The sequence below is a fragment of the Eublepharis macularius genome, chromosome 4 (assembly GCF_028583425.1).
Source record: "Eublepharis macularius isolate TG4126 chromosome 4, MPM_Emac_v1.0, whole genome shotgun sequence".
Lineage (NCBI taxonomy): Eukaryota > Metazoa > Chordata > Lepidosauria > Squamata > Eublepharidae > Eublepharis > Eublepharis macularius.
The window spans coordinates 72,907,653-73,121,333 of NC_072793.1; the positions used below are offsets into that span (position 1 = coordinate 72,907,653).

The following is a 213,681-nucleotide window of genomic DNA, read 5'->3' on the forward strand; positions in this document are numbered from 1 at the left end:
GGGTGGTGGCGGCGACCGCCAGGCCCAGCGGGCACGGGGAGGGGACATTCACACACACACTCACACACACTTAGAGCAGAGGGGGGGAAAGTTTTTAACCCAGCGACAAGCCGCCTCCACTCAGGGAGGGGACGTTCACACACACTTAGAGCAGGAGGGGGAGTTTTTAACCTGGCGACGAGCCGCCTCCCCTCAGGGAGGGGACGTTCACACACACACACACACACACACACACACTTCGAGCAGAGGGGGGGAGTTTTTAACTCATCCCTGCCTCTCCAAATAGAGAGAGAGAGACACCCTATCAACATGTTTCAGCCAGCTTTTAAAAAAAAGCGGGGACAGAATCCTCCATTCCTCCCCACCCGATTTTAAAAGCAAGTAGCCAGTCTTCCAAAAGCATATTTTAAACACACACACAGAGCCATGAATGAGGTTTTCCCACAAAATACAGTGTTTTAAAAGCAGGTTAAAAACAGAGAGTGACAGACAGAAAAACGGCCATTCCTCCTACAAAGCTCTGTTTTTTTAAAAAGCAAAAAACGTTTGGAGTGCCCATGGCTACAGAACACCCCCTTCCCCCTCCCTCCCCTGGCTGTCTTCTCCCAACTGGTGAGTGCGTTGCTGCTCCGTGGTTGGAAGGAAGCCCTGCTGATCAAGGAAAGCTGAGCTTCCATTCGGGTTTCCAGGGCGACAGAAGGAGGGCAAACTCAGCTCAGGCATTCCCCTGGCTCCATTGCCAGGGGAATAGATTGCTGGCGCCAGAGTGACTGGATCCCTGATCAGATACCGATCGCCCAATCAAGCCCCCCTCCCCCCGACTGCTGGATCAGTCGCCGTGGACAGCACCAATCCGCTGGGTCCCAATCGCGCAAACACCATTATCGTGGGCATTTTTACATCTGGAAAGATGTAAAGGAAAATGGCATTACCACTCTGGCTTATCTAGAGTCAATCAACAAACCCCTCCAGAATTCACTAAGATGATGCAATGATTGGCAGAAAGTAGATACTCTGAGCAAACAACACCAGTTATGATGATTCTGTATGGTGACAACTCATCTCTTCCACTTGGGTAGCATTCCTGTCATGCACATCCTGCTGATGTTAAGTTATTCTCAGTGCAATCCTAAAAAACATTCTCCTGGCAGGCAGCCTCACTGTATGGACCTGCGTAGGGTCCTACTTAGGATTGCTCTCTCTGTCACCAGGCCTGTAAAACAGAGATATTCCGGCAGACTTATGACTGTAGTTGAGGGATTGGCAAATTACCCTACTGGTCTCTTGCCTGGTCTGCTCCACTTTTTTTGTTTGATTAGATTGGCCATACCTGCCCGTAGTAATGTGTATCTGAAGTTATTGGTTTGCTGCATCTTGGAGGTCCTTGTCAGACTTCTGTTTTATTGTTTTATATTGCTTTATTCTGTATTTATTAGTTTTAGTGCTGTTTTATATATTGTTGTATTTATTGTTATTTATGATCTGCCCTGAGCCTGCTTGTGGGGGGGTGGGATATAAATTTATTACGTAAATAAAATAAATAGACTCAGCTTCCCCACCACCACCAACTGGAAACTGAAATCAGATAGCAGGTACCAGTATAACTGCAAAACTGGAAAGTTTCTAACCTGAAAGTTTCTAACACTGTTGTTTTGATTCAGAGTGTTTCCCATATTTTCAAATGGGGTGTGGTTCAGGTTGGATCTTTATTAGTAAATTTCCAAATGACTGCCCTGAAAGACTGTAGAAGAGGGAGCCTGAGAAGAAAGGCTCTCTCTGCTGAGACAGTACCAGTAACTTGTGAAGGGAAAGAAAAGTGTGTGAACAAGAGCCTTGTGTCTGGCTGTGGCCAAAGGAGCCCTCCTTCCTCACACATATTGATACTTTTATCTATGATATTATGCTAGGTGAAGAGGTTACATGGAAATTTTACTGAGTTTCAAATGACTGTGGGAGGCATATATCATTTTAATGTTTCTATGTTTAGTTATCTGCTAGCAAACATACAGTGGAAGATAGATAGAGATCTCAAGTATACCTGTAACCCTGCTAGATGTATTTGCATAGATTTGCAACTAGATAGAGACAATGGAAACATCTGCAGTTTTTAGCTTCACTTTACAGCTTGAATGCTCAGTACATATTGGTGTAAGGATAATAATTTTTCTCCTTTGGAGAGAGGTTTTTTTCTATAAATATCTGTTGTTCCCTTTTGAAGAGGTCTGAGAGGATGAAAACCTTACACATTTTTATTAAGTTGTATCAAATGCCTATGCTTATGAATTTCAGAATCTTTTTCTTTTTTAATTTGCAAAGTTGGGAGCTATGAAATTGCATCCTCCCACTACAATCAGATAATGGTGGCACCCTGCTGTGGCACAAGGAGCCTTTCCACCTCCACCTCATGCAAGAAGCTCTTATATTGGTAGAAGACACTTTTGCATCAAGGAAAGACTTACTGTGGCAAAGGAAAATGCCAGTGCTAGTGGAACAGATCTGCAGGGTCCAACCCATAGTTTGTTTGTTTGTTTAATTCATGAAACATTCCATTATAATACAGCCCTTTTACCTTCTGCTCACCAAGGCAAGTCTGATCTCGTCAGATCTCAGAAGCTAAGTAGGGTCAGCCTTGGTTAGTAAATGGATATGAGACCTCCAATACAGAGGCAGGAAATGGCAAACCACCTCTGTTAGTCTCTTGCCATGAAAACCCCACCAGGGGTCACCATAGGTCAGCTATGTCTTGATGGCACTCTCCACTACCACCACCTTCTGCTCTACTAATGATGGTGCCTTCTTCCAGTCCAAGCTGCCTTCCTCCAATGCAAAAGGCTTTTCCACACAGGAAATCAATATTACTCAATACAAATGTGCAAGTTCTTAAAATTATTACTGAATTTACCCAAATGCAAGACTAGCTTTTCTCCCCAGGTCTACCATCCCAAAAAACAGAGGAGGTAATCTTATATGTGCATAAAGGTTACGGTCATGTTTAGTAGTAAAAAAATTCTGTGTATAATTTTTTTAGGTGGTTCATCTTACATTCAGGGTCATCTTCCTCTTGAGTAAATATGGTAATAATCATTAGACCTAATGTGTTTTAAACAGCCTTGGAGGAGCAAACCTAGGAGACACTGCAGTTAAGCAAAGAACCCATATTCCTTCATGACCTCTGAGATCAACCAGGAAGGCCTTTATACTACCCATGTATCAGGTCACGACTGCAAAGGTATACAGAAAGACATTCTTGGTAGCCCCCAAATGTATAATTCTTTTTACCACCTGATTTGCCAAAGTCTGACCACCTTCTGCATTTAGTATAATTTTCTTAAAATTTATTTTGCTGGCCAGGGATATGGAAAAACAGACTAATATGAAGATTTAATCATTATAACAGAGTGTTAAGATTATGATTAACGAATTCTTTCCTGGCGTAAGGTGGTAGTGATGAGGCCAGGTAAAATAAAATCAAATAAATACAAACTTAACAAACTAACAAAATAAAATCAAATAAATACAAAATTAACAAATTCTAGTCCTCTTAACTAAAGAGATATAATTGAAATCTTGCTTCAGAAAGTCAAAATCTATCCTGCACAACGTGTGCTAATGTGGTAAAAATGGAATGGATTTTATAGTCTAACTTAATAAGTGAGGAAATAACATGGCTAACACTACGTCAACAAATTTTTGCTACCCCAGATGAAAGAGATTATTAAATACAAATTTACAACTGGGATAATTTATTGGAGGTGACCCAGAGACAGCTCAAGACATTTTGGTGCCTGAGAAAGAAAATTCAAATTCAAATGAGGATAAAAAATAGAATTTGACAGATTACTGTCTTTTAAGCCCTAAGATCTGCCAGCTGAAGTGGATTGCCTCATCCACTGGGAGACTGAGGAGACCGAAAGCCTGCACTCCTAATTATTCTTACACGGAAGTCTGATCTTGGAACTTGCTTCCAAATGAACATGGTTTGGATCAGGCTGTCAGACTCAATTCTACAAGTGCCATTAATAGTCTACTTGACTGTTCATCATAAAACTGTGGTATAGAAGTAGATTTAATTAGTAGGTTCTCCTTTGATACGCAAGGACTTTTCCCAAGTGTAAATATTCAATAATGAATGTATTATCACTGTAAAAATTCTGGGTAATTTCTGTCTTTGAAAACTTCATGTCGAACAAACACTTAGTTCAAGTTCATGCTCAAGGCCATTTATGGGCCTTGATGTACACATAGGATTCTCAATGGACTCTCTTTCAGTACTTTCTATGGCAATGCGTTTTTACTAATTTTAATACTGACCTTATTCTCACAGCCTATTTTTTGGCTGGTAAACTTTAAAGCCTCTCCACAGCTCTGTGTCAAATCACCATGGAATTTCACATCTGCTTCCCAATACAAAATCTTCTGTAGCTGGAAGCCTGGATGCAAAGCTAAATTATTTTTGGTTTCAGCAAAACAACCATTCGTTTGACTCTGAAACATTATTTGCCCTTTATCCTTATATTCGCCCACACTTAAGTTTGCTTGCTTACAAACTGACAGGTTGAATTTTGTTTAAAAAATGAAACCAGATTTATTGGACTTGCTGAACAGAAATTAGCAAAACAGTCTAGTTGCCAGTTCCTGCTTACTATCTGGCCCAGATTTAGTGGGAGATAGTTTTACACATGAAACAAAGAATGAATAAATGTATGAATACATACCTGCAACATTCCATTGATTAACTTGCTTATTCAGAGCAGGCCAGCAATGAATGGAGCTGTGTTATCATAATTAACCATGAATGAAACACTGATAGCACAGCCCTGATCAGAGTTACATGGTTCTAAGCCCACTGACTTCAGTAGATTCAGAAGAGTGTAACTGTATTTTAGGATTATATTGTAAATGTTCAAATATAGCCTTTTCTGTCTGTCATTGTAAAGAAAGATCCTACTGTATAAAGATAGTTTCAGGTGGGTAGCCATGTTGATCTGCAGTAGAAGAGCAAGATTCAAGTCCAGAAGCACCTCAAAGACCAAAAAGATTTTCCCGGAAATAAGCTTTTGAGATTCAAGCTCTCTGTCAAAATAGTAGCAGATGAGGTGCTACTGGACTCGAACCTTGCTCTATTACTGTATTCGAATGATTTTGGCTAATGTGAGACTGCTCCAACATGATTATTGTATTTATCATATAGTGAAGCTTGCTATCCAACTGCATGTAGGAAGGTGGCTGAAATCTACCTTTCTAGCATTGGTGACGGGATCCTAGAATTTTGCTAGTAAAATATGGAGTCCTGAATTTTGAAACTTCTAACACTTGAAAGGCAGCTAGATTTGCTTGAAACACTGAAATATAAAAACACATAAAAAGATTGTTTTCTAGATGGTTGGAAAGTACATCTTTTAAAGCAAGCAAATATGTCTATAGGTACCTTTGTGCATACTGCTTGTTCCCTTTTCCACTATGAGAAGTTCTTGACTTAAATTTTATGGTTATTTCATTTGCAAAGTGGCAGGAAGCCCATTTTGGCAAACCTCCTACAAAGCCTCTGCCTCTTCCACTCTCCACATATCTTTATAAAGCTGTGCACATTGCAAAACAAATTATAAGTAATCAAATATGGTGGCATGCATTTAGAGCTCAACTCAGGTTTGCTTACCTACCAGGCACATGTCTTTTCGCAGTAGTGCTCCTGCTGTTGGTACCTACCAGAGGTAGAAGCACAAACCTATGTTGTACTGCCTCATGTACAGAGTTGATAAATTGTTGCACAAGCCCAGCCTCTACCACCGATCCAGGCAGCACACTGGGCTCCTCTAGCTATGAAGACTTCCAGATCTGGCAACCAGGCAGTTTTGACTATACCTGTTAGAACTGGCTCTTGTAACAGCTTGAATCATAGCTAGCCAGTTTCCCCTTTGGTTCTTGTCCTGGGAACATGTATTCCATGCTTTCCACCAGACTGATTCATCTACAGTATCGTAAGCAAAGTACACACAGCTGCAAACTGGACCATGGGTGGCCACCCAAAGCCATGGGTATGTAAAACAGTGACAGTTGTGCAGTGCCATCCTTAGCAGAATTACACACTTCTAAGTCCATCAGAGTCAATAAGGTTAGATGATTGTAACTAGACATGGGCACGAACTGCATTACGAACCAAAAAAAACCACGAACCGCCCAATCTTCCGTTCACGATCTAGCGGTTCATGAGCGTTCATGGCCAATGAACCAGCGTTCATTAGAGACATGGTTCAGTGCATTCTTCCGTGGTTCATGAAGCCAGACACTCAGGCACCATCAATCAATTCCCTTGGAAATGGAGCCAGGGGAATGCCTGAACTCTGTCTGCACTCCTTCTGTCGCCCTGGAAACTTGAATGGAAGCCCAGCTTACCTTGATCGGCAGGTCTTCCTTCCAACCATGGAGCTGCAAAGTGGTTACAACTTGGGAGAAGACACCTGGAGGAGGGAGGGGAGGGGTGTTCTGTAGCCATGGGCACTCCAATCTCATCCATGCAAACCCTGATAGGCAGCTCTGACGGCCAACCACAGACCTCCTGTGTTGCTCAATGGGACCTCAGCTTATAAAAAGCAGTGGGCTCCCAGGCTGGGTTTCACTTTCAGCAAGCGGTGGAGTGTGACAGAGCTGTTGCTTGCTACTTGCTAGCCTTTGGGTAGAGAGACAGAGAGAGTTTAATTGGAGCTTGGATCCCTATTGCAATCTTGACCAGACTTGGGTAATGGCTGGAAGAGAGCTTGTTAAACACTCCCTGGGAATATGGGCTCTCTAATTCCAACGGGGGCCATTCTGACGCCCACGAACCACGAACCTTGAACCAGTTCGGCAATGGGAAAAGTTCGTCGCGGTTCGCTGGTTCAGGTTCCTCATCGGCACCGAACCACGAACCACCGGTTCATTAAATTTTTTCAGTTCGTGCCCATGTATAATTGTAACTCTGCTTAGGGTGGCATGGGTAGAGAGCGCTATACAGAAACCAAAGTGTAGGGGAGGAAACTAGTGCAAAGAAAGTGATAGAGAAGACTCAGGGGAACTGGGGGTTTAAACTTGTAATTGTCATGTTTAAAAATGGTTAGTTAAACAGAGGTGATAAGAGTTCACACTTGCCTGGAAGCTTTACCATGTAGTTATGAGTTGGGTAGTATATAGTTATCCTGGAGTGAGAATATACATACAGCTTGTATTTGGGAGGCCCCTGTTGAGCTGCCAAGGCGAGGCTCCCAATTTGCTCCCACAGACCAACCCTTAGAGCACTTCTGGCTTACATTTTTTTAATAGTGGTATCTCATACCTAAAAACAGTAGGTTACAAGTGGACTTTAATAAATGAGAATGTTCTTTTAAACAAGTTACATGGGAGCCATTTTCTTCCATCACAACCACATCATAAATAAATGTTGGTAAATTTCAGCTTCCCTTATACTTGTAAGCATCTGTTAATGTTTGGAATCACATTCACTCTGTAAAAATTTGAAATGCAACACCATGCATGTCTATTTTCAGCAGTGAAATGCTCAGTGGTCACTATTTTTATTGCTTGTACTTAGTGGTTTACAAGTTGTTTTATCTTCTGTGCATTAGTATAAGTAGTTTTCTATAAAAAGACTCCTAAATATATATTTCAACAAGCCTACTGGCCCATCACAGAATGGAAGCTCTGAGTTATTTTCAGCAGGCACATGCTGGACAATACACTTCCGGGCCAAAACTCCACATAAACTGAAAAGAGACCCTAAATATGTTTCACTGACAACCACAAAAAGAAACATGTGGCATTACACCATTAATCTGTACAAAGCCAGACACATGTGACAACAGCAAAGAGAGCAGATACACATAATACAATGGTGGAACTGGCAGCCAAGGTTCAAATCCCAACCATAAATTCTGTGGGTGGCCTTGAGCAAGTTCCTGTGGATTGGTTTACACACTAACCTACAGTGTAATCCTAAACAGAATTACACCTTTCTAACCCATTAACTTCAGGTTAACTCTGCTTAGGACAGCACAGTAAGTCAAGAATCCAGTATGTATGATGGAAGAATAGAAGTGCATGTAAATTCTATCTACCCATTCATATGAAACAAAAAATATTTGAGTACAGAAATGAGATCCATAGTTTTTAAAGGCAGTTTTTACCACAATACAGAATGTTCAAAGTTGTTTTCAATTAAAATGTGACCATCCATTTATGCTATATGTTATTTCTGTCTCTGTTAAAATCAGTAAGACATATTTCCACACATTCAATTGGCACAAAATACTTCAGAGCAAATGGACAACTGGAATCATATTCTCCCCATTATCAATATATCCAATTCTCAACATGGCCAAATCTGTGGATACTTAAATCTGAAGACTGGAGCCATAATAAACAGACAAGACAGATCTTTCTAGAAACCTGAAAAAGCACCCCAGGTTTGCAGAAAAAAATTAACAAACACCCCAAAAATTAGGGTTTAAACCATACCCTACCCCCCCATAGAAACAAATGCCCTCAGTGGCTGTTGCTAGGGAACCACAACAGTATTGTCAACATTCAGGCACTGGTTTCTGTCAGTAAAAGGCAGGGGGAGGAAGAAGGGCCCTTTCCAAGGCTGTTTTGACCTTTGAGGGAGGAATCTTTGGGATCAGGCCTCCCAGCAACCACCAAGCAACTTGCTACCGTACAGCTTGCATGACTTACCCAGGACTGGCTGTTTGCTACTGTTCAACAGTAGAGTTACTGATTAGGACGTGGAGACCCAGGTTTGAATCACCACTCTGCCATGGAAGTTCACAGAGTGACCTTGGGCCAGTTACACATTCTCAGCCTAATTTACCTCACAGGATTATAGTGAGAATAAAAGAAAGAAGAGGATTTAAACTGCTTTAGGTCCCCACTGTGGAGAAGGCAGGATATAAATGAAATACAAAATATAGCTGAAGGGGGGGCAGATAAAAGTTAGGTTGGTTTGTAGGATGGAGAGAAGGAAACAAGAAAAGGGGAGATGCTGTGGGGGCTTTCAAGGAAGGGAAAGACAGGGGAAGCAGAATATGAGATGCCCCTTTATCACCAACCACACCCACAAGTAAACAGATACCCTTGTGGAGAGCTTCTCATAGACTGATCATCCCATAACAATCTTGGGTATGCTTGCTTCAGTCCATTGCTTACAAACATCCTCCTTACAAACAGAATCTAAAAATCACTACCACTTTCTTGTTAGTTTTCAATGGAAAAATACGCTGTTTTTGTCCATGTAGACAAACAGATTGGACTGATTATCAAATATGACTTATGCGCTGCCGACACAAGAGGTTGGTCTTTAAATGAATTTCGAGGGGGGAAGAATCAAAAGCTGAATAATCCCTTTAATTATATGTTTAAGACTCTGAATGGAAGAAATTAAGGGATATGAAGGAACAAATGTATACTAATTATTCCTTGTTTTGCAGCAAATATATTTCTATGGCAACCACTGTGGTCTTAGAAAAAAATTAAATGACTTTTTAAATCAGATCATCAGCAAAGTTACCCAGTAGAGCCACAACCCAATACTCTTCCAAATAAGTCTTTATATGATGAAGGAGAAAAGCATTCATTTTTCCAGCTGTTGGCCATTAGAGCTATGAAATGGCATTTTCATTAAAAACCACCAACTAGAGGCTTTCTTATGTGTGATGGGAGAAGGGTGTGGCTTTGAAAAAAAGAGTTGTCTTTTAAGAAGTTAATGTGCTGCATGTCTCAACACAATAAGAACTTTTTAAGGACTGCCCCTATAGAACCAGCATTGTCCAATTGACAGAGCACTGGGCCATATTTCCCTCAAATTTTGCAAAGAGTCAGCTCATTGCAATTGAAACTTACAAGCTCAGTGTACTCCTATTAGAACTATATACCTTCTCAAGGAGTAGGGAAACCATGGAGAGTGGAGAGCGCCCTCAAGTCAGACATCATATTGCACAATTATTTGCATATACTGTCACAGCATCTTACCTTTCTTGCATGCCATCTCCTGTACTTATATGTAAAAAGAAAACAGGACTCTCATATGAGGACATGATATTTGCTTCCAGTGCTAACAGTCATGCTCTCCCACTGAAAGAACAGCATATGAATATGGACATATCATATAAGCCTTTCCCCCCATGTGCTTGAAGCACCAGACATGCTGCCTGGCTAGGCAGGACAGTTCCCAACTCCGGCTAGAGATGTAAAATTACTGAAACATGAGTCATGAGGCAGGACTGGCTAGCAGCCCCACATCCCAGAGATGTGCATAGATGTAAAGACAAAAGTTCTTCCAGGAGATCCTGAATTAATCACCCACACCTTGTCGATCTTCCCCCTCCCTCCTTCCTAACCGCAGTCATTATAACTCTTCCCTTCCGCTAATTGTGCATCATCAATCACTTTCCTTACTTTTAGTAACACCCAGGAAGGTTTAATCAAGGCTTTCCCATTTTATTGTCTTACCTCTGGAGACAGCCATTAACATTTTGGTGCCAGGGGGAGAGAAGACACAATTCTGTCCCAGAGTTTGTCCCCTTGTATAATTGGATTGTCTTGTCATGTGCTCAGTGTGTGTTTCAGTGTGTCCTGGGACCCTACGCATACCCTCAGACGCAGGGCCAGTGCGCCCATTGAGGCCAGGTAGGTGGTGGCCTCAGGCGCAGGGTGCCGGAGGGAGCCCCGCACCACTGCTGCCGCCAGCACACTCCCCCGGCCGGGCGCAGCAGCCGCGGGCAGGCATCTGCGGCAGCGCAGGCAACCGAGCAGGAGAGCTCGGAGGCCACCCGCGCACCGTCCCAGCCACCCACTGCAGCGATCAGGCCAGCGGCACGCGTGCACCCATGATGATGTCACACGTGATGTCATCACGTAGGCCGGTGTGTGCGTGCGCGCACGGGGGTGCCCAACTGGCCGGCTGCAAACACCGAAAACCCTGGCACCACCCCTGCTCAGACGAGTGTCTGAAACTCCTTCCTCTTGCTGTGAAGTGCTGGTCACTCAGCCACTACTCTCCGTGGACGTTCTCTGTCTTCTAGACTGGTAAATATCACCCAACTGTACTCCTCTCCCTTTCCCTCTCTGTTTTCCAGTTAGCTCTGTGTGTGTGCTGTATGTGATTTCTCACACGTTTGTTTTTGCTGCTCCTTTAATAAAAAACATTCCTGTTGAACACCTGCCTGGTTCTTTCAGAGAGTTTCTAAGGGAATGATCCTGGTATACATTGGTGGAGATTCTGCTAGTTACCCCCCTCGCTGCTTCTCCTTCCATGCTAATTCCCCCAACAACACCACCTGTGATTTGAACTTACTTGTTTGCAAGTTATATCTACAGAATTTGTTTCAATTTAAATAGATTGGCACAGATATATCAAATAGCATGGGCTGATTTCTGTGTGGTATACCAAAAAAGAAAAATGCAAACTATATCTCAGAGTCTGAAGAGTCAATGCATAACTAATCCATATTAGTGCTTGCAGAAATGGATTTTCCCCCACCTTCACCATCCCACAACAACCTTCTGGGATCTCTGAGACACCTGAAGTTTCATGGGTGACTAGGTTTTGATCACCATTTCAAATGTGCCAGCTCCTCTGAACCCTCTCTCCCTTCCAACTCCACTGAGAGAAAGCCTGCCCCTTTTGGATACTTCCCAAGGTATATTGTACTTGGTTCTTATATTAGCTACTCATGCAGCTTGGAAAAGGACTTCATAAAAGCATGCAGAAGGAGTGGAATGGGAACCACAACATTGAATAGGGAGTTTTTTATCTTCCTCTGCCCAGCCACCTCTAATGACTGCTGTTTATCACAGGTTCACAAACCAAAGCAACCCCACTGAAACTACTTGGGTTGAGCCAGTTATCTGTGATGATCACCAAAGCTCGCTGAGTGATCAGCCATTGGAGATCTGTAAGGTTTAACTCAAGACACTGGTGTTAACCCTTAAAATCCTTCATGCTTGGAACCCACAGGCCTGAAGAACCTTCTGCCCTCTTGTCTGTTACGACCTGGCCAATAGACACGCCTGGCAGTTCTTTCTGTCCACCATGAAAGATTTATAGCTGTCAGGTCTAGAGCTTTCATGGGGATTGTCCTGTTTCTCACACTGTGCTTTGTCATAGTTCAAAATGGCTGTTTTTATGCTTATTATTTTTGAGAATGATTTTATGGATCTGATAGAATGGTTTTACTATTTTGTTTAAATTGCCTTGAATGAAGGGATGTGCAGCATAGAAAATATTTAAATAAATAAAACTATGTCAGTGGGTGGATGGCGTCCTTCTACCCTATCTTTCCATTCCTTGTGGTTTATTGCAGATACTACTCTGTGTACTTTTAAATATTCATTTGCCTATCCCTGAGAAAATTCCATGCCACATTTTATTCTATTAAGTTATCTTAGATGTCTAAAAAGCAGAGTTGGAATGTACTTGAAGGCTGACAAAACTACAGCTTCCATTCATTAATATAACAAACACTCTGGTCCATTTCATAATGGAAGGCACCCTATAATCAGCCAGGTTAGTGTTTCACAATGGATGGCAAGAAAGACCGAGCAATTTTCTCAAATGGCTATTGAATAAGGCATTTAATCAACTCAATCTTAATTAAAATCCTAAAAAAAGTTACAGAGTCAATCCTTTATTAGTTAAATTAAATTTGTAACTGCTGTAGTTAAAAAGAAACACTTAGCCACTGCATTTTGTGTTGTAGAACCAATCACAAGTATGACTCAATGCCTTTAGCAGCATGGAGTGACCCTAGAGACAGGAGGAACAAAAGACTCTGTGTATTGTTAGCCCAGGGCAAAGGCATGGTTTGCACACATGATGTCACTCTTGCAGCTTCTGAAAGGCTAATTACTTTTATACTAGAAAGACTTGACTCTGAGTGGCTTCATGCTGCAAAATTACAGTGGTTTTACTGTGGTAAAAATGATGCATTTCATCAGTGAACAGCAATACTGGCTGTAGTATAATTAATATCTGCTACCACCCATCTCAAGTTCCTTAGCTATTTTCTCTATACTATGGCAAATATTCCTAATGAGCTGACTTTTACAACTCCCCCCACACACATACACACAAATTACACTTTTCAAAGCACTCTTTGCCTTTCTGTTTTGCCTGGGGCAAAGAACTTCAGATCATCTCTCTAAAGAATTGATCCTTAGTACACCTCATATTTCCCTTTGTCTTCAATGAAAATCATCATCATCATTGTTATTGTTGTTGTTGTTGTTATTATCATCATCATCATCATCATCATCATCATCATCCCATCTTTCTCACTGACATCCAAGGCAGATTATACAGCAAGTGAAAATACAATATACTCGACAGCCAGGACAGAGAAGTACAATAATGAATAACAAGACATTTGGGGGAACAGATACAATAGGGAATGGTAGCAGAAACCATTTTAAACAAGCATAAAGCTGAGCACAGAGATGAAAACAAATTCCCACGGCATGTTCAGCAGTATGGAAACACTTTAGAAGGTGCATATCTACACCAGCAAACAGTACCCAAAAGTATAGTGTTTAGTCCCCATCCCTACCAAGGCATCTCTGAACTATTTCTTATGACACAGTGCTGTAATCTGGGTAGAAAGCCTTCCTGAATAATTTAGTTTTTCATAGTTGGTGGAAAGGCAGGAGAGTGGGAGCTTTCCAGATCTTCTCAGGCAGGCCATTCCATAGAATGGGGGCTACCACAGAGAAAGCATGTGTGCAGACAGTTATTCATTTTGCCCATCTGCAGGATGATATCTACAGAAGGCTCTGACCAGATGAGCAAAGCTGCCGTGGCAGAACATAAGGGGAGAGGTAGGTATGAGGGGGTGAAGCCATGAAGTACTTTGAATGTGATAGTCATCATGACCTTGAATTGAGCTCGGTAACTGATGAAAGCAAATGGAGTAATGCCGAATGGGAATGATATGCATGTTCTCTGACTAGCTCCTGAAGGTAAACAAGCTGTAGAGTTTTGCTCCAGTTGTAGTCTCCAAGTTGACCTATGTAGTGTGCATTACAGTAGTCTAGTCTTAATGTTACTGTGCTATGATTTCAGGTGGCCAGATCAGCCATGTCTAGGTAGGAGGCCATCTTCCAGGCTAGTCTGAGGGCCAAGCTACAAGTGACGAATGACACTTGAACAGCAAGTGGATTGAGTGGAGCGCAAGTGAACAGGGAGAAATACACTTGCTGTTCAAGTGTCATTCGTCACTTGTAGCTTCACCCTGAGTTGTGAGAAGACCTTTTTTGCAGCTGCATTTACTTGCTTCTCTAGTAGAAGTTCTAGGTCTAATAAAACCCCAAGGTTCTTAACTGAATCAGCCAGGAACAACTGAACCCCATCAAAGGTCAGGACTCAGGAGCACAATATCCTTCAAGAACTTATTTTCCAACCAGCATCACTTCCATTTTGTCTGGGTTCAGTTTCAATTTGTTTGCTTTTGGTCAATTGACAATAGCTGTCAAGCAACTAAATTTAAGTTTAAATTGTATTGGTGTAAGTTCCACTAGTAAAATATAGAAATTATTGGCAGAAACCAATGAAGAGTAGAATGGTAACAATTTTCAAAAGAAACCAGAGAGCAATTTACTATGTTAGATACCAGAGGAATACTACATATGGATTTAGGATAATATGCTTGAAGAGCAGAATTGTCTTAATCTGAAAGAAAATTGCTTTAAAATCCAGTATTATTGTTCCTGACATTCAGTAAATTTAAAAGGATCCATAAAGGTTTTTAGCAAGCTGTGTGTAATGTAGCAATAAGTAATGATTTTTGAAAACCTTGTAGAGTTATGATACTCCGTACTGTTAGTACATTGTTAGGAAACCTGAGTGGGATTATTGGAAGGTGATTTAGAGTTTATAGCTTCCACGTAGCTTATGATAAATTGTAATGAATGGTTTACAGAAATTGTCTTGATAATTAACAAACTTTATGTGAGAGCATGAAGAAAGAAAACAAACTGATTAGTGGAAAACTAGTACTATTTATTTGATTTTACAAAAATTTGTACCTTGTTTCTACCCTTATAAGGGCCACCAAAGCAGCTACGAATGTATGTGGGGTGCCACTGATTGGCTCATTACCAAGACCTTAGGCAATTTACTGTCTGCATAATGAGAAAAAATTCCAGTCCTTCTCTGTTCACCTGAATTAGGGCAATGTAGAAGTGTTAACTACTTTGTGGGGGTGGGGGAGGGCTATTAACACTTTTGGGGCAGTGTATCTGTGGCATTGTGTCATGTATAAAGATAGTCATCATGAGGAAGCAGGGCATTGTGTAAATGTATCTCTATACAAAGCATATGTTATCTGCACAAAAGTCCTTTCAAGTACTCATAAGCAAAACAGGGCTGATGTGCTGTTCTGTTGGCACTGAAATGACGCTTGCCCCAGCTATGTACGTTTGCAGGAATTTATTGTGCCAAGAACAGCACAGTGCCCATTCCACAGCCATCCACGAGGGGGTGAAGCTTACCACCTTCAGCTCAGAGTTTTACATTGCATACCTGCCTTGGCTCCTGCTGCTGCTGCTGCCATGCTCTTGCTCAGCAGCCACTAGAGGCCACAGAAGAAAAGAATGTACAGACTGAAGCAGTACTAAGCATTTGTCTAGCTTTTCTACTGGTGTCTGGGTATGTAACTGCGGTGTTTGATTACTCAGTGAGTGGAGAGAGCTTCACCTCAGAAAGTTTCCTCCTGAAACACAGCAGCACTATAGACACACTGCTGGAATGCATGGGGAACAGTAGGATTGTGCACATGGTTCCCTCCACCTCCAGTCTCCCATGTGTGTATGAGACCATCTGCATACAGCCTAAGTATGTACAATTTGTGGGAGCGTAGCCAGTCTCCAGGTGTGTCCTTGAGATCTTCTGGAATTAAAGCTAATCTCCAGTTCCCCTGGAGAAAATGGCTGCTTTGGAGGATTGACTCTATGGCATTATACCTTTATGAGGTCCCTTCTCTCCCCAAACCTCATTCTCCCCCAGCTCCACCCACATTAGGGAATAAAGGTCAGGGAGATGTGGAGAGTTCAGAGCTGGTCTAGGATCTGGGAGACATGGCTTCAGTTCCAAGTTCTGCCATGAAACTTCCTGAGTGGTCATGGGCAAATCACTCTTTTTCAGCCTAACCTACCTCACAATGGTGTTGTAAGGATTCAGTGAGAAAGAGAGAATATTTCTCTGAGTTCCTTGGAAGAACAGCAGGGCTGAATCCACATTACCTCCGCGCGTCCCGGTGTTGCTCTAAATGTTCGCTAAACACCTGGAAGTATAGCGTCTTTCTAGCGAGATTCAGAAATCGCGCTTGAAAGACGCTATACTTCCAGGTGTTTAGTGAACATTTAATGCAACACCAGGATGCGCGGAGGTAATGTGGATTCAGCCCAGGTTAAAAATATACTAGACCGTTAAAAGTCAACAGCTTGTGAACAAATAAACTTTGAGTGCAAATCTCAGAAAGGAGACCTCAAGTAGCTGGTTAGGACTGTTTTGGTCTTTGTAGATGCATGACATACAAGCCTATTAAAATGCCTGGATAGATAGCATAGAAATGTTCTAAATAAATAAACTTTTCTCTCTTTTTATTTTGCAAAGACTACAACTGATTCAGATACTACTGGATGCACTCTCCCATTTGCTCTGCTGGTATTATTGCTGGTTTATATATCAAAGATGTACTTAAAGCTGGAGGGCAGGGAAATATTTCCAGTGTGATTATGGTTAAAAGAAGAGAAAATGCAAGTAACCAGAGAATGGCTTGACATTACATTCGAAGATTAATAGCTCAGATGATTTGGGGGTTTGATTCATATAGCTCAGCTGACAGATGTTATTAGATCCAACGAAGGGAGGGCAAGAGATGCTTTTTCAAAATAAGCGGAATCTTTTGTTTAATATACACATTAAAGATCATTGCAATGGTACATTGAATTTAGCATATTAACTCATTGACTAACACTGCATTTAGCCATCAAAAGAAAACTTAAGCAAGTTTCAAAATCCTTTACATAGCTCAGTAAACTTACAATTGTCCTGTGAAGTAGACCAGTATTGTTATCTAATGTTGTGAGGATGGGAGGAGCTGAAGAAATGAGTTTAACATCTTTTCTGAAGCTAGTTAGGGAGTGAATACTTCTCATGAGATTTGAACCCACTGTTTTCCAGCTCTCAGTTTAGAACCATTGCATATACCAGCTTTATTCACTGTCCCCATTGAAGTCTGTTCTTATCGACAACTTACATTTTGTAATAACTGAAACAAAAACAAGATAAAATATGCAATTATTTAAGGTTGAACACACATGAAGTTGCCTTATATTGAATCAAACCATTAGTCCAATGAAGTAAGTATTGTCTACTCAGAGCATGGATGCCAAGCTCCCAAGACAACTGTTTCATCCATTTACCTAATCTACATAATCTATAATCTGTTATTTGTGGTCTTTTCCCTTTTTGCTTTCATACAGGTTGTTCTTAATGCCTGTTCTTGTGCGACTAATATAAATTCTTCTCTTTTTTCAATAGCTCTGCATTAGTCATTTCCAGTTGTTACTCCTGTTGACTTTACCCTGAGTATTCTTCATGTATTGGCCATGCAGTGGTTTACTTTTCCATAACTCCATGCAGTTTTTCAATGTTTCTTTTCTATATTTGTCTTCTGTACCCTTCATTATTCCTTCCCTGTAAATGTCAGCCGGCATCTTCTCTTTCTTGCTCTTGATGCAATCATTCAGTGCCCCGTTTTCTTCTACTAATGTTTGTTTTACTTGTAACAAACTTTGGCCACCATTACTTCATGGCAAATAAAGTAAATCTGTGTCATTTAGAGGATGTAGGGAGAAATTGGCTGTCATTATTTTCTTCGTTTTTCAGTGCATCCAGTTCAACGTGTCCAGTCTACAATTCCAGTTCAGTATTGAATCACTGGGATGACCCAGGCATTTATAGCATGAATTATTATTATTGTAGTTGTTAGTTATCGCCAAGGCAGATTACACAGTGTAAATCAACACGATCAATGGCTGGGGAAATCAAATAAAAATACAATAGAATATAGATTGCAGAAATTTGAAAACAAACAAAAATAAGAGCTGATACAATACTGAAACAAAACATAAGCAATTGGACATGACATATTATTAAACGTGAAAGCTGCTCAGGAGAAACATACTTACAGCAACAGACGGTACACAATAATATATCCTACCCTGTCTTCAGAGCACCTCCTTGAACCATTTCTTTATAGCACAGCCTTACCTGTATAAAAATGACCTCCTAAATAATTTGGTTTTGCACAGTTTGTGGAAAGCCAGGAAAGTGGGAGCTTTCCTGACATCATCAGGCAGGTCATTCCATGAGGCAGGGGCTACAACAGAGAATGTGCATGTAAGACAGCTGTTGATTTTGTCCATTTACAAGGTGGGACCCGCAGAAGGCCTTATTCAGGTGAGCAAAGCTGCTGCAGCGGAGCATATGAGGGACCAAGGTCATAAATGGCTAGGTATGTGACAGCTGAAACCTTGAACTGAGCCTGATAACTGATGAGTAGCCAATGGAATGACTGCAGAACAGGAGTGATATGCATGCTCCACCTAGCTTCTGATAATAATCGAGCTGCAGCGTTCTGCACCCACTGGAGTATCCAAGGTACCTTTGATGGGAGACCTATGTAGAGCACATTACAGCAGTCAAGTCTCAATATTATGATAACGTGGATCAACAGCAGGGGGCCATAGCCCAGGCTAGACTGAGTTTGTAGAAATCAATTTCCAGCTGCATTAACTTGCTTTTTTAGCAGCAGCACTTAGGGGTGCCAGGTGCCTGCCAGTGGCAGACAAATTCCCAGAGGTTTGCTCTTCTACCCACAATTGCTATTGATCAGCAGGAAGAGGCAAGCTGCCCACTAAATGAAGGCATCCTGGGTAAACAGGCATATACACCTCTACACTCCAATGCAATGACACTACTTCTAGAAAATATGGTGCCCCACTGCGCCTTGGAAGTGATATCATTGCAGTAGTGTGGAAGTACATAAGCAAGGAATTATACGATAAGTGCTACACTCTTTGTGCCCCTCCTGTTCACCCTATCCCCTGCCAGTTGCCAGGAAGACCTCGTTATCCTAGCAACACAGTGCTTGATCCAGTATAACTCCTAGGCTTTCAATCAAGTTTGCAAGAGTCAGCTGAACCCCATCAAAAGTGAGGAGTGCAACATCATTCGATGTCTCCACCTTTCCATTCAGTATCACTTCTTTCTTATCTGGGTTCAGTTTCAATTTGTTCACTTTCAGCCAATTGACTACAGCTGCCAGGCAGCAACTCAAGAAGACCTGGCATTAATTTCCCATGCAAGCAAAGAGATGCTCAAGATTCTACAACAAAGACTCACCATATATGGATCAAAGAATTCCATGTGTTTAATCTGGATTCAGAAAGGGAAGAGGCAGTAGAGATCATATTGTAAAATTACAATGGTCAATGGAGCACACCAGAAATTTTCAGAAGAAAATCAGCTTGTGCTTTATAGATTACAACAAAGCTTTCAACTGTGTGGATCATGAAAAGCTATGGATGATGTTTAAAAAATGGGTGTGCCACAAACTCTGATTATTTTGATGTGCAACCTGACTTCTAGGACAGAATATGGGGAGACAGAATGGTTTCCAATTGGCAAAGGTGTCAGACAAGGATTTATATTATCTCCCTATCTGTTCAACCTATATACAGAGCATATCATAAGGGAAACTGGATTAGATTTAGATGAAGTTGCAGTGAAAATTGGTGGAAGGCATATTAACAGTTTGAGATATGCAGATGATACCATACTACTGGCAGAAGATAGTGAAGATGATGAAGGTTAAGGTAGAAAATGCCAAAGGAGGATTATAGCTGAACATCAAGAAGACCAAATCAATGACTACTGAGGAATTACACTATTTTATATTCCTTGGCTCAATCATCAACCAAAAGAGAGACTGCAATGAAGAAATCAGAAGGAAATTGAGAAGGGCAGTTAACACCTGGTTGTCAGCACTCTTGTTTGTGTATTTTGACTGCACAGCTATGTGCTGCCTCTGATTTTATTTGGAGCATAAGCCTGATGTGATGGGAGGAAGGTAGGGTTGCCAGCCTCCAGGTGGTGGCTGAAGATCTCCCAGAATTACAACTGGTCTCCAGGTGACAGAGATCAGTTCCCCTGGAGAAAATGGCTGTCTTGGAAGGTAGACTCTATGGCATTATAGCCAGCTGAAGTCCCTCTCCCTCCCAAACCTCGCCCTCTCCAGCCTTCACTCCCCCCCCCCCAATCTCCAGGAGTTTCCCAACCAGGAGCTGGCAACCCTAGAGGAAGGAGAAGGAGAGCTGAAAGGGAGAGTTCTGAAGTAACAGGCTCTGTGGACTGAATATTGTCCTATTACTCCCACACTCTAGCCTCTGTTTTCCTTCCATTTAAACCCCAGCCACCATATATCCATAAAAAGGGAGGGGGGACAAGCTTTTATTTACTAGATGATAGCATGTAGGTTTGTGTTCCCTAAAGGGCTTTTTGTTTGTGACCCTAATAATGTGGTACTTCATAGTGAGGTGGTTAGAAATTCCTTTCACACAGCTATTTTGACTAGACAGACAGCACACAGTTGGAACAGTAAAACAACAGAAAGTAAGTTATAGAAACAGTTATAGTGTGGAATGAATAATAAGAGCAAATGTACAACTGGCTTGCACTCCACTCCCTAGAAGGTTTTGCTTTTTACCCCACTGGGAATTAAGTGGTTGAACCTGAGCCTAAGCTAACAACACAGACACTGAAGGGGGAAATTAATGATTTTTCCCTAGACAGGGCTTTTTAGCATGTAAGGTTCCTTTGTAACCTCTTTACCTCTGCTGACAGGATGACAAGGTTTCTACTCAAGTACTAGGCCCTGTAGACCCTGAGTTGGTTGAATTGCAGCATATGTTTTAAATAAATAAATGCTAACCAAAGCAATGCACAGAACAAACTGAGGAGAGAAAACAAATAGTCACAAAGATGTATCCCAAATGACTCTGGAAGACTTTCAGGCAGTACCTGAATGATGTTCTTCCTGTTGTTTGTCTCCACTATTAGATAGCAGAGGCAGTATATCTCTGGACATGGAGATTCCATTCAGCGATTCAGTTTATATATATATATATATTTATTTATTTTGGTGGGGGGAATATTTCCATCCTAAGAAGAGTTATGCAAAGTAAGTTACAGAGAGCTCCTGCAGAAAAACAAAAAGAGCCCAGTAGCACCTTTAAGACTAACCAATTTTATTTTAGCATAAGCTTTCGAGAATCAAGTTCTCTTCGTCAGATGCCTGATACAGCAAAACAAGAGCTGTACCATAGTGTACCATAGTGGTGTACCACAGTGGTTAAATGGCTGGGCTCTGAATCAGCATTCTGCTGGTTCGACTGCTGTGAGCTCTGCAGGTGGCCTTGGGCAAGCCATTCCTCTCTGCCCCAGCTCCCCAGCTGTATTGTGGGGATAATAATAACACTGACTTTGTTCACCACTCTGAGTTGGGTAGTAATCTGTCTAGAAGAACGGTGAAGTACGCTGCTGCTGCTGCAGCTGCTGCTGCTGTTGTTGTTGTTAAATGTCACAAAGAATTCCATCCTAAATGTATGGAAATTATTAACTCTTCATAAAAATATAAAGAAAACAATAAGCTAGATTTTACTTCCCTTCTTACTACTTCTTCTTTCCCTGGATACTGAACAGGGGGAAGGTTCAATGTTAATTTTAAACAGTGTATGATGGGGTTTCTTTACAAACACCGCCTGTCCTAAAGTACATTTGAAACAAACAACCACGGAAAATAGTATCTGAAATTACATTCAGATACTACCTGAGGCCCTCATTGTGCTCTTCCAAATAGCTAGCAAAGTTTTGTCTCTATGGAAACAGGGATGAAGGTAAGCTTATACCTCCCTAACCCCACCCTACCCTTTCCCTTCATGGAAATGCTATATCATTGGTGTGGACAGGCAGACACAAATCCTTCCACCTTTGATGTGAGACAGGAATGACAGGAGGCAAGTTCAAATCCCTCCTCTCATCAGTATAAAGATTAATATTAATGCAGTTTAGGTATATATTTATCCAGGATTAAGGACAAATTATAGGTGAGAATGTTTTGTACTGACTAATCAAGAAAAATATATTTCCTTCTGTTTCTAAAGTAACATGAACTAATGGGTGAATTATATTTCCGCTACCAGTTCACTACTACTGATCTTCTTACATGTAACGTAATGAATAACCTCCTCTTTTTCTTTCATTTGATTATGATTTTACCTTTTAAAGGATATCACTTTCTCTGCATTAGCTTGTCTTACATAGGCATACTTTCAGTCTCTCTTCCATTGTGGCTGTATTTGTGCATTTCGCCCTGTGTCCTCTCCTCATAAATGTTCTCATTTTTATGGAGTTTCTATTATAAATTATAACAAATATATGGGGGACTTCCCCATTACTCAAAGTCACTGGAATGGTCATACCATGATGTTAATTTTGATTATCAAAAAGAGTCCAGTAGCACCTTTAAGACTAACCAATTTTATTGTAGCATAAGCTTTCGAGAATCAAGTTCTCTTCATCAGATGCCTGATGAAGAGAACTTGATTCTTGAAAGCTTATGCTACAATAAAATTGGTTAGTCTTAAAGGTGCTACTGGACTCTTTTTGATTTTGCTACTACAGACTAACACGGCTAACTCCTCTGAATTTTGATTATGTTATAGTCACTATCGGTGCATTTCTAAAAAGAGTTACTCCTTTCTTAACCTATTTACTTCAATTGACTTAAGAATGGCGTAGCTCTGCTTTGGACTGCACTTTAGATGGGCCAACAATCAGGCTATATTTCTCTAATTACTGTGCTACATGTGGGATTGAACGAACAGCTGCCTCTGTGTGTGTGGGTTTCTGAACCAGCTATTCCAAAAAACAAACAGTTTGTGGTGCCTAAAATCTTTAGCACTCTACTGTTCTCTGAGGTGACATTTATTCTGTTAACATGAAAATAGTTTGTCAAATGAAAGACAAGGTTTTATTCAAAATGTCTGTCTAGTATGAAATTTTGTATGCAAAACAGTCTACATTATTAGATCATGATAATTCGTGCGTGTGTGTACACTCACAAATTTTTTCAAGAAGACTTTTTTGTTTAAAAGTAAATAATGTTGGCAACAATTAATATGTATCTATCCAGTACTGCTCATACAGCTATTGCCTTAGGCAAAAATTAAAATGGGACGAATCTTACCTAATGTCATTTCTCTGTTGTTTAATTATTGTCCCTATATATTTTGCCAGGGAAAGAGTAACAGAATCATTTGTATCCGATAATAACCATGTCACCTGGGTTCTCATATTAAGTAGTTCCATATGTTTAAGTAGAGGGATGATTAAGCTAGCCCTCAACTCATTAAATATGGGATACTCTATAATCTTATGTTCAATGGTTTGGTACTGTCAAATGATAAAAATACTTCGCCAGTTGCATCAGGTGGACAATACCTAAGTAAAGAGTCAAACATACCCTCCGTGCCCTAACAGACATACTAGTAATGTCCAACTTCCTGACATGCATTTTTATTTCCCTAATTATATCTTTGGTCTCTGTAGTCTTGACCATATTGTTTGTTATTCTTTCCCAGTAGTTGATCCCATTGACAAGTATATTTATCTGCCTGGATGAGTCCAAGTAAAGTAAAATTTTACTTTAAAAAGAAATGCTTTTATTCATGCCTTTTTGCCCAATTCAGCTCTCAGAGCTATTCCTGAAACACATCTGGGAGTAGCCAATAAGCATCGGAAAAATCATACTGGATGTAATCCATTCTCTCAGAAGCGGCCTGAATCCAGATTTCTGCACAATACAAAAATGGTTTGGAACCTTGGCATTATACCTTTAATGCCGAGAGGACAAATTCACCTCCTGCTGTATAAAATATTTCACAATTGTCCTCCCTACTCTAAAGGCAGTATTCCTCATCAAATTCAAATGTGTTTTCTATACAAGGGATTCCCAGATATTTAAATTAGTTAACCTGTTCCATAGATTAGCCAGCTATATACCATCTGAAGTTTTTTTTTCTCTTTTCCTTTTACTAAATATCATGACCTTGGATTTCACAAGCCTTCATGGTGACAGTAATATTCAAAGTTTTTAAGTCCCACTGCTGATCTAGACCTGGATAGTCCAGGTGAGCTGGATCTTGTTAGATCTCAGAAGCTAAGCAGAACTGGCCTTGGTTAATAATTGGATGGGAGACCTCCAATGAAGGCTAGAGTTTCAGAGGCAAGCAATGACAAACCACCTCTATTAGTCTCTTGCCATGAAAACTCCACCACACTTGTCATAAGTCAACTATGACTTGACGGCACTCTCCTTCAATTAATATGCTATACAGTGACTAATAACAACACATTATTAAAGAGTTCAGTATTTTCAGTGTTAAAATGTTTAACTTAATAACCAGATAAATAAGTAGTCCTACCTATTTGGAATGTATGAGATTGTTTTTGTCCAAGTAATACACTTCCCTTTGTTTACTACAGAATCCAACTTTTATTTTTCCTGCCTCTCAGGATGGCAAAAAGTAAGATACATGTGCTATGGTAGCATTGAGTGCAGCAGCTTGCAAGTATTTCTCAAGTATTGGGTAGACTTGTCATTTTTCTTATAGAAAACATAGGCATATATATTTTTAAATTTCATATGCTAAGTAGAACAATTTTATATGCTAAGTAAAGTTATAAATGGTGCATTTTATGCTGTTAAATCAGTAACAGAAGTTTAGCTTTAATAGAAAGTAAGTGTTGCATAGATTTCAATTTTCTCCAAAATTTCTTTTCCAACTTCAAAGTTTCTAAAAAATTTAATTTTCTAGTCCCCACTGATTTCAGTGGGATTTTCTTCCAGTGGTCTGTGCACAAGAATGTGGCCAAATGGCTATCTCCTCAGTTCTACACAACCAACTATATAAATATTTGATTGTTTTCATATCAGCAGTTTTCCATAATATTTACTATGGCAATGGACAACAACAACAACAACAACAACAATAATAATAATAATCGATTTATATACCGCCCTTCAGGACAATTTAACACCCACTCAGAACAGTTTATAAAGTATGTTATTATTATCCCCACAACAATAATCACCCTGTGAGGTGGGTGGGGCTGAGAGAGCTCCTAGAAGCTTTGACTGTCCCAAGGTCACCCAGCTGGCGTCGTGGAGGAGTGGGGAATCAAACCGGCTCTCCAGATTAGAGTCCCACACTCTTAACCACTACACCAAACTGGCTCTCAGTTTGCTAATACTTAGCATACAGATATTAAAATTAGTATGCTTTTCCTTAACACCGTTTAGGCTTTTCTCCATGGTTTTCTTCATCAGTTCCAGCCAATTTATTTTCACATGCATTTTTTCGCCTTTAGTTTTCACTTTGGGGTTGTTGTTTTTTACTTTTCTTGTATGGGCAATTTTTGTCAGTTCTGGCCCCATACCAGTTTGGGTATTCTTCTGAATACTGCATGCTTAACTCCCCCTTCAGATTTTAATATGGCATTTTCAAGAATTCTCCTCAAATTTTCAGTGTGTGTTTATTCCCCGATGTGGTTTTGAGTCAGCTTTTTCAATTGCCCAGAATTTTCCTTTCCATTTTTCCCCTTTCACCCTCTGTTCTACCCTCCTCCCTCCCTTTGCAGACCACTTCACACTAATCTCCTTCCTCCTCTCAACTGCTCCCTCCCTTTAGCCCTTCTTCTTCCCCTCATCCCTCTCCTTTCCCAAGACACATCTCCTTTTTTTGAAGAAAACTTAATGATGTTATAATGTTGTAATGTTGATGTTATTGCTTTGTGTCAGTTTGCCTCACCAGCACTGGCCTCTGCCTCCCAGTTCTGGGTCAACTTGGGAGGGGCTCTCTGGTTTGGACCATGCAGGGGTCATAAATAATAAACAAAAATGTCTACTTGAAGCCTGTATCATGGATTTGTTTTTTTTAAAAACAAGCATAATGGCATTACATCATAACAATATAATGGCAGCATTACTTTGTGTTGTGGTTACATGGATCTATTTTAGGTTTTCAAAGATTAGCTATTTAAGCTTTCTGGGTAAAAATTTCTGTGTTTGGGGTTACTCTATGCCAACACTGCATACACACCATGTTGGGTTTCCTTTTGCTTTTGTTTCTCTTTTGTTTTTTTCCCATTGCTAATACCTTAACGCTGAGCACATCCAGTCATCATAACATCATAATGTAACAACAACGCAATTGGGCATGCATGAACATTTTTAAAAGTGGAGGTAATATGATGGCACATGTGATGTCGATAGCAACACCAACAATGACATTCACAACTCATCACATAATCCTCTTTATTTCACCGTGGTGCCAAAAAAAAAAGATGACACCTATACTAGGATTAAAAGTGGCGTGCAGAAAGGTAGGAGGCCAAAACAAATCTGAGCCTTGAGAAGTGACGCTCAAAAAGAGAGGAGTAAAATAGCCATGCAGAAAAGGCCTTTGTTTTCCCCAGTATTTTCCTGGTTCTTTTGAGACCACTTTTATATCAATCTTTTAGTTTAAAAAAAAGCTGATTCTGTGTTGCCTTTGTTCTTTGTGGAAAATGTTAAAAAATAAACTCTCTAGCCCCTTCTGTTGTGGATATGTGTTTTTCCTTATATCTCCACAAGGAAAGGGGCTAGAGACCTACTTTATTTTTTAATAAAAGCTGAAATTTCAGAGAACCTGCTGCACCTATTATTATAACAGTAAGTCAGCATAGCAATTTGAAACTGATAATTTCTTTTAATTGCAAAAGCCCTGGTGGCCCAGGGGAGACAGGATGGGCACTTCTGGTGCCAGAAAAAACAGCATGGTTTGTAAAGGACATAGTTGCTGCTGTTCTGGGCTCTGTCCCAACAAAGACTGGCTAGCCCTGCCAGTGCTGGCCTCCTCCTCCTGGCTCTGGGTCAGCCCAGTCAGGGCTCCCCAGTTTGGACCACAGGGGAGGGAATTAGGTATGGGTACAGAACTACGCCCCTTTTAGGGTTCCTTCCCTCTGCAAAGATTGGAAGTGTGTTCATTTTCACTCTCTTTTGAAATGCATCCCTTGTATCATATAAGCATGCCCAAAAAATTAAAAAGCACCCTTACTTGAAAATCCTGATATTTAAGGCATATGAGGAAGAAAATAAACCAACTCCACAACTGTAACAATGCAAAGGGAGAATAGATATGTGGAAGAACCATACTCAAACTGATTTCATTGCTTGTGGATCAACTGCTAAGAAAATCAGGAATAAGTTGAACATGCAGAAAAGCTCATGATTCAAAATATCATCTTTTCTCATTCTCCATGACTCCTGTGGGTAGCTGAGACTCTAGAACCATCCACTGGCTAAGCTTTAGCAAGCATCTATTAAACCCCAAGCCTGAACTGAACCAAGAAACAGACAAGAACAAGACATTTGGCACTGCATTGACGTACCTCACATTCCTACCCAGGCCTCAATGCAGCTCTTGCGGCATCCTCGTCAAAGAGGGGTGATCTTTGCTTCGCACTTTGAAGATTAAAAAAAGGTCTCCAGACATGAGAGGAAACTCTGGGATATGGCTTCTGCATCATAGCAGTCAGCCATTGCCTTGGCCATTCAGTTTTGCTCTCTTTCTCCCTCTTTTCTTTAAACAGAACAGAGTAGAATAGATTAGAGTTGAGAAGTAAGGTAAAACTGAGTATGGACTAAAAAAGCATTTAGAAAAGACAAAGAAATAGGCTATCTAGAAGAGGTCCTCTGTGTCCTGTGTTCCTATCTTACACAAGAAAAGAACTGAAGATCCTGATGAACCCATTGCTGGAGACAGGAAGTTTGAGATGAACTGCCTCCTGACTGCTTGGCGGGAATCGCCCATGATAAGATGCCATCCCCGGGTCTCACCACACGAGACAAAATACACTCGAATTACATGGGTAATTTGAATGTATTTTGTAATTTGAGTGTATTTGAGTGTAATTCAAGTGTATTTGGTCTCATGTGGTTTGACCCATAGTGAGAATTAATGTCCTATCTTCACTTGATACAACATAACAACACTTTTGTTACGATATTTTAAATTTATATATACACTTTGTTCCTGAAGAGTCTAGATGAATCCCAATGATGAATTAATGACTTTCCTCAAACTGCACTGTTTCATAACAATATATCTACATGACAGATTTGAACTGGCTTAAGAAAAAGAGCATCCTCCCAGAGAATCTTGGGAACTATGGTTTTGGGGAGCAGGAATCTGTAACAGCAAACACTTAACATGCTCACCAAACTACAGTTTCTCAGGATGGGGTAGGGGAGCAATGATATTTAAAATACTCTTTGGGTTTCTAAGTAGGGTAGATAATGACAGAGTTCTGCCTTGAGTATATCCAATATCTGGCTTCTCAGTAGTGTCAACCTCATATGTATAGCTGATATTACCTTAGCATGCATATATTATTATGAATCAAGCACTTCTGGAAAGGAAAGCCCCAGACTATCTGACAAATCAGGCAGAGAGAAGAGGACGAGCATGAAAAGCCCAATTGCTACTAGGAGATCAAGCAGAGAAGTGCTTTTAAAAAAGACATAGTATACACTTTTGTATAGCTTTGATTTAAGACCACATCTATGCACATTAAGTTAACAGTACTGAGGGGTCAGATATGGTAGGTGCTTAAGGTGGCAGCCTGTCATTATTTACTCTGCTTAGAAACCCAAGCCTTTGAAGATTTGTCCAGTGCAGCCAGATGTTATCAGAGAGGCCTGGAATGGAGAAAACACATAAACACCAATATTCTTTAAATTTTTTTGTAAGTAATGGGAAGGAGTTGACTACCACAAAAAGAGAGCAAGAAGGACTCCTAAAAATGACTAAGAGCAGTGAGTAAGCACTAATCTGCAAATGAAAAAAGGGTTGTTGAGGCATGCCCAGAGGATCATCAGAATTTCCATTGGTTGATGAGGCAGTTCCTACAAACCAAATTCTGTATTCCAGCCAGTCTCATGAGTTGCCCTTAGTCATGCAGCAACAGTCACAGAGGTTGGTTACATGATCGTGAACTATAAAGATGTTTGCAGTCCAGAATTTATATTATACAGAGAGGGAGAACACACATATCTTATACTGTGGGACACAGCTGATTGAAGTGTGTAAGTCAAGACCACGGCAATACAGCCCAGAAAACCCACAACAACCATCATTCTCCAGCCGTGAAAGCCTTTGACAATACATGTGTAAGTCATAGTTTGGTGAGATTCGTTTGGACCTAAGAAGAACTTACAAACACTTATTAATGTGACTAATCTTTGCATGCCTTTGCATACTTATTAATGCTGACTTATATAAAATAGATGACAATGATGTTGACGAGGGTACAGTTTTAATGGGAACAACTCCCCCAGCAGCTACAAACTCCTTGGGAAAAAATTAATTTTAAAAAAAGAAATTGAACTGCTGAACCTGCATAAAGAATAACTGGAGATGTTTAAGAATCAACAAAGATGTGCCACATCCATCACATTTATTACATTATTTATCCTCATAGAAAAATCTATCTTATCATGGTGGTAGTTCTCTGCCCCTTCTGCTCATCTTTCTGATGTTCGAGCCTTTCAGCAACACCTGAAATACATTAAGGGAACATATGCCCATTAACAGATGCCTTCAGTCCCTTGTTATAACCCATTCAATATATTCAATAAAGATTATTTCTTGAGTAAAAGATGAAGGGATGAGACTGAAGTGGAGCTAGGAAACAGCATCATATTTCTGTAAACATTCTAGCAGCATCTTACAAAGAAAATTTTTGGCTAATGCAGCTGGAAGATTTTGATTGAATTCAGTTCTTTCATAGTGTATCAGAGGTGGCAGACTTACTGACCTTCCGAGCCTCATATGACAATCTTCAGAGGTTTGAGAGCTGTAAGCCACAGCCATGGTTTTAACATGTTTGTGAATAATTTGTTTGATAAAAATATTGTGATTGTCCTTACTCTATGACAGGTAATTAGTCTTTGTCTTATATATCTGTAAATGTTTGAAACAAAGGGTTGGAACAGAGAACATCTTGATTTATGAATATGCTTCCACCTTGGGGTACAAAAGTGCCCTACAGCAGTAGTAAGCTGTGCTAAAAAGGGCAAGAACAGAATTCCCCACCCCCGTTGGTGCTGCCACCATCTAAACTTTGCTCTTCTCCTTTTCATCATATCACTCCTTCACTTTAGCTCAGGTATAACAATAACTGTGCCAGGATCCTCCATGATGTGAAAACACCCCCTTTCCCTTCACTTTTTTTTAACCTTCTTGGTTGTGAGTCATGACAGAAGAAATCTGGAATGTTTTTCCCAGGGAGAATCATCTGTCACCATCTGCTGCCATTTTTTGCCAGCAGAAGAAGACTTTTTCATTTCATTTGACATTCTTTCAGTGATCCCTCCTTCCTGCTGAATGTTTTAATTGTTGTTTTTATGTCTTTGTATGTACTTTAGTCCTGGTTTTACTGTTTTAATGGTGTATTGGTGTTCTTTTTGGATGGTTTTAATAGCCTTTAAATGTGATATGATTATGTATGTTTTAATTTGTTAGCTGCCTTGGTGGCCTTTGTGAGGGCAGAAAGGCGGGATATAAATTTTGTTAGATAACTAAAATTCAACACTGCTGAGCCGCGAAGGAAGGAAAACCCCTCTAAAGAGTCAGAGGAGATGGTACACAGCAGCGAGCTGTCTCATGCCATTTAGAAAATGGTGCACAGTTCTGACCCCTTCTCATCTATAGCGGCCATGAAGGCAGTGTCTATCCTGCAGCCACTCCAAAACTCTCCTTTAAACTAGTGAAAAACAGGTTTAGGACTTCTTAACCTTAAAAGAGAAAACCCTGGGAACAACACAAGTCCTGCTCAGAATTAGCACAATGTTATGGGGATGCCCCCCTTTAATCCCAGTTCTTCCTGTTTTCCATGTGAGGAAAATTCCTGTGAGGAAACAGCCATTTACTATATATTTGTTCTACTGGTGGTGCATTGGCCAGAAAGTTGGATTTCAGTCTTAGAGATGCAGGTTTGCAACCACTTCTGCCATCTCCTCATTATTGCTTCAGGCAAGTTATTATCTCTCAACCTTACTAGCTCATTTAATAGTGAATGACTTCATGGCGTTATTATGAGAACTAGCCAACCTTGTGTCCTAATCCAAGATGAGTAGAGAAAGGTTGTTGTGGTAACACAGAGAAAGAAACAACATCTGCATTTGGTCAGAGTATCTGTTCTCATTACTGAGTTGCAAGCTTCAAAACTGAAAGGTTTTGTGGTTACATCACCATTTCCAGAATTGATCCGTAGCAAAAAAATCCTAAAGATGCACCCTTCCAAAACCAGTTATTATTTCCATGTCTTCTTAGGGTTGCCAGGTGTCTGGTTTTCACCTGGACAGTCTGCTAATTTGGGGGGTTGTCTGGGAGAAATGTTTTCCAAATATCAGACATCTGAATCCAGATTGGAAAGGGTTTAGAGCAGTAGTGATTTCCAAGAAGATCTGGAGTTGGTCAGCTACTGCTCTCTCATTCACTTTGCCCAGAAAGGGCAGATTAGAGACTGGGCAATAATTGGCTACATCAGTTTTGTCTAGGGATGGTTTTTTAATTAGCAGATGGATAACTGCCTGTTTGAGGGGCCGGGGGAAGGTGCCCTGAGTTAGTGATTTACAATAGATCACATTGGTTCACTTATGTGAACTTTACTTGATTTTAACAGCCAAGATGGGCAAGGATCAAGCGCACAGGATCCTGTTAAGGTCTGTCATTGTAATTGGTTCAAAGCAGTCCAAGTGTAGGCCAGATGGTGTATTAAGCTCTGGTATAGTTGTTAGACCCCTCCAGGGTTGCTACAATCGTTGGTAATTCTGAAATGCCTTCATTCCTTTACATAAGCATGCTCCTAATTTGTATTAATGTTCTATTTCAGCCCAAATTAGACCAAATTCAGACCAAATCAGGCCAGATCGGGCTGCTGCAGAGCACAATAGTGCTCCTGTGCTCCACAGTGGCCAAATTGGACTGGATCTGGCCTGAATCAGGCTGGATTCAGGCCAGATCAGGCCTGAATTGGGCTTAATCTGGCAACTGCAGAGCGTGGCAGCGCTCCCAGGCTTCACAGGGCAGTGAGGGGCACAGGACAGTGAATACCAAGTCTCCCATCTCCCTCCGGGGACCCTAATTAGCACCCAGAGCAGTTTACATTAGCATTCCCTCTTTCTCCATTTTTGCTGTCTCACTAACCCTACGAGGTAGATAAACTGAGAGACAGAGAGACTGATCCAATGACACCAACAAGAATCTGTGACAGAGTGGGGATTCAAACCTAGATCTCCCAGATATTCATCCAACTAGTGCATCACATAGGCTCTTGAATGAACTTATGTCTGTAAGAAAGACACAGACTGATAGGATGGAGGAGAAAATAATGAAGGAAGATACAGGAAGGCTTGTAAAATGAGAAAGGGGGAAAGACAGAGAAAAAAAAGAGAATGTGCCTTGAAGAAAACAAGGAAATAAAGAAATATTTCCCTTTCTAAGTTATTTGGGAATTAGATTAACTCCTTTCCCATATCTATTGATACTCCACACACACACAAGCTTGCTAACCGCCTGGAGAGAAAAAAATGTCCTGTCCCTTTAATAGAAATGAAATGGGGTAATATTTACCAGGAGATAAAATGAATGAAAAGCTTCAACTTCCCATTTCCACATATTAAACCTTTATTAAAGGAATAGAATATTTTTCTCCAGGCTTGTTGTCAATCCTAATCAGAAGAAAGCAAGGCCAAAGCAGTAAAGCAGAGACACTGTAGACAGCCTCCTTTGAGGGCTAGGACCATAGGCTGCCTTTATATAATAAACAGAATTATTGTGGTGGGACATTAGCCACTATCTTGAATTTATGTAATTAATTTTTTCCCTTGTGGGGTCTACAAGTTGCTTACAAAATACGAAGATACAATTTAAATAAGTAAATAGGCGAAAACCTTCAGCACAATATGCCATATTGTGGGCTAGTCCTATATTTTCTGGGCCAGCCCACTCAGAACCACAAGCTATGAGCCATGGGCTCACTAGTGAACTCCAGCACACCATGTGGGGATTGTTGTGCTAGTTCCAATGAATCATATGCTCCAGGATCATATGCATGAAGGAAAGGATGGGTTGGAAATCAAATAACAGATTAATCTGTATCAGTGGACTTGCCATGTCTTACCTTCAGGGGAACCCTTTCTACAACAATCCATCAGAAAAATACATTTAGGGAAATACACACATAAAAGTGAAGCTGATAATGAAGGTTTTACTCTGCTTTTCACAGGAAGTGAATGTTCTGCATTCTCCGGCAAGAGGAATGTAGTTTCAAAAAACACCCCGTGTCACTTAACCCTACACTCTATCCTATCTCAGCTCCCAGTACCATTTCCTCTGCAGACTGTAATTTACTAAATCCATCTGCTGCTTTTTGGAAACGCTACATTGCAAGGGTCTGATATACAACAGAAGGTCAAAGAGTGATGCAGACCCTTTCATTTGAAAATGACTTGAAAGAAAGGGAAAAGGAAACTTATATTTAGGAATAGACATGATTAACTAGGGGAAATCATATTAGGGCTTTCCAATAAATGAAATGGAATACCTTTTACCTCCAATTAAGCTGACTGTGCTTCAAGGAAAAATATTTATATAAAAATATAAAAAGCTAAAGAATGCTAAGCTGCAATGAGATGAAAGGCTTTCAACATATAATTTATGTTTAGTCTTTATCACCCTTAAAATACCTGTATAAATGAATGGGCAATCGGGCCTGATTTCTTTTGTCATTGCTTCCTACTTCCTTTTCCCCAAAGTTTTTTGCAAACCTCTGATTGATCAGTTATTTAGGTCTCTCTTACAACTGATTAGCTTCCACCTTTTAATTTCCACTAGGAATGCAATTCATCCTATTACATATTTTTATTTGTAGATACTAAGGCTGCAATCTTGAGAGCCCTGTTTTGCTTATTTATGTCTCAGTGAAATTAATAGGAATTAGGTCTGCATACCTCTGGATAAAGGATTACAGTCTAGTACTGCAGGGACACTTTGATTTTAAAAAGAGAGATGCAAAATAGATCGAGAGTGTAACTATCATCAAGCCATCTTCCACTTGGTGAGAGTATCCAAGGTACTTGTGAGACCTAATTCAGACCAAAATGGCTTTATTACAATGATCATAATAACTAAGAGCTAGTTTTTTCTCTGTTATTGACAGTATAGATTCCTTCATTGATTCCTCAGAATCCAGAAACGATAATGCCTGTCACTGTCTTCCCTGTTTTTAAGCACTAACATATTATAATTTATTTAGCTTCTAATGCAAATGAGGACCATCCTTTTTGTGCACTGTCATAACATTATTTCTCCCACTGATATGATGGTAGGGTTAGTGACCAACATTGATTCATTGCTTTCCTCATATGTCTACCATTTTATTTGTTCCACTCCTGTATCTGTTTGCAGGAAAGGGAAGGGAAACATTGCCAGTCTCACCTTTTCCTTAAAAAGGGAGACAATATTTAAGTATTGGATTGGATCCTGAAGAGGATTTCTGCTGACAAAGGGTGGGATTGTGGTCCTTGCTCATTCTCCCCTCCTGTGGCAGACTTCCATTTCCCCAATTCTTGCTGTTGCCGCCAGGACCAGCAAGGGAGCATTTGGGGCTGCAGAGGGAGGGGGAATGTGGGGGAAGTTGCAGTCCACAAATGGAAATTCTTCTATCACCAGATATGTTCAGAGGGATCCAGATTTGTCACACCAGGGATGATGCACATAATGCTGCTTTGAAGAGGAGGAAAGCCCTCTTGAACCCTGCCTTTTCCAAGCAATAGCAATGGCAACATCTGAAAGAAAGAAAAAACAGTAAATGAGTAAGATTTCCCAAGGCTCAACCATTGCTTTTGGGAAGCAGCAAGAAGGAGTTGGCCATTGTTGCCATTGTGTGGGTCAACTGGCCTTTCTTTGCAACCAGATTCCTCTTGTATGCTTCGCACCAGCAATTCTCACTAAACTTTGCTGCTCTGCCCTCCTTTGAGTTGCTCTATCCCACCTATAGAGCCTCGTGGCACAGAGTGGTAAGCTGCAGTACTGTAGTCCAAGCTCTGCTCACGATTTGAGTTTAATCCTGGCAGAAGCCAGGTTCAGGTAGCTCAAGCAACACGAAGAAAGGGGAGAGAACCCCAACGGGAAACCACAAACACTTCAACTGATAAATTCCTATACCAAAGTGTATTTTAAAGTGCAAATGCTCAACACTCAATACCTCTCAGTAATTCATTAGTTACATAAATACAAAAACATTCCATATTCTCTACAAGTGCAAAATTCAGCATAGAGGGAGTGCAATGACAATCCGGGTGTAATAAAAGTCCATTTTATATAAAGGTCCTTGTGGTCGTATCTTTCTTCTTTATTTCGTTAATTTCCTCCACACAAGCATAGATGTAATGAGGCAGATGGAAGGCTCCCCATCACGTAGGTATTGTATTAGGTATTGTAGTAACTAAGGACATTCAAGTCTCTGTTTAAGCCACAATGACATGTAGTATTTAATTATTTGATGTGTTCTAATTCAACATTTTCACATTGTATGTTTCTTTTGAAGGTTTCTTTTGTGTAGCGCATTGACTTTAGTGCCTGTAACAGTATGTCTAGGAAGATTAAAATGCTCCCCCACTGGCCTCTGAATCTTGTGATTTCTTATGTATATAAATTGGGCGGTATATAAATTGAAAAAATAAAATAAATAAATAAATATGTCTGATTTGCGTTCATTGATCCTCTTGGTGTAGTGGTTAAGATGGCATGACTCTAAACTGGAGAACTGGGTTTGATTCCCCACTCCTTCACTTGAAGCCAGCTAGGTGACCTTGGGTCAGTCACAGCTCTCTCAGAGCTCTCTCAACCTCTTCCACATCGCAGGGTGAGTTTCATGAGGATAATAATAGCACACTTTGTAAACCGCTCTCAGTGAGTGTTACGTTATCCTGAAGGGCAGTATATAAATTGGATATTCTTGTTCTTGTTATTTTGTTACGTAGAGAGAGGCACTGTTGTCCAATATAGATAGTAGAAAGGCATTATCAACACAGGGTGACATATATTACATTTGATGCTGTGCATGGGTCTGAGTAGTTGATGTTATAAGGGTCCATAATAGTATGCCTGAGTGTATATCAGGATAAAATTGGCATCTAGGTCTGTTGCAAGGTTTGGTTCCTGGGTTTGTGTCTCTGTCAGTGGACATTTAATATAGCGTGGTTCATATGTGTCTACTGCATATTTTCACAGTGGTGTCCAGGAAATATATAGTTGTTGGTGATAAGCTGTTTTAAGTTGGGTGGCTGTCTGTAAATAAAGAAAGATCCTTATCCAAGAGATGCTGTAGATCACTGATGATCCATGAAGTGATTTAAGTTGTGAATTGTAGGTAACAGCCAGTGGCTGTTGCCTCCTTTGAGTTTGTCTTGTAGCAGGCTGGCTTTGGGCACCAGACTGGCTTTGTGGATCTGTTCCTCTATTTAACTGATATTCTAAAAAAATTCTGTTTGTAAATTATCCAGGTGAGAGTCCCTGTCTGAGGGCTTGGATCAAATGCAGTTGTAAAATAGTGCTGAACTGTAAATTATGGATTGTTTTATATGTTCTGAATGGTAACTGGAGTCGCGCAGGAATGTTTGATGGATCAGTGGACATTTAATATAGGGTGTTTCTTATATGTCTACTGCATATTTTCACAGTGGTGTCCAGGAAATATGCATGTTGTGTGGATTAGTCCATGGTAAGGTTGATGTTGAGGTGAAAATCGTTAAAGACCTGATGAAATCTCTCAAGCACTGCTGGTGACAGGAGTTAATAGACAGGGGCTGAGGAAGCATTGCTCTAAGTCAACCGTGGCAATGTTTCTATACTGTGCTACCAAGCAGGGCCCATAACTGTGTCATTAATCTGAAGATATAAACTGTTACCAAATTCAAAATAGTTGTGGATGTGAACAAATAAGCAAAGACTGATAGCCAGATTTGCAGTGGTATTATATGGAATAATGTTCCTGATGGCTAGTAGCCCATCTTTGTTGGGGATGTTGGTGTATAGAGACTCAATATCCATGGCTGCTAAGGTGATGGTTTCTAGGAAGCTGTCAATGGATTGTAGTTTCATCAGGAAGTCAATTGTGCCTTGTAAGTGACTGGGAGTTCTGATGGCATAAGGTCTGAGGATGGAGTCCATACAGCCAGACAATATCCTGGGTTACCAGGTCTGTGTATCTTCGGCAGCAGTAGAAAGTCCCTGGCCAAGATACCCAGCATGTGTCCACATCCATTTGTTCTCTGTAAGTGGGTCAATTTTTCATAATCTTGTTCAGATCTTTCTGTGAGATTTGAGGATAATAGTTTGTAAAATGTTATATTGGAGAGTGGTCTCTTGGCCTCTTTATAGTCCAGATTGTCCTTGATGACAACTGCACTCCCTTTAGTGACTTGCTTAATTATGATGTAAGGATCAATTGAGGAAATTCATGGGTGTTTATCCAATAATCTGGAAACTTCGTAGAACTAAACTTTCCTGCTTCGCAGCTGTAGTTCACTGAGCCCCTCCCCAGCCATGTTCCTGGTAGTCAGCAGACCCTCAGGAACAACATAGGTGGTAACATAAGGGACTGCTGTAGGAAAGGGAAATTGGCAAAAATCACTTCACTTTCTTCCACAAACAGAAATGCCATTCTGTCAGAGGAACTGCATAACTGGATACATGCGACAGTAATCTTACTACTGTGTGCCAGGTGGTGCTATGGTTTCTCCTTACACACACAAACATATACTTTACTACACATGCAAACCCAACCATGTATCAGTCATGGTTGGGGTAGGGTTACCCACTAGCACCTGAATGACAGGTGGGAGGGAACTGGAGGGAACTGGAGGAAGGGACTTGCTAGCATTGTAGGTAGTTACAACAGAACACTGACAGCAAAATCTGGATATGATGTCATGACATCAGGGGTGCTCTATATTTGTAAACTCTATGGTTTTGCCACAGAGTTTTTGCAAATCCTAGATTGTCATCTCCCCATGACATGACATCACTTCCAATTTTCACAAGAAGTGACGTTCAGCACACCCATCCCCAAAATGATACCAGAGATTGCAGGCTGTGGCCTGGCAACCCTAGGTTAGGATAGGCGCAGCAGTACATTTCCTGCACTGGGGAGAAGTAGCATTATCCCTGTACCCTAGTCGCCCACCACTGATACTTGGTTGTATTTGTGTGTTCATAGAAACATATAAAACAGACTGAGAAGTTTCAAATACAGTTACTTGGCTAAAGCTCACCAAAAAAAGACCTCACTTTTAATATGAGTGCACAAGAGGACAATTTAAATGGTGGGGGAGGATACCGGTGATGACATATATATTTAACACTGCAAGTCTTCTGTTCTTTTCAGATAAAGGGAAGCTGGCGACCAGCTCTAAGCCTTCAGACTTGCCAATGAAAGATGTCTGCACATATACAACACTTTTTTGAACTGCCTGTTTTTGGAAGATGTAGCTTAAAATGTCTTCGTTCTTCTTACAAGGCTGCTTTAGAACAGTTGCTTCCATTATCACCGTCTCAAGACTAACCATAAGTGTGGATTTTGCAGCTTCTTTTATTCCATTTCTTTAAAGTCTTTCCTTTTTCATAAATGACTTTAATTTCAGTCACACTCTTGTTAAACGTATCTTATCAGAATCTCAGTATGTCAGATAAACAATCCTAAAGTATTTGTTTTACAGATTCTCCTTTTGGAAATTTTGATTCATAGTTCTTCCCCCATAGGTTCATAGTTCTTCCCCCATAGCCTTTACCATGCTACATATGTAGGTAAGAGTACCTGTGCATGAGTTATGAGCCATCAACTCAGCTTTGACTTATGGTGACCCCATGAATTAAAGACCTCCAAAATGTCCTTTCATCAACAGCCTTGGTCAGAACTTGCAAAATGAAGGCTGTGACTTCCTTTATTGAGTCAATCTGAGTTCACGTTAGTGTCTCCATCAGGAATCTCCTTTTTCTGCTACGATACTCAGTCACACTTCAGTTTCAGTCCTTCTATCATGATTCCTAGGAGTATAGGACTGTAGCATAGTAGCTTAGCAATTGAGTCATAAATCAGGAAATCCCTAGTTTAAATCTTAATCTCTGCCATGAATTCTCTATGTGGTTTGTCAAGCTCCTTTCTGTCATTCTAAGCTCCTACCTTCAATATTGACCTACACTCCTCCAATTAGAGAAGGAGGGGGAAGACTGAAGGTGTGAAAGAGGCTTGATCAGTCCTTTTGAATGAGAGCTGGGAACAGTATGATTGGTCTGTTTGAATGAGAACTGGTATGAAGAAACAGCCTTGATAACTTGATTGTCAAAATCTTATATTTTATTCTGAATGTGGCTCTAGCTAAGGATAATTAAATCCAGAAATTAGGCCATGGACAAAGAAGAGACTCTTTCTACAAAGTTGGGAGGGGAGACATCCTGTTTGCAAAAAAATTCCATACCTTTTAAAAAAACTGTGGAGTTTTCAAAAACAAACAAAACAGAGGACAGTTGGAGGTGCAAAAGCAGACAATGTAATCCTATCACACTAACCATGGACTTACTAGTGTGGGGCCCACTAATAATGAGCCAGTCACCCCCCACGTACACATTGGATGGTCTGGGGGAAATCCTCAACAAAGGGTGCAGGCCTCTTAAAAGGGCTGGGTCCCAACACTGCTTCATCTATTTGATGAAGGACTACTATCCTGGCAGGATGGGCAAATTTAGGAGATAGTGGGGGAGGGGAGCGGGAGGGGGAGCGGGAGCGGGAGCAGGAGCCACTGCCTGTCTCTCCTGCATTGCCACATGAAAGCAACAGGCAGAGGCGGTTGTGCTACAGATTGGATGGGGAGGAAGCAGGCAGAAGCAGTAGTGCTGTAGCAGCCCAGTAAGGGGGATGAGAAAGGATGAGATCTCTCCCCATAAATCTTGTATATTTAATATAATAGCCATGGTGCCTTGGTTGTATTGGGATGTATCTGCTTCCAAGACACTGTAAAAAGTTCTGCCTACCTTATCTCTGTTCTTGATGAGCCATCCATTGTCTCAGGAGGCTCAGATTCAATCATGCTTAGTGGTGAGTCCCAGTCTCACAATTCTTTTACCAGCCCACTTCCATTTTGCCTAGAGGTTCTGTAAAATCTGGCTGATTGATCCAAATCTGTCAAACGCCAGGTGCTAGTCAAAATGATAAAGAGTGATGGCAGCAAAATGGAGGGACATTGATCCTGGTAACTCTTTAGTAGGGGTTTTTCACATCAGCTACTAACTGATCGTGCTACTAGAGATGTCTGAGATTTATTTATTTTATTTCATTTATACCCTGCCTTTCTCTCCAACAGGGGCCCAAAGTGGCTCACATCATTCTTTCCACCGTTTTTTCCTCCACAACAAACCTGTGAGGTAGGTTAGGTTAAAAGTGTGTGATAGGTCAAAGGTCACCCAGCAAGCTTCCATGGCAGAGTGGAGAATTGAAACATTGCATTTTAAGACATGGACAGGACTTATGGCAACACTTTCATATAAGTGAATTAGTTACAGGAGATGTGATCCTCAGGAATGATGCTGCATGTATTCATCTTAGCACATAGTGTTCCAAGTAAGCAACTTTCCTTGCTTTTGTTTCTTATTCACCATAGGTTGCTTTTCTGAAAACAGCCCGAATAAGGGCACCCTGCAAATGGAAGTAAAATTGACTGAAGCTACATTCTTCACTGTACTCTATGAAACTTACTTCTAATTAAAGAAATATGTGGTTGGGCTTTCCATCACAGAGCAACCTAAGCTTCTGAACCCTCAGTACAGGGACCAAGTGCTGTCTCCAGCACCCACCTATTCTCATCCTGCTCCAGATTTTAACCACTTTCTTCCTGAGACCTTTCCTGCCTTTGCATTGAGAATCTCCTTCTAATCAAAGACCCTCCCACTTCCCCTCTTCCCTCTGAATTTTCTCTATTCAACTGCCCAAAGCATGGGGTAGTCTTGCTTAGGTGTCATAAACCTTTCAGATAGCTTCCACGATTCATGTTTAATATCAGCAAACTCAGATTGCAGTTCACAGACTTTTTTTAAAAAAAAAGCCAGTGGAGCAAGTGGCTTGGGAATTAAAGCTTTTTGAACACCACATGCTTGTTTTTATTTTCAGTTATGCTTGCCAAGAAGTCTCTTTTCCTGTGTCTTGCATTAGGATAAACATTTTGTAATTCAAGACAAAGGAGTCAAGGAGGGGTGGACCATAGATGGGTGCTCAGTTTTAAGAACCTAGCTTTAAAGTTATGGTTTCCATGAACTACACAGAATGTTTCAGATCCCCAAACTCCTATTAAATGTTGATAAAAAAATTAAAAGGGGTGATTCGAGATACATTATCCTTTGTCTCAGTTTGAATAGGAGTTGGCTTTATCATTGCACTTAGGGTCTTCTGTCTATTAGATGTATGTCCACTAGTAATGCAAGATAAAATATTTGCTCTGTTGGAAGATTATGTGATATTTGTATTCTAAGCCTCACCACAGTGGGTTTCTTTAAATAGAAGCTATACTTTACTCCTAAATTGCTTAAGGCAAAGGAAGCAGAGATGATGTTTATGAATGTTTAAATGCAAATGGAACTGAGAGTGAATGCTATGCTAGCTAACATCAAAGGCTCACCAAAGACTCTGCATTAATGAGCCTCTTTGTTTCCTGGATCACAGATTACAACAGGTTTCCAACTCATTGCCAAGGTTTTATCTCCATTTGGGAGGGCTGTAAATCTCAGACGACTTTTTTTTTTCACATGCAAAGCAAGAGAATCGTCTGAAGGAGGGGAGACAGGAAAAACTCGGGAGGAGGTAGCAAAAATATATCTATTCTTTTTTCCTCTTGACTACAGCCCTAGGTTGACAGCAACACTAGGTAAGAAAGGAAATTTACCAACGGATACGGATTGTCCTGCTTAATCTAGGAAAGGTGTTTCTTCTCGGGGGGGTTCGTTGGCCCCCGAGAATGAAGGAAGCAACTTCACTCAAAGTGCCACCCGGCAGCTACTTTTCCTTTCTCTGAGATTAAGAAGGCGGCAACTAAGATCATCTTCCTCAGTCCTTATCTCACACCCTCCCTCTACTGAAAATGCTGGGCAGAAGTGGAAAGACTTATTTTCTTGTAAGAGAAAAGTTTTGCTATATTGGGATAGGTGTGTGTGTGTGTGTGTGTGTGTGTGTGTGTGTTTAACTGCCAGGAATAAATCTTTTCTGCAGCAGAACACGACCTTTAACAGAGCGGAGGTGCTGAAGGTAATTGAGGTGTTGAAAGTGACAATTACGTGCTATGCGGAGCTATAAAAACCCATTTACGTGGAGCCGTTTCAGACCTATCGGGAAGATCGTTGAAGCTCCACGCTGCCCTTGCCAGACTGAGGACAGCTTGCGGGGCTTTGCTGGCTCCCGAGCATAAGAACGTTAGGACAGAAGTGATCCTGAGTAGGAATCTCGAAACCTTTCCGAGATTTACATCCCTAGACCTCTTCCAGTCTCTCCGTGACAGTGGAAACGGGAGTGTCTAGTCTCTTGGGAACTAGCTGGGAAGATGTTAATTTCATGTTTCCTGACCCTCCGGGCAAGTCAGAGAAACTAACAATTTTCTAAAACCCAGTTTACGTCTGCCTTTCTGAAGGGATTGCGCGCACTTCGAGACGCAAACGAATTCAGAAACGAATGTTAGAAAGGAGGAGAAACTGTTGAGCATCCAAAAATATGGAAAGCACTGCAGCGACGCCTCTTCGTCCCCTAAGCAGTGAAGCTGTGTGCAGACCTACATTTTTTTTTTAATTCCCGGGTGGCTGAAAGGCAGACCGAAACCCTGCCCCTCCTACATTTTGAACGCAGCAAATAATACATTTAATTAAACAAATGGAGTCTCTTCCAAATCAAAACCCTATGTTTTGTGTTGTTTGCCCGGCTTGTTTAATTCATTAAAAATACAACTCAAAAGCAATTCGGCTGCGATCTCAAACATTCTCACTTGAAAGCGAGTCCCATTGGAATTAATGTGACTTCTACGTAAAGGTTCTTTTTTCTGCAAGACAGAAGTCGTCCCAGTTAGAACAACGGCAGCAAACAAGGTGTCATTGTTTTTAAACCTCGTGCGTCAAAATGCTGCCATTACAGTGCACGTTGCAAACTGTAAACAGAACCACTGAAAGCCCCAGGTCTTTGCATCTTTACTAGGAACGCCCTGCGTTCAGCGCAGGTTGCTCACAGCTAAGAGACATCGGATCGCAGCCTCGGTATGACATGGAAAGCTGGAAGAATCTGACACGACAACGTTTGATAGGCATCTGAAGAGATGAGGGGGATGCACCTTACGCGGGTCTTAATAATAGCCATCGTCATCACGTTGCATAAGGCGGATTCTTTGTTTACTGTTACAATGGAAGACTCAAACTTTGCTCTTCGGTTTAGGACAGCTCGCCAGTTACCAAGCGGGTCCACTCCGCCTTCATTTGATCTAATAGTCTCCCTATCGCACAATCTCGGTGCGGGTTCCAGCACAGACAACATCTGTTCAAAATCCCGTTCAGAAATGACTCCCTATGAATGACTCCTCTCACCGGAGGGTTTATATAAACACGCAGAGAGCGAATTACTAAACAATCCACACAGGCACCTGTGTGTTTCTTCAATTCTCTTTCGCCGTCTTGTTGCACAGCCGCTTCTTTCGGGCCCATTCCCCTTCCCCCGGAGAAGAGAGCAGGCTCTAATTGCCGGTAATGGGCTTCCCTCCAGGCGAGTCGGGAAAGAGCGCGCTGTCTCTTTAAGGCTGGAGCGCGTTGAGGCAAAGAAGTCCTCCAGGCCCGCCCCGCCGCTGTCAATCAACCGGCGGCTGCTTTGATGTCGCCAGCCTTTGGCTGGGGTTCTCTTGTGTTCTCCCGGCTCGCGCACTTCCAAGCCGTCGCTCGCTCGGGCGCTCCGTGCCTTTCCCAGCAGAACCCGCTGGCGCTGCTGCGCTCTCACCCAGGCTGCTACTTAGTCAAACTTTCCTGGGGCTGGAAGGGAGGGACAGACAAGAGGGGAGGGGGAGGGAGTTGATTGATCGTCGCCTCGAACCCTCTGATTGTCTTCTTCTCCCTTTGGGTCGCAGACCCGCTCCGTCTTAGTCCGACAAAAAAGAGTGTTCTTCTTTGGGAGGCGTGGAGGTAAATATTAAACAGATCTCCAATTTTTAAAAAATACTTATCTCCCTCTCCGCCGACCTGCCCTTGTAGAAGAAGTTGGCTTGATCCTCGCGTGGCTCGGGAAGAAAATGCCCCAGCTCAACAGCGGCGGAGGCGATGATTTGGGGGCCAATGACGAGATGATCGCCTTTAAGGACGAAGGCGAGCAAGAAGAGAAAATCCAGGCCAACGTCTTTACCGAAGGGGACCTGGCTGATCTCAAGTCGTCCCTGGTGAACGAGTCCGAAAGCACCAGCAGTAGCAACAGCCAGACTTCGAACGCAGCAGCTGCAGTGGCAACAGCGGGAGCCCATTCCGAGGTGAGAGAGAAGCAGACCAGCTCCACTCTGAAGGGCTTCCCGCCCCTTCCACCTATTCTAGCCATTTTCACCTGGCTGTATAATGAACTAAAAAACTTTATTTTCTTCTTCCCCGATCCCCTTCTCTCTCCTCACCTCCTCCCCCCCAGGCAATCCGGCGGATGCAAGATCCTCAAAGAGTCTATCAGGAGAAGCTCTCAGATCACATGGAAGATGGTCAGTTTCAGAATCCATTCATTCTCCCTTCCCTTTCTACCTGTCCACCAAGCACCCTTTTGCATGCTGAACTGACCCTCTAGGAGGGGAGGAGGGGAGTGGCAATGGGGGCAGTAGTAACAGAAAGGAAATCATCAGTGTCTTTCTTCTAAATGAAAGGGGGGGGTAGGGAAGGACTTTGATTTGGTTGTTGAAGTCCTGTTTGAACTGCCACAACACCCACAAAAGACACTTAGTAAATCACTCCCTTTGAAATGTCACGGGTATCAAAATCTCTTTCCCCCCCCCACCCCCATTTGAAATATGTTTGATAGAGGTAGAAAAAATGTAAGGCAGATTGTCAAGGACAGCTGAGGTGGCCTAAAGGCTCCTGGTGTCTCTGACATGAAGCAGGTCGGTACCTGGCTGGTACCTGGCTGGGAGACCAGGGATGCACACAGGGAGGAGGGGCAGGGTGGGTACAAATACTTAGAGCAGAATCCCCTGCATACACTCCACCCTTCAATTTTTGAAAGCCCAAGGAAACACACTGTTTTTGTCAAGAAAAGGTGGGAAACGGCTTTGATATCAAGGCACTTTCCTTCTGCTGTTTGTGGTTTCTTTCTTATCACCCACATGGGTTGAAGTGTGCCAGTCACAGTGGAGTTAATTCTGTATGGAACCGTTTCTACCAAAGAGGCATATAACCCAAGTCATTTAACCATGCAGCTATATAGAGGTGATGTACCCTGTTAGAAAATTGTGCAAGTAGAATGGAGCTGAAAGCTGCTGTGAGGCTAAGTCTAAATGAAGAATTTTAATTTCAACAGGTTTAAAACACCAGGAGCCAGGAATGTACAAAGGATCTGCTTATTCTGGCTACCCTTTCCTTATGCTGCCAGATCCTTACCTGCCAAATGGATCTGTATCACCTTTGGTGAGTTCTTCCTGTTATATCACAGAATTTTCTAATATTTCAGTCACAAACATATTTATAAGATTGCATTTTTAATAAAAGAAAGATGGGAAGGAGTAACAAGCTGCCGAAAAGAAGCATGATATGCTTTTAGTAGAATTATCTATTTATTGAGTGTTTCATTTTGTTTCATCTCAAAGGCTGAAGATTTTTCTTTTTGTGTGCTTCAGCCTAAGCATACTTTGCCATTGCCAGCGAGGGCCACTGAAATTAAGGGTTCTTACTGATGGGACTAGATATGTTTATGATTGGGGTATTAAAGTCTTGTTTTCATTCATGCATGCATGGGCATGGGGATTGGAGTGACATAAATTCCAGGGCTCTGCAGTACAATTCTAAGCATGTTTAGTCCGAAGTAAAGCCCACGGAGTTCAATTGGACTTACACCCTGGAGTGTGTGTTTGTCTAGGACAGTAGATGTAGTCTCCACTTTTATATTTTCTCAGTGCTTTTGCACCACAAGTTGGTTTGGAGATTATTTCAAAAAGGAAAACTTGTTGGAAGGGGATTTTCATACTGAAGGTCCTACTCGGCTTGTGCAAAGCTGTAGAGACTGGAGAATAATTATATTTCAGTTATCTTTGCAAAATAAAACTTTGGCATGGATGAAATAAATGTAACCACAGTTCACTTGGGTGCTATGCATAGACTGCAACATTAGTCTTCTATAAAGAAAACTGATGTCACTGCTAATTTTTTCATATTGGCAAAGTTAGGAGTTCTGAGAAGTTGACTATAGACCAGTATATTTGAGCCAGATTACTATTGGTATAGAGAGATTAGTATTGGTATAAAGTATTGGTATCTGCTCCCTTTATGCTATTTGTAATTGCATCTTGGAAATCAGCTAAGGATAGTGGAGGTTAGAGAGTACTATTTGTTCTTAATATTTTCTTAAAGCATATCTGGGTTTTCTATTAAGAATTGCAAATATTTATATGTAGAAAACAAAGACTAAATAATCCAGTGCTTCAAAAAGTGCCTACATGTTTGAAGTGTTGAAAAACCAATTGAAAAGGAAGAAGCCTGGTAGTTTTCTTGGCCTCTGTGTATCCTCCCAGATTCTTACAATACTGTGATCTTAAGCAGTTGCTGGAAACTACTATTCTGGAAGTCTGTATATCGCAAAGAATCAGTTCCTTGTAAAAGTGTTTGGGGGGTCTGTGTGTTTTCAGTCTGCAGGAAGGTGTTTGCAGTTGCTGAGATTCACTTGTTTCTGTAGTATGGATCCTTTTTAGGATATTGATATGAAAAGGAAAAATATTAAATAAAAAATGGCTTTTTCTCTTCCTCCCTTCTTTCAATTAGCCTCATACTCCAAGTTTTTTTAACTAATCTTCTGATTTATAAGAAATAGCATCTTCCTTTTGCATACATGGAGATATATTACTTTGAAGCACACTTCATTTCAATCACAATGGAGTGCCAATATAAACACTTTTAAATTGTGACCTGAATACACATTTGTGCCAGTAAGGATCGTGGTGTCATTTTGTTTGTGCTTCTGTAATAAGTCTGCGTGCAATCCCTAAAGAGCAGATGTGTAAGCATTCTTAGCCATTTGTGGTGCTGTATTCTTTCCACCTCTACAAATAAGCATAATACATGGATCCCAAAGTGAGTGCTTTCCATGAGGTCAGTACATTTTTGCTTCACGTTATTTGGATATATTCACAGTGCCTGGTACTGAAATTATAAATCGAGAGGCAGCTGATGGCAGAGGTATTTGTGAGGGGTTTCAGATGAAGTGACATTTCCAAGCTACAAAGGGGAAATGATAATTGGCAATCACCTCTGCTTCTCATTTGCCTTGAAAACCTCTTGCTGAAGTCGCCATAAGTCAGTTGCAACTTGACAGCACATACGTATGTAGGTGGCAATAGTAGAAGCCTGTAGAAAATTTATTTAAAGTAAACCTCCCATAGAAAATGGACTGGGCAAAACCTGTGATGTCTTAGATTGAAGACGGGAAGAAGCCTAATAAATCAGACCATGGGCTATCTGGTCTTGCATCTTGTTTCCAAGAGTACCAGCCAGGAATTCCAAAAGCAAGGAAGGGAAGCAATGGCTCTCATCTCTGTCCCCTCGCAACGGATATTCAGAAGTACACTAAATATGGAAGTATTGTTATGCTGTCATAGCCAGTGGTAAATCTGTCCTCCAAAAATTTGTCCAGTCCATTTTAAAGCCTTTTAAGCCATTGGCCGTAACTGCATCTTAGGGAAGCAAATTCCAGTGTTGTATGACATTGTATTTTCTTTTGTCTGTTCTAGATTTAATGCCAAGCGATTTAATTGGGTGGCCCTTAGTTCTAGAAAGAGAATAGTTTTTGACTCTCTGTACTTTCTCCGTGCATAATTTTATAAGCCCTCCTCCCCTTAGTCATTTTGCTTCTGAACTGTAAAAGCCTAAAATGTTTGGGCCATGTTTAGTGGGGAGGGTGCTCCAACCCCCTGGTTATTCTGATTGCCCCTTTCTGCACCTTGTCCAGTTCTACAATATCTTTTTTGAGATGAAGCTGTAAACAAACATGCAATACACTTTCTTTTTAAAAAAGGATTTAGAGCAACGCCTCTCACCAATGATCAAAGTAATTTTCATCATGAAACAAAGTAAATGCTGCTATTAATAAAAAAACGTATTCCCCAACAAAGAAAATTACTACTATGAGTTTATAAGAACAATGGGCAATGACTGTGAATAAAAATAACACCATTAGCTTCTGGCAGACTAAGGTGGGGAACTCAATTCTTTATCTGAGGAGGTGTAGGTGATTCTTTTTTTTTAATCTAGTAGGTACGATTATGGGAAATTGTACTGCATCTGAAATATGCTTTGCAAATGTGGATTCATACAGAGTGAGTGAAACTCAATCTCTCAATTCATAAAAATGGTAGGCCTGATGCAAGAAGTCCCAAGAGCAGAATAATTTTGTAGTCTACCAGTATGCTCAAACACACATGTACATTTAAGCTTGCCTAAGATGTCACTGACATTGTCCCAGGCTCACAGTGCTCATCACTTGTTAAGTGATGAAGAAGAAGATGGTCACTTGGCCGGAGACCAGCATTGTTTCTCCTTCCTTTTCTCCTCTGTCTCCCCCTCCTGTCATCAAGTGAAGGATGCCGGTAAAACTGACAGTGCTGATTCAGGACAGGCGTATTGCTCATGTAGCACTGGGTTATGGACGTGGGGTTTTCCATTCTGCAAAAAACTTTTTGGACTTATCTTGGACTTATTTGCACTTACATTGATTTCTCTGAATCAGGTTGAATGCATGTAAGCAAAGCAGCAAGTTCTGGTTTTATCAGGTCTGATATCCTGAAATGTCCTGAAAGATGAGATCTGGTTGATAACAGATTTTATGGTATTTCTTAGGAGAGAATATAGTACAAATTAATGAAAAAGTTAAAGGTAGGAAAGCGCCAGCTTTACAGTATTTATAGGCTTTTCTGCTTGCTTGCTTAAATTTCTATGGAAGCCATCAGTTAACTCACGTGCAATCACATATAAATGAAAATGACATTTTATAAGAGGAATATGCTGCACACTTGAGACTAGATGATTGTTTTATGTTTAAATTATTAAAAAGTATAATGGAAATTTACAGTTTATCAACCAAGGACACTGGTTTGGCTTATAGACAAAAACTAAGGTAGACAGTTGCTAAAATGAACATTTTAAAAATTGTACCACTTCTTCAGTTGCCGCTGCTGTTCTCTTTAGCAACTGGTCAAAATTAATCCAAGAAAAATAGTGATCTGGTAAACTTTGCAAATAAACTTTACTAAACCCTGCTAAATAAGCACAAATGTGACATTCTAGCTAATAGGACTGGTACTAGTAAGTAGTAAGTAATAATCATTTGGTAATCATGAGTTTATTTTACCAGAAATAAAAAAATAAGCATAAATGTAACATTCTAGCTGATAAAATTCTGTCTTCTACGAAGTTGTTAAAAATACAGGAGCACAGTCTTGTATAAAGACAACGTGGAGTAAAGAAAGAAAAGTAAAAACTATAATGAACCAGTCACATCTCTCCCTGGTTCTCAAATTTTCTAACCATTGGTTTGGAATGATATTAAGAATTACAAACTATGATTGTAGTTCTAGGAACACTTTCCTGAAAGTGTTCATAAGAAATAAAATTATTTCAACTGTTCTACAATTATGCATGACTTCCACGTGAGTACTCAAAGGATGACAGAGGTAAACTGCTAGGTGTATTTAATACAAATATAAAGTATCACCACCTTCATTTCTTAATTCATTTCATTTTACAAAAACCATAAACAATTACACTTGCATCTAGCTATTCTGTTGCTACCACAACTATTTTAGTATTTCCACAACTTCAAATGTCTTGCGAATCTTACTCTACTATGTAGGCATCTAGTGTGGTTTTTTCCCTGTCTGGCACAAGCCTTCAAGACTGTGCCAGGAATCTGCACTTGAAAGGTATCCTTCAGAAGTCTGTAGCATGGTGATTTCAAGTAATCTAATTTACGTAGCTCAGAGTTGTCTGTGCACCTGAAGTAATGACGGCCAGGGTCTACCTGCATCAGGAGTGGACCCCAAGGCCTTGCAACCTTGTTTACAAGAATAATCCAGGCCAATTATAGCATCAGGTCAGCTAAAGGCATCAAGATTGTCACATTAAATATATCTGTCCAGTCTGTTATGACATCTGTGATAGTGTGTTTACTTATGGCATAATAATTTTTCCATATTTTCCCATTATCTGTATCCTATTTTTGAACTTGCCTGTCTGTTGGTGTTATGGCACTTCACCAAAGTTGAAGAGATTTGGTTCACACTTAAATGATCCCATACACTCTGTAGATATTAAAGAGAAATAGGCATTAGGTAACTCCTGTAACCTTTTAAGTAAAGCAAACATTTATTTCCCCTCAACTTAATATCGCTACATCTCTGAGTACCAAATTGTTAACTTAGAATGTCCCTTTCCCTCACCTTGGAATCTTCAAGTTTGCTTCAGTTTATTTTATAAGTATGTGTGAATTCTGAAAATGCCTTCCTGAAGTTATAGCTTTGGCAAGGGGAGCTATCTGGCTTTTTAAGAAATGACAGGAACTTTGAGGGGATTACATCCAGGTGTTTCTTCTCACTGGTTCCTGACTGAGATCAAGCTTAATTTTCCTGAATACTTTCTCTCTCTGACATTATATGCTAGGAAACTTTCTGGATTCCTATGAGAGCACCTTCAAGCTATCAGAAAGAGAGCATAGGCCTCAGCCAGTATAACAGGCTAGAACAACTGACTGATCCACGATAACTCATCTTTGTAGCCCATTCCCAAAAACCCATCTGACTCTTCCCCTGGATTTTTACTTATTTCCTTTATTTCCTAACAACAGTATTAGAATACATTCTCACCATCCATTTTTCTGAAATAGGATTATTATGCATTACCCTTTTGAATCTATCTACATGCTAGCAAGTAGCTAATTTCTTGTCAGGGTTTCAGGTAAACATATGTAGAAGGCAAGGATTAATTTTGTAATCCTTCCTGTATACTCCCAACTGCCACCTCAAAAGCTGCTTTTTCAAACTGTCAAGGTATTCTATCATAAACATTATTATTGTGTCAAAAATATTTTAGTTATACTGAAGTTTTCAGAAGGATCAATAGCATTCATATTTTTAATACTACTTAGATGCTATTTCCCACTGACCATTATAACATACTCACTTAGTTACATACTCACTTAGTTGCAAGTAAAATTCATTAATTTATTAAGCTGTTACATTCCCCTACCCCACCCCCAGCATTTAAACCACTCACACTCACTCTTTTCAAGGACTGGAGAGAAGGATTGCATGGCACCTTTTTGAATTTCAGGGCCGAAGCAAATAGGCAATCAAGGTTTGAGGGCCATGGATCTATTCAATATTAAACTGCAAGGGGGGAGCAGATTTTTTAACAGCATGTTGCCATTGTTTTCTTTCATATTATTATTTATTGTAATAACTATAGGAATGCTATCCACTTTCAACACCATTATTCTCTTTAAATCAAAGGGATTTTGCACATAGAATCTGTATCTAATTGCTTATATCATGCCATTAGTGGAAAGGACAAGCAGGTAGGACCAAAAATAAGAGCTGTTTTGAGGAAGAAATGTGGCTCTTTCTTAAAAGGTACCCCTGTAGGGTCATTGTGATATGTATTGTTCATGTCCTTTGGATGGTGCTGGCTGTGATGTCATTAATGATGATGACAAAAAAAACTACTTATCATTTTGACCGTTTTTGAAAATATATTTTATTTCTTTTGAGTGAGTATCCATATCCATACTCTTAAATTCATCATTCTTGAAAAGGAACTTTTGTAGTGGGGGGTCAGCAACAGCAAGGCCATCCCTGGTATACTCAGCATGGTGGCTTTTCCCTGTAACAAAGTGTTTCATAAGCTTTGCTGCAAGATGGTACATATGAAATAGCTTACAGCACAGTAGTTTCAAGAAGCTTCTGTGCAGCAGCCATATTATGCAAAGCAGTCTTGATGTTCGAATAGGTAGAATTGGAACTTTTAGAACATCTAACCTTCAAGGAAGATGGTTGCCATTGTGTGGCAAGGGAAGCTTTTCTTGAGTTTTACTTGTTTTTGTATTGAGATTTACTTGTTTATATATTTATGTATGGAAAGGAAGGTGGCATGGTATAGTTTGATCTTGTCAGATCTTGGAAGCTAAGCAGGGTTACTACCTGGATGGGTCTGCAGGAAGAGTCTGTAGAGTACCAGGAAGAGTCTGTAGAGGAAGGCACTGGCAAAACCACCTCTCCTTCTCAATTGCCTTGAAAGCCCCTTGCTGGGGTCACTGTAAGTCAATTGTGTCTTGATGGCACAGATTTATGTGTATATGTCCTAATTTTCTTCCTTGTACATGAGGGAATGATGCATTTTCAAACTGTCATGGTATTCTATCGTAAACATTATTATTGTGCCAAAAATTATTCTATCAAAAACATTATTATTGTGCAGTTTGATGTAAGAGATCATTAATGTTCCTTTCCTATCTTTTTTTCCCACTCACACTAATTTACTCCTATTTTCTTTTACTGCTCACTTATGTTGCTTGTTATATACCAGTGTCTTATCTGTTGTAAATTCTGTCTGGCAGCAACTCTAAATTTTTCAAGGTCCATTTTCTTTTTTTGCTTATTTAAGGTTCTACTTTGTAAGGACTTGGTAATAGCTGAGGTAGCGGAAGTGACAAATTAGGTAAAATGCTACCAGGTTCTCCTAAAAAGACAATTTTTCTCCTGCCATAATCCCTCATTTGTCACCTTTTGGCAGTCTGCAATCTCTACTCCTCTGGGACTGTAGAGTTATTTCATTTATAAATATGTCCCTTTCTAAGAAGTACCTTGGTTTATTTTAGTGGTTGGGATATTCCCCATGTCCTTTTTGATATAAATGTAACTAGGCTACATATTAAAGCCTTTGCTGAAACATATATGTAGACCTGGCTTTTCCTCTGAAGAAAAGTTTTTAAACTGCACCATTTCTGTCTTCAGCGGTCTAAGATAACAGTTTATCATATTTCTGGAACAGAGTTGTGCTTTATTATGTCAGAGTTCAGGGTAATCATCTAGACTTTAGTTCTGTTTCCACAAAGATTCCTTTAATTTATTTATAATCCACAATATTGTAAATTGTTTGGTTGTGCTTTGTACAGGACCACAAAGGTCACCTTTGTGACCTTTGCTGTTATCTGATAAGGCCTCATCCTGCATGCTTTTAAATTTGAAAGTACTACCTACCTTGTGGTGAAATGTGAAAAACACACCTGTTGCACATTTGTGTGACGTGCAGCTAGGGTTGCCAGTCCCCCACTAGAGGCAGGGGATCCCCTGTTCCCACCCCCTACACCCCACCCCCACCCCCGCTTAGCTGTCCAGTGGAGGGGGGAGGCAGGGCCTCCTAGACATGCTCCCGGGTGGTATGGTGCCACCCGGGTGCACCGCATCTGTGCCCCGCAACTGCCCAGATCAGGCCTGGATCAGACCACTGCAGAGTGCTGCAGAGTTCCCGCACTCCACAGCAACCCGTTCCAGGCAGAAATGGCCCAAACCAGGCCTGAATTCGGCCCCCTGCAGAGTACAGAGTGCTCCCAGGGCAGCATGTGGCCTGTGCGATATGTCATTTCCTGGAAGTGACCTGCGTGCACACGCGCACAGGGTAGAAGGCAAGATAGGTGCCAGGCCTAAAATTTCCCACCGGGGGGGCTGAGGGGACCTGGCAACCCTACATGCAGCATCCTCTGAAACTATTTTTTACCTCATTATCCCTTAAAGAATGATACCAATAATTTTAAAACCAAATTGTTGTGTCTCTGGAGCAGGTAGGTTTACCTTTTAGGTGGTTCTAAATCTTAAAGGTCAGACATGTTGAAACTTTGATCAGATTAAACTACTCTCCTTGCTGTAGTAATATAATTAAGTTGAGACCTGAGGGAGTTTTCTGAACATTGTTGTATCTTGTAGCAGGTTAGTAATATACAGTAGGCAAAAGGCTTGAAGAAGCACTTCTACGTTTCTTAATTTTGGAACTGGGTGTGTGAGCTACGGAAATGAGCTGGGGTTTCCCATAGGTATTTGTAGGCTGGTCTTGCCTAACCTCAGTAAACAAAAGGACTCCCTTTGGCTTTGACAGGCTGAGGTCAAAGGCATACAGTTTTATGGGTTTAACATAAACATTTATGATGCAAGGATGGATCCTTGCTATGTGTAAATCAGCCTGGATTCTACAGTTTTGTGTCAGCAAATGCCTGGACTTAGTTCCAAACAAAAGCCCCCTCTCCCAATGATGGCCATTTAAAATATTACAATGTAGTGATTGCATGCCCACTTTTATTCCATGAAACATCTTAATGTCTCCCCGTTTCCAATATGCACGTGCCACAAACCCACATCCAACTCAGGTTTAGGCTGACCTTCCCCTACCTTGAGGTAAAACTTCTCCTCTTTAAGCCTATGAAGCTGTATACTGGGCTGGGAAGCCTCTGGTAGCATGGTTGATGTTAAGCTTCAACTTTCCTTCTTGTCTCACCCTTAAGAAATATTAAAAATGGTTACCCAGCCAAGTCTTAGTAGGGAACAGATCAGGGGTTTGCACTTTCCTTTAGCAGAAACTGGCACACAAGGCTTGGGGAGCTTCAAAACGCAACTGAAGGTTTATTTACAGTAGGTAAAGTCAGAAGGCAGGTAGGCAGGTGTTTGAACTGAAGAAACAGAAAGGTTTTTGTACAGGAACTTCACTGGTGTGAGGCACAAAACACTTGGAATAAAACTAGGTTGCTGGCTTCATTCTGAGGTTGACACTGCTTCACAGATGTTACACTTTATATACTCAAACACAAACACAGCACGACTTTCCCTCCTCTCCAGACTTAAGGGTGCTCCACTGAGACAAACCCTTCCTAGATACTGGGCAGGTGTTAAAGTTATGAGCTATAACCCTGTTCCTGGCACTGAAGGGGAGACTCCTCTCTACCCACTTCCTTGGCCCTCTATAATCCCCAGATCTCTTGAGTCTAAGTAGACATTAGTGCTGGTTTTCCCCACTTTAGTCCTAGGACTAAAAGTGTTTCACAAACATTATTTCCTCTCCCAGAGGATTCTCTGGCTGACCCTCTCTGGTCAAAAGCCAGGCTCCTACCCTCTTTCACTCTCTTGTTTACTCTCCCACTCCAACTGACAGCTTCCCCAACATTCCATCCCCAACTGCCATTTCAGGCTAGCCTCATGAGGCAGGGGGAGGGGGAAGGAAACATGTCAATCATAGCTCACTGACTGGAAATCTCAGCATCTGAAGCTGAGTCCGTCATAGCATGTTATAACAGCACTTGTTGAACTGTGATGGCAAGGGTTGCTAGGTCCCCTCTGGCAGCTGATGGGAGGTGGGGACACTTACTGGGTTGCAGGGAGCTCACCAGCAACATCACTGCATCACTGCTAATGTCTCTCTTCATGAGCGCTGAAGTGGTATCTGTCCATCACTGGGGACTCTCTGGTATTTGAGCAAAATTCTATAGTTAAACCATAGAGTTTTCCCCAAATACCAGAGCATTCCCAGCTTCTACCAGCAACAGGCAGACATCACTTGTGAGTGCACAAGGAGTAATGTCAGTATGTCAGTACGCTGCCCAGCCTCCTCCCCAGTTTCCTGCCATTTTCCCCTCACCAGCCTACTGAGTAGCGGCAGAAAGTCCCAGCTAAATCTGCCAGTGCCAAGGGAATGGCAAACCTAGTGAGGACCTATATAGATCTCCACAGCATGTTTTATGAGACTCATCATAAACTTCTCTGGAGAGGCAGCATAGCAACCTTGCTGATTATTATCAAATCCAATTGCAATCAATTCCAAATATTACTCTTATAACATGTCATATCATTTTTTCTTATCTATTTTCAATTTGTTGTCATATTATTTTAAGAGGGAATTTTATTCACAATGGTTAACAAATCTTTTTAATTCATTCCAGCGTTCCCTGTAGTCTCCATACCCCCATGCAAGTTGAAGTACCTTACTGCATTTGTAGCCCCACTTATCCAAAGGCCCTGTGGAGATATTTAAAGCATTTATATAATGAGAAATTTGAATCTAAGTATTACCTTTATATAAGTTTCAGTGGCATGAGCCTGTAGATGAAACAAAATGAATGTGCATTGCACAGAACATAATTAAAGTTTGGGTAATGATGTTCTTATTGCATTTCTTCAGTTTCTTGGCTCACTGAATGTCTTTGGGCAAATTACTTTCTCCCAGTCTCAGTTTCCCATCTGTAAAATGAGAATAATATATAGGATGATATGAAAAGAACTATGATACATTTTGCATACCTAAGGTAATGGAGGCATAATTCATACGTCCAACGCATGATTCATACACGTCCAATGCAGAGTCTAGTGTACAACCAATTTCTTCTTTCCCTGATGTTGTACTAAAACAGGGTTTATTATAAACTGCAATTCTTATCCAGTTATTCTTCCCAAGGAATTCAGGGTAACATGTATGGGCTCTGCCATTTTATCCATAGTATAATTTTTGAAATGGATTATTAAAAGAGATGGTTATTTTGCCATGGTGGTGCAGAAAGTTTCATAAATGCAAGGATAGGGACTTTCTTATAGACTCCCCAATACAGATATAATACTCTGTCCATTAAGCAGCAGTGGTTTGCTGACTGCTTTTCAAGAGTGCAAGAGCATTCAGTGGCGCAAGCAAGATGTATCCACAGGCTTCAGTTTATCATTCTGTTGAGGAATCTGGGGAGTTCACATGTTCCTTTCCCCTTCATTCTCATTACATGCATAGAACAGTGTTTAAATAGACTAACACTCATGGCAAACAATAGTTTGTTACTGTGTCTGAACCACAAACTATGGTGTCTTTTTCCCCCTTCCCCCCTTCCCAGGTTTACAAATCCTGGTTTGGAAGGTGGAAAATAAACCATAGTTTGTAGTTCAAAAGAAATGGCAAGCTATGGGTTGCCAAAAGTGTCGATGTGTTTGAACATCAGGCTGCATACAATAGAAGAAAGAATTGTGAGGGAGCATGGAAGCCAAGGAATCCTCTGTGTTCATTCACTTCTCATTGTATCTAAACCATGCCAATATGTTAAGTGACTGGTCCTCCAAAAAATCACAACCATTCAAACCTAAGAGTCCTCCTAATTTCAATCACTGAGTATCAGTGATTATGTATGTTCCTGCCCAGGAACTAAGCACACAGGGAGAGGCCCTCCTGACTTGCCCCATAAGCTAAAGGAGCTCACCTGGTAGGTACACAGAAAGGGCCTTTTTGGTAGCCTTCCCATAACTATGGAACAGCATCCTCAGGGAGGTGTTCCTGGCCTCCGCACTGCTGATCTTCAGGAGGCAGCTAAAAACATTTTTATTTAGGATTGCTTATAAGTAACTTTGTTTTTATGTTTATTGGTAGTCCTAAACTGTGTTTTTAAACTTTGCTTTATTTATTTTATGATTATTTTATTTATATTGTAAGGTGCTTTGTATTCCTGCAAGGTAGAAAGGCAGCTAACAAGTGTTTTAAATAAATAAATTAGATATCAAACATCAGTTTATTTTAGATATTATATTTTATTGAATATATTTTTATATATTTATATTTCATATCTATTTATATATTTTAGATATTTAGATTATATTTTAGATATTCTATTGTTAAACTATGAGTAAGAGGCTGGCAGTTTAAATGCATTATGTCCCATGAATTTCAAAGGATCAGATTTTCATGTAAGTGTACTCAGGATAGCAAAGCTTCCACATAGCCTGTTTTCTGCATGTGCGCAAGGACCGCATCCATGTTTACCATACACCAGAGTTATATGTCTGATTGCATTACACCTCTGCACACCACTGAACATATTTGAAATAGATATTACAAACTTAATCTGGCCCACCTTTGAACTAAAGGGCAGATATACTGATGTTAATGACTTTCTATTGATCCCTCAGTTAATGTATACAGCCCTTGATGGTTTCGCATCAGAAGAACTAATGGCTGTGGCAGGTTAGACATAGTATATTTTTAACAAAAGTGCATGAGGGGCAGAGGTTCAGAAGAACCACTGGATCATGGAGTCTCAGAACTGAGGGTGGAAATCCCCACACACACACACCCCGACTGAAGCAGCACCGTCTTAATAGAAGCCATTTAATTCTATAGAAAATAGTGTGGCCTATGCAAAGTAATTGAAGTGTTTATTATGAACCTCCTTGTGTGCTGTGCTTATACACCATGTTTCCTCTTCATGGCAAGCTGCATCCATTCTTGTTTATCAGTCGGTGCTTGTAATAATGGATAACTACTGGTGCAAGTTTCTGAACGTTAGAGTTGTTTGTTGAAATGGCATCAAATCAGCTGTTTCAGGGTTTTTTTCAAAATAAAGGAAACAAAACCAAAACCCACAAAGCTTATCCATGTTACAGATTAACATCCCAGAAACTTTCACTTTGAAGAACAAAGTGATTTCTGAGCTAAATGAGTACACAGTGTGTCTGGGAAATGGCAACGTTTTTGTTCAGCTTAATAGCTCTGACTTGAAAAGAACTTGATAGATATTTTGAAGAGGGGAGGAGATTTACTTTAAAACAACATAGCACTCGGCTGGAGTTCTTTGCTTGCTGCATTTTACATAAGGATTGGTTTTCTTATTTTGGAATGGCTTTTACTCTCGGTTTTCAATTCTTGTGCTTAAATTAGGGCAGAAAAGGATATTCTAAGGAATGCAGCACTGCGGCTGCTCATGTCCACTCCTCTCCCTGTCCTCTTTCTGATTCTGTTCAGTGGAATAAAATGTCATAAGCCATCCCACTGTGTGTTTCCCTGTTGCCCAGTGATGTACAGGCAGGAGTAAGACCAGCACAATGGCATCTCCATATGCATTATAGTCATGCATTAGCAGGGAAGGCGGGAAAAGCCACAACACATCTCTGGGGACATGTAGCTTCATCCATAAAGCCTGGACCACTCCATACAGAATTATTAGTAGATGCTTTCTTTGATTTTCTCTGAGATAAATGCCCCACTCAAGGTAGCTCAATTCAGTCAGGAGTCGGACTCTGACTGTTTGGTGGTTTTTTAACCAGCCTTTCAAAGCATCTGCACTACTTATCTGAGATTAGGATTCTATATGTACTGGTATGACTCCTACTATTCCCCTGAGCAAAGTCTGAAGCCTTCTTCCAACTTAAGTGGCTCTTCCTCCAATAGAAGAGCCATTTGAACTGGTGGAAGGCAGTGGCTCCATAGGCTGGAGGAACAACTCCAGCCTAAGGATGGATATAAACCACTACCTGGACAGATGGTAGATGAATATCATGTACTGAAGGGCAAACTACACATTACGCATTAATGTATGTCACGCAGCCCCAGTGGCCATTTTACCCTAAAGAACAGCTATGTCAGATCTATTTTAAATATAGAAACAGGAGATGGGCGCTTAACCCATTCTCTGCTGACCATTTTTCCATTCCAGATTAGAAGAGCCAGGGCTTTTTTTCAGTTGGAATGCAGTGGAACAGAGTTCCAGCACCTCTTGAAAATGGTCACGTGGCTGGTGGCCCTGCCCCCTGATCTCCAGACAGAGGGGAGTTTAGATTGCCCTCCACGCCGCTGGAACAGCACGGAGGGCACTCTAAACTCCTCTCTGTCTGGAGATAAGGGGGCAGGGCCACCGGCCGCATGACTGTTTTCGCCGAGGGCGATTTAAACTTTTAAAAACTCCACCCTTGTTCCAGCTGACCCAAAGTGACATCATTGTGCGGCCCTGAGTTCCACCACCTCTTTTCCCAGAAAAAAAGTCCTGAGAAGAGCAATCTGCTTCTCCTCTTGCAACCTCTCCCCCTGCACACCGGAGTTCCAAACGCAAGCAACAGGTTCTGCCTTTGGATTCCTGTTGTGGGGGGAAGCAGGTTGATGGAATATTTAAGATCCCCGTCATTCTTACTTCATCTTAATTAGTTCCTCTGACCTTTTGTCAGATACAAGCATGCAGTTCAGAAGCATAGGTTCTGCTGTTTTTCCCCCTCATTGCTCAGCATTCCCTGTTGTGCAATAAACTCAATTTATGGACAATACAAAGAATATGCCTGCTCCTAATTTTCCTAGTTTCTTTAAATGAACTACCTGACTGTGATTCATATGGGAAGGGCACATGACCATCTTGTTGACAGAGCAGGTCTCCTCAGAATCCCACTCAGGTCTATTGAATGGGGCTTACTTCCAGGAAAGTGTTCTTGGAATTGCACTGGGAATGTATTTATGCTAGTTGCAATAAGTCCTGGGTATTTGATATTTTGGTCATACCTTGGGCTTTTCTGCATACTCAAGTTATTCCTGATTTTCTTAGGAGTCAATCTACTAGCACTGAAATCGATTTGGGTATGATTCTTCTGCCCATCTGTCCTCTCTTTGCATTTTTACAGTTCTGGAGACACTTTTATTTTTTTCCTCACATGCCTTAAATAATCGGGATTTTCAAACAAGGGTGCTGTCATCATTGGTGGCATCATCAATGACATTACAGCATCCCCTTCTTTTTTTCACATTTATACTGTTATATTGATAACAGTAGTGCGGCCCCTCCTGAAAAAAACATCTTTGGACCCCACCAACCCGTCCAGTTACCGCCTAGTGTCGAACCTCCCGTTCCTGGGCAAGGTGATTGAGCGGGCGGTGGCGGTACAACTGCAGGAATTCCTGAATCATGCTCTAGTCCTGGACCCATTCCAGTCTGGCTTCCGTCCTGGCCATGGGACGGAGACAGCCTTGGTTGCCCTCACAGACGACCTTCGCAGGCATCTGGATCGAGGCGGGTCAGCGCTGCTTGTGTTACTTGATCTCACAGCAGCGTTTGACACGGTTGACTATGATTTGTTGGCCAGCCGCCTTGCCGACGTGGGGATTAGGGGGACAGCCTTACAGTGGCTGGTCTCCTTTCTCCAGGGTCGGGGACAGAGGGTGGCGCTCGGGGGAGATCTATCGCCCCGTCACCCTTTGGTGTGCGGGGTTCCCCAAGGGGCGATACTCTCCTCGATGTTATTTAACATCTATATGCGCCCCCTCGCTCAGTTGGTGTGGAGGTTTGGGTTGGGTTGTCATCAATACGCGGATGACACCCAACTTTTTCTGTTGATGGACGGCCGGCCAGACACGGCCCCAGACAATCTGGCCAGAGCTTTGGAGGCTGTGACAGCATGGTTGAAACAGAGCAGGCTGAAATTGAACCCAGTGAAGACGGAGGTCCTGCAGCTGGGACGGGGGCTTCCAGATGTTGGGATCCAGCTCCCTGCCCTGGATGGGACACCACTGGCAACTTTGCCAGTGGTAAAGAGTCTGGGTGTGCTCCTGGATGCTTTCCTATCGATGGAGGACCAGGTCACGGCGGTTGCCAAGTCTGCATTTTTCCATCTTTGTCAGATCAGGCAACTTGCCCCCTACCTGATGCCCCAGGACCTGGCTACAGTGATCCATGCAACGGTCACCTCCAGGCTAGATTACTGTAACTCACTCTACGCTGGGCTACCCCTGGGCCTGATCCGGAAACTACAACTGGTCCAGAAAGCAGCAGCACGGGTCCTGACTGGTATACCTTACCAGTCACACATCACATCTGTCCTGCGCCAGCTGCACTGGCTTCCGGTTGATTTTCCGAATCAGGTTCAAAGTGTTGGTTCTTACCTTGAAAGCCCTGAGTGGGTTGGGACCGGCATATCTTCGGGACCGCCTCTCCCTGTACGTTCCCCGGAGATCGCTTCGATCAGCGAATAAATATTTACTTGTGGTCCCCGGCCCTAAGGAAGCCCGCCTTGCTTCAACCAGGGCCAGGGCCTTTTCAGTCCTGGCCCCAGCCTGGTGGAACGCTAAATCAATGGAAACCCGGGCCCAGCGGGACATATTATCGTTCCGCCGGGCCTGTAAGACAGAGCTGTTCCACCAGGCGTTTGGTGATTGAAGGGGGCGGTGCCATGTCGGCCTCCCACCTTTGGGGTGGGGAAGGTTCTCCCCACCACTTCACCTTGTCAATTTGTTTTATTATTTGTATATTGATTTTAGTTTTTGTTTTTATCGATTTTAACTGTTCACCGCCCAGAGCCCCTGGGGATGGGCAGTATATAAATTGAAATAAATAAATAAATAAATAAATAAAATAAGTGCTTGATTTTTAAAAACATAAAAAAATGAACACACTGCCAGCTTTTGCATAGGGAAACCTAAAAGAGAAGGAACTCTGCCACCCATACCTAAGTTCCCCCACCCCTGCAGTCCAAATCAGAGAGCTCTGCCTGGGCTGATCAAGAGCCTGGAAGTGGAGGATGGCCCTGGCAGGGCAAATCAATCTCTGTGCTTTCCAAATCATGCTGCTATTTCTGGTGCCAGAAGTGGCCACTGCCTCCCTCCTCTGGGCCACCAGGGCTTTTGCAATTTTTTTAAAATTGTCAACTTCAAATCAATATATCAACCATCCATTGTAATAATAGGTGCAGAAGGTTTTAAGGAAAAGACATATCTCCTCAATAGAAGGGGCTAGAGGCTTACTTTTTTTTACAAAATGAAAGCTAGGAATTCAGAGAACCTGTTCCCCAGTTATTACAATGGAAGGTCAATATATCAATCTGAAATAGATTATTTTTAAAGAAAAGATTGAAAACAGAACCAGGAGGGAGAAAGGAAGGTAAGGGAGGAGTGGTTCAATGATGACGGATGTCCAGTTATCAAAACGTGGGTTCAAGGTATGGGTAGGAATGGGGAGGACAAACAAAACATGAGTTAAAAATCAACTCAGAATCAGCTTCCAGAAAAAGACCAGGGTAAAAGTGGTTTCAAAAACCCTGGGGGGGGGGGACTGGAGGTTAACTGGAGGTTAAAATAATGCATGCAGAAATCAGTGGATAAACGAAGCAGTATGGGACCAGAAATGTTGAAAAAAACAAGCAGAAAACACATTTCTTAGTGCAAGTTTCCAGAATGAACTAACTTCCAGAATGAACTGGGATTCTGATTACAGTTAAGCTTGACTACAACACTTTCTTATAATGAGTTCTTGGGAAATAAATTTTTGCGGTCAACTCTATGATTAGGGGTATGCACCAAAAATAAAAAATCCAGGAAATATAGATCCAGGATCCCCCCAAAATCCTGGATTCCCAAAATATGGGAAAGATTCTCAGATCTAGCTCAGATAGATCAGAGAAATCTGGGTATATTCAGCCATTATTCCCTATGGGGGAAACTACATGGGGGCTGGGCTGGGTCATTTTTCAAGCAAATTTCCCCAAATATGCAGATAACCTACTCCTGACTGTACTCTAAAGACTCCAGACTAATTTTCAGGAAGGTTAGACCCCAGGGACCAATTCTATGGGCCTCCAAAGAAAGTGTTCCAGTGAAAGCTCCACACACAGAAAGCCCAACAGAACCAAACTGAAGGCAACCCCACTACCCAAGTGCCCCTAAACAAGCTGCCCAAAGCCACTCTTCATTGTTCCCCGTGACAAGAAATTTTCTAAGCTGAGTCTTAGGACACAAACACACAAGGGCAAGGATGCCAGTGGCCAAAGCACACTCACAGTGCAAGCTCAACCCAAGGTAAGCCCAACAGAACCAAACTGGCTCACACACACACACACCTCAAAGAAAACCCAAGCTGCCTTGCACAATGCCTAGCCACTTTCCATTGTTCCTTAGGAGAGGAAAGATTCCAAGCTGGTCCTCAGGGACACAAACACACCGGGGCAAGGCTGCCATGGCCAATGCACACTCTCAAATGCAAACTCATCCCAAAGAAAGCCCAACAGAACCAAAGTGAAGCAAGGGGACCAACATCAAACCAGAGAATCAATCCATTCCACCCAAACCAAACTGAAGCAAGGGACACTATTGCAACTTAGCCCAATAGAACGAGTGAGATTCATAGCAGCCAGGCATAGCCCAGAGCCAGTAAGGGAACACCACAGAACAGAACCAAGCAAGTAGCCAGCCATAAGCACAAAGGAACGGCAAGCAAGTGCTGTTGTTGTATATGATGGATCCCACTTGGCCTCAAGTTGCAAGTGAGAATGAGGGGTGATTTGGGGAAATCCAAATTCTCCTCTCTCTCTCTCTCTCTCTCTCTCTCTCTCTCTCTCTCTCTCTCTCTCTCTCTCTCTGCAGCCACTCTCACTAGCTCTGAGGCAAGCCTGCTTTTTTTTAACTCCTTGCTGAGCAATTTGAAAAAGGCTCTCTGCTTCTCAGAGAATCCTATTGACCAGAGGAGAGCTCCTGCAAAAAAGGCAGGAAGTGCTGTTTCTTTGCAGGGAAACAGCAAGGGAAACAGCCAAGCTGCTGTTCACAAATTGACTGATTTATTCAGGGGTCTCAATCAGGGTACCAGGACCAGATCCAAGATTCTCTAATGTGATCTAGAAAAGCCAGATTTTGCCAAATTGGCAAAAATCCAGCTTCCCCCCCCCCCCGAATCCTGGGCCCAGATTGCACACTTCAATATATGATTGTTTAAGCATTTGCTTCTTCCTCTGTACTGTAAGTATGAGGCTCAACAATATCATGGTATAATATTCATTAGCCCAAACAGAAATGTCTGTAAAATATTCAAAATTTAGTCTCTCTCTGTGGGAAATGCCCATGCTCCAGCTGAACAGATGGAGATCAAAAATGAATTCTGGTTCACGAGCTGTAGAAATAAAAACTTTAAAATGTGTAGAATATTGTGCTAGAAGGTTGTATAGGGAGGCAATGCAGGACTAAAATTAATTACTGTTTGATGTCTCCCCCCCCCAATATACAAGAGATATTTAAAAGTGTATTGATGTAAACATGAAGGTTCCATTGAGCTGTCATGGCTACCAGCCATTGGTAAATCTAACCCTCACAAATACCTAATTGAGTCCATTGAAGAAGAATGTGCAAATGGCAAAGACTCCTATTGGAAAGCAGGCTGCTGAGCTTTGCACCAACTAAAGTTTCTGAAATACCTTCTCTTAGTCCCCTCTCCCCTATCCTTCTTTTATTCTTGTACTTCTTGCAAGGATGCTTTTGATCGCTTTTGTTCCTCTGAAGAATAATTTATGGTAGTGAAAGTCTGCACTGACTGGCAATTAGGCATGTAGTTCAATTTTCCTAAAATAGGTTCAGGAGTGATTGAAAGTGTCCCATGCATCCTGGAAAGGATAGTCTACCATATTCAAAGAACTTCTAAAACCTTTTAAGTCCATTGTTATATTTTGTCACTCTCAAGCTGAGTGTCCATCAGCACCACATCTAAAAACACAAGATATAATCTATATTTTATTTATTTATTTTTCTTCACTTATATCCCACCTTTCTCCCAAAGGGGGACCCAAAACAGCTTACATAATTCTCCTCTCTTTTATCCTTAAAACAACCCTGTGAGATAGGTTAGGCTGAGAGTGTGTAACTGGCCCAAGGTCACGCAGTGAGATACCATGGCAGAATGAGGATTCAAACCTGGGTCAGACCTAGTCCAGCACTCTAACCACTGTATAACTATGGGAAAGAGATATATGTGAGGGGCAATTTGTTGATCATGAATGCTGAACTGACTTCAGTATGACTGGTCACTTTGTGTTTATTAAATTACTACTAAGAAAGCAATATTGCAAGGCTGCAAACAAAATGCCAACATTGAGAACTGTCCTCCAGCACTTTGACCTAGGAAACAGACACATGAGGGCCAGCCATTTTGACTTTGTTACCTGCAACGGGTCTCCTTGTGAGTAAGTGGGAATTCGCAGCAAGGAAGACGGCTATGCGAGAGGTGGTAATAACGGGATCTCCACCAATAATTCACGGAGTCCTCCTATCCCAAGGATGTACTCGAGACCAGTGTTCTTAATTAAAGGGATAATTTTATTTGAGGGACGAATTCATACACACACACACACGATTGCACACAAACACACAAGAGGCCTAGGAAAAGCAGTGGTGAAGGTGGAATAGATTTGAGGGATTGCAAAGCAATAATTGCCTATCTGGACAGCAGGGAAGTCAACGGAGTGAGACCTTCAAACGCCAGCGTTCTCAGCCAAGAGAGCAAGAGGCTTGGAGCAACCTCAAGGGAGCAGCACTTTGGATCCAGTAAGTGTGTACAGAGAGAGTGGCTTAGGGCCGTGACCCTAAGGGAGCAGCATTCTGGAAGCAGGGGTCCTGGAAGTGTGCACGATTTGAATAGGGCCAGGGTACTACTCTTATAGGGTAAAATGTGACCTGAGGTAGGGTGGTCCACCTAGCCATTGGGACAAAGACTCCAACCATCAGTTCCTGGGAGTAACATAAGGTTTGACTACCAGGGTGTGTGAAAGAGAATGCAAAATTTGTCCTGGCACTGCGCAAAGGGGCAGTTTGTTAATCAAGTCCACCAGAGCTAAGTTGATGAATTTAGCGGGGGAATGTGCCTTCCCAGGAATGAATTATAAATACTTATGAATGAATGCTAGTTGATTTTCTCCTCAATCATGGACAGGAGATCTCATCACAGAAGGAGGGAAAGGAATGTGTTAAGTGGGATGACTCTGTGAGACCATTGTTGCTCTGGATTCCTTTTCAGGGCCAGGGAGCCTGTAAACTAATCACCGCTGGTCTCTCTGCATTTACATGCGGCATTCCGTTCATGCCTAAATCTCCCAGGCGGGACTCAGCAACTGCTAGCTGGATTCCCCTGGCTACAAACCAAACTGCCATTTTAAATCCAGGGGCCTTGTGATTTTGTATCAAAGGTAGCCAATATTAAATGGCTATTAAAGATGGTGGAGGCCAGGTCAACTGCTTACAATTTCACCAAAACTTATTTTAAAACATTTCTGTTTCTTATGAAAGAACACGATAGCTACGATCTGGATGAAGCAGTACTTGTCTGATAAAATAAGTTTTTATTATGCGATGACTAGTATCTCTGCATAGATGCTAGGGTAATATGGTTAGGAAAGAATCGTTTGAATGCTTGTAGCCAGTAAGCTTAAGATAGGCAACAGAAGTTTTTATGTGTTCTGTTCAGTAAAATATTCCGATCTGACCCAGGATCACCTAATACTGACACTGCTGTGACAGTGTTCTGAAAGATTCAGCTCAGATTTTAAAAAATATTGTCAGAAAACTGTTAGAAGAATCCATTTATCTTGCTAAACTAGCTAGAGAAGAAGGAAGAATGAATAGTTTGCCTATTATATCTCAACAGTACTTCTTAAAGGACCTATGTAATGTACTGAAGATACAATGACAAATTTCACTTACATTGCTAAAGTAAAGATTTCGTCAATATTCCCTCTAACATTTTCAAACTAGTGAGCTTTTTTCCATTCTATTCACACAAAAAATCTAAACGTGCCTTGATTTTTATAGAAATCTAGATTAATGTTCCTTTATGCATATTGCTGTTTTAATATGCAAAATAGGAAGGTGAGAGAATCATTCTCATATACATATATTATGTTACTAAGAATGTCAATTTAAAATGTTCTCTATGAGCTAGTTATTAATTTTCGAATTTATTCTAAGTTATTTTAGAAGCAGTAATCCTATAAAAATCTTAAACTCTCAGAAAACCACCTAGCTGGGACTGATGAGGTTAATACTAATGTATTATTTGCATGCACATATATACTTCCCTTCTAAATGAAGTTTTTGCATTTCAGTAACAGTTATTTCTAACAGCTTCAGAGCAGTGTTGACCAAGAGTGGTAATGAACATCTTGGCAGAGTGCTTCATTTCATTTTGAAATATGCCATATTAATACTATATACTTTAATTATAGAAATTGGACCAGAGTGGAATTTTTTAACCAATCAATAAATTCTGTTTATCCTGAATCTAAGGTGTGAATGATATAAATGTAACAAAGGTACTGATTGAAATGCTTTCTCAGCACCTAAGAGCAGAATAATTAGACTCTTTTCCAGCTTGAGATGCCATCTTTTTACTGATAGCCAAGTGGTCCTGATTTGAGGATATTGAAATCCAAAGACTAGAGCCATTAACAGAAGAGAGAGATCTTCCTACACATCTGAAAAATGCCCCAGGTTTGCAGAAAAAATTGAAATAAAGAAAATATTTTGGAGTAAAAAAAAACCCAAAATGATAAAAAGAGCTCCTGTAACTTTAACCAGATTCCCTCAATGGCTCTTGCTAAGCAACTATAATGGTTTAGCCAGTATTCTAGGCTCTTCATTAAAAGGCAGGGGGAGGGGCAAGGTCCTTCATTAAAAGGCAGGGGGAGGAGGGTAAGGACCCAGCTGCTCGCTACTGTTCAACAGAACCCCGCCCCCCCAGCCAGTGCAGTGTAGTGGTTAGAGTTTCAGAGTAGGATCTCAGAGACCTGAGTTCGAATTGCCACTCTGCTGTGGAAGCTCACTGGGTAACTTTGATCCAGTCATATACTCTCTTTCTAACCTACCGTCCAGAGTGTTGTAAGGGTAATTGGAGGCAAGTAAAATGATGTAAGCTGCTTTGGGTCCCCATTGTGGTGAAAAGCAGTATATAAAGGAAGTGAATTAAGAAATATAGGTGAAGATGGAGGCAGATAAAAGGTAAGTTGTTTAATGGGTTTGAAGGAGAGTAGGATGTATGGAAAGGTGAGCATATGGAGGCTGCCAGGAGGAGGAAAAGGGAAAATAGTGTGGTGAAGGGGATACAGGGAACAGTGAAGTACCCCGTACAAGTCCTTGTAAGTTCCCCACCATGCAACTGGGCCTGGCTCAGCTGGCATCATACAACTGGGCCATAGGGTTTAAGCTACTGGGGTGGAAGGGGGAAAGGTGAAGACGGGAGCAGACAAAGGTGGGTGGGGAAGAAAGCAGGAAGAGGGGGAAAGGCTGTGCGAGGGAGGGAAGGCAATGAAACATGGTGGGAGAGGGGGAAATCAGATCCCCCCCCAAGACCTTGTGGGTCCCCATTTGTAATTATACTAATAAACTATCTTGGTTGTCTGTTCCCTGGTTACCTGTTAAAAATACTATCTGATTTAAAGGCATACCAGAAATAATGCTGAATGATCTTCCTGGAATTTTACACACACACACACACACAAAGCAATCATGCAGGGCCCCAGTTCAGATTGAGATTGTTGTGTAGAGGATTTTTGTTACTTCCCCCCACACACACACACACTCAGCACTTTTACCCATTTCACCAATCAACACCTTTCTCTTCTAGCAGCTGTTAGAACTGAAAAGGAGGAAAGATGGGAAAGAGAGGTTACGTGCATATATTTCATCTCTGATGTCCGCCTCTTACACTTTTCTCTGAGGCAACCTGCTTTTGTCTATAAGGCTTTGTTGATTTTTTATATATTTAACTACTAGTAGCATGGGCAACATAATACTGGAGAAGAGAACATACAGAACATCGCACATCAGCATTTAGGAGCAAGAATTTCCAGTTTCAGAGTGTGTGCTTGTACTAGACATGTGTACACACACACACAGGGACACAGACATATTGAGTTTTAAGCATTCTGTATGCTTTTCCTCTTCCAAATTTATACTCCTTATAGCAGTAGACCTATTTGCATCAGTAATTAAATTCAATAGTGAAATGGTGAAAATATTATATGAATACTGAAATTAATCAAGCCAAGGAGAACTTTGATCTCTACCAGATCCAATATGAAGGCTTTATAGCATACACATATAGAGATGCAGCTATTATCCCCTTTATTTTCTCTGCTCTGCTGCCTATTGATTTTGTCAGTTACCTCCTCTTTGTAGAAATGGCAGAATAAATTCCTGCTTTTACAAATTGACACTGCAATCCTAAACAGAGTTACTCCTTTCTAGATCCACTGAAGTCAATGAGAGAAGGCTGTAACTCTGCTTAAGATCTCACTGTTAAACTCCCAGTAGCTAAATTTCTTTTAAGAATCCTTCCTTTTGATAGCAAAGTTAAAAGTATCTCAGAAATCTTCTTGGGACTTGTGTCTTATTGTTCTTATTTGAGGTGAATGAGATGAATTGGAAAAAACAAAAATAAGAAAAGTTTAATGCTAGATTGGAACAAATAGCATAAAATGAAAAGGCAAAGAGAAAGGGGAAGAGGGAAGCCAATTCAGTTGAGCTTTCTCTCATATTCAGCAATTTCACCAGGACTCTTATACCATATGAAACACATTATAAGTGCTCTTGTAAAATCCACATCATTCTACCACATGAAAGGCCTGGTCCTAAAAATAACTATTCGCATAGCATGCAAGTTAGTAGTAATTTCAGTGATCATGAAATAGCTGTGTAGACATCCATGTAATGCACCCAGATCTGCATATGTTGAATATGCCCAACAACAGGAGTTTCATATCAATTACTGATATTACCTTTCCCATAAACATCCTGATACAGTCATGACTCGTTTCCCACTCTTGTTTTATTCCCATCATTTTTGCTAGTTTTAAAAGGGAAATGCTAATGCTATTGGAGTCAAAGTTTATTTACATATATATACGCACACACACACACCACACACACACACACACACACTGCCAGCAGCATAGCTGCCGACCTCAATAGTTAAAAGTATCCGCCTGTGCTCTTTCCTCTCTGATATTTTTTCTTCTTTATAATGATTCCTTATTCAAAGGCATTTCATTTTTAACTATGTTTTTTCCTCCTTGTGCTGTTTATGAAATATTTCCATTTCCTCAAGGAGGCAAAAAACGTGCTCTTGCAGTCTTGATATTTGGAAGATACAAAGATGACTGGCAACCCAAATAGCAAATAGGAATACAGAAAATGTCCCTAGATGGGAGACCATATACTGCATGAAGCCTTTTTGTAAATGCTGTATGGAATGCATGCTGTTTAACAAATGGAAGTGTGGTGAGGTGAATTTTACAACATGCCCCACTACTCTCTGCTTCCTATTGTCTGCAAGAACCTGGTCAGATCTGCTTTATTCTGTGAATGGCTGTCATAGAAGTCCATCACTCTATCAGAGTTAAGTGTTTGGTGCTCCTCAAGTATTTTCCCAGTGACACAGTAATCTTTTCCTATGAATGGGTCCCTTGAGGCTGGGAGCTTCATTTAAATGACTCTCTGTGAAATCCAAAGCAGAGTTACCCCATGGGTGCTAGTTCCATGGGGAAAACCCATACAAATGGCCCTGCCCACATTTAGAGGCAGCCCTCAGTTCTACAGGGTTGCACACAACTGGGAGAACATTGAAAATACACTTAGGCCTACTGTCTTGTCACTGATCATAACCTGCTCCAGATGATTCGGGCACAAGTTGTTATTGATGTAATAATTTGTCCCTAGAAAACAGACCTCTTATCCCTCACCACAACAATACTCCCATTGAAGATTGCCTGAACCGAATATGTAAATTTTAGTGACATGTACTAAATACAGTGTGCAGAAATAGCTCCTCAAAAATTATGCATTCACATCCAACACAGAGTAACAGTTGCAATGGATGCTGACAAAATGCATCTTCTCTATAACAGCAATGTCACTTTGAAGGGTCGTCTGTGGATCTCCACAACAATTGACTAGCAACTGAGCATTTAGTTTTCTCATTGCCTAGAAACTAGGGTTGCCAGCTGCAGGTTGGGAAATTCCTGGAAATTTAGGGGTGGAGCTTAGAGTGGGTGGGATTTGGGAGGGAGGAGCCTTAGCAGAGTATAATGACAGATAGTCCACCCTCCAAAGCAGCCATTTTCTCCACGGGAACTGATCTCTGACAGCTGGAGATAAGTTGTAATTCCGGGAAATCTCCAGGATGGCAATCCCACTAGAAACCCACAACAATCTGCCCTCAAATGCATTGTTTCAAATAGATAGTCTAATCAGGTTATATCCTTTACAAAGTTGTGTTATATGCTTATTTTGACATTTTAAGTAACTAAATCCTCACCATTTAGTTTGCACTTTGGAAATTTATCGCTACTCCATTAGTACTTTTTTATAATTTGAGGTAAAATTACATCACAACACAAAAAATCCCCACATCAGCCAAAACTCCAAACATCTCCAGTTATCAGAATGTATCAAATGTATTAGTTCCTTAGAATGTAACCATAGCCTCAAATGAAAATACTTCATTTCTTTTTTTTTTAATTGCTTGTGAAATGTTGATGCAGATAGCGGAAAGGAGATTTGGCAGATATCAAACAAAATAGTGCAGGGTCCAAAAAGCTTTCTTACTGGCAGGCATAAAATCATTAAGCCTGGAGCTTCATTCAGAGGGAAACTATACGAGACGCCTGACTTCTGAAGAACACGTGTTGGTTTCCACAAATTTCCATGGGAAGTGTAGTGAGAAAAGAAGATTTTAACTTGTACCAGTATTAAAGAGAATGTTTATAAGATGATTTATAGATGGTATTTAACGCCTAAGAAAATTGCGCTTGGAAATGCAAATATGTCAGATAAATGCTGGAAATGTAAAAAGCATGAAGGATCATTGTATCATATGTGGTGGACGTGTGAAGTAGCTAGACAGTACTGGGGAGATATTTTAGAAGTAATAAATGAGATTTTGCAGACCCAAATAAAGAAGAACCCAGAGCTATTGCTACTGAATTTAACTATGGAAGATGTTCCTATGCAATACAGAACATTACTATTCTACATGATGACGGCAGCAAGACTTTTATATGCGCAGAAATGGAAGGTGCAAGAAATACCAACTATTGAAGACTGGATGTATAAATTGCTGTACATGGCAGAAATGGACAAAATGACAAGAAAGCTGAGAGATCAGAACCTGGCAGAATTCTTTACTGATTGGGAAAGACTGAAAACATATTTAGAAAAGAAGTGGGACGTGAAAGGGGAACTATGGCAATTCGAAAATTATTAGAATGTTTTTTTTTTTAATTGGAAGAGATGGAATCTTTACCATATGGAGCGAAGTATTAGCTAATTGTTAGCTTAAATTTAAGTGGATTTAGAGTTAATAGATATTAGTAAAATTAACAAAGTAGATATTTTATTTAATTGTTAGCTTAAATTTAAATATATCTGAAGTTAACAGATAGTAATAGATAACAGATTTTAAGTTAATAATAATAGATCTGAAGCTAACAGATAGAGCTTAGCTTAACAAAGCAGAATGTAAACATGATATAATGAGTTATAGAAAAAGGGGACAGATTAGGAATAGATTAAGATATAGGGTGGGAAAGCTGTTGGAAGTCCTGAAAAGGGGGGGAGGGAAAGGGTGGGGGAAAATGATATTGAGATGTTATTTGAAAGTTGTATGTATTAATATTCTCACCTAATAAATTTTTTTAAAAAAGGAAGTGTAGTGAGAAAGAATGGCCACTCTATGTGATTCTTTGCCAGGGAGAAGAGGGAGAGAATCCCTCCCACCACTTGAGGACCATATTAGGGAGGGCAGCCCAGGAAGCCAGCAGCCTTCCCCCCCCCCATATGCCACCTTGCTATGCGGTGGTGGTGCCAAGCACTCCCTCCTCTTCCCGCTCCAGTCAAGAGTACTTGCAGCAGCCCCAGCTACTTGCTCCCGCTTGTGGACCAAGCAAACGTCATGCACATTCCACTGCCTCCCTAGGACCAAGGGCTGGAGCATAGTCCGCTCAGCTCCCTCTGGCCACCGCTGGCATGCTCCCTCCTTGCAGAGCATGGAGTGCATTTAGAGGAACACCACTGTACCCTTGGAACCATGTAGTTGTGGTTCCAAGGGTAGAGTGCACAAAGTCTTTGGGATATGTACTACTAAGTGAGTTGCTGTGCTTCATTTTTTTTTAAATTCTCCTTCCAAGTTATGTTTTAACGTAAGGCTTTGCTACATGTTCATCTCCAGGATTCTTTTAAATGGCTAATTCTGCATGGTATGTAGGTCTTCATATAGGTCTTCAACAGAATTCTGTGGCGTTACTCCTTTGTGGAGGGAGTTTTGCACATTCTCTTTTGTGATGAAGCTGTTAGCGTAGTTGTTCTGATGCTGCATGACCTGATCCTACCTGGTACTGTTCTTCATAAGGGTTTGCTTGCTGCCAGGGCCTCTGATATTGGGGAAGAGAGTGTTTTTACTACCAAGTGCTGTCCTGGTAGGGGAGCAATTCCTTCCTTTCAAGTCAGTAGCCCCATCAGTCTTTAAAATGAAAGCAAGAGGATAGTAATTGTTAGGCCAGGATACAGAGCCAAATCTCCAGTTCTTCATTTATATTTACAAACTACCACTTTACAATTCTGAAAGAAAAGACAGAGTAGAAAATCTCCTCCTTTCTGCATCTTTAGCCAGGTATGATGAAAAAGATTCAGCCCCTTTGCAGATTCCATTTCAGTCCCTCTCTCTCTCCTGTCAGTGCTTTCTTTCTAAAAACAATTAAAATGTTGCTTGTTTTATTTAAAACAAAATCAGTTAATAGAAATGGCTTGTGTAACTCACCTGCCTCTTCTCTGTCATTGATCACCCAGTAGAGGAAAAGATGCCAAACAAGGCTGTTGGCTAGAAGGATAAGCACTAGAGATGGGCACGGAACAAAAAAAAAAAATGAACCGGGTGGTTCATGGGTTTCATGAACCACGAACCACGGAACTGGACCAATTACGAACCAGTTAGTGGGGTTTAAATGCCCCTTTCCAGCCTTAACAGTGGCGGGGAAAGGGGCATTTAACAGTTTAAAGGGCGCTTTCCTGCCTTGCAAGGGGCATGTCCCTTTAAATTGCCCAAACCCCAGCCCCTCTACCCCCCCAGCCCCACGTTTACCTTCTCCTGTGGCGCAGCATCTTTCCTCTCCTCCCGGGAGGGGCGGGAAGGCCATTTTCAGCCCTGTTGCCCTGTTGCCCTGGGGACCCGCAGGGCAGCGGAAGAGGCCTAAAACAGCCTTCCTACCCCTCAAATGGTCGCCACAATGGGGGGGGGCAATTTAAAGGGACCTGCCTTTGCAAGTCCCTTAAAGGGGCAGTTTAAATGGCCATTTCCCTGGGGTTCTTTGGTTCACGAACCCCAAACCAGTCTGGTTCGTGGGTTTTTTTGGGTCATATTTAGGTTCGTGCCCATCTCTAATTAATAAGCACCCAGGTACAAAAGATATAAGTAAGATAGAAAGTAGATAGAGAAGATGAAAGAAAAGGGTGGGGGAGGACAGAGATAAAAAGGAAAGGCAGCAGCAGAGAAACTTAGGTTGCTGCTCAAGGAGAGAAGATCTTGGCATATAAATGCAAAGGTGCCACCTTAAAATGGGAGCTTTTGGAGAACATAGAGAGCATAAATATGTCTATAAATACTGCATATACAGAATTATACCTCTTCAGTTTTTCAAGAAATTTAAAGGCAGCAACACTAAAATGATTGAGTATATTATTAATAATATTAGTGTTAACACCTTTTGAACAGGCAGAAATTCTGGCATGGAAATGCAGAGTCAAGGAAAGCTACACCTCTTGTATTCCTATTATCCAGCAGATGAAGACAGTCCCTGTCAGGAAAAAGATGGCACTTGTAGATTCTAGATCCACTGAGAATTTTCCAGAAAAGGTTCAGCTGAAATGGAAAGAATTTCATCTGAGCTGGAAAAATCACACGTATGCTAAGCTGAACTTCAATATGCTACAAGTACATTGAATTTCTTACATAAATGAGAACACTGTCAACATGATGAGAGAAGGTGCTAGAAAGTTCTGTGCCACACCTTCAATTGTTTTTTAGTCTAACACCTTCCAGTAGCATAACAAAAGTTTCATTGCCTATTTTCCAATCTTTGTTGATGAAGGAAGAAACTCAAGGGCTGAACCATCTACTTTTTTGGACACGTGTACTAAGCCTCTTGCTATGGAATTCAAATCCCTTGTTGTACAGAAAAGATATGTTTATCTTGAAACTTTGATTTCAAGTTAAAGCAGTAATCCCTGTTGGGAAAGGGTTTGTTAACAATAGCTAGCAGGCAGTCTTGTCAATTAATAGCTTGAGGCAAAATTTGAGGTAAAGAGAGATACTTCCAAGGGACTATTCCAAGTGTCTGCTGCTGTGCTGAAAGGTTCTCGGAGTGAATGTTAGGAAGGAACTACCCAAGAGACTCTGGATTCTGAAAATATGAAGAAACCTAAATTTGTTAGACTGTGACAAGGATTCATGTTGGCACATCTTTATATAAAATATCAACGCTATCAGTCATGCAGCCTTCAGACTGTAAACAGAGGGTGCTAAGTGAGGGAATGCCATGTTTAAGTTCTCTACACCTGAATAACCTAATTTGCTTATTATGTAAATTGGGCACATTAATTGTTGTATTATCAATTCCTTGCATCTCCTGTTAACTAGCATGCAAAATACTGGGGAAAGATCATAGAAGACATCTCTTTGCCTGATTCATTGCTCATGCCAGGATTTGCTCAGGCTCCTTTATCTGAGACAATAGCAAAGCTTGTCTGAGAGACAGAAAGATGGAGCAAGGCACGATACCCTGTACGCTTTGATTTTGTTGCTCCAATAATACATAGTTCTGCATCTGTTCAATTATGCAAGAAGAAGTTCCTGTGTCAGTTCTTACTTGTTTTTTACCCTTGAACCCTAGACAGTTTAAACATGCCTTAGCCTGTAGTATTTAGCATTAGTTTGTACAAATAGGAAGTCCTTATAGTCAGCTGAAGTGATTTATTGCTATCTCATTGTTTTCAGTGGAGTTTTATTGGTTTTCATGAAATTTAATGTCAGTGATGTGTGAATGGACCACTGCCTTGAAGTACAATCCTAATTTACTCTGAAGGAAATCCAATTCATTTAAATGAGACTTTCAAACAAGTTTTCATAGTACTACAGCCTTAAACAAAGCAGCTTTGGCTAAAAAAAAAAAGGGGGGGGGAAGATGGAATCAGCAAAGCTGAACACTGTCATCATCTTTTGCCATCTGACTCCAGATCTAAAAAAGATCCTTTTAAAAAAACCTGGGAATCCAGGTCAGCTGATGGGCCAAATGGGAACTGAATGACATTTCCAGATTCTGAGTAAAGCCCAGTCAATTGGGCAGTAAGGTGAGCCTGTGCCAGGTGCGGGCATGCCACATATGTCAGTTCTAACAATCTGTTCACGGCCTGACCTCTTCCATATTTCATCCTTCTTCTGGGCCCTGAGAAATGATAGATCTTGTCTCTAACCCCGCAGTAGCTGTTTGAGATGCCAGTGTCATAAATGGTTTCATTTCTAAATAAAAGTGTAACTGTTATTTTTCTTTGAGAACCAAACTCCGTCATTTCTCTTGGGCTTTTTTTTTAAAGTAACATTTCAGAACATCCTGGATGCAATTATACCCTCAAATTACTGTTTACATTAAGCCAGTTACTGTGAGGGGAGGCAGCAGAAAAAGCCCGGAATTTACAGGAAGGGGGGGGTGCTCTCTGAGGATTTGCTCTAAAACCTTAGCTATCGTATGAGAGGGGAGGGAGTAATTTCCTGTAGAAATGGTCTCCCTGACTGTTTGAGGAAAGCACTGGATATGAGCTGCTACTTGTATTGCCAACTTTTTTTTCTATCAAGGCTCCTGTGTCTTTAAAGCTGTATCACAAGCAGAAATTCTGAAAGGGAAGACTTTGTTCAACATATAACTACATGTAAAAGGCCTACAATCCTGTCAGACAAACTAACTGCTACTAGCTATCTTGCCAGAAGAGGCAATTCCAGGCAGAATCTTTAAAGAGTTGGTACCCCATCTTGTTCACATGCCCTTGGGACCTGTGTCTCAGACCAGATATTCCCACAGACCTTTAGCCTCCAAGGAATATGACAAATTCCATCTCCAGCTGCCCACTTTTTTCATTCCCTCGCTTCTCAAACAGAAAACAGGGAGGTAACTCTAGGAGTTGAACCCTGTAGTGCTTTAGGACTGGAGCCTTGGCATGGGAGGGGAACATTTGGCTTATTATTTTGTTGCCAGGAGCTAGGTTTGGGGACAGAAATAATTGTGTGGAAACAAATGCAGTCAGCTTTTATTAAACTGGTTTGTAGATTATTTTTAAGTAGGTAATTTGAGTGAATGAATAAACATGTCTGTGTGTACCTACACTTCTCCATGTAAAAGGGAAAAGTCCAAATAGAATTTTATTCCAGCAAAGTTCAGAGTGTACAGTATGTGTGAAACATGATAGGCATGAGGACCTTGGTCTCAGCAATTTTTGCTTGAAATACATGTCTTGGATTGGGCAGCCATTTTAGAAGAAAACAGATGGATTCAAGTCTGAATCCCTTCCCCAGTCAGAAGTTGTTACTTTTTATTGAGGTCTATTGTCCCTGTCAAGCTTGACTTCTTTTTCTAAAATATATTGTTCTATGCCCACTAACAGTCTGTTTGTAAAACTGTTAATGGAAGTCTTGTAAGACAGTAGTCTGTACATGGGCTTTCTCTGTGGTGGCCCCCACCCTGTGGAATGGCCTGCCTGAGGAGGTCAGGAGAGATCCCATTCTCCTGGCTTTCCGCAAACGATGCAAAACCAAATTATTCAAAAAGGCTTTTTACTCAGATAGGAGGGCTGTGTTGTAGGGAGGGGATCTCAGATGATCTGCTAATGAGTTGGGAACCATAGACCTCACCACTATTTTGTATTGGATTCCTACTCATGCTATGTGTTTGTGAACTTGTATCTATTTACCCTATGGCATTCTTTATGGAAATGTTCCTGATATTGGCTGTACTAATCTCACACTGCATAGTCTGCCTTGAGTCTCAGTGAGAAAGGTGGACTATAAATGACATAAATAAAATAAATGTTAGGTACCAGCTTGAAGTTAGCCATTCAGAAAAATAAATCCGTCATGTTACAGTAGGAGCCCTGTTCTGCTGCATTTTATTGTGCTACATATCATCTTTGTAAATACTGTAATCTGAAATAATATCTATTCTAAATATAAAGAATTAAGTACCACTGGTACATATGGGACTTAGGCTCCTTTCATACAATCATATACCTACAGGAAAAAGGAAGTTGCTTCTTAATGCTGCTGAGGAAAGAATGTGACTTCTCAGCCAATTACATGCTGTTTTCCCAAGTGATTGGCATCTTCTGGCAGGGAGGGTACTGACTGGGTGACAGAAACCCACATTATGGTCCCCCATGATAAATTTATAATGTTATATGGCCTGGCTCAGACACATCCTAGCTAAAGAGATTCTGCATGGTGGGTGAATCTTCTCTTTCACCACATAAATAATGACACACATGAGATGAGAGCTCCATATCAGTGTCCAGTTGTGTGGATACACACAATGCAAGCAATTCTTTACCCTTAAAATGAGGAGGGGAATGCACAAATCTAGCATCTACATCGTCAGTTCTCTTTGTACAATACAAAGCATTCCAAAATGAGGTGCTGGGGTTTGCCCAGTCCTCCACCATTTGAAGACTCTCACCATCTCAGTAAATACATGGACTTGGCAATGTGCACTTTCTAGAGCACAGAATTACTCCATGGGAAATAGCACTTGTGCTTCTTGCTCCTTTTGTGTATTTAAAGGATGCCTCCATTCCAATTCAAGGGTTTAATATTTGGATCTAAATGTTATTTCATAATGTAAGAATGGTACTTTTGTGCTTTCATCACTATTATCCAATTAGATTGCTTTTTGTCTGTTCTTTTCTCCTTGGCTTTCCCCATCCAACTCAAAAAATAAACATTGCCCACTCATATAGGTCCTCAAAAATATTATTATTAAACATACCCAAATTTAGTGTTTTGGCGACTACTGTCTTGCATTTCCTTAGGCTAGTTAAATCCTCCCAGAGATCTGGCTGCCAAATAACATAGCCTTGTTTAATAGATGAAAGTTTGAGGAAGGCTACTTAGATGAACAGTACTGGATGCATCAGGCAGATGGGCACAAACAGCAATATGAACAAAAAAAGCCACGAACAGCCCAATCTGCTGTTTGCGAACAAGCTGTTTGTGAGGCCCCAATCTGAACGAACAGGTGGCTGTTGTAAGCCTCATTTGTTGCTGTTCGTCAAGCCAGACAGTCTGGCACCTGCAATCAATTCCCTTGACAATTTAGGCAGGGATTGTCTAAACTCTGTCTGAACTCCTGCTGTTGACCTGGAAACCCCAATTTAGCTTGATCTAACCCCAATTTAGCTTGATAGGCAGGTCTTCCTTTCAAGTGTGGAGCTCCAAATTTGTTACAACAAGGGAGTAAAGACCAGGGGGGAGGGGGGCTCCCAGCTTTGACTTTGCAGACAGTGGAGAGGGAGAGAGACAGTTGCTGTTGGCATTTTGATAGACAGAGTGCATTGGAGCTTGAATTTTCTTTGTGTGTGGTGGGATAGGGATCTACCCCTTCAAGTTCCAGGGCTGCTGCTAGGCTCTGGGCCAAGCTATTATTTATTATTGGTACCTTTCCTGCTGCCTGCTCAGGTAAGATTTCTGGGAGTGGTGTGGTAGGGATCTGCCCCTTCAAGTTCCAGGGCTACTGCCAGGCTCTGGGTCCAAGCTATTGTTTATTATTGGTACCTTTCCTGGTGCCTGCTCAGGTCAGGTTTCTGGGAGTGGTGCAGTAGGGATCTTGACTTGAATGATGGCTGGAGGAGAGCCTGCTGGCCCCCACGAACAGCCAACCACGAACATGTTTGTGAACAGGGCCATGTTCGTGGTTGTTTGTGAGTCCCTGTTGGTGGATGGCAACGAACAATGAACATCATGTTTGTTTGTTTTTCTGTTCGTGCCCATCTTTATTAACTACCCGACAGAGCGCTGCAGCATCCTGCATGAAACTGAATCAACTGTCCTTTTGTAAATCTAACTTATGTATGTATTCTTATAACTGGTTCACATATGTGATTCTCCCTATGATCTCTGCTGAGCGTTCTTGGGTGACTCATCAATGAACTGCTGCTGCAAGGGTATTCTGCTGTGATTTTGCACACTCATGGTGGCCACAAAATGCAATCTCAGCAGAGTATGTCCTTGGTCTGGTTTGTACTTGTATACACACCATCCAGTATCTCATCAGCTCATGATTTGCACATGCATGCGTGAACTGACTCCACTGAAAAGCATTGCATTTAAGGAAAAAGCTATATGAAAGTTCTGTTTTAGAGCTGCTAATCTATTTACTTCATTCATACCCTGCTTTTCTTCACAATAGGAACCCAAAGTGGCTTACATCATTCTCCCCTCCTCCATTTTATCCTACCCTGTGAGATAGGTTAGGTTGACAGGATGTGACTGGCCAAAGGTCATCCAGCCAGCTTCCGTGGCCCAGTAGGATCCAAGTCTGACACTTTAATCACTGTACCACATTGGCCCTTCATACATGGAAGCCACCACATGATGAAGTTGTATCGTAGACAGAGACATTAATGTTGGACATACATTAATGTTGGACATACATTGTAGCAGCAGTTCACACGTTGTTTTTCTTCCATACATGAGAAAAGCATGGAGGGATCACGTAGAAGGATAACTTCTGGTTTGTATATGTGAACTGGTCCTTACTGTCAGGCAGGAGCAGATTAGCCATTAAGGTCACTTGGGAAAGTCCTATTAGGCCAATGACCCCCTGGTGTCCCAGCCTTCTGCCAGGTGGGTGCAAGCCTTCCCTTCTTCTCTCCATTGAGGGGAGTGCTTCTCCAGGACTATTTTTGCCTCCTCCCCCCGCCAGTCCACCCTGTTGTCAGACCAATGTTCACAAAAATGTATGTATTCATAAAGAATTGGATTATTAAGCATTTATGTTCATTGTGTGTGCTACTGATTTGATATAAAGACCTAAGTGATCCATATTTCAGTCTTGTTGGAAACCAAACCATATCATTCCAAGTTGCAATTATAAATTTAGAGTTAATTCCATCTCCCCATCTTATTTACTGTGAATTTATTTGATATTGGAATGAAGTGGACTCCAAGCCATGAAAGATTACACTAGAATAAAAAAAAGCCTAAAGTGTTACGAGATTTCTGAGTCATTTAATTGCATCTTTCCTTGGGGAGGCATTCCATAGGACTGGCAAGTAACCACCATTCCCCTTGCTGTAACATGCAGCTGTGCTGGCAATCTCTGTGTACAGCTGTGCTACCAAAAGCTCCCACCATTTACTGGATGACAACCCAAGAGTGCTATTTATAGGGAGCACTGCAAGGAGCTGCACGCATCTAGATCAAGGCTTGTATCCCAACCCTATGTATAATTAATCAGAAGTGAATCCAGGTGAGTGCTGGGCTGATAGCCAAGGATACACATGACTGTCGTCACAGAGTATTTTCACAAGCCGTGCTTAAGTCAGTGGTTGCATATTCCACATTTGTAATTTGAATGAATAACGTACATTGCCTGTCACATTCTTGGATTTAAAAAGCTTGTTTTCTGCTTTCTACACATGCATAATAGACATCTTCTAAAAACACTTTTGCCATTACTTGGGGTGGGGGGAGGAGCCTACAGATTCTGACCAGTGAGCTCTGTTGTATTAATCTTTTCAAACACAGTGCTCTGGTAATTAGCAAATGCTTAAACTTTTCTTAATCTCATGATCATGGGTGGCAGATGAGATATTTTGCCAAGTTTGCAAGTACTGTGCCAGTTTTTGGTTTTAATTGCAACTACGCTACTGCCAGCTCACTTACGTACTGTAGTAATAGACAAATTAAAATATTGGACATGGCTGGATGGGCGGGTTTCAGTTAAGAAATTAATTGTTGCTCTCAGGCCATTTTTAAAGCAATGTTTGCATTTGTACTAGACTGGATCATCTCCCTCATTTTTTCCCCACCTTCCTTAGACCTCACCTCATGTTAGCTCTACATTCTTCTTACAACCTATTAATAGACTAATTCCCCATCATCAAGAAATATAAACTAACCTAATCAAGAAACTGGGGTTTCAAGAATACTCCAGGTGGTATGTGAATGTGAGTCCTTTGTTAGGACAGAGAGTGAACCCATCTTCTTCCTATCCAGCTAGTTTGAATACAGAGCCCCCTTTCTAGGAATGGGGCAGGGACTCCCCTAGAAGAAGAGAATGGGACCAGCATCCCCCTCTCTTGAATAGCAGAAGCCTGTGCAGCTGCCACCACCTGCAGTCACCTAACTTCAAAAGCTCCTCAGAGCACAAACCAGCAAATGCATTGATTGGTTGCCAGGATCCAGTAGTTACTTCAGATTTTTAAACTGGACTAGTTTTCACTCTGTTTTCCAATGCAAATTATTTCACCATACAGTTAAAGACTCTACAGTTAATGACAGTAATAGCCAATGGTGGTTTTCAGTTGAGCATTGAAAATGTAGGTTTTGTATGACTAATTTTTCTCTATTTCTATGAGCAACTCTGAAAGTTTGACTGGTATTATGCCCCTTCCCACTAGGCTTGCCATTTTCCCACCAGGGGCAGAGGATGCTCCATCCTTGGTTTCCATTTTCTGCAGCCAGCAGAAGAGGGGGGGGGGTGGAATTTAATCACCATTGAGCAACCATGTCACATCACTTCTGGAGAAAACATAGAAATGATACCAGTCTGTTCTAGGAATTGCTGGCAACTCTAATGTATTATCATAGAGGTTTTCCATGGATTCCTAGAGAGATGTGACATCACTTCTAGGTTTTCCTAAGAAGTGACATAATGCTATCACCCAACAGCGAGCCCCCTTGTCTCCACCCCCCGGATTCCTGCCAGCTTCTGGTTCACTGGCAACCCTACTTTCCACTCTGTTCAGCTTTTTTCTGAATAGAAGTTATTAAACTATAAGGAGGTTTTGTGCTGTCTAAGGTCAACTCAATCCCTTCTGATCAACTAATGAGGTTGTTTAAAAGTTGGATCAGGGCTAGGGTTACCAGTCCCCTGCTCCCACCCTCTGCCCCACCTCCACTTACCTAGCCTGCAGGGGGGAAAGGCGGATGAACATGCCTTCTGGTGTGTGCTCCTGGGCAGTACACTCCTGTGCTCCACAGTGGGCCAATCTGGACCCCAAACGGTCTGTATTGGGTCTGTTGGGGCCTAAATTGGCCCAATGTGAAGCACAGGAGCTCTCCAGGGCAGTGCTCCTACACTTAGCAGTGGGCCAAATGTGGCCCATTTGGGGAAAAAATCAGCTCTCTGAAGCATGGGAACACTCTAGGACACTGCACAACTATGTTGCACCACCCTGGCAGTATTCCTGCACTGCACAGCGGGCCGATTTCAGCCCCAAAGAGCCCAATTTGGGCCACTGTGGAGTGCAGAATCACTGCTGGGAAGGCCCTGGATAGCTCCTGCGCTTCACAGTGGGCCAATTTAGGCCCCAAATGAGCCCAATTTGGCCTTCTGTGGAGCGAGGGAGCACTCACAATGGCAGCACAATGCCCTATGCAATGACATCAGTTCTCAGAAGTGACGCCATTGCGCAGCCGAGGAATGTGTGCACAGAAACACCATGAGGAAGGTGCCAGGTCTCTCACCCTAGTCAGTGGCCTTTTGACTTGTGGCCCTATAGAATTAGCTACCCTGTGATGCCTGACTCTGTAGGTCACATACAGACAATACAAGTGTTTTATTTAAATTTACATTTAAAATGTAGCTGATGTGGTTCTTACTGTATTGTTTTGAGGATAGAGGCAGGCACCAGTGAGGGCTTGGAGAAAATGTTTTTTAAAAATGGGGGTCCCCAGCTACAGGCAGAAAGTTTCAAGTTTAACTGAAACTGATGGTCTGGTACAAAACCATTCTGCATTGTAGTGATTAAAAAATCAGCTAAATATACATACACACATATATAATATTTTAAAAGACAAAATGTAGCAAGAGATAAAAATCATCTTTAAACCTCCTGAATAGTTACTTGATTTGTTTCAGCTCTTACAGTAGGTCACTCCAGGATTCTTTCTGTTAGGAGCTGCAGCGATAAGAAGAACTTGAATCTCTCTACACGAGATGTCTGGGCACATGTTTGTCAAGTGCCAGGAGATGCAATGTTAGCTAGGAAGCGGAGTTTTAAAAGACAGAACCAGCACAGATCTCCCTGGAGGGGACAGATTCTCTCACAGCCCTCCACTGCCTTTGGTGTACTGGACTGTCTCCCCTTCTGAAGCCTTTGCCCTGCTGCTCTCACTGCTTAAAACTTTGAATTAACTGAGCCTTGGCAGGGCAAAGACTCCGGAAGGGGAGATAGTCTGGCACACCAGAAGCGATGGAGGGCTGTGAGAGAACTGGTCCCCTCCAGAGAGACTTCCGCCAGCTCTGTCTTTTAAAATTACGCTTCCTGGCTAATATTGTGTCTCCTGACACGTGAAGAACATATATCTGAAGTTTGTGTAGACAGACTCCAAGTATCCTTGGATTGATATCTACACATGGAGTAGAATAAGGTGAAAGAATGTGCTGTGTCTTTCAAGGAGCAAGTGAGGTCTTGGATCAGTGTTGGAGCTCTGTTTATTGATGGACGGACAGTTAGATGCTGCCCCGTATTCTTTGGCTAAGGGTCTGGAGGCCATGGTGAAATGGCTGCATCAAAGTCGCTTGAAGCTGAATCCTCTGAAGACAGAGATTCTGTACCTGGATCATGGGGTGATGGTTGTGGGGGGCCCAGCTCCCAACCCTTGATGGCATGCTGTTACAGCCGTTGCCAGTGGTGAAGAGCCAGGTTATGTTCCTGGATGCCATGCTTTCTATGGAGGCTCAGGTCACGGCCATTGCCAGATCTGCCTTTTTCCATCTTCGGCAGGTCAGGCAATTGGCACTCTGGCCCTTTTCACACTGCTTACCTGCTGCCAGAACGTCGCGAAATATCGTGCAAAACCTGCAGAAGATAGCATCTTCTCGCGAGAGTTTTGTGTGATGTCACGCAAAACTCTCACGAGAAGACACTATCTTCTGTGGTTTTTACGTGATATTTCGCAACATTCCGGCAACAGGTAAGCAGTGTGAAAAGGGCCTCTATCTCTCACCCTGGGACTGGCTTCAATAATCCATGCAATAGTCACCTCCAGGTTGGATTACTGTAACTTGCTTTATCCTGGGCTTCCTTTGGGCTTGACCCGGAAGTTACAACTCATCCAGAATGCAGCGGCACGCATCCTTACAGGGATGCCATTTGGGGCACATATCCATCCTGCGCTGTGCCAGCTGCACAGTTCCAGATCCAGTTCAAAGTGTTGGTTTTTAGTGTTTAAAGCCCTTTACGGACTGGGACCGTCATACCTGCGGGACCCTCTCTCCCACTATGTCACCTGCAGGGCCTTGTGCTCTGCAGATAAGCAGCCCCTGGTGGTCTCCGACCCGCAGGACATTCATCTGGCCTCGACCAGGGCCAGGGCCTTTTCGACCCTGGCTCCGGCCTGTTGGAACACACTTCTGATTGAGATACAGGCCTGCAGGACCTGTTACAGTTCCGCAGGGCTTGCAAAATGGAGATGTTCTACCAGGCCTTTGGTTAAGAGCCAGCAAATTGTCCCCTTTTGTTTGCCGCGTCCCATGCTCCACTGGCGGCTGCCCAGGGCTGTGCTACAGCTATATGCATGGTTTTTTAGATATTTATTATAGCCTAAATTGGTTATGGCACCAGTTTGTTTGTATGGTTTTTATGGTTTGTAGATATGTATATGGTTTTAATTGTATAATATATGTTGTTAGCCTTCCTGAGCCCATTCACAGGGAGGGCAGGGTATAAATCTGATTAAATAAATAAATAAATCTGCTTTATAGGCAGAAGGTTCCAAATTCAACCCTTGGCATCTCCAATTAAAAGAGACCCTGGTGAGCCATTGCCAATCTGAGCAGACAATATTAACTTTGATAGGTCAATAGTCTGGTTCAGTATAAGTCCTGTGTTCATGTGGGTGTAGTTTGAAGGAAAGGTTTGAGAAATTAAAACATTGGCATGGAAAACTTTACTACTTGTAATGAATTTTATCACTGGTCTTGGAGACGATTCACCCAACCCAGCTACAGTTTTTATTCTACCTATGATGAGTTGGACATCAACATGACCTGGAAGTCACCCCGAGCTGCCTAAAAACGATTGCTACTGTTTGAGGAAATCTTTGCATAGTCATTAGCACCTTTGTACCCTACCACAGAGAATCTTTACGTAGTCAATGTAGAATAGTAGTTACGGCATATTCCTTCTTGCTTTAAAAACAATGGAAGAAGCAAATTCCACTGAACACAAGAAAATCTGTGCATATTTTAATTCATACTTGTTCTACATATCAAAGAGCATGCTGTTGAATACATTGAGCCACCCTTCCGTTTTGCAGCAAAACACCTCATTGCTTCCAGTAAATTTTTGAGAAACTATGCACAGTAAATTTTTACCACATACCACTCATTTATATAAGTGTTCACACTGTGATGTTTTGGCTAACAGATACGACTTCAATTGTTCATCAGATCTATCTGTGAACACATCAGGCTCATGTTTAGCCATCAGAAAGTCATAGGAAGTAAACACAAAACTACAGTAAGATCAAAGCAGCAGGATGCTGCGCATGTGCTAATAACAACAGCTTATGAAAGGTCACATTTTCCTTTAGCAAAACTATTTGTCTATTAGCTTTAAAAGGCCTGAGAAATTCACTGTAATTTACTTCAGCAGTACAGAAAGGAATAAAGGCTTTGTCTGAGAATACCATTTCTTGTGTGTGTGGTTTGCGAAGAATATTTCATGCAAACCACGTCCTTTGGTGTGTGTACGAATTTTAGCATGCATGCATTGTAGTTGCTCTAACCAAGGTACGACTGTTATCTGATTCTTTAAAGAAACCTACATATAGAAAGAGAGACAGTCAGGGACAGCAACATGCAGAAGGCAGGTTGAGGTAAACTGTCATATAACAGTAGTAACCACAATCACACCTGGTATGCCCCAGAAAAAGACTACAAACTGTTAACATAGAATGTGAGGTTACAGCCGTGGTGAATGTGATTAGTGATGTTTAAACAGATTCAAGCTACTCAGACAAGCTCAAGAATGCTGTTTTTTCTTTTTTAAGTAATACATTACAGAATGAGTTCGCTATATCCAAAACAACAAAAGTGTATATTCACATTCCAGGCTGGTCTGATGTTGATATCATTCTGTCTTCCAAGTTCTATGAGGTATCTCCAACAAAGAATTCTGAGCTCCTTATCACGCACCACATTTCCCAGAATTTGGGAGGAAACCACAACCATTATTGATTTATATTTGGGGACTTGCTTCACTCTCACCTTTTTGCTGCAAGTGTACATTTTTGTTATGTGTATTGCTTATAGGCTAAATATCTTCCCCCAAGGCAGTCTCCTGTTGCCAGTATATCACATTTTAGATAATATCATACTGTATGTGGTAAACAAATAAAAACTGGGTTTTAAATAATGATCATCATTATCTGAAGATGTCACACAAATAGATAGGCAAGATCAACAACTGCCTGTACACGTGCATTCTCTGTTGCAGCCCCCATTTTATGGAATTGCCTGCCTGACGAGGTCAGGAAGGCTCCTACTGTCCTGGAATTCTGCAAACTGTGCAAAACTGAATTATCGAGGAGGGCAATCTATGGCTATACTATAACAGAGTGATTCAGAGAGATGCTTTTAAATATGGGAAAGGGACTATGGACTGTACTGTTGTGTATAGTACGAACTACTATCTGTTGCTGTATGTATTAAACTACTATGTAATTTCTGCATTGTTTTACATGTCATGTTAATACTTATGCTTTGTCTCAGATTTCTGCAATCCTAATCTTATTACATTGCTTATTGGGATATCCCATCCTGTTGATTGTATTGATTTACACTGTGTAATTCACTTTGAGTCTCAGTAAGAAAGACAGACTATAAATAACATCAGGATTAAAAGGTGGAGATTGATGAGGTAGGACAAAACGTAAGTGAGATAGGGTAAAAAAAATGCCAGCTGACATTGAGCAATGACTGAAAGTATGGAGAGCCATATGCTTTTACCAGTAGAGACTGCTGTAGGCAGCCAAGGCAAGGGGTAGTTCACACAGTATCGTGCACGTTGAACAGCACTTCAGTGTTGAACAGCCTTCAGTGTCCCATCCTGCACTGAGATTATCTGGGTGTGCCAGACACTAGCAATGCAGTTACATTGTTGTATGAGATGACTCTTATCTCATCTGTCTCTAATAGTTTCCTTTCAGGTAGGGTTGCCAATTCTGGATTAGGAAATTCCTGGAGATTTGGGGGTATAATGCCATAGAGTCCTCCAAAGCAGCCATCTCTGTAATCTGGAGATCAATGTAATTCCAGGAAATCTCCAGGAACCACTTGGAGGTTGACAACACTCTTCTCTGGGCATGAGTCTTTTTCCAATTTTTGCTAACTGCTTTCCACCATCTTCATTGTCACTGCTGAGATCAACCAAATCTTCCAATGCAGTATAAGATGTTGTTCTACTTTTTGGTGCTACTGGACTCAAATCTTGCTCTTCTACTGCTGACTAGGGGTATGCATTAAGAACGTTTCCATTTCAGTTATGGTTCTGATGGGTTCTGAAATAATTCTGTTCCATTACTGTTTGTTCCAGTTGGGGTGGTGTTGGCTTGGAACTGATCTGTTTGGATTTTTTGTTTTCATGAGTTTCATCCCATTGAGCTTGCATTGGTCGCACATGAGCAAACACGTGGTTCTTTTCAAGGGGGTAGGGAAACAAGGCAGCTGTTTTTGCATGAAATGGCACCAGAATCACACAGAATACTGTCCTCCCCATAAACCATCAACTCACCAAGTTTGAGAGCACACAACAATAGGGTTCCTTGTTTATGGACCCTGAGGAATGCTTGGGGAAGGTTACATCAAGGCGAGTGTTGGCGAGTTGCAGTGTGCACACGTGCACACACTGTTTTTTTTAGAGGGAGGAGTTGGGGAAACAAGGCTCTATTTGTGCTTAAACAAAAACTGCATGGGAAACCGACTGGCAAAGTCGTGCCAGCACGGCACGCAGGCACATCATGCAAGCAGGAAAGTGCTCCATTCCCAACCAGCACAGTTCAGTGAAATAAAAAAAAATTGCTTTTTTACAATAGTGACAAACCAATAAATTATTGCCTGTGAGTCCTGCTGTTATTTCCTGTGCCTTATAGTTTTGTGTTCACTATGAGGTGCGGGTGAATCTTCCTCACCCTAATCTGCTTTGCAGCAGTCCAAGACTCCCTGTTTAAACCTCCTTGCGCTGTGCATAAAAGAGCACTGAAAGGGTGGCCTAGATGTGAGTTTTTCCTTCACAGGAAGGGAAGTAGTGGGAAGATGGCCCTCTTTCCCCCCTATATTTTACTAGTAAAAGTGGGAGACTGGACATGTTAATGGTTGCCAGTTTCCCTTTCTGACTAAAACCATTAATTGGAAGTTGAATGAAAATGAAGAAGAAATAATGGGAGTAGCTGCTGGAGGAGAGAGTCCCCTTGCTGTACCAGAAAATTAAAAATCTGACCAGATCAGTCCTTCCATGTGGAATACTGATGTGGAAATACTTTGTACATGCATGTGCGAAAGGGATGGCGATGCAGGTGCTGAGGGCACTGTGCCATCTGCTGCGCCCCTCCTTGGCACAGCATACCTTTTGCAAGCCACTCAGTGCCAATGCCATTGCACAAAAGGTGCACAGAAGAATAAATGCACTCATGTCCGCTGTGCACATCCCCTTCTCACCAATGGAGTTAACACTAATGGCTCAGTCTCTCCCATTTGGATCCAATTGTTTGCATGATGAGTGCAGACAGACTTCCTGCCTTCCTGCACAGCGTCTCTGCGGTAACAACCCAAATGAAACACACAAACTTTTTGGCAGGGAGGGGGACTCATTACAGCCTTTTTTCCTGACTTTATTTTGCCATTCCAGAAGTCAACAAGCCAAACCAGTGACTTCTGTGTGTATTTTTGGCTCTTTTGTTTCATTATACATACCCCTACTACTGACCAACATGGATACCCACCTGAAACAAATCAGTATGTAAACTTTTAAGATGTACAGAATTCTGGCTCAAGCTATTTATTATAATAATCTGCTTCTACTGTAGCTAGTATATGAAGGTTTGTTGTAAGTCAGAGTGGTATATGCCATTGTTCATGATGTAATTAATGATGTGAAACAAAAAAAAATAAACATATACTTTCAGTGCAGTATAATGTCTATAAAAGAGTGTGCAGTTAGGCTAAGTATTTTTTTAAAGGACCAACAGCAAGAAAACTGTCCCTTCCTCATCTGCTTGATGTGTGTTGTATTTTTCTGCTGTTCCTGGAAAGTCATTTGCTGGAGTATCACTTAGTGGTAAAAACTTGTTTGTGGCATCATCTTGGAAAAGCCCTTGCAGGTGAAACCTATGTGGTCTCTTTTGGGTGAAACAGTTGAAACCACATGTAACAGTGGTCATTTCCTACACCGGTTAGTAACTGGCAAATTTTGCCCATCACTTACAGCCTGTTGTCTCTGCTTATTTTCTCCCCCTCCCCCCGCCCTGAGCTAATCTGTGATCTGTCTGCAACCTGTCAATCATAAGGGTATGGGAAAGTTAGCTCTTCATTGTAATGTGCTGATAGACCGTCATTCTAATTAAAACATAAATTATGCTGGTTTCTTTCTACATTATGACAGGAAATGCACTGTTAAAAGATTTTAAACTGTCATCTTCCCACGTTAGCTTTTCCTCTGCGCTTTAAATTCCTAGTAACCACTTCAACTTTACTGTTTTATGTGGAATCTTTATTCTGGTTACTAGCAGTTAGTATGCTCCACTTACTAAAACTACAGTTTGAAGTTTTTGAGACTGCAAGTGCCTTCTATTTTGAACATTGCGATTGAGGCTAAGCATTTTAGCATAAACCTCAGCTTTGACGTCTCCAGTGATAAAGTATTGGCACTGAAATCAGCGTTGTTGCCTTTTCAATAAAACACTCCTGTGAGAAGAAAATGCTTGTAGATTCCAGTGAGTTTATAATTTGGGGCATATTGCAGATGTGAGCTATGTTCATATAAAATTCAGGGGAAGATGCTGTGCTACATAGAGGAATATGTTAACTACTTGTGTGCATTTTAATAGGCCATCAGTAGGCATTCTGGTGTTGTTTTCTGTATTTGAAGTTCTCATAATATTAACATCTGTCCTTTAGGGACCTAGAAATCTGCTGGAGAGGCCTAGCTGTGAATGCTCCTACCAACCAAGTGAGTGATCACCTGATCAAAGGCCTCCTTCATAGGATTGCCAGCTCCAGATCAAGAAATTCCTGGACATTTTGAGTGTGGAGGCTCGGATTTAGGGAGGGGAGGGGAGGAACCTCAATGGGATCCAATGTCACAGAGTCCATCCTTCAAGGCAGCCATTTTCTAAAGGGGAACTGATCTCTGTGGTTTTAAGATCAATTGTAATTCTGGGAGATTTGGCAACCCTACTACTTCACAATGACACCCTTTTCAACAAGAACAGCATTTGATTTATATACCGCCCTTCAGGACAACTTAACGCCTACTCAGAGTGGTTAACAAAGTGTGTTATTATTATTCTCACGACAATCACCCTGTGAGGTAGATGGGGCTGAGAGAGCCCTGAGAAGCTATGACTGACCCAAGGTCACCCAGCTGGTTTCAAGCGGAGGAGTGGGGAATCAAACCCGGTTCTCCAGATTAGAGTCCTGCAACTCTTAACCACTACACCAAACTGGCTCCCAGTTTGATTTTATTATATAAATCGAATGTTATTTTCTGGAACTCTCTGCCTACATAACAGCACAAGCAGAGACCTGTAGGTCCAGCATCCTGCTTCATGCAGTTACTGATCAGAGCCAACAAACACAGGTTAAGGCCTTTCTACATTGCCTCCTAGTCACTAGTGTTCAAAGACTTAATATGGAGGTTCCCTTTGGTCTCCTTAGTTAGGTCCATCGATGGCTAACTATGTTCCATAAATCTCCCTAATTCCCTTTTAAACCTCTCTATGCTTGTGGCCACCACTATATCCCCAGGCAGCAAATTCCACAATTTAATTTCTCATTGAGAAAACAAGTAGGGAGCGTCAGTCAGGTGTCCTGCAGTTTTTTCCTATTTTTCATAGGATGGTCAAGGCCCTTGTCCTTTAAACTCTACATCATCTGTAACCTGCTGCTTTCAAAATTAACTATGGACCTCTAATATTGTGCTGTAGACTCTCTGTCTCTTATTGTATGGTTGTTAATTAGCTTTGTATTGTGATGTAGGTATAATTTTGAGGGTGCCCTGCTTCAGGGGCCATGATTTGACTAGAAATCAAAATAGGGATATAAACACACAAAATAACAGGAAAGACAGTTTCCAGTACTTAAAGGAAGTTACGTACATTGCAAAGTTGTTGTTTTGATTAGTTTTAATCTTTTTAAAATGTGGTTGTATTAAATATGTTTTAATTTGTTAGCCACCTCGGTGGCCCGTATGAGGGCAGAAATTATTAAATAAAATAAATAATACTTTGAGGGTGCTGAGAATTCTGTGTTGGAGCAGCCCTCCTCTCAGAATGACAGGTCCCAGGATGCTCTGGGAGAAAAGAACATGGATTGTTAATCCAGTTTAAGGCTGTAATTTTATGTGCATTTACTTGGTAGTAGTAAGCCCTGCTGAATGTTCTGGAACAAAGGATATATGCTTGAAATCATACTGCACATCTGTGTTGTGGATACACTCTGAGCAGAACCACAAGTGACAAAAGGCACAGATTGGACACTTGTCTGCTTCCCTCAAGTTTTGATGGGAAATGTAGGCAGCTTGGCGGAATGTTGGACAAATGACAGTTGAAAAGTCCATTGGACAGCAGTTGGAGAGCCAAGCTGCAAGACCAGGATGCCTACATTTCCCATCAAAACTTGAGGGAAGCAGACAAGTGTCCAATCTGTGCCTTTTGTCACTTGTGGTTCTGCTCTCTGTCAACATAACCATAGGAATAAAACCCATGATAACCTACAATTTGATATATTTTGGCATATCATATTTTTCATAAGAATCATTTGAGGGCAGTGTGAAAGTAGGAAGTTCAAGAGCATGGAAATGGTATAGGGAAGATTTTGGCTGGACCAAGTGAGGAGGAGATAACCATGAAGATTTCTGGTTTCTTTTAAAGGCAAGGTTGCAGGCCCTCCTCATTCACCATATTCTGGCCTAATGGCTTGCGGGTGTTTCCCTCTCCCAGTGCACAAGTGTTTCCTCTTTGTAACAGTAAGTTCTTCAAAGCAAGGACCACATGATGTTCTGGCAGCTGTCAGAACAATGGGTCACTGACCTTGATTGGCGGCTTTGGACCCTGTGCTGTATAATAAATAACATGCGTAACTAGGAGGCTCTAGAATTCTCTTAAAATTAACTTGCTTCTACTCCCTAGTTCTAAAACTAGAGGAGATTCTTCAGGAGGCACTGTGCCTGCTGAATTAAAGTGTGGGGGATGGAGTTGCTTTAAGATATGTGGATACGGAAACATTCCATGCAATGATGTTTCAGACTGTGTTTATCTCAGTCAGTTGATGGAATGTAGCTGTTTCCTACTCTCAGATGTAGCAAGAAGGCTGGCAAATGGAGAAATTATCTTTGCCTTTTAATGAAAACTTTTTGATAGGAATAGATGTGATCTCATGCTTTGACCCTTTTATCCCTTGCCTCAGAGTTGGCCATAACATCAGCCTTTGTTCGGTGACTACAGAACATTGCTTATCAATGTGGGTTAATAGTTTTCTCTTCTATGGAGTAGTGAAGTACAAATACTGATAATTATTAGTTTTGATGGATTAATGTGACTATATGTACTCCTTCCTGCTGCTGAATAGTGTCGAACCAAACCAACCTTTTTCATTGGTTATTACCTTTTGGACTCATTGACATGATAAGTGATGAGCCATGCATCTTGTGTTACAGACATGGCGAGGGATATGTCTTACATCCCAAACAACATACTGCCATGCTTCCTCACAAACAAATTTACTTGAAGGAAGAAACACCAGCTCAACATGTAAATGGGCACTTTGGTTCACCTTCTTTGCAATGTGGTCAACAAAAACGTAGAAATGTGTCACTTCAGTAGCAAAGGTCTTGCCATTTTTGGATTCAAGTGTGTACTCATAAAAGTTTTCATGACTGTATTCTTCCTTAATTCCTGACTCTCAAAACTGAGGACATCCTAAGCAGCTCACTGGCTTCCATTTTTCTGAATCTCTGGAAAGTCACTGCCTTAAGATGCAGGTCAAAGGCAGAGATTCTTCTGCCACAAGTGCCACCCACTCAATCATCTTATCAAAATAAGAGGAGGTGGTGGTGGTGGTGGTGGTGGTGGTGTTTGGACAGGTTCTTCTTCACATAGAAGGCTTTTAAAAGCAATGTCAGTACCTATAAATGTATCTATAACCCACTTTTCCCTACTTGGTATATGATGGTTTAATCACAACTGCCTTAAGAAGATTTGAGAAAACTCCCTCCAACGAAGCATTCATAACTTTAGCAAGGGGAAGTTTCACCTTCTCTTCATTGGAACAGATGTGATTCAGCATTTCCCTTTTGTACTAAAACCAGACTCTGCATATGTATGATGCCTCCCTTTGTTTGAGTTAGAATCTTCTCTCTGACTCCTCCTTCTCTCTTTGTGCCTTTGTTCTTTCTCTCCTTGTGGTCTTGCAAGAAGCAAGAGACTTCTGCAGATCTCTCCTGTGCAAACATGCCACAGACATGTCCATGCTCTCATTCTCTCACGCACAAGCAGCTGGATTACCTGGCCAATAGGAAATAGCGTTATTTAGATTAGGATTCTATTTTTTCTTCTGCTACTACAAAAATACAAGTGAGTGTGAATCAGCTTTGATAAAAGTAAGTTTTATCTTTTGCAATATCTATCAGACATAGGTGTTCATGGGTCATGAACCACTTTAAACAATTACGCTGCACAAGATTCAAAGATTCATGTCCAATGTGGGAAGTTCTCCAGGAGTTATGCTTATTTTTGTCTTCCAACACTTTTCAACTCTGTCATTTTTCTGGTACACCAAGAAACCAGAGTTCCCTTGGATGGGAGCTACTCTTTGTATTGCACCATCTAACTCAGCATTCCAGGAAATCAGAATGACCGCTAAAACCTTTAAAACCCCACAGAGCATTCTTCAGGTGTGGTGCATCCTACTTGGTCCTCTGTGTTTGTGATGGGAAGAGGCAAAGCCTTCAGCAAAAGTCATAAGTCTGGGCCTCACCTCCAGACCCCTTATCAGATCACCAGTACCAAGCCTGAAGGGAAAAGAAAATCCTTATATTAAGTACTGGACCCACAGCAACCTAAGACAAACTCATGGTTGTCATAGTGGCTATGATGTCCTGAGTTGACACAATAAGCTAGAATCAGCCCAGATATTGCAGTCCCCAAGATTATCAGCTTTGGAGTCTTCAACACCAGATCCAATACTACATCTGCAAGCTTAGCCAAAGCACTCACAGGTAAGTTAGGTTGTTGGTAAACCAATGAGAATCCTAATCCATCCCTAGGTGCAGACAATCAAAACTGGTCATTATCTGTACTAGGAAGCTACAGCAGAGAAGAAAAAAACTATTACTCTCTGTGTTAACCAATTTGGTGTAGAGAGACAAAGTGGTACAACATTGTGGTGCTAGAATGGGACTGAGGTTCAAATCCCCCACATAACCCTGCAGTTCACTGGGTGATATTAGGCCAGTCACTTGGGCTATCCCATGTGAGGATAAAATGGAGAGGAAGTCAGTGAGCACTATTGTGAGTTCATTGGAGGAAGGGTGGTATACAAATGTAACAGATAAAAAACTGCAGGCTAAAATGCCATAAATGAACAAAAAAGCTGGTTATGCAAAGCATGGTTGCTTGATAATGTACACGTGACCTTGACTATGTGCTACAATCACTATAGTAAGATACGCCTTAACAACCATAGCAACAGCTGACATAAAATTAATCGACCTTAATTCTTGGTAGGAGATTCACACAAACTAAAATTGGTAATAATAACGATAATAATATTCAATTTATATACCGCCCTTCAGGATGACTTAATGCCCACTCAGAGCGGTTTACAAAGTGTGTTATTATTATCCTCAGGACAATTACTCTGTGAGGTGGGTGGGGCTGAGAGAACTCCAAGAAGCTGTGACTGACCCAAGGTCACCCAGCTAGCTTCAAGTGGAGGAGTGGGGAATCAAACCCAGTTCTCTAGATTAGAGTCCTGCTACTCTTAACCGCTACACCAAACTGTTAAAAGTAACATGTGAATGTTACATGTTGATATCCCATAGACAGTGATAGTGGAGCAACCTGTTTGGCTTACTATAAGTTAAGATTGTTTAGGTGGGTAGCCGTCTTAGTCTGCAAGTAGAACAGCAGGATTTGAGTTCAATGGCACCTTAGAGACCAACAAGATTTTCAGAGTGTAAGCTTTCAAGAGTCAGAGCTTCCTTCTTCAGAACGAGGGAGCTCTGACCCTCGAAAGCTTATACTCTGAAAATAGGGCTGCCAGACCCCTGGTGGGGGTGGGGGATCCCCCGCCCTCACCCTGCCACCCCCGCCCCTCCCTACCTGGCCAGTGGGGGGGCGCGCACCTTCCATGCGCGCGCCCCTGCGGGGCTGCACGCCCCCGCACACAGCAACCGCCAGGATCAGGCCTGTTTTGGCTTGGATTGGGGCCCCTGTGGAGTGCGGGAGCATTCCTGTGCTCCGCAGGGGCCCACAACGGGCCCAATCTGCGCCAAAACGGGCCCAATCTGCGCCAAAATGGGTGCGGATCGGGCCCATTTTGGCACGGATTGGGCCCGTTGTGGGTCCCTGCGGAGCGCAGGAACGCTCCCGTGCTCCACAGGGGCCTAAAACGGGCCCAATCCATGCCGAAACTGACCCAATCCGTGCCAAAATGGGCATGGATCAGAGCAGTGACATCATCATGCTTGCAGGAGCGCGCGCGCTATGCGCGCGCACACACACCCTCCAGGTAAGAGCCAGGTCTCAATCTCCCGCTGGAAGATCGAGGGGGCCTGGCAACCCTATCTGAAAATCTTGTTGGTCTGTAAGGTGCCACTGGACTAAAATCGTATTATTAGAGATGTTATGAGACAATATCACTGCATGGCAAACATCTCTCATTTAAACTCATTACTTGCCGAAGTCCATATGATTGAAACCATAAATCACCATATTTTCTCATCTAGGCATAGACCTGATATTTTGCAAAGCATATTACCAATTTCTTACTGAATTGGAAGGCAAAAATCTACTCACGTGCTTTGGAACTGAGGCTTCTTTTTTCACTGGGGCCTACTACTCAATGAGGTGGTAAATTGATGTCTGGGCAGTGCCTCTTCAAATGGGGGTTTACATAATTTCTCTTCCATGAGAAAATATCCCTATTCATAGAATATTCTATAACAGAAAGTTACGCTAGAACTCTACTATATAAAGGTTTTACGTGTACATAATTTTTTTTAATACAGAAAGATATTCAATAATATAAGTCCAAGCTCCCATTAAAGGTCAGTATCCGAGCCCTGAAATGCATAGCTATTCAGGTATTCTCACAAACTTTGTGCTGTCTGTTCCATTCATTTTTGTTTTCTTGGAACTGAGGGTTCTGAGTTCTCTTGAATCACATGTATGTTTGTGGTTAACTCAAGTCTGAAGAGGATGTTGTCTAACAAAGTTACTTACAAATGTTCACAAAGTTTACTTGCATTTCGGCTTGCAGTCACTCATGATGAGCTACCACAATATAATACCCTACCTTAAGCTTTTCTAGGTTTACACACATACTTCTGGCACCATTAAAAGCCTTGGTGTTTGATCCCCTCCAACTGAAGGTTCCATGTCACCCATGTTTAATTTATATAATTCAGGTGGCCACATTAAACCTTTGTAAAAGGCATATGTTTATCTGAACTACAAGCTGTTCTGGTATTTGGACATACAGAAGTATAGTATTAACTTGGATTTTTTAAATGATCTGTTGGGGCATTATTCCACATAGACGTTAATTCACAAGGATTCTTTATTTATACAGTAAACTCCCAGCATGTTGCTTGTACAAACTGCCCTATCTTTTCTGCCTGTCTTTTGGTGTGTGTGTGTGTGGGGGGGGTAATTAAGTAACTGAGATCTGATGATCTTTTAGTTCCTCCATGGTGACGGCCCTTGTTCATCTTTCTTATAGTCTGTTTCTGCCTGAATAACTCTAGACCATCTGCTGCTTTTTCTTCCAATGGACACTTCTCAGAATTCAACCATTGCCCAGATGTTGGTATAAACTTGTCATTTCCATTAATCATTGCTTTCATTCTTAACTCAGATGAGAAATATTACTCACCCATACCTGAAAAAAAGACTGCTGACCTGGTCTTGCCAGAGCCATCAGTATGACAACGTCTTGATACTTAGTCAACAAAAGATGTTAAAGGATTGTTGAGTCTGCTGCTCTTAGTGGCATTGCTTCCCAAATTTATCCTCAAAATTAAAGTAGTCCTTGATATAGAACTGATTTCTAATAGAGAAATAATAATGATTTCTCATAAAATGTTCATAAATCTCTGAACTGATCCAAATCTTGGACTGTGTGCTGGGATCTTACTAGAAAATTGTTAGAATCTCCTGTGCCTTTCTTGTTCAACGTGATGCTAGTGTCAGTTTACAAAACCAAATTGCCATATTGACATTGAGCTGACCATTGCATCTGCTTAGCATTGTCCTGACAAGCTTTTTCATGTAATTGGGTATCTACTCCCAGTCTACTGTGAATGTTTTATATGGTCCCTTGCTGTACTGTTACACCTGAGGGGGAAATTAAGGATTGGAGAGTTACTTAAAAGTTGAGGGTTGTAATTGCAGGGAGTACGCTAATTATTGGTGTTGATATTTAATTGGTGGTGTTCCAACGGCAGAGCTTACACCAGGACTACTGCCCATGCCGCCATCTTGCTCAGCCTCGCTGCTAGTTGGAACATTGTTGTTGGATGATGGTCGATGCCAGGAGGGTGGCTGGCATGGAGCCAGGGATCCCAGTCCTCTGGGGACAAGGGAGGTATGGCAGTGGGACCCGGTCTAAGATGAGAAGATCACTGAGATTTGGAAAAACTCAGTACTCTTCTAACCTGCATCCCATCCTGAGACATGCTGGTATTGGAGCTAGGACAATAAGCCCCCCTTTGACACTGATGTTGTGCAATGCCAGGTCCATAAATAATAAAACCAGAACACTGAAAGATACCTTTGCAGCAAATGATATGTACCTTCTATGCGTGACTGAGACCTGGGTGAGGGAGGGTGAAATGGTCGCTTTGGGAGAACTGACCTTCCCCCCAGGGTATTTGGTCCTCCATCAGTCCCCAAAGGGGGGTCGGGGGAGGGGTGGCAATCCTTACTCAAGAGTCTTTCTCCTTTAGGCCGCTCCCCATCCCTGAGATCTCTGATTGATTGTATAGGTCTAGTGTGGAGTGCCAAGGAGAGTTTGGCTATCTGTATGGTATACCGACCGCCTAGCACACCAGCAGATACCCTGTCGCACCTGCTAGAGGTGGTGGTGGGGTAGGCCTTGAAGTACCCTAGGCTGGTGGCGCTGGGGGATTCCAGTGTCCACACCAATGATGCTACCTCTTTGCAGGGTGCGGACCTGGTGTCTTCCATGGCAGCACTGGGACTCTCTCAATTTGTATCGACCCCTACACATAAAGCAGGCTACACACTGGATTTGATCTTCGGGATGGGGATATATGTGGTTATGGATGCAGTAGAGCCAGTTCCATGGTCAGACCACTTGGTCCTGAAGGCTTGGTTGGATACGCTGCCGCCCCCCTCAGAAGGGCAGCGAGCTAATTTATGCTTGCCCGCGGAGACATATGGATCCGATCAGTTTCCAGAATGCTCTGTGGGATCCGATGTTCCATGGCAGTTCATTGGATGAGCTGGTGGAGGACTGGCAGGTCCAGCTCTCTGAAGCCATCGACAAAATCGCTCCCTGTCACCCTATTCGCCCCCATGCCCGTTGAGTTCCTTGGTGTACAGAGGAGCTACGATGGAAGAAGCGGGAGCTAAGACAGCTTGAGTGAGTGTGGCAGTGATCTTAGGATGAAGAGGCAAAAGCATCTTATAGGACATTTATGAAATCCTATGAGGTGGTGGTGAAGGCTGTGAAGAAGGAATTCTATGCAGCTTCCATCGCATCAGCTAGCTTTCATCGCATCAGCTAGCTCACACCCAGCAAAATTGTTTAATGTGGTGCAATCACTGGTCTCCCTATTAAAGGGAGACTATCAAAATTTGAATTTGGATATTAGTTGTGCTTTTTTGCTGATAAAATTCTGTCTCTCCACCACGACTTGCCAGCCACGATTGATACAGTACATGAACTAGAGACCCCTTGGCCATCTTCTGGGCCCACATTTGATCATATCAGCCCACTCTCTGGGGCGGAGATTGACAGGAACCTGCGAGCAGTGAGACCTACCATGTGCCTCCTGGTCCCGTGCCCATCGTGGCTAGTGAAGGCTGGTGCCGGTGGACTGCAGGATTCTTTGGAGGCCATTGTGAACTTGTCCGTGGACTGGAGTTTTTCCCAGGGTGCTAAAGGAGGTTGTGGTGAGGCCTCTCTTAAAGAAACCATCTTTGGACCCCACTGACCCAACCAATTACCGCCCAGTCTCGAACATCCCATTTCTGGGTAAGGTGATTGAGCAGGCAGTGGAGGAACAGCTGCAGGGATTCCTGAAGGATACCTCAGCCCTAGATCCCTTCCAGTCTGGTTTCTGCCCAGGATGTGGGGCAGAGACACTGCTGGTTGCCCTCACAGATGATCTTTGCAGGCACCTGGATCGAAGTGGATCGGTGCTGCTGATACTGGATCTTTCAGCAGCATTCAATATGGTCAATTATGATCTTCTAACCCACCACCTCACCAATGTGAGGATATGAGGGATAGCCTTACAGTGGCTCATCTCTTTTCTCCACCATCAGGGACAGAGGGTGGCGCTGGGGGAGATCTCAGTTGTCATTCTGCCACAAGGGGCAATATTCTTCCCATTACTGTTTAATATCTATATGTACCCCTTCACTCAGTTGGTGTGAAGTTTCAGACTTAGGTGTCACCAATATATGGATGACACCCAGTTGTATCTGCTGATGGATGGATGGCTTGGCTCAGCCCCAGATGTCCTGGAGCATGACTTTGAAACCGTGACTGGATCGTTGAAGCAGAGTTGGTTGAAATTGAATCCTATGAAGATGGAGGTCCTGCACTTGAGTCACAGGTGTATAGGTTCGGGACTCCGGCTCCCGACCCTTGATGGGGCACTAGTTGCATCCGTAGGTTAGGAGCCTAGGAGTGATCCTGGATGCCTCCCTTAAAATGGAGGTGCAGGTAGCAGCAGTTGCCAGGTCCTCTTTTTTTCACCTTCGACAGACCAGACAGCTTGTACCTTACCTCTTGACCCATGATTTAACTACAGTGATCCAGGCAATGGTCACCTCTAGGCTAGATTAGTGTAACGCACTCTATGCGGGGCTTCTCCTGGGTCTGATCCAGAGATTGCAGCTGGTTCAAAATGCAGTGGCGCCTGTCATCGTGGGAGTGTCGAGTGCTACACATATAACACCTGTACTGCACCAGCTGAATCGGCTGCTAGTGGAGTAACGAATCAGATTCAAGGTTTTGGTACTACCTTATAAAGCCCTATGTGGACTAGGACTAGCATATCTGCAGGACTGCCTCTCCCCATATATACCCCAGAGGACACTCTGATCAGGAGACAAACAATTATTGGTGGTCCCTGACCCCCTAGGGAGGCCTGCCTAGCCTCGACCAGAGCCAGGGCTTTTTCAGTTCTGGCTGCAACCTGATGGAACTCTCTGTCTAGTGAGACCAGGGCCCAGCAAGATTTACTATCTTTCCATTGGGCCTGTAAGTCAGACATGTTCCGCTAGGCATATGGTTGAGGCTAGGCTAGGCCTCCACTGGCCTGGACAGAGGAGAAGTGAAGATCTGACCCATCTCTATTAGAGTTGTCCACCATCTAGCTTCCAACTGGCTTATTGGTTGCCTCCAATTAACAATTGTTTGCTGCTGTTTTGTATATCAGTATGGTGTACTGTCATGCCGTTTGTTTGATTTTAAACTGTATTTATGATGTAAGTTAGCTTACTATATAAAAGGCTAAGCGTATTCAAGACAACTCACTGCCTACCCTGCTACACCACCAGAGGGCGCTGCTGTGGAGGGAAGCCCAGATGAGGCAGCCAGACCTCCAGAGACCGTGCCACAGTGAAAAGATCAGGCCAGAATCAGGCACAGAGCAGGTGGCAATGCCTGCCCCCGCCTTCACCCAGCTGGGATCAGGAGCAGAGCAGGTTGCAAATGCAATGCCCACCCCCCTACCCCCCGCCTTCACCCAGCTGAGATCAGGAGCAGAGAAGGGGCAGTGCCCACCCACCGCCTTCACCCAGCTGCGACCAGGAGCAAAGCAGGTGGCAATGCCCGTGTGCCCTTCACTCAGGAGTGTAGCAGGTGGCAATGCCCGCTTATCTTCACCTGGCTGGGATCAGCCACGGGGCAGGAGGAAATGTCCGCCCCCCCCCTTCACCCAGCCAGGATCAGAAGCCGAGCAGGTGGCAATGCCTGCCCCCCTTCGTCTGGCCAGGATCAGGCACAGAGCAGAAGGTAATGCCCGCCCCAAACTTCACCCGGCAGGGATCAGACAAGGAGAAGGTGACAATGCCCGCCCCTTCACCTGGCCAGGATCAGGAATGGAGCATGAGACAATATGCCCGCCCCTTTCACCCGGCCTGGATCAGGCACGGAGCAGGAGGCAATGCCCCCCCCCACTTCACCCAGTTGGAATCAAGTGCAGAGTAGGAGGCAATGCCCATCCCTTCTTTACCCAGCAGGGATCAGAGCAGAGCAGGTGGTAATGCCCACCCCTGCTTCACCCGGCAGGGATCAGGCACAGAGCAGGTGGCAAGGCCCGCCCCTTCGTCCGGCCGGGATCAGGAGTGGGTGGAGCAGGTGGCAATGCTCGCCTCCCATTCACCCAGCCGAGATCAAGTGTGGAGCAGGAGGCAATGCCTCCCCCGCCCCATTCACCCGGCCGGGATCCGGCGTAGAGGAGGTATCATGTTATGGCAGTTTTGCTAGGGGCAGAGTCCAGAATAAGATATACCGGGTATATATCATATACATCTTTGAAAAGATGTCCTTGAGCAGCTGTTGTGTGTGGGAGTGGTTGTGGTCCAGGGAATATGGGTTGTGAATGTCAAACTGGCTTCATGGAGTTATACTTATTGCAGTCTCTTTAGTACATCCCATCCTCTCATGAATTCATTCAATTAAAGTTAAAATGCAGTTTTAAATTTTTAAATATAAATTTTTATATGCAATTCTAGTTCAGAGTTTGAGGACTTTACATTTGTTGGCATTTTACAATTTTTGGAAGGTGCATATATATAAATAAATATAAAACACAATATAGTGTTGTCTAATACTGTTTGCAAGTTCTAAAATGCTGTTAAATATTGAAAACAAGTATCATCATGATATATCTTCTCAATATCCTAACAATCATCAATGAATATTCATCACTGTGGAGAATTTTAGATTCAAATTAATTTTATCCCTTGACTCAGGCCCTTTCCACACGTCCTTAAAGGGAAGGCCTTCTTACCAAATGTTGGCGCCTTTTCCCCTTGACTCCAGACATCTCTGTTTTCAAAATGGTTGCCAGCTGTTTGGCTTCCAGTTTTTTACCACATTTTCTGGGAGCATGGGAAACTGCATTCCCAGAAAAGGCGCTGAATCGGGCTGCTGCAAAGCACAGGAGCACTCCCGGGCCCGTCGCACTGCCCCAGTAGCGCTCCTGCACTCCACAGTGGCCTGATTCGGGCCAAATTGGGCTGCTGCAGAGCACCGGACTGCTCTCAGGGGCAGCATGTGGCTTGCACAATTATGTCACTTCCCAGAAGTGACATCATCGTGCAGGCCGGGAGTGTGCTTTGCGCGTGTGCGTGAGAGAGGGCAGCAGCAAGGTAAGTGCCAAGTCTCTTACCTCCTGCCAGAGGGTAAGGGATCTGGCAACCCTAGGGCTGTCTCTTTAAGAATGTGTGGAAAGGGCCTCAGTTTTCAACTTCAGCTCATCATTTTACTCCTATGAATTGGCCCTTGACCTACAGTAACTTTAATCTCTCTTTCTATTCTTCATTTTTTCCCTATTAATTGTGTAGCTAGTATGTAATGGTGTTAACATTAAAGGTTGATGTGCATACTACTTAATTTGTTAGAGTTCACACTATAAAACCTCTTAAACAATGAGCATCCTTTGCTCTTATTGCTTAACATATTTGCGTTTGACATACATACTTGTTGACTGGCTGCCGTTCTAATTCAGCCATTAATTCCTGGTTCAAGGTAATTGATCATCACAATAACAATTTACTGTATATTGAACTGTAGAATGAATGTTCTTTTATGTGCTGTTGCCAATGCATTTACTCAGTTCAATATTTTTATCAAATTTATTGCTACTAAAGTTTATTGAAAACAGTGGGTTGCCTTGAAGCCTGAAGTCTCTCAATGTTTACTCAAAAGTAAGTCCCAGCGTGTTTATCAGAATTATTCCCAAGTAAACATAAATGGGTTTTGTAGACTTAATTATGACTGTTTGGTTTAGTTACAACCAAATTTTGCAGGATTATGTGTGTTTAGTGTTTTAGATAATTCGTTTTTGGAGGTTGTGTTCTGGTCTCATTGGGCAGCATCACTTAGGGGATGAAGTCCAGCTTCTAAAACAGCTTGGTTGGGAAATCAGATGGAGATGTAATGTGGTGTAGCTTTCTGAAAACTGGTATCTTCAATGAAAAGAGAAATAACCTCAGATGCTTCTGATTTGCCTTGTTCTCATTGCTTGTGGTAGCCTATAGTCATTTATATAAGCAAAGTAGTGATGATGCAAAGACAGCTAGAAACCTCTTTTTATATGCGAATTACTTTACCTTCAAAGAATGTAGGTAAGCCAGAATATGGTGCAACCTTTTTTATGGGCAGAATGGCAATCCTTGGAAATGAGCATATTTATTTACTTGCAAATTTACTTCTGTTCATCCTCTAACACTAGTTTATGGTTGATTGATACGATCTTTTTTTTTTTTTTTACTTTGTGCTAATTTATCACACAGCCAAGAAACTTTGTGGAAGCACACCTTTGCGGTAACCTCTCAAATTATCATATCCTATTGAAAATGATTACTTCATAGAGGTTTTTCTGTCTAAAACCAGCCACACAAATCAGCCATTCAAAAGGAGGGAATCTTGAAGGTGCATTTAATATGTGGGGCTTTGGGGGGGGGTTGGAGTTTTTTTGGGGGGGGCTTCATTCTTTAATGATCTTGTTTAATAGGGAAGTGTCAGTTCTTCTTTTGGTTGGATGTGTATTCTGCATTACCAGAAAAAGAATGGAATTTGAGGAAGAAAACCAGGATCTGTGTTTGTTTGTTTTTAAGTTTTGTTCTGATAAGCCACTTGCTACTGTTTGTGTGGTAGCAAGCAACTATAGTCAGTGAATGTGTTTATCTTGTTGAATCATTGTCTCACTTGGTACAAATGGAAATATGCATGACAAAGGAAAAAGTTATAAAACAAATGTCCAAGCTGGATAACAAAATAACAAGAAAGATCATGGCCCCAACAAGAGAACCAGTTTAGTATAGGGGTTAGAAAGTCAAACTAGGATGTGAGAGAGCCAGGTTTGAACCCCCACTCTGCCATGGAAGCTGACTGGGTGACCTTGGGCTCATACTCTCTCAGTCTAACATACCTAACAGGGTTGTTGTGAAGATAAAATGGAGGAGAGGAGAATTATGTAATCTACTTTGGTTCACCTTTGGGGGGAAAGGTGGTATATACATTAAGTAAATAAATGAAGTAATTCAATACATTAAGTAAATAAATATATAAGAGATCTTTGTGCTCCTTGACAAAATATGTGATTAATGTATTTAAAACGTGTATACCTTACTTTCTTATCTAAAAAGAAAGACTGGCAGTGTCTCCTTTTGAATATATAGGACCATCTGTATGCAACTGCAAATTTATATGCACAGATTACCATTGCTAGTTCAACATATCCATCTATAAAATCACAAAGTGAATATATTTAAAACCTTTTATATAGTTAACTTGGACAGCAAATATAGCTACAGCTTCATTCTTTCATCCTTCCCAGTGCCCAATAAAATTTGCAGTTGCTTAGTGCCATAGAGAGATCTGGCAGTTGTAGGCTGGATGTTCATAGAATCTCCATTTCCCCTTCAAGCAGTCAACTGCTGAGAAGACCAAGTATTACAACACAAATCACTGTGTGAGCCCCCTGCTGGTGGTTGTTTTAAAGAGTGTATTCACCACCCACAAACAATGGGTTTGATCCTTGCATTGCCACCTGCTGTGCTCCTGATGCCAGCCAAGTAAAGGGGGAGTGGGCATTGCCTCCTGCTTTATGCCTGATGCTTGATCCCGGCCAGGTGAAGGGAAGGCGGACATTGCCTCCTGCTCCATGCCAGATTCGGGCCAGGTGAAGGGGAGTGGGCATTGCCTCCTGCTCTGTACCTGATCCTGATCCTGCCACGCAGTATAAAAGAGTTCATATACATTCTCAAGTAGAAGCAATTTCAAGTGACTGTGAGAAGGTGACTGTGATTTCTACCACTGCAAATGACACATATGACTTAGTTATAAGAAACTGATATAAATGGAATTTTGTCTGTGTATTCTTTGATACAGATATGAATTGAAACGGGATTAATAATGATCTAGACAAACCGTTAGAGCAGAACCAGAACTGAATCAGAACCAAGAAGATATTTCTTCAGTTAGGTTTTCTCACTGCCACTTGAAATTGCTTCTACTTGAGAATGTATATGAACTCTCTTACACTGCATGGGCATTGAGTGTCTCTGACCGTTGTTTGTTGGACTCTTTGTACACTGGTGTGTGCTTCTTTTACTGATGATAATTTATGCATTTGCACTTTAATATGTATGTGCAATATTGAATATCTTAGACAGCACTTTAATAGTAGCACTTTAATGTATACTTGATGATAGGGTCTTCTATATATAGCACCTATATGAATGAATACTCCAGCTGTATTTTGAGAGTTATAGGATCTTGTTTGCCTTTATTTTCTATGTAATAAATGTATTAATACCCTTAAGTATTGCATTGATAAGTTCATCGGATATTTAACGTGTGTTAGTAAGCTTACGCGGGTATTCTTATTTGTTGTTGTGGGCTTGTACCACATTACTCTCCTTGCCTTGATAACCGCTCCTGATCCCAGCTGGGTGAAGGGGGGGCAGGCATTGCCACCTGATCTGCTCCTCATCTCAGCTGGTGCAGCATTGCCACCTGCTTTGTGCCTAATTCCGGTGGGTTGAAAGAGGGGCAGGCATTGTCACCTGCCAGGTGAAGGGGGTGGACATTGCTGCCTGCTCTGCTCTGATCCCGACTGGGTGATGGCGGAGGGTGGGCATTGCCACCTGCTCCGCTCCTGATCCCAACTGGTTAAAGGGGAGGTGGGCTGCTCCACTCCTGATCCCAGCTGGGTGAAGGCGGGGGGCAGGCATTACAACTTGCTCCCCTCCTGATCTTGGCCTAGGCTTCCCACTGCAGTGTGCTCTCTGGTGGGTCCGGCTGCTTTGTCTGGGCTTCCCTTCATGGCAGTGCCCTCGGGTGGCGCACCAGAGTAGGAAGTGAGTTGTCTAGAATACGTTTATTCTTGTATATAGTAAGATGCCTGGATTTCAGAATTTGTCATAACAAATTACTCTATTGCAAGAAACCAAAGTTTTATTATTTATTAGTGAGGCTGAGGGGCCTTGTGGTCAGGGTCATGGCCTAGCATTCCCTCCAGGGCCTCCCTGACAAGGCTTTTATATGGCCTCAGAGCGAGGAAAGGAGAGTGGGATTGCTGTCACCTCAGCTTCTGTTGGCTCAGGCTGACTTTCTTCACCCAGAAAGCTCAGCCATCCCACCTCCTCACGGGCCCCGTCCTTGAGGCCTGGAACATGCCTGCCTAATAGGACTCCCTCTGCTCTCATGAGGGCAATCATTTTTTGTAATGCATGGAACGGGTAGAAAGGCTGCCCTTACCTACCTTGCCCCTTCCCTGCTGCAGGTGGATGCTTCTTTCATACTTCTAGAAGAAGTGCCTGATGAGGCTCTTCCTGCCTTTGACTCCATTGTGGGCCTGCCCACCCACCAATCTACTTCGTCCATCATCACTGATATCCTCATCAGGAAGTGAGGAGCAGGAAAGGTGCCAACAAGCCAGGCAGCTGTAGAATGTTAGCCAGTTACCAAATTCCTGGCTAAAGATTTCCTGGCTAATAACAATTCATAATACAGTTTAGCCATCTCTACAATTTAAGTTGTGAAGATTTCTGTGATGAAGGCTTAAATTCTTTGCATATCAGGACAGGAGAGCATAAAAAAAGGCCAAGACGTTGCAAGTAGTGCATTATCCCTGTATGTAGCTATGTTTGTCTGAAGTACAACAGCAGGATTTGAGTCCAATATTGCTTAGAGACCACAAGATTTTCAGATTATAAATTTTCAAGAGTCAAAGCTTCCTTCTTCAGATATGGTTACGGTTGCCAAGTCCCTCTAGTCCCCCAGTGGGGGACTGGGAACCTGGCACTTACCCTCTGCGGCATCCTGCATCTGTTTTTGTGCGCACACAGTCTCGGCATGCACGATGACATCACTTCTGCAAAGTGACATCATCACATGGGTCAAAGGGTGGCCTGGCATGCACTCCCCTGCTTGCTGAAGGGCTGAATAGCCCCCCACGGGCCCAATTCGGCCTGAAACGGGCCTGTTGCAGGGTGCAGGGGCATGCTGTGGTAGGGCACAGAAGCACACCATGCCGCCTGGGGGCGTGCCATACCCCCCACGCTGGCCAGGTAAGTGGGGTTGGGGGGGAGGCGGGAACAGGGGATCCCTGCCCTGGGCAGGGGATTGGCAGCCCTAGATATGGTATATATATATATACTATATCTGAAGAAGGGAGTTTTGACTCTCAAAAGCTTACACCCTTAAAATTTTGTTGGTCTCTAAGGTGCTATTTTATTATTCTATTATTATCCTATTATTCCTGTACTTCACATAACTCCAAAGCTTGGGCTGTTTCTCCATTTCAAGAACAAAATATTTGTTAATCTTGTCTGCATTATGCATGAAGCAGTCTCTCAAGAAAACAAAATTTTTGATGGGCAAGTATGACAATTTCTTTCCATTATGCAACTTGCTAAGGATGATTTATTCATAAAATTTTAGTTTCTTATTTATTACATCATAAACGTACATGAGACTTCAGAGGGTTTTGTAAACAACGTGACAGATTTCAGTCATAAAGGAGCTTAAAGTGCAAAAGTTGACGGTGTGGAAAGCAATATTTGGTCCTCCATCAGTCCCAAATAGGAAGTCGAGGGGAAGGGGTGGCAATCCTTGCCCAAGAATCTCTCTTTCAGGCCACTCCCCGCCCCTGAGATCTCTGGCATTGAATGTGTAGGCCTGGTGTGGGGTGCCGAGGAGAGTTTGGCTATCTGTCTGGTGTACCGATTGCCTAGCACACTAGCAGATACCCTGTCGCACCTGCTAGAGGTGATAGTGGGGTGGGCCTTGAAGTACTCCAGACTGATGGTGCTGGGGTACTTCAACATCCATGTAGATGATGCCTCCTCTGTGCAGGCTGCAGACCTGGTGTCTTCCATGGCAACACTGGGACTCTCCCAATTTGTGTTGACCCCTACACATCAAGCAGGCCACACGCTAAATTTGATCTTTGGGATGGGGCGGTGAGCTGATTTATGCTCGCCCGTGGAGACTTATGGATTTATGCTCACCCGCGGAGACTTATGGACCCAATTGGGTTCCAGAATGCTTTGCAGGGTACAGTGCTCCACAGCGGTTCATTAGATGAGCTGGTAGAGGACTGCCAGTGCCGGGTCTCCGAAGCCATCGACGAAATTGCCCCCCGTCACCCTCTTTGCCCCCGTGCAAGAGGGGCTCTGTGGTATACAGAGGAGCTCCGACAAAAGAAGTGGGAGCTAAGACAGCTTGAGCGAGTGTGGTGATGATCTTGGGACAAAGAGGCAAGATCATCTTATAGGACATTTATGAAAGCCTATAAGATGGCAGTGAAGGCGGTGAAGAAAGAGTTTTATGCATCCTCCATCGCGTCAGCTAGCTCATGCCCAGCAAAATTGTTTAACGTGGTTCAGTCATTGGTCTCCTTGCCAGAGGGAGGCTGTCAAATTTTGAATTCGGATATTAGCTGTGAGGCTTTGGGGAGCTTTTTTGCTGATAAAATCTTGTGTCTCCACCGCGACTTGCCAGTCACAGTTGATTCAGTGAATGAGCTAGAGACTCCTTGGCCATCTTCAGGGCTGATATTTGATCATTTCAGCCCACTCTCTGGGGAGGAAATTGACAGGACCCTGCGATCAGTTAGGCCCACCACATGTCCCTTGGACCCATGCCCAACATGGTTGGTAAAGGCCAGTGCCGAGGGGCTGCGATCCTCACTGGAGGCCATTGTTAACCTATCCTTAGGCTCCAGGGTTTTTCCTGGGCCATTAAAGGAAACTGTGGTGAGGCCTCTTTTAAAGAAATCATAGCTGGACCCCACTGACCTGGTCAATTACCGCCCAGTTTCGAACCTCCTGTTTCTGGGCAGACGGTGGTGGAACAGCTGCAGGGCTTCCTGAAGGATGTCTCAGCCCTAGACCCCTTTCAGTCCGGGTTCCATCCGAGACATGGGACGGAGATGTTGCTAGTTGCCCTCACAGACAATCTTCGTAGACATCTGGATCGAGGAGGCTTGGTGCTGCTGATATTATTGGATCTGTCGGCAGCATTTGATACAGTCGATTACGATCTTCTGACTCACGGCCTTGCTGATGTGGGGATACGAGGGACTGCCTTACAGTAGCTTGTCTCTTTTCTCCATGGTCGGGGACAGAGGGTGGCGCTTGGGGAAAAATTGTCATCCTGCCAATCTTTGGTGCGCGGAGTCCCACAGGGAGCAATACTCGCCCCATTATTGTTTAACATCTATATGCGCCCCTTGCCCAGTTGGTGCGAAGTTTCAGACTTGGGTGTCATCAATATGCAGATGACACCCAGTCGGATCTGATGATGGACAGCCGGCCCGGCTCAGCCCCAGATGTCCTGGAACATGCTCTTGCAGCTGTGACTGGTTGGTTGAAGCAGAGTCAGCTGAAACTGAACCCAACGAAGATGGAGGTCCTGTACTTGAGCCACGGGGGATTAGGTTCGGGACTCCAGCTTCCGGCCCTCAATGGGGCACCGTTAGTGCCAGTTCCAAGGATTAAGAGCCTGGGGGTGATCTTGGATGCCTCCCTGAAAATGGAGGCACAGGTCACAGCGGTTGTCAGGTCCTCTTTTTTCCATCTGCGGCAGACCAGGCAACTTGTCCCTTAACTGTCAACACATGACTTAACTACAGTGATCCAAGCAACGGTCATCTCTAGGCTAGATTACTGTAACTCGCTCTACGCGGGGCTGCCCTTGAGCCTGACCCGGAGATTACAGCTGGTACAAAATGCAGCGGTGCGTGTTATTATGAGAGTACCAAATAAGGCGCATATAACACCATTCTTACGCGAGCTGCATTGGTTACTAGTGGAGTACCGGATCAGATTCAAGGTTCTGGTATTGACCTATAAGGCCCTGCGCAGACTGGGACCAGCGTATCTACGGGACCGTCTCTCCCCATATATTTCCCAGAGGACAGTCCAATCAGGGAACAAACAGCTGTTGGTGGTCCCTGGCCCCAAGGAGGCCTGCCTAGCCTCGACTAGAGCTAGAGCCTTTTCGGTCCTGGCTCCCACCTGGTGGAACACGCTGGCTGCTGAAATCAGGGCCCGGCAAGACCTACTGTACTATCTTTTTGCCGGGCCTGCAAGACAGAGTTGTTCCGCCAGGCATATAGCTGAGGCTGGGCCTCCGCTGGCCTGGAAAAAAGGGGTGTATAAATCTTAACCCTCCCTGTGAAGGCTGTCCACCATCCTGTTTTAAATGTGTTGTTTTTTATTATCATGAATTTTTAATTGTATTTTTAATATGTTGTTATCCACCGTGAGCCCACTCGCGGGGAGGGTGGAATACAAATTTGAAATAAGTAAGTAAGTAAGTAAGTAAGTAAGTAAAAAGTTCCATAGTTAGTATGATGTCTGTCATTGTAATTTGTGGCTGCCATGTGCTGAGAAAATTGGGAAATAAGTCCTCTCACTACCATTTGAAGGTGATATGGACACCATTTTTTTCTCATCTGGGCATGTGGGGGAATGATCATGTGATTGCCTTGGCATTATCCACTGCAACAGCATTTAAATATGGGTTTAACAATGACATGCTGCAATAAAACTGGGATGTACATACATGTCAAAACAGTCACAACCAGTTTTCCACATGCTCAGAGGAGCAAAAGAGAGGTGAAGGGAGAAAATCATTTTCATTTGATTCTCAGTTTCTCTCTTCAAAATGGTACTTTGACTCTGGCCAAGATTAAAATATTTCGGCTGAAATGAAGAACAGACAATTTAACATTGTACTATATGACAGTTTCATGAGGTATATCATACATATTATGTAGTAGTTTCAGAGAGCCATATTGGTCTAAAGAAAAGTCATGTAGTACCTTTAAGACTACCCTAACATTAATGGCCTAGGTTAGCCCGATCTCATCAGAACTTGGTTGCTAACCAGGGTCAGCCCTGGTTAGTATTTGGATGGGAGACCACCAGGGTTGCAATGCAGAGGCAGGCAGTGGCAAACCACTTCTGTAGCCTATAAGTCATCTGTGACTTGATGGCACTTAACACCTTTAAGACCAACCAGAATGACACAAAGTAGTGTGCAGTTTTTTGAATTCTTCAGAACTCTTCATCAGACTGGATTTTATTATTTTAATGGGGGAAGGGAAAATGATTTCAGGTTTGGATCTTGAGGCCTTTTGTCTGCATCCTGTGTAGCATGCCCTGCAGACTTAATAGGCATTGGGTGGAGTTGGATTTCTGGGAAAAAGAAGGTGAGACACTGTGGCAACCTCCAAATGTAAATACGTTTGTTAATCAAAATGCCTCTAACAGAACACATAGGCCTTTTAAAAGGCTTCAAGGAGAAAGAATATTTACCACTCCGTGTTTTGGTTGGGTCCAGACTAAATTTCCCCCTCATACAAGGATCTTCTGTCAGTGGAACAGAACTTTCCTGCCTCTCCCCTTCCACTGCAGCTGAGTTTACTGATCTCCCTAGGTGCAGAGGAGTTAGCCATGTTAGTCTGTGGTAGCAAAATCCAAAAGAGTCCAGTAGCACCTTTAAGACTCCCTAGGGGAGTCTTAATCTCCCTAGGGACAGGGAAACCTCAGGACTGGCTTAAGGAGCAAATCAAGGGTCTGCAACAGGAAGAAATTGGTGAAAATTACTCCACACTTTCTGTCAGTAGAAAGTTTAGTCTGGATCCAGCCCATTAACTGTATGCTAATTGTGCTGGAAATTAATTTTAGCTGGTATATGAGTTCCATCGACTCTTACCTAGAGATACATTCTTCGACAGGAAGAATATGACCTGGACAAAAGTTATCTAGTGCATTAACTAAAATTAATTTCCAGTACTGTTTTTATAACAACTTACACACTGCATTGCATAATTTGAGGTGGCCTTTATAAAGGTGCTTTTGGATCATGCATGCATATTAGCTATTCATTTATTTATTTATTTGGGAACTTTTCTTTGCTCAGTACAGACTCAAAGAGGCTTGGTGGTGGAAAATGTTGGCAAGTTACAGGTGACTTATGGCAGCCCCTGTTGGGGTTTTCAAAGCAAGAGACATTCAGAGGTGGTTCGCCATTGCCTGCCTCTGAGAAGTTACCCTAGACTTCCTTGGTGGTCTTCCATCCAAGTACTACCCAAGGTTGACCCTGCTTAGCTGCCGAGAGCTATTAGATCAGGTTAGCTTGTGACATTCAGCCCTGCTTACAATATCAAAAAAACAACACAACAGAATACCAGTTCTACAAGAAATGTAAACACAAAACTGCCAAACAACACATCTATTAGTGTGGTGGACATGCAAAAAAAAAGTAAAAAATTTTGGAAAGACATTCATGTTGACATGCAAAAAATTTTAAAACTAGATTTTGCCCTGAAACCCCAGACTATGCTGCTGGGAATAATACCAGAAAATATTGATAAAACATTACATGAATTATGACATATGCAAGTAAATGGAAAGAAGATGAATGTCCAACCAAGGAAATCTGGAAAGACAAGATGGCACAATATGCAGTGATGGCAAAATTGACGAGTTATATAAATAGAAGACCAATACGTGAATTTGAAGAGAAATGGGGAAATTATTTTGCTTATAAAGAATAGAATAAATAAGATGTTGCAGTTTTATAAATTGGAATAAGATCACATACTGACTTATTGTATATAGCTTATAATAGGTTACTACAGTCTCACAAGGGGGGAAATGTATGAATATATAATAAATATATAATTGCTAAAATAGTTTGTAGATATGGAAACATTGATAAAGGTAGGGATAAGTAGAGAGGATTGCTATATTAATCAGTTACATAAAGAGATAAGATGAAATAGTATAGTAATAATGGAATGAGGAGTTTTTCCTTTTTGATTATTAATTTTTTATTACTAAGTATGTGTAGTATATAGTAATGGGACTTAACAGTTGCAATTTTTATTGCTATGTGGATAAATATTGAAAAAGATTAAGTTTTTGTGCACTCTGTATTCTAAGAACTCTTGTAGCGGTAAGTTGCAAAAAAAAATTTGACCTTATTAACTCCCCCCCCCCTTTCTTTCTTTTTGTATCCCTGTTTTTCACTTTGATAAAATAATTTTTTAAAAATGTACCTATCAGCAACAAACTAATCCACAAGGTGGAGCAGGGTGGGCAGAGCAGATGGTAACATCTCTGCCCTGGATGGGAACAGTCTTCCCCCAAATAGGCAGTTAGACACTCAGTTGTCACCTAGAAAAAATGTAATTGATAGATTTGACTTCTTATAAAACACTCTGTAATAGCAATTCATTTATATGTTGTTTCTTTATGGTATCTTACTTCGTTTATACCCTGTCTCTGCTCAGTGGGGACCCAAAATGGCTTACATCATTCTCCTCTAACTGGAGTAGAGGCTGAGAGAACAAAGCAAAAGAATCCTTGAATTCTAGTGTCTGTTGTACCACAGCAAAAGACTCATATTGCAAGAAGCGATTCTTACAGTACAATCTTAAATTACACCCTTCTAATCCTGTAACTGTGTTTAGGGTTGCACTGTTAGAAACCTAGGCATTAGGGTTGCCAGCTCTTTGCTGGGCCCCTGCTGCTGCTCAGCTGGCTGGGGAGGGGGAGAAACAGGGAAACTTACCCATCCCAGTGGGCACTGCCAGGTTCAGTTGGTACAACAATGTGATGGCATCTCTTCCTGTACGCTCGGAAATGACATCATCTGTTGCCAGGTGAAACTCTGACATTTGGGCAAAAAACAGAGAAATGTCATTTTCCCAGAAATGTTATCATGACATCACTGGAGTGCAAATGAAGGTAAGAAACCTGCCCACCATCTCCCCCCACCCCTTGCCGGTTGCCAAGGGCAACCTAGCAAACAAACTGGGCATACTTTTACCTGGGGTTGCCAACTCCAGTTTGGCAAATTGCTGGAAATTTGGGATGGTGTCTGGGGAGGGGAGGGAGCTCAACAGGGATGTAACTTCAGAGTCTACCCTCAGAAGTGGCCATTTTCTCCACAGAAACTCATCTCTGTAGCCTGGAGATCAGTTGTAACTCTGGGAAAACTCCAGGCCCTACCTGAATGTTGGTGAGCTTACTTTTACCAATAATTCCTCTTTTACTTTAGCTCCTTTTTTTTGTAACACAGCTGTTTACCAATAAAGCAATAGGTATTTACAACATACTAGAAGAATCTTTAAATTTATATTCAAAATGAGTAGAACTTTTGGCAAGTCTGTGGTAAGACCTTCATGATACAAAAGCTTTTGCACCACTGATGAGGAAGATAAACCTGTCTCCATTGTTGCAGTCTGAGTGTGTTTTATACAAATAATGGAGAACAATTTGAAGGTGTGGGCTGAGAAATGCTGGTTGGATTATTTGGTTTTGTGGTTGGTAGCTTAGGCTGCTAAGTTTTCCAGTCTTGGCATACACCCTTGCAATCTAGTAATGCATCTCTTTTAAATATCTCCTAATTCCTAGGTATTAAATGGTGAAGCATCAAGATCCAAAAAGATAATATAATTAACTTTAATCCAAACTTCTGCCTGAGGTAGGAGCATGTTGTGCATCCTGTCTGCTTTCATTGAAATTATATATATATATATATATATATATATATATATATATATATATATATATATATATATATATAAATCTTAAATGTTTTATGTGGAATCCTTCAAAACTCAAGGTGTAGGCAAGTGTCATGTGTGAATACAACTATTCAATAATTATCCTTTCTTCTGCAGCAGAGAAAGGCTGGTTGGGAATCATATGAATGGGATCAGGTGTGTTAGAAAGGGGCTAGTCAAGGATAGAGACTTTATTTCTTATTTTTAAAAAAATTATTAAAAATAAACAACAAATATCTCACTCTACAATTAAAGGAGGAGGCACACAAATGTAATAACCAACCCAAGTCACATAGCTGCAAAAAGTCCAACACAGTGTCCTTGTGTTTCTCTAGAGGCCTTGTTTCAATATTGTTTCACATTCCACTGGCTACAGCTCAAAGGTCCTTACATGTTACAGTACACAACAGTCTCCGTATATATGCGTACATGTTTGCACATGCATATATCTGTCAGCTTTGACAGCACTGATCACCTAAGTGTTGATAGAAGGAAAGAGACAAGGGTGGGTTCAGCCCCCATATCCACCTCTCCAAATACATGATTGGTGCCATTAAAGCTGACCAATTCAGTTGAAGTCCTGCAAGTGGCAATGCATGCACAGACTTGGGTGCTGGGTGTGAGGCTCTCACAAAGGAAACTGACTGTCAGGTCCAGTATATATGTAACTGTACTGACTCCATTTTCTAATGCTTCTAGTGCTTAAGTGTTTTCCCCACAGGTGCACCAGTTCCCAGGCCGACTTCTCACCATGCGAGATTGTTATGTCTAACACCGTTCCACCAAGGATTGGCCTTGAGAGAGAGCAACTTTCCTGAGACTGAAAGATGTTGTTTTGAGAACTATGGGGGGAGGCTGGTGCAGCTGGGAACTGTTACCTTGTACCTCATGCTTTGCTCTTCATTGGTAACAATGATCTTGTACCATCCTGAGTCTCCTATTCAGGACAGTGGACTATAATGAACCATTTCTACAGTAAAGTTTCCTTACTCAAACAATGGACTCTTGTTTGCTTGTAAAGGGGAATCTGTGAGAAGGACATTATTTAGCCACAGTCTGACATTTTGTTACCAATCATGTCTGAGTCGGGCCCAGCGGAATCCAAGGCAGTCCCGGACAGGGATCCTTTGTTTGACCCGTATGCGACTCCCGACGAACAACCAGTGCAACCCCAGGAGCCTGTGCCAACGGGGAACGGAGCTTCAGCTACTACCCCGCCTCTCATCGATCTTGGCCGTGGAGGGGAAAGGCCGACGGCCACCACCCTCCCCTTGTTCTCGTTACCCACACCGTCGGAGTGGGGACCCAGACCCCGAGAAACGAGGGAGCGCAGGGCCAGTGGGGTGCACCAACAATTATCCATGGACGGGCGCCGGAGCCTAGAGACAGTCCCTGAATTTGACGGCAGCCAACCGTGGCTGTTTTGGAATAGAACGACCGAGCACACGGAATGGGATACGTCCCGCCGTGGCGTCCTAAGTTGGGATTATTCAGAACTTGCCCAGTGGAAGGAGCCACAGGAGGTTCCTGAATCAAGTTGGGTGCAGATGCAAAATCGCACCCTTGCTGTAGATTCCGGCATTTCGGCAGTGACGGGCCTAGCCAAAGGAATTCTAGCAGCGAGATCGCAAGACGAGCAGGGAGATCCTCCACCCTGGGGGCCGTTTTCCCCGGTAGCCGCCGTCGCAGGAGGTGCTACGATGGGACAATCGGGCCCAAGTCGAGTCCAACAGCTGGAAGCTAGATTGATCGATATGGAGGACAGCCTAGCTCATGCCATACATCTGCTCTCGGTGATGGTAGCAGGCGAAAGACCATCACCTGAGGAAATGGCAGTACAAATAGCAACACTACAGAGCGTCATTCCCCATATGAGGGATACCATCCCGTGGCAGCCGCCGCACTCAAGCTACCTGGCTGAGAGTGAAGAAGGGTCCCGCATCATTGGCGAGAGCCCTATCGACCCTCCCCGAGTGGAAGGAGAGGAGGAAACCTATCCTGAAGATCCGGGAAAAACTCCCTTGGAACTCCCGAGGCTGGATGAAGTTCCACCTCCCGGGGATACTCCAGTTGAGCTGCCTGGAGAAGCTCCAACGGAACCCCCTGGACCAGACGGAGATCTACTTCCCGGGGATACTCCAGCTGAAGGGCCTACCCATCCGACCACGTCGCCGGTGATACCCCCTCCAGCTTCCCCAATAACGGTCCGGCCGGATCAGTCAGAAGAGCCTCCGGCCCCTCCAAGGGAGGGATCGCCACACCAACCGCCCGAAATTGTTCCCATTCAGCAAATCCCAAGGGAAGGTCTACCAGGGCCACAGGAACAGCCCCTACTTCCCAGAGTAATAACGCCGAGAGGGGTAAGCCCGCGCGGTCCAACACCCATCAGGCCTTCGCCGCTGCGGCTCCCGTCCTCTTCGTAAAGAAAAAAGATGGGGGACTCCGGCTATGCACGGACTTTAGAGGACTCAATGCTGTGTCAACCAACAACGCCTATCCCATCCCGCTCATCCGAGACCTCCTCAACGTCGTGGCCCAAGGTAAGATCTTTACGAAATTAGATTTAAAAGATGCTTACTTCCACGTTCGTATTAAGGCAGGGGATGAATGGAAAACTGCGTTTAACACGCCCCTCGGACAGTTTGAGTACCTAGTTATGCCGTTTGGCTTGGCGGGAGCCCCTTCCGTTTTCATGTCCATGATAAATGAAGTCTTACATGAATTCCTCTATAAAGGTGTTGTGGTGTACCTTGATGATGTGTTAATTTACTCAGACACCGAGGAAGACCACATTCAACTAGTCCAAAAAGTACTGGCTACATTAATGGAAAATAGGCTGCCCATCAAATTGTCCAAATGTGAATTCCATAAAACCGAGCTCACCTACCTTGGTTACTGTATTTCCTCAGAGGGTTTGAAGATGGATCCATCTAAAATACAAGCGATCCAAGAATGGCAAACTCCCACCACCCGTAAAGAACTGCAGTCCTTCCTAGGTTTTGCCAACTTTTACAGAGACTTTATTGCAAATTTCGCGCAGATCACGCTCCCCCTAACAGAACTTTTGAAAACCAAAAATAAAGGGGACCAAGCAAAGAGACCCACCTCCCGAATACCATGGACATCCGATTGCCAAACAGCCTTTGAATGCCTGAAGGAGCAGTTCATTACAGAACCCGTCCTCTCCCACCCCAACGAAAACTGCCCTTTCGTAGTGCAGGTCGATGCCAGCGATACAGCCATTGGAGCGGTATTATTGCAGAAGGGGGAGGATGAAAGGCTGCGGCCTTGTGCATTCCTATCAAGGATGTTCTCTGAGGCTGAGAGGAATTGGAATGTGTGGGAGAAAGAGACCTTCGCTGTCAAAGCGGCTCTCACTAACTGGAGGCATTGGCTAGAAGGAGCGAGGCACCCTTTTGAAGTTTGGACTGATCATAAAAATCTGGAAGCCCTTCGAAGCCCTCGCAGACTAAATGCCAAACAATTGCGATGGGCGGAATTCTTTTCCAAATTTAATTTCACTTTAAATTACCTACCGGGCAAAACTAACTTCCTTGCAGACGCACTATCGCGCATGCCCCAGCACAAAAGCAAAAGGGAGGAGACTATAGACACAGTCTTCTCGCCTACGCAATTGGGAGGCGTGGTGACTACCCGCAGCCGGACAAGCCAGCCCCTCCCGCACAGCCATGAGTGGAAAACGAAACTTAAAGCTGAAGTAGAAAAGGAGGGGGGTAAAGCACCCAAAGCTAAGCTGATTCAATCCACACAGGGGGATTGGCTTGCCGGAACCAAATTTTATGTCCCTGACAGCCTCAGGCGGGAGGTCTTACAACGATGTCACGATGCCCCCACGGCCGGTCATTATGGATACCTAAAAACGTTACATTTAATACAACGACAATTCTGGTGGCCGGGCATGCGCAAAGACATTTCTCAATATGTTAGTTCCTGCCCCATTTGCCTCAGCGCCAAAACTCGGAAAGGGAAACCTCCGGGTCTCCTACAACCATTAGAAACACCTAACCGACCTTGGGAAATAATATCCATGGACTTTATCACTGATTTACCTAATTCGAAGGGACATAATTGCATTTTAGTAGTGGTAGATCTGTTCTCCAAGCAAGCACATTTTATTCCATGCACTGCTGTGCCCACTGCTCGAAAATTGGCGGATTTATTCTTGAAACACATCGTAAAATTACATTCTTTTCCGTCCAAGGTGATTTCGGATCGCGGCGGACAGTTCGTTGCCAACTTCTGGCGGGAGCTTTTACAAATGTTGAATATTGAACAAGGAATCAGCTCAAGCCACCACCCACAAACCGACGGACAATCCGAAAAAACTAATCAGATCTTAGAGCAATTCCTTCGTTGCTACATTAATTTCCAACAAGATAACTGGGTGGACCTTCTCCCTCTTGCTGAATTCTCATACAACAACAGTGTACACGCTTCCACTGGGGAGGCCCCTTTCAAAGTCGTATATGGAGCTCACTTCAACCCTTTCCCGCTGGACGCTCCCCCTCTTCATTCCCCTAATTCGCCGGATGTATCTTCATGGTGGGGAGAGGCCACTCAACAATGGACTCTTATAAAACAACACCTCGAGAAAGCCAAGCAGGATTACAAAAAATACGCAGATCGCCATCGTGCGGCCAATTGGGATTTACATCCTGGAGATCATGTCTACATTTCTACCAAGAATTTGAAACTGGCCCAAACCAGCCGCAAACTAGCATTAAAATTCCTCGGACCTTTTCCTGTGCGCAAAGTAATCAACAAAGTGACTGTTGCCGTAAGTTTACCCAAAAATTTGCGCCATGTGCATGATACGTTCCACATCAGTCTCTTAAAAAGAGCCCCAACTGATGACAAATGGCACGTCCAAGCTCCACCCATCCCAACTCTGATTGATGATCAAATACACTATGAAGTACAACAAATTCTGGACTCTAAATTCAAACGTAACCAACTTTTTTACCTCATTAGGTGGAAAGACTTTGATTCTGGTTATGATGAATGGGTGAACTCTGTACATGTTCATGCTCCTAGGTTAACAAAAGCGTTCCATACTCGCTACCCATACAAGCCGGGGGGAAGTTTGTTTTAAGGAGGGCAGAATGTCAGGTCCAGTATATATGTAACTGTACTGACTCCATTTTCTAATGCTTCTAGTGCTTAAGTGTTTTCCCCACAGGTGCACCAGTTCCCAGGCCGACTTCTCACCATGCGAGATTGTTATGTCTAACACCGTTCCACCAAGGATTGGCCTTGAGAGAGAGCAACTTTCCTGAGACTGAAAGATGTTGTTTTGAGAACTATGGGGGGAGGCTGGTGCAGCTGGGAACTGTTACCTTGTACCTCATGCTTTGCTCTTCATTGGTAACAATGATCTTGTACCATCCTGAGTCTCCTATTCAGGACAGTGGACTATAATGAACCATTTCTACAGTAAAGTTTCCTTACTCAAACAATGGACTCTTGTTTGCTTGTAAAGGGGAATCTGTGAGAAGGACATTATTTAGCCACAGTCTGACACTGACAACACGTGTGAGACCAGAGCCACAGGATGACCATCACACTCCAATCTGCGCCTGCATGTGCATCCTTCTAAGTGGATTGGGGCAACTCTGTTATATAAAGGTGTACCCACAGTAGTTTTTCTTTATACGGTAACATAACAGCTGGCCTGAAGTTGTAATGGAACAACTGAGAGCACAGACTAGATGCTAGAAGACACATGGTCAAATCTCTGGTGTGGGTTTGTTCAAGGATTTTTTAAAAAGTAACAGCCATGAGTAGCTAGCAGCTTCAATGGGCTGTTTGAGTTTGGCAAGCAGTAGAGCAGGATGAGTTTAAAAGAAACGTTCCCTTATGCCACAATCCTGGCTTGAACTGGGGCTTCCCACAGTTGCATTTTTTTAAAAGCTTTGCTAGAGATCCAATCACATGTCTTCCAGCATGTCATCTGGTTTGATCTGAAGGGTGTAATTAAAAGTAACTATTCATGTGAATTGGTTTCTCATGTTCATGTATAAATGCGCTCCTTTTGAACACTTGCCTTCAAACAAATCTTAAATTTTATTTAACATTTCATTTTAACACTTAACACATTTTTCAGAGTCATAAATATACTGGGTAGAAATACCAGGAAGAGATGTGTAGTTTTGCAATCGGACACCACTAAAGCCAATACATAGCATATTACAGAAGCCAAGAGAGAGTAGGTTAATAAAGGTTTTCAGCTATTAACCAACGTATAAGAACCAAGGCACAAAACAGTCTATTAAGTGTTGCTGTTGTACATCCCTCATTCCAACTGAATTCACCTAAGATTGATATGCAAATCCCATTGTGATGGATGGAGGATGTACACTAGCAGTACTTGGTGGACTGAGCCGTATATACAAACCAATTTCAAGTTCCTTCGAAAGGTTACAGGATTTATCTAAAAAGTTAGAAATCCAGTTTTATGAATTGTGAAAGCTATTTTCAAAGCAAGTTACCCATGAAATATATGACTTATTAATTATAATTAAAATTACAATGATCAGTAGATCATTGTAAATTTCATATGTGCTTAATAATCCAGGCTGTGTGACAGACAGCCAACTCTGAACTAGATTTGAAGCAATATCTTGTTTTTCATAGTGAAGTTGTTTTGGTAAATATTTTGAAAATATTAAGCCCACTTTCCATGTTAGGATTGGTCAACCCTATTTTAAGGACAGCTTGTTCCCATGTGAACATATCTAGCCATTAGGTAGATGCCCTTGCCCACGTCCTTGTCAATTAGGCAGTTTGTTGCTGAAGAATGGGTATTTTTTGTGATGGCTTCCCCATCTTTCACACACCCCAAATTCACTTGGACCTTTCGTTATTATTTAGGTATCACTTAGGACTGATACATGTTTAGAATCAACTGTAAAGCGGGTGGTCTGTTAATAAATTCTAATGATGGGAGGGTAAATCTACATGTGGTCCTGTGAAAAGTAGTCTTTTCTGTTAGTACAGCCCCCATTTTTGTTCTGATTGGACTATTCAAAGGATACACACTGTTCTGTCTACCAGCTATATTAACCTGGAGTAACTAAACATGCCCTAAACATTTAGGATTGGGGGACCTGGCAACCCTAGGCAGGGGCCCTAACCTTGGTGGCCCTGATGAGGGCAGAAAGACAGGGTATAAATTTTGTGAATGAATTCATGAAATGTAAGTATCCTTAGCTCGCTGACAAAATAGATAAATATGCAGATATGGGTTTATAGAGAAGAAATATAAGACATTTATGGCCTATTGAGCCTGCTGCTTACAATTGTTTTGTTCTGTAGCCATATATGTAGAAGCATTTGATTTATATCATTTCAGATTGGAAGGAGGGTTGAATGTTTAAATGCTCCTCTGCATAGCACTCTTTACATACCAAGACTTATGTGTTGGGAAGAAGGTTCCAGGCTAGTCTTTCCCCTAACGTACTAGTTTCATATATGTAGGGAACATTTTAAGGGGGAGAAACAGTGAAACATTTGAAGCTCAGCAATGGATAAATCACAAGGGACATCTACTCCTGTGTTAGCTTTTGTAAGGGAAATGTTCCAGCCTATTTGGAGCAAAGACCCAAGATCTCAAAGTGTACTTCTTGCGGGGAAGGAGTCTGGCTTTCCTGCATTGGTCTATTCATGTTTATTCCCCTATCCTCACCCTGTCCATTCCTGCATTCAGCTAACATCAGCGCAGAGTCTCTAGGCATAGAAGTGCTATGAATTGGTTCCAGCCATACAGTTGTGGCCTGTTAAAAGCAGGTTCCTGGTTGCCTTGGTTGGCTTGGTGCCCGCATGAGGCTGAACATGCATAGGTGGGAGTGTGGCTAGAAAGCGCAATCCCATCCCTTTCCCCACACATGGGTCAAATCCACATTCACCCATTACCCGCATGTTTATCGGATATCTTCCGTTTGCCTCCAATCCGCGATTTTTTCCTCTTCGTTCACATTCCTGCTTCCAATCCGTCTTTCTCGCGCGTCCCTCCGGTCACACGGCCGCTCGAAAACCGCTTTTTTGGGCGGGACCTTTTTTCCCCTGCCCATTTTTTTAAAAAAATTTGAGCGCACTTTTCCGTTATTTCGATCTTGCCTTATAAAGAAACATCATTGAAGATAATGATGCCTCTCTTTCCCCCACTGACAGCTCTGATGGCTCTCTCCCATTTTTGGGGGGGAAATTTGGAAGCATGTGGGAAGCTTTCGTGGGCATTTCCTATGCAGGACAGTTCAGTGCCTGAATTTTACTCAAGTTTCACTTCCTTGGAGTGTCATTATTTTGATATTTCATAATTTCAATATTACAGTAATATAAACAAAAAAAATAAAAAACAGTTAAAAAGGAAGTTTCGCGAGTCCGTTCTGAGGATGGATTCACCCCAAAATGATTTTTCAAACTACCAGATTTGATTCAGAAACAGCATAATCAATAAATCCAATGCAAGTTGAATCAGCCAATAGGAACTCTCGGAACGGCCGGAGAGACAGGAAGGGGGGTGGTTTTTAAAAAAAATGCGTAAATTGCGCATTGGCCCGTTCACAGCCACCATGAAACTCCCGTTGAAAACCTGTGACCACATATTCGGGAGAAATGCGAATGAAATGCGTCTGTTTAATGAGGTAATGTGACTGGCACTCGGGATTGAGCGGGGAATGCGGGGAACATGCAACTCAGAATGAGTAATGTGGATTCGACCATGGTGTCTTGATATAGATATGTATACATACAAAGCTAATATAACATTTTTATTGTCTTACGATATGGAAAGTTGTAGAACAGTCCACCTAAAACCTCTGCTCTCCACAGATATATGGATTTTTAATATTCCTTTCCTTGATCAAGAGTAAGATCAGTTCTTCAGGATATGTTTCTGCAAATATGCTGTCATGACCAACATGGCCTGGTTATTAGCCTAAACAAAAAGGAAGAAGATCAAAATGTCTGTTGTCAGTCTTTCCTTGTAATTCACCTGAGAAAAAAAAATCTTTCAGAACTGAAACCTTTCCAAGCATTTGCTGTCTACTTTCTGTGAAAGAAATCCAGGGTGTTGAAAATATTATAAATCTGGAGCTTTTTAAATCCACAGTCTATAATGTTTAGCAGCATAGTCTGTGTGAAGAGGCATTATAAAATATGCATTTCTTCAGACATCCTGATAGCTGAGGCTTTCTTCAGGCTTCACAGGTCATTATTTTTAGCCCATGCAAACATCAAAAAAATTAATACACATTTATAAGAAACTGGAAATCCAATATAAGTCCTACTGTGCTAGAATGACTGTTTAAGTTCTTTAGAAATGTGGCAACACTTGAGAGGATTAAACAAGAAGAGACTGAAGTCAGTAGCAGAAATTCCATTAGCACTATTGGGATGGTGGTGGTGAAGATGAAAATTCATTTTCTTGGCTGGGGCTTTCTCATTTTTTGTGAGTCCCAATCACAATATTGGCCAGGACAAGTTGCAGTCTTATTGAATGAAGGTTTTGCATATTTTAAACAATGTACAGCTCCAGTCACTGTTGTTATATCACTAAGTCGCTGTATCCTTGTGTGTTTTGTACATGTATTTATGTATTTATACATCTATATTTATCATGAAGCTCAGAAATATCTGTATTATTTACAATTAAAGTTGTCCAAGCAATGGCATAGTAACTTCCTTGCTCTTACACTCACACTGTGTACTATGTACTTATTTCCTTACCTTTGTGGATTCACATTTTGCAAAATAGTGTTCCTGATCCAGGCAGTGTTTCTGCCCTTAGATCATACCTGCTGCATAAACAAGAAGCTATTATATGGGCATGATCTTCTGGTTCTGGTCTAGAGATCCTCAGACACAGCAGATAACAAGCCTATTCCACTTGTGCACCTCTCTTCTTTGCTAGATGATGAACTCGGAGCACCCTCTTTTCCATTCCCTGTGATCATCATGATGCATGGCTTTGTGCATTTTACCATCATAAATGAGGGTGTGCCAATGGGAAGCATTTAAGCATGCAACCCCCCACATACCCTTCCTATTGGAAATGGTACCACACCAGCAGGACTATACCATGTAATTAGAACTGATACACATTTAGAATAAACTGTAAAGCAGATGGTCTGTTAAGAAACTCTAATGATGAGAGGGGCCGTCGTCACACGGGCTTTTATTTAGCGCTAAAATGGCGCTATTTTCCGGAAAACACCCACCTTATTCCAACACTGTAGCGATTACCTCTCTTCTGCTTTGTGCTTGATAGTCGCGCTATTTTGTGCCTCAGTGTGAATGCCTCACATCGATGTATTTCGCCTCGCAACGTCCTATGCCCTCCCTTCAATCCCAGAATCCATTTCTTCCTGCGACTCCCCTTTTTTTTATTTTATTATGTCCTTATAACGCCATAACGACATAACACAATGCAAACTTTCTGCTGAAGTAAAAATGACTCAATCGCCATGGCAGAGGCTTCAGCAATGGGGATCATGTCAGACAGGGAGTTTTCTGCGGGCAAAGGGCTATTTATATAATTTCAAAGTTGGAAAAACAAAAGGGTCGTAAGGTTTTGCTCTAACGGAATGTTTATATGCGGTTATTCCATTATAGCGGAATTAAACGCCAGAATAATAAAAAAAAAAGGAGGGAGGAGCTGCTTCTGCGCGGTTAGAGAGAACAGAACAGAGTGCTTCGGTGTGGACAGCTGGTGGCACGAAGAGCCGTTAGGTGACCCAAAGAAATGTTACTGTGCCGATAACAGGTAGGACGCTATATGCTGTAAATTTAACGGAAGAGATGCCCGTGTGACGACGGCCAGGGTATATCTACATGTGGTCCCATGAAAAGTAAAGTCTTTTCTGTTGGTACAGCACCCATTTTTGTGCTGATTGGATTATTCAAAAGATACACACTGTTCTGTCTACCAAATATATTAACTTGGAATAACTAAACATGTCCAGCTAGATCATTATGAGCTTTGGTGTCGTCATATTCAAAACTTCTCTTTAGCTTTGGCATGGTTTGGTCACTAATGGGTGATTAGCACAGCAGATTACTTTGGCCAGTTTGGAGGGACAGTTAACATTCACCTGTAAGGCAGCAGGAGATTATGGGATCTCCTCCTAGTCTGCGTGTGGGCTGTGGAAAGTAAGGAAAGCTGGAAGGAAGGTTTTAAGTTTAGAGCTGACTAGCAGATTCACTAAAAGTTTTTTAGAATGCAGCAGTTTTTGACTTTCAAGGGTACAGCCTCACAATGTTGCTATTGCTGCTGTTACTTGTGGAGTGACGATGCTCATTGCTTGTGAGTTCCTGTTTCTGCGCCGCCCCCCCCCCAAAAACACTTGCTCTGTCTGTAAATAAATAATACAAAAGGCATTGGAAGTCTCCCGAGCTCTATCTGCCCAAAAGAAACTTACCACTGCTTTGTTTTCAGTGGCTTCTCTCCCTAGTCAGCATAGAGTTGCCGACTGTGGCCCGGGAAATTCCTGGAGATTTGGGAAGTGTCTGGGAAGGGCAGAGTGTGGGGAGGAACCCAAACCATCAGGTCTGCCCTATAAAGCTTCTATTTCCTCCAGGGGAACTGATCTCTGTATTCTGGAGATCAGTTGGTGTAATTCTGGGAGAACTCCAGACCCCATCTTGAGGTGGTGAACCTAAATCAGTTGTGATGTTGTAGATACTTTTATTACAGACAAGAATGTTAGTGGTCAGCTTCATTTTCCATTCTGAAAGCTGAGGATAATAGTGACTGACTGCAGCAAGGATGATCAAAATAAAGGTTGCAACCCCCACCCCTGTTTGTTAAAAGAAGCAGCATGAACTGAAACTGCTCAGTCACTTCTTCATTTTCCTCACTTTCATTCAGCAGACCATTTTAAAGCCTGCCAGGCTGCAGGGCAACCACATGGAGGGGAAGGGTGTACTTTACTGGGGAACAAGGGTCCTGATGGGGCCAGCCTAGCCAGCAATATCCATTACCATGAAGAAAACTAGATCATATTTGAGGATCTTTTTTAGAAACTTATTACCTTGTACCTTGTACCTATCTCGTGTGAGATTGGCTGGAGCCAATCAAAAGTAGCTTTGCAGCAGCAATCTCAAACAACATTCATATCAAGAATAGGGTTGTCAGGTCCCCTTACCCTCCCAGCAGGAGTGGGGGATCTGGCACTTACCAAGGTGATCTTCTTGTGTGTGTGCTCTGTGCATGCATGCCCCCAAAGTGACATTGTTGCTCCCAGCTGGAGTGCACCCGCTGCATGCTGGCCCAGGGTGGTTTTAGTTTTTTGTTGTTGTTTTTTGCCTCCCAGGCCCATTTCCCAGGCCTTTACCCCCCCATCAGCCAGATGTGTGACAGGGGGGGGCTGAGGCTGGGAGCGAGGAATCCCCTGCCCCCACTTGGGGACTGGCAACCCTAATCAAGAACTATCAGACTCGGCGTTCCTTTTGCAAGGCAAGAGGGAGGGACATAAGGTTGCCTGCTCTGAGATGGGGAAATTCCAGGAGATTGGGGGGGGGGAGCCATGGGAAGGGATTTGAGGAGGAGAAGGGCCTCAATGGGCCACCCTCCAAAGCAGCCATTTTCTCCAGTGAAACTGATATGTGTCACCTGGAGATTAGTTGTAATTCCATGAGCTCTCCAGGCCTCACCTAGAGGTTGGCAACCATAAGCCATATCGGCCCATTAGCAGTTTTTTAAAAAGACATTGACAGGATAATCCCTTTTTAGTGACCAAAAAGTTACAAAATACTAGCTAAACCTGTACAACTCTCAGGCTGGGTATTATTATTATTATTATTAAACAAAAATAGCACAAGCAGGCATTTTTCATAAATGTAAAATATGTAACTGTACTTTCATAAATAAAAGAAACTTTTTTCATGGTTCATGAGATTTGCATGTGTGAGTTGAAGGATTCTGGTGTGTGTGTGTGTGTGTGTGTGTGTGTGTGTCGCAGAGAGGCGTTCTACAAGTTTGCATACCTCCCCCCCCCCCGAAATAATGCTCGGGTCCTACTGAGCTGAGATTCCACTGCTCTGGAATGGGCTCCCTGAAGATGTCTGAAAAATTCCTATTCCATTATTACTTACACAGATGATGTAAGAACGTGCTGTTTCAGAGAGCTTCTGGGCACTCGGTTTCTTTTTAATCTGATGCATACAGTTTGTTGTTTAATAATCTGTGCTGGAACGTGAATGTTGAGGCTTGTTTTCTCTTCCTTGTGTTTTACTCATTCATTGGTTGCTGCCTCAAATTTTCACTTATTTATTTGCTTGCTTGCTTCGTTTATGCCCTGCCTTTCCCCGCAGTGGGGACCTAAAGCTGTTCACATCATTCTGCTCTCATCCATTTTAACCTCACCACAGCCTTGTCAGGCAGATTACGCTGAAAGTTGTGTAACTGGCCCCAGGTCACCCAGCGAGCTTCCATGACAGAGTGGGGATTCGAACCTGGTTCTCCCAGATCCTACCCAGGGACTCTAACCACTAGGAAATACCGCTGTGGATTCAAACTGCAGGATTGAAAATCTTTTGAGGAAATAAGATATAAAAGTATTGTATCAGACGTATTGTTGTTCTGTGTGATACCTCTTGGCCTAGGAACTGAGATTTCTGGCAACTGACTTATTTGGTAAGTCTCCATATGACTTGTAGTGAAACATGCAGAAAGGCGTAAGCTGGCAAAGGTTCCCAATGAGGAACTTTGGAAATGGAGATGGGTGGAGTGGGAGCATTTCTCACATGTAATTGATGTTTTATGTTAGCTCAGTTTCATTGTTCAGCGTTTCTTTGGTCAATTACCTTTAATAAAACAAGGGCAGTCGCAATTAAGTTTAAAATTTTAGGTCTATATTACCTCATTACCTGTGAGTAGTAAGTCACTGCCACTTTATTAGAATGCTTGTTTAAATGAATTAATTTTCTGGTGACTAACACTTAAGTGCCTCTTGGAACAGGTTCATGAGGCACAAAGCTCTCTTTTAAATAAGCATGGATGTTCAAAAACAGAGACCAGGAAACTTAAAATAATGGAATTGTGAAGTTTTGTTGTGAAGCTGAAGCTTTAAAAAATCAGTGAAGATGAGAGAAAAACAAATCTAAATATTTACTTTAACATCCATATCATTAGAACATATTTTCTTCTCATTGGCCATTTCCACATGGGTTATCTGCCCCAGATTTAATGCTATTGGAAAGCAAGTTCTTTTCCTGCTTCCCCATAGCATCATGGTGCATTCATGCACCTCCAAGGTTTGCCTGGTTTTTCTCCAGTCTTTCTCAAACCTGCTATACTGCAAAGTTTTGAGAAAGATCTCAGTAAAACCTGGATGGCTGCTGTGTGGGTGGGAAAGTTGATTTTTCCCTCCCATATGGGAGCCATTTTCCTTAACCCCACCCTTCAAGCACCAGCAGGCATGAAAATTCCAACTTGTAAATGAAGATGGCTGGGATAAAATAGATTCCTTTTTCCTATATTGATATATAATAAGAATCATTTATTTTTCTGCTTATACTCTATACTTTTTTATTCTTTGCCTTCTACTCCTGGAATGATTAAGGGGTTAATAATTTTGGTTAAAATGTAAGGGATTGCAAATGTGATCTATATAATATATATAAAGGAAAAAAATTATTAGAAATGAATTAAGAAATAGTGTAAGTAGATAAGAAAGCATAGAATGTAAATAATGATTGCAGAGACTAAAAGGGAAGCTTGAAGGTAGAAGGGGCGTCAATTGGCTATGTAATGTCTTGCTGTATTTATGGATTGATAGACATATGTCCTGTACATGAATCTGCTATTGAAACATTGTTGGTCTTGCTGTAATCCCCTTTCCCCACTATAAAATCCAATAAAAATGATTTATAAAAAAAAAAAAGCACCAGCAGGCTTGCGGGCGGTGGGGTGTTAATTGGCAATTTCATATTTCTATCAATATACCATTATAATAGTATGTGAATTCCCAGCTTTCTTTTTTTAAGTATGTCTCTACGTCCCTTCTGTTGCAGAGATCGAAGAGGGAAATCATATCTCCACAACAGGCTAGAGGCTTTTTTAAAATGAAAGCTGAGAATTCACAGAATCTGTTACACTTATTTTATAACAGTGTTTTGATATAATAATAAATAATTGCTATTTTTTAAAATATTGGAGAAACCACAGTGGCTGGGAGAGGTGCTGCTAGAGGTCTGGGGCGGGGGAAATGAGAGCAAACCTGCCGCGTGGACCCCCGGTTGCCATTGCGCTGAATCTCCAGCCATACCAGCAACAGGGACTCCAAAGAAGAGGATGATGTTAAACCCAGACGCAATGTGCAGCCTATTAAAGGTCCACAGAAGAAATATTCCAGAGTCTAGCACATCTTGAGCTTTACAGACTTTCAGGAAAATAACTCAAAAATCATTATTAATTTTTTTGCAGAACTAATAATATACATGTGGCAATAACTACAATAATACATGTCAATCTTGCATACAGTTATTTTAAAAAATCTTTTCTCCTAAATGGGCAATGACTTCTAAAACTAATTTACTATTTAAAAGATTTAAGATGCCAAAACAATGATTTGCAGTTACAGAGAGAGAATATATAACATCTCACTACAGATTATCTAGAGCCTTTCAAGCTGGGAGTATTGGATCCCCTTTTATTAGAAAGTTTTAGTCTGAGTAGAGTTTGCATTCACTTTCTATATGAAATATACTTAGAATGATCTAGACCGTCACACTGGCGATGTATAAAGATGTTGTGTCTAGTCTGAATTAGAGATGGGCATGATCCAAAAAAAATTAACGATCCAGCTGATCGTGGATCGGCGCCACCAACAATCCCGCATTAACGATCCACACCAATCATCTCCTGTTCCCGAGCTGTGGATCGTGGATGCCAAAGCGGGGCACGCTGGTATTCCAAGCTATGTGGGAAGGTGGGTGGTGGCAGCAGCCGCTGGGCATGGCGGGCACGGGGAGGCGGCGACGATGAGATTGGAGTGTCCGTGGCTACAGAACACCCCCTTCCCCCTCCCTCCCCTGGGTGTCTTCTCCCAACTTGTGACTGTTTTGCTGCAAACAGAGCTCAGGCTTTCCCCTGGCTCCGTTGCCAGGGGAATAGATTGCTGGCGCCTGAGTGTCTGGATCCCCGATCCGAGCCCGAACACAACGATCCAGGCCTCTCCCAATCGCTGGATTGTTGGCAGTGGACGATCACGATCCACTAGGTCACGATTGCGCAATCGCCATTATCGTGGGGGGGGGGGTTTCGATCGTAATGCAGATCATGCCCATCTCTAGAATGAATTAAATTTTGGAATGGATGGTTTAAGAAAAAGGCCAATATTTGGACAATGGCTCTAATTAGTAATTGCCTGCAAGTTCAGAATTTGGGGTTGGATGTAAGAGAAATGAATTATCTCAGTTTGAGAGACCCATGAACCCATTACAAGCCGAATCTGAAGTTCAGGTTTTACTTGTAACATATTAGGCCTGGCACCAGCCTTCCTCAGCATATGTTCTCCCTTCCCTTTGTCATCCAATTTGCCAGGCAGCTTTGGGTAGAGCAAGGAGGCTATACTTGCTATACTTTCGGAAGTGCCATGGCAACATCCTGGCTTCAGGATCCATAGAAGCTGCAGTTCCTATGGAATGTGACAACCCACTAGGACATCAGGATCCATAGGTATTGCATCCAAAATGCAGGAATGTTTTTCCACCAAAGACACAGAAGCAGCTGCTTGAGGTGTCACTGCCCAACATGCAGCATCTTTGTAAGCTCAGAGTCAGCACATCCTGTTTAAAGCAACCTGGGCTGCCCCTTGCTTCTTTTGATACAAAGTTACATTCAGATACAGCTGATGTGCCAAAGGGAGGCACAATCCATTCATGGATCTTAAGCAGTTTATTCAAAATAGGAGTTTGAGGATCTGTGTTTATCAGCAATGTAATGTTGTATAATTGAGGCCAGATCATGTAAACAGCAGCATATATTTTCATCTTCTTTATTGGATCATGTTCACATACAGTATAAGATGAGACCTCTGGTTGTCTGAGGACTTGAACAATGTCAGGTGTGATATTCAGAACACAACTAATAAGTAACTAGAAGCTGCAGTGGGCAATGATCCAAAGAGCTCATTCACTTGCCCTTTGGAAACAATTTGAGATGTGGTATTGGGCTTATACACAGCCTCTGCCAACATTCATGCAGCATGAGGAACTGCTGCTCAAGAAAAGAAAAAGTTGCCTGAAGGCCTCTTTTGTTTCATGGTACTTTGGAGATTTTGTTACTCTAATGAGGGTCTCCTTGTGAGTTGGGGGGATTAGCATTAAAGGAGACACAGTGAGAGAGGGTAACTGGGAAATCTCCACCTATGTATACCATAATTATTTCCTTAGAAAACTCTCAAATAAACAGGTGGATATGCAACAGAGAAGGCTTCTTTATTTAAAGAAGAATAAAAGGCAATCAAGGAAGCACAGAACACACACAGCACACATACATGGCTAGCTAGAAAATATGGAGGATCCCATCCAATTTTGGATGGGAAATGTGTGATATGATTATCTGGGCTGGACGATAGGTAAAAAATATTGCTTGATGACCTGATAAGTATCGGACAGGAAGGCTATCAGATGTGCTGCTGAATAGCCTAATTAGGTAAGTGGTAGAGGAAGGCATTGATGAGATTAGGTGAGGAGCAGTCTCTCAGGAAGCTTTATTATCTCTGCATCTCTCCTGGGCATGGGAGCCATTCAGTCAGTCATTTCTCCTATGACTCATGGCTTGGTAACTTTCCAGTCTCCAGGCCAGTTGGCATCTACTCTTCCTAGGGCTAGTCAGTGCCTGGGACTTCTGGCAAGGGGTTTATGATATTAGATATCCCCAAACTGCCTTTGCAGTGTGAGGAAGAGGTCTGACTACTAACAATTTTGTAGTGTGGCTTTTATCAAAATGAATTTATTTGCCAAGAGATCTCTCAACATCCATTTCTGCTAGTGATCACAAGTGGTTGTTCAGAGATTAGGGCAATATTAACAGGAAGCCATTAGTGCCAAGAGAAAGCTTTCAAATAACTTAAATAAGACTTTTGTGGGTTTAAAAAAACACAACTATACATTATGAACTATGGCTATCTGTCTCAATAGCTACTGCTGTAGTATGCTGTTCAGTTGGTCTGGAAGAAAAATACTGTCCTGTTTCTTTACATATAAACTTTCTTGTTTAAGGTGTGTGGGGGGGGCAACACAAAAACTAGAGAAGTCGAAAGATGAAAGTATGCTCTCATTTTAAGGCTTTTGGATGCCAATGTTAAGCGTGTCAGACAAGAATCTGGGAGACCCAGATTCAAATCGCTGCTCTACCACAGAAGTTTGCATGGTGACTGTGGGCCAGTCACTCACTCTTAGCCTAACTGACCTCACGGAATTGTTGTTATGATAAAATGGATGAAAAGAGATAATATAAGCTGCTTTAGGTCCCAATTGGGGAGAAAAAATGGAGTATAAATGAAGTAAATAAATTTGAATAAAACTTAAACTTCCCCTAATCCAGCCAATCCAGGAATGCATTTGTGATACCCCAAAATCTTTTACCAAAAAAGAATTACGAATTTGGATTCCCTGTGCCTGCCAGCTACTGAGAGCGGGACCACAAGTGACGCCTGACACAGGTTGGACACTTGCCAGCTTCCCTCAAGTTTTGATGGGAAATGTAGGCAGCTTGGCGGAATGTTGGACAAGTGACAGTTGAAAAGTCCATTGGACAGCAGTCAGAGAGTCAAGCTGCAAGACCAGGATGCCTACATTTCCCATCAAAACTTGAGGGAAGCTGACTAGTGTCCAACCTGTGTCAGGCGTCACTTGTGGTCCCGCTCTGAGCCCCACTACTCATTGGCCCTTACCTTTTGGTACTGCCTCAGTTTCTAAAACTGTTGCTGTATAAGTAGAGCAAATTTAAATGGCAGCTATATGGAAGATAAACATGGGAGTGGCCTCTAATGTACCAGTTTGAATTCAAATCCCCCCTACTTTAATGCACAATGTGTCAACTGAAAGTCACAGGGTAAAACATATTAGAACAAAAACAAAAGAACAAATGATCAAATTTTTTTTCATTGAAAAATAATTATATTCTTAGTCAATGTTTCAATAAATAGAGCCCTTTAGGGTAGACTGATATTCCCATACTGCAGATCTAGGGCTTAAAGAATAGCAGTTTAATCTTCCTTGATTGCTTGGTTGAAATTTGAATCTGAGATCCTCCTAGTTTTCACTTTTTAGCAATGGCAGTTCACCAGCTCATGCATACATTCTGTCCCGTATTTGAGCATCATTATTATGTGGCAACAGAATATATACTCCTATATCCATAAAGGAAGAGGTCCTGGCTCAATGTTTGAGCATCTGCTTGGCACACAGAAGGTCCCAGGTTCAATCCCCATTATCTCCAGTTGAATAGACCTGTCTGTTAATAGTAGGTGATGTGAAGACATCTATCTGAGAGAGCCTGGAGAGTTTCTGCCAGTCTGAGTAGACAATATTGACCTTGATGGGCCAAGGGTCTGATTCAGTGTAAGGCAGCTTCATGCATTCAAGTGTGATTGCTCATACAAAATTTGTGTGTTCAAAGCTCTCTTGACAGAAATATATTTAGCCTACATACCAAAGAAAACGTGTCTTTTTTCTCATTATAAGGAAAAATGCTTTTGCAGTCCTCACATTATTGCTGTATTATTCAGTAATCTGATAACAAAAGTGGGAAGCAAACAATGGTAATGGTTTTCATACCCCAACTATTATTACTTCCTAGTGAAATTTTACACTGATTTCCCACCGCTTAATTTCTTAGAAGTGGTGTGTGTGGATTTTTTTTTTAAAAAAACCTGCTAATTTTAAGAGTTACTCATTTTCATTATTAGTCCTCTTTGTTTTTATATGTTATTATTACTCCCCTTTGTTCCTCATGCTCTGGTACATCCTGCTTTACAGTACTATATGCCAGGCTGTGGTCACTGTCATCAGACCAAACAGGAGGCCAGTATGGGCTGGTAAAGAAATAATCTCTCGTGTTAAGGATGCTGGAATTATTTTCCAGGCTACGTTGAAAGAAGGTGTGAAGAAGGAGGAGAAATTCTCTGCCCATCAACTCCCTGCCTGGCCATTCTGGGGTGGTAGTGGTGGCAAGGCTGCTAGCTTCCTCATGCTGGATTGTATGTGGGAGAGAAGGAAAGCCTTCATGTCAGTGACATTATCTCCTCTGCCTCTGATTTCTGTGAACTCTAAATTAGACACAGGTACCCCAGAATAATAAATCCAAATAGTAACAGAGGGCATTACTTGTTAAGAAATTGTTTTCATAACAACATTGAAATGGCTTTTTAATTTATTTTCCCCTTAATAATGTCTAAACGCACATACATATTAATTTCTAAAGTTTAACTTGACCCCTTACTCCTCACCCACTGCAGAAATTAAATATGAGTAACTGCATCTACGTATATTTTTCCTGTTACCTCTGTCTGCCTCTCCTCTCTTCCTATTAAAATGTGGATTGTAAATTCCTCAGGGCAGGGACTGTGATTTGCAATTCTGATTTGCCAATATAAACCATAGTTTGCCAGCTCAAAGGAAGTAATTAATTACCTCATGGGGCACTCCTTCCTCCTCCCCCACCCTTACCACACACAAAAGTCCAAGACTCTCCCAGGCAGGCTCATTCTCCTAGTGCCAAATCATGGTTTTACAATACATCTGAATAACTCATGGATGTGAGCTGCCTCAATCTCTGCCCTCCCCTAAATTGCACCCTTGATTTTAGCTAATGCTAGCAATGATTTATACCCCATCTTTCTATCAGTTCATAGGTATATGATAACCAAGCTCATGATAATCTTTTCTTCAGTACTTTTGGAGTGCATTAAGAAATAGGCACTGTGTTTCTTAACATATTTATTAGAAATGGATATATGCAAGGAAAAAAACTCTCTTTGCATCTATTTAAACTATAAGGCATTTGCAATTGTGCAAGGGCCTCCAGGCCCCCGAGGAGTGCCTGCAGAGAACAAGCAAGCTTTCAGAATAAGGTAACATTTAAGAAACCTCCAAAAGTCAAGTAGTGAGACTGGATTAATTAGGAACCTTGTCTAATCCGTATAATATTGGTATTTGCTTTCCACTGCAGGAATCCTTTATTTAACACGTGCATGTTTGTTTTACTCTATCTTGCTGCCATCCTGAATAAGGGTAAGGAATGCTGAAGACACTTAAAAAAAAAATAATGCAAATCTCTCTTGCCCTAATCGAGAAAAAGCATCACATACAAGAGAGGTAGAATATATTCAATTTCCTGTTAATTTCCCTGGTTGTCTAATTTTATGCAAATCCATTGAGCAGAGGTTTTTAATTCAAAAATTCTCATCAAGAGATCAGAGAGATGCAGAATAGGAAAAAAGGATGTATCATTTTGGAAGGGGCTTTTAAAGAATTCAGCAGCAAGATACTTTACATTTTAATTAAAGTGTTTATTTTGCTTGGCACAATAAATCTTGCTTTCAATGGGAAAGAAAGGTGGTATTAAATAGTGAAAGGAACTAATTCTGCATTTCAAGAAAATGATGACTTCTTCCAGGCAGACCTGTAGTGTCATCTGGGATTAGTAATGGTGGCATTCTTTGTAAACATGTCATCTTTGAAAGTAAGAAACAAGAGGAGTGCCTATCGCTTTCTCTGCTGCAGGGTGTCAGTAAAAGATTCATTTGACTCTAAAGGGGATTATCCTTGCTTTTGTTGGGGGAGGGAGTTTATTACAGAAGCTGGGGGAAAGAGAGTTAGCACAGATTAGTATTATATGATTGGGAGAGCCATGATGACTGTTATGTCTGAAACGGTGACAAACTGTCTTTCCTCCAATATTCTGATTTCTTGCATAGTGCCCATCATTTCTAGCATTTTCTCTTCTTGTTTCAAATAGTTACCAGCAGACCTGCAGGGAAACTGCCCAGTCCCTTTAACAGAAGCTCAGGCTGCAATCCTAAAGGTATTTCCCTAGGAGTAAGCCCCACTGAATAATATGAGACTTACTTTTAAGGAGACCTGCTTAGGATTGTTCCCTCAGTCAGGGGAAATGGGGAGCTGACACATTTCATGTCATTGATATACATAACTTCTCTTAAAGGAACAGAGTGTTTTTTCTCCAGGCAGCTGGCAAACCTAATTTCAAAATGTTGGGCTTCAAATGCATGCACATATAAAATGCCTGTGCATATAAAAATTTCTGCCGGTGTGACTGAATTCTGTAGCCAAGCACACATGGCTTCTACAGCATTTCTGGGCTACAAGTGACATTTGAGAGTTCTTTAGTAGACAGCTGGCAGCACTAGCTCTGCTGCAATTTTGTTGTCATGTTGTTGAAAAACAGACACCCCCGAAAAAGGTCCCCCATAGTGAATAATGGCAGACTGATGGGATGGAAGTGATTCTGCAAAGGAACACTTCCTCACTTGGTGAAAGGAAGCAAACAACAGACCACAACAAGGAAGGATGGCAAATGCAATTTTCACCAGATTTTTAAAAAAATGATAGTCACTGTAAGAGTAGGAAAAATGAAATGAATACAGACAGGATTTTTGTTTTTTTTTACTGTCAATGGCTGGCTGGAGCTTTCTTGCTAGGCTGCCACTTGATCTCCATTTTAGGAATCAGTAGAGAGCAGAGCACCAGTGCAGAGTTGGACCTGCTTTGGAAGTGTGTAAAATATACATCACCTAGTAAGTAGTTAAGTCTATCAAAGGAACAGGATATTTTCCAAGACACTTTAAATGAATGGGAGTGGTAAGAATAAGTTTATATCTTCTGAAAGGAGATGTAATAAGCATCTACTAGCCTTAGAAGAAATCTTACTCACTTTGGTCTGCAGTGAGTCTGGCCTATGTGTCTTTCAGCTAGAGATGCCAGTCCCTAGGTGGGGGGTGGGGATCCCCCACCTCCACACCCCGCTCCCACTTACCTGGCCAGCAGGGGGACACGCACCTTCTGTGCACGCTCCCCTGTGGCGTTGCATGCTTCCATGTGCAGCAGCCACCTGGATTGGGCCCGTTTTGGCCTGGATCAGGGCCGCTTTGGAGTGCGAGAGCACTCCTGTGCTCCACAGCAGCCCCAAACGGGCCAGTTTTGGCCCAAATCAGGCTCATTTTGGGCCCATTTTGGCCAAGATCGGGCCTGTTTTGGGCCGCTGTGGAGCGCAGGAGCGCTCCTGTGCTCTGCAGCGGCCCCTATCCAGGCCAAACCAGGCCAAATACAGGCCCAAAACGAGCCCAATTTGGGCAAAAATGGGCCCGTTTTGGGGCACTGCAGAGCGCTTCTGTGCTCCTGCGCTCCATAGCAGCCCCAATCCGAGCCCTTGCAGAGCATGGGCGGGCTCCCAATGTGTGTGTGATGATGTCACTTTCCAGAAGTGATGTCATCACGCTTGCGGGAGCACCCATGTGTGCTCTCACTTTGCGCATGCACACCCCCCCACTGCAAAAGGTAAGTATAAAGAGCTAGTCCCCTGCTGGGAGGTTAAGAGGGACTGGCAACTCTACTTTCAGCTTACCAGTGTATAACGACTCTTAAAGAGATTTCATTAGGTAATATTGCATCGAGTTAGACTATAATTCGTATAACAGAAGCTTGTGTAGAAGACGTGAAGTACAGAGCAAGTCTTCACTATTAAACGAGCGTTGCAATATTTACTTAAGTACAGGACTTATTTATTTTTCAACTAGTGTATTGCCTGCCATGCAGAATGCATTACTTGCATCAAAAGTGTTATTCATAAATAACAGGCCTTACTTGATCTGAAGGAAACGGAATGATTCATTTTTTATTAATACTTCCCATGTTCACTCATTATCATGGCTGATTAATTTGATGGAAACAAAACAAGTACAAAGGGACTTGCAGTGACAACAATTGAAATGTGAAATGCATCAGCCAGTGCAGAAATGAGGCCTTGAAGAAGGGGGATTCTTACAGTTCTGGGGATTTCTACACAATAAATAAGAAAATTTTGGTTTGAGGATAATCAGTCATCATGAGCTTCATAGAAAAAGTTACAGCTCAAGTGACTGTTTAAATCCAGAGCATGGAAAGAATGATTTCTTTAAATTCAGATATGTAAATTCAAAATGAAACCTTGACAATTTATGAAGTTTGGAAATGGGAGTGTGGCTGTATTATGTCATTGTTGAAGTTGTCATTGGAATATTTAAAACACTGTATTTTGAAGTCAGTGTTGATCCAAATAAACCTTTGGTTTTTTGCCTTTGTTTAATTTTTGTTTACCTTCTTAGCCAGTCTTACATTAGTAGTTTAAAGTCAAACTTCTGAAGTGTTCCACCATGCACCCTGGAAACAGGTTGCAATATGGCCTGAGCAAAATAGGGACTAAATTTGGTCCCATGGCAAAGTGGGGAGATGCAGCTGCAGTTTGTTTATCCTGTCATGTTTCTCATGCAGGCCCTTTGCCCCACCCTCTTTTCCCACATGCTATGGAAAAGGTAAGAACCAGCACTTCAAACTGTGCTTGGGAACAAATGGACAGCCAGTGCAGATCTGTTGGCATTGGGGTGGTATGATCTCTGTATCCCAGCCCTGATAATAGTCTGGCTGCTGCGTTTTGGAAGAGCTGAAGTCTCCAGAGTCCAGACCATTTTCAAAGGCAGTGCATGTAAAATGCATTACACTAATCAAACCTGGATGAAATCAGGCCATGGATTACTGTGGCCAGATCACACTTTTCGAGGAATGGCTGTAGCTAGCATATCAGTTGAAGCTGATAAATGGTATTACATGTCGCAGAGACAACTGTAGACCAGGATCCAGCAATACCCACAAGCTACATACTTGCTCCTTCAGGATAGGGCAACCCCCTCCAGGACAAGCTGACACCTTGGTCCTCAAGCAGCTTTGTTATTGACCAGCAGCACCTCAGTCTTGTCTGGATTGAGCTTCAGTTTATTGGTCCTCAATCTACATCCCTCCCATTACTTTCTCTAGGCACTTGTTAAGGACTTCCACAGACCCACCTGGCTCAGCTGTCAAGTAGAACTGGATGTTTTGTGCATATTTGTGGCACCTTGTTCCAAATCCCCTGATATTATCTCCCAGCAGTTTTGTGTAGCTTTTAAACACTATGGGGAACAAAATGGAACCCTGTGAGACCCCATAACATAAATGACATAGGGCCGGATAGCAGTCCCCCAGCACCACCTTCTGGAATTGGCTAGTCAGGTAAAGAGCAGAACCTCTGAAACATGACCCCTCCCCAGTCCCAGCCCAACCAGTGTCTCTGAATGGATACCATGGTTGATGATACTAAACACCACAAAGAGGTCCAGTAGAATCAATAGGAATGCACTCTTCTTGTCCTTTTCCAGTGAAGATCATCCATCAGAGCAACCAATGCCACTTCTATCCCAAACCCAGGCCTGAATCCAGATTAAAATGGGTCTAGATAGTCCATCTCCTTCAAGACTGCTTGAAGCTGAAGTCTGGCTGTTGCGCCATCCACCTTGGCTAAAAATTGAATGCTGCCCACCAGGTGGTAGTTGTTCAGGTCAGTGGGTTCTAGGGGTGCTTTCTCAGGAAAGGACCAACAACTGCCTTTTTCAAAGAGGTTGGGATGGACTATACCCTCCTGCAGTGAGGCATTTATTATCTCTCAGACCCTTTCGACCAACCCAGCCTTTCTCAGGAAAAGACCTGCAACTGCCTTTTTCAAGGAGGTTGGGACGGACTATACCCTCCTGCAATGAGGCATTGGCCATCATCACACGGGCTTTTATTTAGCGCTAAAATGGCGCTATTTCCGGCAGACACCCACCTTATTCCAACACTGTAGCGATTTTCTCTCTTCTGCTTTGTGCTTGATAGTCGCGCTATTTTGTGCCTCAGTGTGAATGCCTCACATCGATGTATTTCGCCTCGCAACGTCCTATGCCCTCCCTTCAATCCCAGAATCCATTTCTTCCTGCGACTCCCCTTTTTTTTATTTTATTATGTCCTTATAATGCCATAACGACATAACACAATGCAAACTTTCTGCTGAAGTAAAAATGACTCAATCGCCATGGCAGAGTCTTCAGCGATGGGGATCACGTCAGACAGGGAGTTTTCTGCGGGCAAAGGGCTATTTTTATAATTTCAAAGTTGGAAAAACAAAAGGGTTGTAATGTTTTGCTCTAATGGAATGTTTATATGCTGTTATTCCGTTATAGCGGAATTAAACGCCAGAATAATAAAAAAAAAGGGAGGGAGGAGCTGCTTCTGCGCGGTTAGAGAGAACAGAACAGAGTGCTTCGGTGTGGACAGCTGGTGGCGCGAAGAGCCGTTAGGTGACCCAAAGAAACGTTACTGTGCCGATAACAGGTAGGATGCTATATGCTGTAAATTTAACGGAAGAGATGCCCGTGTGACGACAGCCATTTATTATCTCTCCGACCCTTTTGACCAAGAGTCACAAAGGGTCAGGGTTGAGCCTAGACATGGTGGCCCACAAACTTCTGAGCAGCTTGTCCACTTCATCAGGCCTCACCAATCAGAAGTCCTCCATACAGCTAGGGCAGAACTGTGCTCCTACCGCATCCTGAGACTGAACTGCACCAACTGTGGCATCTAAATCACAGCAGATGTGAGCAATTTTATTCATAAAGACGCATCTCAAAAAGCATCACAATGGGGCCTGTATGTTTTCCAGTTCTATATTTTTAGGAGCTTGGGATGAGTCCCTTCATAACCTGAAAAGGCTCCGCTGGACAGCATTGCACTGATGCAATGGTAGCAAAGAAGTGCGCTCACTTGACAGTCATCATCATCTCAGAGCAAGCATGACAATGTGCTCTCACCTGTGTTTGGTCACATTCACTTTCCTTTCACTTATCTCCCCTTGCAGTCCAACCATCTGCCCAACTGCTTCACTGCTCCAAGCTCCTCAGTAAATCAAGGAGCATTCCAGGCTTTGCAGTAGGGTAGAGAGTGATCCACCGTGATCATGCCCACAGGTTGTGTCATCTTGTTTAAGGTACTCCAATTTATATTTCACAGTAATTTAAGATTAGAACAAACTATCCCATATATAATACATTTTCTATCCTTCCTTGAAGCAATTTAGTGATCCCTACATGCTTCCTCCCATGTTACCTCAATGACATTTGCTTTAGAGAGGAATATGCCATGGATAGTCATGTGTGAATGTCAGAATAAGAGGAACTATGCTCACTTGGTGTGAAACAATCAAGTTTCATCCCCTCTGATGTTAGGCATATCGAAACCCCCATGAATCACATCAGATATATCTTATTTCCCTTCCATACTTTCAGGGTTGTGTTATTGTTTATAATGAAAAGGAATAAGTACAGTTAAGGAGGTGTCAAAGCAAGTTATGAGATAAGAAATAAACTTTCAATAAATAACGAACTCTATTTAGACATATTTCAGTTTTTTTTCCTTTAGATGTTTTCCTTTATACATATGGGATGGGCCAACCAGTGTTCAGAAAAAGAGCAGTTCCTTTTTCCTTGGACTGGCTTTTAGTTGTGTGTGTGTGTCAAATTGTTTATTCTTGCTGTTCGCTACTCTTACTTGGGTTCATTTTGCTATGTATTCTGCTATATTTTTTCCAACTTTGTAAAACCACAGAATCATTTAAATAAAATAAAGGTTGAAGGTTGTTATTCCACTTCATCAGAAGAACTGAGTAAAAAGATGTTACTTTTGAAGCCTGGACATCTTTTCATTATTACATTATTTTATATATGTTATAATAGGTATAGTAATATCTTAAGTTGTAAATGATTTTCCTCTAGCTCTGTAGAAGGGGGTTACACAGTTTTTAAACAGAAAGTTATTTGGTTTCATGGAATATCACTTTTATTCAGGCTATTTAGAGCACTTTTTAAAATGGCGCTTTAAATTAACAATACAGCAGTAGATCGACTGAGCTAAGAAATATTGGCCAGAGAGTTGGGGGGCTTTCTCCGTTTTTAAGATATGATGGTTTTGCCATCGCAACTGACATAAGGTGATCCCTCATGGAGTTTTCAAAGCAAGAGATGAGCCGAAGTGGTTTGCCTTTGCTTTCCTCTCCATAGCAACCCTGGCCTTCCTTGGTGGTCTCCCATTCAAGTACTAACCATAACCAACTCTGGTTAGCTTCCAAGCTCTCACGAGTTCAGACTAGTCTGGGCTATTCTGGCTACTTGGTTAATGAGGTAAATTGTCATCTAAGTGTAACGCTAAAATTATATTTTTCAGTAGGGTCAAAAGTTTATTAGGTTGGGTTTCTTTACCCCTTAACAGATTTAATCTCTTCAGGGCTTATCTCCTTCCATACAAATAGCCTCTGATGAACCTTTTGAACTTTGTTTCCACATCCAGCGTCCTTACTGAACCACCTACATCTTCCTCTCAGAAAATGAATGCTTGCAAAGCAAAAGAGAAGAAAAAGAATAACGAGTTGCTCAGTCTTTCCTGCACAATAGGGGGAAAAAGACACACTGTCCTTAAAAAGTGAATTTTACAGTAGATATGTGAATTGCGCTATCATGTTGCATTTGATTAAGAAAATGCTGCTAGCAACTTCAGATAGGCAGTTCCCAAGATAACTGCAAGTGGAGCATGAGATTTATTTCAGTATCATACACGAACATTATGTGAAACAGCTTAAGCTAGACCATCTAGTTCAGTGGATTCTACTCTGATTGGCAGGGGATTAATCGAGAGAGGTCTTTCCCAACACCTCCTCCCTGAGATCCTTTCACTGGAGATGCTAGTAGGGAGTCGGACCTTCTGAATGCAAAGCAGATGCCATTCCACTGAGTTATGATTCCTTTATAGGGAGTCATAATAACCGTTGGATTTGATGCAAAAGTATCCTTTATATGGCAATATGTCTTCTGTGGCAACTTATAGAAACATATGCAATATTTTTGGGGTTACTGTCAGCCGCAGTCTCGATGACTAATGCTGTGGGTCTAACAGTGTGTTACATTATCCTTGTGTTGTGCCTGGGTCCATCACAAGATCTTTCTGTCAGAAGTGTGCTGCAAGTTCCCAGATGTGCAGACTCTCTAGTTGGATCAAAATTGTAGTTCATGGGAAGATGAGGCTTCGATCCCCCCCCCTCCCCATGCCATTTGGAGAATCAATGTCCATCCCACTGGGGGTTCAAGGTGTATTGATTAAGCAAGATTAGGTTTCTCCAGTGACCAAATAGCAGCCACCACTACCCCCAGTTCGTGAAAATAGCATGGTGAAACCAGTGGGAGATTCAGGAGATGGGCCTGGAGACAGGCAAGCAGGTAGGGTATCGCACAATGCCATAACATCATTTCCAACAGAACAATTAGAAGTGGCTGTTTAGGTATCATACCATAGAGACTAAGGGGTTTCGTAGAGTATTGCATGACACAATAACATCACTTCCAGCTTTTTGTCTAGAAATGACATTGCCACATTGTGCAATGCCATTCCCTCCTCCCTGTTTGCTCCTGTAGTTCATTAGAGCACCAGAAGGTGCTAGAATGGGGGAGGGAGTGAAGACTGAAAGGTTGCCTGTTAAAGTGGACATCCTAGCAGCCCAAGGTGAAAGTCTCAAGCTCCTATTCATCATGCACAATGGTCCTGATCTGAATCAGACACCAAGCCCCCCCACACACACACACCCAGGAACTGAGGGAACACAATAGGGGGACTAGCAGCTCATGATAGAAAGTCCTTGTGATGGTTAAGCTGTACAACATCTCCAGTAACTAGAGTGGCACCAATATATTGCTTTATTAACAAATTACCTTTGATTCATCCTTTCCATCCTGTCCCCACCAACCGTATTCTTTGCCTGAAATAGCCTTGTGTGCTGAAATGGCTGCATAGTAGCATCCAAACAACTCTGTATCATGTGGGGGAGAGGGGGGGCTGACATGGCATCTGGGTCGCAATGCAAATATCTGTGACATTTAATATGGATATAGCATTTTTATGCCAGATCGTTACTGCTGACACAGCAGCTCATGGGCTCAGTCCATACGTCACATGAAAACTCGGTTGTGTATAATAGATCTTATCATTCTAATCATGTACCCATTGTCAGAGAAATAGCTTACGTCTGTTGCTAATGTGGTCAAATGTACATAGTATCAAAAATACTTCTCCTAATTCAAGCAGGGCAGTGTGGGAAGGAGCCAGCAATAATAAAACCTTAAGTGTAGGTGGTATTAACTTTCCCTTATTTCCTTTTTGTTATGTTGGTTGGCTGAAACAATCTGACTGCAGCAAAAGTGAGAACAGAGAAATAGTCCACCAAGCTCTGAAATGACTAGCTGTTGATTGCAGTCTGATAGCGGGTTGAAGGGAGCGGATGCAGAGGCAGTTGCCATATTCTATGAAATGCGCATTAGCAACCTGAAAGTTAAACCTCTTTTACGTATGACTTTCTTCTCTCTATGCAACTTGTACTAAGGTTTGGTAAATAAATGTAGGCTAATGTTATGGCAATGGATGTAATATTTAGATCCCACACCTGCCCTTGATTCCCTATGGAAAATTCAGTATTTTATAACCGCAGGTCCTCATCCTTTTATTTACTATTTACTTATTAATATTGATGCCCCTCTTTTCAGCACATGGGGGAAATGTTATCCAGTAATAAAAGGACAGCATTACAGAGAATTCTGTCCCCGAAACCGTCATTAATGTGCCTTGGTTTGCCCAATTGCAACTTACTACAAAAGTCCAGCACTATGGGTGGTTTTGAAATTCTGCTGTTTACCTTCATCGTCTTAAGAATTTGTGTAACTATAAGACATGATGAGTGTCTGGTGAAAATCACTGCTTGCTGAAGATGCCTTAATACCTTTAAAAACCTATTTGCTTTTCTGAAGTGCGTATTTCAACCAGAACTCAAGACGTCTGTGATAGGGGCTGGATCCAGAAGCAAACTATGCTTTGATTTGATCATAGGCAAATAAACCTGAATGGAGCCTCAGGCTCATTTGCTTGTACTTGCCTCCTTTCTCCATTTGTGTGATACAAATAAAATGAGTGGTTTTCTGGTTTGAGGTAAGCCATTGTTTGGCTTTGCATCCCGATTCCCAAGTAGCAAGGTAGTATTCGATTCTGTCCTACAAACTAAGATTGCAAACTACGGTTTCTTTCCAGTATGAAATCTAGCTTTGCACTTGCCCTGCAAACCAGGAAGTAAGTAATTTGACAGTAATGTAGGGTAGAGTAGGAATCATGTAAATGAGCTCAAGGTTCACCCAAGGTGCCAAACCCTGGTTTGATTGTACCTCTGGACTGAGTCTGACGTTGCAGTCCTACGCACACTTACCTAGGAGCAAACTTCACTGAACATAGTGGGACTAACTTCTGTTTAGATGTGCATAGAGTTGTGCTACAAATAGTATTGCCAGCAGGAGTCCAGGGGGTTCTGGCAATTTATAGAGAGGTGTGATGTCACTTCTAGGTTTTTCCCAGAAGTGAGATAACACTTTTGCCCAATGGTGATTTTTCATTTTTTCCTTCTCACCAGCCACTGGAATGCTGGTGGGCAGTGGAAGCTTGGGGGAGGAGATCTCCCACCCCCACGAGACGAATGATAAGCCTAGCTACAAGTATTGTGCTAGTGTTATCATTTTTTCTTCTCTTGCTCAACTTGATCCTTTGCCTTTCATGATCTCAAGACTCACTGATACGTAGCCCTTCTCATTTTTTTTGTCTGCTTCCAGAATCTAACTCTTCTCCAGGGAGAGCGTTCATCACGTCCTCAGTGTTTAAACGCTTTCCCATTCCACTATGGGAGAGATTCTGTTCTCGCATGAGAAAAAGAGCTGACAGACTTAGGCCCCCTTTTTCAAAATAAACTATTTTAAGGCTAGCAAAGTGGGAAAGTTTTTGAAGGTAGTGTGACTAATCTAACTTACCGCTGCTTTAGGTTATTTGCCTGAGTGCTAAGAACCACAACGATCATTTACTAAGCAGCAGCAAATTTGTGTACAGTGTTTGGTTGGTGATAGTGCAGAACTAGTCATATCACAACCATGGGGTGTTTCCACACTGGCCTCACTACTGACCAAAGATTGCTGCTAGGAGGTTGCTAAAGCCTTGTATGTGTCATAGAAGAAGAGCTGAGGCTGGGACCTGGATGGCTCAGGCGAGACTGAATTTGTGAGATCTTAGAAGCTAATTAATGTTGGTCCTGGGAGACCACCAAGGAAGTCTTGGGTTATTATGTAGAGGCAGATAATGACAAATCTCCTCTGACTGTCCCTTGCCTTGACAGCCCTACAGCAGTGCTATATGTCACCAGCAACTTAACAGAACTTTCCACCGCAAAAAGAATACTGATGTCTCCTAGCCTTCTGCGATCCTGTTCTGATGTATTATTATCAGGGTTTATTTCGAGGGGGAACGCACAGGAACGCAGTTCCGGCAGTTCCCCAAAGAGGTCACATGTCAGGTGGCCCTGCCCACCTGACTCTCGGCCATTTTGGGCCTGTTTCAGCCTGGATTGGGGCCAACACGGCCCGGATGGGGACTGTGATGGGTGGTGGATCACTCTCCCACTTGGCAGCGGCCCAATCCTAACCATTTTGGGCCCCTTTTCAGCCATTTTCAGTCCCTTTTTGCCATTTTGGGCCCAATTTCGGCCCTGAATGACCAGGATTGGGTCCAAAACAGCCAGGATAGGTGATGTCATGGGTGTGTGGCATATGCAAATCAGTTGTGCTAATGACACATTTCTGGTGATGTCAAAGGGCATGGCATATGCTAATGAGATATGCTAATGAGTTATGCTACTGAGTTCTTCCAGCTCTTTTTCTATGAAAAGACCCCTGATCAGAGCTTTTTTTCAGGGGGAATGCAGGGGAACGGAGTTCCGGAACCTCTTGAAAATGGTCACATGGCTGGTGGCCCCGCCCCCTGATCTCCAGACAGAGGGGAGTTTAGATTGCGGAGGGCAATCTGAACTCCCCTCTGTCTGTAGATCAGGGGCGGGACCACCAGCCATGTGACCATTTTCTCCAAGGGCAACCCACAGAGTTCCACCACCTCTTTTCCCAGAAAAAAAGCCCTGCCCCTGATTATTATTGTGGAGCACAGGCATTCCATTTAGCTTCCTCCCCTGTGTGTGAATGGAGTGAAAAAATAAGAATAAAGTACCCTTTCGTGTTTTAACATAATAGAGACTTTATTTGTTATATGCAGATATTATTGGTACATTTGTTTGTACAAGGTTCGCTAAATCCAAATGTGACTGTAGAAGGTACACTGGGTGAGTAGTTAAAATTAAATTCTCTTCATTTCTTCATTACAAAAATAGTAATTCTGCTGGCAGAGTACCTACATGCAAGCCTATGTCTGGAACATACCACTTCGTGCTGCAGGTGGGGACTCATATGATTGAATTTTCTTCATGCCCAAAAATGCAGGCTTACTACAGTAAGCTCGCTGAATTCAATGGTTTATATTCAAGTAGCTCTGTATAGGATACACTGTAAACATGAGGGAGAAGGATTCTAGGCTAGACTTCTTTGTAGCATGTTAGAGTTCTATTTCCAAAGGGTGGGTTTTTGTTTTTGTTTTTGGGGGGGGTTGGTATAAAAAAGTATTCTGTGATGTGAAGCCCCATCTATAGTGTGGAGTGGTACAACCTAGACACAGACTTATTACCTGGTTGAGAACTAAGCTTCATTCTACAATCAAATACACTAAACAAATCAAACCCTGTAATGTGTGCATTACAATTGTTATAATTTCTTAAGGTTGCATAATTAGATATTTTCTAGAACCTGGATTTTTTCCCCAGGGATTAAGCATATGGACTTTGTGATTGAATGGATTATAATAGATAGGACAAAGGAGGTGGAAAATTTGGTTAACTCTTTGGTTTAATTGCTCATCTGGGCTCCCAGAGACTGTTGTCTGTGCATTTTTCATTTTATTCTGGTTGCCTGTTTCTAGTTCATCTGTTTGCAAATAACTGCCCAAACTGACCATTGAAGAAAATACTGATCTCATTAGCCCACTGCCTAATATCAGTGAGCTCTTAAGCCATCTGATTTCTGCAGTTTAAGAGTGACCACTTAATCTCTGAATTTTAAAAGGTGGTTGTGAAAAGAGGCTGATATTTTGTCTATTTATTTAAGATGTTTATATCCATCTTTTCTCCAAAGATTGGACTCAAAGCAGCTTACTATCTAAATTTAAAATAATCCATCCAGATTAAAATACCACACAAACAAAACCGCAGGAGGGGTTCAACGCCCCAAGAACCCATATAATGTCCCAGGACTGGTGTGCCCATTGAGGCCAGGTAAGCAGTTGCCTAAGGGTGCGGGACGCTGGAGGGGGTGCCAGAGGAGGCACTGGGGGCAAGAGCATGCACCATGGCGCTGCAGCCTCCCAGCCCTCCCGCCCCACGCTGCCGCCGCCACCAGCACACGCTGGGTGCAGCAGCTGTGGGCAGGTGTCTCCGGCGGCGCAGGGCAACCGAGCAGGAGAGCTGGGAGGCCACCCACGTGCCGTCCCAGCCACCCGCTGCGGCAATCGGGCCGGCTCACATGCCCGTGATGACAGCACACGTGACGTCATCACACAGGCTGGTGTGCGTGCGTGCACACTCCCAGCCCGCCAGCTGGCCACGAGCACCAAAAACCCTGGTGCCAACTCCCACAAACCACTTAATGAATGTTAAAAATTATTAAAATATAAAAAATTGATAAAAACAAATGAGTTGTCCATTCCCTCTTTTAGAAAAGCTTTTACCAAGGTATCTTTTATCTTCAACCTAAGTGGATAGTTTTAATAGTATCTTTGTCCAGTCTTTATCATGACAAAGAACAATATGCAAAGTTCAAAAAGGGTTGGCAGTTTTGGATCTGTTCCAGGGTTTTTCCCTGTTAGCTACAATGAATTTGCTATCCAGTCTTTACTTTGCAATATGTAGATAAAAATTATCTATACAAATAAATTACACTAAAGTATATTAACTTTATAAGGGCCAAAGAATCACTGCCTTTCCATCATCTTTATCAGAGACTCAAATTTATGGAGGAATCACCCCAAGTAGGTATTGGCTGTTGTAATTGGTTTTGTTTTCTTTAGGTCTAAGAGGGTGGTAGTCACTGGAGATCACAATTGGTATTTACTGCTTTTTTACTGTCCAACTCCACCCTCAGATCACATTCATCCCACCCAGAACAAAATACAGCATAGCCTCTACCACTGAGTCATGGTTCCTCCCAATATGCAGATGAGGCTATAGATGAACTAAAGGTCCATCTAGTCCAGGATCCTAATTCCTTTCCAACAGTGGCCACTCATATACTTAACAATTTATAATGCTTAAAGTTATAAATAGATGCATGGTAAATATGAACTTGCCATGTAAAGTTTCTTGTTCACAGGATCATTCTGCCCATTGCCAGATTCTGTTTTCTTAGTCCAGATTATATCACATCTTGATTTGTTCATCACAAATGGAAGCCACAGTTTTTGAATTGCAAAATACAGCAATATTGCAAAAATATTGCAAAACTATTCTTAATGAGGGAGTCATGGTGGCATATGGATTTACAGTTTATGCTTGTGATGAACTATTTAGACATCTCATGCACACTGCAATTCATGCTGGAGGAAGAAGAAACTGAATATAAGATGAATATCCCAGGGAGGCAACTTTCCAAGCTTTTCGCCTTGAAACTATCAGAGACTTCAAAAACACATAATGGGTATGATACTACTGGTTGAAAATTTGGCTTTGCTATCCGGAGTAGCTTAGAATTATGCCAGAACTAGCACAGAAATATATTTCGTACCATTTCCCCCCTCTTCTATGGTGGGTAACGAAAGGCATAGTTGGAACAAAATAGAAAAGAGTCCAGTAGCACCTTTAAGACTAACCAACTTTATTGTAGCATAAGCTTTCGAGAATCACAGTTCTCTTTATCAGATGCATCTGACAAAGAGAAGTGTGGTTCTCAAAAGCTTATGCTACAGTAAAGTTGGTTAGTCTTAAAGGTGCTACTGGACTCTTTTCTATTTTGCTACTACACTAACATGGCTAACTCCTCTGGATCTATGATAGTTGGAACACTATGTTATATATTGCAGAAGAGATTGTGAGGATATAGAACATCTCTTCAGCCACTGAGGTCATCTCAGGAATCAAAACAAATGAATCACAGAATCCAACTAAATGAATCTATATAGAAAGTATAACACTCTGTGGCACAATCAAAATAATGTGCAATGAGGAACAAGATGGGTTGATAAGCAGGTTATAAGAGCTGCCTGGTTTCCATCTAGGGACAATGTCTTTTAAAGAGGAAATTTGAAGTACCACTAGTGACCACTGGAAGTTGGTATACAGGGTTGGCATATTTAAAATGCTGTCTCAAATTCAAATTAAACCACAAACTGACTCCCATGCAGTCATCAGGAAATTAAGCTTCATTTTGAAGAAGGTATAGGATTTGCTGCATTAGTGATTTTTGTGTTTCAGCTGTCTGGCTTGTTCAGTTATGCTAAAGGTTTTGTATTTTTGGCTATGGTTTAAAATTGCTTTGCATTGTTGTAATAGCTGTAGAAGCCTGTAGACCCAGTGAGTGGGGCAGGCATGGCCACAAGGGCAGCCACAAATGTAGGACTCTTGGGGGGAAGTAGCAATAGTGTCCACAGTAAGTTGGGAAGGGACATCCATTCATACCTGTGCACCCGTCCATCAGAAGGCAGAGACTTGCTTCTTCATCAACTTTTATTGCAACTTAAGGGCAACTAATTACAGTGTCACTGTCATCCCCATCTCAGTCATTCAGTGCCCAACCAACCCCAGATGCACTGCCAGACCACCCTTAATGCTCACTCCAGTCACGGACTCCAACTCCGAGTTCTGCCCTCTCAGGGTCAAAGCACACGAGACAAAATACACTTGAATTACCCTCAAAGACACGCAAATTACCCGTGTATTTTGTCTCGTGTGGTGAGACCCTCAGTTGCTTCCACCCCTGTAGCATGAGGGCAGCTTCTGCAAATGCCTGCCAACCTCACTGGGATGTGGGAGTTTCTGGAAAGATTCAGACCTCAGAGTGTTCTGTTGGGGTCCCTAGCTCCCACTGCCCTTCATAGTGGGCCCATGTTGTTGGCTTCTGTCACGGGCCTGGGCTGGCCTCCACTAGGGCCCCTCTTCTAGCACTGGGTCCTGTGACTGGGCTCAATAACAGAGTCTTTAGGAGCTCACCATTTCTGAGATTTAAGTATAAAAATAACTATGTTTAAAAATATAACAGCACACATTAATGGATTAGGAGTTAAATATTGTAAGCAATTCCGTAGCATGCTGTGTAAGATATGTAAGCAGCATTGAAGGCAAGAAAGGAAATGTTTTTTTGGGCAAACTTCTAATGTAGCAGTCCTAAAGCATTTCCTAAACACAGTGCCTAGAGGTGTGTTGACATCCTGTACAGTTAACATTTATAGGAATATTTGATCACCTGTTTTTTGAGTAGTTTGATGAAATGAAAGTATACCAAAAGAAAAATATTGTGGTTAGCAATCTGTTTTTACCACATTCAAAACATTAAGGAACACAATTTACTGAAATGGTCCACTTAAACACATTATGTGAGTGCTGCTGTAGGCTGCTGCTGCCAACCTAGTCCACTCCTAATCTCCTCTTAGGGCAAAACTACTTGTTACAGCATCTACAGGTCTGACCCATGGATCTTGACATCACTTAAGATCAAAATTCAGCAATTTAAAAAGGCTGTGAGGGTCTGATCAGCCCACAGCACATTAGAACCACATGGTCTTGTCCCTCCCCCATACCTTTTCAAGTGCCAAGACAGCCCCACAGCTATTTTGGCACTTGAAAAGGCTTGGGGGAGGGAGATAAGATTTCTTAGTTGGTTCTGCTCTGCTGCTCTAGCAGCATTTTTAAATAGCCGAGTTCTAAAATGGCATCAACATCCATGAGTTGAACCTGTGAACACCATTAACTTGCTTGCTTGTTTGTTTGCTTGTTTACTTGTTTGTTGCCCACCTTTCTTACTGAAACTCAAGGTGGATTACACAGTGTAAATCATTAAGATCAGCAGCTGAGGCATTCGATAAACAAAACACTAGAGTATGCATTGAATGTGCGTGCACAAGCAAGCTGTTGCTTTTCCCCATTTTCAGTGTGGCATCTGAATTAAGCCCTGCTCAGATATCTTGTTTGGCCCTTACTGTCTCCATGTGGAGATGGAGCAGCAAATGTTTCTTCCATCCTCAATCCCAGGCATGTTTAAATGCTTCATGGTCACCCATGCATAACCAATAGGGTTCCCAGTTGCCCGATGGTGGAAGGCAATCTTCCAAGGATTTACTGCATTGGAAGGCAATCTTCCAAGGATTTACTGCATTGCAAACCACCGGTCACAATCATCCACCATTGGCAGACAACCCAGGCAAGTGCATAGCAGACATGCTCCTAGAGGGATGCAACAACATCACTTCTTTAACTGACGTCATCGCACTGGTGGTGGTGGGCATGCTCCCACTCTTTGCAGAGCCCAATTCTGGCCCCTAATGGGCTAAATTGGCCCTGCGCAAAGTGACGTCATCGCGGCAGGAACGCATGAGTGAAGATCAGCTTTCCGGTAAGTACCAGGTTCCACCCCCCTTCTATGGTAAACTGGGAGGAAGCAGCTGAACCACCACTGCCCCTCACTCTCCCCATTCATCACCTGAGGGTACAGCCTCACCTTGCCTAATTTATAGAACTGACCATAGGTGCGTATCTCAGTCTGGTTTTTTCCCCTTTCTCATTAATCTCTGGTAGGATTTGTCTGAGAATATACATGTTGTGGTTTGAGCATATGGATCTTGAACACTGGATCACAATTATAACTTACAATTGTAACTCTGATTTCTAGTCTCTTTTTGACTAGGATTTCCAAATAAAGATATTAATAAATGGCCCAGCACTTCTGGGAAAGCTGTCTGTAGAGAACCATAGGGTACATTGCTCTAAACAGAATTTGCACTAAAATAATTCTGTGAATCCCTCCTCCCCATTGTATAAAGAGGGCTGCCAAGGCCACAGGTCTCACTGCCAATCACTGCTGGAAGCGGCAGGGGGAGAAAAATTAAAAAAAAAATAAGGCCTCATCTGATTACAGAAAGTTCTTACTACAGAGTTCTGACCTTTCCTAGAGTTACCCAGAAGTAGGGTTACCCGCCTCAAGTGGGGGCAGGGTATTTCCTGCTCTCAGACTCTGACCCCCACCTCCTCTCATCTGGCTGGTGGGGGGGAGGTGCAGGAATGGACCTGGGAATACCACAGCATGTTCCCGCACCCTGCAGAACACTTCTGTGTCATGCCAGAAAGATGTAATTCCCAGCAGAACGTAAAAATGTTCCAGAGTGTACATGTGCACTGTGTGTTGCCAGTCTCTCGCTGGGGGTAGGGGATCTCCCACTCACACCTCTTCCACCCCCACCCCAGCTTACCTGGCCAGCAGGGGAGGAACATGCCTCCTGTGGGGGGTGCTCCCAGGCAGCGCTGCATGCTACTGTGGGCCCGACCCGAATTGGGCTGCTGGGGAGCACAGGGGTGCTCCTGCATTCTGAAATGACCCAATTCGGGCCCAAATTAGGCCGTATCAGGCCAAATTGGGTCCAATTCAGCCCCCTGTGAAATGTGGGAGCACTTCAGGGGATGGCTATGGCCCATGTGATGATGTGACTTCCCAGAAGTGATGTCATCATGTGGGCTGGGAGCATGCGCGCACACACTATGTGCATGTGCGAGGAAGAAGGGGGGAAGGTAAGTGCCGGGTCCCTCACCTCCCACTGGGAGGACAGGGGGACCTGGCAACCTTAGGTAGGTCCCATCCCTCGCTTTCATGCCTGGAGGTCCTATCAACCCTACCCAGAAATAACAAAGAACAGCTCTAGGAAATGCTGTATGGCAAAGTTGGAAGTTCTTACTATAGTTTCCATGTAGTTCTAGGAATGGCCAGAACTCTATGATAAGAACTTTCTGTAAGTAGACAAAACCTGCAATTGTAACGTTATATGAACACATAGTCATGGATATTTTGCTTCTGTTCTGATTGACTTGGATATAATGCAAATCTCAGAATGAATGAACTGAAACTTTTCTTTCCCAAAGCTCAAGTGAGGCCTTTCAGCAGAGCAATTAGCTCCAAGTCATTTGAAGACAGAGTGAAATAATGCTGCAGGCTATGCTATAGCAAGATAAACAACGGTGACATGATTCAGCAGGGATCAAAGGGGCACTCTCACATACAGCCAAGGATGATTGGGGGAAAGCACTGGATTTTCCTAAAAGCACACTTGTTGTGCTTATTTTCTATTTCTTGTAAAGCTGTCTGAGTAGTCATTCAAATAGTACATTCTTATTATGTTTCTTTGTAAGGAAATCCCACTGAACTGAATGGTGCTTAAGTTTGCAGTGGCACCCAAAGTGTAGAACCAGGTCAGGCATAATTACATGTGGTTTGAAACACTGGTGGGGGGAGAGGATTGCTGCTGTCTGAACTAAATTTTTGCCAATGAAAGTGCAACAGAGCTTTCCTCCTATATACTTACCCTTCCCCAAGAGATGGTGTTTGTATATCTTAACCCCCAATCTCCCCAAGCGTGAAAAAACTGAATTTCTTGACAACCTGAATACAAAGTTTACAAACACTGACACTTTTCTCCAATTCACAGCTGTGTTTCTCAGCATAGACACACACCCCTACGCAGACCCTGCTTTGACAGAAATTCACCACAAAAAGTTGAATGCCTCATGTCTGTTATGTCATTTGAACTTTGTGGTTAGAATGGGTGCATTCTGTGGTAGTACCTGCTTATCTCCTTTTTTAAAAAAAGAAGAAATTATGTGTCTGGTAAAAAACAGAAATGAGATTGCAGGTGTGTGTCCACAAGGAGTTTGGAGGTGTGCCAAGCATTTAACCTCTATAGACTGCCTGAAAGCTCGGAGTGCCAGCACTAAGTCACGCTGAAGCCCACAGGAAAATTTTTCTGGGATCAAAGCCTTAGGAAATTAAGGAACAGTCAACTCTGCCAGCCAAGAAGATACAGGAGGGGATACAGCTGGAGCTTTGAGGCTGATCTGTAAAGAATGAGAATTCGTAAGGAGACAAATAGTTGAATTGTGTATTTTGGATCTTCAGTGCAGGCAAAGTAGTAGTTTAGGGATCACATATGTTTTATTAATCTCATAACTGTAAGCATTTTAAAATATGAAACCTCTAAATTTTCAAAGTTTGCAACAAAGTGGTTGCAAAATTCTATGTGGCATAGTTACACAATTGGTTTAGTTAGGAATTAAAGGTATACCATCAACAAAAAGGCTGTTTGTATATACAGTTAGAACCTTCAAGCTTCCCCAAGTGTTGAGAAATTCCAAGGGCAGTGCTTCTCGGGCAGGTTTCCTTTTTGCATATTTATCAAAGAAGCACTCCTAAAGATCTTCCAGGTATTCCCAAGGTGTTTCTGCCGGCTTGGCTCACAACTGTCTCTTTCTCTCCCAAATTTGTTTTTTCTCTCTTTCTTATACATGTACCCCTGCCCTATTCCTTCCAGCAGGGAGTGGCTTTAACTCCCCCACATTCTGATGTGTGCTTTAGCAGAGCCACTTTCTAACCACGAGTAGTCACTTAACGCATCTGACGAAGTGGACTGTATGCCATGAAAGCCTATGCTAGAATAAAAATGTGATAGAGTTTCAAGTGCCACAGGACGCTTGTATGCTTCCCCTAGCAATTGGTGTCTATTGAGGAAACATCCACAGTACTTAAGAAGCATTATTTTTCTTTTGTTCTAGGTCCTTGCTCCTACCAGGCATGCCACTTTTGGCCTGTAAGACACATTCAGACCTGTAAGATAGACACATTTATTGTAACCAAGAGCACCAAACCACAGCAATAGATGATCAAATAATTAATTTTGCAAATAGAATGTTGTGATATTGACACTTCTATTCTAGTAGAATAACCCTGAGGCTAACCCATTGTAGCACTTGTGGGCTGTAGCGGGTTTAAAGGACAGCACCATTTGCAAATAAAGTTGCCAAATTAGCCACTTTCCACCCATCTCTCAGAATAGTCTGTTATTTCCATAAAGGGTTTGGGGTGTATGGAATATAGCTCTTGTAGCTGGGAGGTCAACCCGCTTACGTTTAACTGGTTCTGGCTTTTGGCTTTCAAGGCAACCTAGGTGACAACAGGTCATTCACCCAGGGCTGCTACTCTGATTTGGTGTAAACCAACCAGGGCTCACTCCACACGCCAATAGGGTAGCAGTAGCAGGTAAACCAGCCACTGTGGCACCATCACCACACTTATCTTGGGCTTGTCAGGGCAAAGGCTCACTCTGCATGGACCTGTGTGGTGATTTTCCCATCTACTTGCCAACCATGATTCTGTTGCTGTGCTTCATTCTGGGCCCAGTGTACCACAAACAAAAAATTTCAAAGCTGTCATTGGCTGCTTGAGTGATCTGTATTATCCATAAGCCATGGTTTGCTGGGTAAGTCAGAAACTCACATGTTCACTCTTGGCCACTTTGTGAGATAGTGGTGAGCAGTAGGGGGATTCCAAAAAGGACAGGCTGAGTGAGCATCACTAAGATTTCTGGGCTAATTCAACCCAGCTGTGGGCCAGCACAGAAGTGGGTTTTGGCCTGAATGTCAGTTACTCAGCCCATGATCAAGTCAGTAGAAGCTGGCAGGACATGTGTGACTATATTTAGGCCAAACTGCTAGCTATCTGCTCCCCTGGCAAGCAGAGTGGTGGTGGCTGCATGAATGGGCCTGGAGAAACAGTCAGCCAGGAATCAGTCCTGAGGACCAGACCTGATAGGCATATGTTTGTGTGTGTGTGTGTGTTGAGCTTCAATTTTTGGTTTTCTTTGTACGTGACTTTTTAGATGGGGCTGTAGCTAGAGATGGGCACGAACAGCAATATGAACAAAAAAAAGCCATGAACAGCCCAATCTACTGTTTGCGAACAAGCTGTTTGTAAGGCCCCATTCTAAACGAACAGGTGGTCATTGCAAGCCTCGTTTGTTGCTGTTCGTCAAGCCAGACAGTCTGGCACCTGCAATCAATTCCCTTGGCAACTTAGGCAGGGATTGTCTGAACTCTGTCTGAACTCTTGCTGTTGCCCTGGAAACCCCAATCTAAGCCGAATTTAGCTTGATAGGCAGGTCTTTCTTCCAAGTGTGGACTGGAGCTCCAAATTTGTTACAAGAGGAAAAGACCAGGGGGGAGGGGGGCTCCCAGCTCTGGCTTTCAGGGAGAGACAGCTACTGTTAGAGAGACAGGGTGAGTGTATTGGAGCTTGAATTTTCTTTGTGTGTGGTGGGATAGGGACCTACCCCTTCAGGTTCCAGGGCTGCTGCCAGGCTCTGGGGCCAAGCTATTATTTATTATTGGTACCTTTCCTGCTGCCTGCTCAGGTAGGGTTTCTGGGAGTGGTGCGGTAGGGATCTACCCCTTCAAGTTCCAGGGCTGCTGCCAGGCTCTGGGGCCAAGCTATTATTTATTATTGGTACATTTCCTGCTGCTGCTCAGGTAGGGTTTCTGGGAGTGGTGCGGTAGGGATCTTGATGGCTGGAGGAGAGCCTGTTTGCCCTCACGAACAACCAACATGTTCGTGAACAGGATTATATTCATCAATGTTTGTTGTTCGTTGATGGCAATGAACAATGAACACCATGTTCGGTTTTTTTTTCTGTTCGTGCCCATGTCTAGCTGTAGCTCACTGGTACAGTATCCGCATGGGATATTCAATCCCCCAACACCCGCCGTTAAAAAAGGATCTGGTGCTAAGTGATATAAAACAGCTTTATCGGTTCATGTGTTGATGCTGTTTGAGTGCTTTCTTTCAGGGACTTCATTCTGGAAAATCCATAGCAGAGAAGAACAAATCGGCATTCAGTATGGGAGCAGGGGTCCTGAATGTAAAAGAGCTAGTTTTAAATATTTTTCCAGCAGCATAACTGTTCTATTTCTTTCCTTTTTTTTCTCCAAAGATCTTCATTTGTTCAGAAAGAGAACCATCAACTGTTTTCTAGCTAGTCTTTTTCTATTCCAATTTTTTTCTGTTTAAAAGAAATTATTAATTTACAGAGTAGCCTTGGGCCAATAATTGCCTATCTGTAAAATATTTTCTACAAGCCTAATTTCTTGGTAGCAATACATATGTATTACTTGACCTGAAGTGTTTCTTGGCTCACTGTCGTGAATTATTGGCTCTCTAGGTTATTTCCTGCTTTTTGATTGTGGCATAGTGGAAGATGTTGTGATCTGATGGTTGCCTGATACCATGAATGGATGAATTGTTTGGTGGTAGAGGGCATTAGATGCAATAGGTGTCCATTTTCTGTGAGTCCCAATCCCTGATTCCAGGCTTTCCACTCAGGAAGAACATTACTCTATTTCAAGAACTGGTAATCCTAATAATGATGGCATATGAATATATTTTGTTGAATGTGAACACGCTGTCCTGCTCCAATTCATTGACTGCCACCTACAGGGGACAGGGGAAAGCTCAGCTTTATTTATTGATCCATTACATTTCTGTTTTGCTGGTGTTCTTTTGCCTAATGGAACTCCTGCAGCAGTGTTGCATCACATATTTCTTTTACCCAGTGTTTTGTTGCTCTGGATAGGCTGAAGTATCTGGGTCATATAATGTGCCTTTATTCATTTATTTTATTTATAGTTTGCCTTTCTCACTGAGACTCATGGTGGATTACAGAGTGTAATTCAATCTGATCAACAGCTTGGACATTCAATAAACAATACTGTAGGTTATAGATTGCAGAATTTTGAAAACAAGCAGAAATCTGATACACCTGAATTCACCAGAGAATCTTCCCTTTGATAAAGCTACTGTAATTCGTTAACATCCAGCTATCTCATTAACAAAGGCAAAGCCAGATGGAGTCAGTACTGATATTCATACATGGACTAAAATGTTTGCTTTCATTTATTAATGCTCTTGGAGTCCCGTATGTGATATCTGTTGTGATGTTGTTGACCTAGCCAGCCACTCCTGAGCTTGCTTAGCTAGTGTGAAAGTCATTTTAGGATACCTATCTGTTGTTTTTTTAACTCAAAAGCTAAAATTTCTCAAGCTTCTCTTCCCTTGATTTGTATCTTTCAGTCCAACAAGGTTCCTGTAGTACAGCCGTCTCATGGTGTCCATCCGCTCACCCCACTCATCCCATACAGCAATGAACATTTCAGCCATGGCTCCCATTCGCCACACTTGCCAGCCGACATCAACCAAAAACAAGGTAACCATGGTTCTCTCTACCCTTTGGTGTTACTCGGGGACTGATGGTAATTTTTGAAAAGATATACATGGGAAAGTGTATATTAGTGTTGGGCTTGTAAGTGTACTAGCATTTACCCACATTGCTGTAGATTGGAGCATCATCCAAGGCAAATGTTCATGCATTTAGTAGGCCATACCCATTTTGCATACAACATCAAGCATGCTTCCTTCATGATACTATGCAAAATATTTTCAGGTTTATTTTTTTTATATAATAAAAGAACCTTTTGGGGCAGGGCATTGTGGGTGGAGAGAAGAACTTTTCCTCATGAATGTTTCTTCGCGCCAAATGGTCCCCAGCTGCTTCTCTGCTTATAGGGCTCAAAATGAACATTTTAAGGACCAACATGATTTGAGCCCACTGACAGAAAGGGGGGGTTGGAACAAGAGTTGCAGTAGAAAAGCTATGGGTATGGGCAGGGTTAAACACCTCCACCCTAACAGCTTCTCCACTCCAAATTGCCCCATTCCAAAGCTGCATGCCTTAAAAATAAAAATGGTTATCTAATACATATATTTTCTCTTGATTATAAGGCCCAGTTTACACAAATAAATTGATGGGGTGGTCAGTCAAAGTGGAGTGAGCTGTGCACATAGTAAAATGTTTATATGGTACCACACTATGATGCAGCTAAACACTTTTTTTTTTTTGCATTACCAGCAAGCTGCGAGTAGCACATTGAATGATTGTGTGATCCATCAAGCTCGATTGCCAGTTGTAATCTTGGTGGCACTATCACCTTACCAGTTGGGAACTTTATCTTTGGTAACTGTGACAGAACTTTAAGGTCTTCCTGAGCTGTCTAGTTAGACATGATCTGGGCCAGAAGCATCTACTGTTCAATTCAGTGCAGTGTCTGCTCAGCATTGAACTAAATCAGGAATATGCTACAACACTGTTTGATAGATTAGGTCTGATTCTTGTATGGTTGCAGGCTACAATCAGGTCCAGTTCTTAGTTCAAAAGAGCCAAGCAGCCACTTCAGGTGTAACAATGAGCCAATGATGCCAACACACTGCGAAAGCATCTTATCAGCCAGCGATGGTATGGGAAGTGGGCCTCTCTGTTTCCCTACTTGCATTCTGACATGGTAGAAGGCCATAAACCACTTGACCTTTCTGGATGTTTGCATCAAGTTTCATTGTGAGTTACTATGCAAACACTCCTTGAGAGGTATAAAAGATATTCCACCTGCAGTGTTTTTCATAGCTCGTCTGAAGTGACTAAATTTTATGTAATTTTATGGCACTAATTATCAGTTACTGATTCTTTTTCCCCTCTGCTCCTGAGCAGTGGCAGAGTGGCATACCTTGTGTGGTTAAGCATGTTGCCAAATGCTGGGACTGTTGAGAGCTGTATATAGCTAATGTGGTTAAACTGCATACGTGACAACATTTTTACCCCCTTATAGTATTATCCTGGCTAATTTATTGCAGTGCAGCTTCTGACCATTTTTACCCTGGTTTTGGGAGATTTTAATTTTCTTGCTCTCTGGAAATCAAACACATTTTCAGCACTTGCTTCCTAAATTACCCACCAACCTTCAATTAAATTAAACTAAAAAGAAGAAAAAATAAAACACTGACAAATTGTAACCTACAAGAAACTCAACCAAGGGCAAATATCCAAGTCTGACAGGAAGTGGTGAGTGAGGATGTTTCAAATCCAGCATAGCTCTTCTGGGAATGTAGCACAATGCACCTTATATCCGTGTGTCCTTGAAATTACCCACTGAAATGAATCTCCTGACTCTTCAAGGGGCTTTGAAAGTTTCTATGAATGCACCTCAGAGACTTACTTAACATATAATGAGATAAAACAAACCTTCCCAGAGGACTGATGACTCCCCTGCTGCAACCGCTCACTGAAATTGTAGTTGTCGTAATTGATAGTACCCAGTATGATTTTCTGTTGAGAGTCTGGAGCTGCACAATTTTTGCTGACTGAACGTGTGCCAGAATACATATCTGTAGTATTTTTAAGACAAGGCTTTTTATGTAAGAGAGGAGAGCCTTCTTAATTCAGGGTCACGGGTAAAAACGAATTGACACTACTTCTTTTTCTCCCACTCTCTCTCCAGTTGGAGAGTAAAATTGCTCGGTGTGAATTTTGGAGGTGCTTAGCATTCCTTGTTCAACATGGGTATAAATCCTCCTCATGTTATCACTTAATTCACATGAGAAACTGGTTAGGGATATCCCTGTAGTTGAAAAGTGTGTAGCAAAAATCTGAAATCTTCCATCAAGAAACGACCCTCAAAATTAGGAATTGTTATCACACTCCATGCAGCTTTGGATTTTCATACAGTGGTGGGACCATTGAACTACTCACTAGAAACTACAGAGTGTCTCCTTCAAGTTGGGCTGTTTCCACAGTGATGTTTTGCTCTGCCTTGGCTTCCTTACTGAAGCATTTTTTCAGGAGCATCCACATTTATTTATTTTTTAGATTTTTATACCACCTCTTTCTCAAATGAGGCCCAAAGCAGTTTACAACATTAAAAACAATAAATATTATATATTAAAACTAACAACATAACAACAATTAAAGGGTCCCAAAAATAAAATCAATAGTAAAAAAAACCCAACCAGGTAGCAAAGATTCCTTTGTCCTGTTCTCAACTGTTTCCACCACTCTTCTGTGATCTTTCCCAAATTGATATGATTTGTTTGGAAAGTTCAAAGTCATATATCCTTGGACGCCATGTGGATAGAAAGATGCATGTTTTTTCAAGTCCCACCCGCATAGACATTATTTTCTTTGCCTCATTCCATATGACACCCATCCCCTCCACGTACACTCCAGGGCCTTTTCAGGATTTTAAAAAAATGGTAACACCTATATCACTATAGCATTGTAACATTATATTGATCTATTGCAACAATGTACTAGTTCTCAGCTTTCATTTGTCTTCTTCAAAACATTAAGTATCTAGCCTTTTTAGTTGCTGAGTTAAAAGGGGAAAGGTACTGGTTACACATTTCTCCTTATAGCTCTACAACCCAAAGACCAGGAACCTACTTGTTTTTAAAATGAAACCTGTGAGCTAGTTGGTTGCAATATAATGTTAAAATGCTATAGCAATATAGCTATTATTAATTTAAAACTTCTAAAATTTGGCCCATATCATTTGGTTATGGTGCATCAAATATAAGATCCTAAAGAAAAATGAAGGATTTTTCAAGATCAGCACAAATAGTGTATGCTAGTGGGACATACTGAAGTGGGGATTGGTTAATCACACTTTCTTGATCTAGCCTGCCTCACAGTTTTGTTATGATGATAAAATGGAAAAAAGGAAAGCCATATATGTCACCATGTTCCTTGAAGGAAGAGTGGGCTAAAAAGGTATTGGATGGATAAAACCTCTCACACACACTCAATATCCAATGACATCAATGCTATCCAGACTGTGTTTTTAACCCCTGACAATCAGCTGCTTTTGATGGCATAACTGTACCTTAATATTAGCAATTATATACTATGTACAAAGCACTTCCACTTACATTTTCCTTCTAATTCATATAACTATCTTGTATGATAGCCCTGTACTGTTATACCTGTATTGCATATGATGGGGGAGGGGTGAAATGCAGAGAAGATCCAAGACTTGCTGATGGTCATCTAGTGAGTTTGTGGAAGAGGTGAGATTTCAACCAAGAACTTCCCAATTCACATTTTTAGCTATGGTTGATACCAAATTCATCTTCCTTCAACTCTGGATGTTGTCACTCTCAATTCCTTAACTGACTGTTTGCAGTATTCTTTGAAGAGAAGGAAATATACAGGAAAGACTGAGAATATTTGTTACAGTTGTAAACAGAAGGAGACAAAGCATGTACATTGATTCTGGTTATTGAGTGCTAACAAATACAAAACCTTTTGAAAGGTATCTTATTATCTATGTTGTCTGTTCTTAAGACAGCTAGAAATTCTTTAACTTAAAATATTCTAATATGTTGATTCTCTGTCAGGTGTACACCGTCCTGCTCAAACGTCAGACATCTCCGGTTTTTATTCCCTCCCTCCTGGTGGGGTTGGACAGATAACACCTTCAATGGGGTGGTAAGTATTTAAGGCCTGTCACTGAAGATACTGGTTTTGACCAAAATGTGTTAACTGAACACCACTATCGGTCCTATGATATCTGAAATTGTACATTCCAGTACATTTTTCTTAACACCACAGGGTTATCTTTACACTCATCTAGATGAAAAATAGACTGATGTTGCATCTCTCTCCTTCTTGGACTAGGGACTGTGGTGTTGGAACTTAATGCAGAATCTCTTATGGCCAAATTAAACGAGACAATGTCCCTGCATTCAGTCCAGGGACACACCTCCATTTGGAAGAGTGAATTCTTGGGAACTGCAGGGTAACAGGAGAACTCCCCCTCACCACATTGTTTTTCCGACCTGAAACAGCTCTGAGGGGGTGTCAGCAAATAACCCCTTTGTGCCATTTTGAATCAGAAAAATGGCAAGGGAGGAAGGGCTCCTGCCACAGCGGTGCCATACAGAATATGGTCCCAGCAATGCTGTTAAAAAGAGATCTCCAGTGGGTACTCGCTCTACAAAATTAAGATGCTTCCCCAGGGCAAATTTGGGGATGCTGTCTCATGTAGACTGGTCCTATGTCAGCCATGTACTACTATTCTGAAATGCTAACCATGAGGAAGAACATGACATGTCACAGAACTTAAATTTTGCACACCTAGGGCAAGGTCATGTCTATCATGAAATTCTGGCCCTAAAATATATAGTTCTATGTCTCTAATCACAAATAACATATATATTTCTATATCTCCTACCTTATCACAGAGTGATGATTTTACATACAAATAAGCAGATCTAGATATTAAAATACATTTTTCTATACTTTTAAAGGAGCTCATTGGCACTTTATCTACTGCTTGAACAGAATTGTGTCTGTAGACTAGAGAAACACAGATCAAGGCTGTTGACACACAGTCAAAAGAAAAGGGAAAGAAAACTCAGCCCAACTAAACAGGTTAAGCAATCAGAAAGACTGAACAGAACCAATAATGAATCAGTGAAGGAGGATATAAACCTCCTTAACCAGTTAAGATAACAGCACAGTAAATCATTGTATAACTGACTACCAAACACATTTCAGTAAGAAGTTGCCTTCATCTGTGGGAAAATTTTTTTTTTCAGGAGCATTATGTATATAGTCACATAAAATGACCAATTAAATATATGTATCCTGCTGATCAAGTAAAGCACTTCAGTGCACCATTGTGGAATTGGTATCTTCCTATAAATCAGTCTTCAGAATGACTCCACCAATTTTATACTCAGTTCCTGAAATCTGATCAACGATACAACTTTCTCACTGTAAAAGGTAGCTATCTGTTCACAAACACTGCTTCAATTGCTTTACTTGATCAGCAGGGTACACATAGTTCTCCAGAAAAAAAACGTCTACGATGAAAGCAACTTCTTGCCAAAAAAGTGTTTGGTGGTCATTTGGACAATGGTTCAGTATGCTGTCATCTTAACGGGTTAAAGAGGTTTTGTTAATGTACTATATACATCTCTATATATCTGTGTGTGTGTGTGTGTGTGTGTGTGTGTGTGTGTGTGTGTGTGTGTGTGTCTGTCTGTCTGTCTGTCTGTCTGTCTGTCTGTCTGTCGATTTATGAAATTTATATCCTCCTTTACTGGTTCATTATTTGCTACTTGATACATTCAGCTGTAAGCAGATTCTTTATTTCACTACTCAATTTCTTAACCCACACCACCCTTGTGAAGTGGCATTTGTTGACTGGAGAACTGCATGCCTTACAGTCTGAGATGATAACCTATGTTGATTCTTGGAGCTGATTCACATTGTCATAAGGTGGAAGGATCACCAGAAAATTGCTTCTCCTTTTTGCATTTATGTGGTAAATGGCGTTGCGAAACTCTCATATAGTAGAATTCCTGGCTATAATATCCTTGCAAAATAAGTGTTTTCTTGCGTTTTTATATTCTCTTTTGGGGTAGTTTCACAAGACTGTTTTATCACTTGAATGCTGAAGAGAGAGGCCCTGTGCACAAAACCCCTCCACACTTTGACTGAATGTGTGGCTAGTGGGAGTGGACATGAACCCTCCAGTCCCATCTCCATGCAGCTGCCAGATTGTGAGCATGGCATCCACATGTGGTGGAAGTGTTCATGTGTATATTCTCTCCTTGTGATTTGGGACAATGCTTTCCTAAAGTGCCTGTTCAAAGGGAGGGCACATTTGTGGCCATTTTCTCCACGCATAAGTGCTGTGCTTATGAGACGGTGATTGCAAGGGAGCAGGGAAGCTTGCTCATGCCAGCTCCTGCTCTTCACGTATTCAGCCAGCACCTGGTGAAGTTGTGTGTAGAGGGCTGTTGACTCTTGGCGATGACACCCTCCCCACCCCAACACACAAATCAACTTTCAGCTGCAGGAAATGAAAGATATATAAGCCATGTAGTATCATATGCTATATATGGATGCCAGGTTCTTAGGATCGGAGAACTGATGCCGATCTTAAATAGAATACCACTATTAAATGATCATAGCAATAGAAAATAACTCACCACTTACTCTAGAATGATTTATTCAAGTCAGCATTGCTCCAAATTGGTTGACTGTATGAAAACCCATTCAAGATTTACTCGTATGTATAGGTAGCAGCCTGTAAGTGTGAGTTTTTACAGGTCTTAAGACTGGCCTGCACAACTTAACACCCACCAAGCCAATTGCCACCCAGCAGCCATCTATTGTGTGGTTTGCATGGTGTTTGAGATCCTCTCAGTTTTTATAGTTTCAGGTATGAAGAAATACAGGATGTTTATCAAGTGCATAGTGAGCTGCCATGTCCAGAAGGGGCTGTGTCCAATTTGGCTAGTCAAGTAGTTCAAGCCTGTCTTAAAACTGTTCATTTAAGATCCAAGAAAAATAACTCCTCACAACCGATTGCCTATGTATCAGTGGCAGGGGCAAATTAGCTGTTAAGGCTTGTGTTGACAAAACTGTGGCATACACATGTTAAGTGATTTATTTCTTTATGAGATTTCTCCAGAGTGTTTACTAGACATGGGCACGAACCGCATTACAAACCAAAAAAACCCACAAACTGCCTCATTGTCTGTTCGCGAACCGGTGGTTCATGAGGGTCCATGGCCAATGAACCAGTGTTTGTTAGAGGCCCAGTTCGTTGCGTTCGCCCGCGATTCATGAAGCCAGACTGTCAGGCACCATCAATCAATTCCCTTGGAAACGGAGCCGGGGGAAGGCCTGGACTCTGTCTGCATTCCTTCTGTCGCCCTGGAAACCTGAATCGAAGCCCAGCTTACCTTGATTGGCAGGTCTTCCTTCCTACCATGGAGCTGCAAATTGGTTACAATTGGTTACATGGGAGAAGACACCCGGGGGGGGAGGGGGAAGGGGGTGTTCTGTAGCCATGGGCACTCCAATCTCATTCCTGCAAACCCTGATAGGCAGTTCTGATGGCCAACCCCTTGTACACTGGGCCAGTGTCAACTGGTGGCTCTAATTGTATCGAATGGGAGTTTCCTGGGAGCCTCGGATTGGAGAGGGTATAACTCCAAGAGCCCTATTGCAATCTTGACCAAACTTGGTTGTTGGCTGGAGGAGAGCCTGTTAAACACTCCCTGGGAATATGGGCTCTCTAAATCCAATGGGGGCCATTCTGATGCCCACGAACCATGAACCTCAAACCGGTTCGTCAGCAGGAAAAGTTTGTTTAGTTTCATTAGTTTGGGTTCATCAGTAGCACTGAACCACAAACCTCTGGTTCATTAAATTTTTTTGGTTCATGCCCATGCCTAGTCTTTACTGAAAGGAGATGCAATAAAATACATCACAGGGCAGTAAGATATTTGATAACCATAGTATGTTCTAAATATTTATACACAAAGAAGTGGCGCCTGCAGCTTTAGATTTGTATGACTGTTGTTCAGAAGTGAAGTTGTTTTATGATTTCTGTCCTGAATTATTCTGCTTCTTGGGGTGATGACGTAACTCATGATGCAAGGAAAGAGGGACCTGTAAAGAGGCTGGGAGGAACTGTGGCTGAAAAGGAAGCAATTGGAGGAAGATAAGGAATGAGTCAAATGCAAACCTCATGCCAAAAAGGAAAAGAAGGATCATGACCTCTTTTTGCAAGGTTGGGGGTGAAATCTGTTGCTCAAATGCTTTTGGTTTGCAGCGTGATTAACAAAGGCTTCTGCTATGCTTTCTTGTCAACTTCAGCCACAGCACTGAGACACATATCACTATATCAAAGGAAAGACCTGTAGCAAAGTTCAGGAAACCCATATGCAGTCTGTAATATGCCATGGTAGTACATGTAGGGTTGATTTGCTTTCTGTGCTTGCACGGGAGAGCCACATTTAGCTGTGAAAATTCCACAGGCACAGTTGTTGCACGTTATGATCTACACACATTATCTACAAGTTCTTGCAAAATATAACATGATCCTAAAGAATGGGCGGAAATGCCTCTTTGGACTGCTGTCTTCATGCACAGCCCTGAGAAAATTATACATGGTTAGGTCTCCAATAAACTTATTAGTAGAACGCCTGCCTCCCCTGTTGCCGGTGGATTTTTGCTCTTTCTGGGTTGCCTTCATTTGCAATCCAAATGTTTCTTGGCATATGTGTTGCCTTGTCCCTCCACATGCGGTGGGGTGGTCCAGAAGCATGTGTAACTAAGGCTCTCAATTCATTCAAAGATTGCTGGGGAGGGTTGCCCTCTCATGCTTTTTGAAGGTTTTGGCATCTTTAACATTGTTGAAATCAATTATGGAGGAGGAGGAGGAGAGGGAAGGCTTCAGCACCTCCATCTGCCAGTAACAAGCCCTGTGGTATGTGAATGGCTCTGTAGGTTCAGTGTTCTGGAATGAGGCTGACTTCAAACACGAAGCCGTCTTAATACAGGGAGCAGCTTTTCCTTAGCAAGCTGCCTTGCAAAAGTTCAGCAAAGAACAGCTTTTGTACTTGCCAAGTATTTTGGAGAAGAGGAACTGCAAAAAGTCACCCTTTAATTAGACGGAATGACAGTCAGGAGCCTCGTATAAAAATTACTTACAGTCCAGTCCGGTGAGCTTTCTTACTGAAGCCTAGTCACACACCTTATTAAAAAGCCTTGTAAACTGTGTCATTTGTACAACATGCCTGCAGAACTAGGCAACATGTAGGCAGTGTCTCATTGTGATTTTTCTTTCTGGGACTCTGTCAGGTGACTGCTTTTTTAAAATAATAACAAAGGCTATTTTGCCATCCTGGGGTAATAAAAAAAGAAACCTTTCATTGACTGATTTTACAATTAAATTAATTTGCATGTCAGACCCACTGTAGTGCATATCTTGGCCAATGAAGTAATGAATGTCACTTTAACTCTGTTTTCTCACCTCCAAGGCCCTAAACATGAAACTTCAAAGCCTGTTTAAGTCTTCTGATATATCGTAGCATTTGGCTGGGTTTTGGCACATTTATATACTTCCAAGTTCTTGGAGAGATGGTCTTATAGAGTTGCCAGCTCCAGCTTGAGAAATTCCTGGACATTTTGGAGGTGGAGCCAGGGAAAGGTGGGGTTTGAGGAGGGGAGGGACTTCAGTAGCATGTAAAGCCATAGACTCCACCCTCCAAATTAGCCATTTTCTCCAAGGGAACTGATCTCTATAGCCTGGAGAGCAGTTGTAATTCTGGGAGATCTCCAGCCACCACCTGGAGGTTGGCAAACATAGTGGTCTATCATGCAGATTTTTACACAGATGGCTAACAATAAGAATACCTTTAGATTGTTTCAAGGACTCTACTTAGATATTTCCAGGGCTTTTTTTCAGCACCTCTTGAAAATGATCACATGGCCGGTGGCCCCGCCCCTGATCTCCAGACAGAGGGGAATTTAGATTGCCCTCCGTGCCGCTGGAGCAGCGCGGAGGGCAATCTAAACTCCCCTCTGTCTGAAGAGCAGGGGCCGGGGCCACCAGCCATGTGACCATTTCACCAAGGGCAATTTAAACTTTTGAAAACTCCCCCCTTGTTCCAGCTGACCCAAAGTGATGTCATTGTGCGATGCTGAGTTCCACCATTGAGTTCCACCACCTCTTTTCCCAGAAAAAAGCCCTAGATATTTCAATAACCTTTACAACACCTTTGTAAGCCAGGCCTCCGTTATTATCTCATGCTGTAGATGTGGGGCTGGCAGTGAAAGAATAGTGGTTTGCCAAAGATTACCAGTGAGTTTATGGTTGATGCATAATTTGAACTTGTGTTCTAATTGTGTTCTAATTGAACTTGAACTAACTGAAAACTCACAGACATAAAATCAGCCATGCTATATCAGACCAATGGTTCATCGAGTCCAACATTTTCTTTCACATGTTGGCCTACAAGTAGGATATGGGGACTCAGTTCTCTCCTTAATGTTGCCCTCTTAGCCCCCATGCTATGCCTATATAATGTTTATTAATATTAATACTAACCAAAGTAGAGCAGAGCCCAAGAAGGATGTACAAAGGATTTTGCACTATAGGCACCTCCTGGGCTTTGTCTGTCATACTGATCATTCTACCTCAGAGGTTGCCTTTTTAGGATGGGGTTGCTAACTCTGGGGTTGTTTCCCCATAGTCTAAAAATAGTGCGATACTCACAGAAGACCACCAGCTTCCTTGCGCAATTTTTGACGCCATCCATTTACAAAATGCCACGAAGGTGCCATCATCACTGCCTGCCTCCATTTTGTAAATGGATGGTGTCAAAAATCGTGCAAGGAACCCGGCAGCCTTTTGTGAGTATCGCACTATTTTCAGACCGTGGGGAAATGGTCTGGGTTGGGACATTCCTGGAGATTGGGGGTGGGGCCCGAAGAGGGATCATTGTAGGGTATAATGCCATAGACTCCACCCTCCAAAGCAGCTGTTTTTGCCAGGGGATGGATCTCTGTAGTCTGGAGAACAGTTGTAATTCTGGGAGATCTCCTGGCCCCACCTGGAGGATGGCAGCCCTAGGCTACAACCTTTACCTGGTTTTTCCTCAGTTTCCGGAACTTTGAAATATAGGGCCTTCTGCTAGGGTTGCCTAATAGGGTCCAGAGAATACTGGACACTGAGTGGGGTCAGCACTCACCTGTTGAAAAGTAGTAGCACACGCACAAAGTATGCATGCTCTCACCTCTTGGTGTGATAATGTCACTATCGGAATGATGTCATTTTTATGATCTTTTCCCCTTGACCTTCACATCTGTAATTATCATTATCTACTACTGTAGATTGCATTACATAAAAAAAATTCAGACTATACATTTTGAGTGAGTAAAGTTGCGTCTTAAATCCATTTTCCTAATTGCAAAAGACACAATATTTTGTAATAGTTTTTTCACTGCTCCCTAAAATTTCACATTTTTTCCGTTGGAAAAATGGGGGGAGAGAAGTTCTCAGAAAAATGGGTGTGTTTGGTTTTTTCCCCAGAATTTTCCCCTAGGCATTCATATCTTTCCTGTCGATTCATTCCCCCACCCCTAAACTGAAAGCCTCAAACACTTCAGTTTTTCTTCAAAGCAAAAATTCTCAGCCCCCTGATCATTTTAACTGCTCTCTTTTGTTCTGTTTCAGTGCAATCATGTACTTTTGGAGACTGATGAACACAGTAATCCAAATGTGGCCATGTTACCAGTTTATATAAAGGCATTAGGATACTGCCCAATTTATTTTCAATTGCTTCCTTAACAGTTGTAATTGCACTACCCACCATAACCCCACGATCTCTCACCACAGAATCATATGTGTGGTTTAGAATTTTGAACTTATTTAAATTCATATGTTTTGCTGTTCCAGTACTAATTGTTCCAATTTGGAATGAATGTGTGGAGTTCTTCACAGTCAGCAGTGGGTTTTAACCATCCTGCATAATTTGCTGTTATCCACAAACATGGCTGCCTCATCACTTCCCCTGGTCCCCAGATAATTTATGCAACAGTACTGGTCCTAATGCAGAACTGTTAATTCTCCTAACTTGGGAGAACTCACCCCTTCTCTATATTGTGGCATCTGTCAGTTTATTCCTACTATTTGGGTTAGATCTAACCAGTGTAATGAAACTAGAGGGGCAGGATTTCCTCCCCTCCTCCATCGTGCTTCAGTCCATTGAGCATCCCAAATTTCTACTCCTATAGGGCTGAATTTCTGCTTCTGTGGGGGAAATAGAGTGGGGGGAAAGTGGGAATCTGCAATGGGAGGGGGAAAGAGAAATCAGCATCTTTCCCTGCACCAATAGAAGGGCTATTATGCCAGGAGAAATACTTTAGATCTCACTCTTTGTTGTTTAACCAATTACCAATGCATAGGTAGAGCCATCATCTTATCCAATAATTGTTAAACTTACTGAGGAGCCTTTGGCAAGAGGCTTGGTCAAAAGCTTTATGGAAAGCAGTTATATAATTTTTACAAGATTACCCCTATCTACAGGTTTACTGACAGTCATGAAGATTTCCTGAAGATTGGTGAGGCAGGTCTTTCCTTTGCAGAAGCTATGCTCATTCTTCCTCAAGAAGACTTGTTCATTCATATGTTTGTGACATAACTTTAACAATGTTTTATACCAGTGTGCCTTGTTCAGATGCTGGTTGAAAAGGCCTGTAATTTCCTGGCTTTCCCTAATCCCTTTTTAAAAACCGGACTTTTTATGCAGGTTGTCTTTCACTTCTCTTGTAAGGAGGCTGATTTCAGTACATTGCTATTAAAAAAAAAACAGATCAACATCTTAAAGAACTCTCAGGTGAATGAATGCCAGGTAGCTCTAAAATATCGCTGTCTGGCATAGTTCTTCAGATGCCCTTACCACAAAAAATGGCTCCAAGTTGGGTATCCCAATATTTTCTTACATGAATTTACATTTCGTAGGTAATGTAAGGATATTTGAAATTGCTTGTTACCACTTTTTGCCCATTTTTGATGCTTCCTTGATTTTTCTCTTGCTGGCTAGAAGCGTTCTTAGTTTCATTATACCTATGATGTGGCAAATGGGGTGGGGGATGGGGGTAAATAGACACATACATAGTTGTATCTAGTGGCTGTCCTCAGAGCAAAGCTAACTAATCCTGCTTATCAGGACAAAAGCCAATGGAAGGGTTTCTTACTCCATTTAATTCCTAATTTTTTGGAAGATAGCTATCATATACTTTCAGATCATAACAATGGTCATGTTCAGTGGGTTTCACATGTTACATTTGGTACTAATGTATATTAGACTAGGAGGATGCAGGAAGCCTAAGAAGTCTCCTTAGTTATAATATGCACCTTCTTCCTAAAGAAGGAAGAGGAACAGACTTGATCCAGCTGGTGATGCAATGCTAGTCAACCTCAGGATCTCCCAAGGCCAAATTGCCTTGAAACAATAGCAGTGATGACCCCTGAATCCTTGTCAGGACAATTATCTGACTCATCTGTTTGACTAGGCAACTGATCCACTCCATCCTTCTGTGCATTATTACAAGTCCCCATTCATAAAGTATAAAGCTGAAGGTATCAACCAAAGCTACATAGTGGAAGCTTGAATAAGTGAAATTTTATTCATGCTTCAAGGTTATATCCTAGAACTCTAATTCTCAGGAGAGATCTGTGCACAGATGATGCCGATGTGTGCCTGGGTATTCATCAAACTGAGATGCTCACTGTGGCCCCAGTTAATTGCCTGAATGCATCTTTTGAATGCAGATGGGGCATATATTCCTAGTTTGTGATGCTTGCAACTGGTTCTGGAGCTCCAGCCACACTTTAAAACTAATACGCCCAAGCAGAGTCCTAAACACAACCCTATGCAGAACTGCTCCACTCTAAACCAATGTATAATGGGAGCGAAAAATTCAAACCTGTGACCTTTGCCAATTCTGAGTCCAGCTGGAAAAGGATATTTGCAAGAAAAGACGCTTAGATGTAGATGCTTTATGGACTCTTTCTTCCTGATCCCAGGCAGAGCCAGCCTGTATACCCTCTCCCGTCATGTGGATTTAGACAGCCCTATACGTCGGCGCTCTCTGCTGGGGCTACTTTCTCTAGGTAAGTATGAGCTGACTAAGCCAGGACCAATTGCTCTGCTTCTTTTGCAATTCACGCCATGCGAGCTTGCAGCAGCCAGGGAGAGAGAGTCAAGCTTTCAAGTGGCAGCAACAGGGAAGGAATTCTATTTTAAACTGACAACTTTTAAAGTTAAAAAACCTACAAACATTGAGCTCCAAAGAGAACTCTACGATCTTGGCTTTGGTCAACTAATGGTAGTGGGGAGAGAGAACCCTTATGAAGAAGCTATAAAATCAGTCTTCATGTGAGCGCTCCTGCAGTATTCTCAAATGTTCAAATGTCTCCAGCTTCCTTATGGCTTCAGGCAGACAATAGTTTTGAGAGATTTGATCTGAAGTTTCCTCTCCCATGATGAGCAGACATTGCCTTTATCCCAGATTTTTTAAAATAATGCAGAAACTTACAAAACTTGTTCACTGGGGTTGAAATTGTGGAAAGGTAGTCACACAGCACAAGTATTGATCACTTTTTCCAGCTGCTTTCAGATTACATTTTATCAAAGATCGAATCACACTGTTGTCTGTCTTCAGCATAATATACTCTTCATGGGGTAGCATTACAACACCTTAATGCAGCTACTGTAATGGAGGTCCAGCTAGCAGCAGTAGAAATGTTTACATATCCCTGACTGACTCAAGTATGAATTGGGACTGAGAACTGTAGCAGTGTGCAGTGTATGTTCTGCATACAGGTGGTCCCAGGTCCAATCCTGGGCATATCCAGTTTAAAAGATTTCAGGAATCTGGTGCTGGGGAAGACTTTTTGTCTGCCTGAGACCCTGGAGAGTTGCTACAAGTCAGAGTAGACACTACTGAGCTAGATGGATCTTGACTCTGCATAAGGTAGTTTCATGTTCAGATAACCAGATTCTTGGCTTTACTCAACTGTATTTTTGTCGTCTTCTCAATGTACCATGCTGTATTCAGATTATGACGAGAATGCCTTACAATGTTCTCTGAGTTCAAAGTTAATTCTGCAATGGCATCCAAGGAATATTCAACAAGGTGGCCTCAAGCAACTAGCTTTACTTCCATGGAAGTATATAACAATTTACAGCTGAGGATTGTCATGCATAAGTAAACTGCAAAACAAATCCAATACTTAGAGTATTAATTTCTACCGATCACTCCTGGAATATTATGTACTACCACACCTTGTGCAAAATTAGGAAAAAACATAAACCTGCTTTTGCAAGGGAAGGCAGAATTCCCATTGGGCTCCTGGTCTGCACAACTGAATCCTTGCTAATTAGCATGCTCTTATTCCACTAGTGCAAAGACTGGTTGTAAATTGTGAAAGCATTCATTAAAATGAACTTCCTCTGACTTCCTGATTTGCCTGAGAATGCCCATGTGGGATGAACTTTAATCTACAGGAGGTATATGTGCAAGTGCCATTTGTTTGCCTTTTCAGCTTTGGCTTTTCCTGCGTGTTGTCCTGATAAGAATACTTTTAAAGAGTCTGTTGATTAAGATGTTCTGGGATTTACCCTTGGTAATGGAGTAGGGAGAAGGCACATTATTACTGAAGCATTACAGTGATTGCCTTAATTTTCTGCCTACCCCGGGCATTTACTCCCTTCTAAGCATCTTAATAATTAAGATAAATGAGTTCATAGACCTCCTTGGTGGTTTTGACAGTTTCGTCCTTCTCCATGCTGTCATTCCCACTTACTGAGAATGAGGCAGCTTCTGCAGACAAAAAGTGCACCTTGGCAGATAAGGATCAAGCTTCAAGCCATGTCAGTAGATTGAAATCAAGGCATCATTTCTTTTCGTGCCAACAGAGCTAATGAAGAGTGGGTTGTCTCCCATGGGCAATTGCACTGTCTCAAGCATCAATCATAAAGCTTGGTAAACTGACAGCATCGTTTGTTCATGTTGAAAATGCTCTTCCAAGATGATGAAGGGTGCCTACCCCATTAATCTTCAGGATCTGATCTGTGATCACATTGACAGTGGTGGATGTGCCCTCCAAGGTCCCATTGTGCTCTGAAATACTTTAGAGGGGGAGGGAGTGCTGGAAAGGCTGTTCTGTTTGTTTTACAGCATTAACAATACAGTGTCAACAAGTGAGATCTGAACATCTGACATTAAGTTTATAAAGTTGCTAGGCAGAGTGTGGTACAAACCTTCTGGTAAAATCTTATCCTAAACTGAAATACAGTGTGGCTTATTCAGAGACATGAATTACTTGGGAAGGCCAATAGATGTAAGCTCCGAAGGCAATTTTGAAGAGCTTTGTGTGAGAAAGCGAACACAAAATGCCCATCCATCCACACCTCCTGTTTGCAGTGGAGCTGAAAACTGATGTGTGTGCAGAGAATGGTTAAATACAGCTCTTTAGTCATAATCACACACCAAATTAAGTCTTGTAGCCCTTATTTAACTACAGTAGTGGTAGGAAGAAAATCCTGAGTCAGGCTTGGCTTTGGCTGACTCAGTATTGCCATAAACTTCTTCTGGAGCTGCATCAGAGCTCTCCTGTTAGTTCAGAAAGAATGCTTTGCTTACAAAATGTCAGGATAACCTAAGAAAATACGAATAGACGTGTAATATATTCTTAATTGTGATTCATGCTTGGTTGCTACTCTATGGAAAAAAGCAACTCAGAGTGCCACCTAGTGGCTGAACAGCTATTGTTTGTAGAGCAGGTTATTGGGCAAGACAGCGTTGCCGTTGCCAAATGTGGTGCTAATTTTCAGAGAATTACACAATTCCAGAATGTAGAACATAACTGAGCTCTTTGTTTTCAAATATCCCAGTTCTCTAAACTTCTTGAGCCCCATTAATTACAGTACCACTGTTTATATTTTTGGAATTGTCATCTAGCACCCAGCTATTCCTGTTCATGTTTAAACGTCTAGGTCTGCTTTCTTGTGCTTTGAGCTTGTCCTTTTAAGAGCCAGGTCCACCTTCAGTATGTGCTTAACAGATAGAAATCCAAGCAGTCACGTCTTTATTTTATGTTGCAGGCTAACACATCCGTTGGTGCTCAGTCCTGGAATGCATGCCACAGGAATCCCACACGCAGGCATCACATCCCCCTCTGGGAAACAAGAAACTGATCATTATGACCGAAACATGTGAGTGTTCAAGTCTTGGGATAAAGGCAGAGATTTTTTTAAGACCAGCTTCTGTTTCTCATTTGCAGAGCAGGGCCAGGAGGATACAACTTTCAATAAAGAAGTGGTGGGTGAAGAGGACCTTTAAACTCTTCTCTTGCCTGCCACTTCCTCCCACTCCCCAAACTAGTCTTCCATCTACAGTTTGTAAGTTAGAATAGTGAGTTTGGAGGCACTTGCCTCAACATTTTATAAAACAAAGAGCTTAGAAGAATTTGAAAGTATATTATAATAAATATAGTAAAATTCATATAGTAAAGGGAAAATAGATGGGGGGTTGGAAAACTGTTGGAAGTCAACAAAAGGGGGGGAATGGGAGGGGGTTAGAATTGGAAATTTAAAGGAATGTGAGTGTAAATGATATGATATGATATATTTCTAATCCAATAAAAATTTTTACAAAAAAAAAACATTTTATAAAACAAAGATAAAAACATAAGACCTGTCTGTGCTGGAACAGGCCATCTAATCCCACAGTGACTCACTGTTGGAGGTGACCGCTGAAGGAGACAATATTCTACTGATTTAATTTTAAAAAATACTTGAAATCTAAATTTTGGCTCATGGATTTGACTACTTTCCCAGCAATCTATACGTCTGACAATCAGTCACTAATATATGGAAGTAAGTGGTCTTTCTTTATCTTTTTTCCTTTGTTTCTGGCAAGGAAATCGCAACCAGAACCAAAGAGGGAGAAGGAAGCCAAGAAGCCAACAATTAAGAAGCCTCTGAATGCTTTTATGTTGTATATGAAAGAAATGCGGGCAAAGGTTATTGCTGAATGCACCTTGAAAGAAAGCGCAGCGATCAATCAGATTTTAGGAAGACGGGTAAGAATGCAAACAGGGAAATGGTAGTATTGCTGACAGCTACATGCATGGCTTCCCCCAGTGAACTGAAAGAAAAACACAAATCGGCTCCACTAGGTTAGTGGAAGGTGGTCGGACGTGACTGGCATTGCATGTTTTGTGGGAATCCACAAGACATATATGTAGGAGCCTTATGGATGAGTCACTGAGCTGCTGTTAGGGGTGTGTATTTCATGACTGAGCAAATTTGGGATGAGTACTCTGTGAAATTGGGAATGAGAGCTGTAGGGTGTGTGTGTAGAGTATTTCACTAATGGGTCCCCTAGAAGAAAGATTTTGAAACCACTGTCCTTGTTCCATTGGACTGATGGGTTGCATATTTTGAAGTGTAATGTCAGGGCATTAGCAGACCCCTTAATGTTCGTCATAGAGTTGAGGTTTGCATTCTTTTGCTACTTAGTCTACTTTGCTACTTTTTAGTTAGGATCAATACCTGGCCTTGTGGAACAAATAGTGATTCCTGGGGGCCATACCATGTCAGGAACAGGGCATGAGGAAAGGCTTATCCCTCCTCCTCCCCCTTGGGCTGAAGTCCTAATCGGAGTCAGGGTCCTGCACTCCTGATTTTTAGAGAGAAAAGGGTTGGGAGCCCCTGTCCCAGAACTCCTGGTAACTCATTCTGCCTATAAAAGGTCTTTGTGGGCTATTTGAGTCCATCCACTGTAATGAATTTTGTAAGTCCTCTTTAGGAATTTTACGTGGCTACTGCAACCATCCTAAAATTTGCCTCAATACTTTCTGTGCTACCACTGATTGCTTGGCTTCTCCTGCATCACCAAGTGGTAATCTGTCTCAGTTTGTTGAGATTTTCAAAAGATACTAAGTTAATCAGAAATCCAAATTGCAACAAGCATTTTTATCACTTTTTAACATGCAGAGTACTTTACACTCCACAGATTCTTTGAAGTAGATCCCAGTTCTTTCCATTACATGATAGGAAATTTAGGCTGAGGCGTTTTCCCATGTTGGCTGTATGAGTTATATTCATACTTTATTCCTGTACAGATGTTTGTACAGATGTCTGAATGCATGTTCATTCCAATTTTGTACCCTGGGACGAGTACCTTGAAAATTTCAGATCCAGATGAATGAAGGCATATATAGTTGTGAGAATGACTCAGAATGTGCATGCAATACAGGCTGTGTTTGTATAGTGAACGTACGAAAAGGTCTGCATGAGGTGCAGTCAAGCAGCAGCTTGTAAGATCATTTTGCTCAGCACAGAGGACCATTTCTGCACTCAGAAGCAAAGGTGAACCCCTGAACTGCTGGCAGTTCCACTTGGGTTGGTGGCATGAGAGAAGGCAACGGACACAGCTTATTCCCATCACCACCACCTGGAACTGTGCAGCTGCTAGCCAGGTCCAAGGCAAACCCCTCAGGCATTGGCAGTGATGCTGGGCCCCAGCCTCCCAGCATGTCTGGCCTGGTATAACCCTTGGGTCCCTACCTCCCTTTCGTTTGCTAACAAATCAATATATTCACAGATAGGCGTTGCAGGGAGGAGGGCACTTAGCCTATCCTAGACTAAGCCTTCTCGAAACCACTCAATAGGTTAATGGCTGAGCAGGGATTTGACCCCGGATTCTTAAGGCCCATGTCCAAATGTTTTATTTTAATTAACCAAATAAGCTAGGCATCCCAATTCATTTCTTTCTGTGAACAAACCACTTAGCCACTCAACCAAAGTAATCCCCCAAAATCTAGACAATGGCTCTGATAAAAGTTTTAGACAATATAGGTCTCAGTTTAACATACTTTTATTTGCCCACTGAAACAAATGGTTGTTCTGGTCAGTGATGGTTTTTTTCTTTTCCCAGGACTGTTTTACTTCAGCAATGAGTATGCTTCCAGGTTTGCATCTAAAACTGAGAGAGAATTGCATTCTGTTCATACAGTAAAGGTTTACTTCCTAATCGCATTTATACTGAATAAAAACTGGTTAACAATGCACAATTAGATGATAGTGAAGAAATAATGTGCAATCTGTCATGACCAGAAAAACCAGAGAAAGGCTTCAAAAGCACTAAAGCAAGAGGAAGAATTCTTGACTATGCTTCAGCATGCCCACAAATGTTTTTATGACTGCTTTTAGTGTGCTTCTGCTACTTCTCTCCATTGGTGGAGTTCTTCAGCAATGATTCCCGATAGAGGAGTCTGTCTAGGAGTCTGGCCTTGGCTCATTGGAAAGAACACATGCTTTGCACACTGACAATCCAGAATCCAAACCTGGCATCTTAAGCTTTAGGGATCTCAGATAAGCAGGCAAGGACAGACTTCTGCCCGAGGCCTTAGAGAGTTGCTGCCAGGAAAAGTAGGGAGAAATGTGCAAGACAGACCAGTGGCTTCACTCAGTACAACGCAGCTTCTTATATTCTACTTGCATCTAAAAAGGCTTTTATTTTTTAAAAAAATAAACCAACAAAACCCTTTTCTCTTTGCTGGTCTTTCTGAAATCTGCTAGGACTGGACACTCAGTGTTGAAGCACACCATTGTCTCTCTCTGTTTTCTGTGGTTTCTTGCAGTGGCACGCACTGTCACGGGAGGAACAAGCCAAGTACTATGAACTGGCTCGCAAGGAAAGGCAGCTTCACATGCAACTTTATCCAGGCTGGTCTGCAAGAGATAACTATGTGAGTACTCTAGGACTCTGAGGACAGGATTTGGGCAATACTTCTAAGAAATGTTCATTTTGAAGCTGGTTCTAGCCTGATAGTCCAGCTTTTGTGGATAAACATTTTTGGTGAATGAATGTGAAAGCAAAAATGGAGTCTCGTGACCCTTTAAAGACTAGCAGATTTATTTTAACAAGCTTTGTCAGAGCTCATTGCAACAGAAGTAAGTGAACTCTAAGCCATGAAAGCTCCAGAGTAACTGGTTGGCTGCTGTATGTTGGACTAGGTGGACCAGTGGTCTGATCCAGCAGGACTCTTCTTATGCTCATGTTGATCTTGAAAGTGCTACAAAGTGTGTTTGCTGCAACAAGCTAACTCAGTTATCCTCTGCAAGCAAGCAAGTTTCCAGTCGTCAGCAATAGAGACAAAGCACCAAATTGTGTTGAGAAGATATCACTGCCAGAACAGAGCTGTGTTCCTGCATATGCAGTGGGGCTTCTGATCCTTCAGCCACTGATGGACCTCTCCTCCATGAATCTGCCTGACCCCCTTTTAAAGCCGCCCATGCTCGTGGCCATCACTACATCCCCTGGTAGTGAATTCCACAGTTTCCTTCCCCCCCTCCTTTGTTTCTCTGTCTCTTTTTTCTTTCTCTCCTGCTCTCTATTCTGCTATTAGTTTGATTTTCTATGCATTCCAATTTGCCTCCGTTGCTTTCACTGCCTTCTGTCTCCTAGTCAAAATCCAGTTGTACGTTACTATGTCATTTTTCCATCTCTGTGTTCTTTGGAGATAGATCAAGGTGGGTAGCTGTGTTAGTCTGTCAGTAACAGTAGACAAGAGCAAGAGTCCAGTAGCACCTATAAGACTAACAAAATTTGTGGTAGGGTATGAGCTTTCATGAGTCACAGCTTATTGAAGAAGGTATCTGAAGAAGTGAGCTGTGGCTCACAGAAGCTCACACCCTACCACAAATTTTGTTAGCCTTATAGGTGCTACTGGACTTTGTTCTTTGGTTCTCTCTTACATATCTTCTCCCTCCTCTCTCTATTTGATTGCTTATCATCTCCTCTTTGCCAGTGCTGCTTTCTTGGTGAGACCTCCCCTGTTTCTGTCTCATTGACCCCCACACCTGCACCTCACCCTCTTTCCTTACGTCTAAACGGTGTCTGAAAACAGCCTTCAACCTTTGTCCTTCCTTCACCTTCCTGTGTGTCCCTTTCATCATAATCTTGTTGTCTTCTCTAATGAAAGCCAGGGTGCTGCAGAGCAAGGGAGGAAATAGGGCAAGTTCCATCCTGCAAGCAGAGTGGAGCTCATGATACTTTAGACCCAACCTACAGACTGAAATAAAATTGCAAAAACAGCAGTAAGGCTCTCCATGATGCACAAAGCTTCACTTTTAGCATATTAATAACCAGTTTTCTAACTAGTACTAATCTGTTTACACTATGGAGACATTTTAGTCTTGCCCTCTTATTTATTAGTTTCATGGTAATACCCCCTTTCCTATCATCAAGGAATAATTTCTTCCTTCAGGTGCTCACGGTGTAAAATAGACCAAAAACAGCTGGATAGCAAGCAGAGGATTGGTTTCTTTTTAATTTATATGGGCTTAAACTAGATTTGTGGGTATTAGAAGTGAGGCCCTCAAGAGGAATGTAAAATGGGGAGAGGGTGGAGGCTAACAACTACCACACCGGTATTTGTGTTAAGCCTCTTCATTATTAATGTAAATGAGCATGTTAGAAGTATTCTCTCTGTATTAGATAGGGTATTATACTTGCTTTAGTTGAAAGCTGCAGAGATCACTAGATCCTCTGTGATGGCAGCTCCTGGTCCATGCTGATTCTTCACTTTATTCATGAACGGAGTTGCATTACTAGACACAGCGAGATCACATTGCCCCTCCTGGTCTCCTAGCAAAGACACTAAATCAAAGGGTCAGCTGCAGCCATCACTTTAAATGTGAGGATGCCTTGTCCAGTTTTGCAAGATAGCTCTTGAGAATCTAGGAGGATGCCTGAGTAAACTAGAAGCAGACAGCCTTCAAAATCCTTAAGGGAGCCCTTCTTCTGCATCCCTGCAAAGTTCTTTGAGGAAGGCCCACACCTTTAGTGGAGGTGCTATATAGTCTGACCACACACTGACAATTCAGTTGCTACCAGGGCTTTTTTTCTGGGAAAAGAGGTGGTGGAACTCAGTGGTGAAACTCAGGATCGCACAATAACATCACTTTGGGTCAGCTGGAACGGGGGGGGGAGTTTTTTAAAGTTTAAATCGCCCTTGGCCAAATGGTCACATGGCTGATGGCCCCGCCCCCTGCTCTCCAGACAGGGGAGTTTAGATTGCCCTCCGCGCTGCTGCAGCGGCACGGAGGGCAATCTAAACTCCCCTCTGTCTGGAGATCAGGGGACGGGGCCACCGGCCATGTGACCATTTTCAAGAGGTGCTGGCACTCCATTCCACCATGTTCCTACTGAAAAAAAGCCCTGCTTGCTACACACGCCAGTTCAACGTCTTAGGCACTTGCACAGTTTTCTACTGTCAATGTATTTTCTCCTTTTTGGCAATGTCCAGATTTTTCCTCTAATTTTCCTTCCGTGTGTACGTGTGTGTTCTGTAAACTTGCAGCCAATTTATGATGACCCCCTAAGGATTTCAAGGCAAGAGACATTCAGAGGTGGTTAGCCATTGCCTGTCTCTGTGCAGGGACTCTAGACTTCCATGTCCTATCCAAATACTGACCCTGCTTAGAAGTCAAGATCTGCTGAGATCGAGCTACCCAGATCATCCAGGTCAATCTTCCATCTAACCTTGCACGTTCGTTCAAACTGCTAGAGAAACTTACACAGCCTGCAGTGCATTCCATGATTCCTGTAGTCTGCTTCTTGACTTTCTCTTTGCAAAAGCATGCACCTTCTTAAAAGGGTTCATCCTAGCCAGTTGTTCTGCTGCTTGCCAGAATTCTGGTTGGTGAAGCATTTGGTATACTGAAGGAGGCTTTCCCACCCTCTCATTTAACTTTTAAATATCCACAGCCCTACAGTTATAACTTTTGTGCACCCTATAGTGTACATCATGCATTACAATGCAGTTTGGGGCCTGCTTTCCATAGGTTCATCCAAGTGTACCATTTAACAATCTGCAATTATATGAGTCATGCTGATTGTGTAGATTTTCCCCACACAATCAACATTTTCCACATTGTTATGGGGGTTTATTTATTTTATTTATTTGTTTAAATTTGTATTCCACCCTCCCCATACCGGCAGGCTCGGGGCAAATCACATTTATATACATTACAATTACAGCCACAATTTAAAACATAATAAATACAATATAAATATTTAAAAACAAGCACAAGCAGCACAAACAGTTCATTAAACCCGAAGGAAACGTCTTTTTTGGAGGTGGATGTTCTACCCTATTTCGGCTGGCAGGGCCCCCGAACATCAATCAAATGCCTGGTGGAACAGCTCCGTCTTACAGTCCCGGCAGAATGATAACAAATCCCTCCAGGCCCTGGTCTCATTAGACAGAGTGTTCCACCAGGTTGGAGCCAGGACCGAAAAGGTCCTGGCTCTGGTCGGCGCTAGGTGGGCCTCTCTGGGGCCAGGGATCATTAGTAACTTTTTATCACTAGATCGAAGCATCCTCTGGGGCACATATGGGGAGAGGCGGTCCTGAAGATACTCAGGTCCCAGTCACAGCTTCTAGGAGCTCTCTCAGCCCCACCCACCTCACGGTATTTGTTATGGGGATAATAATAACATATTTTGTAAACCACTCTGAGTGGGTGTTAAGTTGTCCTGAAGGGCAGTATATAAATTGTAAGTTGTTGTTATTATTATTCAAATTACACACAACACAATCAATAATAAATTAAGATCACATTTTATCATTGATTGGCCTTGCTGAGCTGATACAAGTTTCCGCCAGAGACCTAAGTATCAGCCAGGTATCGGTGCAATATGTACGCTGTTCCAAGTAATGCCGTCTTTTGCAGTTCTGTAGGTTCTATGTCAGAAAGATGCAGTTTTTCCATATAAGTTGCAAAAAATTTTGAAATAGTTCCCAGTGCCTCAATGACAATGGGGACTCCTGTTGCATTCTTCTTCTATAGTTGGGTGGTTTCTACTGCCAGATCTCTATATTTAATCGTGTTTTCTTGTTCTTTTTCTTCTACTCTGGCATCCCCCGGAATTGCAATGTCTATTATCCAAACTTTTCGATTTTCCACAACTGTTATGTCTGGTCTATTGTGTTCAAGGTGTGTTTGTATTCTAAAATCCCATAAGAACTTGATTCGATCATTTTCTAACACTTTTTCTTCCTGAGATTCCCATGAATTCTTTGATACTGGCAGATTATACTTTTTACTCAATGACCAATGAATCAGCTTTGCAACCCTGTCATGTCTAGCTTTGTAGTCCGTCTGTGCAATTTTGCTGCATTCACAAATAAGGTGGGACACAGTTTCATCTTTTTCCTGGCAAAGTTGACATTTTGGATTTTCACTGATTTTCTGAATTTTGGCTTTCATAACATTCATTTGCAATGCTTGTTCTTGTGCTGCAAAGATCAGACCTTCAGTTTCTTTCTTGATTGTACCCATCTTCAACCATGCCCAAGTTAGGCTGTTGTCACTTTTTCCTTCAGTACTTTTTAGATGTTGCCCATGTAAGGGTTTGTTCTTCTAGCCATTTAATCTATTCTCAAACCGTTTCTTCTTGTATTCAGATTTTGTTTGTTGTTTTTAATATGTTCTTGGTTTTCACAGCCTGAAGTAATTTTTCTGTGCTTCTACTGATATAATCATTCAAGCTTCTCTTTTCTTCTTCCACTACCTGATGTACTTGTAATAGTCCTCTTCCACCAATTTTTCGTGGTAAATATAGGCTGTCAACATCACTTTTTGGGTGTAAAGAGTGATGTGTGTTCATTAGTTTTTGCATTTTTCGATCCAATTTTTCTCAATCGCTTTGTGTCCAATCTATTATTCCAGCTGGACGTCTGATCACTGGAATCACCCATGTATTTATGGCCTTGATTGTATTGCCACCATTTAATTTTGACTTCAGAATTTTTTGTACTCTCTTGATCTTTCTGAGTCAGTTCTCTTACTTTCACATGCAGGATGTTATCTAATTCTAATATTCCAAGATATTTATAATTTTCCTTATTTGATAATGATTTCATGATGTCACCATTTTTAAGTTCTATTCCATCAATATTTTTTACTTTTCCCCGCCACATGGAGAGTACTGCGCATTTGTCTAAGCCAAATTTCATTTTAATATCATTACTGTACATTTTCACTGTATTAATCAATTATTCAAGTTCAGTGGGACTCTTTGCATCCATGTACAGGAGATGGTTTATTTTCCCAGCCTGATCAGAAATATAATAACCCATTCTCATTTTCTCTAGAAACATTGTCAAAGGGATTGAGATGCTGAATAATAAAGGTGACAAGGAGTCCCCTTGAAATATACCTTTCATACAAACTTCCCCAATTTCTTCACCATAGGCCATTAGCATGGTTTTTCATTTTCGCATATTTTCTTTAAAGAGCAGCCTGATGTTTTTGCTAATTCCAAAAATTTCCAGTCAAGTATTAACCCAACTGTGTGGCAATGAATCAAATGCTTTCTTGTAGTCAATCCATGCCATGTTCAACTTCATTTTTCTTCTTGAATTTTTCAGTACCATTTTGTCAATTAGCAGTTGATCTTTAGTGCCTCTTGACTTTTTAAAATTGCCTTTCTGTTCAACAGGGTACATAATTGTTTTCCATTAAATAATCCTATATTGATGTTGCTAATATCCTTGTGAAAAGTTTCAATGTTGTTGGAAGGCATGTGATTGGGTGGTAGTTGCCAGGTTCATTGCCTTTCCCTTAATTCTTCACAATCAGAAATGTGTGGCCTTTTGTGAGCCATTCTTCACTGGTAGAATTTTGAAGCATTTCATTGAATTGCACTGCCATGCATTGATGAAAACTTGTTAAATGCTTTAGCCCAAACCCATGCAATTCATCTGACCCAGGTGCACTCCAGTTCTTCACATTCTTTGCTTATCTGGCAACCATTTCAGTTGTTATTACCACATCATTCATCCATTTTCCTTTAGATTCTGTACTAATTTCTTTAATCCATGGGGCATTTCTGTTATGCTCTACTGGGCTTTCTCAAATTTCTTGCCAAAATTTCAGGGCATCTTCTTTACATGGGATGATGTTCTGCACTGCATTTTCTCCAGTGACTTACAGAATATTCATTGGATTCAAAATTGCAAATTTTCTTTATACTGCTTTATTCGCCCAACAGATCTTCCTATTTTCTTTTCTATTTTCTTTCTTTTTCTCACACAGTGGCCAATCAGTTACTCTGAAAGACTAAATGCAGGGCATAGAGGTTGAGGCCTTCTGCTGAAGTTGCTTCCTGGTACCAGTATTTAGTATTTACTAGTATTTACTGCCTCCAATGTAGAGGTTCCTCTTAGTCACCATGGCCAGTAGCCACTGGTGGACATTCTCTGTGAATTTGCCTAATCTCCTTTTAAAGCTGCCTATGCTTGTGGCCATCACTACATTTTCTAATTGTGAATTCACTCATTCTGTAAAGAAGAATGTCCTTTTTTCCATCCTGAATCTACTGCCCATCAACTTCACTAGATGCCTCCAAGTTCTAGTATTTTGGGAGAGGGAAAAATGTTCTCTCTTTCCACTCTATCTACCCCATGCTTAATTGTATAAACCTGTATCATGTCCCCCCTTATTCATTGCTTTTCTAAACTGAAAAGTCCCAGACTTTTCCTCATGGGAACAAGTGCTCCAACTCCTTGATCTGTACCATTTCCAGCTCTGCAATGTCTGCAATGTTCTTTTTTAGATATAGTTATCAGAACTGCACACAGTGTTCCGAATAAGGTTGCATCATAGATCTATAACTGGGGTATAATAATATTGGCCACTTTATTTTCAAACCTTTTCCTAATAATTCCCAGCATAGAATTTGCATTTTTACTGCTGCACATGGGCTGACACTTTTATTGAGCTACCCACAACAACCCAAAGGTCTCTTTCCATCTCAGTAAGTTCAGACCACCTTAGCATGTATTTAGAGTTTGAATTTCTTTCTAACGCCCTTTTAAAGCTATCTATGCTTGTGGTCATCACTACGTTGCCTGGAACTGAATTTCACCATTCAATTTCTCATTGAGTAAAGAACTATTTCTTTTTGTCTGTTCCGAACCTATTTCCTCAAAATTTCATCCAATTCACTTTCTCAATTTTTCCTCTCTTTATCCACTTCTTTCATCATTTTGGAGCATACAGTCGAAGGACATGGAGTCGCTGCTACACACATGAGAAAGCCACAAGCATGAACACTGCTTCTAACATTTGGAGGCTGAGCTCTCCAGCTGCTCTGTGAATTTGCCTCCCTTTCCTCTTCCATGCTATCCTCCGTACTCCTTAGTGTTTAGCATGTAGCCACTGATGGCACAGGATGTCATCAGCTCTAGTGTCTCTAAAAGTTATGCCACTAGATTCAGGCCAAGGTGTTTCCTTTTAGCTTTCTCATCTGTCCACTGTTCATGTATAACACACTTTCCCCCCACCAATAGGGCCCAATCCTCCTTCAGAGGAAAACTTAGTATCTGGGTGTTCTGGTGGAACCGCCTTCTAGTGATTCATGGTCCGAAGCAAACAAAATTCTGCTTTACTTTCTCTTGTATTTTTATTTTCTGCCACTAGGGGGACTCTGTAAGCCAAAACAATTGAAGATGTAAAGAGCAGAACAGCACTCTTCCCCCACATCTGTCCGTTGTGCTAGCAGTCACACCTGCAAATAGTATCAGAAAATCAGTTCAAATGATGATGCAGGGCACTCCTGGCTCCCGGATGAGTTTATTTTAACAGCATCTGGTTTTGCAAAGGTGTTTGTTGCATCCTGAAGGACACGCTGGATGGATATGACAGGTGCATGCAACAGTCTTTTGACAGGCGTTTTTAACTGTAAAGCACCTGTTGGAAGTGCTACAAGTATGAAAGCGGGAAGGAGCTTCTAAATCTTTTCTTCTCTGGCCATTTTCCTATTCAAAATTGACACCTACATATTTTCCCCAATGGGGAAAAAGCAGCTGGGAGGAGCCCACATTGAGCAGAAAAATAGCCAGTGAAGAAAGAGTAAAGCAGCCGCTCCCTACCTGTTATTCCTCTGCTCCAGGTGGGAACCTCTTGCAGCTGATTTTTCTTATTTCCTTTTAAAGCAATGCAATGCTAAGCAGTTATGCCCTTCTAATTCCATTTAAGTCAATGGATTTAAAAGGGTGGAACTCTCCTTAGGCCGGCACTGTTGCTCATATCTGTGGTGTAATATTTAGTTTGGCCTCTGCATTACATTTTTAGGTGTGCGCCTTCAAAGTCATCATGTTACCACTCAACAAACACAAGGACTTTGTAACATGTAAAGCAGCCCTTTAAAGAGTTTCCTAGAATATCCACCTAACTTATGGCCATTGCCTATTAATCTCCCCAGCTGAGCAGGCTATAGAAACATTTAGAAGCAGCCCATACTGGAGCCTCTGCCTGCATGCCTTTATTGAGATACGCCAAAAGCCAGGAAGCAGCTGCTTTGGGAGTCTCTCACCACACCAGCCTCAGTGCATGCTAAATTCTCTCACTGAAAGAGGGAGAAGGAATTTAGGTCAGCATCATATGACTTGCCAGGCAGACAGTGTGTTCACTCCCACAGTCAGGAGCTTTCTACCTTTTGTCAGACTACAAGGCATTAAAAAGTTGCAGGTCATCAATAGCAGTCCAGGGAGCAAGGCCAGATTTCTTCAAGAAGCTCTTGTGAGTGCATTAATAGAACTCATTAGGGAACAAGGGAGCAATTAGATATTCTGTGAATGAAGCAATTACAGGGCTGAAAAATGTTTCTTTGCTAATGGCTGAGGAAAGGTGGGGGGAGAGGTCCAGAACTGTGGGAGTAAATGCTGAAATGCAACCTTAGATGTCTTAACAGAATTTGCAAAAAAAACCTCATTAATTAATGCATGGTCTTTTGCTCCTGTGTTGCCATGGCTACATTTCATTCTCACATGTTGTCCCAGTAGTTCTCTGTTGCTAATCACATGGTCATCTTAGACTTTTTCATATTCACCTTTCAAAATTCATAGATGGCTACCATGAAGATAGATGATTGTCTACTTAAAATAGAAAAATAAATAAGATCCTGAAACAAGTGATGTTTTTTTCAGAAACAATATAGAAACATCATTCCCCGGTGCTCAATGGTTGTTAAAGCACAACAGAGATTGTTTTGTGGAGACAAAGCAGCCTGCCTGAATATGTGCTAATCCCTGCAGAGGGAAACCAACAGGGATTCACTGGGTCAGATCCTCTAGGAAGTTCACCAGCACAAGCTCCATTGAAATGGTAGAAGCTGTGCAAGATCACACTAAGGACACATGCTTGGATCCCACAATCTGTCAGCAGAAACCTGACTGCCTAGCTCTCCTTTCTCTCAGCAACCATTTCTAACCATGGAAAAGGCAAAAAGAAGCCATTTCCTCACTCCAGCCTCCCAACTTATACGGTTGGCGCTCCACACAGGCCCTACAACTCTCACAAATAAAATGGCTCCTGAGGAGATGGAGAGCCAGGAAGATCAGGGATCTTACCTGCTGTCCTATGTGTACTTATTTAAGAGTAAACCTATTTAAGAGTAAACCCCATTGAACTCAGAGGGATATACTTCAAAATATACATGCATAACATTGGGCTGTATGAATAGACGCCAAAGCGTGATGACTTGGATGCAGCTCCCGTGGAATTAAATGGGTCTTGCTTCTGATTAAAGCTGGAAGATGATGAACTGTTTCGCACCAGGTTATCAGGTCGTAAGGGGACAAATGTTAGACAGAATTTGTCATTTCTAAATAATCTTACTGCAGTCAAAATGATTAGGCAATAGTGCAGGTCCCCTGTGAATCCAGTGAATTTGGGGTGGTTGTGAATAATTTTTTACATTCTTCCAGCCTGGTACCAGACCAGTATCCATTCAGTTGCCAGGTTGCCTTGTTTTAAGGAATGGGTTTTATTTGAAAGAATTTCCCTTTATCTTGGAACACATATCTGAGAACCATCATGGACACCCCCACTTTCAAGATACTCCGTGCCATCCTCTCTCCATGTGCAACAGTTTGTGTGGCTCCAGAGTTTTCCAAAAAAAATTTTAAAAATGGAAACTAGAAAGTGAAAAATGCTCATTGATCATTTGAGTTCTTTTAGAAGGCCTCTGGTCGTCTTGAATGCTTGCCATTGTTGCATATTTATTTCTGAATCCACATGAATGAAGAAAGTATGGCAAGTACAATGGCTATATGATGGAACAACTTGGTTAGCCAAAAATTAAATTCTGAATATATTTGAAATGTTTTTTAAATGTCTTCATTTTAGTAGTTTATGGTATTAAAAGTTTGCTGTGAAATGATGGTTTTCTACAGCAGACAAGCATAGATCCTGAAGTAACTGAAAATATAATTTATTTCAGTGGTGAAGACATCTGTTGGAATGTTTGAGAATCCTAGCCTTTAAATTCTGTAGCAAATCCTGAAAGCCTGTATTCTTTATACAAAAGATTCCTGTGGAAACCAATGTTCTAGAAGTTTGTAGTTAATAAACAAAGCCTAGGACTGACTTATATACCATGCGGGGTTCATAGTTGTCATTTGAATAGTCCTTGTACTGCAGTGTGTGCAGTGCATAAGATGGTGACATGGCCTCTCTCCTAGCATATGTGCAGAGGAGCTGGTACATGGGCTATGAACCCTTTTACAGAGGTACTAGGAAGATGGAGCCCTGCTTGCTGAGATGTTTTTTGCACATCCTCCATCTAATATGTAAGTGGCCTGTAGCACATAGAAGCCTGAATGCTGGAGAAAGGGTTTGACAGCATTCATGCTGCCAGCAGGAAGTAGTGGCCACTTCCTAGAACTGCTGAAAGTGGTGAAGCTGCAGGGTAGAGGGGAGGTAAAAGAAGATAAAAGGCTGGGATGGAGCAATAGGGACAACTCTTAAGTGGTAAGAGCTGAACAGGAACTGATGGTGAAGAGGTGGAGGAGAGAGAAGCAAACCAAATGCCACAACTGCTAGAAAGTGACTGGAGGACTTCAGGAGGTTCATGGCAACTAGGAGATGTGAGCTAGTGATCCAGTAAACATGGCTATTTTGCATGACTGAAGTGCCTACTTTGTTTCAATGCATATGTGACTCCAAATAATACAAAACCAAACCACTTGTTGAGAGTCAGTGTGGCGTAGTGATTAGAGTGTCAGAGCAGGATCTGGGAAATCCAGGTTGAAACCTCACTCTGCCATAGAAGTTTGCTGAGTGACCTCAGGCCATTCACACACTCTCAGCCTAACCTAACTCACAGGATTATTTTAAGGATAAAATGGGAGGTGAATGTAAGCTGCTTTAGGTTCCCATTGAGGAGAAATGCAAGGTGTAAATGAAGTAAATAAATTACTGCCCTATTCCCAGAATCCCTCTTTCAAACTGCCACTGTCATTTTGCAGATCAAGATAGTTACAATTTCAGGTTTTGCTTCCGTGGGAAACAACTTGTATTAATTAGTGAACTATGATTGATTCGCTTCTCACCAGGGTTTTTCTACATACTTCCTGATTGTACTGATTTGGTGCATTTTCGGTGCTCATTGTGGCTGCTCTTTAACACTTTACTCCTTGCTCTTCAGTCTTCAGGCTCTTCATCCCGTGATCACACACAGTTTAACTCAGGGCCCCTGGAATTCAGCAGCACTTCGGGGCCAGTTTCTGCGGCAAGGGTAAGAGAATTCTGCAGCGAATGTTATTCTGCATTACGGCAGTGAGAGTCTGTAACCACCTGCCATTCTTGCATCCACCCAACCCAGCGTTGGCTGCAGAATTCCAGGAGCCCTGAGCTTTTCCATGGCCATAGAATTGCTCATTGGCTATGGAATTGATTGAATTTGAGGGGACAATCAATGGGTTGTGTGTTGTTTTTTTAGGTAGATCACCTGCATGTCTATGAAAATGAATGGATAGATGTCAGCAGTGCACTTTTCTTTTCGAACTGCTTAAATAATATCTGGTCAAAATTCCCATATTAGCTATCATAAATTGCATCATTTCCCCACATCTTCTTCCGTTTCCCTCTGATGGCTTATAAACAAATATGTGCCATTTTGTATCTCAGGCAGCCCAGGAATATGATTGCTAGTGGTCACTGCCTAGTTTTCGTTGACTTGGGAAGCATTGTTTGAAGGGAAATTATTTATTTAAATGCTTGTATCCTACCTTTCCTTATGGTGCAAGACAGCTTACAAGTCACAATTAAAATACTGCAATTTAAAAATTTAAAATGCATTAAACCCCAAATAACTCCCTCCCTGCCACTCAAAGCAAAGAAATGGAGGATTTGTAGAGTGAGGACCATAGCTCAATGATAGAGTATCTGGTTGTGCATACAGAAGGTCCCAGGTTCAGTTCCCAGCACCTCCAGTTAAAAGGATCAGGTAGTAGTAGGTGATGTAAAAGACCTCTGCCCGAGGACCAACCTGGAGAGCTGCTGACAGTCAGAGTAGGCAGTACTACCCTGGATAGACCAACAGTCTGGCTCAGTATAAGGCAGCTTCATGGGTTCCATGGGTAGGGTAGGAGGCATGGCTTTCCGAATAAATAGTGAGAAGAATATTACAAGGGCCGCTCATGTTGGCATTCCATATTCCATCTGACATTCTTGATCAATGTCAGATAAAGGAGAGCTGATATAAATGCATTCAGCTCTCCCAATAGCAAACACTCCCTAATGAAAAGATAGTGACTGAAAGGTTGTACACATTGTTTTAGTTATCTTAGTTTACAAAGGATGGATCATTATATTGCCATGGGGGGAAATGTTCAGGAATCTCTGAACTCTATTAATTTGGTTATTCGGTGCAGTGCTGTAATTTTAATTGCCTAAGGACAGCCCTGCTGGCTCAGACTCATTCTGTTTCCACTAGAGGCCAGGCAGATGCTTCCACAAAACAAGCAAGGTATGAAGGCAATGACCATTCCCCATTGCTTGTCCCCAGAATCTAGCCATGATTATGGGTTATGAATGTGTGTGTGCTATCCAATATGTATCTTATCTCTGAAAATTGCTACAATATGTGGGCAGAACTAGTCATGGCTTTTGGTAGTGAGCTCCTGATAGAAAGAATGGGCTCTTTGGTGTTCACAATCTATAGTGGTAGCTGTGCCTCCTCCCAAGCGTTCCCTCTTACAGAATTTCACCTCTGCCAGTCCTGCATTGTGCTTATATGAAAGCACTCCCATGACTTTCTTCATCTGCCGGCTAGAATGGAGGAAAAGTGCCAGAGGCTCTCCAGAGCATGTAGTAGGGTCATTGTTCTCCAAGGGTTGCTTTTTCTTTCTATCTTTATTTGATTCACCTTCCCCCAGGCAGGAAAATCCAAAGGAAAATGGAGGCTGGTGTTGGCGCCTTCCTCAGTCTTAGACCGTTAATGCCTCCCCTCTTGGAGAAGCAGCAATGATGAGAAATGGAAGTTGGTTTTGACCTTCCCTCAGCTGGTGAACTGGCAGCCCTGTACTTGTCTAATGAATCCGGTGGTGGTGATAAAAATGAGGCTTCGTTTGGCTCTTCCTTTGACCTCTATTGATATTAATACCTTCTTAAGCATGTTTGTTAGTATTGGAACTGCAAGGTCTGTATGTCTTTATAGTTGGTTGCTGCTGCTGCTGCTGCTGCTGCTAGACTGGATGTGATGTGGGCAGGAAGAGGGTACCTTGTCTTTCTGTGTGCTGCTAGTTTTCCACTGCAACTCCCCAATGTCAGCTGTTTTCCACATGACCCAGGTTCTAGGGTTGGTAGAAGGTAGCTGGTAAGAGGGAGAAAAGAGCAAGCAGGGGAAGGGTTGATTAACCTCTTAACCCCAAGGTTCTCCACTGTAAATTGGACCAGCCTGGCCCTGATTTCCACAGGTGAAGCAGCAGCTGTAGAACTGGTACAGAAGTAGCTTTGGGTTGGATTAGGGAATCAAAAGCTGTTTGCATATGACAAGTCAGTATGCTAGAGACACAGTTAGCCTTTCTCCCTGACATGCAAATTTTCACTGTACCAGAATTGTTTTGGGAGGGGGGAGCATTATTCACATGAGCAAATCCACTACCATGTTCACAAGGCTATGGCCAGGTGCTTCTTCTGAATGTTTGAACTGGCTTGAGAGTTCTGGAAGGAGAGGCAGCCCAGCCATAGGGCATGATTTGCTCCAACCAGTGAGATAGCACTGGTCTCTTTTCCCTGATTTGCACTAAAAATATCCCAAATTGCATTAAAGCAGGTTTCCATCTTACAGATGTTCCCAAAATAGCCACACTCAGGACTGTGTCACAGTTCAGGCTGAGAGTTTGTATGTTATTGGTCTTTTGTGCCCCCAGCATATTTAAATGCTGTTTAATGGGAGGGCCTTTTTCTCCTCCACATCATCAATCATATCTCTGGAAGATGAGGCCAATTATTAGGAGGCCCGCTGGACAATGATAAGAAGCTGCGTTCTCCAGATCTTGCATTTTTCAAGCTGCGTGTAATTTGAGAGTTGCCATTTTCAAACCAAAGGAAATGATTAGGTTAACATAATCATAATCCTAATAAGTAATACCAAGTGCTCATGCAAGGTGCATGTTCCAGATTGGAGAAATATGCCTTTATTAGTAAGAGTGGCTTTGGACTTCTGTATTCATTTCAAGAAGTCTTATATAAATTATCTGTCACCAATGGTAATTTTTAATCTTTAACATTGTTCCTGAAATTGATTCACCATCTGTTCCCACCCAGCCCCTTTTAAAAGCATTTTCAGTAAATCTGACAGTGTTTTGGTCTGAGGGGGTGGGTCCTAAGCTGCAGGCCATTCTGTCACCTAATGACTGAGAAGGGAAAGATTTCCCTGAAAGTAATCTCCTTTGAACACAGTAGCATTAGTAAACACCATATACCAGTATTTGCATTCTGCAAACATCCAGGGGTTTACCACATTTTTTTTGCTCGGAAGAAAGCTTTCATGGTTGCACAGAACACGTCTTTGTGCCTCTGCAGACAGCTGAATGAGCAAACTGGATTCTGAGTCCAGTTTGGTGACATCATGCCATGAAGCTTCCCCTTTGGGCCACTTTGGGGCATTTACTGTGCGAAAAAAAAAATTGAGAAAAAATCAAGACAGTCCATGTCTGTTAAAAATATGAGCAATGATCTCAAGACGTGATGTGTATATCAGTCAAGCATCTGTACCAACTTAGGGTGGTTATTTCTGATACCAAAGGGCTTTAAAGGAGAGCAGTGGGTCCTGAAGTGCTGCATGTATGTCGCTATTTTCAGGTACCACCAGGATATGGCAGCAAAAGTAACAGGGACCAGGGAAATGAATAAAGAGGGGCATAGGCAGTAGCAGGCTAGGCTTGTGTCATGCAGGTGAGGTTACTAGAAACCTGTGCATTTTCTCTATGTTCAGGTATCTTTCCCATTTTTTCTTCAGCTGATACATTCAGTCTGTGTGTGGCAGATATTTTCAGCCTTAACACAAAAATGTGCCTAAGTGAATCCTCTGTAATTATGTGGCAAAGGTGCAGTGTGTACAGGTATAGTCCTCTGGCTCTTTTTCATCCTCTGCTGAAATTACCTATTCCTTCTTTTATAAGGTGAGATTTCCTGGGTGTCCCCTCTGAAGCTTACCAAACTGTTGATTCTCAGTAGCAAGTCTAGAATCACCAGTCGTATGGAAAATCTTGTGGGATGGTCAGCAGGCTGCAACAGAGGGAGTTGAATAGAAAGCTGCAGCAAAAGTTAAAATTTACTTCTGGATCATAATTTGGAACTAACAGTTCAGTCCACCTCAATGTTGACACCAAAGCATATGGAGAACCATTGGCCTAGCTGATGCACCATGGTACTGGGATCAGCAAGCAATAACCCATGGGCTAATGTTGCCCTTGTGGGAAAAGGGTGTCATCTGACTCTCCATGGCAGAGACAAACAAGGACAGCGGATAAGCATCCATTATTGACTAAACCTGGAACACCTGTTTTTGGGTGATGGAGCACCTTTGCCCATCACTCTGTATTCTGTCTTCAGAGTTGTCCTCAGAGTGGCAGAGCTGAGACACATTTGTTCATATGTTTCTCTCTTTCAAATCCTAGGGAAAAAAGAAAAGACGAACAAGAGAAAAGCAGCAAGACTCCAACTCAGGTAAATCCACTGGTGCAAATTCCAGCACACTATCGGGCACCTGTCCTTTGTTTATATTGGTACTGGATTAGTTGAGGCAACCAAACAATACCTGTAATCTTCCTTTAGGATTTGCATTCCTGTCTTAATGAGAGTGGGACAATCCCTATCTATGCTGATGCTACCAATTTCATCTACAGAGAGGTCATTCTCTGTGCTATAAACTCTAATCTGTGTTTCATGTCACATGAGACAAAGCATCTATTTCTTCTAGCTTTGCTACTCTCTGCAACTGTTTCATCTGTTTGCTCTTCTGATACCTTATCAACAGACCAGTTAAGAGAAAAACTAGTTGAGTTTTGATAAATCAAGTGTCACCTTCAACGTTGATTGTGTTTGTGGCTCAGTTTCCTGATTGCCTGCTTCTCCACAAAGATGAACCCCTCCCCCACCCACCTCCTTTGTTGCAAGAACAGTAGCACTTCATTTGTGATGGAAAAAGCAATCCCAAATCGCTAATTATGTTTGGGATTCCTGTTTGCCTGGAATGAAAATTAAGTAGAATTTCTGGACAGAAACGTCCTGTTGCAAGCTGCAGTCTACAAGCCACGTGTGCTGTTTCTCAGGATCCGTCCCATGGAGTTCAGTGGCATTTATCCCCAAGTAAACGCATAAGGATTGCAGACTTAGCCTCACACAGCTTCCTTGGAGTCAAAAGGACAGCGAACTTATTGTAGACAGACAATGTCCTTTAGGGGGGCATTAGACTTATTCTGTAGCCCTATTACTATAATTAGCCAATAATTCTCCAGTTCCAGTCTGTTTAATGTTATCCCACATTTCTGTAGATGTAGCAACCATTTTTAAAAACTGTGCATGCATCATCAGAAATGTGTCACTAAAAATGGTGATCATATAATGGGAAGAAAGTAGACTGGAAAAGTAGTGGTCAGTGAGATGCCCACCTGTGATGGTCTAGAGAGACAGTGAAGAGAGGGGAAGAAGCCAAGCCCAGTGGGTAGGGTCCAGCCATGCAAGCCCACTTACTGGATATCAAGACCAATCAAGTTTGCCTGAAACCCATTTCTTCATTTTTTTAAAAAAAGATCTCAATCATAAGAATTTAGCTGCGAAGGGGACCCTTTAGCCCCCACTATACAGACAGGAACCACAAAAGGCCTCAAAATACCAGACATAACCCAAACCAGGCATACCTTTAAGATGAAATTGACTTTACTAGTGACTTTGGAGGCTTTTTCTCAAGCATCAGAGAGAGAGAGAGAGAGAGAGAGCAAGTAGATGAAGCACAAGTTCGACTCCAGTGAGAAGGAACGGCCAATTAAAGCACCAGGGAGCTGTGACTGCTACCTCAAGCTCAGCCTTCCTAGCCATGCTGTGAGAGATCCTTGTGGTGTTTGCTAACGCATGCTTTGTTCCAGGGGAGATGCAGCCAGCAGAAGAACTGGGTTTTATTTGGCCTGTCTAGTTTTGTCTCCAGCAGCTCAATTGATGTTGCATCTTTTCTTCTTCCTCCTGCTCTTGCTGCTGTTTGTGCCTCTGCCTTGCCCATTCTCCGCCACGCATGCTCCTTGTTCAGATCCTGCCTCTCCTAAGAAATGCAGAGCTCGCTTTGGCCTCAACCAACAAATGGACTGGTGCGGCCCATGCAGGTGTGTATCAGAAACCTTTGCTTTCCAGGCTTGTGCCTCAACATAGGAGTCATTCTTTTCTATGTGCAGTTACTTTTCATGCACCATTTCTACAGCTGCCCTTCTTCTTCCTAACACTACTAATGGCATTTCCTCAGGTTTGCTCTTTATGGCCTGTTTCTGGTTTTTATCGGCACCGCCTGATTAAGAATATTTCCTCTAAGTGCTTTATACTTATTTAAAGGGATATTTATAGCTTGTCTCAAGTATGTAGAAGTGAGGTGAAAAAAACCTTTTGAGTATTAATTTCTGCCAAACCCAAAAGACCACTGATAAACTTAGATGCATTTCAGACGTATCAATTAGAAGACGGTTGGACAATAGGGTTGCCAACCTCCAGGGAGGGTGTGGAGATCTGAAATTACAGTTCATCTCTAGAGATCATTTTCCCTGAAGAAAATGGCTGCTTTGGAGGGTGGATTCTATAGCATTATACTCTGTAGTGGTCCCTCTCTCCCCCAAATCCTGCCCACCTCAGGCTCTGCCTCCAAATCTCTAGAAACTTCCTAATCCAGAGTTGGCAGCCCTAACAATAGCCTGAAAACTAAACCAGAAACCTTATATTGGGAGTCAGTAATTGTAGACCCTGGGCCAGTTCTGGAGGTGCAAAAATCCACTGGTTGCAAATCCAAAGGCAAGAGAAAGGGAGGAGTGGCCTCTTTGGAACAGGACTTTGAGAAAGGATGGCAAAGGTCAGAACTCTTTGCCAAAGTGGCAAAGATTGCTAGTCAGACACGGGAAATTGCAAGGGCTAAGATTGTTACATAATTGCTAGCTATGAAACTTATTTTTCTTGTGCACAGCTGGCACAGAACCATATGGAACAATTGGAGTCTCTTAAATTTTTTGCTGTGCCAGCAATTGAATCAGCTTGTGGTACAACATTGAAAAAATCCTTCATATGCCATCTCAGTACAAAACAAATTTCTTAAGATGTTTCCATGCAGTCCTGGTAGGCAGGTTTTTGTGTCCAAATAAAAGAAAAAACAGCCATTCATTACATCTCAGTAGCACATGATCCACTCATCTTTCCTCAAGCTTACCCTTTATTGTTAGGATTCTTCTACCACAGAAAATGTCGTCACTTCCCCACATCCATACACTGTATTCACATCTGTGTGTATAATAATACTTATATTAATGTAGTTATTAGGATTGCTGAATGGCATGTGGTTGTGCAGATTTCATGCATACCACTTGCAATCAGAAGTCATGACAAACAGCACCAGCTGGCAGAAAGAACATGACCATGAGACTTTCATCAGAGAATCCAGCTACTGGCTCAAGAAAATGGTTCCTCCTGTATCCTCAGAAACCACAGCAGCCCCCCCCCCCCACGCACACGCACCATATGCATCTGCAAAATCCTTCCCATCTGCTGAGGGCGTCCTTCTGTTCAACTTCCTTTTTAATAAACCAATGCGCTTTGCATTGCAATTCTGGAGAGGGGGAGAACATGCAGCCTTCAGACTTGCTTGCTGAGTGTGAACCACAGGGCCAACTAGGAGCTCATCTTTCTAGGTAGCAAGTCCTGTTGAGACGGGGTGAAACTCCTAAAGGACTTTCCTACTTCCTTCTCCCAGGAACAGCTGCTCTTGCTTTGTATTTTGTCCTGTTTGGCATTTGAGACGAATCTCTGCTTCTCCACTTCCAGAGTCTTTGCTGGTTATGCATTTTCCCCTCTTCTGGTAAAATATTTCAAGTAACTAATTTATATAAAAAGGAGAAACATCAGCAGTTATTTTTCTCTCACAAAAAGGAAGGAGGAAGGACTCTCTCTTCTCAGCGTAGCAGCTTCTCACTTTCCCATGCATGCCCAGAGGTGGGAAGGGAGATAGACAGTCCTGTACATTCCTGTACCAGGAATGGCAGAAGTATTTTGTAAAGGATAGTATGTGATGGGAGCCCATTTTTATTGATTACACATGAAATCCCTCATCTTAAGAATAGCTGTATTTCAAATTTGGGGTAACAGGGCTCTAACCCTTGCAACCTTTGTGCTCCATCAGTCATGATTTAAACCCACTCTCAGCCAGATGCTAGTCCCGTTTTATTTTTAAAGTGAAGGACTGGTAACTTGTTCTGACTAATGGGTGTATCCATATACATGAACAATACATGCTCACTATAATACATGCAGAGAGTTACCATCTGCAAAACAATCTGGTGGGAAAACAATGTCTGAATCTACTTTCTGAGAAAGGAAAACTAGAATCTAATTCTAATTATCGGTCATTAAATGATTTGTCCTAGAATTATCTGAAGCAATTTAAGAGGTCAAGGAACTAGACTAGGCTTCTCTCTTCCTCTCCCCAATGAGACATTTGGCCAATAAGCATTTTGGCAATTTTTAGCATTACTAGTGGTTGAGAAGATTTACACTGTGTGCTTTTGGCCTATAGTGGACTAACCAAAATGGCTTGAATGGTCCTTAGCATTTAACATGCTTGCTTATGTATTTTCTTCTATTCCACAAGTGCTATGCATTAGCAAGTGATTTTTCAGTTTCTGGTAATAAGAGGCAGCAGCTTCAGTTTCATATTACTTCTCTGGGCTCTGCCCATGCCAAGTCCATCCTGCTACTTTCCGACCCACAAGCTTGAACAGATGGAAAACACTGAACTCCAAAGTTTGGCACTTGCACCATTCTTGAGCCCCACTGAGGAAATGAATGCCACATTGGTTTAAATTCTATTAGAAAACTTGGTTCTCGTACAAAATCTTCCATTCCCTATATTGTGCAGAAAATGAGTTGAATTCACACTGATGTTTATGAACTCTCTGGAAGTCATACCATTATGCTTATAGCAGTCATTGTGCACTGTCCTTAATACAAACACAATTATGCTGGGATGACAAGCCTTAACCATATCATCCTGTTGGCTCAAGAAAGACAGCATATTTCTGTCTGCCTACCAAACATGAGTTGTGACTAGAGATGGGCATGAACTGGGGGAAAAGACAAACCATGTGGTTTGTGGCATTTCACGAACCACGAACTTTCACAAACTTGTCCCAGTTCACAAACCAGTTCGTGGTTTGTGGGGTTTAAATGCCCCTTTCCGTGCTGCTTTGCAGTGGCATGGAAAGGGGCATTTAAATCTCCGGATCAGCTGCTTGTTGGGGATCTCCCTGACAAACAGCTGATCCAAGCCAGTGGGGGTTTAAATGGCCCGTCCCAGTTTAAACAGACATTTCCACCACCAGCCCCGCTCCAAGTGACGGGGAAATGTCCATTTAAACAGCGGGTGGGGCTTGGCTGGCCCGCTGGGAGCTCCTAGCTGGCCAGCCAAGCCCGTTCCAGTTTAAATGGTCATTTCCCCATTGCTCCGAGCGGTGGAGAAACAGCCATTTAAACAGCGGGTGGCGCTTGGCTGGCCCGCTGGGAGCTCCTGGCTGGCCAGCCAAGCCCGTTCCAGTTTAAACGGTCATTTCCCCATTGCTCCGAGCGGTGGGGAAACAGCCATTTAAACAGCCGGTGGGGCTTGGCTGGCCCACCGGGAGCTCCTGGCCAGCCAGCCAAGCCCCACTGTTTAAATGATCACCTGCTTGTCACCCCAACAAGCAGCTGATCCAGGGGTTTAAATGCCCCTTTTCGTACCACTTCACAGCAGCAAGGAAATGGGCATTTAAACCCCCACCCATTTGGATCAGCTGCTTGTCTGGGATCTCCCCGACAAGCAGCTGATCTGTGGATTTAAATGCCCCTTTCCCAAACCACGAACCAGTTTGTGGAAGTTCATGGAAAACAAGCTTCCACAAACCGCTGGTTCGCAAAGCACAAACCAGCCTGGTTCGTGGCGAACTTTAGTTCGTATTCCAGTTTGTGCCCATCTCTATTTGTGAAAACATAACTGATTGCAAATGGAGTGCTTGAAATTTATGTGGTAGGTTAGGAAGTTTTCTGTAATATAACAGAAGTGATGGTGGGGAAACTTTAGAATGGCCACAGGGAATCCACCCCCTATCCTGCATGCTGTTTTCTTGCCAGCTTGCATTTCTGTTTCCTGTCTTCAGATCTCTGCACGTTCTATACACTACTTAAGAGTAGCTGGAAGAACCTCATGTACAGTAGCTGCTTGTATGGGAAATGCACTTACACACAAGACCACTTTTTTGTGTGAAGGACACAAGTTGGAAAAGTTTTGGCTCTTTTATGGACTACTATTTCAAAGCAGTGGGACATGTTAGGAAATCCATCCTTAATTTTAGAGAGCCTTTTCTGAAGAGGTATTTATCCATCAGTCAGACTTTTTAAAATGCTAGATGTGTGTTCAGGTGTGATGGTGTTTTCTCTCTAAGTAAATAACAAGTGACAACCATTTTCCTGAGAGACTAATTAAAAAATTATTATTGGGGATTTATCCCAAGATTCTTATTTCACATTTGGAAACATAGCTCAGATCTCCAAAAAACCTTTACCTTGTAAATTGGTGCTCTTAGTGCCCCTTGGAAGCATTCTAGGCAGAAATTGTTTCATTCCCTGTCAAATGACTCTCTGTTCTTGGAATTTTGAGACATGGTAAAGCAAATGTATGGACCACTTTTCAGCAGTAGGATATTTATATAATAGACTAATAACATTGCACTGAGATTCTCTTTATAGTCGCTTCTTCCACATAGTACTCCTCCTTTCCCACTTTTGCTTCTAACTGTACCAGTGAGGGCCATGTTATATGTGACCTTTTTCTTGAAGGCCCAAATTTCCTTATATGTAGGTCTGTCTAAGAGTTTGTTGCCATTAGTAATCAAAATGCGCAACTATTAAACATTTCTTATCTCCTTTCACACATTAATATCACAGGTCATGCTGTGTACTTGTACTGCCACCCACTGGAACAAGCTACAAATTGCAAGGGATTTTAAATGGGGTGAAGGGTAACTGTTGCAGGAAGGCACCATAAAGACTAACACAATTTTATTCCAGCCCAAGTTTTTGCAAACTAGAGCACTTCAGTTGGCCCAGTAGTACTGAGACAAGGAAAACAGAGCATGGAAGCAAGTACAAACAGGGTTTTGGGGGGAGGGGTTTGCACACTATGCTCATTTGGGGTCCCAAGACATCTGTAAATAAATGCTATTGCTTTCCTTTTAAGAATATGACCCTGTAAATTCACCCTTTATTTACAGATAACTCTCTTCACTGTTCTTAGGAGGAAAAAGAAGTGCATTCGGTACCTACAAGGAGAAGGACGCTGTGCCAGCCCAGTTTCTTCCGATGGAAGTGCTATAGACTCCCCTTCCTCCCCTTTGGATGTGCTACAGTGTATATCCTCTGCTTTGACTTCAGACAAGCTTGCTGCCCCTGCTGATTTCACACATCAAACCCAAGCCAAACTTTTCCCTTTATCTGTACATCTCAAAACTACAATGAATACACCCGGATTCACTTCTAAATGCTCAGCAATGCCTTGCCTATCCATAGCATCCTGTGAACCTTCTGTGCACAATGTAGTATCAATAGGAACGTAATACAGCAGCAGTTACCACCAACTTCATCAGGCACTTTGATCTTATGAGTGGTTTTGCTGCTGATGGAAGCTGCCCAGAGACAACCTCTGGCTTCTTGTCAGGCCATTAACTCAGGTGAAAGCTGTGTCAGTACCTCAGTAATTCAAGAAGACTGGAGCACTGAAAAGTGCATTTTAATCAGCACACATCTTTCTAAAAATGTGTGAAGAAAAACTCAAAACTTGATTCTGGGTCAGTAACTGCGTTAATCAGCAGATCAAATCAAAATAGGAACACAGATTCGAGGAACAGCAAAATTTGAGTCCAGTGGCACCTTAGAGACCAACAAGATTGTTCAGGGTATGAGCTTTCAAGAGTCAGAGCTCCCTTCTTCAGATTTGAGGAAGTAGGTGATATATGTGTTAAGCATTGGTTCTGGTTCTTTTGTTCACACAGCTCTCACTGCAGTAGGCCTTGTCTAATATCTACAAGATGTCAGCAGGATTATCATTATGTTTTTTTAACCAGTCCAAATTCTGAGAGAAAAAAGTAGCTGATCAGGTCGGCTTATAAGAAACTGGGGAATACATTATGCCCCATCCTTGGGAAAGTGTGCAAGATACCACATTTCTTTACATTTGCATTTCCTTAACAGGAGTTAGAAAAGAGGAACACTTATCAAATAATAAAGAAAGCATGCCCTGGCTGCTCAAGTCTTAACTATTAAAAACTCCTGTATTTTGCCTTCTAAAGCAAGTCACCTCTCAAGTGCACATTTCTGTTTCTCCATTCTCCACCATATAAACTGTGCAAAAATGAGGTCTTTCTGCAAGACCCCCTCTTTGTAAACTTTAGATTTGTGTTGCTTATGTTTTGCTTTTAGGCAGAGACATGTTGCATTTTCTGAACGTTTTGCACCTGCAAAGATGAGAGGTATCTGCTTAATAGAATATTCATAGTCCTTGGAAATTCTGGAGAGGAAGGTTGCTGCACAAAGATTATGCTTAAATTCTGCAATCTGTTTTATACACATTCCCAAATGTTTGTTGTGCATCATTTATGGAGGTTAAGTAATTAGGCAAAGTATACTTAACAACTGGCCATCATATTAATTACACTGGCTGGCTTCTGATACTTCAACAGACCTTACCCACCCTACTGCTTATTCTCCTGGGGAAGGCAAATGGTCTAGCGACTTCCTTTTGCAAAGAGAGAGGAGAGGATGGTAAGATCTGGACCCAGTTCTAGTGTCTGTGGTTTGGGTTTTCATGGAATTCACAGCCCATTTCTATTAGAAATATATAATTTTTGTCTTACAGAGAGCACTCACACCCACCCCATTCTGTTGATTGGCCAAACCGCTCATGTTATTGTGCATTTTAGAGAGAGGTTTCACACTCCCCAACCTCTTAATGCAGCCTACACCCGGTAAATTTTTACCTGTGTACCTATTATTCAGGTAAAATGTTTGTTGCTTTTCTGGTGCAAGTAATGTAGTTACACACTCTTCAGTGCCCATCCCCTACCCTGTTAACAAAAATATCAGGGTAAGCACAGTGGAGAAGGCAGAAGAATACAGATGTTGGAAGGTCAAGAATGTAGGAAGGGTATTCCTGCAATGAACATGATTAAGGTCCTATGTCCCTCAATGATATTTTAGCACACGATTACAGACCCCTTCAAGGATTCATGCCTAATCATTATAATGCTGAAGCACAAAGCATCTACTTTCACTATGATCCAGCACAGACTGATGCTGAAAATACACATAAGCAATACACATACAAGCCTAATAACATTGTTCTTAGCTTTACCTTCCTGTACTTTGCAGAGCTGCTTAAATCAGTACCACTGCATTCGACTTTTGATTCGGCTGAAGTAAAGCAAAAACATCTTTGCCATGTAGAAATTTAGTGCAATGTGCTTGCAGAGGAGTTCTTTATCTGCAACTTCAGACTCGTAACATTTTTCTTACCCATTTTATGCTTTTTTTATTTTGGTACTGATTTTCTAAAGGCACCAAAGTAGAGAAGAGATTAATCAAACTGATATAACTTCACTAAGATAATCTGGAATTATTCTAGAATATTATAATCAAGATGTGGCTAATTTTTCCTGTTTGATAAAAAAGTTATGTGAAGGAAGAGATGGGCAGTAGGAGAAGAATGGCTAGGCCTTCTTTTTATACTATTTTGAACACAACACACATACAGTAAGTATCCTGCTGTTGTACACAGTAGGATACAACATTTAAGACCACCTTTAACATTCTAACTTTTAAACATCTGTTAAGGCAAAAGCTACAGGAGATTCTTTTCAACGTAATAGAAGGAAGCTTCCATCTCAGAAAGTTTGTTTGTAGAAGTGGTCTATCTTCCTTCTCCTTAGTCTTTGTCCTACCAATATTCTGAAATGTATTCCTAGACTGTCTTTACATGTTGCATCATTATAGCCTAAAAGCATAAAGATGCAGCTAAAAAGGCCACATGTCTATTAGGACAAGGGGCAGAATCTGTTTACCTCTTTGTAAGTCACAGAAGTATTCTCTGTGGTCTCATTCTCTCCTAGTTACTGGGCTGTTTATAATAGGCTAAAAGCCACTGCTAGGTAAAAGTGAAGACTCTTCCTACAAGATTACCAAAGAGGAATCTATAAAGTACAAGGCCAGTACTTTAGAGGCACCTCCATGACAACCAATTTATTACTAACTTGAAAATTGTTTTACTTGAAATACGAGATGTAGCAAGGAGCTTCAGATAAAATATAAAATGAAGTTAATCTCAATTTTGAAACTAGCTTTTTCTGTAGTGTGAAAATCATTTTTCAACCTTCCTTTGCTAGAGAAACAGGTACTTTTAACCTGCAGAAATTAAAACTAAAAAGGGCTAGAGCTAAGAGAAGACTGACAGAGGTTAAAAATAGCAGAAACACACCAAGGTCCTGATGCAATGAGAAGTAAACATATTCAAGAAGAAGCTGTACCTTCTTTGTGCAAAAAAACTGTAAGGCAAGGAGGATGGGGAATTACTAATGTCTCAGCTGGCAAGTCCCTACCTTGGGCCTGGGTCCTATGCACCTTGCCTTCATAAGGAAAAGACACCCTCTGCCTTCATGAGGAAAGCCCAGCCAGCAACTAAAACACATGCAGCAGTTCTTCAATGATGAAAAGAACCTTAGTTTTAAGCTTAAGTTTGGTCTGACCTAAAGAAGGAATGCCTTCCTTAGCGCCTTGCATGTATCTATGATAACTATCAAACAACAGCTGCCCAATTCAAGCTTTCCTTTTCATACGAGGGTAGTTGCAAAGGAAAACTAACATGCAATATGATTAACATCACATGAAACAATATTAAACTAGCTATGTCTGTCCATTTAACCGGAATGGAGAGCTCCTGGCACACAGCTACACTTTCCATGGCTTGCAGCTATTTCTTCCCACTACATCTCTTCAGTCTTCCTGAGCAAGTTGTTTTATGCAGCCATGGATTCAAAGCACTAATGATTTTGAAACTGTCTCTCTGAGACTAAGTGCTACTGAATTTGCTCCTATTTTCCAGGAAAAACTTATTCTTGGTTCTCTCCTCTTACACATTCCTATAGGCTAAGATTCTCATTCCTGATTAACAAGCACACCGACATTTTGTAAAACACCCTTATTGCAATTCAGTAGAAGAACTGCCAAGGCATATACCATTTTGCATTTAGATAAATATTACAATGCTCCTCAGAACTGCCTGGACACATCTTTTGATGTAAATGCAGATGATGCACATCCCACCCAGGGCCACAAGTTGGCGACAACTGGAATTGGAACAGAACCTACGTGATTTCAAAGAGATCCATGATTTACATCATCATAATATAATGAACTTTCTTTTCTAACTGGCACCCAATTACAAAGCATAATTAACAAGTGAGGTGCTATTAGGAATATTGCCATGTAGATCCCAAAAACAGAACTGTCACTTAAATGCCAAAAAAGTATAGAGTTACTATATGATCTTTTATATCAATACATTTATCTCTTTGTAGAATGAAGCTTTGCCCACGTTTTTTACTCAGCCGTTTCTAATTCATTCAGGGCAATTTCAGTTCTAGTTGCTTATTTGATTTCTTGAAGCCTGTCTGAATGTACAAGTCATAGAAGAACTACTTCAATAAATCACATAACCACTGTATGTATGTAGCAGGGATATATGTTCTGCAGTAGTTTTCTCATTTGTTCAATCTATCATCTGTTGTAATTTTTTTTTACTTTGAGCTTTTGTTTTGCTGTTTGTTTTAAAGTTGTTTACAGCTTTATAAATAAAATAATCTACCAGGCAGTCCATTCAAAAATGGGCCTCTGGAGACTATAACCCTATAAAATGAACTGTTACATGTGTTTTATTTATACTTCGGCAATTCCTTATTTCTGCTTTAGACATATCACTTCTATCTAGATACACATATTGAAAATGAGTGGCCAGTCTAATGTATGTTTTTAAACCAGGAAATTTGGTTTACTTCAGAAAAAACAGCATTGGGGGCAGTATTAAGACAGGCTGTAATATACAGATTACAAGGCTAATTCTTTAGCATACACTTTTTAAAAATAAAATGGACAGACTTCAGCAGGGAAGATTCTGGAATCAGCAGATTTAAGCACTCAACTAAAACTATAGCCAAAGGATTAAAAGGAACAAATGTGCAAATATTTCAACATTAATAGTGCATGATACTTAAGCTACTTTATCCAAACCAGAGCAACTAAGAGTGCATTCTCTGCCCCCACCCAGTTCTGTCACTCTGAAGGCTCAACTTACTCCCCCAAATACTTCAGTAAAGTGTATTATTCTGCCTCTCAGCAGCCAAACCTTGAGCCAACTCAGCCTGTAATAAGCATCATGTGAATAGCTCACTCTTCATGGGAGGCTACATTCTCATTTGCTGAAACAAATTATCTTCGGGTAGTCCATAACCATCCTGTGCATTCAACATGGCCAAGAGTTTAGATATTCTTTTAACTATTCAGGCAGCAAAGTCCTTTATAGCCTCAGGTATGAAGGCAGGACCAAGCACAGTTAGAGAAAGCAAAGACTGACTAGATGCACCCCCCCCCCCCCCGATCTAGGACCTTTATAGACGAAAGGGAACACAGCCAGGCATAGTGGACAGAAACAGAGGGTAATGTCACATGAACTTACCTAGGTGCTTAAGTAGTGTTGTGCCCCTCACCTCCAGCAAGTGAGAAGGGAAAGGGCTCATTTCTTTACCTCCTTTAAAATGAGGAAGAGACAGGAGGCTTTTATGATGCTGTATATTGTGGGAGGAAGGCGGCACTGCACAGATGGGATAACATAATACTAACTACACTTATATACCGCTCTTCTAGACAGACATGTGCCACAAAGTCAAAAGTTATTATCCCCACAATACAGCTGGGGAGCAGGGACTGAGGTGTGGCTTACCCAAGGCCACCTCCTGAGCTCATGGCAGTGGGGGAAAGGATTCAAACCACAGCCCAACCACTATGCTCCGCCATACGGCCCAAACTCTGCCAATGCCCAACTGAACCAAAAGGAGTATTTAACAGGTGGTTGGACTTTCGAAATCATTCTCTGCTAACTGAAAATGGAAGAGTGATTGAAATATCTTTGAAACCCTGAACAATTTCTCAGAGCTGCTGGAGAATATGTTACTATCTCCAGAGCCCCATTATCTTCTGCTTCTGAGTCTACATTGCCTTCTCTCATTACCAGAACCCCTAGACACATAAGCATTTTTCTTGGCATCACTGCCAGCCAGACTCATTCTCCTCCTTTGCAATGTTTACAAGAACACGAGGAGCCTGAAATGAACTCCAACCCTCCTGCTAGTTAGTCTTACCCCAGAGATCATGAGCACCATCAGAATGAGCACAGCACTGGGCTCACTGGGCAAGAAAGCAATTTTGGATACAGAAAAGAATGGAGAACACAAGACATATGCATGGTTGAAACTGTTTAAGCCAGAGAGCTAATGGAGTAGATTGGAAGGGTTTTGGTAAATTATATCAGGTTAAGTCAGAAAATCAGGTTTATTTAAAAGTGTATTTGAAGAGTCACATATTGCCTTCTGATCTTCTGGCAGCCCCCTTTCAAAGTGATTGTGCTTGTTACTTTTGAAGATAGATGGCACTTATTAAACAGATGAGTAGCGCTTCAGATTAACTAATCTGTGAAGTTACCCAGCAATATATGAAACTCAATTTTAAAGGGAACTACTATATAACTACTACTATATAACTCCACATATCTCATTCTTTATTAAACACACTCAAAGGTCAT

The 213,681-nt window shown here is 42.1% G+C and overlaps 1 protein-coding gene across 6 annotated transcripts; it reads left to right on the top strand.

Annotated features, from left to right (window-relative positions):
• Positions 1-44,270: 44,270 nt before the first annotated feature.
• TCF7 (transcription factor 7) lies at positions 44,271-207,290 on the top strand. 6 transcript variants are annotated; one of them, XM_054977465.1, is made up of 12 exons: positions 44,271-44,783; positions 44,933-44,999; positions 45,809-45,915; positions 163,068-163,200; positions 167,217-167,307; positions 177,218-177,304; positions 180,300-180,410; positions 181,117-181,279; positions 183,845-183,952; positions 195,706-195,795; positions 200,186-200,234; positions 207,076-207,290. In XM_054977465.1, exons 1-12 carry the CDS (start codon positions 44,553-44,555, stop codon positions 207,153-207,155), a joined length of 1,317 nt encoding a protein of 438 aa, XP_054833440.1. In that variant the 5' UTR covers positions 44,271-44,552; the 3' UTR covers positions 207,156-207,290. The 6 variants fall into 6 exon arrangements, with proteins under 6 accessions (XP_054833440.1, XP_054833441.1, XP_054833443.1 ...); XM_054977466.1 differs by having other exon boundaries at positions 207,053-207,108; XM_054977468.1 differs by lacking the exon at positions 195,706-195,795.
• Positions 207,291-213,681: the final 6,391 nt, after the last annotated feature.

Coding starts and splice junctions, on each gene's coding strand:
- TCF7 (XM_054977465.1), top strand. CDS start 44,553: ATGCCCCAGCTCAACAGCGGCGGAGGCGATGATTTGGGGGCCAATGAC. Junction 44,784..44,932: donor CAGCGGGAGCCCATTCCGAG/GTGAGAGAGAAG, acceptor CCTCCCCCCCAG/GCAATCCGGCGGATGCAAGA. Junction 195,796..200,185: donor GGCCAGTTTCTGCGGCAAGG/GTAAGAGAATTC, acceptor TTCAAATCCTAG/GGAAAAAAGAAAAGACGAAC.